Raw genomic sequence first — 288,358 nt, forward strand, 5'->3', positions numbered from 1 at the left:
TTTTCCTTGAAATAGAGGGAATAACATATACTCTTCTGAGTATTAAATGAGATAATAAATGTACAGCAGTAAAATAGTGGACATTACCATTTGCAACTCTGCTTTTTTTTGTAATCAAAGTAGATGAGGAAGTATTTCTTAGGTGACTCAGAGATTTTGCTAAAGTAGGTAAAAGCACTATGTTATTTAACTTCATGCCCAGATCAACCTTATTCCTACAATATTTCTGAGGCAGAAGAAAGGAGGATGGGATGGATTAGAACAGCAAACTTGAAACCAAGAACAGATACATGACTTTAAAAAATTTTCCTTCTAATTTAATTCTGGCCTACCTGGATCACTTTAAATCTGAAGACTCTGTGAGTGGTTAACATAGGTAAGTGAAATAAGAAAGGGCTTGACTTGTGTTTATGGCTATGTATTATAATAGGTACTGTTCAACATATTTGTGTATGTATACATATGCACACGTGACACGTGTAATACATAATACCTTACACAAAAACACACATATAAGGCAAATCCACACATGGGAAAATCAAGGCCAAACAAAGGAAAACAAAGAGTAATGTAATGAGTTATAGCTTAAAATTTTTAACATGCATTTTTACTGGAAACAGAATTTTTAAGAAGTTTAGTATTCAGTTCATATTATAGCTGAGGCTAGTAGTCAGTATAGTGAAATAAAATAAGGCTTTAAAAAAAGGCAACCCCAAACTCTCCAATCTAACTAGCAAGCTTACATAGACGACAAAGTAGTACTGAAATTCCTTTACTTAAAATTATTTTATGTTCCAAAAGGATGTACATTTAATTCTGTTTATTTATATGTTTACAATGACAGCATACAAACGGTAGTTACAGTTTTATCACTGTTTTAATTTTAAAACTTTGTTGATCTTTCTTTGTACTATATCTAGCTTTCTTTTCTGCTTTTGCACTTATTAGGGAGATGGAGCTACTACTATTTATAAAATATCTCAAAAGTAATAAAGATATCATGGATGAATAACCAACATATACAGGACAATTAGTGACTGCTACTGGTGCAGTAGAATGTAGATTTTTTTCTTAATTGTCAACATCAAGTGAGGAAAATGAAAGATTGTACTTTCCAAAGATGCTAATCAATAAATCAATCTTTTCCCACATTCTTTTCTTACAATGTGACTGACGCCTCTCCCACTGAGAGGTAGATGCTATTTTCCCTTCTCTTCACATAAGCCCATGACTGTTCCAATAAGCAGAATATGGTAAAGATATGGTCACCTGAGGTTAGGTCATAAAAAGTGTGAAACTCCTACCTAGTTTTCTTCTTCTTGAGACACTTGCTTTTAGATCCTGGTCACCATGCTATGAAGAAGCTCAAATTAGCCCAGGAGGAGACCATACAAAGTGCCCCTTTTAGAGAAGAATTAATCCCCCAGCCAACATCCAGAATTAACTGCTAAAAAAGGTGAATGAACAAGGATGCAGACAATTTTACTCCTCAGAGTAAATCCTCAAGTTGGACCTCAAACATCATGGAAGTGACACAAACCATTCCCACTATGCCCGTGTGAAAATCTGATCAAGAATCTGTGAGTATGACAAATGGATATTTTAACCAATTAGTTTTGGGTCATTTGTTATGCAGCATTAGATTAACTGGAATAAGGTACTTCCATACATGCAAGTTTGAGACTCTGGCATTGAATATATTTACAGAGGGCTATTTGTATAGGTTTGTACTTGTATGAAAATCTGAATATATAGCTCTAATGATGGACATGGGGAAGACAAGGGGAGGTTAACTTCTGAACCAATTTTCCCAGTGATATGGTTCTTGCTTTCTCTTGCCTTAGGGACATTCTGTTCTATTCCCTCAGCCTGAGCATTCATCCTTCTCTGTGACCCAATACTCACTCTGATCTTCAGTGGCAAACTCCTGCTTTCCTCAAAGGTCTTAGGTCTTACATAAAATGTCACATGGAAGACTAATCTAACTGTTAACGAATGGGTTTAGGAGCCCACTCTATTAGAATATGGTTAGTTTACGTCATTAAAGTGAAAGTGAAGTCGCTCAGTCGTGTCTGACTCTTTGTGACCCCATGGACTGTAGCCCACCAGGCTCCTCCGTCCATGGGATTCTCCAGGCCAGAATACTGGAGTGGGTTGCCATTTCCTTCTCCAAGTTTATCTCATTATATTCCAGTTATCTATCTCTCCATTCTACCAGTCTGTAAGCTCCTTGAGGGTATAAAGTTTCTGATTTACTACTGCATACCCAGCATAGCTCAGTTGGTACAGAATCCGCCTGCAACGCAGGAGACCCTGGTTCAATTCCTGGGTTGGGAAGATATGCTGGAGAAGGGATAGGCTACTCACTCCAGTATTCTAGCCTGGAGAATGCCATGGACTACATAGTCTATGAGGTCGCAAAGATAAAGAGTCAGAAACGACTGAGCGACTTTAATTTTCACCCAGCATCAAGTAGTGATTGATAATCTATAAAAAATCAGTTTAATGAATGAGAATATGAGTGAATGAACACTCCTTTCTACCTCTACCCTGCACATAGATTGCAAGGGAAGACATTGGAAAATTAGAAAAAGCAGATATTCAGAAATTATAGTTGGTTAGACAGGAATGAACAAAGACACAAGGAAAAGTTAGCAGCTTTCAAATGAGTCTTTCTTAATTCAGAGTATCCCAAATATACTTTCGGGTGGTCTGATGAATTTCAGAGATAAAAGTCTCCATTCTGGTTTCAGAAAACTCTGCAAATCAGACTCAGTTCTCCCTGTTTGTTTTACCCATCTCTTTTGACACATACTCTCATTTCAAGTCATCCTGGCCTGTAGACCTTCATGATAACAACCAGAAATTCAAAATCTCCTACTTGACTGAGGTCTCCCATTAAAGATGCCCCATACTGGTGGGATGGGGAGGAGGCAGGGGGGAAGGTCCAAAAGGGAGGGGATATATGTATACCTATGGCTGATTTATGTTGAGGTTGACAAAAAACAACAAAATTCTGTAAAGCAATTATTCTTCAATTAAAAAGTAAATAAATTTAAAAAAATGCTCCATACTTAGGATCATAAACCTGGCAGATTTCCAGACAGTACTGATTTCATATACTTTATTCTTTTCATTCATTAAAACAATCTACATGAAATAATATCATTATAAAAACTACCATATAAACACCTTCATGAACTGACAAAAGCTTAAGATGGATTCCAATTTTCTCGAGAAAAAACAAGGACATCTGACTAAAGATTCCAAAATTACGTGCCAATTCTTGGAAGTTTTTGCTTCCATTCCTTACTGTTGATTTAAACTAGGTATTGATATAATTATAACAATTAATTCAGGAGTACAAATCACTTTATCCCTCCCTAGAGTTATTAATGGAAATGAGGGACTTCTTTCATTAAACAAATTACCCAGTAACGAATCACTTTTGAGTTAGGGACATCTTTCAGCATTTACTGTCTACTGGAGGTAGTCTTATATACAATAAGTCTCTTCAAGGAGTACAAGTCCATGCTTTTTGTAAGCTTTTGTATTTGTCCTTCTTCCTCGTTGTCACCTACTAGATAACTACCTCTTCAAAAACCCCTCTTTTTTTTCATCCTTTGGCACCTGGTTCATAGACTTTTCCTTTTACCCAAAAGTTGCAGTCACCCAGAGTAACCAATATGTGCTGCATTTAATGACTCTGTACATATCTTTCATTTCTTGATTTTTCTTAGTGACTCAATCTGCCATTTCTTTCCATGGACATGCCCCAGATATCATTAATGCTCTACCTTCAAATAATATATTTAATCGTTCTGTATTACTCTCTAATCATGATCCACCCCCAACATTCCAGCATTCTCTTCTAATTACAATCTAACACATATAGATTCTCAAGGCAAGTCATCCCTGAAGTAGGAAGTGTAGGGTACAGGATCAAAGTATTAGAACTTCTTAACCTTTTAGTTATTTACACTCTATATTTTTATCATGTATGGTTTTACAGAATATATAAAGTATATATAATACTGGTATAATTTAATGTACTTTTAATAAGCTTTATATAAAGTATATGAGCATAGAAGTTAAAACAATAAATTTATAATACATGTATACACTGGTGGTATGTGTTAAAAAAAATTGGAGAGGACTCCACTGACTACTTTCTATATTTTGTCCTTTCTCTTACTGGCCTCCCTACTCTGCCTTTATTGCATTGTACATCACTTAAACCACTCACCTGTCAATATATTCAATTCCCTGCCACACTGTCCTCCCATCATATCTGGGTTCCTGAGTGCTTCAAGAGAAAAATTACAAAATATAAAACTCTACAGATAGTGGCCACCATAAATCCTTGGTTAGCATCCTGAATTTGGGCCTCAGTGATGCCTGGTAATCCTATTAGCTTTTCCCCTTTAGCTCTCTCTTCCTCCATAGTGATTGTTTCAAACGTTCATCACTTCTCTAAGAACTCTGTCTTTACCATCTCATCCCTCACACCCAACTAATCATATAAAGTGCTGTTTAACACACACACACACACACAAATCTTTTTTCTTAGATTATACTAAAAGCTAATATTCACAGATTTCCAACATTTCTTTTTCCCTCCTCTTAGAATGGAAAGGTATGTCTCTGTGTTCTGGTTTCGAAGTCTCATTTCTGTTGCTAATACGTTCATTCTCTCTACTACCCTTAGCAGTTAAACATGCACAAGTCACTCCCATTATAGCAAGAGCCCTCCTTCAACCTCAAGCTCTGCTCTCTCCAGCTAGTACCCTTTCTTTCCCCCCCTCCTTTTTACAATCAAACTCCATATAAGAGTGGAGACATCAACTGTCTTCTTTTCTCCACCCCTCACTTACTACTCATTACAGCAACTAGGCTTCCACAACTATTAATTTAGGTCATTAATTCATATTTATATTAGTGAATTCAAAGACATTTTAATCATTATTTTTCATTATTTCTCATCAGCTTTTGACCCGGCTATTTCTTCACCTTGGAGACACCAAATAGTTTTCCTCCTATCTCACTGATTATTATTCTCCTTTGTGCTCTCTTCATCATCAATGATTCTGAAACTGTGGCTGAATCACCCGGGGAGCTTTTGAAACATAGATATCTTAGGATACACGAAGACTAACTTGAATCACAATCCCTGGAGAGTGGAGCTTGGGTATCATATTTTTAGAAAGCTCATTAGGTGATTCAGATACAGTCTGAAAATTAAGAACCTCTGCTTTAAATGTTGTCCACAGGGCTCTGCCACAGGCCCTCTTTCCTTCTTACAGTATACATGTACAAACTCATCTAATCTTGTGGTTTAACTTATGATCTACATGCTGATAAATTCCAAATGTGTATCTTCAACTCAGATCTCTCTTCTGATCTCTAGACCAATGTATTAAAATCGTTCATTTAGACAAAAACACTCTGATGGCTTGTATGTTTGTATATCTCAAACTCCAAATGTCTCTGATTGAACCACTCACTTCCCATCCCCCATATAACCTGCTCTTAATACTGTCCATCCAACAAACTATTTAATTCCAACAACTATGCCTCTTAAATTATCTCCCCAATCTATTACTTTCTAATCTCATTCTTCCTACAAGTCACCATAGGAGAGTGGAGCCTGGGTATCCTATTTTTAGAAGCTCATTAGGTGATTCAGATACAGTGTGAAAATTAAGAACCTCTGCTTTAAATGTTGTCCACATTAACTGGACCAATGCCAGAGATTCCTAACTGGCCTCCCACCTGTGATCTTGCTCTCTCCTGCAATCCATACTCTTCAATGTAACCGGAATGATTCTTCTAAAATGCAAACTTTACTGCATTACCCTACTCCCATTACTCAAACTTTATCATGCTTTAAACTTTTCAGTGGCTTCTCTTTGCCTTCAGAATAATTTTTAAATACCTCACCAAAACTTACAAAGTCCTTCATGAGTGTGCCTCTGCCGGCCCTTTGCCCACCTTCAAAGTTCAAATACTGAACCTCCTGCTCTTCAAAGAGCCATCATTCTCACTCCACTAGGCACAGGCATAAGATTATTTCTACCTGAAATAATTTTTCCATCTCTTTACCGGTCTAGGTGACTACTTATTTTTCAGGTCTTAATTTAAATTCTGCAGCTTCCAAGGAGCCCTTTCCTAAATTGCCCAATCTGTGGTAAAGACCAATGGCACAGCTGATACTCAACAAACAGTCAAATGTAACTCCTCTGCATTTTCTAGCATGCCTTCAGGAAGGTTAGGGGAATTAGCCTGATTTCTGGCCAGTAAGATGTAAAGGAAAAAGATGTAAACAATGTACAGACTGTTCTTAAAAGTGTTCAGTTCTCTACTTCCTACTACCTCTGCCATGACACCTGAAGAAGTCATAATGTTTCTGCAAGATAGAGAAGCAATGCTTGATATAAACTGGACACCTGTTGTGTGAAAAAACAAATTCCTTGTTTATTAAATTACTGAGCTTTCTGGGTTAATTTGCTACCAAGTTTAACCTGGCCAACACTTGCTAACAATAATACAGGGCTCCAGCTATATACTCTCCCACCAAGACTCTTACTACATAGCACAGCTTGTTATTGCTTATCTGTCTGCCCTGATAAGACTCTGAGCATCTTAAGGAAAAGTTTAGTGCTTCTCCTGTTCCCTGCCTTATCTCTAGCATTAAAAAAATATTTTGGTACATGAATGAACATATTAATATAACTTACTTTGTCTAGGAGAATACAATAGAACCGGCAGTTTGAATTTATAATACTGTATACCAGATATTTTATCTGACAGTATTTTTTCCTATATCTTTTACTTTTAGTTAAAAGCAGCTGTATATATTTCGGATCCTGTTTTATTTTTTTCACTTAACAGGAGAATGTACCTTTGTAATTACAAATTCATCACAAACATCACTCATAGTAAGTACATAATAATTCTTTATAATGAATATTCAGTATATGAATATTCAATATATTCAGTATAAATACTGTCAGGTACCCAAACATTTCCTGTTCTTGGACATTTAGGTGGTTTCCTGCAAACAATTTTAGATACAAGACAGTGTCTATGCTTGTTCAGCTTACTTTTCAAATCTTTTCTCCTACAATTTAAAGGCTTACTAGATGCCTTGAATTGAATGAAACACTGATAATATGTATTGATTAAGTTTTTAGTGGGGAAAAATCATATCAGTTCCAAAACAAAGGGTACTACCAGATATTGTACAAACAAAATGTCTGAACAAAATATAAACTACGATAAAGAGGAACATAATAAAAATGAAGACAGCATTGACTCCTCCTCTACTCCACCATAATTCTTCGATGATAACTGAAATTTTAATTCAAGAGTAAGAATCAAGGAAAGCACAATGCTTGGCATTAGTTCAAGTTCTGGCCACTTCATTTAGTAGCTGTACAGCCTTATACATGATCTCTCTGTATTTCTATTATTTTTAAGAGGTGTGTGTCTCTTTCTACAGCAGGGTTTCTCAATGTATGTAACACTACTGATATTCTGGACTGGATAACTCTTTGTTCTTGGGGGCTGTCCTGCACAGTGTAAGATGTTTAGCAGCATATCTGACCTCTACCCACTGAAGCCGGTAGTAATACCTTGCTACTGTCAGGTGAAGAAAATAAAAAATATCTTCAAACATTATGAAATGTGCTATGAGGGACTGAGAACTACTGCTTTAAGATAAGGAAGAACAGTACTTTTTAATTCTATGTGTGTGTCTGTGTTCAACTGTGTTGAACAGTTGTGTCTGACTCTTTACGGCCCCATGGACTGTAGCCTGCCAGGCTCCCTTGCTCATGGAGTTTTCCAGGCAAGAATAGTGGAGTGGGATGTCATTTCCTACTCCAGGGAATCTTTCCAACCCCAGGGACTGAACCCGTGTCTTTTGCAACTTCTGAAATGACAGGCAGATACTTTACCACTGAGCAACCTGGGAAGCCTTTATTAGTTCTATATTTTTGTTATTTCAGCAATTTATTTCACAATTTTTCCAGAACTCCTAACAAATTATCAGGTTAAATGTACAAATTATCAGGTTAAATGTTTATAGTCTGTCTACATCATTTTCCTTTTCCTTTTCTGTTCTCTTATAATTTGCTTTTAAATTGTCAAAAGCATATTAAAGAAAGAAAATGGAAAAGTGTAAATGTTAAACTATACAATTTGTCCTGGGGTAATTAAAAATTGATAATATTGCTCTTTTAACTCTTAACAGTACTTCCAATTACTTTTATATATTCTCTTTTAAGAAGAAAAGGGTTACTTCAATTTTCCTTCTCCCACACATGACCATTAATGGTGGCTTTATAGCTCAGGGATCCCAATTAATATTTAACATTGCAAGCACTGAAAAAGCCTAAAACTGCTTCTTCTCTCTGAAAACTTTTTTCCCAAGTGTGTTGAAGGTACCAAGAATACTCCAAAAATAATCTAACTCATATTAATAGAATTAATTTAAAATGATTATTATGCAGAGACATTTATTGCTCAAATTAAGCAATTAGTATTTAGGCAATGGCACCCCACTCCAGGACTCTTGCCTTGAAAATCCCATGGGTGGAGGAGCCTAGTAGGCTGCAGTCCATGGGGTCGCGAAGAGTCAGACACGACTGAGCGACTTCACTTTCACTTTTCACTTTTCATGCATTGGAGAAGGAAATGGCAACCCACTCCAGTGTTCTTGCCTGGAGAATCCCAGGGACGGGGGAGCCTGGTGGGCTGCCGTCTATGGGGTCGTACAGAGTCAGACACGTCTGAAGTGACTTAGCAGCATACACTCTCTAAATACTTTATAAATGTTAAATCTACTTATTAAATATCCCCATTTTTTATACAAAAGGCATAAATTTTAAGCAAATAAAAATGAAGTCTTCAAATAAAGGTATTTCCTTAAAATACACTCTATATTACTAAAGGACTCGGACATTAAATAAGTCAGGTAAACTTACTATTTAATTCAGGATTATATATGTATTAAAGGGATGAAATAATGCAACCAATCATATGAGATATGACAGATGGTCAGCCATAAACCAAATAACAAGTAATTACATTTAATTTTGTATTTCCCTCAATATCTAATATAAAAATAACATGAAGAGGTAGTTTTAATTTCTAAAGCAACAGAATAAGGGAAAATTTGCTCACTCTCAAATGCTTCTTTAAATAATGTTATCTTGATATTCACTGTGTTCTTTCAATAATTTGAAAATGAACATTTCTTCACAAACAACATTTTCCCACCTGTTAAAAAGAGTTGCTGAATCTGGATTTCTTAACTGTGATCCAACATTTTCAACTGATTAGGCATATGCTAAGAGTAATGTTAACCTTTCAAGTATATTTAGTGAATAAAGAGCATAACTCACCATAATTTTATTTTTCATTTATTACTTATACCCTGCTGGCTTCTAGTAATGTTTTAAGATGATTCACTTGGTCTTTTACATTGGAATTATGAGGCACCTCTGAATGGTAGAAAAATCATTGGCTTTGGAAACAGACACACTTAGGTTTGAATCCTGTCTCAGGCATAGTACCCATGGAACTTGGATCAAGTCACTTATTTTACTCTCTGAAGGGCAGATTCTATACCTATTAGTCTGCTACCTGTATGTACCTGGCTTGTGGCTGCCATCCTGTAAGTTACATTTCTTCCTCTTAAAAAATGGTTAGACTTTTAGAAAATGAGGTATATTATTTTTCATAGTATTCTCTTCTAGCTCAAAAAAAGATAAGGCTTTTTGGTACTGTGCCTAATTGAAAAAAATCAGTATCTCAAAATACCAACGCAGATGCCATTCTGGATTCATTCTTTTTTTGAACTACTTTATAGGTACTCATACCACTAAACTTAGTTGACTACTACTTAATGGGTATATATGAAAATGAGAGTAGAAAACTGAGAGTAATATTTCAAGACAGATAAAATGTAAGTGGGATTGTGAAAATATTTTAACATCCTAGGGTAAACCTTCAGTTTATAGCAGAGGACTTCAAATATAGTGTGCTATACTGAATTTTCCTTCTGAAGATTTATATGAGATACTGTAGTAATCCTTAGAAAGCCAATGCAATTCTTTGATTAAGTTTTGTCTGAAACTTATTAACATATTTACTTACTCTTTGGAGAAGTTAGCCTTTAATTTAAAAAAATAAAAAATAGACTGCAAGGTCCTACATCCAGAATTTCTGATTCAACAGGTCTTGAGTAAGGTCTTTGGAGTTTGCTTTTCTAACACATTCCCAGGCTGCTGATGTTATGTAGGCTATTTTAGCAGGATATGAGAACAGGCCAGGCAGTATATTAAAAAGCAGACACATCCCTTTGCCAACAAAGGTCCATATAGTCAAAGCTATGGTTTTCCAGTAGTCACGTACAGATGTGAGAGTTGGATCAAAAAGAATGCTGAGCATCAAAGAATTGATACTTCTGAACTTTGGTGCTGGAGAAGACTCTTGAGAGTCCCTTGGACATCAGGGAGATAAAACCAGTCAATACCAAAGGAAATCAACCCTCAATTTTCACTGGAAGGACTGATGCTCAAGCTGAAGCTCTTATACTTGGGCCACCAGATGTGAAAAGCTGACTCTTTGGAAAAGACCCTGATGCTGGGAAAGACTTAAGACAGGAGGAGAAGGGAGTACCAGGGGATAAGAAGATTGGATGGTATCACTGACTCAGTGGATGAGTTTGAGCAAACTCTGGGAGATGGTGAAAGACAGGGAAGCCTGGTGTGTTGCATTCTATGGGGTCGCAAATAGTCAGACATGACTGAGTAACTGAACAACAAATGAGAACCTCTGCTCCAAATATCTCTAAATTGATATTATTCCTGCTGCTGCTGACGCTGCTGCTAAGTCAATTCAGTCGTGTCTGACTCTGTGCGACCCCATAGACGGCAGCCCACCAGGCTACCCCGTCCCTGAGATTCTCCAGGCAAGAACACTGGAGTGGCTTGCCATTTCCTTCTCCAATGCATGAAAGTGAAAAGGGAAAGTGAAGTCGCTCAGTCGTGTCCGACCCTCAGCGACCCCATGGACTGCAGCCTTCCAGGCTCCTCCGTCCATGGGATTTTCCAGGCAGGAGTCCTGGAGTGGGGTGCCATTGCCTTCTCCAGATATTATTCCTCGTCTTCTGTAATCTGAATAATCTGTTATAATTTCTAGACACAATTCATTCATTTACTTGTCTAGCTATTACTTGGCCAGGCTATCTAAGGTTCTGGTGATTAAGTGATGAACAAGATAGACAAGGTTTCTGCTCTCATGGAACTTACATTCTAGCAGTCAGGGGCACAATAAATATATAAATAAATGAAAAATATTGGTAGTAGTAGGTGCCATAAACAAAATTAAAACAATGTAATGTGATCTGAATGATTTCTTTAGATTTGGTGGTAGATGGAGAAAACTTTTCTGAAGCATTAACATTTAAGCTAAAATCTGACTAACAAGAGCCACCTATGGAAAGACTGAGGGAAGAACATTCTAGGTACAGGGAACAGTCGTATAAATATCCTAAAGGAGAAACAAGTTTTAAGTTCGGTGTGTCAAGAAATAGATTAATTTGCATTGCAAAGGAGATTGTATAGACAGTCAGGGGCCAAGTCAGTCATGTAGTATCATTTGCGGTGGGGTAAATAGTTTGGAGAGTCTTCTGTAAGTGAAGAGCTCCAATACACCATACTGAAAAATTCTGCTATTAGAGTACAAATAATGAATACTGTAATTATCTGATGAGATTGTATCTGTAAGAAAAGGTCTCACCATATAAATAACAGAATATACTACTAATTGGTCAAAGGATGGCAGGCATGGTCTAAAAAACTTAGGACTAAAAACAAAAGTCAGTGGCTTAGAAAGAAGGCTCTGCTACCTACTAGCCATGTGATCAAGGACATGGTAAAGTCTTCAGTCCTCTAGATCTCAGTTTTCTTATCTATAAAAGGGAATAGAGTAAGTATATCTAAGAAGTGTTATGAAGATTAGACACAATGATGAATATATCATACCCAGTAAGTACCCATTATTCTTTGGGTACTTAATGTTATTCCAGATCAGTCTCTTCTGTTCTTACAGATAAATCCATTACCTCAAAGTAACGAAAGAATTGAAACACGCTGGGTTTTCAAGAAAACTCTTTCTTTTGTATCTGAATTTCCATAGCTTCAACTTTCCAACAATCCCATATCATTAGAAAGTCTATTTCTGAATGTTTAAATGTTACACAATAATAAACCCAAGAGTAGTAGGTATTTAAAAATCAACATACAAGAACTATATACCAAATAAATGTAGCTCCATTCAAAGTATAGGATTACATAGACTTCGCTCCAGGTCCTGTGGTAAGACTCTGTGCTCCCCTGATAGGGGGCATGGGTTCCATCCTTAGATCTCTGGTCTGGGAACTAAGGTCTCGCATGCTGCATAGTATGGCCAAGAAAAACCCCCCAAAACAAAAAACAAAGTGTAGGGTTACTGGGCTACAGTTGTTCCCAATATCTCTGAACCTCCTCTTCTAGAACTATTGTAAGAATCTATTTAGAAGCCTCACAGAGGTCTACTGATTTTAAACTTTCACTAGTTCTTGACCAAGAAACAAAATGTAAAAACTCTGCTTATCAGACATTACTCAGACAGACAGCTGTTTGTAAATTCAAACTCAGCCCTCAACAAATGACCGATAACATTCATCATGTCACACTGTTTATAGACAACCTAAGGAGTTCAAACCTAAGTATTTATTTGAATCTAAGTATTTAATTGATTAAAGGGACATAGTAACTCAAGCATCACCATCTGGTAAAACAGCACTTCTATAGTAAACAGATTCTGAATAACAAAACTGATATACAAATTACTGACTCTCTCTATCACTCTCTTCAGGATGATGAGGCCTGACGTAAGTAACAGTTACTAAACATGTAACCCCAAGGTCACATAACTAAACCTACTAACAGTCATAATATCTCTCACTCAAAACCAAAAGGGCCAGCAGAATTTCAGCACTGATACATATTTCTTTAATTTTAGAATGATAATAGACATCCTCAGAGGTGACAGGCGCAGCACCTGAGAACCAAGTATTTCCGCAGTGAAATATAGCAGTGTTCACAAATGGGAAACATAAAGCCAGGAACAGCCTCACATAAATTCAGTTCTGGATTTGCCACCAACTGAGTTAAGTTCAAGTCAGATTTTGCTACCTTAACTAAATATAGTTTCCCTTAATTTTCTATTAAAAAAAGTGTAGGTTCCCTGCCTCCCTCCTCTGAATGTTATATAGTTCAGAGTTATAGATTAGGGACTACGGACATATATCAGTATCTGGAAATGTTCTCTCAACATGATCCATGGTCACTTATAAAAAAGAAAATCTAGAAGGCTTCCTGACTAGCTAAAGAGTGGGACAATAACGAAAAAGCTTTTAAAAGTCCTAGATATCAGTAACTGTGCTAGTGACAAAGAATTCCTGCAAAGGTTTCAAAAGGCTGAGGTAATACGAAGAATAGTTTCTCTTGCAATTGATGTTAGAAAATGTCATTATTCAAAATATGAGATTTAGGTTAGCTTTTCTGCCACAAGCAACAATAATTACTATAATAATTATTACAGTGATGCGGGAAACTTTGTTTTATACTGGCTGCCAAGAAAACCAGTCATTCCTTGTTTCCTCAGGTTTAAGCAGAAATGCCCTGAACCTGGAGAGCGCTGCTTAACCCTGTCCTTGTCTCAGTGGTCAGGACCTGCTGCACTGGTAACTCAGACCAAAGAGATTTCTGTGGCACAGAAGACCCATCCTTGGGTCACCCTGCCTACTGTTCCCTTCTCCCTCCTTCCTACTGCCTCCTTTTCTGTCAGCTCCTAAAGAGTAGCTGGAATCTATGCACTTCTGCTTTCGGGTGCTTCTCTGACTTAAAATTAGACCCCACTTTCTATTATTAGAGAATTTCTATTCTCTCTAGAGTAGCTGATTTTCTGCTTGAAGCTCTCTGTTTGCCGAGACCCTCATTCTGTCACCTCTGATCAGCCTAAATCAGCTGTGGTCCCACACTTCTCGTGGCCCGCCTCCTCCTGCGTCATTGGTGGTCAGAGAAGTGCTTCTTTCCTGTTATCAAATATGTCTTCCTTCTATGTTTTCTCTTCGTCACAGACCTCCCCTCAACTTCCACAATCAAATAAAATGGAAGCCACGAGCCAAATATTTTGAAAAAAGACAAAAATGTTGTATTAGGAAAAAATGTACAGAATAAATTTAAAGGCAATCAAAAATGTTTAATAAACTCTTTAAAAACAGTATCAATTTTAAACCAAAAAACAAGGAAAAATGATGGCAACAAGAAAATGTTATTAGTTGGAGATGGAAGATAAGGGAGTGAATTGTTTGAGAATGAGAGAAAAAAGGCCTTGGGAGAAAAAAATCTGCCACCACTAAATGTCAAAAATATTCTATTAATAGTAACAAAGATACCCTGTATTTACATAATGACTTTCTTCCAAATAATTCATGATGATGCATTTTTATGAAATGAAGACAATTTTTTAAAGAAGATAAGTCAATGTAGGGTAAGCCTGAATCACTCTTGAAAAGTATATATTTGTGCAGTGTTTCCAAAATAATAAAACAAAATCATAAGTGTATTAAAGACATTGTTTGTTTTTAAATCTGAGATGAAGATTTTATCAGGCTTAAGTTTCCACTGAAAGGTCAATGTAACAATGATGAAAAATTTATACTTACTGAAATAATGACTTGGAAATCAACAAATATTTACTGAAATATTTAAATATTTTTAAAAGCTATATTTTAAGAGGTAGAAAATAAGGGAAAATAATATCTAAGATCTGTCAAAATTGCTTTATTTATTCAATGGCTATTATAGTATCTTTTGTTTTATACATCCTTGTGTTTGGAATATTTTAAATTCTAGTTGAGTTAATTTTATATTCCCCAAATAAAGATGAAGCTTCTAGTTAGGCATGTCACAGGGAGTTGGTGGCATCTTTTATGAGAAGAGAAGCACGGAAAAGGTTAAGTGATTTGCCCAATATTAATGGCAAAACAAGGTAGAGATCTTGTTTCTGACTTCAAGTACAATGCTTTATGTATTATACAAATCTGTAATCCACAAAGTGAAACTAAGTATTAAATTGTAAACAGAAAAAAAAATTGTATATAGTATTTCTAAGCCAGGCTGTCAATTTTGGGGGGCAATCTTTATCTAGCAGGAAAGTTTCCTGATAGCAAAAATGTGAAGGATTAAAAAATATTTGTTATAAATGATGTAAACAATGGATGAAAAGAGAAATATTTCGATAAGGACATGGTGGAATACAAGGCTTTGATTGGGATGCTCCATATCTAATTTTTGGGTGAAATACGATAGATGAATATTATAAAGTAAAAAATACACATAATATACTTGGGGAAAGAATGTATGATATCTTTTCATCTTCCCACTTAAAAAAATATTTCACAATGAAAGTATGCTTACTGACTCTCAACCAAGCAGAGGGTATGATTTAAAGCCATAAATAAAATTAATATGCAATCCTTTAAAAAAAATATTTTCCACTTGAGAGTATTTCTCAATGTTTCAAAAGTCATAATCATATTCTCTTTCATAACCAACGAAAAGTAGCTTTGTGAATATGCTTATATCTTGATTTTTGAAACTAAGACTCACTAACATATTACAGAGCAGATATACTTGATGGTTATTAAGAACAAAAGGGCAACACAAATTTTACACATTTGACTTCTGATTAATTTCACTATAATCAGAAGTCAAAACTGTAATGTGCTGCTGATGGAAATCAGCAAACATGGGCATTAACAGATTCACATTCTGGGACTGAATATATTTGGGTTTGAACCTCCACTCTCACATAGTATTTGAGTAACTATGGACAAGTGACTTCTTTGTACCCATTTCTTCATAAATTTGTTGTGAGGATCATAGGAAATCATGACTAAATGAGCAAGAAAGCATAATGCTTAGTAAATACTGGTTATAATTACTCATAAGAATTTTATAGAGGATAACATATTCATTCTATTGGAAACATGCCAAATGTTTTGAAATTGTGCCAAGGCTACTGGCAAAAAGGTAACATTATTTTGTTCCTTTTTGAGTTGCAAATGCACAAAATAGTTCTATAATAAAAACCTCCTTCCCCTGAAATCTCATGCAGATTAAGAAATGCACCTATAACAATTATATGAGGTTAATGTTTTATTCTTCAACTGGACAAAAACTTCATAAGGTTTCAGCTCATTTTGGTTCTTTTACCACGTATCCTAATACTGGTGCTCTGGTGTATAGCAGTGACTCCGTAAATAACTGTTGAATGAGTGAGTAAATGAATGAGCTAATATCAATCAGAGAAGACACAGAAGGGCCAAAAGACGAATAATGGGAAATATGACCATCTGAGATTCAGAAAAATCCAAAATGAGATGTTAGTGATCCTGGGCAAATGGCAAAGACCTGAGAAGTTTAGAGAATCTGTGAGCAAAAGGAATGAAGACTTGAAATCTTGACAGGGAGATGGATATACACTTTAGAAAAGGTTAAGATAACACAGAAAACACTGAATGAGTGACAAGAATCTGAAAATTCAGGTTTTATAATGAGAGATCCTCACATATAAACATTGCAGTGTTTCTGGAGAGAGCAGTTTCAGTCTAAGACTAGAGTCCTAGTCTACTCTAGGACCAAAGAGAGGAAATTATACTTTTACAAAGTCTGAAGGATTCAGGAAAAGTGCCTTTGGTTTTGCCTAAGAGGGATGAAATGTTTCCTGAAAGAGGAAAGAAGCATGGAAGGACACAGCACCAAAAAGAATGAGGCTACAGAACAAATGAAAGCAGAAAGACTCAGAACAGTCTAAAAGTTATTTATATAGTATCACACTGAAGCAAATAAAAGGAAATATCAAGCATACTGGCCATGTGGAAGGTTAAGTGATTTACCTACTAAGTTAATGTAATCACTTTCAAGATGAGTAGTTACTGATATTTCATATGGCTTGTATGCTAGAAGACCTGAAATTACCCTACAAAGTTCTGAGTGACAGTTCAGTAGGCAATGTGTAGAAGCAGCAGAAGCATTAAAGCTATGATTCTGGAGCAGACCCAGAGTCAGGGGCATCAGGTCATCTAAGCACATGGGCATCCATCTGGAGAAGCCTTCTGAGTGAGTGCTGCCTTGGGTTGTGCTGCAGTACAGGATCCTTTCACAGACAGAAGATTAGGATTTATGGGATGTGCCCATCACCTCTCTGCCCTGTTGACTGCAAGTAGTTCCTTGGTTATTTGCAGGGGAGTAGTTCAGGACCCATGGAGGATCTGCAGATGCTCAAGTTCCAGAGTAGGTTGTTACACGGAGGGCCAGCTCTACTCTTATTCCTCCTCAGAGCCAGATGTTTTGCTATGAGTAACAGGGATATATCAGTGACTGCTTATCAAGGTTGATTTTGCTTGGCTCCATTTTCCATACATTCTCTATAGTTCAAACTATCTTTAATCTTGGTGAGAAATTTCATATTGCTCTGATTTTAGTTTAAACCATGGAGACAGTAAGGGAGCAGAGAACATAAGGGAGCAGACAACATAGGTAATTTCCACTGGAACACAATTAATTAGGAGTTAACTGCATATTTCATAAGTTACATCCTAGAAATGATTATAAATTTTACATGTGTAACAATTTAGGAAGACAAGAACTCCATCTTCACAGGGTTTTTATTCCAATGTTTGGGAGAACTGCAGAGGTTTGAAGTGAAAGTAGCTCAGCTGTGTTCGATTCTTTGTGATCTCATGGATTATAGTCCATGGAATTCTCCTGGCCACAATACTGGAGTGGGTAACCATTCCCTTCTCTGAGGGATTTTTCCAACCCAGGGATCAAAACCAGGTCTCCCACACTGCAGGCAGATTCTTTACCAGCTGAGTCCAAGAACTCTTTACCAGGGAAGCCCAAGAACATTGCAGTGACTAGCCTATCCCTCAGCAGATCTTCCCATCCCACGAATCAAACCAGGGTATCCTACATTGCAGGTAGATTCTTTACCAGCTAGGCTACCAGGGAATCCCATGGTAGCAGAGGTTTAGAGGAGACAGTCAATAAGTTAACATTTATTTAACCACTTTTACTTTGCCTCGCATTCTGACACTATGAGCCATGAGCTGCTTCTTATAGTGATACACACTATGAAGAAAATATGGTCCTTAGGATACAGGAATTATCCTCACATTTAATATAACTGCCTTGGCGGCAAATGCTTCTCTATGTTTAATCTTACCTTCCTTTATTACATTTTGCAAAAATATATTTATTCTTCTCATCATAAAAGCAACAGCTACATTACAGAAATATTGGAATCTACAAGAAAAACAAATTTAGGGTCCTAATCTTAGCACCAAAATACAACCATTTAGCATTTTGATACATTTCCTTCTAGCATTTTTTTCCTTTCCTTTTAAAAATTAATTTATTTATTTTAATTGGAGGCTAATTACTTTACAATATTGTAATGGTTTTGCCATACATTGACATGAATCAGCCATGGGTGTACATGTGTTCCCCATCCTGAACCCCCCTCCCACCTCCCTCCCCATCCCATCCCTCATGGTCATCCCAGTGCACAAGCCCTGAACACTGTCTCATGCATCGAACCTGGACTGGCAATCTGTTTCACATATGATAATATACATGTTTCAATGTTATTCTCTCGAATCATCCCACCCTCGCCTTCCCCCACAGAGTCCAAAAGATTGTTCTTTCATCTGTGTCTCTTTTGCTGTCTTGCATATACAGTCATCATTACCATCTTTTTAAATCTCATATATATATGCATTAGTATACTGTATTGGTATTTTTCTTTCTGACTTACTTCACTCTGTATAATAGGCTCCAGTTTCTTCCACCTCATTAGAGCTGATTTGAATGCATTCTTTTTAAGGGCTGAGTAATATTCCACTGTGTATATGTACCACAGCTTTCTAATCCATGTGTCATTGTAAACAGTGCTGCTATGAACATTGGGATACACGTGTGTCTTTCAATCCTGGTTTCCTCAGTGTGTATGTCCAGCAGTGGGATTGCTGGGTATTTCCTTCTAACATTTTAAATGCTTAAATAGCTCTATATTATCCTAATTATGATGATAATACTTTTATATATTTTCATTTTAAGCATTTCATTTACTTCATAATTTTTATTTTATTTTAAAAGTTAGCAGATCCACAAACTAACGAAAGAGCCACATATGTATTTGTCTTTCTCGCTGACCATATAAAAACTTTCAGAATGAATGCAAAATTTCTATTTTAAGCCTAACGAGTCTTTAAATTGGGGCTCAGTGATAAAGATTTTAAACCTAAACACTGCTAGGTGAAAATATGATGCTTGATATATTTTTAAGTATTATTCAGTTCAGTTCAGTTCACTGCAGTTGCTCAGTCATGTCCGACTCTTGGCGACCCCATGAATCCCAGCACGCCAGGCCTCCCTGTTCATCACCATCTCCTGGAGTTCACTCAGACTCACGTCCATCGAGTCCGTGATGCCATCCAGCCATCTCATCCTCTGTCGTCCCCTTCTCCCCCGGCCCCCAAACCCTCCCAGCATCAGAGTTTTTTCTAATCAGTCAACTCTTCTCATGAGGTGGCCAAAGAACTGGAGTTTCAGCTTTAGCATCAGTCCTTCCAAAGAAATCCCAGGGTTGATCTCCTTCAGAATGGACTGGTTGGATCTCCTTGCAGTCCAAGGGACTCTGAAGAGTCTTCTACAACACCACAGTTCAAAACCATCAATTCTTCGGCGCTCAGCTTTCTTCAGAGTCCAACTCTCACATCCATACATGACCACAGGAAAAACCATAGCCTTGACTAGACGGACCTTAGTCGGCAAAGTAATGTCTCTGCTTTTCAATATGCTATCTAGGTTGGTCATAACTTTCCTTCCAAGGAGTAAGCGTCTTTTAATGGCTGCAGTCACCATCTGCAGTGATTCTGGAGCCCCCAAAAATAAAGTCTGACACTGTTCCCACTGTTTCCCCATCTATTTTCCATGAAGTGATGGGACCAGATGCCATGATCTTCCTTTTCTGAATGTTGAGCTTTAGGCCAACTTTTTCACTCTCCTCTTTCACTTTCATCAGGAGTCTTTTTAGTTCCTCTTCACTTTCTGCCATAAGGGTGGTGTCATCTGCATATCTGAGGTTATTGGCATTTCTCCCGCCAATCTTGATTCCAGCTGTGTTTCTTCCAGTCCAGCGTTTCTCATGATGTACTCTGCAAATAAGTTAAATAAGCAGGGTGACAATATACAGCCTAGATGTACTCCTTTTCCTATTTGGAACCAGTCTGTTGTTCCATGTCCAGTTCTAACTGTTGCTTCCTGAACTGCATACAGATTTCTCAAGAGGCAGGTCAGGTGGTCTGGTATTCCCATCTCTTTCAGAATTTTCCACAGTGTATTGTGATCCACACAGCCAAAGGCTTTGGAATAGTCAATAAAGGAGAAATAGATGTTTTTCTGGAACTCTCTTGCTTTTTCCATGACCCAGCGGATGTTGGCAATTTTATCTCTGGTTCCTCTGCCTTTTCTGAAACCAGCTTGAACATCAGGGAGTTCATGGTTCACATATTGCTGAAGCCTGGCTTGGAGAATTTTGAGCATTATTTTACTAGCATGTAAGATGAGTGCAATTGTGCGGTAGTTTGAGCATTCTTTGGCATTGCCTTTCTTTGGAATTCAAATGAAACTGACCTTTTCCAGTCCTGTGGCCACTGCTGAGTTTTCCAAATGTGCTGGCATATTGAGTGCAGCACTTTCACAGCATCATCTTTCAGGATCTGAAATAGCTTCACTGGAATTCCATCACCTCCACTAGCTTTGATCCTAGTGATGCTTCCTAAAGCCCACTTGGCTTCACATTCCAAGATGTCTGGCTCTAGATTAGTGATCACATCATCATGATTATCTGGGTGATGAAGATCTTTTCTGTACAGTTCTTCTGTGTATTCTTGCCACCTCTTCTTAACATCTGCTTCTGTTAGGTCCATACCATTTCTGTCCTTTATCGAGCCCATCTTTGCATGAAATGTTCCCTTGGTATCTCTAATTTCCTTGAAGAGATCTCTAGTCTTTCCCATTCTGTTCTTTTCCTCTATTTCTTTGCACTGATCACTGAAGGCTTTCTTATCTCTTCTTGCTATTCTTCGGAACTCTGCATTTAGATGCCTATATCTTTCCTTTTCTCCTTTGCTTTTCGCCTCTATTCTCTTCACAGCTATTTGTAAGGCCTCCCCAGACAGCCATTTTGCTTTTTTGCATTTCTCTTCCATGGGGATGGTTTTGATCCCTGTCTCCTGCACAATGTCACAAACTTCATTCCACAGTTCATCAGGCACTCTATCTATCAGATCTAGGCCCTTAAATCTATTTCTCACTTCCACTGTATAATCATAAGGGATTTGATTTAGGTCATACCTGAATGGTCTAGCAGTTTTCCCTCCTTTCTTCAATTTAAGTCTGAATTTGGTAATAAGGAGTTCATGATGTGAGCCACAGTCAGCTCCTGGCCTTGTTTTTGTTGACTGTATAGAGCTTCTCCATCTTCGGCTGCATAGAATATAATCAAAATGATTTTGGTGTTGACCATCTGGTGATGTCCATGTGTAGAGTCTTCTCTTGTGTTGTTGGAAGTTAAGTATTATTAAATATAGTAAATGTTGTATTTACATTACCACACACTTTTATTTTAGATTTACTGTTGGATAAAATTAATGGGAAAATCATTTTTTTCAATAACAAACATTTATTTAGCAGCTAGTAAAATACTATATTCTAAACATGTTGCTCAAAAGTTCAGAAAAACAATCACATTTTTAAAAGATTATTTATACAAAGTAAACTACTGAGTTCCTCATGACTCAACATTCCTGGGTCATTTTTTGAGGTTACTTGGAACTTGTTACCTGCAGAAGATATGTCTAAAACTAAATACGGAATACACTGAATTTTCATATACACTGATTTCATTTAAGGGTACGATTTTAATACATCTCTTGCATCACAAGATATAAATGACTCAATCAGACTACTACTGACTCATATTTAGTATATGGTCACCAGTCTCCTCTGAGGGAAAGATTAATCACTTGCCCCTAATTCCGTACTTTCAGACTTCAACTTCGCTTTGATTCTAAACTTCCTTTCCCCAATAAGACTGCTTTTTGTTTTGTTTTGATTTTGTCTTAGTAATCCCCAAAGATTCACTAGAGATAAAGCAGTATTTATTAACATGAAAACATGGTTTATTAGATTAAAATTAAATTAGCTTCTGGAATCTGGACACTAATGAAAATAGGCAAAGGCAAGTTTTAATGAGGAGGAGAGTAGTCACAAATATAACCGAGACACGGATGCCATAGATGGACAAGGACTGCCTCTCTGACTGGAGAATTTCAGGAACACAGAAATGGTTTATATTCTGTATTCATTCACCAACCAAAAATATTCTGTAAAGCTTTGCTTTCTCTCATTTGTATTATCAAAACTAAGTACGCTTCTCTAACTACAATATCCTTGGGGTGGTTATTCCTACCAACACTACTGTCACCCTCTAAAACATCTGAAAGTCATTGACATATGGCTGGAATAAGCCAGGATAAGACTGATATAAGTTAGGCCAAACCCAGTACAGGAAGACCCCTTCATGCCCACCTTCAAATTATGAACTTCCAGAAATGTGAACGTGTATTTGCACATCCAGTCACATAAATTAGTCCTTGTGCTTGGCATACATTATCCTTTGTGTACATCCTCCACAAGTAGTTGTGCTTTTGTGTACAAGCTGGCCTAGATCTGAAAGAAGACGACTTCACGGAACTCCTTGCTGTGCAACACAAGGAGCTTACTAACAAAGACCTGACCCAATGGACTGTAGCCTGCCAGGCTCCTCTGTCCATGGGATTCTCCAGGCAAGAATGCTGGAGAAGGCAGCCATTCCCTTCTCCAGGGGATCTTCAGCGTCAAACTCAGCGCTCAAACCCCTGTCTCTTACATCTTCTGCACTGGCAGGTGTGTTCCTTACCACTAGCACCACCTGAGAAGCCCCCAAGAATTACATATAGCAGTAGTCAATAGCAATGGGAAGTGGATCACACAAAATTTATAGTAAAAACTGACACATCTGGTGTATTTAGAGCAATCTGTTGTTCCGTAAACAAATAGATGACTAGCAAAATATTATGCCAACAAGCATCCACTAAGTACAAGCACCCACTAAGTACACAGGCCATTTAGAATAAAAGCTCAGAATCTGATCAGAATTATTGGAATCTTAAAACTGAGTCTTGTCTGTCATCCAGTCACAGACATAAAACTAGAAAGATTCTTAGGAATTATTTGGAAAAATATGCTTCCTAGTGTTAAGAAAACAAACAAGTATATGTAAAATAGTTGAAAGGAACATTAAAGGGCTCAAGCTCTGAAGCTCTAGATATGAATGAAAATTTTCTGCAAACTTATAAAAATTTGGCTCTTATAAGCTCAAAAGAAGAGAAGCTAACTTAAAATGCCTTAAGTAGATTCTGAAACTGGTGTGAAATCTGTCAGAGTTCTAAATTCTTAAATGCAAAAAAAAAAAAAAAAAAGAAATTTAGGATACAATTGATCTCTGATGGTCAATGCAAGACTGTGTGACGTATGAGCTCAAGGTATCTTTTCTCTCCTCGTGCTATAGAAGTGTATATTAAGGCTTTTCCTCCAAAATTATTGTAGAATAAACCATCTTTTATACAATTTTCTTTCAACCTGAATCAGAATTCCCTCCTCTTTATTTTGAACTTGAAGTACAGGGAGTGATTTTTATTTGTCCTTCAGTATCAAGTGCCTCATTCATAGTAGGGAAATTACACATAATTTTTGAAGCCCATATACTTTGAATTGCATCATCTTGTTTAGTTTAAGAAATATCTACACTTATAATCCTTGAGAAGCCCAAGCCATAGAATGGAAAATACAAAATCTATTTCATCTACTGCCTTTGATTTTCAAAGTCCATAAAATTTAGGTCTTGCTTCTCCAAGGAAGCAGATATCTTCATGGTTGCTTTACATTCTGTTTCCAAACAAATCATTACTTAATATCTATATATACACACTTGGGGCTTCCATGGTGGTTCAGTAAGTAAAGAATCTGTTTGCAATGCAAAAGACTGGGGTTTGATCCCTGGGTTGGGAAGATTTACTGAAAAAGGAAATGGCGACCAACTCTAGTATTCTTGCCTGGAAAATCCCATTGACAGAGGAGCCTGGCAGGCTACAGTCCATGGGGTCATAAGAGTGGGATATGACTTAGTGACTAAACCACCATCACCACCTACCCACTGAGGGATCTGACCATCTGAGGTTACCTAAGTATGTATCAAATCTAATGTAGATCCCATGTCTCCAGTGCTCATGGTAAGACCACTCAAGATGCCAATGAAGTCACCATTCCAACAACACAGAAAAATACTTATTTTTCCATAGAAATGCAGTATCAGTTCAAACAAAAGGCACACAGTTACAAGATAAATGTGTGCTTTTTATCTGACATGTCTAGAGAGCAATTAGTTTGAGGAGCTTCAAATTTAAATACAGATGTTACAGAAGTCAGCAAACATTTCTACTATAAAGGGTCATATAGTAAATATTTTTAGTTGTGTAGACTACTTACAATTTCTGTTGAATATTCTTCTATTGTTCATTTATTTTTTCAACACTTTAAAAATGTAAGACATTTTAGCTTAAGAGCTAAAACAGGCTGCAGGCCAGATTTGGAGGCTGGGTGACACTTTGTTGATCCCTAATATAGAATAACCTGCTTCTGATCCTACTAGACTGAGAACCTAGAAAGAAGGAATAGAAAGTGCTCAATCCACTTTAATATTTCTACTGTCCAGTACAGTGACTTGCACAAAGCAGCCATTCAATACACATTTGATTAAAGAAAGAATGAAAAAGTAAATGAATGAATGGATGTCAGAATGATTACTTACAATGTTACTTATTTGTACTGCTGATGATAGCTAGTTCTCTACTATGAGGCATATACATGACTAACTTCACAGCCTCCTTGAGACTGGATGTGTTCCTTCTGGTCTGGATCATTTAATTGCAGATGTGAGACCTTTCACTGCTCTTCCTCCCCCTCCCCCTTTCTTTCCAGTTTGATGATAAGTGATGACTAAAATGATAGCTGATCCATAAAGTCCTTAGATTACTGAGAACAGAAAGATACCTCTGATCATGACGGTCATGTAAGGATATCAAGAAACAAATTTTCACTGTTACCGTTGTTTTAAATTTTCTCACTACTTCATAATATAGTCTATCCTGATTGATACAGTACCAATCATACTCATCATCAGGCTACACATATCCTATTTAAAACTCACACTTGGCTGTAGTACAAAGCAGAGAGACGAAAGTGTTTCTCTGCTGAAAAAATCAAGTCATTTCTAAGGGTGATGGAAGGCAAATCACCAGTCATTTCAACTTTATGACCTGTTTTCTTAACCAGGATAGGATAATCAGGATACTTAACTTTCTAAGACTACACTTGCAGGGCAAATTAAGAAGGCAACTATACAGATGCTATTTACAATTGAATAAATTGGCTAATTACTAACATTTTCTAATACTACTAACATTGCAAAGTAGTTATTTTGATCATTAATATATTGATGTGTAAACTGAATAAAAAACTGGATATGTACTGTCTCATATATTGCTTACAATATAGAAGGCTATTTGTGAAAATCCCTGTAAGAGAAATTATACCTATACAAGTATGGCTAATCAATTATTAATCCTGAGACAGAACAGCTACAGATTCAGAAACACTTAAGAGATACATCAACAAACTGCAATGTATGGATCATATCTCCTGATTCAAGCAAACTCTAAACAACCAAAAAACAGACAAACAACCCTCAAAAAGGCAAACTCACAATTGGAAAGGAAAAATCTAAAAGCTGGCATGTATGATAATAACTAAGGACTATTTCTAACTTTTTAAAGTGTGATAGTAATATTTTTTAATAAATTTTGAGTTTCTGCTTTTAGATATACATACTTATATATATAGTTTTTAATAAATAAAAATATATAAACAATATATTTTTATATATAATATACAAATAAAATATATAAAAATAAAAAATATAAAAATATATAAAATATATTAATATATATTTAATACACAATAAGTTTTTAAATAAATATTGAGTTTCTGGTTTTAGATATACATATAGAAACATCTATATGTAAAAAACTCTAATATTATACACACCTTTCAGGACAATTATTTCCATTTCTCTTTCCCTGGTCTAGAGCTTATATAAAGAAAGCTAATGGGACAGAGGTCAGACAAGGGAAAAAGGTTAACGTGTACAGGGTTCTAGACTTTTATTTCGATTTTAAATGGAGTAAATCAGTTTTCAGTTGTGCCTGTGACTACCAAAAAAGCCCAAGAAACAAATCTGACTAAATTCAGGTTATCCCAGTATGCCCTGCACTTCCTGACTCATCTACAGCAACGGTCCCCAACCTTTTTGTCACCAGGGACCAGTTTTGTGGAAGACAATTTTTCCACAGACCAGGGTGGAAGGGGGATGGTTTCAGGATGATTCAAGTGCATTACATTTACTGTGCACTTTATTTCTATTATTAATACATCAACTCCACCTCAGATCATCAGCATTGAATCCCAGAGGTTAGAGACCCCTGACCTATACTCCTCCCTAGTTTGCCTCATTTTAGTCTTGGCTTCCTTCCTGTGCCACCTTTTCAATAATCCCTTCCGACAATGGTTTTCTACTGCACCTCTGTTACTGCTGCTGTGATTACTAATTAACAAATGACAATCCCCTATGCCTCACTGTTTTCATAAAATGCTCTGTCTAGAGACCTATTTGCCTTAATAGAAACCCAGAGGACACCTTTCTCTGGTAGCCCTTTCTGAAGGAAGAACCCTTTACTCTCCCAACACCCTTTTATTAACAGAGGCTGGGGTAGGGTGGAAAGTTAGCATTACTTCAGCCACTCATTTCCAAATCATTACCACCTCTTCATGTAAAAAAATTTATTTCTTTTAGGTTTACTTTCCATTCATACCACCTAATTTTTTGTTTCTACTGAGGTAATGTTTTTAAATGTAAGAGCAAGGACCGGAAATAGGTAAGAAAATCATTTATACAGTTTAAAACTGATTCATGAAAAACAATTACAACACTGAATTTTAATATTCACTTCAAATTCACCAATGTTAGCAATGTTCCCTTAAGTCCAAGAGGTTTTACTTGTACATCAAGAGAAAAGGTTTAATGGGCAGTCTGACTTACCTATATTATCCCCTTCCCCCCAAAAAAAGCACAGTAAATCTAAAATTAAGGCAACGGTCTCTTCTAAACTGACTTCATCACCACAGTAGAATCTTTATCTATTGTCTTGTCACACAGTAACAAAAAATCTTCACACTTTTAAGGAGAGCAGGCAATTTAGATTAAATCAGCTACTATGTAAGAAAATATTGCTTTGTGACAATTTTGTTCAGTTCTATAGGAGGGGTCTAAGGCCTCGGGTGTTAAGGCCTTGAGTGTGCAGAGAACCCAAGGGTTTGCAGAGAAACCTAGATGGAGTATTCACTCCATCTTATCACTTTATCTCCAGTGCCATTTTTGTTAAAAGAGCAAACTTTAGGGCTACATATATGCACTCTAGAACACTAACAATGTTAAACCGAAATTTAATTAAAGTAAAACAGAAATTTATATTTCTCAATCAAATCACTGTGGTTTAAGAAAACTAACAGAAAACAAACATAAACCTTAAACCTTGGTAAAGGAAAAACTACCCCTAGTTAGACCCAAGTGATCTAGTTTTCAGGAGATATGAAAATTTAGAATGATAAAACTTCAGTGTTAAATAAATCTGATACATTTAAAATACAACAGCCTGTCATAGAAAGTAATGATCTACTGTCAGGGACAATCAAGAGCCATTTTATTCAGTTTTTTTTACAACAACTAATTCAGGTGGCCCCTGAAACTCTAAAGTTATATATTATGTCATATGTTAAATCTAAAAGCATTCAACTTAACATTCAATCAAACCTTTAGTTGGTATACAGGCCAAATCCCCAGGGGGAAAAAAAAAAATGATAAGCCAAAATTAATCACAATAAAAGGAACCAGTATTTTTCTTTATGCTGTATAACACAGATACTTTGAAAAACATTTGTTTTAGACATAGAGGAACCACACTGAAAATTTCTAAAATAGAAAGTTTACCTATAAACATAAAAGTATGCATTTTGGCCCATACATTTTCTAAATGCTTATTCCTTGGTAAAACAGGAATCTGTATTGCATCTAAAAATATATTATCCTGAGGGATGACACTTTGTGAGAGGTTATGACTTAGTAAACTTATTTTAACTAAATGATGACTCATTTTGACTACGCAGATTTCAGGTAACTACAATATACATACACATAGTCCCATTGTTGGGTATCTGACTTTCAGTAGATCTCAAGACACTGCATCTATTATAGTAATATATGCTAGTATTATATTGGATAGTATAAGCAGGGCAGAACCTGTTTGAATTAGCATACTGAATTCTCTAGATGCGTATAATAACTAAAGCAAAGTGAACAGATACATACATTTAGCCATAATTTCCTCCAGAAGATAACACTGATCATGTAAGACATTTTGTAAACATGCACTATCCAGAGAGCTTAAATTTTTTTCTTCATATAATCTTTTCAATTTACTATTTGATCTCACTACGATCAGTATGCAAAAGCAAACTTAATGATTACAAATCTCACAGTGTTAACTACTTATTCCATTTTCAACTAGAAAGAATTATCCAACATAACATCTTCTATGAAAAATTTGTAGGACATCAACAACCATCTTTGTTCTTTAAAAGTGTTTAAAACCAATGCATTTTTAAAGACAGTGGGCAGCCTAAGAGAACTTAAAGGACAGAAATGGGTAATTCTGAATTAACATAGAGAAAATATCTAAGATCATCTTTAATGAACAGGATACTCAACAGGTAAATATATTGGGCATATATATTAGTTGTAACACCATAAGCACTGACAGATCTCAGCCTGAGTCTCAATGTCTATTATTTAACCACCACGTGACTGTGGACAAGCCACTTCTCTCTACATGCGAATTTTATCATCTCAAAGACAAATACCTACTGTATAGCACATGGAACTCTTATGTGCCAGCCTGGATGGGAGTGGGATTTGGGAAGAATGGATACATGTATACCTATGGCTGAGACCCTTCACTGTTCACCTGAAACTATCACAACATTGGCTAAACCCCAATACAAAATGACTTTGGTGTTAAAAAAAATAGTACCTATTTCACTGGATTATTAGGTGGATTAAGGGAGAATATAAAGTGACTTAGCACTATGTCTGCCTCATAACTATGGTCATCTACAACCTCTTCACGTATTTATATATATGCACATATACATAAAACTGTATCATATATATGCACATAGAGAAAAATATACATAAATATCTTTGTATATTTATATATGAAGATGGAGTGTGACAGAAAGAGGGAGAGAATATCAAAATCTACTGGGCTACTATTAGTGATTTTTAACTTTAAATGAAAATAATTCTCAGTATTTTAAGCTATGTGTACTGTTTTGTTAAATTATTACTTGGAGTTAGTATCAAATTGTGGTAATACTAATGATAACATTTTATTTATTTTTTTTAATTTTTATTTTTACTTTATTTTACAATACTGTATTGGTTTTGCCATACATTGACATGAATCCACCATGGGTGTACATGCGATCCCAAACATGAACCCCCCCTCCCACCTCCCTCCCCACAACATCCCTCTGGGTCATCCCCGTGCACCAGCCCCAAGCATCCTGTATCCTGCATCAGACATAGACTGGTGATTCGATTCTTACATGATAGTATACATGTTTCAATGCCATTCTCCCAAATCATCCCACCCTCGCCCTCTACCTCTGAGTCCAGAAGTCCACTATACACATCTGTGTCTTTTTTGCTGTCTTGCATACAGGGTCATCATTGCCATCTTTCTAAATTCCATATATATGTGTTAGTATACTGTATTGGTGTTTTTCTTTCTGGCTTACTTCACTCTGTATAATCGGCTCCAGTTTCATCCATCTCAACAGAACTGATTCAAATGTATTCTTTTTAACGGCTGAGTAATACTCCATTGTGTATATGTACCACAGCTTTCTTATCCATTCATCTGCTGATGGACATCTAGGTTGTTTCCATGTCCTGGCTATTATAAACAGGGCTGCGATGAACATTGGGGTACATGTGTCTCTTTCAATTCTGGTTTCCTTGGTGTGTATGCCCAGCAGTGGGATTGCTGGGTCATATGGCAGTTCTATTTGCAATTTTTTAAGGACTCTCCACACTGTTCTCCATAGTGGCTGTACTAGTTTGCATTCCCACCAACAGTGTAGGAGGGTTCCCTTTTCTCCACACCCTCTCCAGCATTTATTGCTTGCAGATTTTTGGATCGCAGACATTCTGACTGGTGTGAAGTGGTACCTCATTGTGGTTTTGATTTGCATTTCTCTGATAATGAGTGATGTTGAGCATCTTCTCATGTGTTTGTTAGCCATCCGTATGTCTTCTTTGCAGAAATGTCTATCTAGTTCTTTGGCCCATTTTTTGATTGGGTCGTTTATTTTTCTGGAATTGAGCTGCATAAGTTGCTTGTATATTTTTGAGATTAGTTGTTTGTCAGTTGTTTCATTTGCTATTATTTTCTCCCACTCAGAAGGCTGTCTTTTCACCTTGCTTATATTTTCCTTTGTTGTGCAGAAGCTTTTAATTTTAATTAGATCCCATTTGTTTATTTTTGCTTTTACTTCCAGAATTCTGGGAGGTGGATCATAGAGGATCCTGCTGTGATTTATGTCGGAGAGTGTTTTGCCTACGTTCTCCTCTAGGAGTTTTATAGTTTCTGGTCTTACATTTAGATCTTTAATCCATTTTGAGTTTATTTTTGTGTGTGATGTTAGAAAGTGATCTAGTTTCATTCTTTTACAAGTGGTTGACCAGTTTTCCCAGCACCACTTGTTAAAGAGATTGTCTTTACTCCATTGTATATTCTTGCCTCCTTTGTCAAAGATAAGGTGTCCATATGTGTGTGGATTTATCTCTGGGCTTACTATTTTGTTCCATTGATCTATATGTCTGTCTTTGTGCCAGTACCATACTATCTTGATGACTGTGGCTTTGTAGTAGAGCCTGAAGTCAGGCAAGTTGATTCCTCCAGTTCCATTCTTCTTTCTCAAGATTGCTTTGGCTATTTGAGGTTTTTTGTATTTCCATACAAATCTTGAAATTATTTGTTCTAGTTCTGTGAGAAATATCGCTGGTAGCTTGATAGGGATTGCACTGAATTTGTAAATTGCTTTGGGTAGTATACTCATTTTCACTATATTGAGTCTTCTGATCCATGAACATGGTATATTTCTCCATCTATTAGTGTCCTCTTTGATTTCTTTCATCAGTGTTTTATAGTTTTCTATATATAGGTTTTCAGTTTCTTTAGGTAAATATATTCCTAAGTATTTTATTCTTTTCGTTGCAATGGTGAATGGAATTGTTTCCTTAATTTCTTTTTCTACTTTCTCATTATTAGTGTATAGGAATGCAAGGGATTTCTGAGTGTTGATTTTATATCCTGCAACTTTACTATATTCATTGATGAGCTCTAGTAATTTTCTGGTGGAGTCTTTAGGGTTTTCTATGTAGAGGATCATGTCATCTGCAAACAGTGAGACTTTTACTTCTTCTTTTCCAATTTGGATTCCTTTAATTTCTTTTTCTGCTCTGATTGCTGTGGCCAAAACTTCCAGAACTGTGTTGAATAGTAGCGGTGAAAGTGGACACCCTTGTCTTGTTCCTGACTTTAGGGGAAATGCTTTCAATTTTTCACCATTGAGGATGTTTGCTGTGGGTTTGTCATATATAGCTTTTATTATGTTGAGGTATGTTCCTTCTATTCCTGCTTTCTGGAGAGTTTTTATCATAAATGGATGTTGAATTTTGTCAAAGGCCTTCTCTGCATCTATTGAGATAATCATATGGCTTTTATTTTTCAATTTGTTAATGTGGTGAATTACATTGATTGATTTGCGGATATTGAAGAATCCTTGCATCCCTGGATAAAGCCCACTTGGTCATGGTGTATGATCTTTTTAATGTGTTGTTGGATTCTGATTGCTAGAATTTTACTGAGGATTTTTGCATCTATGTTCATCAGTGATACTGGCCTGTAGTTTTCCTTTTTTGTAGTATCTTTGTCAGCTTAAAGACAGTTATATAAACAAAATGGTTTTAAGAACTTGTTTAATGTTATTTATGTATTTCTAATCTTCACAGTAGCGAAGTTGCCAGAAAAGTGAAAGTGAAGTAACTCAGTCATTTTTGACTCTGCGACCCCATGGACTGTAGCCTACCAGGCTCCTCCATCCACGGAATTTTCCAGGCAAGAGTACTGGAGTGGGTTGCCATTTCCTTTTCCAGGAGATCTCCCCGACCCAGGAATCGAATCCTGGTCTTCTGCAATGCAGGCAGATGCTTTACCATCTGAGCCACCAGGGAAGCCCGTTGTTGCCAGACTTTTCCATAATTCTAACAATCTAGAATGTGCTAGAAAGTATCAGCTTTAACAATACAAAAATAAAAAAACCTCCAAATTATATTTTGGACAAAATGGTGAAATGTGAACTAGAGATATGCTCTCAAACTTTTATACCTGGTACCCTATCCATTTCTTCATTAAAGAACCTTGATCCTACCATGATAAAAACAGAATTTCACCTGAGGATTTTTGCTGGTTTGTTTTTCCATGGGTTCTTAATGATTTTAGTTTAACAGTTACGCTGATACTTTTGAATAAAGCAGCTGAGATTACTCTGTCCTACTAGTAGCAAACATACTAAAATATTAAATTACTTAAGTGGATATTACATGTATCATCACATAAAAGCACCAGAGATTTAATCTCACCCCTAAAGTAGAATGCTATGTTGATATAGAGAGAAGTCTTTAGGGAAGTGTCACCTGTTCTGTCCTTTGATCTTATTCAGTATTTGCATTAATTAATGAAGACATTGAAAAAATAAGGATAAAATGGCTTAGCAATAATTTGTATAAACAGGAACCACTTACTGTTGAGTTTCCCACAACCTTCTTATTATCCAGCATTGTGACATAGATGGTAAACACATTAAGACAGTATAAGGTGACATTTATATAAACGTTAATCTAGAAGAACACACTGGCTGGATAAACATTTAGTGTGAGCTCTTAAGGCAGACTCCTGTAAATAAGGAAAAAAACATAAAAGCCAACAACAGTGGACTAACCAAATAAATTATGGTTCTTCCATTTAGTATAGTTCTATCTTGAATTTTAAAATTATGCTGACAAATACATATAGAAATATACTTATGATGTATCAAATGAAAAAAGATCATTTAACAGTATGCACATTTTGATCCTATTAAAAAAATTAAAATGGAAATAGATACATTTCTGTTTCTCACTTCCCTCTTCCACCTTTACACTGTATATTTATGCAAAATAAAAAGTAAGTAATGAAAAACATGTATGCTAACAGTGGATATCTCTGAACAATGAAATTATACATTTAGAAACTTTCCTTTCATTTATCCATGTATTACATTTTTTCAAAAGAGATCATATGTTGTTTCTGAAACATTAAAAAAAAATTAAATGACTGCATCCTGCATTAGCTAAAATGTTGGGTCTTAAAGATTTAGATTTTTGGGGTATAGATTTTGGGTCTAGAATTGGGTCTTAAGATTCTCAATTCCTGAAAAACTTTGATATTTTCCTTTACCTGCTGGTAATAATACATCACTTAACATTATAACCAGAGAATGAAAACCTTTCTTATAAATGACTACAAATTTTAAAGGAAAGGTCAAATTTTAAATGAAATAATTAAATAACTGTTAGCAAAACTAGATGAAAAATTAGATACAGAATCTATCAATATGGTACAAACGGCAATGACATTGAAAGCAAAAATTGGTACACACTAACTGCTGATTAGTTACAGTTATCACTCATAATCTCCTCACTTAAGATGACTCCCAATCATAAAAGCAACAAAAAAGGAACCTATCAATGCATTATCAGTGGGAACACTTGATGAATGAACAATTGCAATGGACAACCAAATCAGACTTTCTTCAACAGAAGTTACTTGTTGGAAGAATGCTACAACCTAATGTAGAAAAAACTCTTGGAATCAGATACGATCTCAAAGGGTCAGCGTAACAATGAAATAACTAATATAAGACCTGCTTCTTCAAACACATTCCCCAAAACATTCTCTCCTTAGGATGATCCCAGAAACAAAGTTTATGTTGCCAGGTCCCCCAATCCCACTAAAAATATCTTTTTAAGTCCAACTGAATATGCAGATTCACAGGACAACCACAAGGGACCCCAGACAATGTCTACCCAGAATGTTACAAGACAAGTTGATGTTTGCCAGCAGGGCAGTGTCAGCTATTCCTCTTCTGCAGGAGATCTTGTAGCAGTCCACATAATGGTTCATACAGCTAGCGGGGAGCTCTTTATTTTAATATATAAATTTATTTAATTGGAGGCTAATTACTTTACAATATTGTATTGGTTTTGCCATATATCAACATGAATCTGCCACAGGTATACAAGATGTCCACCAGCAGACGAATGGATAAGAAAGCTGTGGTACATATATGCAATGGAATATTACTCAGACATTAAAAAGAATATATTTGAATCAGTTCTAATGAGGTAGATGAAACCGGAGCCTATTATACAGAGTGAAGTTAGCAAGAAAAACACCAATACAGTATACTAATGCATATACATGGAATTTAAAAAGATGGTAACAATAACCCTGTATGCAAGACAGCAAAAGAGACACAGATTATAGTACAGCGGGGAGCTGGCCTCCTACATCAAGGCTTCATTACAAGATGAGACCCATATCAGACAGATGAGGAAGCTGCACTGATTTTAGAGACCTCATACCATACCAGGTGTCTGTCAGTATCTTTGTATCAATTCCACAGGCCTTGCTTCCAGGACTGATTTATGAAAGTCACCACATTCAGGAAAACCCAAATATATGGCTTCTTGCCAGGTATTAATAGTGCTATCAGTACAGATGAAGTTTATCAATTTTTACCATAAGCAATGTTGCCTAGTGACACAGCTGATATATTACCCTTATCAGGTTACCAAGGAAACAGAGCTCGCAGTTAACAGAAGGTCAAACTCTCACGCTGAAGGGGAAAGGTTTCGTTAAACCTTTGCCCACACAGGGCAAGACACTTTCTTATAGCACGGGTGTGAAATGAGAATAAGAACGACAACTCAGTTACCATGAGATTTTAAAACTCAGCTTTGGAAGACTGAGGGGCTGGGTGAGGGATGAAGTTGGGTGTAGTGTAAGACAGGGGACAGGAATTGAATGAAATTATTTTGTAACTCTGAACAGCATCCCACTTCCATGAGTTTTAATTCCAGTTAACAGTCAAATAAAAACAAAAACAGAATCTAAATTCAATGGTTTTGTTTTTTAAGTAAATCTATATTCAGTTAAACCAATACTTATTGAGCACCTTGACGTATCATGATCTGTGCAGCACGTTGGGAATGCCATCTCTGCTCTCTAGGTGTTCCCAAAAAACTTTAACAGAGTACAAAACTGGTGGTGCCAAAAATTCTCTGAAGAACAAAAGAAGCCAGAAAGGATGTTCAAGTCAAATCTGAAATGGTAAGTAAGAATGAAACAAGCAGACAAATGAACTGCATACTTTACTTAAGGTACAGCTTAAGCAAAGATGAGGAAAACACAGCAAATATGGTAGATTTAAAAACAGTTTAGTACTGCTGAGGAAACACTAAGGTGAATAGTAGATTGTGAGACATGAGGCATCATGATGAGATGAACATAAAATATTTACCTATTAACACAGTATTTAAAAAATCAACAAATATGTATAAATCTAGCCAGTGAAAATAATGCTGTCTGTAACTGCCTCTTAGCACTTGCTACCTCCAAAACTTTAACAAATCATCTAGTTAATTTTGGAACATACAAATAACAGATACATTTTATTAACCACACATCAATTAAATGCTAAATTTATATTTTCAGCTCTGCTTTGTATATATTCCAGCCAATGAACATTAACAGAAAATCTTCCTATCTTTAAGAAAAACCACACAGAGTTTACAGTGTTTTTTACTAAAAAAACTATAATCCATGGAATATTCAAATTTAGCATTTTGTAACTTTCCTATCCCTCACTTTCCATGTCAGCTCTCATTTATCTAACAGGTGGTAATTTACACATTCAACTTTGAGAAACTTCACATTTTAACTCATACTGTGATATCCCCTATATTAATTTCCTTCCCTAAGAATGGTCATCCTACACTGTTTTTAAATAATGATCTGAAATGCTTACGATACTGCTGCTGATTTGTTAGAAAACATTCTGGTTTCAACTATGGGATGGAGGATGGTCACAGGCTAGAAAAATAATAGAAACACCACAAAAACTCCTAAGTTTGCTCTTTTAAGCTGATAGCTGGAACTTTAAATGATAGGTTTACACAGCCTACCAGGGTCCAGCTTCCTCCAATCTTAAAGCTATTCTCACTCCATGTTTCTCCCCTTTCTGTCTTAGCAACGCCGGGAAATACCAGGCTATATGAAAAGAGGAAGACTTGATATGGGGTCCCATGTGGCTAGAAAGAGGTCTGCTAGGCCCTTCTTGGTACATGCTCCAGAATAAAGCAAATATGGCTTACCCTTTTCTTGTTCCTGCCCTGAGCAGGTAGGGCTTATACATGAGAAAACTGGGGATGAAGTTGGGAGCTACCTAGTTCCAAATCTTCTTTTGGAAAATGTGATGTCTACATTTATTTTCTCAGATGCAGGCTATGCATTTGAGAATTCCATCTCTGTCAGACTCCAGCGTACTGAAGAATCTCACCTGCTCATTGGGTAATAGGACTTGAAGAAGGCAAAACAAGCAAGAACCATGATTTTAGGTATTGAGAAGTGACCACAACACATAATTTCAGCTCTTACGAATGTATTCAGAAATACCTGCTCATATTAAGGACAGAAGGGAAGAAGAAAAAGAAGGGAAGCTGGCCAACATAAAGCCTCCAATTATTTGTCAGGTAGTTATGTCAGAGCTTTTGGGCTTCCCTTGTGGCTCGGTAAAGAATCTGCCTGCAATGTGGGAGACCTGGGTTCGAACCCTGGGTTGGGAAGATCCCCTGGAGAAGGGAAAGGCTACCCACTCCAGTATTCTGGCCTGGAGAATTCCATGGACAGTCCATGGAGTTGCAGAGTCCAACACGACTGAGCGACTTTCATTTCACTTTAACTTTAGTGCTCGTTTCTCACTAGGTAAGAGGATGAGGGTGAGTTCAGCTGTGAGGCTTCACTGTCCCTAAGAAAAATGGCTGGGAATGGATAAGGTTGGGGCTGGGGGCATTAGTGAGCCTCAGAGAAAGGTAAGGAGCAGCAAAAATTAGTGTGTCCAAGGAGTTATGAGAAAGAATGCAGATTTGATCTAGGGTAGCACCAACTTCTAAATGATCTTAGCTGGCAGAAGCAGCAATGTGGAAGAGGTCTTTGTGCAGTGGTAACACCTGAAGATAAGCAGTAGGAGCAGTAAGTTTTTGTGATATCTACTTTATATAAAGCAGAAGCATAAATATCATCTGCCTGGTATTAGAAACTGCAGTCCCATGAGATTCCAGGAAAAGGAAGTTTATCAGTACTGAACAAGTATATCAAGTCTCTAGTCTGATCAAAGAGGGTGACAATGGTGGGAGAAGGGTATACCTTATTGGCATTAAAGCACTTACAGACTCAACCTAGGAATTTAGACAATGGGCTAAAAACAAGAAAGATCAATGTCCATGTAAGAATGAGATAACTAACTAGGTTGGGCAGGGTCTGCAGTCAAAGATGTCAGATACAAGTAAATAAAAAAGTAGCAATATTATAACTGGTATAGTCATAGGTTTTATAAGATGTATAAATTGTACAGTGGTGGCAAAAGCTGCCTTTAGAGAGGCCTCATCAAAATCACCAACTTTTTTTTTCTTTTATTAAGTCAGCCCTAGTTCACACAGAGACAGACTCATGCAAAACAAGCCTTAGCAAAGCAATCAGCAAACTAAGCCCACAGTCTATTTTTGTAAAAAAAAAAAAAACAAAAAAGTTCTAATGGAACAGAATCATACCTATTCATTTATATACTGTCTGAGGCTAGTTTTGCACTACAAAAGCAAAGTTGAGTCTGGCTTATAAAACATACAGGGCCTTACCTCATGGCCCTTTACAGGAAAAAATTCTTTGACCCCGATAAGAAAGAATCCTAAGGATACCCAGGTTCTGTTCCTGCCATATTTTACTTCTATTTCTCAGGTAAATTAAATCCTGGATGTTTTTCAATGGCAAGATATAAACTAAAACTGAGACAAAAAATGTATACAGGTCCTAAACTTTCAGGAAAGATAACAAGTTCAGAACATCTGAAGAATAAAATTCTGAAGAAACCAAAGAAATATTGGTACTCACCATCCACAATCCCTAAAACAAATTCTAAAAGTAACATCGAACTCAAATTTCCTTAAAAATATTTTTTCTATTTTTCTCCCTGTTATTGATCAAAACAATTCTCAAAAAGTTTATTAGAATACTAAAAGAGAGACAGGCTAAGTGTATTGCTTCTCAAATTGTGTCTCATATCCCAAGGAATTTGTAAAGTCTTCTCAGAAATTCTTGCGTTCTTCAAAACAATTCATAATTTTCTAGAAAAGAATCTGCTATATATATTTCCTTTTAGAGTAGTATAAACAATAGAAAAATTTCAGAAATCCTGATCCAAATATATCAGTGGTGGAAAGAAAAATTACCCACCCCCAAAAAATAATAGTAATATAGTTAAAACTCAGGAGTGATTTTATAATTCGAGTACTAATAATTATTAAAAATGTCTAAGCACAAATTCAAACTAGATATTTGTTTGTTTATAACAGTATTCATATATCTGCAAAATATCATTTACATGACATTAAAACAAGACTTCAGCAAAAGTTTATATTATGAGCTTATTTAACACAGAAAAAGTGTTAAATATTTCAGTTACTGAACACAAAATATAAAATTATATACATTTTGAAAGCATGTTAAGGGACTCAAATTCCAATGATTAGGGCAGCTGAAAATGCAGTTTAAAAATATGCAAATTTGGAATAAAGACTGTAAACATTTAGAGCAGGAACTGTGTTTATTTTTCTTCTTACTTTTTAGAAATTAAGATTCTAGGAAGCAAAGTCAAATTTTTGCATCTTGCAAATTTCCTTTCACTAAAAAAAGTGAAAATGATGTTATTCATTAGTGTATATACATATTATTACATCTATTCATCTGAAGCTTAAGACTGACAATAGAAAAAGAATTTGTAAAAAATTTTATGATAATTCTGACTTCAATCTAATAAGCAAACTGGGAAAATATTTTCAGCCAACATGACAAAATTTTAATATCCATTCTACAGAATACATTTTTACATATTCATACTCAATAAATAAAAAAATTAAATGTAAGTGGATATTCTATTAAAATAAAAGGAAGTATCAATGGTAAAAAAAAATACATGAGAAATATTTAACATCCCAAGGACACAAAGAAATAAAAAGTAAAGATTTTAAAGAAGAGAAAATCCAAAGCTTTCAATGGTACAGTAAGACAGTTTGATATAGTGCCTAAGTAGATGTCTAAATTAGCTTCACATAAGTAAACTGACAATACGAAAGACAGCTTTAAAAATCTTCACAGCAATTTCCCTGGCATTCCAGTGGTTAAGACTCCATGCTTCCATTGCAGGGAGTGTTCCTAGTAGGGAACTAAGATACCACATGCCACGTGTCTCAGCCAAACCATTAAAAAAAAAAGTTTATAAACTTTAGTTCAGGAATTTCATTTTCAAAAATTCTAGTCTTTGGAAATTGAGATGATGGTAAACTCTCATGTAAAAGAATATTCATTGCTGTGGAATAATAATAAAATATTAGAAATGATCTAAGATTTAATATTAAGAGAATGACAAAGTTACAGTATATACACACAAAGAAATAATACATTTAAAAGCTTTGAATAAAATGGTAATGTATTAGCAATACCATAAATTCCCCCTTTTCTTTGATTAAGAAAAACTAGGTATACAATGCACATGCAAGCAGAAGGGAAGGTACAGAGAAAAAAACATAAAGGGAGGAGAGTGTAGAGAAAAAAATAATAAAAACTTGCCAAAGTCTTAACAGTGATTCCTTCTAATTTTACGTATTTCCTAGATTTACCAAAGTGACAATTAAGTAGACTTAAAAACAGGAAGGGGAAACATAAAAAGAAAAAGAAATTCACCACTATACCACTGATCATTTCATTACTATTACCAGCTACTTATAGTTACAATAATATTGTAATTACTGATCAGTCTGACTTGTATCTCTGATACACAAGGAAGGTTACTTATGACAAAGCAAAGAATATTTTGCAAAAGAGTTACATTCTAAATGAAAATTGTATAGGACTGCAAATATTTAAATGTTTAAAGTGAAAAATTAGCCGAAAAATTATTTATATTATTTTTAAACACTTTGACAAAATTAAAACTCAAAAACTATTTCGAATGCTTCATCACTTAGACACTGGGAAACTTTTTCGCGATGGAGAAGAAAATGTATAACACACAAAGAACATAAGAAGAGACAAAAGATATCACCATCAGAAATAAGTCCTATTCAACCATTTCATAATTATGGTGGAAACATATACGAAGCCTCTTTAGTTAGAAAATGAACAGATAATAAAATGGCAAGGTGACAGGATAAACAGTAGAACCATATCATCATCTATAAAGGTTAGGTAAAATGGCACATAATGCTTTGACTGAAGTAAGGTCATGTACAGAGAAATGACAAAAGTATTTCTAAAGAACAAATAATCAGTCATTTTAAGAAAAAGAAACTTGGAAGTAGTATTTTTTTTAATGTCCTTTGTAAAGTATTCAGTTTGATACTCTAAATTCTGGGCATTATTGAGAAGGATTCTAACAAAATGAATATCTTTTACTTTAAAATTTTCAATAAATTCTAGAATGGCAGTCCATACTTCAGTTAGGGGCTAAAATAATCAGTTTACAAGTGTATGCAACATAAAAGCAGATTAGCACAATTAACCTCAACAGAAAGAATATATGAGGAGATTTATTAAGTCCCACTGATTGGTTCTGTTCAAGGCATACACATAATTAAAGATTTGTTAAGTGGGCCTCCCTAGTTGAACATTGTTAAGGCATGCATTGGAAGGACCATGCATTGGAGGTTTCCAAATATGTGAAAGCACGTCACCCGTTATGAAGAACTAAGATCTCTCTTTGCCTTATTCTAGAGAAATCTTTTAAAGAATTGGAGAATTTCCTTTGGTTATTTCTTAGTTGAAAATCAATTTTAAGGGTATTTAAATCCAGACTATTAACATTTTAATTATACTAGTATACTGGCACAGCTAACTTAATATTAAATTTCCACTAGTTCTAATGTATTGAAGTTAACACTTTAGAACTATATCCAAACTTAAGAGTATGATGATAGTTCTAATATAGAACATAGGGACTACAGTTGATAACACTGTATTATATAAATGAAATGTGCTAAGAGAATAGAAATTAAATGTTCTAATGAAAGAAAGAAAGGGAGGGAGTGAAGAAGGGATAAGAAATGGATGAAAAGAAAGGTAAATGTGAGGTGATGAATGTGTTAATTAACACAATAGAGGGAATCCTTTCACCCTGTATATGTATACACATTATACCCTTTAAATATCTTATATTTTTCACAGTTATGCCTCAGTAAAACTGGAAGAAATAGTTTGGTGATGCCAGTAGGGCAGAAAAGCTAATTTCTGGCGTTCCATTACTAAATGTTACTGCTGCAGCTTACTATATATATGGAAAGCAAACAGTAAATCATATTTTTTTTCAATTGTCAGAACGAGGTTTCACACATGTGCAAATATTTTCATATTTAAAAAGCCACTGACAACTCTTCAGTTAAATATGTATTCACAAATGATGGTATGATGGCTTTTTTTTTTTTTAATACCATCATGAAGGATTGATAAGAAGTTTTTCTAGGGTTCTTCATCCAGAGTCTTCCTGCTGTTATTATATCTATTAATATAACATTAACAACATTACAAAGGTTTGCACACAGGAGACTAGCTATAAAGAAAAAACTTACATACCAATTTTTGATTTATTTACTCACTCATTCACCCATGCATGCAACTATTCATCCCATAAACTTCATGAACACTTTCACTGTGTTCCAATGACTTAATTTTTTAAATAGCCAGGAGATGTTTTGACCAACCCTACATAAAGCCATTATGTTCTTCTGGAATACCATGTTTAATACACACAAACATATATTCTCCCAGGAAGTTTTTAAACTAGTAAATCAAGCAAGTTTTTTGCCAGACATTTAAACTAGTAAATCAAGCAACTTTTTTGCCAGACATTCTTTGAACAAGTCTTTTAAAATCAGACAGAAATAATGAAATCTACTTGAGGAAAAGTTTCAAGCACTGTATCTGTTCTACATAGAAGGGAGAGATAAATAAAAAACTGTGGGGAGACAGATCAACCCTCATGACCAACGTTTTGCTCATTTCTTTAAACGAAGTGATGAAATGAAAAATAAGCAACAGTGGGGAATATTTACTAGTAAACAAATTAGAGCCTCTGAAAACTTTTTAAGGCATTTGCAATGCAAATAAAATTAAGGCAATCTGAAAAATCAAAAGAACTATTTATATACTGGGCCATGTTAAGCCACTCATGATCTAAACTTGCTTTACACATACTACAAAAGATCTACAGAACAAAAGTTATACAAATAAAACTGTTGGCAACACTGGAGTGAGATGGGTTTCAACTCTGGCTTGTCTACTTATCAGCTAAGGGACATGAAACAGTTAAATTTAGCATCTCAGTCTTAGTTTCGTTATCTGGAAAGTACTGCTGCTGCTGCTGCTAAGTCACTTCAGTCGTGTCCAACTCTGTGCGACTCCATAGACGGCAGCCCACCAGGCTCCCCCGTCCCTGGGATTCTCCAGGAAAGAACACTGGAGTGGGTTGTCATTTCCTTCTCCAATGCATGAAAGTGAAAAGTGAAAGGGAAGTCACTCAGTTGTGCCCAGCTCTTAGTGACCCCATGGACTGCAGCCTACCAGGCTCCTCCGTCCATGGGATTTTCCAGGCAAGAGTACTGGAATGGGTTGCCATTGCCTTCTCCGCTGGAAAGTACAGACACTATCTAATTTGTGGGTTATCTGTGAGTATCTAAGATACAGTGTCAGAAAAAAAAAAAAAAGCTCATGACACTGTTAATCTCAAAGTAATGTCTTTAAATGCAGAAATCAGTAACAAGAAAGATAATCTTATAGGCATGGGGCAAAACAAAAAATTTTTTTTAATTAAAAAAAACTCAGAAGTCACTGAAGAAATCACAACAGAAATCTGAAAATATTTATAAGAAAACAGTATCAAACACCATTACATTAAAACATCATATATCAAATACCAGTATATATTGAAACTTGTGGGATACAGTTGAAGACATATTTAATGGACATTTAATGGCCTTAAACACTTTCATTAGGGTTTCCCTGGTGTCTCAGTTGGTAAAGAATCTGCCTGCAATACAGGGGGCTGGGGTTTGACCCTGGGTCGGGAATATTCCCTGGATAAGGGAATGGCAACTCACTCCAGTTTTCTCACCTGGATAATTTCATGGACAGAGAAGTCGGGTGAGCTACAGTTCATGGATTGCCAAGAGTCAGATATGACTGAGAGACTAACAAAAACACTTACATTAGGATAAATAAATGGCTGAAAATTAATAAGAACACATCTAAATTAAAGTATTAAAAGTCAACATAATACATAATGTATAAAGCAAAACAGAAAAGTAGAAGAAAATAATATAGTTAGAATAGTAGTATAGTTTTTAAATAGTATAGTTTTTAAAATAATATTAAAAAAAATTAAGTAGGAAATAAGCATCCAATAGTAAGTAAGTATCAATAGCTCTTCAAACAGATGAATAGAATTGATAATGCCATTACAGGGCTAATCACGAGCATCATGAAAACCACAAATTAAAAATTAGCTAAGGGAAATGGACTATAGCAAATAATGCATATGATTAAACAGATAAGAGAATATTAGGAAGAACTTTATATCAATAATGTGAAAACATAAATGATATGGATGAACTCTCCCAAATCCAATGAATTATCTAAAGAACAAACTAGGATTTTAAATATACTTTAATCAGTTGTATCAAAAGTTAAACATCTCAGGAGAAAACAAGAGCTCTGTGAGTTGAAGGTGAATTTCACTATGCATTCATGAAATAGAACTGTAATCTTATACAAATACTTCAAGAGAATAGAAAAAAAAAGATAAACCCATCAACTAATTTTACAGAATGACAATTACATAACAGCCTTGCTGTATGAATGGATGCGGGCTTCCTTGGCAGCTCAACTGGTAAAGAATCTGCGTGAAATGCACGAGACCCCAGTCTGATTCCTGGGTTGGAAAGATCCCATGGAGAGGGATAGGCTATTCACTCCAGTATTCTTGGGCTTCCCTGGTGGCTCAGTGGGTAAAGAATCTGCCTGCAATGCGGGAGACCTGGGTTTGACCCCCGGATTGTCTACTCACCACCTAAGGCACATGAAACAGTTAAATTTAGCATCTCAGTCTTAGTTTCATTATCTGGAAAGTACTGCTGCTTTCCAGTAGATGCCCTGGAGAAGGGAATGGCAACCCACTCCAGTATTCTTGCCTGGAGAATCCCCATGGACAGAGGAACCTGGTGGGCTGCAGTCCATGGGGTCACAAAGAGTCAGACGTGACTGAGTGATTAAGCACAGCAGAGCACATGCATAGATGCAAAATACCCAAAGTAAATATTTAAAAATCTAATCCAGTGTTGAATAAAAAAGATATTATAATATGACTAAAGTGACTTTATAACTGGAATAAATAATTTGGAAAACCACTTCAATGTAATTTAACATTTGTATTAACAGATTAAAAGAGAAAAAAATCATATAATCATCTCAATAAATGCATTTAATATAACTCAATATTTATGCATGATAAAAATTTTAACACTAGGAAAAGAAAAGGACTTAAAAGATCTAATAAAAGACGTCCATAAGAAAAAATGTTATACTTAAAGGTGATATGAAAAGCATTTTTTTTTAAATCAGCAACATTACAAGTGTGTCCATTACCATCAGCACTGTAGATTCTAGATCCCATATAAAGCCAAAGATAAGAAATAATAGGTATAGAGAGGTAGAATGAGGGGTGGGTGGGAGAGATGTTCAAGAGGGTGGGGATATGTTTATATATATATATATATATGATTCACTTCACTGTATAGAAGAAACTAATACAACACTGTAAACCAATTATATTCCACTTTAAAATAATAATGAGTATAAGTTTGGAGAGAAACAAAAGCTTTCTTATTTGCTGAGAATGATTGTTTTAAAAATATCCCAAGAATGCACAAATAAATTATTAGAATGAAAAAGAATGTTTAACAGACTTTCTGGATAAATAACAAACATATAAAAGTGACAAACAGATCATAAAATTTCCATGGAAGAATGACGTGACAATATTTAAACTATCTGCTATCTAGACTTATTTTAAAGGTGTAGCAATTAAGGAAAGGCAAAATGACTAATGGAACACAATGGTGAGTCCAGAAGGTGATCTATATAAATATTAAAACACAATTTAAGGTCAGTTGGATATTGAAACAGAGAAGGCAATGGCACCCACTCCAGTACTCTTGCCTGGAAAATCCCATGGATGGAGGAGCCTGGTAGGCTGCAGTCCATGGGGCCGCTAAGAGTCGGACACAACTGAGCGATTTCACTTTCACTTTTCACTTTCATGCATTGGAGAAGGAAATGGCAACCCACTCCAGTGTTTTTGCCTGGAGAATCTCAGGGATGGGGGAGCCTGGTGGGCTGCCGTCTATGGGGTCGCACAGAGTTGGACACAACTGAAGTGACTTAGCAGCAGGATATTGAAAATCAATGGTAAAGGAGATTCTGTTCAATAGACAATCCTGGAACCCTTAACCATAGAGGAAAAAAATAAAATTAGATCCTTATCTCAAATGCTACACAAATCAAATTCAAACACGACTGAGCAACTTCACTTTCACTTTTCACTTTCATGCACTGGAGAAGGAAATGGCAACCCACTCCAGTGTTTTTGCCTGGAGAATCTCAGGGATGGGGGAGCCTGGTGGGCTGCCGTCTATGGGATCGCACAGAGTTGGACACAACTGAAGTGACTTAGCAGCAGGATATTGAAAATCAATGGTAAAGGAGATTCTGTTCAACAGACAATCCTGGAACCCCTAACCATAGAGGAAAAAAATAAAATTAGGTCCTTATCTCAAATTCTACACAAATCAAATTCAAGTACAATTGGGCACAGATATCTAAATGTGAGAGACAAAACTTTAAAACAAAAAAGAACTTACAGAAGAATTAAACATGACACAAAAAGAACTATCAACTTCTGCTCAACAAAGCATCATAAAAATATATTGCACATAGAAGATATTTGCAATACACATAATCAACACGATTAGCATCCACACATATAAATAATTCCTAAGATGACAAAACTGAATTACAAATGTACTATATACATATGAATATATATTTAAAATCATTAGTAATTTGAGAAATGCAAATTAAAACTATGAGATGCCATTTCACACCTAACCAGAAAGTAACCTTTAATAAAAAAAAAAAAAAACAAAACACACACACACAAAAAAAGGGGAGGCGAGCAATGCCAAAGAGCAGAGAATCAGCAGAACAATGGAAACTCTCATTCCCTGGAGGTGGAATTACACATTAATACAATGATTTTAGAAAACAGATTGAATTTATGTTGCAAAAGTTGAATATATGCACAGACTGTGATCTTGCAATTCTTAAGTAAACCTACTTTACAGTAGTACTTCTCAAATTACCTACTGTGAAAAATCATTTGTGTTTTAAAAAATTTCTAGTCTATCACAGATCAATACTACCTAAAATACAATAAAAACTTATGAGGTAACTAGTTATGTGCTTTTATGGTGCAGCTATGAGTTTCTAAACATTCTGAATTCTGGACTTACTTTGTCTTAGACCAGTGACAGACTGCAGATCAGGACTGGTTAATGGAACATTTTAAAGAGCATTATGTTAGAAGAGTGTTACCCAAGAGAATTTTCAGTGATAATAGAAATGTATATCGGAGCTGAAAAGACTGAAATAAAGCACATAAAGTGTGTTCTGATCACAACAGAATATAAGAAGAAGCTGACAGCAGGAGAAAATTTGGAAAATTCACAAATATGTGGAAATTAAACAACATACATTAAAAAATCAATAGGTCAAAAGAGAAGTCACAAGAAAAATTAGAAAATACTTTAAGTGAATATGAAAATAAAACATATGAAAACTTATATGAAGTGAAAGCAGTGTTAGAAGGAAGATTTGTAACTGTAAATGCCCACATTAAAAAAGAAAAAAGACTTCAAAAAGAGTAAACTATATCCAAAGCAAGAAAGTAATAAAGATTAAAGCAGAAGTAGAGCATAAAGAATAGAAAGTAAAAGAAATACATTGATAAAACCCAAAGTTGGTTCTCTGAAAAGATAAACAAACATGGGGTTGCAAAGAGTCAGACACGACTGAGTGAGTGACTGAACTGAACTGAACTGAGAGCATAAAGAATAGAAAATAAAAGAATTACATTGATAAAACCCAAAGTTGGTTCTCTGAAAAGATAAACAAAATTGATGAAATTTTACCTAAATCGACCTACTATAAAAGAAAGAAGACTAAAATTACAAAAATCAGGATGAAAACAAGGACATTACTATTGACTTTATACAAATAAAAGGAATCATAAGAGAATACTAGAAACAGTTCTATGCTGAACAAATTACACAATCAAGATGAAATGCACAAATTCCTGTGCTTAGTCACTTAGTGGTGTCCTGACTCTGCAACTCCAGGGACTGCAGCCCACCAGGCTCCTCTGTCCATGGGGATTCTCCAGGCAAGAATACTGGAGTGGACTGACACATCCTCCTCCAGGGGATCTTCCCAACAGAGGGATTAAATCCAAGTCTCCCACACTGAAGACAGATTCTTTACTCTGAGCTACCAGGGAAGCTCCTAGAAACACATAAATAACCAAAACTGTCTAAGAAGAAATAAGTACCTAAAACAAATAAGATTAAATCAATATTCAAAAAAAATTCTAATATAAAAGTCCAGGACTAGATGGCTTCACTGATGAATTCTACCAAATATTACAGAAAATTAACACAAATCCTATTCAAGCTCTTTGAAAATATAAAACAGAAAAGAATATTCCTTAACTCATTCTATGAGACCATTATACACTGATATCAAGACCAAAGAGAAATCACAAGAAAACTACAGACCAATATCTCTTATAAATATAAATGTACAATTATCAAAAAATACGATAAGTCAAATTCAGCATCATCTAAATGGATTACACAAGATGCCCAAGTGGGATATATTCCAGGAATGCTTGGTTGGTTCAGCATTTGACAATTAATCAATGTGCAACACTAACATATCAATAGAATAAAGGAAAAATATGATCATTGCAATAAATAAGAAGAAAAAAAGAATATATGGCAAAATCCAACACCATTTTATCACCAAAAAAAAAAAAATCAACAAAGTAGAAATAAAAAAGAAATTTCCTCAAACTGAACAAGCATCTAACAAACACAGTAAGATCATAGTTCAATGATTAGACAGTGAAAACTCCCCTCCTAAGATAAAGAACAAGAAAAGAATCTTTATTCATGCTTCTATTTAACATGATATTGGAAGTTCTAACTGGGATACTAGCTAAGAAAAATAAATAAAAATGGTTCACACTATAAAGGAAAGAGTAAAAGTATCTCTATTAGCAGATGACAAGATCTCATCTACATAAACCCTGAAGATCCCATGAATATTATTATACATAATAAACAAAGCAAAGTTGCAGAATATAAGATCCATCAAAAAAAGGAACTGTATATTTAAAGCTTTTTGTTCACAGAAAGTGAACAAACCAAAGAAGCAATTAAGAAAATAATTCCACTTGACGATAATTTCACTTAACTTCCTAAGGCAGGTGGGTCTTAGGAAGCATCACTACAAATAAAGCTAGTGGAGGTGATGGAATGCCAGTTGAGCTATTTCAAATCCTGAAAGATGATGCTGTGAAAGTGTTGCACTCAATATGCCAGCAAATTTGGAAAACTCAGCAGTAGCCATAGAACTGGAAAAGGTCAGTTTTCATTCCAATCCCAAAGAAAGGCAATGCCAAAGCATGTTCAAACTACCACACAATTGCACACACTCATCCTGTAAAACAGAGAAGGCAATGGCACCCCACTCCAGTACTCTTGCCTGGAAAATCTCATGGACGGAGGAGCTTGGTGGGCTGCAGTCCATGGGGTAACTAAGAGTCAGACACAAATGAGCGACTTCACTTTCACTTTTCACTTTCATGCACTGGAGAAGGAAATGTCAAACCACTTCAGTGTTGTTGCCTGGAGAATCCCAGGGATGGGAGAGCCTGGTGGGCTGCTGTCTCTAGGGTCGCACAGAGTTGGACACAACTGAAGCAACTTAGCAGTAGCAGCAGGATCTTGTGAAAGAGATGGGAATACCAGACTACCTGCCTCCTGAGAAATCTGTATGCAGGCCAACAAACAACAGCTAAAACTGGACATGGAACAACAGACCTGTTCTAAATCAGGAAAGGAGTGTGTCAAGGCTGTATATTGTCACCCTGCTTATTTTACTTATATGCAGAGTATATCATGAGAAATGCTGGACTGGATGAAGCACAAGCTAGAATCAAGATTGCTGGGAGAAATATCAATAACCTCAGATATGCAGATGACCCCACACTCGTGGAAGAAAGTGAAGAACTAAAGAGCCTCTTCATGAAGAGGAAAGAGGAGAGTGAAAAAGTTGCCTTAAAACTCAACATTCAAAAAACTTAAAGAACATGGCATCCAGTCCCACCACTTCATGGCCAATAGATGGGGAAACAGTGGAAACAGTGACAGACTTTATTTGGGGGGGCTCCAAAATCACTGCAGATGGTGGCTGCAGCCATGAAATTAAGATACTTGCTCCTTGGAAGAAAAGCTATGACCAACCTAGACAGCATATTAAAAAGCAGAGTCATTACTTTGCAAACAAAGCTCCATCTAATCAAAGCTATGGTTTTTCCAGCAGTCATTTATGGATGTGAGAGTTGGACTCTTTAAGAAAGCTGAGTGCTGAGGAATTGATGCTTTTGAACTGTGGTGTTGGAGAAGACTTTTGAGAGTTCCTTGGACAGCAAGGAGATCCAACCAGTCCATCCTAAAGGAAATGAGTCCTGAATATTCACTGGAAGGACTGATGCTGAAGCTGAAACTCCAATACTTTGGCCACCTGACGCAAAGAATTGACTCACTGGAAAAAACCCTGATGCTGGGAAAGACTGAAGGTGGGAGAAGGGGACGATAGAGAATCAGATGATTGGATGGAATCATCGACATGATGGACATGAGTTTGAGTAAACTTCAGGAGTTGGTGATGGACAGGGAAGCCTGGAGTGCTGCAGTCCATGGGGTTGCAAAGAGTCGGACATGAACGAGCAACTGAACTGAACTGATTCTGACAGTGGTTCCAGGACTCTTCAATGGGAGAAAAATATTCTCTTCAACAAATGGTGCTGGGGAAATTAAATATACAAAAGATTGAATTTGGATCCCTACAACATATAGAAAAGTTAACTCAAAACAGGTCAAGGAATTTTATTCAAGAGATGAAGAAGCAAACAGAGGTATAAATCGTTGTGACTTTGGATTAAGTACTGGTCTCTTAAATAAGACACTAAAATCTCAAGTAATGAAAGAAAAAATAGACTGAATATACAATTAAAAATTTTTGTGTATGAAAAGATATTATAAAAAAAACACACAACACATAGAATGGGAGAAAATATTTGCACATAAATACATGTATTTGATAATGGTCTAGTGTAACCCTCTACCCCAAAATACATTAATAAAACTCCTGCAACTGAACAGTAAAAAGGCAACGAAGACAAAAGACTCATTTTAAAAACAGAAGGACTTCACTGGTGGCTCAATGGTAAAGAATTTGCCGGAGAATTCAAGAGACGTGGATGCGTTCAAAGAATGGAAGAGCCATGGATTCAATCCCTGGTCTGGGTAGACCCTACATGCTGCAATGCACTACTAAGCCCACACTGTGGAGCCCAGGAACCACAACTTCTGAACCCAGAAGCCAAACTACTGAAGCCCACGTGCCCCAGAGCCCATGCTCCACAACAAGAGAAGACTGCAAGGAGAAGCTCACGCTATGCAACTAAAATTTAGCCCCTGCTGTCTGCAACTAGAGAAAAGCCTGTGTAGTAATAAAGAGTACAGCCAAAAGTAAATAAATAAATAAACATATTATATAAAAATAGCAAACTTTTGAGTATTTTTCCAAAGAAACTATGGAAATAGCCATTAAGCACATGAAAAGATGTTGAACACTGTTATCCATCAGGAAAATCAAATCTAAACCAAATGAGATACAACTTCACACCCACTAGGATTGCATAAATAAAAAAGATACATAATAAATGTTTGAAACTGTAACCCTCACACACTACAAGGAATGCAAAATGGTACAACACTTTGAAAAACAGTCTCGCAGTTCCTCAAATGCCAGTTACCATCTGACCCAGCAATTCCACTTCTAGGATTAAACAAATATATGTGCAGCATTATCCACAACAAACAAAAAGTGAAAGCAACTCAGATATCTATTAACTGATAAATGGATAAACAAAATGCAGAATATTGATAAATAAAAAATTATTCAACCACAAAAAGGAGTGATGTATACTACTGTATGGATGAAATATGCTAACTCAAAGAAGCCAGATAACAAAAGCGATATACTGAATAGTACCATTTTTATGAAATGTCCAGTATAAGCATATCTACAGAGACAGAAATTAGATTAGTGGTTGCCAGGGGATGGGGGATAGGAAAATCCTAAGTGACTGCTAATAGATTTCTTTTTAGAATGATGGAAATATTCTAGAAATAGCAGTGATGGTCTCAGGACATTGTTAATAAACTACCAAACTGTAAACACTTTAAAATTGTGAAATTCATCTTACGTGAAAGATACATACCTTCTCCGCACACCCTCCCCGAAAACTACCCCAACTAAGAAATGTAAGGGAAATGATCAAAAATTTCAGTTCTTTTCCTCTTTGCATTCTTGTTCATGACCCTGCATTAGGATCTCCACTGTCTTTGAAATACAGTTTTAGTGTAAAACCATAGTACAACAATTATTTTATGATAGTATCTACCAAACATTTTGAGAAACTTTTCAGTTCAGTTGCTCAATCGTATCTGACTCTGCAATCCCATGGACTACAGCACCCCAGGCCTCCCTGTTCATCGCCAACTCCCGGAGCTTACACAAACTCATGTCCATTCAGTCGGTGATGCCATCCAACCATCTCACCCTCTGTCATCCCTTTCTCCTCCCACTTTCAGTTTTTCTCAGCATCAGGGTCTTTTCAAATGAGTCAGTTCTTTGCATAAGGTGGCCAAAGTATTGGAGTTTCAGGTTCAGCATCAGCCCTTCCAATGAATATTCAGGACTGATTTTCTTTAGGATGGACTGGTTGGATCTCCTTGCTGTCCTACGTACTCCCAAGAGTCTTCTCCAACGTCATAGTTCAAAAGCATCAATTCTTCGGCACTCAGCTTTCTTTATAGTCCAACTCTCACATCCATACACGACTACTGGGAAAACCATCGCTTTGACTAGATGGACTCTTGTTTGCAAAGTAATGACTCTGCTTTTTAATATGGTGTCTAGATTGATCATAGCTTTTCTTGCAAGGAGCAAGTGTCTTAATTTCATGGTTGTAGTTACCATCTGCAGTGATTTTGGAGCCCCCCCAAATAAAGTCTGTCACTTGTTTCCACTGTTTCCTCATCACCTGGCCATGAAGTGATGAGACCGGATGCCATGATCTTTAAGTTTTTTGAATGTTGAGTTTTAAGGCAACTTTTTCACTCTCCTCTTTCCATTTCATCAAGAGGCTCTTTGGTTCTTCTTCACTTTCTTCCACAAGTATGGTGTCATCTGCATATCTGAGGTTATTGATATTTCTCCCAGCAATCTTGATTCTAGCTTGTGCTTCATCCAGTCCAGCATTTCTCACGATGTGCTCTGCATATAAGTTAAATAATCAGGGTGACAATACACAGTCTTGACACATTCCTTTCCTGATTTAGAACCGGTCTGTTGTTCCATGTCCAGTTCAAACTGTTGTTTGTTGAGCTGCATACAGATTTCTCAGGAGGCAGGTCAGGTGGTCTGGTATTCCTGTCTCCTGAAGAATTTTCCAGTTTGTTGTGATCCACAGAGTCAAAGGCTTTGGAGTAGTCCATAAGCAAAAGTAGATATATTTCTGGAACTCTCTTGCTTTTTTGATGATCCAACCAATGTAGGCAATTTGATCTCTGGTTCCTCTGTCTTTTCTACATCCAGTTTGAACATCTGGAAGTTCATGGTTCGTATACTGTAAAGTCTGGCTTGGTGGATTTTGAGCATTACTTTGCTAGTATGTGAGAGGAGTGTAATTGTGTGGTAGTTTGAACATTCTTTGGCATTGCCTTTCTTGGGATTGGAATGAAAACTGACCTTTTCCAGTCCTGTGGCCACTGCTGAGTTTTCCAGATTTGCTGGCATATTGAGTGTAGCACTTTCACAGCATCATCATTTAGGGTTTGAAATATCTCAACTGGAATTCCATCACCTCCACTAGCTTTGTTCGTAGTGATGCTTTCTAAGGCTCACTTGACTTTGCATTCCAGAATGTCTGGCTCTAGGTGAGTGATCACACCATCATGGTTATCTGGGTCATGAAGATCTTTTTTGTATAGTTCTTCTGTGTATTCTTGCCACCTCTTCTTAATATCTTCTGCTTTTGTTAGGTCCATACCGTTTCTGTCCTTTGTTGTGCCCATCTCTGCATGAAAAGTTCCCTTGGTATCTCTAATTTTCTTGAAGAGATTTCTAGTCTTTTCCATTCTATTATTTTCCTGTATTTCTTTGCACTGATCCCTGAGAAAGACTTTCTTCTCTCTCCTTGCTATTCTTTGGAACTCTGCATTCAAATGGTTATATCTTTCCTTTTCTCCTTTGCCTTTGGCGACTCTTCTTTCCTCAGTTATTTGTAAGGTCTCCTCAGACAACCATTTTGCCTTTTTGCGTTTCTTTTTCTTGGGGGGAAGCTTTTGATCACTGCCTCTATATCACAAACATCCATCCATAGTTCATTAGGCATTCTATCAGATCTGATCTCTTGAATATGTTTGTCACTTCCACTGTATAATCGTAAGGGATTTGATTTTGGTCATACCTGAATAGTCTAGTGGTTTTCCCTACTTTCTTCAATTTAAGTCTGAATTTGGCAATGAGGAGTTCATGAACTGAGCCACAGTCAGCTCCCGGTCTTGTTTTTGCTGACTGTATAGAGATTCTCCATCTTTGGCTGCAATAAGTATAATCAATCTGATTTCGGTATTGACCATTTAGAGATGTCCATGTGTAAAATGTTCTCTTTCGTTGTTGGAAGACTGTTTGCTATGACCAGTGCATTCTCCTGGCAAAACTGTTAGTCTTTGACCTACTTCATTTTGTACTCCAAGGCCAAATTTGCCTGTTACTCCAGATATCTTGTGACTTCCTACTTTTGCATGCCAGTCCCCTATCATGAAAAGGACATCTTTTTTGGGTGCCAGTTGTAGAAAGTCTTGTAGGCCTTCATAGAACCACTCAACTTCAGCTTTTTCAGCATTACTGGTTGGGGCACAGGTTTGGATTACTGTAATATTGAATGTTTTGCCTTGGAAATGAAGAGAGATCATTCTGTCCTTTTTGAAATTGCATCCAAGTACTGCATTTCAGAATCTTTTGTTGACTGTGAGGTCTAGTACATTTTGTCTAAGGGATTCCTGCCCACAGTAGTAGATATAATGGTCATCTTAGTTAAATTCACCCATTCCAGTCCATTTTAGTTCGCTAATTCCTAGAATGTCAGTGTTCACTCTTACTATCTCCTGTTTGACCACTTCCAAATTACCTTGATTCTTGGACCTAACATTCCAGGTTCCTATGCAATATCGTTCTTTATAGCATCAGACTTTAGTTCCATCACGTCACATCCACAACTGGGTGTTGTTTTGCTTTGGCTCAGAATCTTCATTCTATCTGGAGTTGTTCCTCCACCGTTCTCCAGTAGCATATTGGGCACCTGCCAACCTGTGGAGTTCATCTTTTGGTGTCCTATCTTTTTGCCTTTTCGTACTGTTCGTGGGGTTCTCGAGGCAAGAATACTGAAGTGATTTGCCATTCCCTTCTCCAGTGGACGTTTTGTCAGAACTCTCCGCCATGACCTGTCTTAGACAGGTCCCTTAGACAAAATGTAATAGACCTCACAGTCAACAAAAGATTCCGAAATGCAGTACTTGGATGCAATTTCAAAAAGGACAGAATGATCTCTGTTCATTTCCAAGGCTAAACATTCAATATTACAGTAATCCTAACCTGTGCCCCAACCAGTAATGCTGAAAAAGCTGAAATTCAGTGGTTCTATGGCAAGTGGCCCTACATGGCATGTCTCATAGTTCCACTGAGTTAGACAAGGCTGTGGTCCATGTGATCAGTAGGTTAGTTTTCTGTCACTGTGATTTTCATTCTGTCTGCCTTCTGATAGAGAAGGATAAGAGGCTTATGGATACTTCCTGATGGAAGAGACTGACTGAGGCAAACTAGGTCTTGTTCTGATGGTTGGGGCCATGCTCAGTAATACTTTAATTCAAATTTCTGTTTAAGGGCAGGGCTGTGTTCCCTCCCTGTTGTTTGACCTGAGGCCAAACTATGGTGGAGGTAATGAAGATAATGGTGATCTCCTTCAAAATTTTCTATGCAGGCACAGATGCACTCAATGCCCAGAACCCTTTAGCAAGCCACGGGAGACCCAAGCCTCCACTGGAGACTCCTGCATGCCAGAGAAGCCTGGCATGCTGCAGTCCATGGGGTCACAGAGTCAGACACGACTGAGTGACTGAACTGAACTTAACCTGCAAGACTGTTTCTCCAGTTCTGTGTAAGTTCTGGCAGCTCTGTGGTGGGGTTAATGGCGACCTCCTCTAAGAGGGCTCATGGCATACCCAGGTCTGCTGCACCCAGAGCCCTTCCCCCTGTGGTAGGCCACTGCTGACCCATACCTCCACAGGAGACATGCAAACACTCAAAGGCAGGTTTGGCTCAGTCTCCGTGGGGTCTCCTCTTGCACAGGTTTTGTCTGAGCCGAACATCTCTGGCGGGTATGGGATAAACACGATTTCGCCACTCCTACCATGTTGCTGGGGTTTCTTCTTTGCCATTGGATGTGGGGTGTCTTTTTTTGGTAGGATCCAACACTCTCCTGTTCACGGCTCACAGGAAAAGATAAGTGCACGTCCTCCTACTCCACCATCTTGTTGTGGTAGAAACTTTTAATATTATCCAAATTCCTCCTTTTGTTCAAAGAGAGGTTAAGAATGGCTGAATCTGAATATTCACTGGATGAATTGATGCTGAAGCACCAATACTTTGGCCACCTGATGCGTAGCGCTGACTCACTGGCAGAGACCCTGGTGCTGGGAAAGATTGAAGAGAAGGGGTCAACAGAAGATGAGATGGCTGGATGGCACCATCGACTCAATGGACATGAATCTGAGCAAACTCCAGGAGACAGTAAAGGGCACAGAGGACTGGAATGCTGTAGCACACGGGGTCACAAAAAGTTGAACACGACTGGGTATCTGAACAACAATGGGATAGCCCACAAAACTGACATGATTTTTAGCTTTTAGAGAACTAAGGTGCTGTCCAATTTTTGAGACTATTGGGCTGGGCTATTGAGAACTAGTGAATACACCTCTGTGCATCAAACCGATCTAGTCAATTTATCACACGTTTCCAGAAACTTTCAGCAACCACAGGAACTTTCTTCTTTCTTACCATCTCTCTGCAACATGGACAATTTTGCTGTTGGTGTCATCTCTCAGATACTGACATCACTAATGAACTCCCACTCCTTTGTTCCTTCTGTCCCCCCAACTCTGTGACCCATGTTCAGCGCGGATCGGTCAGAGGACTGGCAGTGTTTTCATGCCTGATGAGCAGACCATCCTTGCATCCTAACTGGAACAGTGCAATTTTTCAGATGTTTCTCTCATATTCAGCCTAAAGGATTTATCATTTCTCTTCTGTAGAGAAGTAAAACTGTAACTTTAAGTCCTCTGGGGGACTTTTCAACCACAGAGAGTTTTATCTGAGAAGATTTAATTCCTTGCATGTTTTCTACTCCTATTCTTTGCTCTTTTAGAGTTTTTCCTACCCTTTGTCTTTCTCAGAACAGTCTTCTCTTCCTTTTGAATAAGCTCTTCCTTTCGCTGAAAAGCCTCACTCCTCTCTATTCTCCAACTCCAAACCAGTCAACTGTTTTTCATGCAAGTAGCAGTTTTCCTTGATAAAAACACTTCCCTAATGATGGAGGGAGTGAAGACAAGGTAACTCTTCTCACACTGTTAATGGGAATGTAAATTGGTACAGCCACTATGGAAAATAGTACAGAGGTTCCTTAAACAACTAAAAACAGAGCTATCATATGGCCCTGCAATCCCACTCCTGGGCATATATCCAGAGAAAAACACAATCAGAAAGGATACATGCACCCCAATGTTCATTACAGCACTGTTCAAATAGCCAAGATATGGAAGCAACCTAAATGTCCATCGATAGAGGAATATACAAAGATGTGGTATGTATATTCAAGGGAATATTGCTCAGTCATTAAAAAGTGAAATAATGTAATCTGCAGCAACATGGATGGACTTACAGATTGTCATACTGAGTAAAGTAAGTCAGACAGAGAAAGAGAAATATCATATACCATCCTTTATATGTGGAATCTAAAAAGAAATGATATAAATGAACTTACAAAAAAGAAACAGACTCACAGAGGACTTAGAGGATGAACTTATGGCTGCCAGGGGGGAAGGAGAGGGGGACAGGATAGTTAGGAAGTTGGGGATGGACAGGTACACACTGCTATATTTAAAATGGATAGCCAACAAGGATCTACTATACAGCACATGGAACTCAGCTCAACGTTATATGGTAGCCTGGATGGGAAGAGCGTTTGGGGGAGAATAGACACGTATATGTACACCTGAGTCTCTTTGTTGTTCACCTGAAACAATCACAATGTTGTTAAGTGGCTAAACCTCAATATAATGTAAAAAGTTTAAAAAAATATATAGCACTGGTAGCTCACGTAAAGAATCTGCCTGCCAATGCAGGAGACACAAGTTTAATCCCTAGGTCAGGAGGATCCCCTGGAGAAGAAAACTGTAACTCCAGTATTCTTGCCTGGAAATCCCATGGACAGAGGGGCCTGGTAGGCTACAGTCCATGGGGTTGCAAAAGAGTTGGAAAAGACTTAGTGGCTAAAACAACATAGTGTATGTACTAACTAAATTATAAATTCGTCAAGGCCAGAAGTTGTGCCTTACTCATCTTTCTAATGCCAGTACCTAATAAATACCAAGCACTCAACAGATCACTTCTTCAGTAAGTTTTTAAAAAAGGCCTAGCAGCAGCCACAACTCAGTTAACTTTTCTGGAGTCCTCCTAAGACCTTCTATGGACCAAGCACTGTGCCATCAACTTTGCATGCACTCCCTCTGAATCTTCCTAAAAATCCTGCAGGATAGGTAGAGTTAATAACTCCTTTTTATAAATGGGTAAAATTATACTTAGAAAAACTAAGTATTTGAGGATTTGAACTCAAATTCTGATCTCTAAAATTCATGCTATCTACTGTATACTCCAAGCGGGGAAATGTAACAAGTTGATATGAGGATTGTTTCAAGAAAGCATATTTAAACATTTAAATTGGGCCTTATCTATGGTATCTTAGTAGATGCTGCTTTGTAAGGCTTTCTAAGATAATCAAACACACAAAACCTTACAAACAATGGTTTCTCTACTTTTGCTGCTTCTGTACCTCATGTCTTACTATGTGCTGTTCTCAGTCTACCAAGCCCTTACCATATTACCCATCTACAGAATTCCAATTTATACTTTACAACTTTGCTAGGGCATCACTTATGGACTTGAGGTTTTTCTGCCAAAGGAATTATTCTCATAGGGTGTTTCTGTTCTTCATAATTACTTTATTAATGTAAATTTGTAGATGACATTATATTTACTTATTTACATGTCTATTTTCCCTATTCGCTCTGAACTTTTTCAAAAGCAGAGCCCTTTTCTTACTCATCTTCACACCCTTTTTTGGGTAGCAAAAAGCCAAGCACACATCAAAGTGTTTAGTAAAAGTATTGGCTAGTTGAATTTCTGCCTCTCAGCTAGGCCTTCTGCAGGTTTTGAGGTTATTACCTGCCTCTAACCCCATCCAAGCAGGAAGGAAAAAAATATCCAGACTGGCCATTGCCCAAGTTCCTTCCCTTTAAAAATTTCCCTTTTCTTCATCCAAAATGTATTCTACTCTTTTTGGTTTCAGAACCCTCATTCCAATCCAGGTCTGTCTGACTCTCTGCAAAGCCTATGTTCTTAATGATTACAATACACCCAGGACATGTACCTGTTATGACTTGGTCTGGATTTGAATGTACAAATAAAAACAAAGCAAGCACTTCATAATATCAGGGGTAGATAGACACTAAAAGTAGAGATGATTACTTTATATGACGATAAAAGATAAATGTGCATGCCATTAACTAAGAGGGAGTAAATTTATTCTGCTTGAGAAGGGTTAGGATGATATGACAGGAAGTGACATCAAATTAGGACTTGAAGTAAAACTATGTCCTTTTGGGTTATTGGGAAGGGGAGCAGGCAAGGCAAGAGGCATTATACAGAAGACAGAACCTGTGTAAAGGTAAGGATACCTGAAGAAGTACAATGTAAGTTTCAAAAGGAATCAGATGAGTGAGCTGCAAGAAAAGATATAGGAGGAGACGTAATGGGAGAGAAGACTGGAGATCTAAGCTGAAGGAAAACAGTGACGATAGAAGGGCTTTTGTGTCAGACTGAAAATCAGGTTGTATATAAGACAAAATTAAAGGGCATCCCTTAAGGTTTTTAATCAAGGTAGTAACATAAGTAGATTTATCTTTGGAACTAATTTTAGTAAAAGACGGAATATGGACTAGTGCATAGAAAGCTAGAGGTAGTTTAATTAACTAAGGAGACTGCTGCTGCTGCTGCTGCTAAGTCGCTTCAGTCGTGTCCGACTCTGTGCGACCCCATAGACGGCAGCCCACCAGGCTCCCTCGTCCCTGGGACTCTGCAGGCAACAACACTGGAGTGGGTTGCCATTTCCTTCTCCAGTGCATGAAAGGGAAAAGTGAAAGTGAAGTCGCTCAGCCGTGTCCAACTCAGCGACCCCATGGACTGCAGCCTACCAGGCTCCTCCATCCATGTGATTTTCCAGGCAAGAGTACTGGAGTGGGGTGCCATTGCCTTCTCCGAACTAAAGAGACTACTTACTATCATTACTGACCCAAGGAATGAGATAAAGAAGAAGCAATAGGCTTAAAACAAAAACAAAACTAAAGAGACTTATGGATTAGGATGGAAACATTCTATAATATCTGGTTTATCTAATGACTATAATGTAGAAAAGGGGAAAAAAAAAGCATGCTTTTTCTGAACCCTGATATCATCCACTTAATAGGTCTGATAATCCTTACTATCTATCTATATACTTAATAAAACAAATAGTTAAAGCAAGAATACTATATACTAATCACTTATTTGCAACTAAACTGCTCATCTGAGGTTTAGTAGCTAAATACTGTACATATCTTCTTTCATACTATAGTATAACTGTAGTATGAAAGTAGTCATATCACAGTCATACTACAGCCATTTTACTGTCATACTATAGTATGAGCCCGCTTATTTAACTCACATGCAGACTACATCATGTGAAATGCTAGGCTGGATGAATCACAAGCTGGAATCAAGATTGCTGGGAGAAATATCAACCACCTCGGATGACACAACACTAATGACGGCAAGTAAAGAGGAACTAGAGTCTCTTGATGAGGGTGAAACAGGAGAGTGGTAAAGTGAGATTAAAACTCAACATTCAAAAATTAACCTCATGGCATCCAGTTGCACTACTTCAAGACAAACAGATGGGGGAAAAGTGGAAGCAGTGACAGATTTTATTTTGGGGGGCTCCGAAATCACTGTGGACAGTAACTGCAGCCATGACATTCAGAGACGCTTGCTCCTTGGAAGGAAAGCTATGACAAACTAGACAATTAATTTAAAAAAAGAGACATCACTTTGCTGACAAAGGTCGAATAGTCAAAGCTATGGTTTTTCCAGTAGCCACATATGATTAGACTTGGACCATAAAGAAGGCTGAGCATTGAAGAATTGATGCTTTTGATCTGTGGTGTTTGAGAAGTCTCTTGAGAGTCCCCTGGGCTGCAAGGAGATCCAACCAGTCAATCCTAAAGGAAATCAACCCTGAATATTCACTGGAAGGACTGATGCTGAAGCTCAAGCTCCAATACTTTGGCCACCTGATGCAAAGAGCCGAAAAAACCCTGCTGCTGGGAAAGACTGAAGGCAGAAGGAGGAGGCAACAGCAGAGGACAAGATGGTTAGATAGCATCACCGACTCAATGGACATGAATTTGAGCAAACTCCATGAGACAGTGGAGGACACAGTAGCCTGGCATTCTGCAGTCCATGGGGTTGCAGAGTTGGACATGACTTAGCAACTAAACAACAACAACAGGTCTTCTTTATCTGTTTGCAATGAAAGCTAGACAGCAAACTAGGAAGGGAGCAATCTGCTTTAGGTGGCAGAGCTTTTCTATCCATATCACTCCCAGAGTAAAATACTGGCTAAAGATACGTTTAATTGGGTTGAGTCAGGATGACTGTTCTCAGTTATCTAGCTCTCGTCTCAGAGTTCTAGTCTCAAGTCGAGTTGAGGGTCCAGAAGCCATCCTCACAGGAAGCCATCACTAGGGTGTCTTCCAAAACAAGTTACAGAGTTCAGTTACTGCAGTTTCATCAGCACTCAAGCACCCTGTGCCCCTGATGTTTAAAGATCTCTCAAAAGCAAGGCATGAGAATTTGAAGAGAGTGGATCTTAGCCCTTACTAAGAACAATAATTATTAATACCTGCTGCACTTTAGCATCATCTGAGGAACTTTTAAAAATAACAATACAAGAGTCCCCCACTTTCAGAGACTCTTATTTAAATGTAAGAGGTTGGCCCTGAATGATTTTAATGTGCACCCAGCAGAACTATCTTAGAACTAGAAGAAAGAGTATATAAAAGCATTGCTTTAACATGCCAAATTGTTAAGGATGGGGTAATGAGTAAACTAATGAATTATATACAGTAAAGATTAAACTATATGTCTTATGAAAACTGACAGTATTGTTTGGACAAATAAAATAGAAAAAACTCTTTTAAAAAACCTATTACTGTTTTTACTATCACTTACAGTAATTATCTATCATACTTTCCTAATTATCATTAATTTCAACAATGATTATGAATACCATTAAATATCCATCAAATGGGTTTCCCTGGTGGCTTAGCTGGTAAGGAATCTGTCTGTAATGTGGGAAACCTGGGTTCAGTCCCTGGGTTGGGAAGATCCTCTGGAGAAGGGAAAGTCTACCCACTCCAGTATTCTGGCCTGGAGAATTCCATGACTGTATAGTCCCTGGGTTTGCAAACAGTCGGACATGACTGAGTGACTTTCACTAAACTATACATCAAATTAACTGTTAGTTTTATTTAATCAGAAGACAGAACTGTAGAAACAGAGAATCACAGGGCTAGAAACTTACCCCTAGATGTACTACATGCTCAAGACTTAAATGGACATGAACTTAAATATAATTTAGAAAAATTAAAGAATGTATTAGCTAGCAGGTTGCTCTGATTAAATATCAAATCAGACAACAGCCCCTTATAGACTACTGAATTACCTGTTATTAAATGAGAAACAATAGCTGGGGCCCAAACTATCAAATATTTTGAAATATAACTGACAGGCCAGTACTCTTGTGTTTAACTGGTACTCACATAATAATATCTTTTTTTACATACGAAACTCTTTACTCTGTATACTACTTCTGCATAGAATCTACAAATTAATTTCAAAGTTAATAAAATAACAATATACAGTAGTAACTTACTTGATGAAATGAACATATTCGGAAGTTAGATGCAAATGGAGCACTTTTTCACTAGTTTATGATTAAACTTTCTGAAATGTTTTATCCTCATTTCTCATTACTATTGAAGGAGCAGTGGCTTCTGATCTTTCAGCACTGCGTTTCTTGTGTTTCTTTTCAGCCAAGGGTAGGAAATAATTCTTAAAACCCTTAAGTACATCAGAAGAGCTTTCTATTTAAAGGAATTATTTAGTGAAACTTTTTCACCATTTACTTTCCAGCCTTCCTATGTTCAATTTTTCATGTAACAAATTTTTAAACATCTGGCACAACAATATAGTGAAAATAGTATGTGTCCCGGAGAGACAAAACCACAAATATGTACCAGAGAAACAGTGAAGTTTTACAGGAGATATTACACCATAACTATAAATGATGTATAAAGTAAGATACTTTTAGAAAAATAAATTTTCTTATAAATTTAAATATGTCTACATCGTCATATCTGAGAAAGAGATATAGTACTATTAGTTTTGAGATGACAGTTACAAGGTTGTAAAGCAGAACATGCATTTTCAACTTCCAGTTATTATTTTTGTCTGTAGTCTGTTGCACCATATTTCTCCTTTGCCATATGCATTGTAGGTGGGATGTTTCTTGTTGTTACTACATCTAGCTTTGCAGACTCAACTTTGAGTTTATTTATTTCTCAAACTGTGATCCTACAATTGTGCTTTGCTGTCCCTAAGTCAAAGTAATATCCCTTAAAAAAAAAAAATTCAAATCTTTGTTAACCTAAAGGAATTAAATAGTAACACTGGAAATGAAATACAAAAATAACAAGGAAACAAAGATGAAATATGTAACTTTTTCCCAATCCTTATATCATTTAGTCAAAACCTTATAAGTGATTGGAATACCCTTTAATAATTTATTACAAACAATTTTTTTTATCAGCCATAAACAGAAATAGTCTACAGTAACAGGTATTCAAACCAGTGTTAGATCAAAACCATCCCGGAAAAACATGTGCCTTTTATCTTGTATCATCCCTTGCTTTTTTTTCCCCCAGAAACAAGTAAATTCAAGATAATTAAAGGAAACAATTTTATTCACTGAGAAAAAGAAAATACCCCTGAAAAGTTCTAATACACAGGACTTCAGGAACCACAGAACCAACATTTAAGTATCTTCCAGGGGCACAGGACCCGCTTTTGAAAATTTTGTACATACATAGATTTAGCAGAACTGAAAGATCATTCAGTCAATGTTAAGGAAAACAAAAAGAAATTTTAAAAAATTTAAATAACATAAAAACAAGCATACAGAAATGAGTTTAAAAAGTACAACTCATCATATTATATTAACTATATTCAAATCTAAAGTGGCTGGTCAAAATTTCAAGGCATCTTATCTTCTTTTTTAGCTTCTTGCTTTAATCCAAGTGCCAAATATAAGGGGGAGGAAGAGGACCTTGGTCCTAAATATACTACTTGCTATATGATCTGGGATAAATCGTTTACCTTTTCTGGGTTTCTATTTCTTAATAAAATTGAGAGGTTGAAAATTACATGCATTTATTATTATCACCTACAAGGTCTGTCTTTTACAACTCAACTTAATATCTCCATTCTTTAAGTACCCAAGAGAACTGTTCTTTCTAGAGCTGATCACTCATAAGCTCCATGGTCCCCACCTGTCTTACCTATTGCTGAATAGCTAGCTGGCTTATGGCAAGCAGTTAATATATGTAGAACATACAACTGAATGAATATTTATGCTTTTTTTATACCATGACAAAAAACCTGAGATTGGTTCCTGAGTCCTAGACCTCTCTTTACCTAATTGAATATGTAATATGAATATATAGGCAATAACGTACATCCTTCATCTCTTAAGAGAAAAATTCCTGCTTATGAAAATATTACTATATTCCTGAGTCAGGATTTGACATCCCTTGCCAGCAGATATAGCCTTAATAATATTCTGAATATATCAATAACATTCTTATTTAAAGAGAATAATCCTCTTCACAAGCTATAACTTTTAAAAAGATTATTTTAAACACAACTATATTTTTAGTAGAAACTTAAAAGTAGTTTAATCACATCAGGATTTACAAAATAATTTGAGTTTTCAAACTAGTTTATTAGATGATTAGGTTCCCTGAGTCTATGCCCTTAATAATTGGCAGAATGAATATATGAAAACACCAAAAAGGGAGAGAAAAAACATGTTGCAGAACTTGTTTAATTTTAGACATTATTTCACGTGGAAAATAGTAAAGACATTGTATCTTTGAATCAATATCTTGCTATTTTAAACATATATAGAGTTATCTTTGTTTAGTTTACTGAAATAAAAGTGGTATTTATGTGAAAATCCCCACAAAGGCTTGCAAATTGTTAGACTAAAACTCTAATTTTAAGTTTTGTTACTTTTAAAGAGAAAATTAATAATAAATTATTTTATAAAATACTTCCTAAGCAACTATTGGAGAAGGCAATGGCATCGCACTCCAGTACTCTTGCCTGGAAAATCCCATGGACGGAGGAGCCTGGTAGGCTGCAGTCCATGGGGTCGCTAAGAGTTGGACATGACTGAGCGACTTCCCTTTCACTTTTCACTTTCATGCACTGGAGAAGGAAATGGCAACCCACTCCAGTGTTCTTGCCTGGAGAATCCCAGGGACGGGGGAGCCTGGTGGGCTGCCATCTATGGGGTTGCACAGAGTCGAACACAACTGAAGGGACTTAGCAGCAGCAAGCACCTATTAGGCATTCTTCTATTATTTCTCTAACCAACCATTTATAATTCTCTCTTAAAGAGATGGTTTTGAATTTTCTAGTCATCACCATTTATTATTTTCTAGATTGCAACCAAACTGTTTATCATTTGCTTAAAATGATGAGTTATAGACACTATACAATTTTTTAAATGAGAAAAAACAAACATCTATTCTATTCTATTTTATTTTAAATGCTATATCTATTCTATTTTAAATGCTTCTCTAATATGTCTTTCTAAAAAACAGAAAGTTCTTACAATCCTGCTGCTTTTCAAAAGTTCATTGTACAATAATTTATTCTTTGAAACTTAGAATCACTTTTCACAGAAACAAAATATTAAGAATGATGGTTAAATTTCTTGGGTGGCTCAGAAAAGCATGTTGAAGTGATAGCACTATCTATTTAAAGGTACTATGAGAAATAGGAGAGGTTTCTATCTAGCCTATCAAAGTTGGGGGGGAGGAGGTAGGAGGAAGTCAGTTGATAACTTAAAAAGAGATACTCAGCCCTTAAATGTTCTAAGGGATAGTAGGCCACCTCTTAGCTTTAATTAGTTTAATCCCACTTAAGACAAAATTTTTCATACTATCTTTCCAGTGAATCAACCTTAAGTAACTTAAGTTCTAGTTACTCAGTTGTGTCTGACTCTTTTTGACTCCAGGGACTGTAGCCTTCCAGGCTCCTCTGTCCATGGAATTCTCCAGGCAAGAATACTAGAGTGGATAGCCATTCCCTTCTCCAAGGGATCTTCCTGACACAGTGACTGAACCAGGGTTAGGGTCTCCTGCACTATAGGCAGCTTCTTGATCATCTGAGTCACCTTAGGTAAGAGGACATTAAAGGAGACAAAGCCAATGAAAGTTTTGAAGAACAGAATAATACATCTTTAAAGTTTCGTTTGCCAACTAGTAAGTTTGTTGTTTCAGTATGTAATACACAGTAGAGATGTGTGGCTCAACAAACTGGCACATGGATTATTCTGATTCTAATGTCAGTCTTCCTACTGACTTTAAAAACTGTCATGCTTTAGAAGGTCCTGAACTTTGTCTTTTTCTTTATGGGATATGACAGGGATTTCCACACCACCCCACCTCCCCCCCTCAGTAATAGATTAAGAAGTAAAAATAATGTAAAGAATTTAGCAAATATAAAATGCTACATAAAAAAGTCTGATATATTTCTCGAGTAACTGTAGATTAAACTGAATTTGTCTTATCCTGCCAAACGAGAAATTATCAAATTAGACCCTTATCATATTAGTCAAAATTTTAGATACAGATAATACATATAATCACTATTAATACCTAACACTAATATGGCACTCAATATATGAGACATTTTTAAAGATGAAATATATTAATATATACATATATTCAAATCCCTACTCTACCACTTGACTATGTAGCATTTTGTGCCTCCATTTCCTCATCAGTAAAATATGTATAATTGTGCCCACTTAGGGTGGTCTACAGAAGTGGCTCTTAATTTTTTTGCAACATTGTTGTTTTACTGTGCAATTGTAACATTGTCTATTTACAACTGCAATTAAGATCAACAAATAAAAAAGGAAATTTATTCAATATTATTTCACTTAATAAGAATTACCAAAAGCACAGTTGTGAGCTATCAGTAGAGTATCTACATGAACAAAATGTGCTCATTTATTACCTCTATTAACTGAGGTATAATAACATTTACAAATGCCCATTTTATTAACAAAGTACAGAAAAGCAAAAAGATGAAGCAAAACAATCATTCATCTACAAAATTACAGAAAAGTCTTAAAACAGTTTTAGGAGCCAATTTAGAAATTTAATGCATATATAATTTCAGAAAGATTCTAACACATGATTGCTATTAATAGAAGAAGCAGAGAAGGAAAAGGAAAGGAAACCACGTTTTAGTGAATGTTCACAACATGTTAGGATTTTACATGCACTTTGTACTCTATCATTTAATAGTCACAACTCTGTGAGAAACTCCATCACTACACTAATTTTACAGACAAACTAAAGTTTGGAACTCTTAACAGTTTACGGTTGACTACTACAGAAGTCAGTATATGGAACCTGTGTTCAAACCCAGGCATGTTTCTGAAGTTCTAAAGGTTGTTTCCTATTTATAAAGAGAGTATAAAGGTTAACGCTGATCACCTGTGAATACTGTGGTTAGAAGAATATAGAAATGACTATTAAGTTCAACATTTATATGAAGGACAAATTACATAATTGTTCATTCCCAAAGTTGTAGGATTTTTATTAATAAAAACAGAAAATGGTTATTTGTCTCACTTTTACACTCTTATCAGAAGTTCCAGGATAGGTACATACAAGCTGTGAAGAAATATGAGGAAACGTCCTTAAGCATGTTCCTTGGAATGTTTTTAGAATGGTGAGTTCCACAAAATAAGCACTCAATAAATGTTAGTGATTACCACTGCAGTAAAAAACAAAACAAAACCTTCTGTAATCACATTATTAAAATTTTGATGAAGAAATCTTACTTGGGGGAGGGGGGAGTCAAATCTATTATCACAGAACTAGGGATCTTTGGAATAGACTTTGACAGAAAAATACGTAGAAAGTTGTATTAATAAAACAGAGGAAGCACATAAATCACAGAATAATTCCCAAGTCATTCTCTGGTTTTGTTGATGACCCCTTAAGAGTTATCAGATAAATTTAGTAAACTGCCTTTTCAAATACTAGTAAGCTTTCCAAATACTTATGGCCTATGAATCATCAGTAATTTGCTAGACACTGTAGTAAAATAAATCAATACTAGTGATACTGTCTCATTTAGAATGTTTTATAAATAAGTTTAAAAAAAGCAAATACATAAGTAAATAAACAGTAAACTCAGTTATATAGTTCTTAATTTTACATGTTTATCTGTTCTAAAAATCATACCTGAGAATGCCAGAAAGGTAACTTTAAGATTACCCGACTGGGGCTTCCCTCGTGGTTCAGTGGTTGAGAATCCACCTGCCAATGCAGGGGACACAGGTTCAATCCCTGGTTTGGGAAGATTCCATCGGCCATGGGGTAACTAAACCTGTATGCTGCAACTATCAGGCCCATGTGCCCTAGAGCCTATGCTCCACAAGAGAAGCCACCACAATGAGAAGTCCATGCACTGCAATGGGTGGCCCCTAGATAAAGCCCCATAGCAACAAAGATCCAGCACAGCCAAGAATAAATTAACTTAATTAAATTTCAAAAAAAAGCTCACCGGACAAAAGATACATTGGCAGAATTCATCAGCCAAGAGCAATGTGATGGCACCCTGTCCATTCAGCAAATGCTGGCATGTATTTTACCTTTTCCTTACAATGTAACACGTTTTGTGATATTTTGGTCTTAAGAAAATTCAAGTAATTTATCGATCTTTTTATAATGTTCTTAATACTTGGGGCATTTCCTGAAGCTCTAGTTATTAATTAGATTGTTTATTAATATAGACAGAAACTGGTGTTCAAACAAGCTTAAAATTTAAACTTCAACAAGAAATGAAAATATCTTACTGACAATGTTCTAAGTTAAAAGGAAAATAAGAATTAAAAAGTAAATTTCTTCAATTTTGTCTTTAAAAGTAGGACTTCAAGAGACATACCCATTTTCAAGGGCCTGAAATAGTTAATTTAGAAATTTGTAACTACTTCTGACTGCTGAATTACGGTTTAAAAAAAATACATATATATAGTAGGCATAGTATTGTTACCATTTTGCAATACTACTTTTTTTGGCCACACTCTGGGTGTGTGGGATCTTAGTTTACTAAGACCAGGGATCTAACCTGTGCCCTCTAGAGTGGAAGTGTAGCCCTCTAATCTCTAGACTGCCAGGGAATTTCCAAAATTCTGCTTTAAAAAAAAACTGTGCTCTATAATGTTAGCAAAAATATGTCAAGATTTGGAACATTCAATTTGTGAATGTGATGTCTTCTACTTTCTCTTTCTTGGTATGCTCCTGACATCACACTGTTCTATATCCAGGTGCCAATTGTGGGTCTTCTCAAGTTGTCCAGTTGAATATCACATCATACGTTATGCTTTCTTACACTGGCCTGGTATACTTGCAAACTTATTCTTTTTCTTAATTATTCAAACTTAGTCACTCATACCGAGAAGATTCTCTTAAGCACGTAGAGACAACAATTTTAACCCCTCTTTTGCTTTTCTTTTCTAAGTTCCATTTAGGTATGTTTAGGGTACAATGTTATATTTACTACATTTAATTATTAACTCTAATAAACGGATTTTAGGAGACTTAACCACTACAACAATGACTCTATGGGACAAAGTATGAGTTTTAAAATGAAATAAAAATAAACTGTAACAATAACAACCCTTTTACAAGTAGAGCTGACACGAACAAGAGGGGTTTCAACCAAATGGATCCACTTATACAGGGATTTTCTTTAATAATAAATACTACAGTACTGCAAGATCTGCAATTGGTTGACTCCTCCAATACAGAAGAACCACGAATAAAATGACCAACTATAAATTATACTCAGGTTTCTGACTGCTTGGAGGGTTGGCATCCCTACCTCAGAACTGTTCAAGGGTCATCTGTGGTAATAAGTTTTTTTGTTGAGTATATTAGTTTAAGTTTATATAGTAACTCTACAGATAAGAAATCTTGGGGACTTCCCTGGTGGTCCAGTGGCTAAGACTCTGCACTCCCAGTGCAGGGGGCCCAAGTTCAATCCTTGATCAGGGAACTAGATCCCACATGCCACAATGAAGACTGAAGATCTTGCATGCTGCAACTAAGACCTGGAGTGGACAAATAAATAAATAATTTAAAAAAAAAAAGAAAAGAAAATCTTCACCTACAACATCCTGTAATTTGGCTCCTACATAACTCCTCAGTATTACTTCTCACCATGTACTCTCTAGTTCTTAGCTTCTGTCATTCTGACCTTTATTTAAGGTTATGTATTATGCTCTCCACCATCAGGAATTTTTGAACAAACTGTTCCTTCCACAAAACATTTTTCTCCCCCTTGATCAAGGTGACTCAAATTCATCAACATTTCAGCTAACTAAACACTTTCTTAAGCAAAATAAAAGCTTCCCTTGGTCTTACGTATTGATTAAATTATGCTTCTAAAAACCCTCATATTAAATACCATGTACCTCTACACAGCAAATGAAATAGTTTCAATTTTGCATTAATTTATACAATTATCTGATCAATATCCTTCATTTCTAGGACTTAAGTTCAAAAGAGCAAGACCCATGTCTCTTTTCCCTTACTATTCCAGTAAGCACATAATAGGTGTGAACCCACATTTGTTGAGGAAAGACATTAGCCAACTGCTGATTTAAAAAAAAGATAAACATCAAGTCAATGACCTCTACATAGTTTTGGAGGAAAAATTATTATGATTTTTTGGATGGAACAAAACACAGAGTCATATTTGATAGAACTTGTTAAAATTGCTATTCTTCAGGAAAAAAAAAAAAGTTCAGTAAATGGTAGGGAGTAGGTGGGATGGTAAGTTACATGATGAGGCCAGCTGGAAGTAAATTTAAATAAATCTTTTAAAGTAACTGGAGAAAACAAACTGTATCTTTTTGCTATTTTTTAGGATTTATATACAAGATTTATAATTTTAATTGTATATTACTGATCCTAGGAACCAACCTAAGTATGAATTTTAATTATGAAGGGAAAAAGAACCTCAGTATCCTTGGATAAAATTTTCCTATTTTAACTATAGTGTTAAATTTCCAACTCATACACTTGCTTCAGATTCTGACATAATTACCAGTCATAGTTGCAAAGAACTATTTTCACTGTCTGATTTTTTTATGCAAGTTATTTTTTTCCCTATTTCTTTTCTGACTTGCATTCTGGGAAACAAGTTTTTAAAACATAAATGCAAAGTATATTATTTCTAATCACTATCCTAATTTACCAGGTTATTCTGAAATTCAATCCTAGCTTTCAAACTAGTAAAAATGAGCTCCCCTATCTCCTTATTCCATTGGAAACTTTGTCTTTACTTGAAATACTCTCTTCTGAGGATCTCTCCTCTACCTAAATTCTGATTAACTCAATGTCCTCCCAAGAAGTCCACTGTGACTTACTATACAGAATTCTAATTTCTTCTTTACTCTGAGTATTTACATACTCAGTTTGGTGTCATTTTACAAAGGCTCCTTAAGTGTTTTTCAAGTATGTTTCAGTCACTAAAAAACAACAAAAAAAAGACTTAATCTGAAAAACTTTTGTTTTATTTTTGTCTTCTATTCAAACCAGTTGGCAAATACAGAAAACATCATAAAAATGTTAAGTGACTATGCCATCTGTATTTTGAATGAACATACAATAATTTGGATTACTGATTAAAATAACAAAAGTCCATCTTAGGTCCATACATTTTATCTTATCTGAGACCGAAAAACATACTGTCTACCACTTTTAAGATTGACAGACTTCACTGGTTCTCCAGTTTATATTTTCCCAGGAAAGTGAGAAATGCATTTTCCAATAAGAAGCAAAATAAAAAACCAGTATAGATTACATCCACTGTTTCTGCCTCAACTGACTAGGCTTTTCACCCTGTTAGGTAAGATTAGATCAGTCTAACAGACCTAATTCTTTATCAAGCTATGATGATTGTTAGCTAATACTCAATTCTCTTCAAGGTAGTCATGGACAGTTGATTAGGAGTACGACTGCAATTTTCATGGGTCATTCTTTTTCTCTATCCTTTAATATATAAAATTATAAAATTAGCAAAAAAACTATAAGAAAATTAAATTCCATTATAAAATCAGTACATGCATATGAGTTGATTCTTAAAAACAAATCTAAGAGTTGGACATGACTTAGCGACTAAAGAGAGAGAATACTAAAGTATTCAAAACAGTTAAGAATTCTTCAACCTTCCAGCATCCCACATACTACTTTCTATAAACTAAGGAGTCAATTTGGTACATATTTTTAAAATCATTTCTTAATGTATTTACATAACTATAAGGCATATATTTTATACAACTTTTCTTTTTATAAAAATATATGCATATAAACAAAATTGTGCTACATGTGTACAAATATACTTTTATATGTTGTATACATGTTAATCTTTCTTTTTTTAACATAAATGGAATCATACTATGCACATTATTCTGTGACTTGGTTTCAATTTAGCTTTAGCTATCTTTCCAGGTTTTTAGCCCACAAAAATTTTGCATGACTATTGTTAGTGCTTATCTTTAGACATCATAGGTAGTGTTTCCTAACCTCCTACCCTATAATATTCCAAAATGAATGGATTATTAGTTTCAGTGCCAAGGAAAATGAGTAATGCAGCTTTCTCCATCGTAATGTTGCTTATTTTAAGAGTGTTATAGCAAGTTTTCATTCAGTTTAATATCATTTTTCATCATTCCAAAAATGTTTAAATCTATAAATTTATATTTTAATAAAAATATATGTATATAAAGAATATATACATTTAGTAAATCAAGGTTTAAAATTTATAAAAATTAAAATTTACCTTTATAAAAAGCAAAAGAAAGAAAGAAAGTGAAAGAAAGTGAAGTCGCTCAATCGTGTCTGACTCTTTGCGACCCTATGGACTGTAGCCCACCAGGCTCCTCCGTCCATGGGATTCTCCAGGCAAGAATACTGGAGTGGGTTGCCATTTCCTTCTCCAGGGACTCTTCCCAACCCAGGGATCGAACCAGGGTCTCCCGCATTGCAAGCAGAAGCTTTAACCTCTGAACTACCAGGGAAGCCCATATAATATAGCAAATCTGACTGCTAATTAGAAAAACTAGACACATACACAATTCATTTTCTGATTCAAGTGTACAAAAAACAGAGAAGCTGCTGAAAACTGTTTTCAGAGAATTCTTACCAGCTTAAAGAAAACTTTAAAAACAGTTTATCATCATACTGAAAACACAGAAACCACAAACGGTAAGAGCAGCAGACCAGAAAAACAATATGAGATTGAAATCTGTATTATGTGCATCTAGTCTCCTCTCATATATGTAAGAAAACTGTAGTAATGTGACTGATAGTTTTGTTTTTTAACAGACCAAATAATACTATATTCTTCAAACTAGAAACAGGAGTCAAATCAAGTGGATAGCAAAATGAACACCTACTAAAAATTTACTAATCTTAAAAAAAGCTAACCTGGATCACTTAGATAAGATGTTCAAAAATATAAGCTGTTAGGTTTTATTATCAAAAAAGATTGTTAAAAGGAAATGCTATAGTATGTGTAGAAGAAAATACAGTTCATTTTTATACTTCTATAAAATAATTAAAAGTTAGTACTTGCTAAATAAAAAAGGAATTCGTAAGGATTGGCGTGATTTAGGAAAGCCTATGGCCACACAAAATCATTGCCATAATTACTGGTGGTATTTGTAGCTGGTAAGAGCTTTCTGATATACAGTGAACTGAACACTGTAGCTTTAATTGAAGTTTGAATGTTATAAACAGTTAGATGTCTGGCTCTGGCCTGCATTCTAATACCATCAGCAGAACAGAGATGGGAAGCATAAACAAACCTTTTAACTAGATTACAGTCTCCAAAATGGCCAAGAAATCCTTCAGCACAAACTCCGGTGTGACGAATGTAGAAGAAGGAAAATGATTTTGGAATAATGCTAAAACACAACTTCTAAATTTCTGTCATTACTGGAATATGTATTCGATTTCTCCTAACTATTTTGATGTTACTTAATATTCAGTAATGACAACTTTATTATTAATTGAAGTTTGAATGTTCACTGAGTTCACTGAATATTCACTACAGTGTTCAGTTCATTGTATATCAGAAAGCTCTTACCAGCTACAAATATCACTGGTATGATAAATACCCAAATAAATAAAACTCTTTTCTATTTTACATAACATATACTTTTTAGATCAGTATACTTTTTAGATCAGTAAAGAAGCTATGTAAAAATCAACACATTTTGTTGAATGTGGAATACTTCCCTCCTCCAACACCAGTGAACCTAGATTATTATTTTTAGATACTAGAGATATTAAGAATGTATGGATTATATTAATTAGTGGTCAACAGAATGGTAGATACTTCTGGAATCAAGGCGTAGAAAACAACAGCTTCGCATACAAGGAAAAATCACAGAATTTAATCGCAAGTTCTCTTAAGAAAAGGTTACAAAGGTCAAGCCAAGAAAGGACTCAAATCAGAATTTTAACCAACTCTGAACTGTATGCTTTCCACCATGTATGGTATCATTAGTGATTTTCTTTTCTGTCCAGCTACATTAGAAGATAAACCTTAATATACATTAAGCCTAGTTCACCCTTTGTCTGAAGCGTTATACCGAGTCATTCCAACCTCTAAAATCTTACATGATATAAATACCTCAAAGTGAAATGCTAAAGAGTTAGAATCTCTACTTTCAACTGAATTACCTGTAGGTTATCTAAAGGAGATTATTTAGGACCATAGATTTTTTTCACTCCCACCAATTATTTAGATTAGTTTAAAAGCAATAAATCGCATTTATTATAAAGCTTCTTTTCTAAAGAATAACAGATGACATAGAATAGTTCTATAGCATTTAAAAATATTTCCAAACTCTACTGGTCATATGCATTGGTATAATATTTATAGGATAACAGAGTAAGCATACAGAATGAATTGCATTACTTAGGATGGATATGAAAGTTACTTGATTAATAAAATAGAATTTTTTTAAATTATTTTTTTCTCCTAAAAGTAAAGGATATAAAAATCAACTTTGCTAACTGGATCTTAATTCAGTAGCTGCTTTAAAGAACAACTACCTAATAATTTCGGCATCTAGAGAATCCAAGTCGTACATTCTTATACCAAAAAAATTTGACTTTAAGCAATACTGAAGAGTATGTTAAACTTCATCCTATATTCATCATGTAGTAATTATGAAAAATATTGTAAGATCGAGGGTACAGAAAGTACGCATATATACATACCAAAACATTAGGCAATATAAACTCTGTTTTGTTTATAGGTTTTCCATTATCAACAGTTATACAAAAATTTTTATAGTAAATATTCAGTGGATCACAAATTGTTGAAACCTTCAAACTTCATGAAACAAAATGCTAAATTTAATTCTATGCAAGACAAAGTAAGTTTAATATCTAGAAGGTCTAAGTGTCATTTTTGCTGTATGATGAGAAGACTGACGATGTATATTTTATTTCCAAGTTGTATACTGGTCTGTTTTTCTGTCCTTATAAATTTTGAGAAAATTTCCAGTACCCTATCAATAAGCTATTGGGGCCACAATTTTACTAATGTTTATCAGAGTACTTACTGACTGATAAAAATTCTTTACTATCTTTAATTAGAAAGTGTCATGAATTTACCATGATGGAATATTGTGCTGCCAATAGGTTTTTTTTGTTTTGTTTTATTCTAATAGGTTTCCTCATTTATAACATGGAGACAATGTTACAATGTTTTTAGGACTACTTTAAGGACTGACTGAGATTGATAATATTTATCACAGAGCTAGTCAGTTAAAATGAATGGTAAGTAATATAATTATTACTAACACAGAAAATTAAGAATGAATGTGAAAGAGATCAGAATTGACTGACCCTCAGAAATCTATTTACCTTCACAAAATACTGTACCCAGTAGGGGATCCCCTCCTTTTTTTAACCAGTGAAAAAGTATTATTCTAAAAGGTATATAACAGCGAAGCAAATTCAGGAAATCTCTAACATGCTTTTAAATTTATGTATTAAAAACTATGACAGAACTAAAATAGTACTTTTTGTTTCTAAGAAATCATTCAACTAAGAACTCATTTTACTAAGGCACTGGAAACGATGTCACATATAAAGATTAAAAACTGCAACTGATTTAAAACTAGAATGGGGAAGTTTCTTATGAGGATACTGGAGAAATACATGAAGTACACGTTAAAAATTCCAAAACTCCTAAGCGGTATGTGTATGTTAGTTGTTCAGTCATATCTGACTCTTTGTGACCCCATAGACTGTATGTAGCTGCTCTGTCCACGGAATTCTCCAAGCAAGAATACTAGAGAGGGTTGCCATTCCCTTCTCCTGGGGATCTTCCAGAGCCAGGGATGGAACCCTGGTCTCCTATATTGCAGGCAGATTCTTATCATCTGAGTTACCAGGGAAGCCAATTAATTATTCCATTTTAATTAAATCATACTGTCAGCTTAAACTATGGTAGAAAATAACTAAATCTGTACAATGTCTTCCAATGAACCATGAAAGATGACTTCTTATATGAGATGTAAAGAGAAAGTTACTTTAGAAGGAAAAAAAGTTTAAGATTAGAGAGTTGGGTTTTTAGGAGGGGTGATAATTTAGTAAAAAATACATACTTAAATGAACAGTGTTGGTCACCTTCAAAGAGAAGTATATAGCAATAAAATATCATAAGTGATAGCCATATACACTATTTTCATGGTCTAAAATTACTGAATTATATACAGAAATCTACAGAATACAGTATTAAGTGCAAATTTTTTTCTTTATATTAGTTTGTTCTAATAAAATACAGCAAATATCCTTTTTAAACATCCATTTTTCTACCTGGCACTATCCATTTAGTTCATAAAATTAATTTAGGTAGAAATATTAAATAATTTATGACCAATACACCTGTGTAACACAATTAAGATACCTTCCACAAACTGTAGGGACCCATCCTTGTTTCTCAGATGCCTAGCATGGTGCCTGACATATATTAGATACTCGATAAACGTTTAATGAATGAGTACAATCTGTTTAGCACATACATTTCAAAATACAGACAAGTTTGCAAAGGTTCATAAGTTGCACATAGGCTTTCTGGCTGACTTCCTGGGGTCCCACTGATGACTAGGAATAATCTTCATATCCACAGAAAACTGGAAAGTTGGTAATTGTCTGGGTAAGGACCAAAAAAAACAAAGGGAAACACGTCACCTATGTTACAGTTGCTTTATAGAGCTGGTAAATGCAGGCTAATCATTCCAATAACCTATTCTGCCAGTTACTCAATGAAATGAAATTTAAGTATATCCCAAATATTTGCTAGTACACTCTTAATTGGAATTTTTTAATCCCTTATTTAAAATAAATCATTTTTGTCAAATCGCATCCTGTACAAAATATGTTTTTACTTCTTATGAGTACTATTTGTTAACAGGATTTAATTTGGCCACTAGAAAAAGTGAGAACCATAGTAAAGATAAAGAAAAAAAATCATGGTAGTGAATACACTGTAGCAGGAAGGAAAGGAAAAAGGAAGAAAATGAAGAAATTCTACATCTGAGAGTCAAGAAATTCAAATATGTCTAACTATAATATCAAATATGACAAACAACCATTAGGGCCTACTGTGTACTGAAAACTGTGCTGTGGGGGATATAAATGCTAACAAGAAAAAAATATTTAGTCTTACTTAAGTAGTTCATAGAGCAAGTTTCATAAAAAAGCATTTATAATACAATATGCATTTTTCATATATATATATATATATATCTTAATACAGGAGTAAGAAGTATATTCACTGGTTAACTAGAAGTGCAGGGGGGGAAATAACCATTAGGGAAAGCTGAAATAATTCTCAAAACAGTCACAATCCACAATGAGAGGAATCAGTACCCCCTAAAAAAAAAATCAACAACAAATTACTGAATTGTAAATGGACAAAATTACAGTTTTATAGCTATTTATTTTAATATTATTAGAATATGACCCCATATAAACACCTTAAGTGTCATGTGCACAATAGTTTTATTCCCGATAAAAGAAAATGAGATAGTGTAGCTTAGCGAATGTCAAGAGACCAGAGTTCTCTGGTCCATGTGCTGTTTACTTTCAGGCCTTGGAACTCTGCATAAGCTTCTGCAACTCTTTGAACTCCCGCAATATGGAAAATGAAGCGTTGGATAAAATGACCTCCAAGATACCACCTCCATGAAACTTACAACTCTAAAATATATCTTAATACATAAAAAACAAGCCATAAAAAAATAAACAGCTTTTTTAAAGGTAAGTCATTTTTCAACTTAGAGGCAGTCTAGAATCTTTAAACTATATAGGGTTACCCTGAGGGTGGTGGAATAAGAAATCTTTTTAAATAAAAACAGAAAGTAAGTAAAGTATTATAATCAAGCTATAAATTTTCTCTCAGCTGCCTACTGGGAAACTAGCACCCCAATAACCTACTCAATTCACTTTACTTAAAAGTTATTTCTTCATTATATTCTACTTCGGTCTTTTATGTTAAGGTTGCTGAGGTATTAAGGTGAGGACAAGAAATCCTAGGTGGATCTGAAATACTATTATTGGGAGACAAACTTGAACTTGGCACAGATTTCTGCCAAAGTGCACCAATTACACTTCAGAGAAAGGTAAGAAATTGTTCAAATTCACAACAGAAAGGAGAGAAATAGGACCATGTTGTTTATTGCTACACAGCTTTTCCTTCCCCTGTGTAAATGTCTACTTTTGCACACAGTTGGTAATTAAAATTTTACAGAACAAGCTTCTACATATGCAACGCTTTCCTGTCTCTAAAGTGTAAATATATTGTGTTTTCGCTTTACCATCAAGAAAATTAAAAAATTAAAAGTATTATCATGTGTTTCTAATATTTGTGTCAAATATCCTTCTAGATTTATTTTTCTTCAATCCTTTCTAGTTGATCAAATTGCTGTTTTCACATTGCCAGTCTGATCACAAAATTGCTACTTCACAGGAGAATATTTTTTGCTGACATAAATTATGGGATCAGAGATACCAATGCAGTTATAAGAAAAGGGTGTGTATGTGTGTGCCTGTGAGAGAGAGAGAGAGAGAGAGAGATTGTGTGTGTGTGAATGTGTGCATCCATCTTTAAGGAAAGGATAAAGAAATGTACATATGAAACAAAATACCACTTTCTAATGTAAGCTCTAGTAAAAGGCCTACATCAGAAACATACTTTCTAGCATTTCTGAAATCAAATACAGTACTGAATTTGAAAACCATTCACTGAGAACATACCATGTAAAAATGAAAAATAGTTATTTTTATCAACACTGTTCCTTTATAAACCTAAATCTGATTTATCTTTCAATTTATATCTCACTACAATGCATGTATTAACTATACCATCATGATTTCCTTGACTTATGAAAACATTTTAGGAATTTGTATCCTTTCACATATAGTGAGCAATCTGGTTCAGTACCCCCCAGAGATGAAAAACTCATCTCAATTTACAACAGTAAATAAATAATTCAGTTAAAACTGCAAGTGGTACAAATCCAGCAAACTATTGATGGAGAGGTTTTGCCTTCCATAAAGTCAGAACAACATAAAAGTTTTCAATGGGGATTACTTGTTCAGACAAGTTACAAAGATTAGAAAAATACTCAGATTAACTATAAAATAGATAATATTCTCATCTTATGTAAAATAAATATCATGAACATATACAGGGAGAAACAATACCAGTGATATTTAACTTAAAGCATTTTAACCTTTTAACTTTAATATGCTGATATATGAAACAAACATTAAACAAAAAAAGCAGTAATACAAGTCAAAACCTAACCAAAGGCCTCTATCAACCCAAATTTTGAAATTTTCTATGCAAGTCAGACGAAACAAAAAAAAAGGAAAATTAAACCCAGGAAGCAAAAACCAATCAAGTCTGCTCCAACACTGAAGTCAATATCCAAATCACATACAGAACCAAAAAGGGGAAAACACTCAGGTCTACAAATGGATAAGCAGTTCCGATACAATCCAGATCCCGACATTTTCCCACTCAGAAACAAATGCAGTGGAGCTTTTCCTAGGGAAAAAGGAAAAAAGCTCTCCAAATGATTTTTTTAAAGTGACATCTAGAAAGTGTGCCTCTTTCTGTCTCTTTCCCTGGCGCCTCATTGGAGGAAGGAGGGGGTTGTTTTTGTATTCTCCCCCACTGGAGCAAGACACAATCAGATGTTAGCTGGAGGAGAGAAACCACTTTTGACAACAGCAAATAAAAATAAAAAGTGCCCTTCCTCCTCTGACAGGATGGGCACCCACCTCACACACCCCTCCCCACTCCAACCCCTCCTTCACCACCCCCCCCAGCACCACCCCCTCCTCACCCCGGAGCTCCACTGCGTATGTGGTTTGGTGCTACTGTTGCCCCGGAGTTAAAGTCAGAGCCAGAGGAAGGCAATGAAGCCCCCACAGACACACTTACCTTTTCTGCCCCCCACTTTTGAGTGCCTTCCCTGGAGCTGTGGAGGATGACACAAAGGGTAATAAAGGGGGGGGGGGGGAGTGGAGGAGGAGGAGGAGGCGAAGGAGGAGGAGAGCTGGGGAAGTGGCTGCTCCTGGGTGTAGTGAGATGTCTCCAGCCAGGGCCAAGCAGCAGCAGCAGTAGCAGCAGCAGCAGCAACAGCAGAGAAGGGTCTGTGTTGCTAAGAGGCTTTTGGTCTCTTTCTCTCCTCTCACGGCCAAAGAGGAGGAGGATGGAGGGGGCTCGGGAGAGAGGCTAGTGGAGGGGTGAGGGGGTAGGAGTCGTGGATGGGGGTTTTCGAAGAAGAAGAAACTCCTTCTCCTTCTCTCTCAGGCTCAATCCCCCTCTCAGGTCTCAGGGCTGGAGGGTGGGGGAAGGAACTCAGCCGCCTTCCCCCCACCCCCCTCAATTCAAGGTTGAAGTGGGATAAAATTAGTGTCCTGTCCCTTTAAAAATAGAAATAAAAGGTGCCCCCCCTCTGCCACTGCCTCTCTCTTCATCATCAGCTGCTGCTGCTGCTGGGGTCTCTCTGCTTGGGGGGGGAGGGGGGTTCGGGTAGAAGAGACGGGAGGCACTCACTGCGCATGTCCCTCTCTGACGGGAGGCTGGTTGGTTGAAGGCAGGAGGAGGGGGAGGGGAGGAAATGAGATGGTTTCCCAGAAGGCTCCGAGGCGATCGCGACCCGGAAGACATTGTAGCAGGGGGTAGAGAGGCGGGGGCGGAGAGTAGGAGGAAGTCGCTACTCTTTAACACCCCCAGTCCCCTCCTCCCTCCTAAGGGAAAGTGGAGGAACGGAAGTGGGCGTGGACGGAGGCTAAAGGAGGTCACGTGTTTGGGCGGGAGAGGGGCGGGGTGGGGAGGCGGTGCCTGCGCGGGGCATGCCGGGAGTCGGTGAATTCGTTGGCAGCTGCAGGTGAAGCAGAGCCGAGAACGCTGCGAGAGGAACCTGTGAAGCGATTCCCACCGTCTCCGGAATCCGGCTCTACCCTGGTAAGAGACAGCTTTTCCATGAGAGGTAACCTGGAGTGGACTAGCCTCAAAACGTAAGCCTTGGGCGCCTGTGGCGAAAGGCGAATCGAAAAGGAGAGGACGGAACGCTTTAGAGACTGGGAATGCGGGAAGGGGGGCAGGCTTGTCTAGGCCAGACAGGCCAGAATCTAGGCGGGCTCCTTCCGTCTCGTGGCTTCCCTCTGAGCCAGCCGGCGGCGAATCCTGGACGAGCGTAGGGAGCGTAGATGAGCTCATGAACCTAAATCTGTGGCATGTGGTGACTACACTCGGTGATGGTGAGAAATGTGATGGTCCAGGTGTAAGAGAGAAATGGGATCTCAGAACCCTCAGCAGATGACTCTGTTAACTGCTTCTTCATCTCACAGTGGGGCACCTGTCCAGGGAGAGAAACAAGCTGTGTGAATTTTGGCAACTTCTGTCATTGGATGTATTGTTTATATTGGGTGTTACTACCATCAGTCCTTATTTCGTTAACCGCACAGAAATTCTGGAGTGGCTTTGAGGAGGGAGCAAGCAGGCAGTTGGTTCTTCAGTAGAATTTTCCTCCGTGTCTCGCGTGATTTCCGCAACAAAATGCCTGTAGCATTTCTCAGAAGGGGGGTATGGAATTGTGTAATTCTTGATATTGTGTCTTAGTAATCGTTGATAGAGAAGTGGACATCATCAAACTTTTCCCTTTAGTGTAGATGCGAGATTTTTAAAAGGATGTTTTTAGTTTCTTTGGTTACTAGCCTCAGATTTAGAGCCGTTGGTTTCTCAAATGCTACTGTTTTTGCTGGAAGTAATAGTTCCCTCATGTTAATTCAGAGTGTTTAAAAAAGACGAGTTTTCATTAATAATTGTTTTAAGTAAAATAGCATTGTTTCTTTCTCACATTCTGTCCATAAAATCATAAATAAAACCATTTCAGTCTTTCAGTTATGATTTTTTGTAAACTTTTTTTTAAACCCAAGACTCTGAAATTCCTCATGTTTATTGTGTTTGTATTACTTAATTCTGTAGTGATTTCTTTTAGGGTATGCTATCAGGTAAAGTTACTGCTTAGTCGTCTTGTATGTTTTGACACTGACTTTTGTTTATGCACCACTGACTAGTGCTTTTACCACTTTCCATGTGTGCAATAATCCTGTCAAATGGAATAAAAACTGGACTCTGGTGCCTTAAAGTTTTGTTTCTATTGAAACCAAATATATGACACTTTAGAACAAAAAAATTATAGCAGAGCCATAAAAGTGCCATAGATAACAAACTTTAAATCGTTTTTTTGCGTCAAAACACTAAATGTGCAAAAGAGTGTACAAATCATAGTTATAAAATGTAATGATTAGTTCTAATGATTAGTAAACAGAATGTGGAAAAATGCACAAGCCACAGATATACAGTATAATGAATAATTGTGAACACAGTATTCTGTATCAAAATGAAGAATTAGAACATTGCAGTCCCCTTCACTTTTATTTCAAGTATTTTTTAACCACCTTTGTCAGCATTCCTAAACAATATAGATTGGTTTTACCTTTTTTAAAAAAAAAGATATCCTGTATGTAACTGAATTACATGTTATGTATCATTTTCAGTCAGTCCTGTTAAGTCTAGTTCATGTATTTTCATTGCTGGTAGTAATGTTTATAAGTAAGTATAGTGTAGTAAGTCATTTTGTGAACGTACACAATTTAACTAGTCTAGTATTATGGACATTTGGATTGTGGCCAGTTTTTAGCGCTTAGAAATAGTACAACTCTGTAATCTTAAGCATGCATTTTATATACGTAGCATGCATTTCTGCAGAATGTAGACTATGCCAAACTTTTTAAAGTGAATATATCAATTTATACTCCCCCCAACAATGTATGATAGATCCTTTTTTCTACAGTTTTGAAAACAGTTGGTAGTTTTTGTTTTTGCCAATCTGATGAAGCTAGCTTTATGTTATTATTTTAATTTGCAGTTCCTGATTGTTAATGGGGTTGAGCAGTTTTTCAAAAATTTATGACTCCTTTCTTGTTTTTAATGCTTCATTTCACTTTCTTCTCCCCTATGGAAGCTTCTGCAACCTTTTTGTTTGAAGCTTATAGATTCTTATCTTTGTTTTATACAGTGTTCTGAAACATCACAGTAATGTGAGATAATTCATGAGTCCATAGAAATTTATATACATTTCATGAGTTCTTTCAGCCTAGCAACCTGTATCCCTCAGCTCTAAAGTTCGTGATTCATTTTCTGTAATTTCCCTACCTCAGTGTTTCTTGTACCTGCAATTAGACATTATACTGCTGGACCTATTTCCTTTCTCCCATTTTTCATATTTTTCCAGTTTTTTGCTTTACACTTTCTGGAAAATGTACTTGATTTTTCAAACCTTGGGACTTTCATTTCTCCTATTGTTTTTTTTTATTTTCAGTAGCATTTTTTGATCTTTGTATTTTTTTCCCCCCATGGCATTTCTAGTATTTTTTCTCTTTATGGATTTAAAGTTTTGTTTTGAGGTTTATTCTCCCTGCGCACTCTGTGTTTTCTAAGTTATTCTTTGTGTTGATGTATTTTAGTCTCACTTTAGGGGCTTTCCTTGGCTCTGTTGTGATCCTTGATTGTGTTCAAATTTTTGTAAGGAACGTTGAAAACTTATTTCATGCCTTTCTTAACTTAGCTAAGGTTTGCTAGCTGTTGATGGTTCTCACTGTGGAAAAATTTGGCTGGGAAACCCAAATATCAATTTCCTTAAAGTTCCTTTAGGTATTTGGAAGTTTTTTTTCTCTTGGGCTAGTAAGAGTCCAACAAGAAGGATTGTCTAATTTTCTGCCTTAGAGTCAGTGGTTCTTAGCTGTTTCAATATGATCTCCCCAAGACATTTGTCAGTGTCTCGGAGACACATTTGGTTATCAGAAATGGGTTGCTACAGAAAACCACTGGATAGATGCTGCAGGTGCTGTTGAACATCCTACAGTGCATAGGGAAGCCACTCACAACGGAGAAATTACCCAGTTCTAAAGGTCAGTATTGCCTCTTGCGCCTGGTATAAGGTATCAAGGTATAAGCTTGATTTCCAGTGCTCTGAGAACCAGGTAAAAACAGAGCTCAGGAATCTCAACATTCTTTATTTTTTTTTTTTTTAATTCTTTGATACTCTCACCCTCTACTGTGCTTGCTGTCTCTTAGTGTAGGATCTTTCTGTATTATCCTCTCTGGAACCACTTGTCTTCTGATGGAGTGGAGTAAGGGATTCTGCTTAATTTTGATCATTTTAGCACTGCAGGCCTTTTGGAGATGGTTTTGTCAATGAATTTTAACCCAAACTAAAATACTGGCTATGTTATGTGTTTATCTTATTTGAACAGGATTGGCTGATGAGTCTAGATAGCCTTGTACATTGTACTAATGCTTTATGGGAAAATAAGATACGAGTTGAACATTATAAACTAGGAGGTGGATGAAACTTGGTATAGATAGTTGGCTTCCCTGGTGAAGAATGTAAAGATGGTAAAGAATCTGCCTACAGTACAGGAGACCCAGGTTCAATCCCTAGATCGGGAAGATCCCCTGAAGAAGCCCTGGTGAAGAATATAAAGATGGTAAAGAATCTGCCTACAGTACAGGAGACCCAGGTTCAATCCCTAGATCGGGAAGATCCCCTGAAGAAGTGAATGGCTACCCACTCCAATGTTCTTGCCTGGAGAATTCCATGGGCAGAGGAACCTGAAGGGCTACAGTCCATGGGATCGCAAAGAGTCAGACATGAGTAAGCAACTAACACTTTCACTCTCACGTTCCTCATTCTTTTACTACTTCAATTTGTTTCCCCCTTTTCACTCCTGGTGTGGCTTAGATAGTTATCTTCACACAAGCATGTGTTGAGATTGCTAATTTTTTCTAATATTTTCCCCTTAATCTCACATAGTTCTCTCTTTCTCTTCACCTCCAATAAAGTCTTTGTTTTTTGTATTTTATACTGCTTCTTTGATTAATAATGGAATTGAGATTACTATGACGTTTTGTGTAATGAAGTATGAAGATTGAAGTCAGATTTGACAAGATTAAAATTTTAAGTGTGTTAGTTTTCTTTGGACACACTCATGCACGTTTTCAGTTTTCCTTAATCTTTCCACAGTGTATAAAAATAAACACTTTTTATATGGATGACCCAGAAATGTCAACTTATACTGCTCTTTTAAAATAATCACTTCTCCTAATAGTTCCATATATATCTACATCAACTTACTTTATAATGAATAAATACCTAAAATATTTTCTCTAAAACCTGTTGGTTTGTGTTATGTCCAGCTGTGTTATAGCAGCACTTTGATGCAATATCTGATGGCATAATGTATTTAAAAAGTTATGTTGAAATAATTATCTGTGACATACTTTTTAAAAGTTAAAATTTTGTTGTTATAGTTACTACTGATTACTTTGTATTCTCAAATCATAAGATACATTAAGTATGCAACATGATTATTTTTTAAGTTCCCCAAAATTAATATAAATTCAGTGTAAAAGTAAAAACTGAAATTCACCTATAATCTCTACACTCATAATTAATTCTGTTAAGATGTTGATATATGTTATTTCAGTATTTTTTTGCCTGTTTCTGTACATTTATTAACAAAACTGGATTATAGAGTTTTGTTGTATACTTTTAAAAGAAATAATATTTTGCTAGCATCTTTCCATTGTATTACATACTTGTATAAAATATTATGATACTTATTTGCTTTATATTACAGAAATCTGCCAGCCTCTGGGAGCTGTGTTCCTGTATAATGCCTTGATCAGTGTTACTTCTCTTTAAAATAAAATATTAAAAAATTTCGCTTTCCCTATATAAATGCTCTTCCAGCATCTGATTTTTAAAAACAACAACAAACAGATGAATTAATCTTAAAGTAAAGTAGCTTTAGAGTAGCTAGCATTTCCCTTGAATTAGCGTTCATTGTTTTGCAGATATTCCTGTAGGGTAACAATCTGCTAAAGCAGATTTTGCCTGTACATTTTTTTTTCTTCATTTATAGATTATCTGTCTTACTGACTTAGACTGCCTTTGTTCTTACATTTCATTTTCACAAATCTTTTATAAGATTTTATTCCTACCTGATATTTTCACAGATTTTGACTTTGAGTGTGCCTTTTTTTCTTTTAAATTTTTTAACGAATATGGGGGTTTTGATTTGTTTTCCAGAAAAATTGGGTATAGAGTACAGTGAATTGCTATATAGCCACACTCACCCAGCTCATCTTACTATAACCTAGTTTCCTTTATTATTAATATCTTACCTTAGTGTGGTACGTTTGTTGCAATTGATGAACCAGTATTGATATATAATTATTAATCAAAGTTTATAGCTTACATTAAGGTTCCCTCCTTGAATTTAACATTATGGGTTCTGACAAATGTGTAATGACATATATCTGCCCTGACAGTATCATACAGAATAGTTTAACTTATCTAAAAGTCCCTTGTGTTCTGTTCTCCCATTCATGCCTTGAACTCTTGGCAACTAATGATTTTTTCATGATCTCCCTAGTTTTGCTTTTTCAAAATTGTCATATAGTTGGAATCATACAGTGTCTACCTTTTTCAGATTGGCTTTTTCCCTTGGCAATATGCCTCCCAAGTCTTTTCCATTTCTTTTCATGACTTGATAGCTCAGTTCATTTTAGCAGTGAATATTTCATCTGATGGATGTATCACAGTTTGTTTATCCATATACCCACTGAAGGACATCTTGGTCTTCCAGATTTTGGCATTTATGACAGAAGTTGTCATAAACATTCAGATGCAAGTCTTCGTGTGGACAAAAGTTTTTAATTCACCTGGGTAAAATAACAACGTTCCTGATTGTTGGATTATGTGATAAGTACATTTAGTTTTGTAAGAAACTTCCAAACTGCCTACCAAAGTGAGTGTACGTACCATTTTGCACTCCAGTCAGCAGTAAATCAGAATTCTAATTACTTCATGTCATCCTAGCATTGGAGAAGGCAATGGCACCCCCACTCCAGTACTCTTGCCTGGAAAATCCCATGGATGGAGGAGCCTGGTAGGCTGCAGACCATGGGGTCGCTAAGAGTCAGACACAACTGAGCGACTTCACTTTCATGCATTGGAGAAGGAAAATGGCAACCCACTCCAGTGTTCTTGCCTGGAGAATCCCAGGGACGACGGAGCCTGGTGGGCTGCCGTCTATGGGGTCACACAGAGTTGGACATGACTGAAGTGACTTAGCAGCAGCAGCATCCTAGCATTTGATCCAAACAATCCATTGTTTAGGATTTAGTCACTTAATTTGTTTATTGGCTGTGCTTTCTCTAATTGTGGCATGCAGGTACTACTTTTCATGGTGGTGTATGGACTTCTCATTGCAGTGGCTTCTGTTGTTGTGGATCACAGGCTCTAGGCGTGTGGACTTGAGGGTACTTGAGCTTTAGTAGTTGCAGTACACAGGCTCAGTAGTTGTGGGCCACAAGCCTAGTTGCTCCAAGACGTGGAATTTTCCCAGACCGGGAATCAGTGTCCTCAACATTAGCAGGCAGATTTTTATCCACTTCACCAATGGGAAGTTCTGGATTTAATCATTCTTACAGGTATAGATTGTTGTTTTGATCCCCAGTGATAAATGATATTTCTAGAAATATACACAGGAGTCACATCTCTGGATCATATAGTAACTTTATTTTTACTTTTTTAAGGACTCTACATACTGTTCTCCATGCTGGCTGTGGAACTTACGTTCCCACAAACAATGTAAGGGGATTCCCTTTTCTACACACCATTTCCAACATTTATTGCTTGTAGACTGTTGTTGATAGCCATTCTGACCTATGTGAGGTGATAACTCGTTTTCTGTCACTCAGGTATGTCTAACTCTGCAACCCCATGGACTGCAGCATGCCAGGATTCCAAGTCCTTCACCATCTCCCGAACTCGTGTCCATTGAGTTGGTGATGCCATTCTTCATCATCTTATCTCTGTTGTCTTCTTCTCCTCCTCCCTTCAATCTTTCCCAGCATCAGGGTCTTTTCCAGTGAGTCAGCTCTTTGCATCAGGTGGCCAGATATTGGAGCTTCAGGATCAGTTCTTCCAGTGAATAATAAGCGTCGATTTTCTTCAGGATTGATGGGTTTGACCTCTTTGCTGTTCAAGGGAGTCCTCTCCAGCACCACAGTTCGAGGGCATCAGTTCTTCCGTGTTCCATCTTTTTTATTGTCCAGCTCTCACATCTGTACATGACTGCTGGAAAAACTATAGCTTTGACGGTATGGACCTTTGTCTGGAAAGTCATGTCTCTGCTTTTTAATATGCTGTCTAGGTTTGTCATTGCCTTTCTTCCAAGGAGCAAGTGTCTTTTCATTTCATGGCTGCACTCACCATCCTCAGTGATTTTGGAGCCCAAGAAAATAAAATCCTTCACTGTTTCCATTGTTTCTCCGTTTATTTGCCATGAAGTGATGGGACCTAATGCCATGATCTCATTTTTTGAATGTTGAGTTTTAAGCCAGCTTTCTCACTCTCCTCTTTCACCTTCATCAAGAGGCTCTTTAATTCCCCTTCACTTTCTGTCATAAAGATGGTATCATCTGCATATCTGAGGTTACTGATATTTCTCCCCACAGTCTTGATTCCAGCTTGTGCTACATCCAGCCTGGCATTTCACATGATGTACTCTGCATAGAAGTTAAATAAGCAGAGTGACAATGTAAAGCCGGGACATACTTCTTTCTCAGTTTGGAACCAGTCTGTTATTCCATATCTGGTTCTAACTGTTGGCTGTTTGACCTACATGTAGGTTTCTCAGGAGGTAGATCAGGTGGTCTGTTTTTCCCATCTCTTGAAGAATTTTCCACAGCTTGTTGTGATCTACACATTCAAAGGCTTTAGCATAGTCAATGAAGCAGAAGTAGATGTTTTTCTGAAATTCTATAGCTTTTCTATGATCCAATGAATGTTGGCATTTTGATCTCTGGTTCCTCTACCTTTTCAAAATCCAGCTTGTACATCTGGAAGTTCTCATTCATGTAGTATTAAAACCTAGCTTGAAGGAGTATTAGCATTAGTTTGCTAGCATGTGAAATGAGTGCATTTGTGCAGTAATTTGAACATTCTTTTAACATTGCCCTTCTTTGGGATCGGAATGAAAACTGACATTTTCCAGTCCTGTGGCCACTGCTGAGTTTTCCAAATTTGCTGGTATAATGAGTGCTTTAACAGTCTCATCTTTCAGGATTTGAAATAGCTCAACCATCGCTTCCTAAGACCACTTGAACTTCACACTCCAGGATGTCTGGCTCTAGGTGAGTGATCACACCATTGTGGTTATCTGGGTCATTAAGATCTTTCTTGTATAGTTCTTCTGTGTATTCTTACCACCTCTTCTTATAACTTCTGCTTCTGTTAGGTCCATACTGTTTCTGTCCTTTATTGTGCAGAAGTCTCTGCATAAAGTAATAGCTCATAAACTGTAGTTTTGAATTTTATTTCTCTAACGGTTGACTGGGTTGAGCATTTTTTCGTGTGCCTGTTGGAGATCTATGTACCTATTTTGGAGAAACGTCTCTTTAGGTCTTTTGCCTATTTTTTGACTGGGTTTTTGTTTATTTGTTTGTTTTGTGCTATATATTTTGGAAGTTAATCCATTGTCAGTTCCATCATTTGCAAATATATTTTCCTAGTCCGCTTGTCCTTTAATTTTGTTTATGACTTCCTTTGATGTACAAAAGCTTTTAAGTTTAATTAGGTATCATTTGCTTTTTTTTTTTTTCCTCTTATTTCCATGGCTCTGAAAGTGAAACTGAAGTCCCTTAGTTGTGTCTGTGTCTCTTCTAGACCCCATGGACTGTAGCCTACCAGGCTCCTCCGCCCATGGGATTTTCCAGGCAAGAATACTGGAGTGGGTTGCCGTTTCCTTCTCCAGGGGATTGTCCCAACCCAGGGAGCGAACCTGGGTCTCCCACATTATAGGCAGACGCTTTACCATCTGAGCCACCAGGGAAGTCCATTACTCTAGGAGATCCAAAAAATATTGTTGCTAATTTTATGTCAAAGAGTGTTCTGCCTGTGTTTTCCTCTTTAACCCATTTTGAACTTATTTTGTATATGATTTTAGAGAATGTTCTAATTTAATTCTTCTGCATGTAGCTGTCTAGCTTTCCCACTTCCAATTGCTGAAGAGACTTTCTCCAGTATATATTCTTGCCTCCTTTGTCATAGATTAATTCATCAGGCTAATGCCCAGAGGTGTGGGCATTTATTTCTGGACTTTCTATCCTGCTCCATTTACCTGTGTGTCTCTGTTTGTGCTAGTACAGTACTGTTTTCACTACTGTATTTTTGTAACATAGTCTGTAGTCAAGGAGCATGATTCCTCTAAGTATTCTTTCTTAAGATTGTTTTTGCTCTTTAGGGTCTTTTATGTTTCCATGCGATGCTTAAAATTGTTTATTCTAGTTCTGTGAAAAATACCATTGGTAATTTAATAGGGATTGAATTGAATCTGTAAAATGCCTTGGGTAGTATGGTCATTTTAACAGTATTGATTCTTCCAATTCAAGAATATGTTATATCTTTCCATCTTTATGGGTCATCTTCAGTTTATTTCTTCAGTCTTATAGTTTTTGTAGTACAAGTCTTTTGCCTCTTTAGTTAGGTTTATTCCCAGGTATTTTATTGTTTTTGATGTGATGGGAAATGGAATTGTTTCCATTTTAGTGGCGTAAAATTGGTTGTAGTAGCGGTCTCTTATGATCTTTTATATTTTTGCTGTGTCAGTTGTAACTTGTCTGTTTTCGTTCCTGACTTTATTAATTTGGGTCTGCTTTTTCTTGATGAGTCTGGCTAAAAGTTTATTTTATCTTCTCAAAGAACTAGCTTTTAGTTTTCATTTTTATTTATTTTTTAAAATTAGAGGATAAAAAATTACTTTACATCATTGTGATGGTGTTTGTCATATGTCAACATGAATCACCATTAGGTCTATATATGTCCTCACCCTCTTGAAACCCCCTCCTACCTCCTTTTCCATCCCACCCCTCTATCTTGTCACAGAGCATTGGTTTTGTGATCCCAGCATCATACACTGAACTTTCATTAGCTATCTGTTTTACATATGTATATGTTTCAATGTTATTCTCTCAAATCATCCCACTCACTCATTCCCCCACTGTGTCCAAAATGTCTGTGTGTCCTTTGATGCCCTGCAAGTAGGATTATCAATGCTATCTTTGTAGATTCCATATATATGCATTATTTAATACATGACATTGTCTTTCTGACTTACTTCACTTTGTATAATAGGGTCTGTGTTCATTCACCTCATTAGAACTGACTCAAATGCATTTCTTTTCTTAGCTGAGTAATATTCCATTTTGTATATGTACCACAACTTCCTTATCTATTCTGTTGATGGACATCTAAGTTACTTCCATGTCCTGGCTATTGTAAATAGTGCTGCAATGAACATTAGGGTACATGTAGTTAAATGTTCCCAAATATGTCAGTTACCAGTGTCTTATGTCCCCAGGGTGAGCTGCAGCCTCTTGCTGTCTCTGGAGGAGACTCTGAGATCATTAAGTAGGTCTGACCTTGGCTTTGTCAAGTTACTGTTTTTGTGCTGGATCCCAGTGCGCATGGTTTTTTGTATTCACCTTTCAAGAATTTCTCCCAGCCCTGTGGGGCTTGTGCAGTTAAACCTGCTTGCCTTCAAAGCCAAATGCTCTCCAGGCTCATCTTCCTGGTGCTGGACCCCTGGGCTTGGGAGCCGACATGGAACTCAACTCTCATGCCTATGGTAGAACCTGTGCAATATAATTATTCTCCATTTTGTGGGTCACCTACCTGGGGGAAATGTGATTTGATTTTATCACAAGTCTGCCTTTCTACCCATCTTGTGGCTCCTTCTTTATGTCTTTAGTTGTAGAAGGTCTTTTTTGGCAGGTTCCAGTCTTTTTCATATATGATTGTTCCTGCAGTTAGTGTGATTTTGGTGTTCTCATGAGAGGAGGTAAGCTCAGGATCTTTGTACTCTGCCATCTTGGCCACTCTCTCCTCCAAGTTCTTTGACGTTCAAGATGGCATTTGGAAATGGCACTGCTTTTAAGACCTGTGGTGAACACAATGCCATCAGGGCTTTCACTGCAGAGCTTGGATAGCAGACTGGTCTTGCCATAGCCTATGAAGCCTGTGTAGACTGGGTATGCAGACACTAGTCCCTTGCAGCAGAATGCTCTAAAACAGAATATTATCTACGTATGGAAATGCCTCAGTTATCTGGAGATCAGACATTTGGCTGTCTAAGGCATCTGGAATGGCTTTGAACTCAGACACACAAAAAGCGTTGTCATATACAGGTTTTGACTTTTCTTTTGTGACCTTTAAACTCTGTATTGTTATTTTTTTAAGCTATCTTTTTATTATTCATTTCTAGTTTATTTCCATCATGGTATTAGAATATACTTTAACATAATTTCTATTCTTATAAGTTTTAGTTGTGTTTATGGCCCAGATTTGGAGAAGGGAATGGCAACCCACTCCAATATTCTTGCCTGGAGAATCCCATGGACAAGAGCAGCCTGGCAGGCTACAGTCCATGGGGTTGCACAGAGTCGGACACGACTGAGTGACCAGCACACATGGCCCAGAATACAGTATGTCTAGGTGAATGTGATGTGTGAACTTCAGAAGAATATGTATTGTCTTATTGGGGACTTAATTACTTTATCAGTAGTAATGTGTCTTTATTCCTGGTGCTGCTGCTTGCTTAATCTAAATTTAATATAGTTACTTAAACTCTTTTTGGATTATTGTATGTCTTCTTCCATTTCTGTACTTTGTGTCATTATTAAAGGTGATTTCTTATAGAGAACATAAGGTTGTTGCTTGTTTTTTTTTTACCTACTATTTTAATTGGTCTATTTATTTAGATTGCTGACATATAAAGTCATTACTGATACAGTAAATGCCTTCTTTGGTTTTAACCAGGCATTTTGCATTCAGGTTCTTTTCCTCTTTCAAGCTATAAATTATACTTTTTAAAAACTTCTTTCAGTGGTTGCTGTAGTATTTGCAGTATAGATTTATAAGCAATCCAGGTCCACTTTCAAATAAAACTATACCTATTCTGTTTAACAGACAGTATGTGTCATTTAACAGAATGTTTCCAATTCATCACTTCTGTCCTTTATAACATTCTTTATCTAATCATTACTACATTTTTAGCATATTAATTGTATCCTTTTTTCCTGTGCCACTGTTTTCATTTCTGTTATTTCTTTTTGATTCATTCTTTGGTTACATTGCCTGTCGGTAGTTACCAGTTGTCTGTTTTTCTGTTAGATCCCTTAGCATATTAGTCATAGTTGTTTTAAATTCCTAGTCTGTTAATTCCAAATTCTGTGCCATGTCTGAATATCATTCTATCTCTTCAGTCTCTTCAATCTCTATGTGTTTTTTTCTCCTTTTACTATGCCTTGTAATTTTCTGTTAAAAGCCATACTTGATGTACTAGGTTTAAGAAACTGAGGTAAATAGGTCATTAGTGTGATAATTTTTGTTCCTTTATCTCAAAGGTAGGCTGTGTTTATTGTTTACCTATAGATGCCAGAAGCTAAAATTTCTTGTGTCCTTTTATTTCTGCTCTTTTCTTTGAATTTCTTTAGCAGTTTCTTAAATAAGGTCTGAGAGTTGTTCTTTCAATTGTAATCCCCTGTTAATGTACCCACTCCCTATTGATGTACTCTGTGACAGGAGGGGAAACATTTCATATTTCTGTAATTTGGTCTCACGTTTTTTGTGTGTTTGTGATAGTTTGTGTGCCTAGGATGTGACCTTCACTAGTGCCTCTCAGCTCCCTTCCTCCACCCTGCAACATAACACACATTAAGCTCTTTAGATGAGCCAAGAAGACTAAAAGGGGATGCTGCTGCTGCTGCGTCGCTTCAGTTACCTCCGACTCTGTGCGACCCCATAGACAGCAACCCACCAGGCTCCCCCATCCCTGGGATTCTCCAGGCAAGAACACTGGAGTGGGTTGCCATTTCCTTCTCCAATGCATGAAAATGAAAAAAGAAAGTGAAGTCGCTCAGTTGTGTCCGACTAGTAGCAACCCCATGGTCTGCAGCCTACCAGGCTCTTCCATCCATGGGATTTTCCAGGCAAGAGGACTGGAGTGGGGTGCAATTGCCTTCTCTAGAATTCTATATTTTTTCCCCTCAGGTCATTAAGGCGCTGGTAAATAGTTTCGTATTGGGGCAAGCCCTGTTAAAGAGGACAGAATGCTCTTGGATGTATTTCAGTATTGGTACTCTTCTCTTACACCTTTTGAAGCAAAAGGAGATTTTTTCCTGGTCTTCTCTGAGAACCTAGCAAGGGTCTTGGAGATAAAATTCAGTTAAGTTTGGAGACCTCCCTAAGAATGGGTCCTCTGGGAGTTTTTAACTTAAACTACATTGAGTCTCCAGCAGTTTGTCAATTACATTTTAGGTTTTCATACCTTGGGTCTGGCTTCAGTGTAATTTATGTTTCCTAGCTTCTGCTCCAGTAAGCCGTCAGTCTCTGTATCTGCACGTATGTCTCTAATTTTGAAGGAAACAGTTTGTCTTATGGCCTTATTCTCTTATGGATAGACAGCGAGTTGTTGTTTTTTACTTTGTTCAGCTTTTTTCTTGTAAGGACAAGAGTGTCAACCTCCAAGCTTCTTCCATCTAGACAGAGAGGCTTGATCCTTTTTAAACAAAAAATTGCATGTTGTTGTTGCTGTTTCTGCAAGCAAATTCATCAGGACTATAGTTGAAGAGCAGTTGTGTCTCATTGTGTTTCTGTTGTGGAAAAAAAAACACAAAACTGATTTTCTACTGTTGGATATTTTATTGTTCATAGCCAGAGCTGCATTAAACATCATTTTAGTTAAGTATTTGTGATGTTCAAGCCTGTTTTAGAAAAGACAGAGGAACCAGAGATCAAATTGCCAACATCCGCTGGATCATGGAAAAAGCAAGAGAGTTCCAGAAAAACATCTATTTCTGCTTTATTGACTATGCCAAAGCCTTTGACTGCATGGATCACAAGAAACTGGAAAATTCTGAAAGAGATGGGAATACCAGACCATCTGACCTGCCTCTTGAGAAACCTATATGCAGGTCAGGAAGCAACAGTTAGAACTGGACATGGAACAATAGACTAGTTCCAAATAGGAAAAGGAGTACGTCAAGGCTGTATATTGTCACCCTGCTTATTTAACTTATAGGCAGAGTACATCATGAGAAACACTGGGCTGGAAGAAGCACAGCTGGAATCAAGATTGCTGGGAGAAATATCAATAACCTCTGATATGCAGATGACACCACCCTTATGGCAGAAAGTGAAGAGGAACTAAAAAGCCTCTTGATGAAAGTGAAAGAGGAGAGTGAAAAAGCTGGCTTAAAGCTCAACATTTAGAAAACGAAGATCATGGCATCCAGTCCCATCACTTCATGGGAAATAGATGGGGAAACAGTGGAAACAGTGTCAGACTTTATTTCTTTGAGCTCCAAAATCACTGCAGATGGTGATTGCAGCCATGAAATTAAAAGACGCTTACTCCTTGGAAGAAAAGTGATGACCAACCTAGATAGCATATTCAAAAGCAGAGACATTACTTTGCTAACAAAGGTCCGTCTAGTCAAGGTAATGGTTTTTCCAGTAGTCATGTATGGATGTGAAAGTTGGACGGTGAAGAAACCTGAGCACCAAAGAATTGATGCTTTTGAACTGTGATGTTGGAGAAGACTCATGAGAGTCCCTTGGACTGCAAGGAGACCCAACCAATCCATTCTAAAGGAGATCAGTCCTGGGTATTCTTTGGAAGGACTGATGCTGAGGCTGAAACTCCAATACTTTGGCCACCTCATGCGAAGAGTTGACTCATTGGAAAAGACCCTGATGCTGGGAGGGATTGGGGGCAGGAGGAGAAGGGGACAACAGAGGAGGAGATGGCTGGGTGGCATCACCAACTCGATGGACATGAGTTTGAGTGAACTCCAGGAGTTGGTGATGGACAGGGAGGCCTGGCATGCTGCAGTTCATGGGGTCGCAAAGAGTCGGACACAACTGAGCGACTGAACTGAACTATGCATATCTGTAATTATTTCTTTTGAGTAGATTCTTAAAGTGGAATTGCTGAACAAAAACAGTGAAATTGTGACTTCTAGTAATGTGTGTTTGTAACATTATTGTGTGTTGGTTCCATTAACCACAATGTCACCAACCCTAAGTATTTGTCTCAACTGAAATGAAACACTTTTGTGTCCCCAAAATGATATCTCATTTAATCTTTTTTATTTAGTTTTAAGAAAGAGCTGCATTTTAAAGATATTTTATTTCTCTAAGTTATTTTTTACTAATATTAGAATAATACTTAATAATTTTAATAAGTGGAATGTTAAACAATGAAACTTTACAGTTTACTACCGTAATATTGTTATAATATATTCCATTCGTTAATCACTGAAACAAGGGCTACTTACAGATGCTTAATTATACAATAAACTCTGATTAACAAATTTGTACATTTCTATCAATAAACATACATAATTTAACAAAGTAAATAATCGTTTTGTTTCAGTGGTTAAATTGATAGTGTGGTTACTTAAATTGAGCGTTTTCCCTTTAAAGAAATCTTACAGTCTAACTTATTGGAAAGAGTGGTAATATTTAAACTCATATATAGGAACCACTTAAACTTGGGTTAGTGAGTTTTTGTTGTTTCTTGTTTTCTCTAGAAAGCTATTAAATATTGGTAGTGATAGTAGTGAATATATTGGGCTTCCATGGTGGCACAGTGTGAAAAAATCTGCCTGCCAATGCAGGAAATACAAGTTTGAACCCTAGGTTGGAACATCCCCTGGAGAAGGAAATGACAACCCACTCCAGCAGTTTTGCCTGGGAAATCCTGTGAACAGAGAGTCCTGATGGGCTACAGTCCATGGGATCACAAAAGAGTTGGACACAACTTTGCAAATAACAACAGTGAACATATTGTTCATGATTTTATTTGGAAAACTGTTTATACTGGATTTTTGGTATCTATCCTGTCAGATTAAAGAACCAGGTTTCTAGCATTTTCAAAGATGCTCTTGTTTACATATTTGCTAATAAATATTTGAGTCAGAGTCTTTGTTTCTCTCTATGGTTTTTGTGTGAGCTTTGTCTTTGGAAGTTTTTTATGCTTTGTCTGGTTTTGCCTCTCCCTTTTTGGGCTTGATTAATTTGCCCACGTGGCTCATAAAATTCAGAGAAACGTTTTACTTACTAAATAACCAGTTTTTTATGAAAGGATGTAGCTGAGGAACAATCATTTGGAAAAGATACATATAGCAGGGTATGAGGAAGTGGAAGTGGAACTCTGACACCATCTCAGAGTGGCCGCTACACTTCCCAAGTGTTCACATGTTCACCAACCCAGAAGTTCTTTAAAACCAGTATGTTTTGGGATTTTCATGGAGGAGGCTTCATTACATAGGCATGATGAACCATTAACTCCATTTCTCACAATGAATCATTAACTCCTTTCTCCCTACTCAAGAGGGAGGCATGGCCAAAAATTCCAAGCTTCTAATCATGAATTGGTCTTCCTGCTGACTAGCCCTCATGCAGGACACATGCAGGAGCCCATTGAGTCATCTCATTAGAACAAAAGATAATCTTATTACCCAGGAAATCACTGGAGTTTTAGAATCCCTGTGTTAATAACTGGTTTCAGTAACCAAATATTAAAGCAAAAAAATCCTCCTGGTGCTCTCATCACTTAGAAAATTGCAAGGGTTTCTGAAGCTCTGTGCCAGAGACCAGGGATAAAGACTAAATTTTATCTCACAAATATTGTAAGCTTTTCTCTGTTTTACCTTGGTCATATCCTCTAGATTTGGGGGCATTTTTGTCGTTTTGTTTTTCTTTCTTTTTTTTGAAGAGGAAGTTTACAGTATTCATGACTGATTCTTGGTATCAGCAACTGGATTATCATTACTTTTATGTTTTTAATAAATTCTGAAGGAGAGGGGTATTACTTATTTGTTGCTATGTAGCAAACTACTCTAAAATAGTTACAGTCAGTAATTGCTTAAAAAAATATTTATTTTCCCACATAGTTTCTGTGGATCAGGAATTCAGGAACAACTTAGATAGATGCTTGTGGCTCTTGGTGTCTCATGGGTTATAGTTAAGATGTTAGCTGTAGTTGCAGTAATCTGAAGGCTTGACAGGAGGTGGAAAATGTGTATCCGAACTGGTTAACTCATGTTATTGGCAAGTTACTACTGACTCCTCAGTTCCTTACCATGAAGACGTCTTTGTCATGTTGCCTTACTGTCTTCCTTACAAGGCAGCTAGCTTCACCCAGAGCAGGTGATCCAGGGAAAGTCAAAACTTCTATCCTCAGAAGTCACTCTCCATAAATATTCAGTTCAGTTCAGTCGCTCAGTCGTGTCCGACTCTTTGCAACCCCATGAATTGCAGCTCGCCAGACCTCCCTGTCCATCAGCAACTCCCGGAGTTCACTCAAACTCACGTCCATCAAGTCCGTGATGCCATCCAGCCATCTCACCCTGGGTCGTCCCTTTCTCCTCCTGCCCCCAATCTCTCCCAGCATCAGAGTCTTTTCCAATGAGTCAACTCTTCGCATGAGGTGGCCAAAGTACTGGAGCTTCAGCTTTAGCATCATTCCTTCCAAAGAACACCCAGGGCTGATCTCCTTCAGTATGGACTGGTTGGATCTCCTTGCAGTCCAAGGGACTCTCATGAGTCTTCTCCAACACCACAGTTCAAATGCATCAATTCTTCGGCGCTCAGCCTTCTTCATAGTCCAACTCTCACATCCATACATGACCACAGGAAAAACCATAGCCTTGACTAGACCGACCTTAGTCGGCAAAGTAATGTGTCTGCTCTTGAATATACTACCTAGGTTGGTCATAACTTTTCTTCCAAGGAGTAAGCGTCTTTTAATTTCATGGCTGCAGTCACCATCTGCAGTGATTTTGGAGCCCCAAAAAATAAAGTCTGACACTGTTTCTACTGTTTCCCCATCTATTTGCCATGAAGTGATGGGACTGGATGCCATGATCTTCATTTTCTAAATGTTGAGCTTTAAGCCAACCTTTTTACTCTCCTCTTTCACTTTAATCAGGAGGCTTTTTAGTTCCTCTTCACTTGCTGCCATAAGGGTGGTGTCATCTGCATATCTGAGGTTATTGATATTTCTCCCGGCAATCTTGATTCCAGCTTGTGCTTCTTCCAGCCCAGCGTTTCTCATGATATACTCTGCCTATAAGTTAAATAAGCAGGGTGACAATATACAGCCTTGACGTACTCCTTTTCCTATTTGGAACTAGTCTATTGTTCCATGTCCAGTTGTAACTGTTGCTTCCTGACCTGCATACAGATGTCTCAAGGGGCAGGTCAGGTGGTCTGGTATTCCCATCTCTTTCAGAATTTTCCACAGTTTATTGTGATCCACACAGTCAAAGGCTTTGGCATAGTCAATAAAGCAGAAATAGATGTTTTTCTGGAACTCTCTTGCTTTTTCCATGATCCAGCGGATGTTGGCAATTTGATCTCTGGTTCCTCTGCCTTTTCTAAAACCAGCTTCATAAATATTAGGTTAGTGCAAAAGTAATTGTGGTTTTACATTGTTGAAATTTGCCATTTAACTTCAGATACGCAGATGGCACCACCCTAATGGCAGAAAGTGAAGAGGAATTAGAGCCTCTAAGATGAAGGTGAAAGAGGAGAGTGAAAAAGCCGGCTTAAAACTCAGCATTCAAAAAATTAAGATCATGGCATCCAGTCCCATAACCTCGTGACAAATAGATGGGGAAACAAGGGAAACAGTGACAGACTTTATTTCTTGGGCTCCAAAATCACTGCAAATGGTGACTGCAGCCATGAAATTAAAAGATGCTTGCTTCTTGGAAGGAAAGCTATGACCAAACTAGGCAGCATATTATAAAGCAGAGACATCACTTTGCCAACAAAGGTCTGTATGGTCAAAGCTGTGGTTTTTCCAGTAGTCATGTATGAATGTGAGAGTTGGACCATAAAGAAGGCAGAGCACTGGAGAATTGATGCTTTGAACTGTGATGTTGGAGAAGATACTTGGAGAGTCCCTTTGACTGCAAGAAGATCAAACCAGTCAATCCTAAAGGAAGTCAACTCTGAATATTCATTAGAAGGACTGATGCTAAAGCTGAAGCTCTAGTACTTTGGCCATCTGATGTAAAGAGCCATCTCATCAGAAAAGACCCTGATCCTGAGAAAGATTGAGGACAGGTGGAGAAGGGGGCGACATGATGAGATGGTTGGATGGCATCATTGACTCAATGAACATGAGTTTGAGCAAACTCAGGAAGATAGTGAAGAACAGGGAAGCCTGGCGTGCTGCAGTCCTTGGGATTGCAAAGAGTCAGACATGACTGAGGAACTGAACAACAACAAATTGAGATACATTCTTAAATGTTGTTATGTTATACATCATTTTAATGTGCATGTGTTGCTTTATGTTGCTTGCTAATGACTTAGTGTGCTGCACTGTGGTTAGTCGCTCAGTCATGTTCAACTCTTTATGACCCCATGGACTGTAGCCAGCCAGACTCCTGTGTCCATGGGGATTCTCCAGGCAAGAATACTGGAGTTGGCTGCCATGTCCTCTTCCAGGAATCTTCCCAACCTAGGGATCAATCCCAGGTCTCCTGCCTTGCAGGTGGATTCTTTACTAATTGAACCCCAGGGAAAACCCAAGAATACTGAAGTTTGGTATCCTATTCCTTCTCCAGGGGATCTTCCCAACTGAGGACTCGAACCGGGATCTCCTGCATTGCAGGCAGATTCTTTACCAGCTGAGCTTCCAGAGAAGCCTGATGACTTATTACTTGCTGTTTAGTGTAATTGTAAGTGTTGCCTTCAATTGATATTAATGGAGCTTGTGAGTATTCGAAGTTGGGTATTGGTATACTTCTTTACCACCATTCACTTTCCTTGTCTTTGTGATCTGTGTCCTGCTGCTCCTTTATATTTTGGCAGTATTTCTTGTGGGATTTTAGTTCCCCATGCAGGGATCAAACCTGACCCCCAACAGTAACAGCACAGAGTGCTAACCACTGGACTGCCAGGGAGTTCCCTGTCCTCCTACTTTAGATCTTACAGTTATTCTGGAGTTCTGCTAAGCAAACATTTTTTTTTTAAGTTTTCTTTTACTAATACTGGGTTGTAATGTCCTCTATCCTAGTGGATTTTTAATTCATGTGCTTTATATCCTATAGAAATTCTTTAACACTTTGGTCAACTCAGCTGTTTTGCTTTCCAGATGGCATAGATAATGTCCTTTTTATTATTGTTTCTTCTGTGGCATTTCCAAGGAAGTCAAGGTAAAGTGGTATACTCAGTCAGCTTGCTTAAAGGGGAAGCCTGTGGTTCTGAGCCTGCACTTTCATTAAGTTTGACTCATTGTTATACAGTCTTGTCTCCCTCCTGGGGAGAAAAGACTTTCCCCTGTGTACTGTCTTGTGTTTGACTGTTTTTTAAGTTAACAGGTAGATTGTACCATAAATCCAGTGTTGGAGATTCCATGTTTGTTTACCTGCTGCCTTTTTAAGGAATAATCTGGCTATCAGGAGCTAGCTCTGTCTTATTTAGGAATTAGGAAATGGATTGGTCAGGATGTATTTAAGTGTTTTTCAACTAGAGTACTGAGTTCTCCCTGTAGCTGGTTAATGCGACTGGTCCTTTAGTTTATGGTGGTTGGGCATTTTTTGTTTGAATGAGGATGAATTTTATTGTTTTCCTTACATCTGTAGTTAAGGAATAGTGTTTTCTCAGCAGAGAGAACGGTGTATACGTGAGAAAAGTTGTATAAATAATAATATCAGTATAGGAGACAGTATATTTGAACCTGGGCTTCCTTAGGCTCAGTGGTAAAGAACCTGCCTGCCAATAGAGGACACACAGGTTTGATCCCTGGGTCAGGAAGATTCCCTGGAGAAGAAAGTGGCACTCCAGTATTCTTGCCTGGGAAATCCCTTGGATTAAAGGATCCTGGTGGGCTACAGTCCACGGGGTTTCAAAAGAGTCAAGCTGCTAAATTGCTGCTGCTAAGTCACTTCAGTCGTGTCCAGCTCTGTGCAACCCCATAGACGGCAGCCTATCAGGCTCCGCCGTCCCTGGGATTTTCCAGGCAAGAACAGTGGAGTGGGTTGCCATTTCCTTCTCCAGTGCATGAAAGTGAAAAGTGAAAGTGAAGTCACTCAGTAGTGTCTGACTCTTCGTGACCGCATGGACTGCAGCCTACCAGGCTCCTCCGTCCATGGGATTTTCCAGGCAAGAGTACTGGAGTGGGTTGCAATTGCCTTCTCCAAAAGAGTCAAGAGGACTTAACAAATAAACAACAACAACAATATTTGAACCTATTTGCTCATAATTGGTCACTAATTTGTTGTCTCACAGACAGATCTTTAACCTTGGGGTTAGGAAAATTTGCAGTAAAGGACAGATGTATTGCACCCTAGTTCTTAACCTAAATTTGCTTGCAACTGAATCTAGGAGTAAACTTGTGTCTCGGTTTTTCCTTTGAGAAAATGACAGCGTTGTATTTAGTGGTCTTTTTGTTTTTTAAGTGAGGCTATAACTTTTATGAAGATACTTTGAATATTCTCTTGCCTTAAAGTCATTATGATGAATGGTTATTTTGCAATGCAAAGAATAACTTAAGTTTTTTTGCACATTCCGCTAGTTTAGAATATGAAAAGGATAATGCATTTCTCTGTATTGTATAATGTTGTATAACAAAAAGTTCTGTCTTTTTAAAACAAAAAAACCAAACCAAACAAAATTTTTTAACATTCTCTCCCATAAAAAATTTAAAAAACAACTATTTTAAGATCTTATTACAGTAGAAATGTTTAAACTCAAATTTTCAGCTGTTACGACAAAGTTACTTAAACATGCTCTTGGGATGGGGTGGGGGCCCTTTATATTCATTGTTGTTGTTCAGTTGCTAAGTCATGTCCAACTCTTTGCGACCCCATGGACTGGACTGCAGCACACCAGGCTCCTCTGTCTTCCAGTATGTCCCAGAATTTGCTTAAATTCATGTGCATTGAGTCAACGATGCTATCTAACAATCTCATCCTTTGCTGCTCCCTTCTTTTGGCTTCAGTCTTTCCCAGCATCACCATTTCCAGTGAGTCAGCTCTTCACATCATGTGGCCAAATTATTGGAGCTTCAATATGAAAACATAATTTTTTTGGCCCTAGTACTCAAATTGTAGGAATTTAGTCTCCTTTTAATTCCTGCATAAGTGAAAGTCTCATTAAAATTATACTGCTCTTTAAGTTTTTAGAGAAAATTCCAAGAAGTTGTGTTCACATGGGTAATTTCTATAAATTCTCGAATGTTTTCTAAGGCAATGTTATTTTCAGTTTTTCCTTCTAAAATAATTAACATTATTAATTAACATTTGCTAATTAATTCAGTGGGTTGTAGCATATTTACATAAATTCAACTGTGTGAGCATGTCAAAGGAAAAAATATATTAATAGTAGGGAGGAGTCTATTCATCATTTTTCTCAAGTGATCATATGCCCTGGAGTGATTGATCTTTAAAAAAAACGCAATGCTTCTTTATAAGTGGTTCAGAGCTTTTCAGATAAAATTAGCCTATGTGTGTTCTCTATTTACTCTTTGGCTTTAGTGCCCAGGTCTTTCTTAAATCTTGAGTCTCATGTCTGATACTTTCCTCTTTCCAAAAAAAAAAAAAAATTAGCTTTAATTCACAAGTTTAATTCCTCCTCCTATTTAGCACATTGATAGTCACATTCTGTGTGCTCAGAGAATATAAACTACTGTTGGTGGTTGTGATTGTTGTTCCGACTTTTGCAACCCCGTGGTCTATAACCCCACCAGGCTCCTCTGTCCATGGGATTTTCCAGACAGGAATACTGGCGTGGGTTGCCATTTCCTCCTCCAGGGGATCTTCCTAACTTAGGGATAGCACTCCAGTCTCAGGCAGAGTCCCTGAAGGATACAGTTATAATGTAAATCAGTGCCAGTAAAGTGATACAGTACATTCCAAAAGCTGAAAGAGTTTCTAGATTGTTTGCAGACATATTTTATTTTTCGATAATGTGTTTTAAAGAAATCCTCCCAATATTACTTCTTTTTTATGCAGTTTTACACTAGTGCAAAGTTTATACTTCTCATCATTCACAAGGGATGTTCCATGGTTAATAATCACAAAACACTGTAGTAACTTATAAATGCCTGTTTTTCCCCTGAAGATTTTATGTTATTAAACCTATGATTTTCCCAGTTGTTTACTTATTTTGTGACTGTTGATCTACTGTGTTCCCTGAAACAACTCAGTGGGCATATTTGATGTCAGGATTGTAATAGATACTTTACAAACAAATACATTTACTAAAATATGTATGTATAGTATCTGTGCACATATATCTATGCATAGATACACGTGTATTTGTGTTAGGGCATATCTCCCTTTTTATATGTGGTTCCAGGCACACTGCTATGCAGTATTGAAAACTCAAAAGTTGAGAGATAGAATGGCTTTTCTGGAGAATTGCAAACATTTCCATATGGTTGTTTTTGAGTATTAAACATTATAAAATATTTTTCTTTTAATATTAGTGAAGAAAGCAGCATGTCATCATATGATTAAATATTATTAAAACTTGGATTCATCTTATTCTCTGGGAACAAATGAGGAGGGAAAAAAGATAAAATTGTCAGCAACTACCAGTTTGTTTACTATGGACAAGAATATCTAGAAATCACAAAAGGCTGTTATTTTATGTGGAGTTATGCTTCAGCTCTGGGGAAATCTAGGAAACATCTTAGCAAAAACTGTTTCCCAACTTGACTTACTAAATCTGCATAATTTCATAGATAACATTTTCAGTCTGATCCTTTTAGGAATACTAAAAATGTGTTTGCTTATCTGTTAACATGGAATTTATACCTATTTTATTGCTTATTTCCTCCACCTTCAACATTTCCCTGAACTCTATTTTAATCTTTACCTTGGTATAAATGCTCCAAGTGGAAAGAGATGTGAAAATTAATTCTAGCTGATTGAAACATAGCTTAAATTTATTCTTATTAATACCTAAGTCTCATCTCAAAGAACATTAATAAAACATGGAAACCACCCACAGATTTCTTCTAAAATGCCCTTGTTTTATATTATTTTACTGTTTATCTTATCAAAAACATTTCTCTAACTGAAGAGAGGCAAAGTTTTAATCTTTTGTTCATTCTTACTCTACTTTGATAGATGTCAGCCAGAGTTGGACATTAGATAAACGGTTGTAGAATTTGTATTTTTTAACTTGTATCTAAATTAGAGGAAGTTGATAATAGTATTATTTTCAGTGTTTTCTTCAGCCCTTATCAGAAGTAGAATAGTATTACTTTTTTTTTTTTTAATGCGCCAAGAGTTCTTGTCATAAATATGCTTCTCTGTTGAAACTTTGGAGTTTTGCCCCCTACCGAAAGGTTACTCAAGAAAATAATGATCATTTGTATGCTTTTAATTTTCAGTCCCATCTTCCAGTTTTACAAAATGTTTTGTGGAAATTTTGTTAATAAATTCTATTTTTTCTAATGTAAATTAGTTGTTTTTGCAAACTCATTGGAAAGTGATGTTTTTAACAAATGGTTATAAAACTGACTCATACTCTTTGTACAACTATCTGTAAGGAAGTCCTCTTTATAAGTGCTTTTAAGTGCATACGTATGAGAATTTTTATACATAATACAAATTTTTATATGTAATAACATACTTTTTATACACAATATTACTTTATACTTAATTTTTATATACACTACAGTTTTTAAACATAATACAGCATTTTTGACCACAAAATCAGAGGTGAAAACATTGTTTTCAATGTTGTGAAAACAAGTGCTCTCTCCATAGTACAAGTTTCTTTCAAAAAGCGATTTCTTTTCTCTATAAAGTATTTTTGTTTGGGGTTGTTTTATTTTTGCTAGGCAGCATGCTTTTAACACGCAGCCAGTTTTCCTTCCAGGAAAGATCTGCATTTTATTGGAAAACACCTGAATCATTTTTCTTTCAATTAAAACATCATAACAGCACCTTAGTTCACCAACTCAACTGAATTTATTAATTCCATCCAACTGGGCCCAAATAACTGCTGCTGCTGCTAAGTCGCTTCAGTCGTGTCCAACTCTGTGCGACCCCATAGACAGCAGCCCACCAGGATCCCCCATCTGTGGGATTCTCCAGGCAAGAACACTGGAGTTGGTTGCCATTTCCTTCTCCAATGCAGGAAAGTGAAAAGTGAAGGTGAAGTCGCCCAGTCGTGTCCGACTCTTAGCGACCCCATGGACTGCAGCCTACCAGGCTCCTCCATCCATGGGATTTTCCAGGCAAGAGTACTGGGAGTGGGGTGTCATTGCCTTCTCCCCCAAATACCTACATTATTTTAAAATAAGCTGAAAGTGAATAAACATGTGATGATACTCTTGTAACTGCTGTTACTGATCTCCCTCTCTTTCCTTAGGACTCCTGGGTTACTGGTAGTGATATGACATGCTATACTCACTTTATGGACAAAGTGAAGATATTAATATCATTTTATATATTAAATATGTTCTAAATTTTATTTTTTATAAATATCTGTATGTAAAAGTTATAAGATTTTCCTTCCTTTTTAAGATTTAATCAATCTCTAAATTTGGAAGATCCCCTGGAGGAGGGAGTGGCTGCCCACCCCTGTATTCTTGCCTGGAGAATTCCAGGGACTAGGAGCCTGGCAGGCTGCAGTCCTGAAGTAGCAAAGGTTTGTCTAAGTTTGTCATTGCTTTTCTTCCAAGGAGCAGACGTCTTTTAATTTCTTGGTGGCAGTGTTCTTAGAGCCCAGGAAAATAAAATCTCTTTTCCCTCTTGGAGATAGCTGAGCAACTAACACTTTCACTCATTCCATTGTATGTATATACCATATTTTGATTATCCATTTATCTATCATTGGACACGTGGGCAGCTTCCATGTTTCATCAGTTGTGAATAATGCTGCTGTAAATAAGAATATGTTCTTTTCCTATATACCCAGTTCTTTATATATATACCCAGTAATGGAATGACTACGCCATATGGTAACTAGAGGAACTGTCATACTATTTTCCACTGCCTGCAGTACCATTTTACATTTTCAACTAGCAGTAGTAAGGGCTCCCATATCTCCACATTGTCTTAAACACTTGTTTTCTGTTTTATTGTTTTTGTTTTTAATACAGCAGTCAACCTAATGGGTATGGTATCTCACTGTAGTCTTGATTTGAATTTTCCTAATAATTAGAGGTACTGAGCATCTTTAATGAGCTTATTTGTTTATCTGTACTGGAGAAATGTTCATTCAAATCCTTTGCCCATTTTTGAATTAGGTTATTTTTTTGTTGCTGAGTTTTAAGAGTCTTATATGTATTAACTTTCATATATATATTTTTAAATGTCTTATCAAATATTTGCAAAGTAATTTGCAAATATTTTCTCCCACTCTGTGGCTTGCCTTTACACTGTTAATAATTTCTTTTAATAAACAAAGTTTAAATTTTTCATGAAGCCAAATATATCTTTCTTTCCTTTTGCCTGTGCTGTTAGCATCATATCCAGACAGATAGTGTAAAATTAAATGCCATAAAGTTTTTGTCGTCGTTCAATCGCTCAGTCGTGTCCAGCTCTTTGCATCCCAATGAACTTTAGCATACTAGGTTTCCCTGTCCTTCGCCATCTCCCAGAGCTTGCTTCAACCCATGTCCATTGAGATAGTAATAACATCCAACCATCTCGTCCCCTTCTCCTCCTGCCTTCAATCTTTCCCAGAATCAGAGTCTTTTCTAATGAGTTGACTCTTGGCACCAAAGTACTGGAGCTTCAGCTTCAGCATCAGTCCTTGTAATGAACATGCAGGGTTGATTTCCTCTAGGATGGACTGGTTGAATCTCCTTGCAGTCCAAGGGACTCTCAGGAGTGTCTGCAACACCACAGTTCAAAAGCATCAATTCTTTGGCATCCAGCCTTCTTTATGGTCCAACTTTCACAGCTATACATGTCTATTGGAAAAACCATAGATTTGACTATACGGATCTTTGTTGGCAAATTAATGTCTTTGCTTTTTAATAAGCTGTCTAGGTTTGTCATTGCTTTTCTTCCAAGGAGCAGACGTCTTTTAATTTCTTGGCGGCAGTGTTCTTAGAGCCCAGGAAAATAAAATCTATTTTCCCTCTTCTATTTCCCGTGAAGAGATGGGATCAGATGCCATGATCTTAGTTTTTTGAATGTTGAGTTTTAGTCCACTTTTTCGCTCACTTCTTCAACCCTCATGAAGACGCTCTTTAGTTCCTCTTCCCTTTCTGCCATTTAGAATGATGGGGGCTTCCCTCATAGCTCAGTCGGTAAAGAATCTGCCTGCAATGTAGGAGACCTGGGTGCGATTCCTGGGTCTGGAAGATCCCCTGGAGAAGGAAATGGCAATCCACTCCAGTATTCTTGCCTGGAAAATCCCATGGACAGAGGAGCCTGGCAGGCTATAATCCATGCAGTCGCAAGAGTCGGACACAACTTAGCAACTAAACCACCACCATCATCTGCCTATCTGAGGTAGTTGATATTTCTCCACGTGGTTTTAAATCCAGCTTGTGATTCATCCAGCCTGGCATTTCCTATTATGTACTCTGTATGTAAGTTAAATAAACAGGGTAACAGTGTACAGCCTGTCAAACTCCTGTCGCAGTTTTCAACCAGGTGTTTCACCTAAGCTTTAAACTGCCATTTCTTGACTCACATACAGGTTTCTCAGGAGACAGGTAAGGCGGTCTGATATTCCTGTTTCTAAGAATTTTCCAGTTTGTTGTGATCCACACAGTCAAAGGCTTTAGTGTATTAAATGAAGCAGAAGTAGATGTTTTTCTGAAATTCCCTTGCTTTTTCCATGATCCAACGAATGTTTGCATATTGATCTCTGGTTCCTCTGCCTTTTTTACACCCAGCTTGTACATCTGGAAGTTCTTGGTTCTCCTGCTGTTCAAGCTTTAACTTGAAGGATCTTGAGCATTATCTTGCTAGTATGCAAAATGAGTGCAATTGTACAGTAGTTCATACATTCTTTGGCACTGTGCTTCTTTAGGATTAAAATGAACTGTGGCCACTCCTGTTTTCCAGTCCTGTGAGTTTTCCAAATTTACTGATATATTGAGTGCAGCACTTTTCACAGCATTGTCTTTCAGGATTTTAAATAGCTCAACTGGAATGCCATATCCTCCACTAGCTTTGTTCATAATAATGCTTCCTAAGGCCCACTTGACTTTACACTCCAGGATGTCTGACTGTAAATGAGTGACTACACTATGCCTCTTGAGAAACCCATATGCAGGTCAGGAAGCAACAGTTAGAACTGGACATGGAACAACACACTGGTTCCAAATAGGAAAAGGAGTACATCAAGGCTGTATATTGTCACCCTGCTTATTTATCTTATATGCAGAGTACATCATGAGAAACGCTGGGCTGGAAGAAGCACAAGCTGGAATCAAGACTGCCGGGAGAAATATCAATAACCTCAGATATGCAGATGACACCACCCTTATGGCAGAAAGTGAAGAGGAACTAAAAAGCCTCTTGAGGAAAGTGAGAGACGAGAGTGAAAAAGTTGGCTTAAAGCTCAACATTCAGAAAATGAAGATCATGGCATCTGGTCCCATCACTTCATGGTATATAGATGGGGAAACAGTGGAAACAGTGTCAGACTTTATTTTTTGGGGCTCCAAAATCACTGCAGATGGTGACTGCAGCCATGAAATTAAAAGACGCTTACTCCTTGAAAATAAAGTTATGACCAACCTAGACAGTATATTAAAAAGCAGAGACATTACTTTGTCAACAAAGGTCCGTCTAGTCAAGGCTATGGTTTTTCCAGTGGTCATGTATGGATGCGAGAGTTGGACTGTGAAGAAAGCTGAGTGCTGAAGAATTGATGCTTTTGAACTGTGGTGTTGGAGAAGACTCTTGAGAGTCCCTTGGACTGCAAGGAGATCCAACCAGTCCATCCTAAAGGAGATCAGTCCTGGGTGTTCTTTGGAAGGACTGATGCTGAAGCTGAGACTCCAATACTTTGGGTACCAGATGTGAAGAACTGACTCATTGGAAAAGACCCTGATGCTGGGAAGGATTGGGGGCAGGAGGAGAAGGGGAGGACAGAGGATGAGATGGCTGGATGGTATCACCAACTCGATGGACATGAGTTTGAGTGAACTCTGGGAGTTGGTGATGGACAGGGAGGCCTGGCACACTGCGATTCATGGGGTCACAAAGAGTTGGACATGACTGAGTGACAGAACTGAAGACCTTTTTTGTATAGTTCTTCTGTTTATTCTTAACAACTCTTCTTAATCTCTTCCTCTTCTGTTAGGTCCTTACTGTTTCTGTCCTTTATTGTGACCTTACTTGCATGAAATATTTCCTTGGTACTGTTAGGTAAAAGACGACCAGGACACCCAAAGAGTGTCTAACAGGCTTTTAATGCTGAAGCACTCCCAGGCGGGATTCCCGGACCCGAACGAGGCAGGTTGAGGAAGTCGGCTCCCGGACCGTGTTACAGGTGGTTTTTATACGTTTGTTGCGAGGGATGGTCAGGCTAGATGGACGGGGGTTCAGATAGGTCGCCAGGCCGAGGCGTCGCAGACTGACAGGTCCTTCTACGTGGCTGGGGTGGGGCGGCTTTAGCTGGCGAAGTGTGCTGTCATTGGTCCCCGGGATCTGTGAGGCTCCTTCAGTTAGGGACTTCCTCCGCCAGCGGGAGGGAGAGGAGGGGCGGCCCATCAAGGCCCCCAGGGTCCGGCCTTACATTTTGACCCTTTCAATAGGATAAGGGGCGCTGTTATCGTTTCTGGCTGCTTCCTGCTGAACTGGGCCGTCGCTGGGGCTGAGGGGTCGTGGTCGGATCCCGGTGACCTTTAGGGGGCCTCAGGGTCTCTGAACGGGAGCTTAGAGTATGCGGCTACCATCAACATCTGTCCAGCAGCCATCTCGGTCAGCTCCCTGACCCTCCGAAGGATGATCTGAAAAACACAAGGTCTTATCGACAGGATGAGGAACAAGGCTGCGAGGGGTCCGAGAAGTGGGAGAAGCCATTTTGCCCAAGACGACTTTCACGATCCCGAGAAATCGACACCGTCTGACTCGGCCTGTCCAAGTCTGATGCTCTCTCTCAGCTCTCGGACCTTGTTCTGGACTATCCCTGAGGCATTAACGAAAAAACAGTCTTCCCTTAGGAATTGACAGGTTTCCCCCTTTTCAGCCGTTTGCAGGTCTGTCGCCTTTTACGTAACAGGTACCTCCAGGTTTCTTGAGGTGGTTTTCCTCTATTTCTTTGCATGGTTCACTTAAGAAGGCTTTCTTAGCAAACTGCAATAGGTAGGCATTCCCTTCTCCAGGGCATTTTTTGACCCAGGAATCGAACCCAGGTCTCCTGCATTGCAAGCAGATTCTTTACCTACTGAGCTGCTAGAGAATTCCACTTTCATGTAAAAACCCATCTGTTTCATCCCCAAAATTGTCATTCCCAAACTCCCTAACATCATTTAAAGGAAAGATACTGAGTGACTAGTTTCCCACTTTAGCCCACTGACTTTTTCTCTTTTTCTCTTTTTCTCTGGACGGAGAAGGCAGTGGCAACTCACTCCAGTACTTTTGCCTGGCAAATCCCATGGACGGAGGAGCCTGGTGGGCTGCAGTCCATGGGGTCACTAAGAGTCAGGCATGACTGAACGACTTAACTTTCACTTTTCACTTTTATGCACTGGAGAAGGAAATGGCAACCCACTCCAGTGTTCTTGCCAGGAGAATCCCAGGGACGAGCGAGCCTGGTGGACTGCCATCTATGGGGTTGCACGGAGTCGGACATGACTGAAGCGAGTTAGCAGTAGCAGCATAATGCCTGGAAGAATCAAAAGTTGTCTATACCCTGACTAACTCCAAACTTACCTTTTGTTTGAGATATTATTTCCTCTGGAATACTTTCTCTAACACCCCTATGCACTCTTATTCAGGGCAAAACTTGAGGGTTCCGTGTCCCTGAAGTGCTATCTTCCCCTTTCAGGGAACCTGATTAGTACACAGTGATATAACTAACTTGGTTTACTTAGGTTTGCTCCACTGGACCTTGGGCTCCTTGAAAGAAAGACTCAGAAATCATATTATGTTTATATCCAAATTAAGTACTGCAATATTGGCATATAATTGGTTTTTAAGAAAACATGTGATCAATGAATGAATATTAGTCAGTGGAGAATGTCCACAGGAAAACTAGCTGTTAAAAAAAGTAGACCAGTACTTGATTTATCAAATACTTAGCTAAATTTTAAAATACTGAGTAAGCACATGTGTGCATGCATGTGTGCTCATTCACTCAATCATTTCTGACTCTCTGTGACCCTGTGGACTGTATCCCACCAGGGATCTCTCTGTCCATGGGATTTTCCCAGCAAGAATTCTGGAGCTGGTTACCATTTCCTTCTCTAGAGAGTCTTTCCAACTCAGGGATCCAACCCACATCTTCTTTGTTTCCTGCATTGCATCTGGATTTTTTACCGCTGAGCAACCAGAAAAGCCTAATTACATGCCATGACCCTCAAAAAAGCCTGCCAAGTGTAAAAGAATAGTAAATTACAGAAATATTGCATATATAATTATAATATCATATATGTATAGGAATATATGTTATATATAAATACATATAATATATTTTATGTGTAAATATAAATATAGATATATTAATAAATACAAATGATTTATACTTCAAGTAAAACACATGTAGTAAAATATTACCGTGGTAGTGTCCAGCAGTGGAAATTCAAACTGGTTAAAATATAGGTAATTTATTACAAAATTTATTTATTTTAACACAGAGATCCCAAGATTAACAAAAGAGAAAAGTTTTTTTTTATTTACAAATAATTTTAATCACATGGCATATACAGCTCTAAGTCTAGTGATGTAAGAGAAGGTAAAATCAATTATCTTTATAAAAAGATTATCAATTACTTCTTTTTATAATTTTGGGTTGATAGTTTATTATTAACACATTAAAAAAAGATTAGTAATACATTCTCCATTCCAGAATTAGACCAGCATATTTGATATTTTATTCATACTGCCGTCAATTAAGACTTGGAGTATTAAAACGAGTATCTGAAATGAATTTTACATTTACTTGTCAAAATCTACACTTTTTCTTACTTATCAATATTTACAAGTACTCCAGACATCTTCCATTTCTCTTTAATTTTGCTGTGATTTGGAATACTGTCCCTACTCATTTCAAAGTTGCAGTTACTGAATTCTAGTTTCAGTTCAGTTGCTCAGTCATGTCCAACTCTTTGCAACCCCATGGACCACAGCACGCCAGACCTCCCTGTCCATCACCAACTCCTGTAGCTTACCCAAAGTCATGTCCGTCGAGTCAGTGATGCCATCCAACCATCTCATCTTCTATTGTCCCCTTCTCTTGCCCTCAATCTTTCCCAGCATCAGGGTCTTTTCCAGTGAGTCAGCTCTTCAGATCAGGTGGCCAAAGTATTGGAGTCTCAGCATCAGTACTTCCAGTGAACCCCAAGGACTGATCTCCTTTAGGATGGACTGGTTGGATCTCCTTGCAGTCCAAGGGACTCTCAAGAGTCTTCTCCAACACCACAGTTCAAAAGTATCAATTCTTTGGTGCTCAGCTTTCTTCACAGTCCAACTCTCACATCCATACATAACTACTGGAAAAACCATTACCTTGACTAGACGGACCTTTGTTGGCAAAGTAACGTCTCTGCTTTTCAATATGCTATCTAGGTTGGTCCTAACTTTCCTTCCAAGGAGTAGGCGTCTTTTAATTTCATGGCTGCAATCACCATCTGCAGTGATTTTGGAACCCAAATAAATAAAGTCAGACACTTTTCCACTGTTTACCTATCTCTTTCCCATGAAGTGATGGGACCAGATGCCATGATCTTCATTTTCTGAATGTTGAGCTTTAAGCCAACTTTGTCACTCTTCTCTTTAGCTTTCATCAAGAGGCTCTTAATTTCTTCTTCACTTTCTTCTGTGAGAGTGGTGTCATCTGTATATCTGGAGTTATTGATATTTCTCCCAGCAGTCTTGATTCCAGCTTGTGCTTGATCCAGCCCAGCATTTCTCATGATGTACTCTGCATATAAGTTAAATAAGCAGGGTGACAATATACAGCCTTGATGTACTCCTTTCCCAATTTGGAACCAGTCTGTTGTTCTGTGACCAGTTCTAATTGTTGCTTCCTGACCTGCATACAGATTTTTCAAGAGGTAGGTCAAGTGGTCTGGTATTCCCTTTGTCAGAATTTTCCACAGTTTATTGTGATCCACACAGTCAAAGGTTTTGGCATATCTAAAAAATTAAGCAACACAGATTTTAAGTCTAACATTATAGAAATAGTGAACATTTGAAATAAGGGAGTTAATGGTTTTTATTTCTGAAGTTATATCAGAAAAGCAAAGGCAGAAGTGAAGATTAAGATACCAGAATTTTTCTAAATCATTCATGATAAGATAAAAGAAATATCTGAGGCCACTATTGAAATCAGAACTTTAAGCAAGATGTCTAAGAAAGGCCACTTATGTATCATATTTAAGATAAATGAAAATTCAGACAAAGTCAAGGAGAATGAGAACTTGAAAACTCAGATTGATGTAATATCAGCTGTCCTTACAGCTCTGTGTTCACCAGAGCCTAGAGTTGAATTCTTGGTTCTGTAGTGTGACCTTTGCAAATTAACCTTCCTATGTACCAGTTTTCTTCTCTGTAAAATTTGAAATAAAAGTATTACTTGATTCATAGGATTATTGTGGGGATTACAGTAAAGTGCTTTATCTGATATGCCATGCTGTCAAAGGCCACCTTGATACAGAGTACCTTTTATAAATTATCATAATACATTGGAGAGGAGAACCAAGACAACAGTTAGACTTGGATGGGGAGAGGGGGGAATAAAGCTTGAAATCAGGATTCTTGTTTAGAACAATTGCTTTGAGAATACTTTGACAGTGCAATGAAGTATCGAATACAGCTTCAAGTAAGGTGCCGCAGAACTATGATGCCAACCTTGTATAGACTATTTCTCAACACAAAAAATACAAATTTAAATACTAGTAATGAAATGGAATTATGGATAGATCAGTCTATACAGAGTTACATGGACCTTGAAGTCTCCAAATCACTAGTGCCCAAAGCCATTCAACACCTGGAAGTGATTAAGATTGCTGCAGCTCAGCTCAGATTTTTCATTTGATAATAGGTCTGGGGACAAATTTGAGAATTTCGTTTCTGATAAAGTCCCAGGTGATGTTCCTATTACCAGTTGTGGAACCACACTTTGTGAGCTACTGAGAAAATTGTCTTGATTATTGTTCTGTCTACATCAAAGCTGATAAAACGGCTAAGAGGCCATAGAGGATGGAGAAGATGGAGAAATCTGGCATAGACAGCATCTCTCACCAAGCTAAGTGTAAGGTAAAAAGTATTTGAGGATCATGAGGGGAAAACAGGAGAGTGGAATAAAACAGGCCTCAGGAGGCCAGTGGACTTTCATCATAGTAAGTAAACAAGCTCTGAAGCCCTAGAGGGCTTCTTAGTAGATAGAAAAAGAGATTACAAATCATAAAGCATAAGGTAAAAAAAAAAAGAGACAAGTTGTTTCTCTTTCTTCCTGTTACTGAAAAGTAACAAAAGGTTTTTGTCTGACCAGCTGATACTTTAGAGACCTTTTTGAGGGTATTCCAAAATAGTACACTATTCTGTGATCTATTTGGGAGATTCTTGTGGTTTCCTAAATATTCATGTAAACTTGTAAAATTAAAGAATGAAAAAAAATCCATGAATATTTTATGCTTATATGTCATCCACTGATTAAAAGAAAAACCTAAACTTTTATTTCTCGCAAAGAATTTTTTAACTGTTTTCTGATATGTATATTTCAGTAGCATTCACCAGTATTTCCTGAGATAAACTTACATGCCTAGACCAAAAAAATTATAAGTGAAAATTAGTATCTAAAGAACAAAATACTTAAGAAAGTTATAAACCGAGTACCAGTCTAAGACTGGATAGTATCAAACAACAGGAAAGATTCCTAACTCAAAAAGGCCAAAAAAGATGTGCTTGATTCAGGAGATGAGGAAAGACATTTACTGTGATGCAGCCGGCTAAATAATGGAGCTAATGGAAGATTATACTCCCTGTCCTAATTACACGATGAATGGGGAACTGGTTCAGCACTCAGACTATACTACTGTTGGACAGGCTGTGTCAGCTACCATGATGCAAAGTATGTAGTAGCCAAGAAGGCATGAGGAAAGTGGATGGATGTCAACTGGAAAAAAAAAATTCCCTGGGCAACCTACTTGAATCTTTAGGGGTAGAAACTCCTCTCTCGGCTTTTTGAAGCAGTAAGTGTTATACAAAGTTGGGTGAAAAAAATGGATTAATGTCAAGGAGCATGTCTGTAGAGTTATTGGTAAAGGTCAGTGGGATCTTTTTTTTATAAAACCTAAGCAACCTGATTCTCCAAGCCAGGCTTCAGCAATACGTGAACCATTAACTTCCAGATGTTCAAGCTGGTTTTAGAAAAGGCAGAGGAACCAGAGATCAAATTGCCAGCATCCGCTGGATCATCGAAAAAGCAAGAGAGTTCCAGAAAAATATCTATTTCTCCTTTGTTGACTATGTCAAACCCTTTGACTGTGTGGATCACAATAAACTGTGGAAAATTCTGAAAGAGATGGGAATACCAGACCACCTGACCTGTCTCTTGAGAAACCTGTATGCAAGTCAGGACAGGAAGCAACAGTTAGAACTGGACATGGAACAACAGACTGGTTCCTAATAGGAAAGGGAGTACATCAAGCCTGCTTATTGTCACCCTGCAAACCCTGGGCTGGAAGAAGCACAAGCTGGAATCAAGACTGCCGGGAGAAATATCAGTAACCTCAGATATGCAGATGACACCACCCTTATGGCAGAAAGTGAAGAGGAACTAAAAAGCCTCTTGATGAAAGTGAAAGATGAGAGTGAAAAAGTTGACTTAAAGCTCCACATTCAGAAAACGAAGATCATGGCATATGGTCCCATCACTTCATGGGAAATAGATGGGGAAACAGTGGAAACGGTGTCAGACTTTACATTTTTGGGCTCCAAAATCACTGCAGATGGTGACTGCAGCCATGAAATTAAATGACGCTTACTCCTTGAAAATAAAGTCATGACCAACCTAGATAGCATATTAAAAAGCAGAGACATTACTTTGTCAACAAAGGTCTGTCTAGTCAAGGCTATGGTTTTTCCAATGGTCATGTATGGATGCGAGAGTTGGACTGTGAAGAAAGCTGAGTGCCGAAGAATTGATGTCTTTGAATTGTGGTGTTGGAGAAGACTCTTGAGAGTCCCTTGGACTGCAGGGAGATCCAACCAGTTCATTCTAAAGGAGATCAGTCTTGAGTGTTCATTGGAAGGACTGATGCTAAAGCTGAGACTCCAATACTTTGGCCACCTCATGTGAAGAGTTGACTCATTGGAAAAGACCCTGATGCTGGGAAGGATTGGGGGCAGGAGGAGAAGGGGACGACCGAGGATGAGATGGCTGGATGGCATCACCGACTCGATGGACGTGAGTTTGCATAAACTCCGGGAGTTGGTGATGGACAGGGAGGCCTGGCGTGCTGTGATTCATGGGGTCGCAAAGAGTCAGACACAACTAAGTGATGGAACTGAACTGAAGTGAACATACTGTTTAGCATAATTATTGCACCAATTTAGATTCCCACCCACAATGTAGGAGTGTTCCCTTTTCTCCATACCCTCTCCGGCATTTACTTGTAGAGTTTGTTGATGATGGACATTCTGACTGGTATAAGGTGGTACCTCATTGTAGTTTTGATTTGTATTTGTCTAATAATTAGTGATGTTGAGCATCTTATGTGTCTATTGGCCATGTGTATGTCTTCTTTGGAGAAATGTCTATTTAGGTCTTCTGCCCACTTTTTGATAGGGTTTTGGTTGTTGTTCTTTTTTTTTTTTTTTTTTTGACTATTATATTTGGAAATTAAGCCATTATCATTTGCAGTATTTTTGCCACTCCATAGGTTGTCTTTTTGTTTTGTTGCTGCAAAAGCTTATAAATTTGATTAGGTCCCATTTGCTTTTTTTGACTTTGATTTCTGTTGCCTTGGGAGAATGAGCTAAGAAAACACTGCTATGATTTACATGATAGAATGTTTTGCTTATGTTTTCTTCTAGGAGTTTTATGGTCTTAGGTCTTACTATAAAAATCTTTAAGCAATTTTGAGTTTATTTTTGTGTATGGTGAGGATGTGTTCTAATTTCATTGATTTACATGCAGCTGTCCAGCTTTCTCAGCACCACTGACTGGAGAGACTGTCATTTCTCTAGTATATATTCTCGCCACCTTTGTCAAAGAGATGTATGAGTTTGTTTCTGGGTGCTCTATTCTGTTCCGTTTTGGTGACAATACCGCACTGTTTTGATTACTGTCACTTTGTAGTATTGTCTGAAGTCTGAAAGGGTTATGCTTCCAGCTCTATTCTTTAACTCTCAAGATGTCTTTGGCAATTCTGGATCTTTTATGGTTCCCTATAAATTTTAGGATTATTTGCTTTAGTTTTGTGAAAAGTGTCATATGTAATTTGATAGAGATCTCATTATCTGTACATTGTTTTGGGAAGTCATTTTAACAGTATTGATCCTTCCAATCCAAAAGCATGGGGTATCTTTTCATTTCTTTGGATCATCTTGAAGATTTTAGACACAGCGTTAAAAGACATAACTCTGTGACATCAACAACTGAAAAGGGTGGGGTGGAGCAGTAAAGGTGCAAAGATGTTGCTATATTATTTAAGTAACATAAACTAGATTGTTACACCTTTAGCACTTTAAAAGCAATCTCTGTGATAACTGCAAAGAAAATACTTGTCAATATACAGGAAATGAAATAAGAAAGGAATTTAAATGTTTCCCTATCCCTCAAGGCTTCCCACATAGCTCAGTCCATAAAGCATCTGCCTGCAATGCAGGAGACCTGAGTTCAATTCTTGGGTCAGGAAGTTCCCCTGGAGAAGGAAATGGCAACCCCCTTCAGTATTCTTGCCTGGAGAATTGCATGGACAGAGGAACATGGTGGACTATATAGTTCATGGGATTGCAAGAGTCAGACACAGCTTAGCACTAACTCTCTCTAACCCCCAAAATCAACTAAGCACAAAAGTAGATAGTAATATAGAGAATGAGAGACAAAAAAACTGTAAGACATATGGAAAACAAATAGCAAGATGAAAGAATTCCTTACCAGTAATTAGTTTAAATATAAATAATGGGGAAATAGTGAAAACAGTGGCAGGTTTTATTTTATTGTGCTCTAAAATCACTGTGGACAGTGACTGTAGCCATGAAATTAAAAGACGCTTGCTCTTTGAAAGGAAAGCCTTGACAAACCTAGACAAAAGTCCATATAGTCAAAGGTATGGTTTTTCCAGTAGTCATGTACACATGTGATATTTGGACCTGACAGAAAGGCTGAGTGCTGAAGAATTGATGCTTTCAAATTGTGAAGACTCTTGAAAGAGTCCCTTGGACAGCCAGAGATCAAACCAGTCAATCCTAAAGAAAACCAACCCTTAATATTCAGTGGAAGGACTAATGCTGAAACTCCAATACTTTGGCCACCTAATGTGTAGAGCTAACTGATTGGAAAAGACCTTGATTCTGGGAAAGACTGAGGGCAGGAGGAGAAGAGGGCAACAGAGGATGAGATGATTGGATGCCATCACCAACTCAATTGACATGCGTTTGAGCAAGCTCCAAGAAATAGTGAAGGAGTGGGAAGCCTGCAGTTCAAGGAGTCGCAAAGAGTTGAACAGGACTGAGTGACTTTCACTTACATGAAAATGGGGGTAAGCATTGGAGATGAGAGGAAAGCTGGCATAGATTTCCAGTCAAGAAATAATGGTGATGTAAAGCAGGATAGAGGCAGCTAGTTACAGGAGTGGATTGGTTTTAGTTTTTTTAGGCAATTTAAATTGAACCAGTTATTACTTGAAATTCTGAAACTGAAAATTAGGTTTATTCTCCTGAGCAAAATGTAAGTTTAGAGGAGGATCTACCATAAGCCAATAATGTAGGATGTATAAACTCTAAAGAAATAATATTAAGTAAGCTATTCCTTGGGATTATCCTTTTCACTGCTCCTCTTTATAGTTAAAATAGTAGTTTCTACCAAATTTTATGCACCTAAATAATTGTAGTCACCTATTTTTCATTTGATGACAACATGAGTAATGACTTCATCATGCATAGACCTTCAGCTTCTTTTATACTTTTTCTCTAGTCCTATTTAGAATAGTAACATCATAGTATCAGACAGTAAGAAATAAAACTCCCATGTTCTGTTTAGTCGCTCAGTCATGTCCGACTGTTTGCGACCCCATGGACTGCAGCACACCAGGACTCCCTGTCCATCACCAACTCCCAGAGTCCACCCAAACCCATGTCCATTGAGTTGGTGATGCCATCCAACCATCTTATCCTCTGTTGTCCCGTTCTCCTCCTGCTCTCAATCTTTCCCAGCATCAGAGTCTTCTCAAATGAGTCAGCTCTTTGCATCAGGTGGCCAAAGTATTGGGAGTTTCAGCTTCAACATCAGTCCTTCCAATGAACACCCAGGACTGATCTCCTTTAGGATGGACTGATTGGATCTCCTTGCAGTCCAAGGGACTCTCAAGAGTCTTCTCCAACACCACAGTTCAAAGGCATCAATTCTTCGGCCCTCAGCTTTCTTTATACTCCAACTCTCACATCCATACATGACCACTGGAAAAACCATAGCCTTGAGTAGACGGACCTTTGTTGACAAAGTAATGTCTCTGCTTTTTAATATGCTGTCTAGGTTGGTCATAATTTTCCTTCCAAGGAGTAAGCGTCTTTTAATTTCATGGCTGCAGTTACCATCTGCAGTGATTTTGGAGCCCCCAAAAATAAAGTCTGACACTGTTTCCACTGTTTCCCCATCTGTATCGCATGAAGTGATGGGACCAGATGCCATGATCTTAGTTTTCTGAATATGGAGCTTTAAGCCAACTTTCACTCTTGTCTTTCACTTTCATCAAGAGGCTCTTTAGTTCCTCTTCACTTTCTGCCATAAGGGTGGTGTCATCTGCATATCTGAGATTATTGATATTTTTCCTGGCAATCTTTGATTCCAGCTTGTCCTTCCTCCAGCCCAGCATTTCTCATGATGTACTCTGCATAGAAGATAAATAGCAGAGTGACAATATACAGCCTTGATGTACTCCTTTTCCTATTTGGAACCAGTCTGTTGTTCCATGTCCAGTTCTAACTGTTGCTTCCTGACCTGCATACAGGTTTCTCAAGAGGCAGGTCAGGTGGTCTGGTATTCCCATCTCTTTCAGAATTTTCCACAGTTTATTGTGATTTACACAGTCAAAGGCTTTGACATAGTCAATAAAGCAGAAATAGATGTTTTTGTCTGGAACTCCTTTGCTTTTTCGATGATCCAGTTGATGTTGACAATTTGATCTCTAGTCCCTCTGCCTTTTCTAAAACCAGCTTGACGTCTGGAAGTTCACAGTTCACGTATTGCTGAAGCCTGGCTTGGAGAACTTTAAGCATTACTCCAAGATTAGTAATGTATGAGTTTAGTGCAATTGTGCGGTAGTTTGAGCATTCTTTGGCATTGCCTTTATGATCCACTGGTAAAATTGGAGGAGGAATTTAGTCAAATGTAATTTAATCTATTGGCAGATAATAATAATATTACCTACTGGCAGATAATATTATTCTTTTGTTGTTAAGCAGTTGAAAGAAACTGTATAATTAGACTTTTATTTCTGCTAAATTTTTATTTTGAAGTTATTATAGACTCACAGAAGTTGCAAATATAGTTCATAGTGTTCCATAAACCCTTCACCCAGATTCTCTGTAGTGTGACGTCTTATGATATTGCAGGTCCAAACCATGACATTGACGTTGGTATAACACTGTTAACTGAACTACAGACCTTATTCAGTTCTCAACAGGTTTTACTTTTACTCATTTTTGTGTGTCTGTTTAATTCTCTGTGGCTTGATCCCATGTGTAGATTTTTGTGCTATTGCAATAAAGATACAAAACTTTCATCATTACAAAGAAAATTCTTTATGTAACTCCTTTTGTATTATCATACTCATTCCTCAGTTCTGTTTCTTTGCCATCATGTATTTGTTCTTCATCTTTATAATAATTTTGTCATTTCAAGAATTTTTTAATGTAATCATGCAATATGTAATATTTTTGTGATCAGCCTTTATTTTTTCTCTCAAAGCATAATGCCCTTGAGAGCCATCCACATTATTGCACATATCAGTGGTTAATTTTTTTTTTTTGGCCTCAGTTATAGTCCCTCAGTGTGTGGATGTTCCATTTCTTTAACCCCATTAACTCATTGTAGGACATTTGTATTGTCTTCAGGTTTTTGGCTGTTCCAAATAAAGTTTTTATTGAGACTCATATTACAGATTTTCATTTGAGCATAAATTTTCATTTCTGTGATATAAATACCCAAAAGTGTAATCACTGTGTCACACAGTAAGTGTATGTTTGTTTATAAGAAATGGCCAAAAGAAACTTTGGAGAATGGCTGTAACATTTCACATTCTCACCAGTCATTGTATATGAGATCTTCCTTCTCTTCATGCTTACCAGCGTTTGGTGTTTTCTCGTTCTGTTTTTGCTTTTCAGATAAATGTGTACCTTGTGGTTGCAATTTGCCTTTTTCTAATGGCTAATGTGTTTCAGGTGTTTATTTGCTATCCATATAGCCTCTTTGTCTGAAATGTCTGTTTATGCCTTTGACCCATTTTTCTAGTTGGATCATTTATGGTTGAGCTTCAATCTTTTGATTAATACTTAATTTGCAGTCAAAATTTATGTATAGGCACTGAAGTGCAGGGTGTATGTATGTTTCTTTCACGAATGATCACGAAATGATCATGTATCACCATGTGCATGATTTTAGTGACTTACCTGAATTATATTCAATGCAAGGAGGCAGTTTAGACACCTACCCTGTGACCTCAGACATTTTACTTAGCTCTACTGAGCATGTTTTCTCAGTCCATGAAATGGAGAGAAATATATTTTAATTCCATTAGTACTGTGAAATAGCTAACATAGCTTGGAAAAGATAAGGTATATTGTCAAATCTCTCCCCCATTTTTTTAGAATTTACTTTTTATTGTCTCAGGGACAGTTGTTCCATTGTTTCCTGTGATTTCAGACTTTTTCACAGTCAAGAGTATCTTAAATCAGAATGAAGATGTAATTTCATATTCCTGAAAGGGTTTTTCCCCACACACAACTCTGATTCAAGAGAAAAAAAATTTAGTAGGATAAAATTAAAATAATCAGTGTAAAGATTGTCAGGCAAGGTGCCTTGAATAGAGAAAAGGTTGCTAAAAGGTGCCCTAAGGCAGCTGAGAAAACCACTTTTCTCCTAAGAGGGAAGCTTAAGGAACCAAAACATCAGGAGAGTACTCTGTTCTGGCCTGGAACCAGAATCCTTTTGGGACTTAGGCCTTGTCTATACTGTAAGGGAAAGTACAGATTTGCTGTCAAAGCATTGCTCTGCTGCTGTCCTGTAGAAACTAACGCCAAAGGTTGTTGTCTAAATGTCAGTATATGAAATTATTAAGTATGAATGTAAAATATATCACACGCAGATCTTCCTTCAAGTTATTGAAATTTCTGATTTTTAAAATCAGGTGGCTAAATAGCAGTTATATATAATCAAGTATATATACTTATAACTATGTATATAATATTTATGTATTTTATGTGTGTGTGTGTGTATAGATAGATAATAGTTATGTATAATGAAGTATAACTAGATTGGGTTTAAATCCTGACTCTGACCTATGTACTGTTATGGTTTTGATCAAGTTACTTAACCTTTCTGTGTCATCTAATCTGAAAGAGGTATTAGGATTATTCTGAGAATTAAATAAGATCATAAATTCAAAACACTTCTAACAATTCCTGGCTAAGTTATTATTACCTGATTAGTGAAGTACTTCTCTAGGAAATTGCTGGTGAGAAAATTAGATCTTTTAGCTGAAGGTGCTTATCTATGAATATATTGCCCTCAAGGAGAATTTTACAGAACTTTTTCTTTGTTATTACACACACACACACACACACACACACACACACCATTCCAGTTAATGCTTGGAATTTTTAAGTATTCTCAATTTGGTGGCATTGACCACAAAATTTTGTTTAGTATGAAATGTTTATGAATAAAGAGAAGTACAGGCAGTTCTGTATGTTTGCAGAAGAAACATTTTACCTAGTCTGTAATGACTGTGTATGATTGATGAGTGGGTCAAGAAAGCGAAGTTTTTCTGGAATAGATGATCCTGTGGGATGAATGTGGGGAGCAACATTCTATACAAAGGAAGTGCATCCGTTGTTTTTCGTTTGTTTGATTTTGTTTTTAAAGGCAGAGAAAGGAAGCTGAATACTAGATTGAAAAGAAAGGTAGGACTAATTATAAGAACCATCTAAAATGTGAAATGGGAGTGTCCAATAAACCTGTAGTTAGGCAAAGAGGAGCCGTTGAGATTTTTCTTTTTCTGGTTTTATTGAGAAATAACTTACGTATGTCACTGTGTTTGAGTCTATAATAGTAAATTCTTAATTTCTGTAAGCCAATCATCCTTATATTCATGCTAAAATTTTTTATTATTTTTTTAAAGGATTTCAGTTTGTGGAAATGAGCAGTCGTAAATCAAAGAGTAGCAACTTAATACAAGCAGACTACGTTTCACAGGTTAGTGTATATTTTCATTAATCTGAATGCCTGTTACCATGAAAGGGGATAACTTGAATTCTTAACTTGAATTCTCCCCTTATCATGTATGAAGGAGCACACTTTCCATTGTCAAGGGGAAAGTGTCCTTGCTGCTTCCTAATTTCAACCTCTATAAATGTTTGGATAGATGGAATCCTAATTTTATTCTTGTCTTCCTAAATGTTCTCAAGTTTCAATTTAGTTTAATATTATCTTCAGAGTTTTTCACTTCTTTAGGTAAGTTTATTGAAGTATTTTATTCCTTTTGTTGCCGTTGTAAATGAAATTATTTTCTTACTTTTATGTTTTATTTGTTCCTTGTGTATCTAAATGAAATTGATTTTTCTATATTAATCTTATATTCTGTAACCTTGCTAAACTCATTTATAATATATTTTTTTAGTTTATTCCTTTGGCTTTTTTGTATATAACATCATGACCACTTCAAAGAGATATAGTTTTACTTCTTCCTTTCCAATCTGTAGCCTTTCATTTCTTTTTGTTGTCTAATTGTCACGACCACAACCTTCAGTATAATACTGAGTAAGCTAGCAAGAGCAGACCATTTTTTATATTGGGAAAGTGTGTTCAGTCTTTTACCAGTGATTATGATGTATGACGTTAGCTCAAACTACCGCACAATTGCACTCATCTCACACACTAGTAAAGCAGTGCTTAAAATTCTGCAAGCCAGGCTTCAGCAATACATGAACCGTGAAATTCCAGATGTTCAAGATGGTTTTAGAAAAGGCAGAGGAACCAGAGATCAAATTGCCAACATCCGCTGGATCATAGAAAAAGCAAAGGAGTTCCAGACAAAACATCTATTTCTGCTTTATTGACTATGCCAAAGCCTTTGACTGTGTGGATCACAACAAACTGTGGAAACTTCTGAAAGAGATGGGAATACCAGACCACCTGACCTGCCTCTTGAGAAACCTGTATGCAGGTCAGGAAGCAACAGTTAGAACTGGACACGGAACAACAGACTGGTTCCAAATAGGAAAAGGAGTATGTCAAGGCTGCATATTGTCACCCTGCTTATTTAACTTATATACAGAGTACATCATGAGAAACGCTGGGCTGGAGGAAGCAGAAGCTGGAATCAAGATTGCCGGGAGAAATATCAGTAACCTCAGATATGCAGATGACACCACCCTTATGGCAGAAAGTGAAGAGGAACTAAAGAGCCTCTTGATGAAAGTGAAAGAGGAGAGTGACAAAGTTGGCTTAAAGCTCCACATTCAGAAAACGAAGATCATGGCATCTGGTCCCATCACTTCATGGTAAATAGATGGGGAAACAGTGGAAAAAGTGGCTGACTTTATTTTTCTGGGCTTCAAAATCACTGCAGATGGTGACTGAAGCCATGAAATTAAAAGACGCTTACTCCTTGGAAGGAAAAGTTATGACCAACCTAGACAGCATATTAAAAAGCAGAGACATTACTTTGTCAACAAAGGTCCATCTAGTCAAGGCTATGGTTTTTCCAGTGGTCATGTATGGATGTGAGAGTTGGACTATAAAGAAAGCTGAGTGCTGAAGAATTGATGCTTTTGAACTGTGTTGGAGAAGACTCTTGAGAGTCCCTTGGACTGCAAGGAGATCCAACCAGTCCATCATAAAGGAGATCAGTCATGGGTGTTCATTGGTGGGACGGGTTTTGAAGCTGAAACTTCAATACTTTGGCCACCTGATGCAAAGAGCTGACACAATGGAAAAGACCCTGATGCTGGGAAAGATTGAGGGCAGGAGGAGAAGGGAATGACAGAGGATGAGATGATTGGATGGCATCACTGACTCACTGGGCATGAGTTTGGGTGGACTCTGGGAGTTGGTGATGAACAGGCAGGCCTGACATGCTGCGATTCATGGAGTACAAAGCGTTGGACACGACTGAGCGACTGAACTGAACTGATGATGTTAGCTGTGGTTTTTTGTGGATGTTAATAGATTGAGAGAGTCTCCTTATATTTCTAGTATATTTAGTGTTTTTATCATGAACATTTAATATTTTTTAACTGTGTATATACTTGAGGAGTCTAGCTGGAAATGGGTATGATATTTCTACACTGGCTTAACCAGAATTACATTTTTTTACAGCAAAAATTAAATGTTACTGACATTCCTTTGTAAGACCTTACTTACCTTCTGTTTAAAGGTAAATGTTTAATTATGCTTTTAAAAATACTGGACTGGAATGGATGAATTTATCTCAGATGACTATTATATCTAATACTGTGGGCAAGAATCTCTTAGGAGAAATGGAATAGCCATTATAGTCAACAAAAGACTCCAAAATGCAGTACTTGTTTCCAAGGCAAGCCATTCAGTATCACAGTAATCCAAGTCTATGCCCTGACCAGTAATGCTGAAGAAGCTGAAGTTGAACGCGTCTATGAAGACCTACAAGCCCTTCTAGTACTAACACCCAGAAAAGATGTCCTTTTCATTATAGGGGACTGGCATCCAAAAGTAGGGAGTCAAGAAATACCTAGAGTAAGGGGCATATTTGGCCTTGGAGTACAGAATGGAGCAGGGCAAAAGCTTATAGAGTTTTGCCAACAGGACGCACCAGTCATAGCAAACACCATCTTCCAAAAACACAAGAGAAGGCTCTACACATGGACGTCACCAGGTGGTCAACATGAAAATCAGATTGATTATATTCTTTGCAGCCAAAGATGGAGACGCTCTATACAGTCAGCAAAAGCAAGACCAGGAGCTGACTGTGGCTCAGATCATGAACTCCTTACCGCCAAATTCAGACTTATATTGAAGAAAGTAGGGAAAACCATTAGACCATGTAGGTATAACCTAAATCAATACCCTTATGATTATACAGTGAAAATAACAAATAAATTCAAGGGATTAGATCTGGTAGAGTGTCTTAAGAACTATGGTTGTAAGTTCATGACTTGTACAGGAGGCAGAGATCAAGACCATCCCCAAGAAAAAGAAATACAGAAAGGCAAAATGGTTGTCTGAGGAGGCCTTACAAATAGCTATGAAAGGGAGAGAGGCTAAAGGCAAAGAAGAAAAGGAAAGATATATCCATTTGAATGCAGAGTACCAAAGAATAGCAAGGAAAAATTTAGAAAGCCTTCCTTAGTGATCAATGCAAAGAAATAGAGGAAAACAATAGAATGGGGAAGACTAGAGATTTCTTCAAAAAAGTAGAGACACCAAGGGAACTTTTTATGCCAAGTTGAGCACAGTAAAGGACAGTAATGGCATGGACTTAACAGAAGCAGAAGATATTAAGAAGAGGTGGCAAGAACACACAAAAGAATTATACAAAAAAGATTTACACAACCCAGATAATCATGATGGTGTGATCAGTCACCTAGAGCCAGACATCCTGGAATCCAAAGTCAAGTGGGCCTTAGAAAGCATCACTACGAACAAAGCTAGTGGAGGTGATGGAATTCCAGTTAAGCTATTTCAAATCCTAAAAGATGATGCTGAGAAAGTGTTACACTCAATATGCCAGCAAATTTGTAAAACTCATCAGTGGCCACAGGACTAGAAAAGATCAGTTTTCATTCCAGTCCCCAAGAATGGCAATGCCAAAGAATGCTCAAACTACCACTCAATTGCACTCATCTCACATGCTACCAAAGTAACACTCAACATTCTTCAAGCCAGGCTTCAACAGTATGTGAACTGTGAACCTCCAAATGTTCAAGCTGGATTTAGAATAGGGAGAGGAACCAGAGATCAAATTGCCAACATCCATTGAATCATCAAAGAAGCAAGAGAGTCCCAGAAAAACATCTACTTCTGCTTTGTTGACAATGCCAGAGCCTTTAACTGTGTGGATCACAACAAACTGTGGAAAATTTTGAAAGAGATAGGAATAACAGACCATCTGACCTGCCTCTTGAAAAATCTGCTTGTCAAGAAGCAACACTTAGAACTGGACATGGAACAACAGACTGGGAAAGGAGTTGTTCTAAAACAGGAAAGGACTATGTCACGGCTCTATATTGTCACCCTGCTTATTTAACTTACATGCAGAGTACATCATGAGAAATGCTAAACTGGATGAAACACAAGCCAGAATTAAGATTGCCAGGAGAAATACCAATAACCTCAGAGATGCAGATGACACCACACTTATGGCAGAAAGCAAAGAACTAAAGAGCCACTTGATGAAAAGGAAAGAGGAGAGTGAAAAAGTTGGCTTAAAACCCAACATTCAAAAAACGAAGATCATGGCATCCGGTCCCATCACTTCATGGGAAAACAATGGAAACAATGTCAGACTTTATTTTGTGGGACTCCAAAATCACTGCAGATGGTGACTGCAGCCATGAAATTAAAAGACGCTTACTCCTTGGAGGAAAAGTTATGATAACCTAGGCAGCATATTAAAAAGCAGAGACTACTTTGCCAACAAGGTCCCTCTTGTCAAAGCTATGGTTTTTCCCTAGTCATGAATGGATGTGAGAGTTGGACTATAAGGAAAGCTGAGCACTGAAGAATTGATGCTTTTCAACTGTGGTGTTGGAGAAGGTTCTTGAGTTTCCCTTGAACTGAAATGAGATCCAACCAGTCCATCCTAAAGGAAATCAGTCCTGAATATTCATTGGAAGTACTGTTGCTGAAGCTGAAACTCCAATACTTTGTCCACCTGATGCGAAGAACTGACTGACTCATTGGAAAAGACCCTAATCCTGAGAAAGATTGAAGTTAGAAGGAGAAGGGGATGACAGAGGATGGGATGGTTGGATTACATCACTGACTCCATGGACCTGAGTTTATGAAAACTCCTGGAGTTGGGGATGGACAAGGAGACCTGTCATGCTTCAGTACATGGGGTTTCAAATAGTCGGACACAACTGAGTGACTGAAGTGAACATATCTTTGTAAATAGCGGAGATCTTCCCTGTGCACCTAAATTAATTTCTATACATGTACATACCTGTTTAACTTTCACATCAACTCACTTTAGAATTTTCGAACCTCTGAGTATTCACTACAGCTTTGCTTCACTTTTTGTTTATCTTGTATTTTATTCATAATTGTCTGTAAACTTTAATGAAGTTTTAAACAAGAAAAGCACTGAGGTTTGTGTTTTTTTTACAGTGATCTTGTCTAGGGGGAGGAATACACACTATGTTTAGTTGAATGTATGTTTGCTTCCTTAGGTTTTTTATAGATATCAGCTATTTCCTATATAATAACTATATTGTATTACAGATTACTACTTTCTTTAATCTTCAAAACAGGCCTGCCAGAATAGTGTATTGTCTCTCGGACACCAATCTTTCTATTCCTTCCACTTCCTCCTAAATGCTAAGTATGGATTATTTTATTCCTAGTGAATAATTTGCTTCTCTCTGCCTCTGGTATATATAAAGTGAACTCAGATTTTTTTCATTGATACATGAAAGATCACTCCCATACTGCACACTTGAGTCTGCAAGAAGCAAATAATGTTGGCAACTTCTTGTTTCTGCTGATGGAGCTAAATCTGAAATAACCTCCTAAGGTTTTTGTCACTGGACACTGTTTGTTAGCAGCAAATGTAGAAAAGGAACAATTTTGATGGTCCATCTTTTTAAAGAATGTGATGGATTGATACTTATTTTTTACAGCTGTGTCTAAGTCCATCGTTTTAAGACAAAATAAAAATTTAGCTCTTTAGAAGAATTTTAATTAATTCCAGTGATTTCTTATTTTATATCATAGATCAGTATGATTTCTTCTATATATTTGAACATCTCCTTATATGCTAGGTTACTAATTTTTTGCAGATTACTGACTGTGTCATTTCTTACTAATATATATATGCTTTTTTTTAGGCATAGATCATATTCTTTTAGTAGTTTTGTGCTCTGCATCTAATAGGTCCTCAATAACTGTGTGGACTTTAAAATTTCTTCTGTTTCCTCAGAATCCTGACTTCTATGAGAGGTACAGAAAGATAGGACTTGAGCTAAACCAGTTTAGATATGTTGGTCTCTAGGTAGCTCCAACAGTAAAGAATCTGCCTGCAATGTTGGAGACCTGTGTTCAATCCCTGGGTTGGAAAGATCTCCTGGAAAAGGAGCTGGCAGTCCACTCCAGTATTTTTGTCTGGGAAATCCTATGGACAGAGAAGCCTGGTGGGTTACAGTCCATGGGATCACACAGTCAGGTAAGACTGAGTGACTAAACTCAAAGACTGAGGTATGGTTCATGAGCATTATTAGATTAGATTACATTATTAAATTCTCTCATTGTTTATTCCTTGGCTGACATATTACACAAAATGAAGTATTCATTTATTCACATACATTAAAACAGCCCTCAAATTGCTGATGTAGCTAAAGTAACATCATAAAGCTCTCTTGTTGAAAGCTTCATGACTAAATTCTCATCCTTTCTCTGGGACTTGCTGCTGCTACTAAGTTGTTTCAGTCATGTCCAACTCTTTGCAACCCTATGGACCATAGCCTGCCAGGTGCCTCTGTCCATGGGCCTTTCCAGGGAAGAATACTGGAGTGGGTTGCCATACCCTCCTCCAGAGGATCTTTCTGAACCAGGGATTGAACCCACGTCTCTTATGTCTCCTGCATTGGCAGGCAGATTCTTTATCACTAGTGCCACCTGGAAAACAAGAACTGTTAATTTTATCACTGGGAAAATGCCAGACCTCATGATGACAAGTTGTTTAGGGAGAGCTGAATTGATTCATTAATACCTAACTTGAACTGCTATAAATATATTTACTTGTTTATTTTTGATTGCATATATAATGTTTTCATTTGTATTCACTTTATTTTTATCAGGTACAAAGAATTTTACGTGAAAGATTTTGTCATCAGAGTCCACATGGTAACCTATTTGGAGTACAAGTACAATATAAGTAAGTTTAGATTCCCACTTGTCTGTTATGAAACTACTTATAGATACCCTTTAGGTTTTGTAGAAATTGTCATACACAGATTTTGTCTTAAACAAGGATAGCGAACATTTTTATAGAGGTAAAGTTTTGCTTTGTGTATAAAAAAATGACTTGTTGTAAGGGAAGAGCAGATATACATATTTCCATAATGAAAAAAACTCTAACTTTCAAACTGTTTCATTTCTGTCATTTGGTATTATGGAGAGATTTCTGAGCTTGCCCCTAATGCTCAGCAGCCAGCTGTGAAGTGAAAGTTCCTAAGATTTGCCACAGTTGTTCCTATCCCATACCACCATAAAGACCACAATATTTCAGTCTTACTTGGTTTCTTCTTGAGGTTTCTAGAGAATCAGTATTTCTGTTCTCTGTAGGACTAATTTAAAAAGTATTACCTAGCAAATTATTTCAGCTTTGCTTTTTAAATTTCGGCCTCTTTATATCATTTCAGACACTTAATAGAGCTGCTAAAAAGAACTGCTATCCATGGAGAAAGTAACTCTGTTCTCATTATTGGACCCCGAGGTTCAGGAAAGACCATGGTAAAAGCTGTTGATTTCTGGCATTCCTTTGCTTTGTAGGCATGTACAACATTGAAAATGGTTTTGATTATTTTCATCCTTGTGTTACTAGCATTTTTTTTTAAATTTTAAGTCTTAGAATACATGCAAAGCCTTTATAAAGTTAGACTTGTTTATTTGAGTTGAGAGAACTTTTTTTACCTTATTTTTCCTCACAGAATAAATTTTCAAATGTTATTTGTTCCATTGTGGTCTTTGGTCCTTCAAGAATTTGTGACTGCCAATAGACAAAGCAAACTGGCATTTATTGAACATGTTCCTTGTACCTTTTATTTATCTTCTGTTATTTATTGTTTACATTAACCCTGCAAGGTAGGCATGATATTGTCTCTATTTGTAGATTAGGTAGCTATCATATCAAGCATTTTTTTTCTTTTAGTTTATTGTGTAACCCTAACTCAGGCAGGTTTTTTTAATATATACATTCATATCTTGTAGAGTTCTCTTCTACTTTCCATCTTTATTATATTATAACTTTAGTTAACCTCAAAAAGATAACTTTTGCTTTTTTACCCTTGTTTTCTCTTTTCATTTTCTTTATTCAGTGTAAGACCAGTTATGGCTATTATATTACAAATATTACTATGTAATTGTATAATCTGCTTTTGCTATATTCCATGCAGTAAATTTAGATTTTTCACTAATATGCATTTTTACTATGTATAGAAGTAAAATTGTGTATTATGTATTATTTTATATTAAGTAAAACTATGTAAAATAGAATTAGAATTATGTTTTAATTTTTTAAGCAATACAGTTTGACTGTGTATTATGTAAAGATTGGGAAATTAGGACTTTAGGATTTTACTGTCATCACTTGTTTCCAGTATTGTTTGTAGTACATAAATTGGAGATTTAGATCTAAATAATCTATTTTCTTTAAAAATTTTTTCATTTATTATAATCACATTTATGACCGTATTTATTTCTGACTCTGTTGAATTTAGTGCAGTCCTTTGGCTTAGTCCTTGTATACAACCACTATTTCTTTATCCTTAGTTTTTTTATTACGATTTTTCTTTGTGTTTGACTTCAGTGCTATTTATGGTAGTTTATATAGGAAAAGTATGTGACTAATATACTTTTGAGCTATGAGGCTATTATTAAAACAACAGCTCTATTAACAGTAGAAAAACTGAGGAAAGATATGCACAGAAAGGTCATAGGAAATTAAATACAAATCAGTTTTAAACTTAGAAACATGTTTAATTTCACTCATAATCTGGTAAATTAAATAAAAATATAGTAATTTTTTCTATCAGGTTAACAAGAAGATCTATAAAATTGATAACATACTGATGTTCTTGCTGGTGGTGTAAATTAGAATTAGACAAAATCTAACCAATATTACAAATGTGCCTACTTTTGACTCAGCAACATTTCTAGGAATTTATCTTTGTGAAATGATATGTGTATTGTTACTCATTACAGCAATGTTTATTAGCAGTGCAAGATGAGAAACAGTATAAATAACCCTCAGAATACTGATTAATAAATCTTGATACATCCATCCATGTAATGGACTGTGATACTGCAGTAAAAAAGAATATAGAAATATTTGTATATAGTCCAAAAAAGGGAAGAAATCATATTGTTAATTTCTCTATAAACAAAAGTTCCCTGAAATGTATATATTTAAATTTTTATTGAAGTATCATTGATTCACAATGTTGTGTCAGGTTCAGATATACAGCAGAGTGAATTGGGTATACATATACTTATGTCCACCCTTTTTAAATTCTTATCCCATATAGGCCACTTCAAAATATTGTGTAGAGTTCTCTGTACTATACGGTAGGTCCTTATTAGTTGCCTAAGTCAACCCTAGTCTCCCAATTTATCCATCCCACCTTTCCCCCTGGTAGCCACAGGTTTGTTTTCTGCATCTATGACACTACTTCTGGTTTGTAAATAAGTTCATTTGTACCATTTTAAAAAATTTTCCACATATAAGTAATATCATATGATATTTGTCTGTGTCTAACTTACTTCATTCAATATGACAAGCTCTAGGTCCACTCATGTACCTGCAGATGACATTACTTTGTTCTTTTTTATGGCTGAGTAATACTCCATTCAGTTTTTGTTCCAATCTTGAAGAAAGGAAATGCTAAAGAATGTTCAAACTACCTCACAATTGCACTCATCTCTCACGTTAGCAAAGTAACACTCAAAATTCTCCAAGCCAGGCTTCAATAGTACGTGAACTGTGAACTTCCAGATGTTCAAGCTGGATTTAGAACAGACAGAGGAACCAGAGATCAAATTGCCAGCATCCATTGGATCATCAAAAAAGCAAGAGAGTTCCAGAAAAACATCTACTTCTGCTTTGTTGACTATGCCAAAGCCTTTGACTGTGGATCACAACAAACTGTGGAAAATTCTTAAAGAGTTGGTAATAACAGACCATCTGACCTGCCTCCTGAGAAATCTGCTTGTCAAGAAGCAACAGTTAGAACTGGACATGGAACAACAGACTGGTTCCAGATTGGGAAAGGAGTATATCAAGACTGTATATTGCTTATTTAACTTATATGCAGAGTACAACATGAGAAATGCTGGACTGGATGAACATAAGCCAGAATCAGGATTGCCGGGAGAAACAACCTCAGAGATGCAGATGACACCACCCTTATGGCAGAAAGCAAAGAAGAACTAAAGAGCCACTTGAAGAAAAGGAAAGAGGAGAGTGAAAAAGTTGGCTTAAAACTCAACATTCAAAAAACTAAGATCATGATATCTGGTCCTATCACTTCATAGCAAATGGATGAGAAAACAATGGAAACATGACAGACTTTATTTTTCTGGGCTCCAAAATCACTACAGATGGTGACTGCAGCCATGAAATTAAAAGACCCTTGTTCCTTTTAAGAAAAGCTGTGACCAACCTAGACAGCATATTAAAAAGCAGAGACGTTACTTTGCCAACAGAGGTCTGTCTAGTCAAAGCTATGTTTTTTCCAGTAGTCATGTATGGATGTGAGAGTGGGACTGTAAAGAAAGCTGAGCACTGAAGAATTGATGCTTTTGAACCGTGGTATTGGAGAAGACTCTTGAGAGTCCCTTGAACTGTAAGGAGATCCAACCAGTCCATCCTAAAGGAAATCAGTCCTGAATATTCATTGGAAGGATTGATGCTGAAGCTGAAGCTCCTGTTGGAGCTTGGAGTATTCTTTGCAGCCAAAGTATCCTTTGGCCACCTGATGTGAAGAGCTGACTCATTGGGAAAGACCCTGATGCTGGAAAAGATTGAAGCCAGGAGGAGAAGGGGATGACAGAGAATGAGATGGTTAGATGACATCACCGACTCAATGGACATGAGTTTGTGTAACTCTGGGAACTGATGATGGACAGGCAAGCCTGGCGTGCTGCAGTCCATTGGATCACAAAGAGTTAGATGTGACTGAGCGAGTGAACTTACTGAATATTCCGTTGTGTGTAAATATATATTTATGTATATATATTATTATATATAAATATATATTATATAATATATAAATATTATATCTATAAATATATATAAATGCATATATATATGTGCACCACATCTTCTTTACCCTCTCCTCTGCTGATGGACATTTAGGTTGCTTCCATGCCCTGGCTATTGTAAATAGTGCTGCAGTTGAGCTGAATATCGAGGTGTATGAATCTTTTCAAATGATGGTTTTCTTCGGGTAAATGCCTAGGAGTGGGTTTTCTGGGGCATGATATTCTATTTTTAGTTTTTTAAGGAACCGCTGGGCTTCCCTGGTGGCTCAGAGGTTAAAGCGTCTGCCTGCAATGCGGGAGACCTGGGTTCGATCCCTGGGTCGGAAAGACTCCCTAGAGAAGGAGGTGGCAACCCACTCCCGTATTCTTACCTGGAGAATCCCATGGATGGAGGAGCCTGGTGGGCTACAGTCCATGCGTTCACAAAGAATCGGACACGACTGACCAACTTCACTTTCACTTTCACTTTATACTATTCTCCATAGTGACTGTACCAGTTTACATTCCCATCAACATACCTTCTCCAGCACATATTGTTTGTTGGTTTTATTGATGATAGCCATTCTGACCAGTGTGAAGTGATACTCCATTGTAATTTTGATTTGCATTTCTCTAATAGTGATGTTGAACATCTTTTCAAGTGCTTTTTGGCCATTTTTATGTCTTATGTCTTCTTTATGGTGTGCTGCAGTCCATGGGGTCATAGAGAGACACGACTTAGCCACTGAACAATGTCAACAAATGTCTTTCTGAAATATTAAACAATAACGTAGTGGGTTATTTGTTGAGTGGCATATGGGAACAGAGGTTAAGGCTCTTTTCACTATATATCTTGTTATGGTTTTTGAGGGGCGAACTATATGACCATGCAGTCTATTTTTAAAACTACAGAGTGGGAAGTTGGTTGAAGGCAAGGGAAAAAAATACAGCTCCTAGTTAACAGAACAAATCACTAAACTCCTTCAGAACACATAAATATAAAAGAGATAGGAAGTTGAGTAATATGGGGAAATGTAAAAAGACTATTTTAAATCAAAAAATTATTTTGCACATTACTTATAAATGACTGGGATTAAACTCTTCTGTGACTTATTTTTTCCTCCCTTGAAATCACATAGTTTATTCAGTTTGTGTTTTATGGGAAAATTCCAAGGGCAGGCTTTTCTTTTCCCTTTATAAACTGCTTTTTCAAACTGGATAGTTTAGATTACGCAGTCATACCAACCCTCAATCTGTGTCTTGACTCAAATTTGTTGTTTACTTTTGCTGTGCCCCCACATTGTGTAACACTAAGGGGGCACTATTCTCTGTCTTCACTCACAAGAAATGGTAATATTACCTCAGCATGTTCCTCCACTGACGTCCCAGTGGAGGAAAGGAAGCCTGATGGATCAGGGACAGTCTTAAAGTTCCTACCCAGAGGTGCTACAGAGCACATCTCACACTTATTGACCAGAGTGAGTCACATGGTCACACCTAGTTTCAAGAGAGCAGGGCAGTGCATTTTTACTAGGTACCTAGAAAGGGAGGTTAACCAGAAGTTATGGTGAACCTCACTGATGACCACCACAGCTAACTTGAGTTTATATGTGATTTTTCCTTGTTTAGATGCTTGTAGAATTGCTGTTTCTTAGCAGTGTGAAAGTTTCACAGGTTATATCAACATGTAGGTCATAAAAACCGTAACTCTGCAAACCCTCTTGATGTGAATTTAGGTCTTTCTTTAGTAAAAGGATGATTTTCCTTTTTTTCCATTTTTAATTATTGTTTTTGGAAAACACATTATATACTATGTTTGAAGAACATTTTTACATGGTACTTTAGTTCTTCAAAGAGCTGTATAGTGATATTCTGGTATCAGTATGGGAGAAAATGAGACCTAAAAAATCAGTACATTAGACCTGTTATTCCATCATACACTGTGCATCTTGAAGTAAAATGACCTACAACAGAGAAGTTAAATTTCAGTGATTCATGCATCAAAGTGTCAAGCCAGAAGTATAATTTGATCAGCTAATGACTTAATTTATTCTGAACTTTGATTTTGGAAGTTTGTCTCTTAAGGCATACAGAAAGTTTACAAAAAAGGAAATAGAGCTAGTGAACGCTTACAAAATGTATAAGTAAATACAAATTAAACCTGTATACTCCATTTCATTAGTAAATTGACTAAAATAGATATATTTGTTAAAGAAAAAGTAAGCAGATAGTAAAGAGTTGCCATGTAATCTCTCTCTCACAGATACATGCTCGTACACACTCACCCTGGCAGTTTTCCGTCATTAACATCTTGCCTTACTGTGGTACATTTGTTAAAATTAATGAAGCTATATGAAACATTGCTAATGAAAGTCCATTGTTTACATTAAGGCTTCTACAAGTCTATGGGTACAACACCATGTTCTGGTGCTTTGAAATAATTTATCTAATGTGACTTAAGTATGGAAAAACCCATACATGGTATTCCATATGGTATAATTTAGTTTATTCCTACTACGCTCCAATATTGAGAGCTCAGAAAGCTGAGAAGCATTGTTTAACTCCTCACTTTTATGATTTGTTGTTTGTGGGCGTGTCCTGAGATATAAAATAGGTTATTCTTAGATATGAGTATTATTTTATCATATAATTAGTATAATATATATCATGCTGCTGCTGCTGCTGGTAAGTTACTTCAGTCATGTCTGACTCTGTGTGACCCCATAGACGGCAGCCCACCAAGGCTCCCCCCTCCCTGGGATTCTCCAGGCAAGAACACTGGAGTGGGTTACCATTTCCTTCTCCAGTGCATGAAAGTGAAAAGTGAAAGTGAAGTCACTCAGTCGTGTCCAACTCTTAGCAACACCATGGACTGCAACCCACCAGGCTCCTCCATCCATGGGATTGTCCGGGCAAGAGTACTGGAGTGGAGTGCCATTGCCTTCATAGCTTAGTATAATCATGCGTTAGTAATATTATTAGTATAATTACAGAAATTTGAACTTAAAAAATAAGATTGCAGTATATTGAAAATACTACCCTTAGCCAAACTGTCTAAAATGCAAAAATTAAAAATCTTCAATTAAGTGGTAAAGATAACAAATTCTGTGGTTTGTTGTATTTCAAATATTTTATTTTAAAAATAGATATGGTTCCAAATGAGAGATTTAAGTCTGGAAAATACTCTTCTACATAGAAATTAGACTTGCTAGATGGTTAAAGTTTCTTCTAGTTTGTTTCTTCTGGTTGCATATTGTTGAATATTGTGTCCCTGAAAGTATTTGTGAATAGTAACAAAAGCCTCTGGATGCTGGCAGTTCAAAGCAAACTATACGAGTATATCTGTAACATTAATTTTTAGCTACAAAGAATGTGGAAATGGGATATCCAAATTGATTATGCTAGTTAATGTAATGTAACCAACTAAGGTTTTTTTCGTATATAATATAGTATAAAATATTGAAAAGATGACATTGTCTCCTTGGGGAAAAAAAATCTGACTTATGATTGTTACAAAAGCTAATTACACAGTAAATTTTAGCAATATAAAGAGTGAAACTAAAATTATTATTTGAAGACATGCTTGCTACTATATTGAAATCATCATTTCAGACCATACACACACACCTAACGAAAAAGTTGTGAGCTAATTCATGCAACTCATAGTAACTTGATGTTAAAGTAAATTTAGTGGAAAAAAGGCTATAAACCTGTTGTAACTCCCTTTGCATATGTAAAATGAAGGCATTATTATTGACCCTGTTTCATTCTGCAAATAATTTGAAATGGTTTTGAACAATTTATCAAACCTAAAGTGATTTTAAACATAAAATCAGAGCCAGGGAAATATAAATACTATGTAAGTAAAATAGCAAGAAGTAGGTGCAAGAACATAGCAGATTGCTAAGAAAATGCCATACAGGCTATATTTTGAGAAGCAAGTTAGTATCAGTTGGGGACTAACTCTGGTGATAGGATCTGACTTTATCGAAAGACAGAGAAGTACCACCTAATCTTTTGACAGTTTTCTCTAAGAATGTAACTTTTCTCTGCTGGGCTCTTACTCATAGTATGACAGTTGACATTTGAAGTTGTCTTTCTTTTTTATTTTTAAAGGACTTAGTTTACCTGTGATCTGAGGTGGAGTACCATCTGCTTTAAATATGTTTGATATCCTGTTGTGAAACCTGATGATTTGAAATGAGGGATTTTGCTTTTTTGTTGTTGTTGTACACAGATATTGCAGTGACAAATAGAGATAAAATATTGCAAATACAAGTAGTATTTTGTTTTTCAAAATAGTTTACCAGTTGTCTCAGTGACTTTGTGGCATAATCCTTTTTGTCCTCATTAAGTCTGATGCCACTTTTGTTGTATACATAGCCTAATTTCCTGAGCTATATATTTTGTGATAGTACCCTTCTGCTTCTATTTTCATATTAGCAAGAATAATCCATCACTCTTCCTTTTTTAAAATCTTTTTTCTTAATTCTATTTATTTCCACATTTCAGAAAATATATGTAGTATTAATATGAAGAGATAAATGTGATAGTGCAGTATGAGTGATAAGATGTCACAAATCAAAAATATAAAGAATGTTAAGTATGTGGCATAGAAAACTAATTATAAAAATGTGAAGCTTTATAATTGAACAGTTTAAGATGGTTTAACACTTTCTGGCTATTTTTAGTAGTAATTACTATTATATTTTGGGCTTCCCAGATGATGCTAGTGGTAAAGAACCCACCTGCCAGTGCAGGAGACTTGAGACATGAGTTCAGTCCCTGAGTCAGGAAGATCCCCTGGAGAACGGAATGGCAACCCATCTCAGTATTCTTGCCTGGAAAATTCCATGGGCAGAGGAGCCTGGCAGGCTACCGTCCTTGGAGTTGCAAAGAGTCAGACACAACTGAAGCAACTTAGCATGCACACACTTTATATTTGAAGTATATTGCTAGTAGTAATAATTTTTATTGTTGTGAGATCTAAGGTACTTTAATAAGGGCTCTCTCTGGTTACCTAACAACTAACAAAGGTAACATCTCATATTTAGCCTAACCGCTTTGAATTTCTTTTTTGATTTTCATTTCAAGGTAACATGCAAAGTAGTTCACAGTATTTCACAGAAATTAATGTATTGAGGGTAGATATTTTACAGTCATTTAGTATTTTTCTGGTACTTATTTTCAATAGCTTTTAACTGAGTTCAATAATAATTTTGTAAAGTCAGTACTGTAGACATGTAATGAACTGACTGAGACGTAAAGTTCTTAAATACCTGTAGTTTTTTGTGACTTCTACTGCAAAGAAGTATTTCCTTTGAAAACTTAAGGGTTATGTCTAAATATTTATCAGAAGTTTGGGTAGCTGATTGAGAGAATGTGACATCAGTCCTGGTTCTGACATCTTACTAAATCAAACATTAGAAGTTCTAGTTGAACTTTCTGTCTGTAGAGAATCTGCAAACTTAATTGTTAATTTTCAATGACAGCTGTTAATATTCTGTTCCTATTACTCATAGTTTAAAAAAGAATATGGGCTTATCATCTTTTACTTGTTATTAAATATTTCATAAACTTTTAATATTATTTAGTTAATAAACCATGCTTTGAAAGAACTAATGGAAGTAGAAGGAGTGAGTGAAAACATATTACAAGTTCACTTAAATGGTAAGTGTGTTCTCATTTTGCCATTGGAATGATGTAAGCATATGAGCTTTTTACATTATGAGATTAAATTTACTCATATATTTAAAATCTGCATTAATAACTATTTTAAAAATGAAATCTTTGTTTAACAGACTTTTACTTTAGCACACTATACACAATATTTTTAGAAATTTTAAAAAATTATTAATAAAAGCACATAAGGTCTCATTTTTTTGTATTGATTTTCTTTTTTTTAATTTATTTTAATTGGAGGCTAATTACTTTACAGTATTGTAGTGGTTTTGCTATACATTGACATGAATCAGCCATGAGTGTACATGTGTTCTTATCCTTTTTTTAAACGACATTAATTCCAAGGAAGATGGTTCTTTGAGTCTGTTTAATGTTTTCACTATTAAATTTTAAAAAGGAAATAATGTAAGCTAAAAAGTTTTGACTTTTTCTTTCTAGTTAAATATTTAAAAGCATTAAAAAACTTACTTGACTAGAAAATAATCTGCATTGTATCAAATACTTATTTGATTTTTATGACCTACTTTTAAATGGGTTTTATTTCAGGACTGCTGCAGATCAATGATAAAATTGCCCTAAAGGAAATCACAAGACAGTTAAATCTGGAAAATGTGGTTGGAGATAAAGTTTTTGTAAGTATCATTTTCACTATTTTATTAAATAGGATTCAAAGTAAAGTCTGTATAGCATGGACCTGTTTATATTTTGGAAGAGTAGGAATGGGTCAGAGATTCTAAAATGAAATATACAAAATTCTTATCATAAGAATGTACAATGTATAGGATGTATTTATTCATCAAATCTTATAAGTTTTGACTTTTTAAAGTAGATTTTATTGGTTATAGTAGGGCTTCCTCGGTGGCTCAGACAGTAAAGAATCTGCCTGTAGTGCAGGAGACCAGGTTCAATCTCTTGGTCAGAAAAATTCTCTGGAGAAGGGAATGGCAACCCACTACAGTATTCTTGCCTGAAAAATCACATGGACAGAGGAGATTAGCAGGCTGCAGTCCATGAGGTCGTAAAGAGTCAGACATGCCTGAGTGGCTTCACTTGTACTTTTCACATTAGTTATAAAATAGTTTAAGAAACAAGATTTGTTTAAATATTATCTGAGTTGTTTCTTTGTAAGAAAAATATTCTGATTCTCTACCCTTGGAGATAGATTAATCTGCTTTTAAAAATATTAACATTCTATTAGTCTGTTTCTAGTCTTAAGAGACTTGGATAGCATGAGGGTAGTAGAAAATGTACTGAATTTGAAGCTACAAATGGTAGATTTGTAACTATTGACTATAACTATTTACTACCTATATATCATGTCTAATAAGTATGAATTACAGATCCCTCACCAGTTATATTGGCATTGTCTTATTATACTTCACACATTTATTCTAAAGATGAAAAGAAGTGTTAAACATAATTATTTTTGTTCTTTAAATTGGATGCTAAGATACTGTGCAAATGTCAGTTGTATTTTACTATTAAAATACTCTCAGAAAGTTACCCACATCGTTATTGTACCTTGGGATCTCAGGGCAGTAAACATAAATAATTTAACTGATTAGAAATGTTTTGAAACTTGTATTAAACATTTTACCTATCAACTTGATTTATTAGGCTCAAGGAAAACATGATTAATTTAACTTGAAGCTGAGGTAATTTTCATCATGAAGTGACTCCTCAGCTTAATGCAGTTGAAGTGGGTTGTGTACATTTCAAATTCATTTTCTGGTCACTGGTGATGATGCAGTGGTGTTCCTCTAAACTATGTTTTGTAGACTGTAATAACACTGCCATTGTTGTGTGAGCCACCTAACATCTAGTAATTTTATTCTTTAAAAATTAACTATAAGTAAAGTTGAACTATGTGTAAAATACATAGCTAGTGGGAAACTACTGTGTAACACATGGAGCTCAGCTCAGTGCTCTGTGATGATGGGCAAAAATGAAAGGGAGGCTCAAGAAGGAGGGGATATATTAGTATTTATACTTATAGGTGAATCATGTCATTATACAGCAGAAACTAAGACAACATTGTAAAGCAGTTGTCCTCCAGTTAATGAAAAATTATCTATAAAAAGTTGAGCCAGTGCTGTGTTACGTTCCATTACCTACAGGTTTTTGAAGTGCAAGTTCAAATGTTCCTTCTGAAATCTGTTGTTTTCTCCTTGTCCAGAATGTAGTATAAAAGATAGTGGCCTCCTTGGCAAAGAGAACTGTTACATAGAATCTGTTTGGGTTTTGGTTTCCACTTGATGTAGATTCGTGTTTCTAACTTTTCTAAATATTGCTATTTGTATTGGATTGTAAGAAATAATTCATGGCACAGCTACTTACCATCCTAGTCATTACTATTGATATCATAATCCTCACATATACAGATTATTAGTTTAACTCCTACATTATATCAGTTAGGCACCTGGAGGCTAAGACATAATTAGTGTGTCTAAATTCATAAAATAACAAAGGCTGGACATTAAGAATCTAAGTCATTTAACCCCAGAGCCTTTCGGTTTTGTGTATTTAGAGCAAATTTGTATATACTTTTATACACACACACATATGTATATGTATGTGTATATTTATATAAATATATGCTTACATAAGTAAATTCTTATAATATGTACATACGAATTTACCTAAGTATATACTTACTGTAAAGTGTAATAGTCTTTTAAAGAAATAAGCCTTCCCTGGTAATCCAGTGGTAAGAATCTGCCTACCAATGCATGGAACACAGGTTCAACCCTGGGTCCAGGAGGATTCCACATACCATGGGGCAGCTGAGCCTCTGTGTCACAACTGCGGAGCCCACGTTCTAGATAGAGCTCATGCTCTGCCACCAGAGAAGCCACAGAAATAAGAGTAGCCCCCACTCTTTGCAACTAGAGAAAGCCTGCATGCAGCAACAAAGACCCAGCACAGCTAAAAATAAATAAATTTAAATATATATATATATGTATATATAAAAATACCAAAAGATAAGCAGTCTTTGAGTAACTTTGACCACTGATTTTCCAACAGTTTGTCTGAGCTTTTGTTTACATTATGGTAAATACCTCTTGCCCTACCTTCTTTGGAAATAATATTTCTTGACAGCATGTAATCATCACAAAATGTGTAGAAGTTATTTAAAACATGTTATGTTATTTTATGTCAGCTCTCTCAACTGGGAAACAAACAAGTGTGTATCTTTTGTCCTTTACACTGCCTCAAGTTTAAAGTTGACTGTTTGTTTAAATTAAGAAATTTGAATGAAGTAAAAATTAAGGACTTCAGTGAAAAAATATTTTAACAAGGCCTTTATCCACAAGCTGGAACATGTGGAACTTCTGGATAATGCATCTGCTACTCTATTAGTTTCTATCCAGAATATTTAAATTGTACCCAAAAATGTATTGACTTGTTCTAAGTAAAGACAGCCAAATTTGATATGATATATACAAATTCTATAATCTGCTCTTCAATAGAGAAACACTGTTGTATTGTCTAATGTTTGAGGCAGGTTTCTTCTTCCTTTTCCTTGGGGATCTCATTCAAATTCATGGTCATTTTTTTAGTAGTATGGGTTTGAGACTCGGAACAGACTGACACATTTGAAGATAAAAGTACAGTGAATTTCTTTTTTTCTCTGATTGTGTTTAGAGTATAGCAACTCTTAAAAACTACCTTCAATTAAATTTTTACAGATTTTATCCAGAAAATATAAAATTTTGAACATGGCATAATCCCATTTTCAGTGTTATGCCATCTCTACTGTTATATTAAAGTTTTAGATTGTAAGCATACAAGAGATGGAGCTCAGAATCTGGCCAATGACTTTCATTTACTAGAAAAATACATAAAACTATTTATACAGTGTCTGGAGTCATATAGCCCTCTTTTATTCTTTATTTCAATAAACTTCTAGTCATGGTGTCTCTTTTTGTTATTCAGGGTAGCTTTGCTGAAAACCTTTCATTTCTTCTGGAAGCTTTAAAAAAAGGTAAATATTAGCTTATTTAACAGTATCAATAGTTATCTTTATTTTTCCCCTGATCATATGCTTTATAAAAAATAAATATAAAAAAGAAATAATGACCACTGAAATTCCTATTAATAGTGATTATTCCAATTAACATTTTATTTCATATCTTTATTCACCTATAGTATATCATTAGTATAATTTTTATAAGAATGAAATGTTTTTTATTTTATTGTGAGATGTATATCTTTTCACTTACTCATAGTATGTTGTAAGCATCATTCCATGTCTGTAAATATTGAGTGCATGATCATTTTTATGGTTCTCATATATCTCATTTTTAAATTATAAGCTATTTTAAAATTGTAACATAATAAATTATAACATTAATCACCGGCTATCAACTTTTATTTCTGATTTTGTATAATTAGGAAGAAATGCTTAAATGATCATCCAGATTTCTTGGGGTAAATTTCAATGAGTAGAATACTGGGTTAAAGATTTCACATTTAAAAGCATAAATACTGATTGCCAAATTACCCTAGAAGATCCATTTTCTAAACATATTTTAAAGTACTTTTTTCAGAACCTCAATTGTTTTTTTTGTTTGCTTTTTTAATAGAAAAAAATTTTCAGTTTAATTTTAATAATTTGGGCACTCATGATGTTCATATCAAATTTTGATTGGCCACAGATATTTCCTGATTTGTGCTTTTCCTGTTCTTTGCTTTATTTTGGTGGCTTACCTTAACTTAACTGTGAGAATTCTTGCACTTGTTTTTTTCTTAATTTTGGTTTGGACTTTTCTCATGAATAGAAGTTTTAAATTATTTACATAATCAAAAGTTTCCTTTTCTTTATACTTTAAAGACATACACTTATATTTTCATCCAGTACGTACACTTATAATTCATAATTTAGCTGGAATTTGTTTTGGAAAGGTGTAAAGTGGAGATGGCTTGAATATACCAATTCTCCATTGTTATGTAATACTGTATTTTATCAGAAATGAAATTTCTGTCTTATGTAGGTCTGTGTCTAGACTTCTGAGTGGTCCCTGTGGTTTTAATGTCTTTTAAGTTAATGTATATGTTTTATTATCTTTTAGATAGTATTACCCAAACTATAATATCTGATAATAATTAAAAGAATTATTAATTAACCTGTTTATTACCAGGTTTTTTTCACTTGTTTATGCAGATATAAAGCCTTTGACCTTAAGGAAATAGTGCTTGTTCTCCTAAAGCACTTTCCATTGTTGTAGTGAGAAAAATGAATCCAGAGTCATGTGAAAGTTTTCCCTGTTTTTGAAAAGTTGAAATTGTCATTAGTAGGAGTTAAAGTAGCTTTGGTACTATTGTTTATAAAAATTATTTCCAGGGGAAGACTTACTTTGCATTTCTAACTAAAAGTGAGTCTGTTTTGAAGTAATAGTTTCATGTACTTTTATATTTAAACCCGAAGTATTTTGGTCTATGTAGGTTAGAAAATCTTTGTCTATTTTCTGATGATAGAAGAATTATTTACATAATTTAAGAAACAATAGTTTTCAGTCATTTAAATGATTTTCTTAACTTTTCCTCAATAAAGCTACTGGAAGTCTGGTTTAGACTGAAGTACTTGAGGGCAATAGGAGCTATTTTGTCTTTTGAATAATTTTTTTGTTGAATAATTGAACATGCATTGGTAAGTGCACTACCCAAAGTAGGTTAACAATGTACTTTTGTTGGATTGAGTTTTAGAAAATGAAATGTACTAAATAGTTTGGAAGCTTAAGAAAGGTTGATATAACTGCTTATTAGTATAAAACTCTTATTTTTTCTTAGGTGACCGGACTAGTAGTTGCCCAGTGATCTTCATGTTAGATGAATTTGATCTTTTTGCTCATCATAAAAACCAAACACTCCTCTATAACCTTCTTGACATTTCTCAGTCTGCACAGACTCCAGTAGTAATTATTGGTCTTACATGCAGATTGGTAAGTCTTTCTATTTAAAAACAATTGATTATAATATTTAGAAAATTAAAGCTTAATAACTGACTTAGTGACTATGTAGCTCACTAATATATTTCATTAGTGTTTCACACATTTATGCCACTTTTTAACTCAAAGGAAACAAGGAAACGTTTATCACACATGCTTGTAGGCTAATACCTCCCTCCATTTCACTCAGATTACTGAATAAAAAATGTGAAGTGCGATTTTGCTAATAAATATTATATAATTCTACATTAGTAAATAAAGAGAAAGTTAACCTCACCACCATTTTATAAAAATTGCTAATGGTTTCTCATACTTTTTATATTTAAGATTCTTTCCATATTTTAAAAGTGCTTGGAATCAGCTCAAAATGATACTAACCCAACTTTGTAGGTACACATCTCTGGAAATGGAAGGGATTATTTCTGTCATGTTATCATAGTAGTCACTAGCTTCTTTGCTCCTTGGGAGATTTTTAGAATGATTTTAATTGAAGTCTTAATGTTATCACATTACTTTGTGTAGACTCCATACATGTTAAACCTTCAGACAGTTTATGTAGGTCTGTTTTTGTTTACTCTCTCTCTTTTTAAAAACTTTTCCTGGAAGTGGGTATACCATTCTTGAAAGTACTGCAATACCAGATCGATGGGTGGAGTAGATGGAGCAAGCTCCCTTTCTATCTCCTAGTTCCAGAAACACATTTAATTCATTGTCCTCAGAATATGTATCAGATACTAAGCTGACAAGAACATATACTACTAGGCAAAAGGCCAAAAAGCATTGTGTTTACCTTCTTTTTACTCTCCTTATATGAACTTTCTTATTGAATTCAGGTAAAACTGGTATTTAAGAGTCATCTTAATACTAATATGAGTCATCGTAGTACTAACACTGTGGCTGCCATGCATTCATAATTTTTAATCCTTTTTTTCCTTCATTTTTAGCAAACTTATGCCAGGCCCTTCCACTTATTTTCCTTTTCTACAGCTACTTCTCTTTTTTAGAACTGGGAAGCACTTTACTAAGTCATCTTTCAACAGTCCTGCTAGTACCATTTCTCTAAAGTTCAGTTCAGTTCAGTTGCTCAGTCCTGTCCAACTCTGTCGACCCCACGAACTGCAGCACACCAGGCCTCCCTGTCCATCACCAACTGCCAGAGTTTACCCAAACCATTGTCCATTGAGTCGGTGCTGCCATCCAACCATTCCGTCCTCTGTCATCCCCTTCTCTTCCTGCCCTCAATCTTTCCCAGCATCAGGGTCTTTTCAAATGAGTCAGCTCTTTGCATCAGGTGGCCAAAGTATTGGAGTTTCAGCTTCAACAGCAGTCCTTCCAATGAACACTCAGAACGGATCTCCTTTAGGATGGACTGGTTGATCTCCTTGCTGTACAAGGAACCCTCAAGAGTCTTCTCCAACACCACAGTTCAAAAGCATCAATTGTTTGGTGCTCAGCTTTCTTTATAGTCCACCTCTCACATCCATACATGATTACTGGAAAAACCATACCCTTGACTAGACGGAAATTGTTGGCAAAGTAATGTCTCTGCTTTTTAATATGCTGTCTAGGTTGGTCATAGCTTTCCTTCCAAGAAGTAAGAGTCTTTTAATTTCATGGCTGCAGTCACCATCTGCAGTAATTTTGGAGCCCCCAAAAATAAAGTCAGCACTGTTTCCACTGTTTCCCCATCTATTTGCCAAAAGTAATGGGACGGGTTGCCATGATCTTAGTTTTCTGAATGTTGAGCTTTAAACCAACTTTTTCTCTCTCCTCTTTTACTTTCATCAAGAGACTCTTTAGTTCTTCTTCACTTTTTGCCATAAGGGTGGTGTCATCTGCATATCTGAGGTTATTGATATGTCTCCCAGCAATCTTGATTCCAGCTTGTGCTTCCTCCAGCCCAGGATTTCTCATGATGTATTCTGCATAGAAGTTAAATAAGCAAGGTGACAATATGCAGCCTTGATGTACTACTCCTTTTCCTATTTGAAACCAGTGTGTTGTTCCATATCCAGTTCTAACTGTTGACCTGCATACAGGTTTCTCAAGAGGCAGGTCAGGTGGTCTGGTATTCCCATCTCTTCCAGAATTTTCCACAGTGTATTGTGATCCACACAGTCAAAGGTTTGGCGTAGTCAATAAGCAGAAATAGATGTTTTTCTGGAATTGCCTTGCTTTTTGGTTGATCCAACAGATGTTGGCAATTTGATCTCTGGTTCCTCTGCCTTTTCTAAAACCAACTTGAACATCTGGAAGTTCACGGTTCACATATTGCTGAAGCCTGGCTTGGAGAATTTTGAGCATTAGTTTACTAGTGCGTGACATGAGTGCAATTGTGCGGTAGTTTGAGCATTCTTTGGCATTGCCTTTCTTTGGGCTTGGAATGAAAACTGACCTTTTCCAGTCTTGTGGCCCCTGCTGAGTTTTCCAGATTTGCTGTCATATTGAGTGCAGCACTTTCACAGCATCATCTTTCAGGATTTGAAATAGCTTCACTGGAATTCCATCACCTCCACTAGCTTTGATCCTAGTGATGCTTCCTAAAGCCCACTTGACTTCACATTCCAGAATGTCTGGCTCTAGTTGAGTGATCCCACCATCATGATTATCTGGGTCATGAGGATCTTTTTTGTACAGTTCTTCTGTGTATTCTTGCCACCTCTTCTTAATATCTTCTGCTTCTGTTAGGTCCATACCATTTCTGTCCTTTATTGAGCCCATATTTGCATGTAATGTTCCCTTGGTATCTCTAATTTTCTTGAAGAGATCTCCAGTCTTTCCCATTTTATTGTTTTCCTCTATTTCTTTGCATTGATCACTGAGGAGGGCTTTCTTATATCTCCTTACTTTCCTTTGGAACTCTGCATTCAAATGGGTGTATCTTTCCTTTTCTCCGTTGCTTTTCACTTCTCTTCTTTTCACAGCTATTTGTAAGGCCTCCTCAGACAGCCATTTTGCCTTTTTGCATTTGTTTTTCTTGGGGATGGTCTTGATCCCTGTCTCCTGTACAATGTCATGAACCTCTGTCCACAGTTCATTAGGCACTCTGTCTATCAGATCTAGTCCCTTAATTCTATTTCTCACTTCCACTGCATAATCATAAGGGATTTGATTTAGGTCGTACCTGAATGATCTAGTGGTTTTTCCCCACTTTCTTCAATTTAAGTCTGAATTTGGCAATCAGGAGTTCATGATCTAAGCCACAGTCAGCTCCCAGTCTTGTTTTTGTTGACTGTATAGAGCTTCTCCATCTTTGCATGCAAAGAATATAATCAGTCTGTTTTTGGTGTTGACCATCTGGTGATGTCCATGTGTAGAGTCTTCTCACGTGTTTTTGGAAGAGGGTGTTTGCGATGGCCAGTGCGTTCTTTTGGCAAAACTCTATTAGCCTTTGCCCTGCTTCATTCTGTACTCCAAGGCCAAATTTGCCTGTTACTCCAGGTGTTTCTCGCTTCCTGCTTTTGCATTCCAGTCCCTTATGATGAAAAGGACATCTTTTTTTGGGTGTTAGTTCTAGAAGGTCTTGTAGGTCTTCATAGAACCATTCAAATTCAGCTTTTTCAGCGTTACTAGTTGGGGCATAGACTTGGTTTACCGTGATATTGAATGGTTTGCCTTAGAAACAAACAGAGATCATTCTGTCATTTTTGAGATTACATCCAAGTACTGCATTTCGGACTCTTGTTGACCGTAATGGCTACTCCATGTCTTCTAAGGGATTCCTGCCCATAGTAGTAGATATAATGGTCATCTGAGTTAAATTCACCCATTCCAGTCCATCTTAGTTTGCTGCTTCCTAGAATGTTGATGTTCACTGTTGCCATCACCTGTGACCACTTCCAATTTGCCTTGATGCATGGACCTAACATTTCAGGTTCCTAGGCAATATTGCTCTGTACAGCATTGAACCTTGCTTCTAACCAGTCCCATCCACAACTGGGTGTTGTTTTTGCTTTGGCTCTATCCCTTCATTCTTTCTGGAGTTATTTCTCCACTGATCTCCAGTAGCATATTGGGGACCTACCAACTTGGGGAGCTCATCTTTCAGTGTCCTATCTTTTGCCTTTTCATACTGTTCATCTGATCACATCGACCACAGCCTTGTCTAACTCAGTGAAACTAAGCCATGCGTGTGGGGCCACTCAAGACAGACGGGTCATGGTGGAGAGCTCTGACAGAATGTGATTCACTGGAGAAGGAAATGGCAAACCACTTCAGTATTCTTGCCTTGAGAACCACATGAACAGTCTCTAAAGAGTAGCTTTCTATGTCCTCCTTCCCCAGTACTTTAGAGCTTTTGATGTATGCTTTCATAATAAGCTCTCTCAGACTAAACCTGGTGGGTTCTCCACATATCTTTATTCTTCTTTCTGAAAAATAGCAATATAACACAGTCATTAAGGAAGCCTGTTCCTTCTTGCTAAAAGCTCTTCCTTTAGATGGAAGTGGCAATGGCAGATGCTGTCGTCCCAACGAGGGCCCAAATAAAGGGTTTGTGGCTCCTTAGTGAAGGCTCTTTTTTATTCTGTATGTTTAATTTTCTAGCTGTGTAACTCTCCAACTGTGTGATTGAAGTCCATCTAGGTGTCCATTTTTAGAGGGAAAGAGCAGAAGGATTGATGGAGTAGTGATTTTGCTAGCAAATAACCTCTTCCCTGTGGCAGCAATTTTATTTTCACTACTCCCTCTATCCCCACATTACCAACTTCTGTCATTACTGTCTACCATAAAAATATCGGTTAGTGTTCACCTCTAAAATTCTTTTGTTGTTGTCGTTTAGTTGTTAAGTTGTGCCTGACACCTTGCAACCCCATGGACTGCAGCATCCCAGGCTTCCCTGTCGTCCGCCATCTCCCAGAGTTTGCTCAAATTCATGTCTGTTGAGTCGATGATGCTATCTGGCCATCTCATGCTCTGCTGTCCCGTTCTCCTTTTGCTTCAATCTTTTCCAGCATCAGGGTCTTTTTCCATTTAGTCAGCTCTTTGCATCAGGTGGCCAGAGTTTTGGCCAGTCCTTCCAATGAATATTCAGGGTTGATTTCTTTTAGGATTGATTGGTTTGATCTCTGTGCAGTCCAAAGGACCCTCAAGAGTCTTCTCCAGCACCACAGTTCAAAGGCATCAATTTTTTAGCACTCAGCCTTCTTTATGATCCAATTCTCACATCTGTACATGACTACTGGAAAAACCATAGCTTTGACTATACAGACTTCTATCTTTTCCCATTCCTAAGTTAAGGCTCTTAATTCTGTTTGCCCAGTGTTGCTTCCACTACCTTTCAACCACCTACTCAGATGGGTGATCTAGAACTCCTCCTTAGAAAATTAATGTGTAGTACTTCTGAAATAACTTGTAGTTTTCTTATGCTGACTATTTTTCTCTACCTATAAAAATATCTCAGGTTTTCAGTCACCCTCCCACTTCAAGCCCCAAGCTATTCATCTTTCCTGTCTTCCTTCCCACATTAGCCATGATGCCTTTAATTCTTCCCTATGTATCATTGGTTTCTTAACCTAGAGTCATCTGGGTAGATTTGAAATTCCATATTTCTGGGCCTCACCACAGCTTTTTGTTTTTCTTTTTTATAGAAAATTGACACTAAACTTGCTCCCTCTCTTACGGGAAAATAGCACATAGCTTCTCAAATGTTACTATAAAAGAGCCAGAAGACAGAATAATTTATTTTACCAGTGTAATGCTATATTCTTGCCAGTTTCCTTTTCTATACTTTGTTTCTTACATCTAGTGTAGCTTAATCTGTATAGTTTAGTGAACTGAATTTTTCTTCATCACATATGCTGCTTCTTGAGTTTTTGTTACATAAAGCAATGAAAACAATGTTGTATGTTTTCATCAATGTTAATTATTAAGTCTAACTACATTTTGTTATCTTAATTTTTTTAGATGAACTTCATAGACTCTTTGAAATTCCTTATTGAGACTCTTCATGTTACTCCAGAATATAGCTATATTCACTACAGTTATAATTTTTAGCAGTTATTATAGGTCTTGCAGTGTTAAAGATTAGCAGAGAAAAGCATAATTAGAAAAAGGCTAATCAGGACATCATTGACATTGCCAGACTGACAAGTGCTTAGAAGAGGATTAAAAGTAGCTTGTGTTAAAAATATTTTTAGGGGTTTGGTTTATTTACAAGTCACATTGTCTTACCTGTACTACCTTGTAGTCCTAACTATATCAAGGGAATAATTAAAGTCTTTAGAACCTTGCATAAATTTTTTTAATGCTTAATTGTGTATTATAGGGTAAGCATTGCTAATTATAAGTGATAACTCAAGTCATTATACCTGTATCATTGGTATGGTTATTTTAAACATGCATCTCATGGAGATTTTTGTTTGTTTTTAAGGATATTTTGGAACTCTTAGAAAAAAGAGTGAAGTCACGATTTTCCCACCGGCAGATACACTTAATGAATTCATTTAGTTTTCCACAGTACCTTAAAATATTTAAAGAACAATTATCTCTACCTTCCATATTTCCAGAGAAGACTTTTGCCGAGAAATGGAATGAGAATGTACAGGTAATTTAGAACAAAAACAATAATATTAAAGTTATTTTTGTGTCTTGCTATACCATTTGAAAGCAGTTGAAACTTGAAAATTTTTATAATCTGTAAATTAGCATAAAGTTTCTAATGTTTCTGTGGCATAAAACTGTATTAATATATACTGTTGTGTGTTTTTTATTTTAAAAAACAGTTGAAATGTCATACCTCCTGTTTTTTTCCTCAAAAGAACTTTTATGAGATTTGTTTTATATCTTGTTTATATTTTAGATTATTTTGTTAATGAATTTCATCATTAAATATTTTCTTTATTTTACAAGTTTAGCAATATACTAACTTAGTAAGGTTCATACGTACCTGTAGAATGTGGATTTTCCTTCTTATGAACAGTTAAGCTTTTTTCTTTGTCGGTCTGTTAAGATGCATTTTAGACTGGCACCTTTGGTTATATTATCTCTATTGACAAGTGCCATCTTTGAGTTCTTGCATTTACTAAACGTTGTGGACTCTGTAAATTTACTTAAGTTGATGAGCAGGGTATTGTTGTATCAACTAAGCATACTAGCATCCATTTATCTTATACTGAAAAGTTTTAGTTGTTAGGGAGAAGGGAGAGAGTGTATGTATGTGAATATGTGATTAATAATGTGTTTGGAAAACAGTGTTCCTGATAAATCTCACACATTAAAAATATGGGCCTTGTAGAAAATATTGGAGTCCTTGGTTTTGTAAGAATTGGGAATAACTGGTCTATAATATTAAATACTAATGTGTGAGGATGATTAGGTCTGCTTAGAGTTACACAGTCTCTTGAAGGGGGAAATGGCAACCCACTCCAGTATTCTTGCTTGGGAAATCCCGTGGTCAGAGGACCCTGATGGGCTGCAGTCCATGGGGTCACAAAGAGTTGGACACAACTGAACAACTAAACAACAAACATAGCACAGTCTATATTCATAGGCTCTAAAAAGACTTTTTATGGTATAGCAATAATGGTAGTTGATATTCTTTTTACTATAAAATCTTTAATATCAATACCAAATTAAAAGTGAGACTCTGCATTTATTTTGCTCTTTAATTTTTTCCCCATCTTTGTTGAGGTATGATTGACAAATTAGAAATTGTTTATATTAGTGTACAACTTGATGTTTTGGTATACATTGTGAAATACCACAATCAAGCTATTTAACATATCCATCACCTCATATAGATTTTTTCTCATTTTTTTTAAATTTTTTGGTTAAACACATAAGTTTTATCTTCTAAGCAAATTTCAAGTACATAGTACTATATTGTTAACTATAATCATGTTACTGCACATTACATGTGCAGAACTTACTCAGCTTGTATAAATGAAACTTGATTCTTATTTTGATTTTAAAATACTCTGCTCATGTAAGCACTATTAATTTTGACACTTTTTAAAATTAAAAGCTCATATAATAAAATTTAATCAGTGCTTAAGAAACATGGTAAAAAGTAAAATTTTCCCTTATGTTCACGCCCATCTTCCCTCCTTTCACTGCAAAGTGATTATTTGGTTTATAGCATTTCAGACCTTATGTTCATGCTGCAGTTTTTACATGAAGGATTCAAACCTTAAATGTTATTCTCTGGTTTATCTTTTTTACTTTGTTCTACCTTTATTCTGATTGTTAATTATTTTTCCTAATATAACTGTACAGAATTTTATGTCAAAATAATTGACTGTTTTCCTTAAAACCCAGATATTGTATCATGACATAACTAGTGAGTTTTCCCTTCTACTCTCGTCCCCAAATTAATTTTGCCTGAAACTCAGATATTTACTGCATCATGTAATTTTTTCTTGATACTGCATCTGACTGAAGGATTCCATGCTTTATGAACACTATAGTTGGTGCTAAGTCTTATATTGTCTTTTTCTTTACTGGGGTCTGAAGTGCATCAGAGCTCTGGATTTTTGGCCTGTGAATACACTTTTGAGTGTGTCACAAACTTTCACCTTTCCTAAATCTTGAACTGATTGTCATGTTAACAATAGTTATTTTTCTGATTGCTTTAGTAATCAGACGCAATCTTTCCTAGTATTTAAATGTCTGTGATTTCCCAGGGCTTACTGTATTCTTCTCTCGGCTCACTTTCTTTTCCTAAAATGATTCCCTAAGCCTAGATTGTACTGTCCTGTCCTGGATTTTTCTGTCTTTCCCTGCTGTGTTGTATTCTGAGCATCTTAATAAAGGAAGTAGATGGTGACAGTTTCTGTGAAGTACAACTTTTGATGACTCAGAAAATGGTAAGCATCTGATAATAGAGTTGCTTGCCCTTATATTTTTTTGTCCTTTGCTGAGCACTGAGTTAAGGGGCAGGATGATAGGAATGAATCTGAAAACACTCCCATCATCTTTTTGATTATTTTGTGGTTCTTTCTTTTCTTAAGGTAGAACTAGTACCACTGGAGTTTCTGTCTCTTAGCACTGATACTTTCTTGCCCCATCCTAATCATCATTTGCCACCTCCCTTTGGAATATGCCCAGAAACAAACAACAACAAAAAAAGCCCAGAAAACAAAGTACAGTATATTTTCTAGAGTTAAAACTGTATGTCTCTACTTCCCACTGGAAGAAGATCCAGATTTAGGACTAAGTTCCAGTATAATGGGATGAATTCTCCAAGCCAGGCTTCAACAGTACGTGAACTGTGAACTTCCAGATGTTCAAGCTAAATTTAGAAAAGGCAGAGGAACCAGAGATCAAATTGCCAACATGCGCTGGATCATTGAAAAAGCAAGAGAGTTCCAGGAAAACATCTACTACTTATTGACTGCCAAAGCCTTTGGCTGTGTCAATCACAATAAACTGTGGAAAATTCTGAAAGAGATGGGAATACCAGACCACCTGACCTGCTTCCTGAGAAATCTATATGCAGGTTAGGAAGCAGCAGTTAGAACTGGACATGGAACAGTGGACTGATTACAAATCAGGAAAGGAGTACATCAAGGCTATATATTGTCACCCTGTTATTTAACATATATGCAGAGTACATCATGAGAAATGCTGGGCTGGATGAAGCGCAAGCTGGAATCAGGATTGCAGGGAGAAATATCAGTAACCTCAGATATGCAGATGACACCACCCTTACGGTAGAAAGTGAAGAACTAAAAAGTCTCTTGATGAAAGTGAAAGAGGAGAGTAAAAACGTTGGCTTAAAGCTCAACATTCAGAAAACGAAGATCATGGCATCTGGTCCCATCAATTCATGGCAGATGGATTGGGACAAAATAGAAGCAATGAGAGACTTAATTTTCTTGGATTCCAAAGTCACTACAGATGATGACTGCAGCCATAAAGTTAAAAGACATTTGCTCCTTGGAAGAAAAGTTATGATCAACCTAGACAGCATATTAAAAAGCAGAGACTTTACTTTGCCAACAAAGTTCCATCTAGTCAAAGCTATGGTCTTTCCAGTAGTCGTGTATGGATGTGAGAGTTGGACTATAAGGAAAGCTGAGAGCCAAAGAATTGATGCTTTTGAAATGTGGTGTTGGAGAAGACTCTTGAGAGTCCCTTGGACTGCAAGGAGATCCAACCAGTCCATCCTAAAGAAAATCAGTCCTGAATATTTGTTGGAAGGACTGCTGTTGAAACTGAAACTCCAATACTTTGGCCACTTGATGCAAACAACTGACTCATTGGAAAAGACCCTGATGCTGAGAAAGATTAAAGTCGGGAGGAGAAGGGGATGACAGAGCATGGGATGGTTGGATGGCATCATCGACTCAATGGACATGAGTTTGTGTAACTCCCAGAGTTGGTGATGGACAGGGAGGCCTGGCGTGCTATGGTTCATGGGGTCACAAAGAGTTGGACACGATGAGCGACTGAACTGAACTGAATGGGATGAAGTCTTATGCTCTTAGTACATACACTATCCTAGTTATAGTCCCCAGTCTGTTGCTGCTGTTTTTAGTCTTCATCTTATTCAGGGAAGCTGTCTAGTCCCTTTTTGAAAATAGCATTTAGAATATGCTAATAAATGATCTTCACTTGAAGAAAAAAATTAAAATGTCAGCACCATGGCCAGAGGCCTTGCCTGAAAATGGGGGTATGCATTGAAGGAGCTATCCTTTCTCTCAGTGCTGACTATCCAGCAAGTTTTTTCAAATTCCAGGTTTAAACAGAAAGCAAAGGTAATGCTAACAAGTCACTTATGGAATCACATCCAAGAAATATCTTTATGATAGGCTTGAACCTAGACATCCTACCAGCTTGAGTGTTTGTTTTAGCGCTATGCAAATGTGTTAGCAAGCAGGATAAACACCATCTCAGCAAGGCAGTGTAAGAAAAATCTCTGTATAAAAGCATCTTAAGAGGACCATATCTATTTCTCTTCAAAGGAAGTTCCCACAAAGTGCTATAGCTAAGTTCAAGAAAGATCCCCTGCTGTCTTAACCTTTCAGTTAACAGGAGGTGAGAATGTTTAACAGGAACAGACTAGGAGATTTGGTACCTATACTGGTGCCAGTGAGTTGTCCCTGGAGCAGCATGAATCCTATTGTTCCTCTATAACATTGCTGTTCCCCTATAACATTCTCTTGAGAAACTGCCTGTGAAGCAAACTGCAGTGAGCATGTTAAGAAGTTGTTTCTGCAACTGTTACTCCTGTGCTTATTGGCGAAAAGGGACTCTACAGCGTCCATGAATAAGATAAAGACTAAAAACAGTAGCAAGGGTTGGAAACTATAATAACTAGGATAATGTATTTACTGAGAGCATAAAACCTCACCTCATTAGACTTGAACTTATTTCTGAATCTGGATCTTCTTCCAGTGGGAAGTAGAAACATACAGTTTTAACTCTAGAAAATGCAGTATACTTAGTTTTCTGGACTTTTTTTGTTATTGTTGTTAAACAATTTTTATTCCTTCCAGATGACTTTTGAAAAATTATATCAATCTTACCCAAGCCTTTTTTGTCACTGCCAACTCTGAATTTACTGTCCTTACATCTAATCTTTTGTTCATTGCCAAATGAACCTCACAGTTCATTGATCCTTATTCACTGCAGTCACTGTTTTTACTCTTTTCTTTTTCTCTTAAAGGGCTTGTTGCTGTATAAACAGAGTCAAATACCCCATGGAAGTACACCAGATGACTGTAAAATAATAAAGTAATACATATTAAAAAATTTTTTTGAAACTAACTGTAGTCCTTCTAAAATTGGTGACTCTTACCAAGTAACTTATAAAGTTGATATATTAAGTATATATTAGGTACTGCTTTTTCAAATGGCCCTCAGTTTATTCACTCAGTCGTGTCTGACTCTTTGCAACCCCATGAACCGCAGCACGCCGGGCCTCCCTGTCCATCACCAACTCCCGGAGTCCACCCAGACCCATGTCCATCGAGTCAATAATCCCATCCATCCATCTCATCCTCTGTCCTCCCCTTCTCCTCTTGCCCCTAATCCCTCCCTGCATCAGGGACTTTTCAAATGAGTCAGCTCTTCGCATCAGGTGGCCAAAGTATTGGAGTTTCAGCTTCAACATCAGTCCTTCCAATGAACAATCAGGACTGATCTCCTTTAGGATGGACTGGTTGGCCCAATTGACCCCTAAATATCTGAAGCCATCAACCTCTCAAAATATATCTTAATTTTGTTATACAAAGTATATAGTTTTATTACCACTTCGCTCTTGAAGTCTGTCCCTCTTGTTTTCTTCCCCTGGTTTTATTGCTCTCTCTTGGATTCTGTTCACTTGTTCAACATATTTGTCAATCCCTTACTTTGCTCCTTTTTTTCCCTTTGCTTCTTACCTGTCAGTAATGCAAGTTTCACTTCTGATTACATCTCCCTCTTCACATCTCCTGGGACATTCTATTCCCTATAGTTACATCTTTTCATTTTTTTGTATCGCCTCTCCAGCCCTTCATCTCTGTTGCTTACCAGTAGATTCTCCATCAGACGTGTCTTCTATAAATGTTTTTCTTTCTTGTCTTCACACCAGTGTGCTAATTCAGACTCATTTTGTTTCTTATATGGAGAATTGCAGTTATCTCCAATTAAGCTTTGCTGCCTTTGTCTTTCCATACAATCAGTCTGCCAGTAACTGAACCTCAGGATTTTGTGACTACGCATCTTTTGTCCATATGCCAGTCTCCCTGCAGTGTTCATGTTGTTCCCTAAAATTGTAATGCTCTATCTTCTCTGTAGCCGATTACCTCATACATTTTAAGCATTCTTTGTAATAATTTACGTTGCTTTTGAATTCTTGCTTCTCTGGTGGCTCAGTTCAGTTGCTCATCATGTCTGACTCTTTAAATCCCTATGAACCACAGCATGCCAGTCCTCCCCATCCATCACCAACTCCTGGAGTTCACCCAAACCCATGTCCATTGAGTCAGTGATGCCATCCAGCCATCTCATCCTCTGTCATCCCCTTCTCCTCCTGCCCTCAATCTTTCCCAGCATCAGAGTATTTTCCGATGACTCAGCTCTTCACATCAGGTGGCCAGAGTATTGGGAGTTGCAGCTTCAACATCAGTCCTTCCAGTGAACACCTAGGACTGATCTCCTTTAGGTTGGACTGGTTGGATCTCCTTGCAGTCCAAGGGACTCTCAAGAGTCTTCTCCAACACCACAGTTCGAAAGCATCAATTCTTGAGCTCTCAGCCTTCTTTATAGTCCAGCTCTCACATCCATTCATGACTACTGGAAAAACCAAAGCCTTGACTAGATGGATCTTTGTTGACAAAGTAATGTCTCTGCTTTTTAATATGCTGTCTAGGTTGGTCATAGCTTTCCTTCCAAGGAGTAAGTGTCTTTTAGTTTCATGGCTGCAATCACTGTCTACGGTGATTTTGGAGCCCCCAAAAATAAAGTCAGGCACTGTTTCCACTATTTACCCATCTTTTGCAATGAAGTGAAAGGACTGGTTGCCATAATCTTACTTTTTGAATATTGAGCTTTTACCCTCCATATAAGTTAAATCAGCAGGGTGACAATATACAGCCTTGATGTACTCCTCCTATTGGAAACCAGTCTGTTGTTCCATGTCCAGTTCTAACTGTTGTTTCCTGACTTGCATACAGGTTTCTCAAGAGACAGGTCAGGTGATCTGGTATTCCCATCTCTTTCAGAATTTTCCACAGTTTATTGTGATCCATGCAGTCAAAGGTTTACTCCAGTCACTTGGAGTAACAGGCAGATTTGGCCTTGAAGTACAGAATGAAGCAGGGAAAAGGCTAACAGACTCTTACCAAGAGAACGCACTGGCCATCGCAAACACCCTCTTCCAAAAATACAAGACAGGACTCTACACATGGACATCACAAGATGGCCAACACCGAAATCAAATTGATTATATTCTTTGCATGCAAAGATGGAGAAGCTCTATACAGTCAGCAAAAACAAGACTGGGAGCTGACTATGGTTCAGATCATGAACTCCTGATTACCAAATTCAGACTTAAATTGAAGAAAGTGGGGAAAACCACTAGACCATTCAGGTATGACCTAAATCAAATCCCTTATGACTATACAGTGGAAGTGAGAAATAGATTTAAGGGACTAGATCTGATAGACAGAGTGCCTAATGAACTGTGGTCAGAGGTTCATGACATTGTATAGGAGACAGGGATCAAGACCATCCCCAAGAAAAACAAATGCAAAAAGGCAAAATGGCTGTCTGAGAAAACCTTACAAATAGCTGTGAAAAGAAGAGAAGCGAAAAGCAAAGGAGAAAAAGATACAAGCATCTGAATGCAGAGATCCAAAGAATAGCAGGAGAGATAAGAAAGCCTTCCTCAGTGATCATTGCAAAGAGATAGAAGAAAACAATAGAAGGGAAAAGACTAGAGATCTCTTCAAGAAAATTAGAGATACCAAGGGAACATTACATGCAAATATGGGCTCAATAAAGGACAGAAATGGTATGGACCTAACAGAAGCAGAAGATATTAAGAAGAGGTGGCAAGAATACACAGAAGAACTGTACAAAAAAAGATCTTCATGACCCAGATAATCACAATGGTGGGATCACTCACCTAGAGCCAGACATTCTGGGATGCAAAGTCAAGTAGGCCTTAGGAAGCATCACTAGGATCAAAGCTAGTGGAGATGATGGAATTCCAATTGAGCTATTTCACTTCATAAAGGATGATGCTGTGAAAGTGCTGCACTCAGTGTGTCAGCAAATTTGGAAAACTCAACAGTGGCCACAGGACTGGAAGAGGTCAGTTTTCATTTCAATCCCAAAGAAAGGCAGTGCCAAAAAATGGTTAAACTACCCCACAATTGCTCTCATCTCACATGCTAGTAAAGTAATGCTCCAAATTCTCCAAGCCAGGCCTCAACAGTATGTGACCCATGAACATCCAGATGTTCAAGCTGGTTTTAGGAAAGGCAGAGGAACCAGAGATCAAATTGCCAACATCTGCTGGATCATTGAAAAGGCAAGAGAGTTCCAGAAAAACATATTTGTTTTATTGACTATGCCAAAGCCTTTGACTGTGTGGATCCAATAAAGTATGGAAATTCTGTGGCTTAGCGGTGAAGAATCTGCCTGCCAGTGCAGGAGACACTGGTTCAATCCCTGAATTGGGAAGATCTCCTGGAGAAGGAAACGGCAACCAACTCCAGTAGTTTTGCCTGGTAAATCCCATGGACAGAGGAACGTGGCAAGCTCTAGTCCATGGGGTTGGAAAAGAGTCGGATACAACTGAGTGACTAAACAACAACAAATAACCCTTATTCTGTGTTGCATTTACTACTACATTTTGATCGTCCCACTAGTGTGTGATTGAATAAATTTTATGGTAACAAGGGTTATATTTATCTTTGTGTCTTCAGAATTAACATAAAGGGAAGAGGATAAGGAGAAAATCAATAGAGTAGAAATTTGGTTTTGATTTTTTTGTTTTCCCCCTAAAGACCAGCAGCTATTTAATAATGAATGAATACTAGATAGAGTTAATGAGGTATACTAACCAGTGAGGCATAATATTATATTTAGGTTTTAAACTGCATTCTTCCTTAATTCTGTTTTGATTTTTTCATGTAGAGTCTCTCAGAAGATAGAAGTGTGAAAGAAGTGCTGCAGAAGCATTTTAATGTCAGCAAAAACCTTCGTTCATTACACATGCTACTGGTTTGTGTTAATTTTATTTTTATTCACTCATTTTCTTTCACCAGGTAATTATGTTCTGATGGGAACTGGTTAAACCTCTAGATAAATTTTGTGAGAATTAACATATCTACTACATTAGCTCTTTCAATCCCTGAATATGGTACATCTCTTTTTTTATTTAGTTCTTTGATTTCTTTTTATCATCATTTTATAAATCTCACCTCGCAGATCCTGTGCATGTTTTCAGTGTATACTTAAGGGTTTAATTTCCTTTGGAACAATTGTAAATAATACTTTGTTTTTAATTTTTGTTTTAGCATTCTCATTGATAGTATATAGAAATGTGATTTGTTGTTGTTGTTGATGTTATTTTCTGCAATATTGCTGAACTCATTTAGTTAAGTTTTTGTTTTTTTAATAGACTTCTTGAGATTTTCTATATAGATAATTATGTCATCTGCAAATAGTTTTTCTTATTTGTATATGTTTTATTTCTTTTTCTTGTCTTTTTTGCAGTGGCTAGAACTTCTTGTGCTATATTAAATTAGAATGGTGAGGGTGGATAATTGCCAAGCTTAGGGCAAAAGCTTTCACTCTTTTACTCTCAAATATGATATAAGCTGAAGCTTTTTAATACATGTTTATTGTCAAGTTATGGCAATTCCCATGTATCCATAGATTGCTGAGAGTTTGTTGTGATTGTGTTGGATTTTGCCAGATGTTTATTTTTTTATCCATGAACAAGATATATGACTTTTCTTGTTTAGCCTGTTATGTTGAACAGCCTTGCTTGATTTTTTTATTTCTGCCATTTCAAAATCTTTTTTACTGTAATGAGTAAATGGAAATCGAGTACACACACTTAAGTGGATGAAATGTGCAAATCACTTAACATGACCTAATTTTTTTCATAGATATTTATTATTGTTATTTCTCACCTTCTAATATCTTGGATCCAAAGGTTGAACTAGCCTTACATGCCTGGACAAATCCTACCTGGTCATGGTCTTTCACCAAGTAATTCTATCTTAAGTTTAAACAGTATCAAGATAGGGGTACTTAATTGTTCTTAAAAGTAAACTTCCTTCACTAGAGTATTTGATACTAGACTAATATTTCTAGAAAGTTATTCATTATTATGAAAGGTATAGTAAATACCTTTCAAAGAGAAAATAATTTTGGTTTCATCAGTGTCTTTTTGGTCACTTCCATTTTATGATAATAATGGGTATCACTTATTAAATAGCACATAAGTCAGGTGACCTAGTTACTTTGTGTGTTAGTCATTCAGTTGTGTCTGACTGTTTGAGCGACCCCATGGACTGTAGCCCGCCAGGTTCCTCTGTCCATGAAATTGTCCTGGCAAGAATACTGGAGTGGGTTGCCGTTTCCTGCTCTAGTTATGACCAGCAGTATATCTCACCATTATATTAATCCTTTTTTGTTGTTGTTGCTGTTTTGGGTTTTTTTTTTTTTAATGTTTATGTGTTATCCTTACCTTTGAGAAAACTAATGTTCTTTGAGGTTAAATAACTTACCCCATATCACACAGCTAGTAGATAACAAACCCAGGACTCAAATCCAAGTCTCTCTGGCTTCAGGCTTATCCTGCTTTACTCTTACATGGTTCTGCCATATTTTTGTTTTTTCTTTTTACAGATTCTCCTTCTGCATTTCTGGTTTTGCTTAGGAAACTTAAGAGAATTTTCCTCCCTATGTACTTACCCTCTGATTAGCACATCCTCCTCCCACTTTTGAAAGCCATACTGCCATTTTCAGCAATAGCTGTCTTTATCACAGAGGTATTACAGAGACTAAGAATTTTTAGAGTAGAGACTTCAGTAATTTATGTACCTGTGTTTACTAACTTATGGTATTTGGAGGATACACACACACATATATCCATAAATACATACCTCTCATTGGAGAAGGGATAGGCTACCCACTACAGTATTCTTTGGCTTCCCTGGTAGCTCAGTCAGTAAAGAATCCATTTGTAATGCAGGAGACCTGGGTTCAATCCCTGGGTTGGGAAGATCCCCAGGAGGAGGGCGTGGCAACCTTGCCTGGAGAATTCCCATGGATACAGGAGGCTGACAGGGTACAGTCCATGGGGTCACAAAGTTGTACACGACTGAATGAAGAAGCACAGCATAGCATACCTTTCATTCTGGAAAGATGTCCGACTCAAAATTGTCAACATGAGAAAGCATTGTTTTGCTAGTTTCCTATTATATTTTTAATTCAAGGTGATGGCTCAATTTTTGTTTTGATTTTTCTTGTTTAAGAAAAGTTTTGAAATTGGTAGAAATTATAAAGAAAAGAAAGACAGATTAAATATAGTTTGCTAATTTTTCAATAAAAAATCAGGAGTTATACACATGGGAAAAAAATACCCTCAAATGCATAGCCTAAAGTTAATTTTAGATTGATAAACCTAAATATATGTATGAAAACAAAGCTTTTTTTTTAATTAGAAGAAAAATATATTTGTATACTTGAAGTAGGAAAAGATTTCTTAGAGATGTTACACAAATGACAAGCCATAGGAGAAAAGATGGTTAATGTTAATTACATTGAATTTTTTGTTAAATGTCTGAACACTGGAAGATACCATAGAAGAAGTGATTAGGAGATGGAAAATGCAATGCATGTAATCATCAACACTGTCCATAATATATAAAGAGCTTCTACAGTAATCAATAAAGGAACAAACTGTGAATATGAGTGAATATGAGCGAATGAACTAAGAATAATCTACCAGTGTAGAATCCCACATGATTTATAATTTACAAAGATATTTAACTTCTCCAGTATTAGGGAAATGGTGTACAATTTAAATTTTACAATTAAACCTTTTTTTCTGCCAGTTTGGTGGGGGTGGAAAGTTTATGTCTGATGGTACAGTGTCTGTGTTGCATAAGTTCAAGATGATATTTATATAAAACTTGAAAATTACTCTGTATTGTCTAGGAATACAAAGATATGTAGTAGAAGGATGAAGACATGCATGATTTTTTTTAACCTGGAGAAGAGTAGAGAGTCCAATCAGGGCAAGAGACAGGGGCTTCAACTCTGTAAGTTTATATTTCATAAGCTGAGGAAGTGGTCATGGATATTCATTATATTACTCTCTTGCCTATTTATATGTCAAAAATATTTTATAATAAAAGGAAAAGATAAGAGAATGGGAAGGAGCTACTGGGTTCCTGGATCCCTCCCAGTAGGGGAATGAAGGTCAAGGATTACCAAACTCTTGTTCAATTAAGGACCCTGGGCCCTGGTTAAAAAAGGGAGAGAGTTCAAGGCAATAGAAAGGCAAAACCACTACAATATTGTCAAGTAATCAGCCTCCAATTAAGATAAATAAGTTTATATTAAAGAAAAACAAAAATAAACAAATGGAACCTACTCAAACTTACAAGCTCTTGTACAGCAAAAGAAATCCATAAACAAAATAAAAAGACAACCTGCAAAGTGGGACAAAATTTTGCAAATGGTGTGACAGACCAGAGCTTAATTTCCAAAATACACAAACAGCTCATACAACTTAGTAACAACAAAAAAGCCAACCGAATCGAAAAACGGGCAGAAGAGCTAAATAAATACTTCTCCAAAGACGATATACAGATGGAAACAGGCACATGAAAAGACGCTCAAACTCACTAATTGTTAGAGAAATGCAAACAAAAGTACAGTGAGGTACCACCATACACCAGTGAGAATGGCCATCATCAAAAACTCTGTACATAACAGATGCTGGGCAAGATGTGAAGAAAATGAACACTCCTACACTGTTGGTGGAAATGTAAATTGCTCCACCTACTATGGAAAATATTGCGGAAGTTCTTTAGGAAACTAAAAATAGAGTTGCCATATGATCCAGTAATCTCATTCCTGGGTATATGTTTGCACAAAACTATAATTCATAAAAGTGTACACAAACACACTTTCATAACAGCGCTATTCACAGCCATCACATGGAAACAACCTAAATGACCATCAACAGATAAAGGAGTAAAGAAGAAGTGGTATGTACATAACTACAGAATACTGTTTAGCCATAATAAAAAGCATGAAATAATGCCATTTGCAGCAACATGGATGGACCTGGAGATTATCATGCTAAGTTAGAAAGAAAGACAAATATATGCTATCACTTCCATGTGGAATTTAAATTATAACACAAATGACCCTATCTACGAGACAGAAATGGACTCAGAAACATAGAAAATAGATTTGTGGCTGCCAAGGGCGAGAGTGGGGTAGGTTGGGAGTTTGGAATTTGCAGATGTAAAGTATTATATGTAGAATGGATAGAGAGCAAGATTGTACTATAAGCAGGGGGAACTATTTTCAATATCCTGTGAGAAACCATAATGGAAAAGAATATGAAAAATAATATATATGTATGTATAACTAAATTAGTTTGCTGTATAGTAGATATTAACCCAATATTGTATATCAACTATACTTATATAATAATTTTTTTTAAAGGGAGGGAGTTTCTAATGTAAATGTCCCAACTGTTATATTACATATATAAACTTATACTAAGGAATTACTCATTGTTAATGTGGAATTCAGATTTAATCAGATACCATGCATTTTTATCTGCTGTTTTTATCTATATGAACTAAATGCAGAGTCAGTTATATTTCAGTGAAAAATAAACTTTAAAAAAAATTTAGATGTTATCAAAGTTACAAATAAACTTTCAAACGCAGAAGTTTTGATAGTTGTTGAGCAGACAGCTTGCTACATGAAAGCAACTTGCTCCCTGCTTTCTAGGAGAGTTGTTTCTGGGTATAATTTTATTTTTGTTTTTTCCTTTTTAATACAATTGAACATCAAAGTGGCTGAGTTCTGTCACATAAGACTAACCTGGATTGGTTGATTGGTTGGTGAGAAAGTTTATAGAAGTCATAATTCTGCCTTTTTGTTCTGGAGCTTTAAATAGTATTCTTACTTATTTTTGGTCTCTTCTCCTCACTCCTTTTAAAATTTTTTTTTTCTTTTGAGGAGTTGTAATCAAGCAAGATATGCAAATAGGAAGAGGTCGAGAGAGCAGCAAGAAGTTTTTAATGCTTTATTTACATTTATACAGTTAAGTGGCTTATGAATTGAAATATTGTATTTAAGTAGAGCTAAATTTGAGAGTAACTTTCCCAAGTATTAATATTTATTCTTTCATAACTCTTAAGTTTTCTTCAATGAAATACCCCCAAATGCCCATGTAAATATGCATTTCTTTTTCTGACCTGCATTTCCCTAGATGCTTGCTTTAAATCGTGTAACACCGTCACACCCATTTATAACTGCAGCGGATCTGATGGAGGCAAACCAGCTGTGTAGCATGGACTCAAAAGGAAATATTGTGCACGGTGAGAAACCTGCTTGATTAGTAGTTTTTAAAATAAGGTTGAGTTTATATAATGGTATACTTTTTGAAATTACAGTTAACATTGGTATAGTGTTTTTCTGTGCAGAATATTTTTATATCTATACATCCTTTAATTCACTTCTCCCATTTAAAGTGAAAGAAACTTGATGCACCACCTGCCTTGCTGCATTGGAAATACAATTCTCAGTGTACCAAGTGTTACTGAAGAGCATTGGCTTTTAGCCATTTGGTGTTGACTATCCCTTTTGAGAATCTAGTGAACTTTCTCCTCTCCAGGAAAAATAAATTAGATGTAATTTCCAGGGGTTAGAGATTATGAATAATTGAGGGCCTTATTGAAAGTTACATAATAATTGCAGCTCTTCTTCATGTTTGCTGTAGGCCATATGATAAGCGCTTGATAGTATTGTCTCTAATCCTTGTAAAAATCTCTGGAAGTTTGGAAAGATCCTTATTTTTAAAAAATTAAAACTAAGCTCAGGGAGGTTGAATAACTTGCTTTAGATTATTCAGATAATAGTGACTGATACACATTTGAAGCAAGGAGTGCTGTGTTGGCCTCTCCCCACCCCTCAAAGCCATAACCTTTCACATTATCCTCCTATTTGGAGGATTTGTTTCAATCATTATGCAAAACTATACCTCATAGTTTTTTCCCCTTTTGCTATAGGTCTGTCAGTCTTGGAAATCTGTCTTATCATAGCAATGAAACATTTAAATGATATCTATGAAGAGGAGCCCTTTAATTTTCAAATGGTTTATAATGGTGAGATGACTCATTTGATAGTTTCTTTCTGACTATACTCCACTGCTTATTTGAAGGTACTAACAATGTCATTGCTTTCTGTCCAGAATTTCAGAAGTTTGTTCAAAGAAAGGCCCATTCTGTTTATAATTTTGAGAAACCTGTTGTCATGAAGGTAAGATTTTTTTCTGCAGATAGGCTTTTTGTCTACTTTGATTGTATATATCATAGCTTCACTTTTATTAATTTTGAAACACTAGATATTATCATAGGAATTTTATTCAAAACAGACACCCCCCCAAAAAAAATTCTAAAAATGAAATGTTTGAATAATTCTGAAGAATACCATTCTGTTTTACAGTTTGTGGGGACATACTGCCCTCTACTGTCTCTTCCTAGCAATTGCATCCTGAAAAGGAACTACTCATTAAATTCTACCTAAGACCCAGCTTATAGCTCAGTTGGTAAAGAATCCACCTGCAATGCAGGAGATCCTGGTTCGATACCTGGGTTGGGAAGATCCGCTGGAGAAGGAGTAAGCTACCCACTCCAGTATTCTTGGGCTTCCCTCGTTGGTAAAGAATCCGCCTGCAATGCGGGAGACCTGGGTTCAGTCTGGGTTCAGAACATCCCCTGGAGAAGGAAACGGCTACCCACCCACTCCAGTATTCTGGCTTGGAGAATTCCATGGACTGGCTAGTCCATCAAGTTGCAAAGAGTCGGACACAACTGAGCGACTTTCACAAGACACAGATACAGCCCTATCTTTTTATACCCTTAAGGTTGGCTTTATAAAATCTCAGTAGTAAAAGGCAATAGAATGAGACATTAAGAAAATAAAAAACAGTCTCATTGGTTAGTGAGGGTATATAGAGACAGTTTTGTTAGAGCTTGGGTAAGGCATGAGTTTCAAAACTTGAGGAAATTTTTTCTAGCATACCATTGTCGACCAGAAATACGAGCTACATAATGTAATTTTAGGTATTCTAGTAGCAACAACTACAACAAAAAAAAAGGTGAAAGGTGAGATTAACTTGGACAGTAAGTTTTATTTAATGTACCAAAATATTTAGATCTGTAGTCAATATAGAAAGGTATTAATAAAGTTTTTTATTTTCTTTTGTGTTCAGTTCAGTCGCTCAGTCGTGTCTGACTCTTTGCGACCCCATGAATCGCAGCAGGCCAGGCCTCCCTGTCCATCACCAACTAGTCTTTGAAATTCTGTGTGTTTACACTTAAAGCACATTTTGATTCACTGATTAGTCATTGGAAATAATTGCTCTTTAGATTCTTTAAATTATTTGTTTAGACCCTTATTTAGCTGAAGAAGTAAATTTACATTCTGAAATTGTTTCAAACATACTTAAAATGTTCTGTTTTTAAATTAAACCTTATAAAAATAGAGTTCCACATTTCAGATCCTCAAGAGCCCATTGAGGTTACTTATTGAATAGCACAGCTCTAGAGGGGTTGCTAGGAGTCGGACACGACTGAGCGACTTCGCTTTCACTTTTCGCTTTCACGCATTGGAGAAGGAAATGGCAACCCACTCCAGTGTTCTTGCCTGGAGAATCCCAGGGACGGGGGAGCCTGGTGGGCTGCCGTCTGTGGGGTCGCGCAGAGTCGGACGTGACTGGAGCGACTTAGCAGCAGCAGCAGCAGCAGAGGACTTTATGGGAAGAAACACCTTTTATGATTTTTTTACGCAGTGCACCCATAAGTTTTTTAGTATCCTTTATAAGGATACTAGAGGATATTAGAAGTCAGAGTTTATTTTTTAGGGCAACCGAAAAAACATGAGATCAGGGCATTGCCATTTTCTTCAAAACAATAGGAAAAATACTTAACATACTGGAAGTTGGTTTTTTCCCTCCCTTCCTAATGATAGTCATAGTTTATGGGAATGTATTAGTGGAAAGGGTTAGCTGAGCACTGAAATTTTTACTAGGAGCTTGAGGCTGGTCATTTTTACATTTTGATTAAGAAAGTATTTTGCTACCTAGAAATATTTGAAGTCTCAATTTTATTCAGCCAATACACAGATCCTCTAGTATTTTCTCATTTTCAGAAATTGTCTGAACTATTTTTCTTTTCATAAGAAGAGTTTTTCTAGTTTATAAAGAATGTATTCCAGTAGTATTTTTCACAGTGAGGCTTAAGAATAGAAAGGTCAGTAATCTGTTTCAGTGTATCAGTATTTAATAGTTGATTGGTCCTAATTTAATGTTTTCTTTTTTTTTTCTTCATATCCTAATAAAGTAACTAAAACAATGATCATGGTTAGAAAAGACATGGTACATGAAGGGCTAAGAGGAAGTGAATAGTAAGGAGCCCTATTAAGGTGGGGAAGATGGAAGAAAGGGACTTTTTGACAGGTCGTAGTGGTCTCTGTCAGACTTCTTAAGGAAGGAGGGGCGTGTCCTCTCCTCCATACCTCCACCATTCTGCTGAATGATTTACATATAGGATCAGCTAAACAAGTGTGCTGCTAGAGGTCTTCCCTGCTGCCCTCTGTTTTTATAGCTATATTAAACTTTTATACAGGAAAGTCTAACAAAACAAACAAAATGTAAAGGCAAATTTGAGTAACCTGGGCCATTAGTTTAAAAGTACTGGTCTTATCAGACTCTGGGTTTTTATAGAGAACCAGAAACTCTGTTAACTTAAGTACTAGGAAAAGATATGACAGAATGAGGTGAGGAACAAAATCAGATTGTGCAGTTGAGTTGCTTGCCCTGTTTACATTCAGTGATGTAGGGACAGGCAACTCTATACTGACACTGCCTCATGTGATATGTGAAGTTTTATGAGGTTGATGAGAATTGTTTTTGAACTTTACTAACATCTATTACATTTTGTTTCCTAGTACTGTTCTAAAACTGACTAAAATCCTAACTGCCCTCTGGCTTAATGTTGTTTACTTCCCTTATTCAACCTAAACCATTTGTTTCATCTTTCAGGCATTTGAACACTTACAGCAATTAGAATTAATAAGGCCCATGGAAAGAACATCAGTAAATGCACAGAGGGAGTATCAGCTGATGAAACTACTTTTGGATAATACACAAATTATGAATGCTTTGCAGAAATACCCCAACTGTCCTACAGATGTTAGGCAGTGGGCGACATCCTCCCTAAGCTGGTTATGAGTATAACCATGGTTTCAGTTATGGAGTTTCAGGCAGACTTCTCTAAAGAACTAAAAGCTGTTGTCCTTTAACAAGATATGTTATTACATTTTCTTATATTTATAAAGATGTATTTTTGTATTTATGGGAGACTGTTAAATATGTATCATGGCTGTGCCTTGCCTTTGAATCATATGAGCAGTTACATGATTTTAAGTTTTAATTCCAGTGATATGTTGTAAGTAACTGTTCAAAAAAATAAATATGACTATCTTAGGGATTGAAACATATGCTTAATTTAACACTTGTGAAGTATTTATGTGGTACATTTGAAGAGTTCACTTCAACCCAGCAGCCAGATATTTTTACAAACTGTAAACAAAGCAGTAAAGAAACAGTGGTTAAGAGTTGAAATGGAATGAGTAATCTTTTGGTCCATTGGGAGATGCTGCAGTTTTTCTGTATTCATGAAAATCTAAGATTCTCTCCCAGACCAAGGTCTTTAGTTCAGGAGCCTGATCAGTTTGGCTAGAAGATGGTTCACATGTAAGAAAAAACCGGAAAGTTTGAACATTTTCTTCCAGGCTTCTTAAAATATGGTACTCACACCATCTATGGAAGAATCTTTTGTAGGATGTTTTTAAATGCGATTCTTGGGCATGTTCTAGGAACTAGCATTTGTCTAACAAGCACTTTAGCAAATTCCTGTAAAGCCACTCCCACGAATAATAGAAAATGTATGACAGTGTTATCTAAATGTTTGTATCAAAAAGTAGACACCCCCCCCAAAGGAATGTACCTTATAAATTCAGGACTCCATATTGGTATGTGTTTAAAGTGAAATTTAATAAGCATTCATGAAGTGTGACTTCATTTATTCAGGAATATTTGTCTATTTTTTTCATAGAGGGTTACAAAAGACAAAGTCCCTATCCTTGTACAGTTTGCAATCCTTTTAAAACTGTCAAAGACCCTGATAATTAGCTACTGTTGTTTACGGGTGAGAAAACCAACGCAGTAGTGGCCCTGTCCAGAGGATTGACAGACCCTGGAATTCCAACTCATTTCGTTGACATCAAAGCTCAGTAATGTGTTTCTTAGTGTGTCTTTTTAAAAGTATACTCTAAGAAACTATTTTCTCGGTTTTAAGAGTTACTGCGTTTAGAATGGAGTATGAGATTTCTATGCATAAAAATAGCTCTTCAGTACCTGCAACCTATTCTTTGCACATAGGCATTCTTAGTTTCCAGATCACTGTCATTTACTTTTCAGCAGTGTTTCATGAAAGCCAAGGCTTGCATCCTGGTTCTGTGCAATAGTTTACAGATTTTTAGGGGATATTTTGCCAAAATACTTACCATGGTCACATCACTATTAAGAAGCAAGGGTTTTTTGCACTTGAGCTAAAATTGTCCCTTAAAATTTTTTCTGAGCTGTTTTTAGGGGAGTACCCTCTGCTTTAAAAGCACTGACCACAAAAGCACCTAAAGAACTGGCTTGAAGACTGCAAATTTTTATCTGCCTAGGATGCCACTCAAAGGTTTGAAAGCCCTCATCCACTTAACCTGGCTATGTAAAAACTACAGAAAAATCCATCACCATCAGTGAAAGCTATAAAACAAAAATAAAAGGTAGGTTAGCAAAAGTCACACAAATGAAGCATAAGCCTACATTTCAAAAGCAGTTTTTCAGAGGAAGAATGTTGTGTTCCCCTTTACTTTTTCCTTAATACAGAGAAGCTAAAATATACTTAAATGTTTTAAAACTAACTTCATCTTTTAAACTGTTTAAACCATCGTCAATAAAATAAAAACCAAATCTGAAAAGCCCTAGTAAAAACCTTTCAAGAAGAACATAAGCAAATGTGGCTTAAAGATATTTTCATCTACTAGAAAAGGAATGCAGCTTATTAACCACACAATCAAAAGACTGAAAACCAGGTGAGCAGGCATGTTAGCAGCATCAGTGAGGTTATCACTCCTGTGATCCCTCCACGTGTCCAACCGAAAGCATTAAGAAAAAAGTTCCCAGTTTTGTGGACATGCAGATGTGAATGACTCGGAAGTATGTGCTGTTTCCCCAAAACTTACATCATAATTCTGTATATATTGATTACATACTATTAACTTTCTGAAGAATCAGTTTTGCAGAGCAACACTAGAAACAGTTTCAGTCTTTCTGTAGAGATTCCTTGCAGATTCTACCATGTTTGCATTTTCATTTGCTTTTTTTAGAAGAAAATGCAGTTTCTTTCAAACCAGTGTAACCTAAGTGTTGCCGCTTCCTTCACCTTTACCCTAAAAAATTAAGAACCCATTGATGTGAACTTCGACATTAAATGTGGGTAGGTGGGGCTCTTCCACCCCCATTTGCTTGGAAAGTCAGGTGATAAACCAGAATTCTAGTGTTTACAATTTGCAACATTAAAAATGCAAATGAAAGCTTGCTTCCTTGGTGATCCCTCTTACTGATTACCTTAAGTGGAAAATACCAGAATTCTTCCTTCTATTGGTAAACTGTTGTTGGGAAGTGTAATTTGTATCTTTGATGTCTATTATTACCTAAGTCACTTTTTAAGAAAAAGTCTGTATGAAAAGACAAGGTGACTAATGCCGTTTAGTCTCTCTTAAAATTGGTAGGACCAACATCTGTACTTTCAAAGGAACACAACCTGCTTACACAACAAAGGAGAGAAATGCCATAATTGTCAAACCTCCCTTTCACCTGTCCCCATTTTTGGACATTCCAAGGTGTAAGGCTCACTATCAATTGTAAAGCTGCTGTTCCCATCTTTAAGAATATATAACTAAAGAAAAACTTCATATGCAAATCATACCATGTTTATTTTTTTATTTAACTTGGGAATGGAATGGGGATAGCATACATTTTATTTGTACAATATTTAACAATCACTTACCCAAGGTGGGGTTTTATGGGACTTTTTTTTTTTCTTTTCTGACTTTTTGTTAAATACTTGCAGAAAAAATAGCAAGTACAATTTGACAGTAGTACAACAACCTGTGCCCAAAACACTGACAAGAAATACAGAGTAAAGCTAAAATAATTGTTTACCAATATTTTGAGAGGTAACAAATAGGATATGGGTTGAGACTGCATAAAAAATGTACTGCTGGTTGAATATCTGAGGTAAATGATGTTCAATCAAGATGCTACTTGTATCATTTTGCCCATAAATCAGTAAATAATTTTATGCACATTATACCAAATGTTCCTAAAAAGTAATATTTTAAAAAGGTAAAAAAGAGAAACTGGAAAATATCTGTGGCAAAGCATCTTTTTTAAACAGTTAATCAGTTTTTTTCACTAAACTATCCAGGATTTTTTCCCCTCCTACCTGCATTTTACTTAAATGTAGCTGTTATACTACCTAGGAGTAAGGACGGGGGAAGAAGAGTTTCTTTATATTTTCATGATTTATGATTCATCTTTAAGTTCTAAACTTTTTTCTGATTGTATTTTCAAAACATCACCATGAAGGACAGTGCAAGTTCATGGGACCAACAACTGTGAGGCACAGTCTCTGTTCTGGAATTCACAAGGTACCTGTAATAAACATTCAAACAAGAATCACACGTCACATGCTGAAAACTGCCTAGCGTCTAAAATACATACAAGAGCGGTGCAGGGCATAGACTTCGAATACAGCCAAACAGTCCATCAGTTTGGACTAGTCCATCAGTCCTATGGCAGTTGATCATAAAGCATTCCTTACACGGAGATCTGGGCAAGGTCAAGAGTTTAAGTTAGAGCAGCAGTTCTGATGTGTGTCATAAAGGCAAAATACAAGACGAATCATAAGGAGCACCATACACATGAGGAAAAAATTATTGGGGTCTGTTTACCCCCAAACAAATCATTTTTCTTTCTTTGATCTTTCTTTTTTTCAGTATCCCTAAGCTCAAACTTTTTATTAATTTGCCCACTCTAGACTGACTGTAAACCAAACATGAAAATGCCCTGCAAAAGAAAGTTTTAACAAGACTAGGTACAGGACAGGTAGTCACTGGAACATTCTTGTTTTACTGCTTATAAAAATTATCTTTCTACCAATGTAGTTCTCAAAAGGATACAGGTTTTATTGTAAAATTGGTTAGCTAGAGTTAAGTACAATACCCAGGATTTCTAAAAATTTTTCTAACATGAAGAGAAAACTTTATTTTGTGAATAACTGGTCTTATAAATGTAACTCTTTAAGTGTTCACATTAGCCACATTAGCCAAACATTCATCATAATACTCCTTGTTTTCCTTTGACTTTTTTAACTTTTAAAAACAGGATTAAGTGTTCAGAACAGGTAGAAATCAGTCTTCAAGAGATGAACAATTTTCTTGTATGAACATTCTCATTATTTTCCCTTCTTGATTAGTTTCCAGGTAGAAGCAAAACCAAGAAATTGAGAAGCCAAGTACTTTTTTGAAATAAAGGTAAACTCAACACTGAAATGGGAATTCTTAGAAATACAACAAAGCCTTGGGTACATTATGTGACCAAGAACACAATTCTCTGTATGGTGTGTGGCACACAGACGACAATGCTGTTACTCTTCTTTCCCTCCCTGCTTAGAGTCTGTTGACCTATGTATTATTTATAAATAATATAATTTATTCCCAGAGATTAAGTGCATGTTTTATGTAAAATGTAGTGTACTGTGTGGTTAAATAGCCATTTGAAGATAACACATTCACAGTGAGCTCCTGATAGTGACACATAAAAAATTCTTTTATAAAATTAACATGGATTTTAAAATGACCTGACAAAAGTACATAGCATAATACTGACTATTTGTTGGTCAGTAATCTAATTAATGTTTTGCTTTGGCCTGTCAATTTGAGAAGGAATCCAATTATATTCTAACATAATATTGTTTTGAAAAGCACTTTGGCACCGACTTATCAGTTCCATTTTCTCATCAAGGATAAGGCATGAACTACCCTAAATTATTATCAGTTAGTTGTAAAAGCAATTTGTGGAAGGAGGCTAAGCTATGTTACCTATATCAACATTGGTTACCTCTAAATGTCATTGCATATTTTAAGTTATAAGTTTTACTTGTTATCCCTGATTTGTTTTAAAGCAGTAACATCTGAAATCTGTGCTTGAAAGTTTAAATCTCTATCCTAGGATAATTCTTGACATATCACAGATATCAAATATTACTCTGACAAGATGGCACCAAGCAGAAATATAGTAATAAAGTTACAAGTCTCAAAGCAGAGAGTGAGGAATTCTGGGTAATGACACTTCCTGAGGTGATTCTAAAACAGTGATCAAGAATGTCCCACACACTGTTTGGTGAAAAGAAATACACTACAATTTTACATATATAAATAGGAAAAAAAAATCTATTTTTAAAGAATAAAAATGAAGAGCTTTCCAGTGTTACAGCTCACTTAAAATTTTTTAAATCATGCTTTAAATTTTCAAATAGTCCCCAAGCACAGCACACCTAAAAAAATATGTAGCTAAGTATGCAATATTTTGGGAACTGGATATAAGATGAAGATTTTTTTAAACATGGGAGAAAAAGGGGAAATACACCATTTTTTCATTTCAAAAAACAACACTTTTTTTTTCCTTAAATCACAAGCTAGCACAAGAAAAGCTAAAACACTGCTTTACAAATGGCCACTTACTGTTGGCACTAAGCATAGCTTACCTTTTTTTCTTAAATAACACAGTGAATTTGTAATACCTTGTTACAAAACATGGGTCAATTTATTATTGAAATTTTGTTAGTGTTTTCAATTTTATAATTTAGCAACCGTGGAACTGAGGTATACCTTGTTGAGGGAGGTTAAAGTAATGCTTGGAAGCCTCTTTACTGTACCCCACTTAGATGACTTTGTTTATGTACACAGAACAGCAGCACACTAAACATTCACAAGCTGTGTCATATTGGCATTACAATAGTCATTTATAGAAACACAACAGCAAATGCAATAAAAACAAGTTACCCTTTTAAAATCTGAAATGAAAAGTTTTTGATTTAAAAAAAAAAATAGCAGTAGTTCATTTAAGGAATTAGTGTCTTCTGACAGACATTAAGAAATCTGATGTCAGTTTTCAAACACGTGATTAGCCAGGTCCAAAAAGATCCTTGATTTGGATAGGGCCACATTCTTCATGTACATTTTTTCAAAAGTTTCTTTACAGAGTTTACAACTTTTCTCTTAGTCGCGTGTCCTTCATGTATGTCTCTGCTACAGGCAATGCCATAAGTCTCCCAGAGCCACCTTTTGAAATGAGGGTCTTCTTTCTGAGATGTCTAGGACACATCCTACTCATTTCACACAGAAAATAAACTGTAAGCAGTTTCATTAGCAGCTCCAGTTGAGAGTCCTGTTTCTCAGTGTGTACACATGGTGCAACCATCATAGACTAGATTCTTTGGGAGGAAAGTCAACATTTGTCACCATCGTGACCACTGTTACAATGTCCTCTGTGGTAATGATATTTGTTAGTCTTTGCATCTGAGTAATTCTTTCACCTACACATCCAGCTGATAACCTGGCTTCGGCATCGTGATCCCAACATTCTTCTATCGTTTCACAGAGCATTGCCATTCCCTATAAAGGAAAAACGCATTTAAATATCATAACAATTTTTTTTTTCTATTGGGAACTAGAGTAAAACTCTCATAAAGAAATTGCTGTTCTGTGGGTTAAAGAAAGTCTCAAAATTAGCCAAGTTTGATATTTGTCAACATTCACTTTCGAATATCTCACATGGAGAGAAGCACTGAGAGAAAACAGTATTTTTTTTTTTAAGCACTGGAGATGATCACAGCAGGTGATTTGTTTAATTCCAATTATCTCTGATAATTATTCACAAAGCAGGTAATTTAAATTTAAGCTAACCTTTGAACTGAATTCAAAACTAAGGCTTTGAGAAGTTTACCAATTTTTATTATTTTCTTAGTTAATATCAGCATTTCTACCTTGCAGATAAGTAGGAAAAGGGTTAGGAAGCCACACTTAAGGATTCTCTACTTGGCTTATCCATGTTTCTAGTTGTATCTAGAACAAAATAACCAGGGCAATATTGTTCCAGCCTTCACATTCCTAGTCTCTTATGAACTTGAAAATCATCCAATCAAAATGCAGTAACTGTCATGGAGAGAATAATACTGGGTACTTCACTTTTTAAAACGACATCATATGTGAAGGTGGTGATCAGCAAGGTTACCCAACTCTCCCCACAGGCTCACAGTCAGGCACTTGCTTCCCTTGGAAACCTTCCAAATAGGGGACACACTGTGACGCAGGAGCACAAAGCCAAATGTCCCCCACGGCTGACTTCACCATCTCCCTCACGAGTGTACAGATGTGGTCTTACTGCATTGTTTCTAGGACTCTAGTATAGAGTACCTTGTACCAAGATTTCTGCCTCAGGAAATCCAGAAAGAAAATGTGCAGAAATATAAATCATTCCTCTGACGAGCATTTTTTTTTCTTGGAAATTAAAGTGAAAAGCTAACGATAACTTACAGCATGTTTCTGCCAATAATCTCTTAAAACAGGCCTCTTTTTTTTATGCACAACAACTTCCTGCATGTCTTCAAGAGAGGGATGCTGGCCAATTTCTTCCTCAAATGGCAGCATGTATTCATCTACAGGTCCTGAAATGTAAAAAAGGGGAAAAGTCATTTTAATTCAAATCATCTTGCCTTCCTAACTGAAACAAGTTTTCTAAAGCATACTTTTACTGCCTTTTCCTAACTGTCATATGCTATAAGGACAGGACTGGAAAAGGTCAGTTTTCATTCCAATCCCAAAGAAAGGCAATGCCAAAGAATGCTCAACTACTGCACAATTGCACTCATCTCACGCTAGTAAAGTAATGCTCAAAATTCTCCAAGCCAGGCTTGGAACTGTGAACTTCCAGATGTTCAAGTTGGTTTTAGAAAAGGCAGAGGAACCAGAGATCAAATTGCCAACATCCGCTGGATCATCGAAAAAGCAAGAGAGTTCCAGAAAAACATCTATTTCTGCTTTATTGACTATGACAAAGCCTTTGACTGTGTGGATCACAATAAACTGGAAAATTCTGGAAGAGATGCAAATACCAGACCACCTGACCTGCCTCTTGAGAAACCTATATGCAGGTCAGGAAGCAACAGTTAGAAATGGACATGGAACAAACAGACTGGTTTCAAATAGGAAAAGGAGTACATCAAGGCTGTATATTGTCACCCTGCTTATTTAACTTCTATGCAGAGTACATCATGAGAAACGCTGGGCTGGAAGAAGCACAAGCTGGAATCAAGGTTGCCAGGGGAAATATCAATAACCTCTGATATGCCGATGACACCACCCTTATGGCAGAAAGTAAAGAGGAACTAGAAAGCCTCTTGATGAAAGTGAAAGAGGAGAGTGAAAAAGTTGTCTTAAAGCTCCACATTCAGAAAACTAAGATCATGGCATCTGGTCCCATCACTTCATGGGAAATAGATGGGGAAATAGTACTGACTTTATTTTTGGGGGCTCCAAAATCACTGCAGATGGTGACTGCAGCCATGAAATGAAAAGACGCTTACTCCTTGAAAGAAAAGTTATGACCAACCTAGACAGCATATTCAAAAGCAGAGACATTACCTTGCCAACAAAGGTCCCTCTAGTCAAGGCTATGGTTTTTCCAGTGGTCACATGGATGTGAGAGTTGGACTGTGAAGAAAGCTGAGCACCGAAGAATTGATGCTTTTAAACTGTGGTGTTGGAGAAGACTCTTGAGAGTCCCTTGGACTGCAAGGAGATCAGTCCTGGATGTTCACTGGAAGGACTGATGCTGAGGCTGAAACTCCAATACTTGGGCCACCTAATGCGAAGAGTTGACTCACTGGAAAAGACCCTGATGCTGGGAGGGATTGGGGGCAGGAGGAGAAGGGGCGACAGAGGATGAGATGGCTGGATGCATTACCAACTCGATGCACATGAGTTTGGGTAAACTCTGGGAGTTGGTGATAGACAGGCCTGGCGTGCTGCGATTCATGGGGTCACAAAGAGTCAGACATGACTTAGAGATTGAACTGATAATGACAGGAGAGAAACAAACGCTCAACTGTAGTTACAACCACAAATTTTAATTTAGAAGAAATCAAAATGTAATTTGGCATGTAACACTGCTAACTATTGTAAGGAGCTCTGTTATTGTATGGAGCTACTGCATAAGGAATACCTACCTCTGTATATAGGACACAGGGAACTGTGGATATGTGCATATTAAGGATATAACATCTCTGTAAGGTACCCACTCTCCTGCAATTCAGATCAGACTATAAACAGTATTGCTTTCCTTTCAGTTCAGTCCGTTATAGCCATCTTTATTCTGACATGCCCTAGCCCCCTACACAATCATATAAGGAGGTATGTATTCCAGAGGCACACCTCTACCTTCACAAAAGCTGCCAAATATTTAGTTTAAAAATCACAAGTGGACTGTATAAACAGGGTTCCCAACAAGTCAGAATGGTGCCTTCACAGAAAAGCAAGATTTATTCTACAATGTAATTTTTTTTTTAACTTAGGCCTACTCAAATACAGAAATTCAGCTAGGAGTTAGTAGTAACTAATAATCAAGAAACACTTAACGCTGACCATAAACTATATTCCATTTTGTCTTCAGAGTACAGGTGGCATTACCCTATTTTACAGATGATAAGTTCAAAAAAAAGTTCCATAATTTGCACAAGGGCATACAGCTATGACGTAAGCTGAATCCACCTCAGGATGACTCTAGAGTCTGAACTGTCTGCCCTTGATGGGAAACTGGTCACTAATGAGCAACTTCAGTGACCAGATACATCTGTATATAGATAACAAACCCTGTGCAAGTTCTCAAAACATACCAAATACTGCATACAATTATTAAGTTAACTGGATCATGAAGGAGGCTATCTAATTCAACCCTATCTAACTGTACAAATACTTGATGGCTGAATAGTCGGGCTCTGCTTGTGCACTTAAGAGCACTGACATTCTAAGGTGTCTTATTACCCTCACTACTCTGAATGTGGTTCACAGGTCAGCAGCATTGACAGGCAGCTTATAAGAAATGTAATTATTAGGCCCCACCCCAGACCTACTGAGTCAAAATCTGAATTTTAAGATTCCCAGGAGTTTGGTTTGCACGTTGAAATTTGAGACTCACTAAACTAAACCATCAATGACTAACCATCAAAAAAATTAAAATCACTACTTTAGCGATGTTCACACTGTCCCCTGTAATTTCTGACTTGGATCAGAACTGCCTCTCTGCAGCTGAGTATTCCATAGCACATGCAAGGTATTTAAGAAATCTAAGCATCTATCCTCTTACTCCATAAAAACTTCCCTCATACAAAACAAAGCAACTCTTCACTCCTCCAAACTCCGATAATATTTCTTTACACTTCTCAGGTATTAACATTTATCCATGGCTCAGCAGGTAAAGAATCCACCTGCCATGAAGGAGACATAGGAGACATGAGTTCGATCCTTGGGTTGGAAAGATATCCTGGAGAAGGAAATGGTAATCCCACTCCAGTATTCTTGCCTGGAAAATCCCTTATACAGATGAGCCTGATGGGCTTCAGTCCATGCAGTTGCAAGAGTTGGACATGACTGAGCACATAAACTCAGAAAACATTTACCTACATAGACAATTCATACTTAACCTTACTCTAAAATTAACTGTCCAAGATGTATTTTTATCAACTGAACTGTACATTGTTTATCCCTCATAATACTATATCCAATTGATTTGCTTCAGAGAGTTCTTATTAGTCAAACTTTAGGCAATGTATTTTTCTGTAACATCTGCCATCTCACCTGCTTCTTTCTGCCTCCATAAATAACACATAATAAATGTGTTCATCTTCCACTTTGACCCAAAACACACTGAACAGGTTCTGGATCCACTCCTACACCAATTTTGGAAGAATGAATGGCTATCCATTCCTGACCACTGTCCACTAAATTCCCTTTAAAAGCACCTTTTTCCCAAGTCAAATTTCATATACCAGAGGTAGTCTGTCATACACTGAAAAACTATTACAGTACTCAGACAATACTCTTAGAACATAGGTTAAAATAGTTACACCTTTAAAAAATTAAAATTAGAAAAGAACAAAACATCACACTAACACTGGTTTGGGGGTTAGCAGTCAGAAAGTTTATCTTATATTCTGATATCCCAAAAAGTATAACAATTGGAGAAAAGAGACACACCTTCTAAGGAGCACTAAAGACAGTAACCACAACACTATAATTCCTTCACACCAGGAATATAACATGCAGGTTTACAATCAATCAATGTGAATACCTGTTTTTGAAAAGGATTTCAAAAATAAGGACTAGGAATCCCTTGGAACCAAGGTGATGTGCTAGAGAATGTAACATGTTTATAATGTCTACAGAAGATCAGACTTTCAAAGCTTTGAAGAGGCAGAATCTAACCTGCAGTATAATGTGCTCAGCCATGGAGAATAGAATGCTAATTCTATCTGTTGCTGAGGTATATGTTTCCATCATGCAAGTGCTGAATAGCTTCCCAGGACAATGTCTGGGAGGCCAAATCTACACACAGCTCTCACCCAAGAGCTGACTTTAACCCTTAGGTGTCTCAGGACCCATATGACCTGACCAAGGTAGCAGCCCTCTGCCTGAATCTGGATCAGCGTTTCAAATCTAGGCTCTATCACTCATCAACTTGCAGCTAAAATAGACAAGCTACTTAATTTCTACTTAAAATTTGAGTGTCAAATTCCTCACATACAAAACTAAGCTAATAATTACCTCCAAAGTTGTTTTAGGAAATAAGCTAAAGGTATGTGAAGTGCCCAGCAAAGCATCTGGCAACCATAATGAATCAATACATTTCAGTACCTTTCCTTTCCTGCCCTCCTGTCCCCTGCCTCCTGAATTTTCTGTATGCTCCCACTTCTGGGAGTCTACTTAAAAACAGCTGTGCTTTATAACATTACCTTTGAGAGTAATCAACCCTTTTCATAAATGTGTAGCAGGTACACACACATACACATACATAATAATCTTTTTAAAAAATATTTGTTCCCTTACCATCTGCAGCAGTACAGCGAGAAGCCAGTTCCCACAGGACTAATCCCATGGCGTACATATCTATCCTCAAAAATGCATCCCTTTGGAAGTTGATAGCACCCTCTAACACCTCTGGAGCCATATACCTTCGGGTTCCCACCTGAAAAAGATGTGAAAAGCAAATAGCAATTACTAACTTTGTGAACTGACATTTTATCATTCGTAAAGAGAATCAAGACCAACTGTGGTCTACTATCAGGTAAGATAACTAAATTTTGACCACCAGAATTTTATTCCATTTCAAGTAATACAACAGTAATGGAAACTGGAGGCAACCATGAGTAGGGTGTGCTTAAACACATAAAAGTACTATGCAGCTCTTAGAAAAACATGAGGTAGATCTAAAAGGACTAACATGTAAAGAGTTCTAAAAATACTAGAGGACGAAAACAGCAAAGAACAAAGCAGTGTATATAATAAGATCCCTTCAGGATACACTTAATAGATATATCAACACATACGATGCCGGTTTAGGCTTAGACTTTTTCCCCCTTCTAGAAGTAATCACAAACTGAAGAATGGTTATTTGTGGACAGAGGACAGAAGAGAAAAAATCTGTATACTTTTCGACTGTACACTGTTTGAAGTGTATCCTTAAAAAAAATACTCTTTTTGAGTATAACAATATAAAACATAAAGCAAATTAGCCACATAAAGGATAGATAAAAACTTCTCAAGTTCTATTTGCACAAAATCTATTTATTTGTTTCTTCATGAAATCTGTCTTATATTCTTTATTGATATCTATCCCTAATAGTTTGCTATTTCTTGTTAATGTAACTATGATTACCAGGCTAGTACAGCTGACTCTGGTTGGTGCTTGACAAAATTCATGTATTTAAAAAATTTCTGTGTGATACCTGGGTAGATCACAATCCACTTGAGTTTTAGTAGGTCTAGGGGGTAGCCCAGATATTAGTATTTCCAAAAGCTACATTATTAAGTTACTGTGAGCTACACTAGAAATTGGGCAATTACCTGTAAATACACATTTAACAAAGGTTATTAAGAAAAAAAAAAATATTGCTCACTAAGACCCTAAAGTTCAAGTTTCTAATTCACTTATTAATAATAAGACTTTAAAGAGTAACTTTCTCTATTTTGCCACTTTAAATAACTTAATTGTGCTATAAGCCAGCTTTTCCCAAAAGTCTTTTTTCCTATAGATAAATGTATGTCATCCAAAGTACTTCTATTTTTATGAAATGATGACATCACCTTTTTTTTAGTGTAAAATGTCCTCTCTTTTATCAACTGATGATGACAAAAGATAAAAATCATTTTTTTTCCAGTGTTCTTTGCAAAATATAAAATATTCAATAACATGCATTTGAAATATTCTGGTCTGTGAAATCTAAAGTCAAGGAATCAGTGATGTATTATTTATTATTATGCATACATGTAATTATGTATTATTGTTATGTATTATTATTTTCACCCACATCATATAACCCAATCATGAGGGCATTAAAAGATATGAATGAATCCCCTAAGTTTTGGGATGGTAAGTTAAGTTTATAAGGTACCAGAGGATTGAATTCTTTGGAAAACTTAAGTCTTAAAGTAATCAGCTCAGAAGTTTGTTCCTAGACTTCCTGCACAATCTCCCATCTCAGCAATACTCCACAAAAATGCCTTCCTTCCAAAATACATATGCTGGCAACTTTCTAGAATTATGACTGTTGACTAAATTCTTAAATCATTAGTCACTACTGCCAAAATTTGTTGTGCTGTGTTCTTGGAGGCCAAGAGCATACACTGGGAAAAGAGAAATCTGAGAATCAGGTGATCAAATAATTTGCATAATTTGAAAGATGAAGCAATGATTATAAAAAATCATTTGGCTTTGTAAGGAAATAACACCTTTTGGGCGAACTGTTTTGAAAACACCTTTCCTTGCCTCAGTTTCTGAGAATAAAACATATGGATATTCTTTTTCTCTCTGGCCTTCCTTACAGGGTTCTATTGCTGAGATCTCTGTATAAACTTCGATTAACTGTAGCTCACCAGGCTCCTCTGTCCATGGGTTTCCCAAGCAAGAATACTGGAGTGGGTTGCTATTTCCTTCTCCAACGATCTTTCCAAACCAGGGATCAAACCCAGGTCTCCTGTGATGCAGACAGATTCTTTACCATTTGAGCCACTAGGGAAACCCCAAGTTAAAGCTAGTGAGTTAATAATATTAAGAACTCCCTAAAAGAATGAGGCCTATTAAAATGTGTTAGATTCTCCTTTGATTAGTTTTAAAAATAGAGTCCTATAACATCTGAATTGTTTTAGATGAACTCCTTGATCTAAACTACCATATGAAAATATCTTCCTTAGCAACTTTAAAACTTACTCAAGACAGTTATTCTTGTATTAGATGCCAATTTAATAACCACCACAATAATTTTAGACCAACTGATTCCAGACCAGCCATCTAAGAAAATATGGGACAAGTTTATTTTTCCTTAAGAGTTTATAGTTATCATCCTTACCTGTCCATGGGTATCACCTGCAGACTTGCCAGCCTCAAACTTTAACGCCAACCCAAAGTCAGCAATGCAGGCTGTCAGATTGTTTTTCAACAGCACATTTTTACTTTTGATGTCCCTTGCAAACAGAAAGATAGATAAAGTATTCAAATTCAGTTTAAACAATTTATCTTTTAAATTTTTTAACTCTGACTAGGAAAAGAGACTATGTATGCTATTAAAAAAAGTTAATTCAAAGTATGAAATACAGAAAAAGGGAGAGGGAAAAAAGCTTAAGTAAAGTCTCCATATAGCTTGAAGCACAAGGGTACAATGACCAAGTCCTATCCACCACGGGACAATTGGAAGGAATTCTCCCCATAAAGCCATTTTATAAAGAGCTGCCATTCCAAAGATACTGTCCAGCTTTCATGTTATCTATGTCACTCCAATCTACCAATCAAAAAAATGTTTTTTAAGAATATAAGCATATTTCAGTTTAAAGTTAGAAACTCTCACTGAAACTTCAGTTTAAAAACCAAAATGAAAAATTTTTCAAATAGCAGGATTGGAGTCTTTTTGCCTATTGGCAGAGGCCTACATTTTAAAATAGTCCCTTATTTTAATGGTTCTTATTATAGTCATCAAGCTGGCTATACAAAAAGAATCCCTAGGCATGTTTACCAGATAAAAAATTTTCACCATAAACATACATGCTCCAGCTGGATCCTGGTGTTCCGAAGAGAGTAACCATTTTAAGGCAATCAGATCTCCTCCTCTACACTCCAGCCTCAACTAGTTCATGCCAGAGATAACTATACCCCAGGCAAACACATCTATGTCGTAAGCAATGGTTTAATTTATGTGTGCGGAAACAGAGACCCACAAATGATACAATATCCAGTTTTAGACTCAACCAATTTTTAGGTACCCTACTTAAAGTAACCTTTGGGAACTCACAAGGATTATTTCCCATAGGACTATGTGAGGCAAGCAAAAATTCAGGAAGAGGCAGTTAGACTGCATACAGGAAGATGAAGGGGAGCTACTTCAGAGGTGGAAGTCATTTAAGGTTTTCAAAATTGGAACTGAAATAAAACTAATGCTTCCCTGCAACCTAAAACACCAGCAGCACTCAATTAAGTATTAGTTCCAAGAATCAGTTAAAACAACCATCTTTAAATTGAACATAAGATGATAAACTGATCCTAGGTTCAAGGAAGTTAAATTATAGTGGAAAACTGAATCCCATGTTTAAAGGGAACTAATGTTTTCCCTTTAAGAATCTGACCGTTGTTGGGTCCAAGTACTATTTCTTCATGAAAAAGGAAATTTAGGCAACCCAATTATTCAAATCATGCCTCCCACCACCTCCGCTTCAGTAATGATCACGTGGTCATTCAAAACACAACCAAAAATATATTCGAAAATCTCTCCTTAATTATATCTTCTTATACCTATTTATAATCACCTTTGAAGTAAATCATGTTTTGAGGCAAAATAAATTTCTCCTTTGAGATAAATACACTTTCATTCTTAACTATGTTTTAGGAAATAAGACAAATTGAAACATAAGTCAATCATTAACCTTTGATAATGATGTTAATATATATCATCCAAAATACTTCCTGGCCAATCTCAAAGCTAATTTGAAAAACAAAAATCAAATGCCTCCAACAGCATGATTAAATAACTAGGGGAAAAATTTTGCCCAATGGTTTGAAAGTTTAAATAATAAACAACTACTGAATTATTGGGGAAAATAATATAAATTCAGCTCTACCTGTGAGATATGGCGGGTTTGTGGCCATCTTTTAGGCCAGGTATATCCTCATGTAAATATGCCAATCCTCTAGCCATGGTTTCTGCAATATGACACAATTCATTCCAAGAGACCACATTAGCCTTAAGAAAGTCTGATAGTGAACCCTAAAGAAAGGGGGAAAAAAAACAACTTATGTTCTTGATAAAAGCCATGTGTATATGGAGACTTTCCTTTTTACTTTTAAGAGGTTATGGAAGGCAACATATCCTTCCTTTCAGTGAATAATATCCAAAGTCTATTTCTTTCCAAATGGTTTTAAGTTTCATGTTAATAAACATTTGAAAGGAATACCACTAATCTTTCAAGGTTTGCTATAAGCATAGTCAGTTAATTTCTCATTTAGAAGACAAAACTTAAAAGAAATAAAAAATTATTGGAAATCTAAAATTCTAGAAAATATTTTAGAAGTTAAAATATACTGACTATAGAGATGTTATATCATAAGACTAGGAGAACAAAAAATTAAAACATATCAACTAACCTAAAGGATCTTCCTCTGGAGATCACTGACAACCTTTTGGTCAAGAATCAGAGAAATAAAAGAGCCACTTTTTTCTGACAATGATGAAACTGACTGGCAAAAATAACCCAATTTCCTACTTCATTAATGTGTACTTTCATACTAACTATGAAAGTAGAAAAATCGAGGAAAAATAGCAAATGTGTTTTGGTGGTAACTACCCTAAAAATTAGTGACAAATCAAACATCAGATAAATTTCCTCACCTTTTGTCACTAAGCGACACTGATTAAAGAATTTTAAGAAATAAAATTCAAGTTGAAAAATGGCTTGTGTAATAAAGGTGGATGGTAAATGGCGAATGACAACTATTAAGCATTAGCTATAACCCTGATGCTGGGAGGGATTGGGGGCAGGAGGAGAAGGGAACGACAGAGGATGAGGTGGATGGGTGGCATCACCGACTCGATGCACATGAGTTTAGGTGAACTCCAGGAGTTGGTGATGGATGGGAGGGCTGGTGTGCTGCGATTCATGGGGTTGCAAAGAGTCAGACACGACTGAGTACTGAGTGACTGAACTGAACTGAACGATTCTAAAATAATTATTTGTAAGAAAAGTAACTGCAGCACAAGAAATCAGGGACAAAAGACTGTTATTATATAAGTAGGGGGTTAGGCGAAAAAGTTGTCATCTTTGTTTTTCTATTAATATCAATTACTTTTAAAACAGGTTTTTATTTATAAAGATTAACCAGTAACACCCTGTTCCCAGAAAAGTAAACGAAGGTTTTGTAGCCAACATTAGGAAAGTAAGCCAACCCTGACCTTACTGAGTTAAAAGGGGGAGTATTGATAGTTCTACCTTTTCATGAAATGCTGTGATTAGCCAAAGATCCACATCAACACTGGTGCCTCGTTTCTCTGCACCGATGAACTGCAGTATGTTCTCATGCTTCATTCCAGGCAAACTATAGACTTCATATTCATTCTGCCATGATTGTTTATCCTAGAGTTAAAAAGAAAGAAAAATAAGGATACAAAGAACAAAGGCAAATAAACCATATCTAAGATATTACCCCAGGAAGTTCTAAGACAATTTTTTTTTTAAAGGCTAACTACCTCATGTGAAGAGTTGACTCATTGGAAAAGACTTTGATGCTGGGAGGGATTGGGGGCAGGAGAAGAAGGGGACGACCGAGGATGAGACGGCTGGATGGCATCACTGACTCGATGGACATGAGTCTGAGTGAACTCCAGGAGTTGGTGATGGACAGGGAGGCCTGGCGTGCTGCAATTCATGGGGTCGCAAAAAGTCAGACGCGACTGAACTGAACCGAACTGAAGTATTAAAAGATTCTTTGGTTTTCTTTTGTCTTATTTTTTAATAAAAGAAAACTCTGACAACAGGTAACAGCTCCATACTAAATGCCTGCCCTGCCCCATTCCCTCAAACATACTTTTTTGTGTCTCTAATTTGTAAATGTAGGAGTTATCAGAAATGCTGCACTTCTGAATCTTAAAAATGGCAACATGTTCCATAGACAAGTTAGTAACTACAATGTAATTTCATCATGGTGTGAAGTTACCTATGTTACTATTAAGAATAATCTCTCTGAGACATAAATTCAGGAGAATGACTTCATCTAAATAGAAAATAAAATTTTTTCGAAGACTAACAGTATGTCAAACATTCTTAACAAAATGTTTAGAATACCCTGCAGAGTCGATAAGAAAGCAATGGGGTATAAATATGCAATACAATAATTTGAAACACCACAGACTCACTTGTGCCTGCAAGTGATCCATGCCTCTTATGTGTTGTGTCTACTTCAAAGGATGAGTTTCTTTTCACAATGGGAGAATAACGAAAGAGGGAGGCATAATGGTTATGAACCCTCTGGATCCAAACTATCTAAGAATCTCTGGCACATTACATAATCATTCAGTTTCCTCATTAGTAAACCAGGGACTGTGGTGTCTGCCTCACAGGTTTGCTGCACTATACGTGTAATGTGTGTGGTAGTATATGTATGGGTAATACATGGATACGTATCAGTGTATACGTATATGTGTATGTATAGTACCTCTATCTGACACAATAGAACCATTCAATAAAATGTTAGCTGTGGTCATTGTTGTTGTTACACTTATGTTAATCCAAATGCGTCCTCACATGAAATAAGAACACTCACTGGCCCGATAGACTTTTCCTGTGAAAACTAAACTATACTTAACAGTATCTGCCTTGCTACCAAAAAAAAAGTAATAAACTTCTTCACAGACTGTAAGAAACAGGCTTTCAAGGAGGTAAGACGGCAAAAGTCTAGGTATATTCGACAAAGAAACTGAATTATTTTGGTACACGGAAGGTCTACAATACAGGTGCAGGGGAGCGGGGAGACCTGCATCGGAACACCCAGCCAGGATCCCAGTGCCACGCGTGGCGTTAGCCACAGGTGTGAAGAAACAGACAGGAGCAAAGGGGTCACCACAGACCTTCACCACGAATGGAGCAAAGCTAAAGGGTAACTCAGAGGTGTGTGAGGCCAGGGTTTCATGAGGTTGGCCTCTAAAACAAAAACAAGTCAACAGTAAACCAATTATTTGGAGTCAGCTGACTGCCTCTGAAAATTCACCGAACAAAATGAAACAATTACATCAATACTCAAAAGTAGAACAAAATCCAATCAGCCTAGTAATATTGATATATCTCCAAACAGCAATTCTAAAACAAAGCACACTACTCTTTCATTATTCTGCTTTATTTGCTTTTTCTGGTAATGTCAACGGGACATTAAAAATTAACCACTCAAACGATGAATTTTTCATTTTTAATTAGAATCATCTCTGCATTTGTGTACAACTTTTATTGGCAAAAATATGTGCATATACTGAAATTCCACCACTCCAAGCAAACATGACTGTTGTATGATTAATTTCTCAGATGAGAAGACAGACATAAAAGGGCTAACCATTTTCCCCAGTAGCACAAAACCACCCTGAAACATATGGCTTGTGTTTTCAGACTGTTTCTGATTTACAATGACCTAACCAGTTGCATCTTTTAACAAATATATGCATAACAGAAAACTGCAATAAACATACCTGTATTGGAAATATTTTCACAGCCACATATTCATTGAGTAACTGGGCTTTCCACACACAACCAAATCTTCCCCTTGCTTTCACTTCTAGTAACTGTAATGGCTTCAAACCTAGTAATGGAGAAGGTGGGGGTGGTCCTGGGTCCTACAAACAATAATAGTATTATTTTAAAAAGCAGCACATGATACATATCACTTCTAAATATCAGAAAAAAGTGAGTATACTAAGGAATCAATTGACAAAAATGGTAAACACATACAAATGACATTAACTTCAATCTTGCCAAAACAGAGTTCTCAAGCATTACTAATTATCTACAGTAATCACAAACCAAGGAGCTTGAATTCAGTTTTCATAATAACATTCAACACTATTACTCTCTGTATGTGTGTGTGATTGCTACATATACATAGCAATCAGGAGAAAATATCTTTTTGATCCAGTTTCATTAATTCTAAGATTTTCTGTGACCTTCCAGGATACTACTAATAGTATCTCAATTTCATCCAGTTGATACCTCCTTATAGAGTAAGGATTTGAAAAGTAACAGGACAGCGAATTATGGCTATGCATCAAAAACCCACCCCTCAAAATCTATTACTTTCCCCAATGAGTGTTTAGCTTCAACTCTTTTTCACTAATATCAGAAATACCCACGGCTATTTTCAAATACATGACAAGTAAGTATTTCAAATACAAAGCACATATAAAAATATGTAAGTTTGTATTGCTATAACCAAACTGCTCTGTTCATTCTAATTTTTCCACCCAGTAACACTTCATCCTTTTGCTTATAATTATTTCCCAGAATTGACTGAGATAGTATTCTGGGACTTAATGGCAAAGAAAATACAAATTATAATTCAGAAAATAAGTGGTCACATTAGATGATACGCTATGGTAAATGAAAGAGAAGTATAGTGCTGTAGTTAATTTTTTAAATGGAGCAAATATATAAATAGGAGTACAGCATCACCAGGGAATCCTGTACAAAGTGAAGTGCAAACCCTTCACAGAAAGCATTGTATTGGTTTAATATCTGCAAATAAAGCATGAGGAAGGAAGCCTTTTGGAAAGCTTCCAGAGATGTTTGAAGGCCTGGGCAATGAATACTATAAGAAGTAACTAAAATTTCTGTAGCAAGAGATTTTATGGCACTGGGTGGAGCCTAAGACACTCAGAAATTATGTCACCCCCTTCATCAATGCATGTTTTTCTGCCTTTACTCTCCCTTTAAAAACAAAACAAAACAAAACTCCTCTTCTAATGCCTCAAGACAGTTAGTGCTCCCTTTAGGCATTAATCAGCCCGAGTGCCACTCAAGATTTTTTAAAAGTTGACATCTACGTTAGAAAGATTCTCAGCAACAGAAACATTGCAAAGTATTAAAGAGAAAAAATAATGTCATTTCTTCTTCTGCAGTAGACAATCTTTCTAAAAATCCTTTGTGAATTCCTCTTTTAAAACAGTATGATAAACCAGAAGACTTCCTGTGACCCATTCTAACATCAGATAATTTTTTAATGTCTACAGAAGTTGCGTTTCCTTCACACATTCAAAATATGAAAGGTTAGTAGAGCTAAAGATTGTCTTAGTTAACAAAGTGATAAGTCAAGGAAGTCAAATGTAACCCTTAGAGAAGTATGGCCCCTCAGTGGGAGGGGAAACAAGACTGACGTTTACCAGTATCAAACCCTCCTTCCTTCCCTCATCCCCTGACTGATCAAGTAAGTCTGTAATAAGAGATCCCACTGATAGGGACATAGGACTTCTGTGGACGTGGAGACAGAGGGCAAAAAGCTGAAAACCACTCTTCTAAAGGCAAAGGAAACCACTCAGTCCTCAAAATTCAAGAATTATTGGATAACTGCATAAAAGAATAATTAGGCTAACTAGAGAGAAAAAGTTCAATTTGAAAAACTTTATAACTACAAGGTTAAAGTCAATGATTCCCTCATCTTTTAGAGAAAAGTTAGAAAAATTGAGTTTTCAAAGCAGGGATGCCAAAATTAAAGCATGCAGATGAGGGCTGAAAGCTGAAGAGGGAAAATAACCAAGTAAAAAGTAAAATGGTACTACACGTACACACTAAGATTTGTAATAACTTTTATAAACTGACTGATAATGTCTCTTTAGATAACGTACACATTATCCATTCTCTATTCTAAAGAGTACCAACCATGTGGATACGATCCAGTCTATAAAACAGGATTTAGATGACTTAATCCACATCTCAAATTAAGAATATATTAACTGTTCAAAATAAGATTTTAATGTAATATTAAACTTAATTTTAGGAAACAAAAATTTCCAATGCTTATTTTTACAATTAAAAAAAAATCGCTAGATGTTTTCCAAATGTATAGATAAACTTTTAGAAGTTCTTGTTAGTTTTCAAGACTCTACTTACAAAGTTTTGAAGCTACCATTATTTCAGTAAGAAATCTTAGATCACTCTCTTAATGATTATTACCATTATGGTCAACATTATATATTAACAGTCTGAAATATGCTTTGTCAAAATTACCTTAAGAAGCTTAAACTGACAACAACACAGGCCAATTTTTAAAGGGTGAGAAAAAGGTCTAAAAAGTCAGCACCTACAAAATGTCAGAACTTTTAGAAATATGTGTTTTTCAACAATATTCTATAATTCTTGGAAAGGTCAGGTTAAAAATGAGAACTCTGTAAGATTATAACTATAAAATCTATAATACCAATCAATATATCTTTTTGCTTTTCTAGTAAAAGATTATTAGAATATTCTTCTAATTCATACTTTTCAGCTCTTCATTACATTTACAGGAAGCTTTAACAGCTTCTCTTACATCTAGCTTGTATTTATCCTATAACCTAAGAATATTAAAAATGATTTTCAGTTTATTAGCATCATTTTACTAATTTATAAAAAACTCAACATTTGATTCTAGGAATAAAGATTTATACCTTTAAAATACATGAACACCTCAGGAGACAAATTCAAACTTAAACTTCAAAATGACAACATTCTAATGTTATCCATAAAACATGGCCTTGCCCTGCTACAGAGAAAAACCACTTCTGGAGGGACAGCTATAAGGACTACAGAATTCCTGAAAACTCCCTAAGTTCCAGTTCTCTTGCCAGTACCCATGCTATTTTGCCCACTGAAAAAGACACACATTAGAACATGGCTCTGATCACATCTCTTCTTTACCCCATTTGTATGTGAAAATTATGGCAGCAGAGGACATCGTGCTGAGAAGCCGCACAGAAATAACAGCGGCCACCACCCCAGCACCACTGCCCTGCATCATCCCTATAACCAAGAATGGACACAAGACTGGAAGCAAGGAGCAGTAAAGCAGTCTGCGACCCTTTTGCTCATTCTGAGTTCTCCACATGAAAGGCCAATTCTAATCTGAATAAAAGCCTTAAAACTTCCAGAGAGCAAAAGATCAAGTTATAATTCCTCTAGCCAGTCCATTTACTAAAGATGCCAAAGATGAAATAAACTACCTGAAAATACAGATTTCACATTAAAAGATAATGGATTCAATGAGAAAGTCAGCACCTGTTAAAAATGAGCACATGCTGACATTAATGACATACTATAAAAGTTAACCAATCCAAGGTTTTAAGGCTAAAAATTTAGCCACTAGGTGTTAACTTATAATCAACTAAAACAATCGTTTCCACATTTCACTTTAGATAAGTATAAACATTGTTAACAATCCTTTAAAACCCAAAACTAATGCTATGATAAAATAAATATTTTTAATATTGTAAGTGGAAAAAACTATAACATAAATTTATAAACTATAAAGGATGCACAATAAAGCAACCAACAAAATCTAAGAACAAAATGTTTAGTATGCATCCACAAAGTTCCACAGCTATAAAACAAACATCAATGCATCTTACCTCTATCATTATATGAAAGGCGTGCTTGTGAAGAAAAAACACAGGCAAAAGAAATTACGATTTATATCCAGAATGAAATGAAAAATGACACATCAGTTACAAAAGTGAAGGAAGAATAATGATTTCGTTTTTTAAAAGTTGGCAATGATCCAATGTATCATTTTTTAAAATGAGAACTAAGAACACTTTCCTTATGAACAGAGGAAAGTAGTATTTTTTTTTTTAATGTTGGACATTATCAGATAAGAGGTATTATATAGATGACTCTAGTATGATCCCAAGTTACTTGATCCAACAGACTTCAAGCCAGCAAATAAACTAAACCGAAAGTCTTAAATAATTTTTGCGGTTTTCTAAGAAGTTGTAGGGTCTAAACTGTAAAAGGGGGCGGGGGGGTGGGGGGAGCAATTTAATTAAGCAGCTATGGGTTGGAATTAGATTGTGGACACCAGAGGGCAGTATTGCCTTTAACAAAAACTGTTTAAGAGCAGCACAAGAAATTTTTATATAGCTAGACGAGTTTCTCAGACAGTTGTCTTCAGAATGTAGAATCTCCAACTTTCTGAACTACTGCATTCTCCCTTCATGGAAGATAGAAAAATCCTTACAGTGAGACAGAAAAACATTTCTGGTGCCTCTGTGGGTGTGTACAATATAAATAATACAACTAGGGTAAGAAAGTAAGATAGAAGAAGAGTGATCACAGTGACAGACCAGGCCACCGTTAACTATTTACCCAGCCACAACCAGGCTAAAGAAGTCAAGCAGTAGCGGCCCTGGGAAGAAATCCATGCATTCTTTTCAGATGCAGGACACTCAGATACTGAACAGGATTCTCATCTTCCTAGTCATCCCAAAATAAGTAAGGCCCCAATTTAAAATCAAGAGAAATACTGTCACGAGTGTAAAAAAGGCTTCAAATCCCTCCAATCACTGATTATATTTCCCCAGTTTCCAACATTTCTACAGAGAACAACAGGACTGACAAAAAAGAGTTGACAACTTGTTTATGTGTACCAGTTGCTTAACTAGTTTTTCTTGCTTCTTGATTTTCTCCTGTGATAATGATTCAGAATTATTTAATAATTCACCTAAAAGGCTTAGCTAATCCCACTATCAAAACATCTTCTCAGTACTCCAGAGTAAAATTTATCCCTTGAAAGGAATACATGCCAAATAAGTAACTAGGCTGTAGCTTCCCAAAGCTTAAACATCTCTCAGCTTTTGTTTCTATACCAGTACTTTCAGAAACAAAGATGTCACTGTGCAAGCAGGTGCCATCCATGCATCTTATCAAAAAGTATACCTTTGCTCAATACACCTCTCAACAAGAACAGGCCTCAATAGGAATCCAAAAAAAAAAAATTCACTAAAATACACAAACAGACGAAAAGCAACTGAACAAAATAGTCTGGATTCACAACTTGGAAAATGAAACCTGAATACCATGCACTGCAACTGGAGATAAGAGTGAAAACAAAATCAGCACATTAACGTCAAGTAATTAGGTTGCCAGATGAGAAAGAGACTTGCTGCTTATTCCTTAAGGGAAAAAGAAATTTAACTATTAACAAATATCAGAAAGGAATGAATAATATTTCTGTATTCATTCAACAAATCTTTGCCCAGCACCTAGTTTGTGCCAGGCACTGGCTACCCAGGCTCTCCTGACACTTACTATACACTGTGGGGAAGAAAAACTAATCAAAGAATCTTACTGATTAATATATGATCATAACATAAGAGCAACAAAAAGGAATTTGGTTACCGTGAGCATCTATAAGGAGAAACCTAACAAACACTGGGCAAAGTGAATAAGAGAAGATTTTCTGAGGAGAGCATCTCTGAGAAATATAACGTAAGTACTAGAGGAAGGCAGATTAGGTAGAAAAAACACAGTACTGGGACACATTCTAGATTTCTGACTCACGTAGCCAAATGGTTACTGTCCATTTAGTGAGAACTAGGTTTGAGAGAGAAGATCATTCCCTTGTCTATGAAGTGCTTGGAGACATTTCAGGGAGATATTCAGTAGGCAGTTATATATGCAGAGCCAGAATACAAAGAACTCTTTATGGAAATATGGATTTTACATACTATAAATAAAAATATAGGAAACGTACGATAAGTCTTCTCTTACTATTTAAACCATTCCAAGATTTATATTTATACATACTTTTTAAATAACTCACTCAACAACTTCTTCGGACCATCAAGAAGAATTGAGTACTCTTTAAGAAAAGTATTTAAAAATCGACAAATTTGGGACTTGTCTCCTCTAATCATCTAGTAATCTTACATTCTAAGAAATTTTACAATTGCAAATTTTAAAAAGGACTACTGCCAAGCTGACAGAAATAGAATATGTAAAGAAATAATACAGTATGTGTATCAGGACAAATGTTTCTGAGCTAGGGAAAGCAAGACATTATGCATTAACAGATTTGATAATACTGACACTGTCAAATGCACAGCCATGATTCTATCCAATCAGATCTTCAAAATTTCTCTGTGATATATCAACTCCTCCTTTCCACAGTTTCTCCTCATCTAACTCTATCCGCAAGTAAAGACAGACCAAGGTGGCTGAATGAGGATTTTGAATAAGCTCCCTAAGAAGTGATTAGTTCATCAGTGAAGCCATCACTGGGATTATAAGTCTGAAAGAGATATTGCAACCATGCCCATTCTTCTGGTTGCTGCTTAGAAGCACCAGGTTTACTACTGTGTACAGAATAAATTATATTTTTATTTAGCATTTGTATTCTGTAAGTAAAGGAGAAAAAAGGAAAAGGGTCATGCTATACAATAATAATTGTGATATGGTAAAATTGATATGTTGATCTGCAAAGCAATATATATAGTCACTATAAAAACTATTTTAAATTTAATTTATATACTCTAATCCCTCCCTTTATCTGACTTTAGTTTTTTATGGACATGACCTAATAATTTATTGAAATAAGCCATTCAATTAAAATTAACTCAATAGATAATACTCAAGATGTAAATGCCCAGGCTCTGCCACTCAGCAGACTGACTAGACCAAGTCACCTCACTTCTGTATGCCTTTTCTTATCTCTCAAATAAATGCAATAAAACAGAACTTGCATCATGAGTATTGAAAGATTACATGAGCTCATATGTACAAAGTGCTCTGTACAAATGCTTGACAGAGTACTCAAAATGAAATTTTTCCATTATTCGAAATTAACTTCAAAGTACTGACATACATGTATGTGTGTGTGTCTCAATCGTTTCAAGTTAATTTCAAGTAAAATGATCAAAACACGTCAGTTTTGATGTTGAAATCAACAACTTCAAAAAATTCCTCCTTTGGAGTACAGTTTTGAGGTGGCTGGCAATTAACAGCTAACACTTACTGAGCACTTAAAATGAGCCCACCATCCCACGTGTGGCTCTTCTCCCTATCACCACGGAACTGGAATCCTTTCCTCCATCTTTGCCCAAATTTACTGAGGCTACTCCCTTTTTACTTTCTTCACCCTTCCTTTCCAAGCGGCAAAGTCAAACAACCAATCAACCAACCTATTTTTATTGCACCTACATGTTAACTGTGGGCTCCAAAAAGGCCAGCAAGGACTGGCCCTGAGCCACTTAATACTACACATCAAGCACAGTGCCTGGCATACCCCGCACAGTGGGCACTCAAGCAATAGGTGAACAGTTCAGTGAAAATAAAACCAACCAATGTGAACACCTCCCAGCCTACCTGATGCAAACAGCTTTCACTAACAAATGGACTTCTTCATTTTTATTATCTCAAATTAATAGAAAAAAGTTTAACAGCAATGAAGTAGCTAGGAATGATGGATCAGACTGAGGGTGAGACTCAGGAAATAAATACAGAGAAAAGCAAACTCACTTCTTTCTATCTACCATCTCCTTGGCAGACAAGGAAAAGTAGGTATTAGGCACTCTGGTCTATATGCAACAGCCCCATGTGCAAACTGGCAAATGGGATGGGGCCCTCCACAGGCCAAAGGAAAACTGATCTCAAGATTTTTTAATTTAGTAAGTTATTTTTAGAAATAAGGTGTTTTGATTAATTTTAATGTGCAGCTTTAACTTGTTTTAAGCTCCTCCATCCCCCCATCCCCCGACACTTTCACTTCTCCCCTGCCCTTCTTTTTTGCTTTCAAACAATCCAAGTGGATCTGTCCATACATTTGTAAGAGAAATAACTTATACACACCTAGAGCAACACTTTGTCAAGCTGCAGCATGTCTATGGATCATTTATGTCAGTTCTCCCCCACAATTAGTTTAAAAGTATACATAAAAGTTGTAATTTAGGTTATAATACAAAAATAATGAACACAGAAAGCATTTCTAGTAGCCCTGTACTAATTTTTAGGCATGAAAGGGGGAGGGGGGGCGCACGCACGCACGGATATGCTGGAGAGTATACAGTAGCATTATATCACCATATTTTAAATATCCTAAAATAATACAATTAAAAACTACTTGTGAAACGTAAGTTCTAGCCCTTAGTAGAAACCTAACACAAACTCTAAGCCAATAAAACATCAACTTTTGGTATCTCGTGAGCATGCATTATACTGCACTAAACTTCACTTAAAAACGTCAGAGCGAGATAGATGGAAAATACTGAGCTGAAAAGCTATCCTCAGTATACTGTTAGATAAAAGGAAAGTAACTACAGAATAACATTTTCTAGTTTATAAAAAGGAAAAGTATATATTCAAACAAGTGAGATTAGAGAAAGATGTCAAAAGATACACACCAACCTAAAACTGGTTATTTCAGTAAACTAATAAAGGAAAGGGGGAACAAATGATTCTTTCTTTTTTTGGACATACTTCTTTCTGTATAATCTGTATTGCTATAACAAGCAACCATTTGTAATTAATTTTTAAATAGAACAGAAGGTGAAAGAAAAATCAAGAGAAATTTGTGTTCACAAACCTCAACCATTTAGCAATCTACCTACTTCAAGATGCACTTCTACAGATGTAATATTTTGTAAGTATAACTGAACATAGCATATTAAATATTCAGTAAAATTCAGTAAACTTCTCCCTGCATTCTTCCAAAATAAGGGAGCAGCACACTTTCCTAAACAGACTTGGCTAGATACTATTATGCTGCCCCTTTAGTATCTTCTTAATTTTAAACAAATATAGACTTAACAGGAAAATCCTACAAACCATTGTCAGAGATGGCTTGGCTTCCTGGTGGATAATAATTTGACATAGTGTGAAACATCAACTTATCATTACTTTAATATTAAGGTCAACAGGATTATTTTGTATGCTCAACTCAAAATTCTAAACATCTAAAAGCCTTCAGTCCTTTTCAAAACCTAGACAAAACGTCATGACGCCAGGACTGAAGAGACTGAAGTCATTTAACAAGCACCAACGTTGCAATGCTCTAGTTCTATTACTATCGCCTTCAAAATTTAACAAGAAGTTAACGTCATACCTTCTTAAATGCAAGGAATTTCTAGCCCCTAAAATGCAGTTTCTTATCAAGTGGTTTTTTTTTTATTAGCACATAGATTTTATAAGCAGAAAACTTAAGCTTACATATGGTTATAGAAACAATGCAAACAGTTTTATTGAAATCGCATTAACTCTAACCACAATAAGAATTCTTAATAATAGAGTCAGTGCCTCAATTCCCTCACATACATGGCTCACTGGTACTAAAAAAACAAGTTTGCATTCAGCTTACTGACTGGAGATCCTAAGAGCATCTACCTGCATGTGGAACGACAGTTTCAGGACAGGTAAAAGAAATGTGACCCAGGTGATGCAAATCAAAAGGATGTGTTCACACCTGTGATCACAGAAAATTGAATAATGGCATTTTCTTATAAAAGCTTGAAATACTTCAACTTATCTTATCCCCAAGAAACATGGTCCCAAGATTTATCTTTAAAGTAAAGCCCTAAAGCACCTCAAACATTTACGAAACAATTCCTGAATATACTGCATTATCATCTTAGTATAACATTAAATGAAACAAAGTCAATTCAGCAATTCATTACTTACAGAATGGTTATTACATAGAAACACTATGTGAGATGCAGTAGTGATTACAATACATACCTCATCTTCAAGGAGCTTATAATCAAGTATGAGAATGGAAGATGCTCACAAATGACTAAAACCTTTCTTAACCAAGGTTATTCGTGTGAATCACAAAAGAGAGAACCTGACTTGAGAACTAGTTTCTCTATTCTTTCAAGGATGGCACATAACTAATAGCCTTCTAGATGTATACGATGGATGGCTTAGGGTGTTGATGAGAGAAAATAATCAGAAGAGAAAGTAGAAGACCACTGTCAGACTTCAAACTTTGTATTCTTGCTGCTGGATCACTGAGAGCCTTCAAATATTTGTAAGCACAGAAGTAACATAATCAGACATGTAAAATGTTATCGTATAGCAAATACTATAGACGGAGACAGGACTGAAAACAAGACCAGCTACAAGACTGCAGAAATAATCTCAGCCTCCAGTACAAAAACGTCCTGAAAACAAGAGGATCAGGAAGGATGAAAAGGTAAACGAACCAGACTTCATAAATAACAGGGCTAGGAACAGAAGGAGCTGTCTCTAAGGCTTTCACCCAGGACAGAGGGGAAAACAGTGATAACGTGAAATAATGTTAGAAATATAGTGGTTACAGGTTATAAAGAAAGAAGCATAGTTTTTGGTATTTTTTTTAAGCAATAGTTTTGTTTTTTTTTAAGCATGTTACTTTTTTTCTACACCTTTATGATAAATCTATTTTAGAATATTTTTTATTTTAAAATAAATTAAAACCATGATTGAAGACTAGATTTTAAAGCATGTACATCTCTACATCACGTCTTCAGAATAAAATACTAACAAAATCATAAGAAACTTTAAACAACTTGATGTCTTGGAAATAAAGAATTCCACCATTAAACCACCAGAAACCAGCTTATTAAGAGATTCATTTAGATGCATCACTTAGTCCTCTAGAATACCTCCATAATACTGATCTTTTCTCCCCAAAGAGAATAAAAGACTGAGATCAGACCAATGAATGAGCACAGTATACGTAACTTTAGCTTGCTCTGCTGAGAATCACTGTAAATTCTCTTCAAATGTACTTCTTATTGTAGGAATGATCCATCAATAAGCTATCACCAGTCTTTAGCCAACGCTTTAAGAAAAGCTTTCCCTAAGAAAAGGAATGATAAATTTTGTCTAAAAGTGTTTGAAGAAATTAGAGGGAGAATGTTGCAGAAATGCACAACAAGAATGTAAGATCTTTCCCTAACTGGTCCTGAAATTAAACTCTGAATATGGAGACATGAATTTGGGGTGGAATACCCAAGTCAGCTTAAGACTTCAACTGTGTAGTATAATTCCCCTACCTACTTCTCCTACCCCTCAAACAAGTCTTGAATAACTAGGGTATTGGCACCATCAACTCAAGAAATACAAGAATCTTTACCTGAGACCAAACCTATCTTCATAAACCCTATTCTAAAATGTGTGCTAAAAAAATTTCAATGGAAAACACACGAATATGCCTTTCTATTTATCTATTACTTGTTTATTTCCGCTTCTGTCCCCTGTGAAACAATATGATCATGTTATTGTTCCTTTTAGTAGTCAGACTTGGAGAAGGCAATGACCACCCATTCCAGTACTCTTGCCTGGAAAATCCCATGGACGGAGGAGCCTGGTAGGCTGCAGTTCATGGGGTCGCTAAGAGTCAGACATGACTGAGCGACTTCACTTTCACTTTTTCCTTTCATGCACTGGAGAAGGAAATGGCAACCAACTCCAGTGTTCTTGCCTGGAGAATCCCACGGATGGCAGAGCCTGGTGGGCTGCCATCTATGGGGTCGCACAGAGTCGGACACAACTGAAGTGACTTAGCAGCAGACTTAGCAGTAGCAGTAGTCAGACTACTCAATGTCCCGAAGTAGGAAAATAGCTTAAAGAATGATTTTGAGATGGCAGGGATGTTTACTGAATTATCTGAGGCAGCGAAAGCATCTGCTTTCTGAAGAAAGAGAAGCAAAACAGGATAAGCAGTAAGGACAAAGATTTAGTGTCAGAGAGTACTTGGTTCATATTCCAGCTCTGATACTTGTGAGCTTTGCTATGTCTCAATTTCTTTATCTACAGAATGGGCATTATAGCACTACATAAAAAACCCTGTGAGGTAAAATCACCAGTGCTTTCCATACCTGGCTAGTCACCAGAAGTGCCTGGGAAACTGTTACTAGAATCATAATATCCCAGGCCCCAATCTATACTTTCAGGGGTATGGTCCAGGGAATTGTTTTGTTTTTCTGAACAAATTCCAAAGATGATCCTTACATATTGGTTATAACTGGAAATCAAGGGGAAGTTTTACATATTTTTCATATTTTTATATAATGTATATATTAATACACATCTATATAACTTACCAGTAACCTAGTACACTATAAATATACAACTATCAATCATTTTTTGAAGGAGAAATAAAACTGAGCATTTTGTGACAAGAGGGCCACTAAGTAGTCTTGCAGAAGTAGTTTGCATAAACCTCACCAAAAATGAGACAGCATGACACTATATTGTTTGAGACAGTGAGGAAGACATAGATGAAGTCCCACACTGATGACAATGCTCCTTTTCCACAACACAGTTCATGACAGAAGGAATGCATAAAGTCAGGCATGTCTTGTATTTTCCACCATAAAGTCTGACCATCCCAGTCATTCCATCTCAAAACCTTTTTAAGTTTATTCCTGATTTTTCAGTAATTCATACAATTCATACAAACGTATGTATGTACAGAACAACACAAGCACTAAATAAATGTGTACAAAAAATACTAACGACTGCAAAATATACCTAAAACCCACAGAGGTGGATACTCATTGAACATTCCTAGTTGTCATTTATGAATAAAGATTCATCTTTCCTTTTTATAAGTCCAAACCCAGCATTTCCAAATAAAGTGGCCTCAAACATAAGACATCCAGACTTATAAAAATACCCAATGCAAAATTTAAGCTAGAATTTATGTAAATCATTGTTATATATAGGATTACATTATTATTTTTAAAGTTTTATGATGAAACTTAACAAATTTGTTTTTAAATGTAGTATCCAGTTTGTTTCTATTATATCACAAATCCAGGATAAATTCAGATACTATTACAGTATGAACCATTCTTTCTTTCAAATGTAGATCTTAAATAAAAAATAGTTACTACCAATAAGAAGGTGAAGTATATTCTATGGACATTTGAGGTAAACTACATATATTTATTAGACACTATATTTTTTAAATTTTAAAGTATTTTTAAAAGACGATTTTTAACCAACCCACAATTTATCTACCAATGTTAAAAAAATTAAAATATTTCAGCTATATAAAATATACTGTTTATCTAATTTACTAAATAAGGAATGTGACCTTCAGGCTTATTTCTCCATATATATATTTTACCAAGATTACAAGGATCAATGATCTAATGCTAACAGATTGGTTCAAGCACCAAGAAAGGAATATGTTATGTAAATAAAGCTTAAAGGGAAGAAGTTGTTTGGGTCATTAAATTATAGGACTTAACTATCTTCTTCTACCAAGTTTTAACCGTTAATCCTACTGGTATTAGAGAAACAAAGTTAAACCAAAAGATCCAGAAGGTGGAGGTAATGTGATCTTAAAAGTCAAAGAAACAAAAATTAGAGTTTAAAGACATCTCAAGTAAATAAACCAAAAGTTACCACTTTCCTCTTTGCCTGTAGAATATTAACTACTTATATTAAAAATCGTTATGAAGCACTGAATCAGCTGCCACTATCTTCATAACAGAGAATGAAGAAAAACTTCAGAATTTATTCTGACTACCCACACCACCTATATTTTCAGATATTCGGTGTTGAGGGAAAAAGAATCAAGGGCGCTAAAAAAGTTTTCAGACTTCAGTTACACACTTGATATGCTGCAAATAAAATACATATACTTGGAACTACAACACATGATGAGAAATGCTGCCCTTTTGCTCCTCCTCCCTAGAACAACATTTTTCAGGTGCATCCTCTTCATGACTGTGTGCTGCTGCTGCTGCTAAGTCGCATCAGTCGTGTCCGACTCTGCGACCTCATAGACGGCAGCCCACCAGGATTCCCCGTCCCTGGGATTCTCCAGGCAAGAACACTGGAGCGGGTTGCCATTTCCTTCTCCAATGCATGAAAGTGAAAAGTGAAAGTGAAGTCACTCAGTCATGTCCGACTCTTAGCGACCCCATGAACTGCAGCCTACCAGGCTCCTCCGTCCATGGGATTTTCCAGGCAAGAGTACTGGAGTGGGTTGCCAGTGCCTTCTCTGTCATGCCTGTGTGGAAACCTCTTTATTCCACATTCCTGGTTACTTACTGAATTCTCCTCCATGATTAAAAGAATGTTTTGGCAAGTCTTGAAAAAGGCACAAAAACTTAGAAATGGAGGAGAAAATAGAAGGGAAAGAAAAAGTTTTGATATCACTTCTCCATCATCAATTACTTCTCAAGAAACACAGCAGAGTGTATCCCACATTTATAAGTACTATAATCACAGTAGAACTCTCCAAAGAAGAACAGGAATGGGAATACTGTTCATTCTCCTCTATCTCAACGCCTAAGGTGTTAGTGTTAGTCGCTCAGTCGTGTCCGACTCTTTGCGACCCCATGGACTGTGGCCCACCAGGCTCCTCTGTCTATGAGATTTTCCAGGCAAGGATACTGGAGTGGGTTGCCATTTCCTTCTCCAGGGGATCTTCCCGACCCAGGGATCGAACCCAGGTCTCCTGCACGCCTAAGTTTAGGATACAGCAAATTAATATATTTGCAAAAGTAGTTATAGTTCCCATGACAATAAACATTCAAAAATTAATGCTAAAGGAAAATAATTTGTTAACTACCTACTGTGGTTTCTCCACAGGAATATTTCTTTAAAATATACAGTCAAAAACAGCACGAAGTATCAGACAATAACTTACTTGAGTTGGAACGAGCACAGGAGGGTAAGCCATCTTATGATGCCTGTACACCCAAAATGCACAAATGACAATCCCCGCAACTAACATAAGTGGCACCAAAGAATAGAGCAAGATGTTGTAATAGGGAGGCTTAGGTGTTACTGGATTCGAAGTAGCTGTGGAAAAGAGGAGGAGGAAAATCATTCAGATTTGGTCAATAAAATTCCACCATATTTATTATAGTGCCAAATTGTAGGAGAAAAATAGAGGAGGAGAAGGTGGGAGCAAATTATTCTAACACAAACATGCTTTGTTTTCAATCTACTAGCTGAACAGACTTATGTGTTTTCCCTGTGAACTTACGCTGTGTGACCTCCATCTCCGGAAAATAAGAAAACCTTTCGTTACACATATTGCCCTCACAGCAACAAAAATATACTTCAGGGCTATCTTTTTTTTCAATACAATCAGTCCTATAAATAAAAAGAGAAAAAATAATTAAAACCAACATTATTACCCTGAATCTACAATAGCTGTTTTACTAAAGTTCTTCTCAGAGATAAAATAATGAGTAAGTCATTTATAGTCATCTTTGAGATTTTTATTAATATTCAACAATCAACTCTTAAAAGTCAAAAATGTTCCTTGAAATCAATTATGAAATATCATCAAGAAAAAATCCAACAGCTGATTTTATAACAATCACATTGGCTCTATGAAACGACTTCTTTAATTTGGATTTTAATGATCAATCTAAGGCAACCATCTTTTTATTTTTTTCTTTAATTATTAGAAAAGCTTGAAGAGGAACACAAAGTCAATGAAGAAATTTGGTCTAAGAGTGCTTTATCCTCACAGGAAATAGAGCCTTTCCATTTTATGAATACAAAAACTGACTGAACACTATACATAAAAAACTGTGTGTGTACACACATAAATACACACACACACACACACACACACACATATGTATACAGATAAATGAGCTTCCTTGGTGGCTCAGACAGTAAAGAGTCTACTTGCAATGCAGGAGACCAGGGTTAGATCCTTGGGTCAGGAAGATCCCCTAGAGAAAGGAATGGCTACCCATGCCAATATTCTTGCCTAGAGAAATACATGGACAGAGGAGCCTGGCAGGCTACAGTCCATGGAGTCTCAGACAGTCAGAAATGACTGAGCAACTAACACTTTCACTTTCACTTCTCATGCATAGGCACGAAGTAATCCTTGCTCATATCTCATGGCAGAACACATTTCAACATCAGAGACTTACATCAGGCTTGGGAATTAAGCCATTTTTGCAGCAGAATTAAATTCCCTGAACACAATGAACAGGGCTAAAGATAAACAAGTAAAGAGCAATTTGTAACGACAAAAATAGAGGCCCAAGTAACTCAAAAACTGACTAGAGTTAGGTTGATTTAGAGAGTAGAAGGAAGGCAGCCTTCTATATAGGAACTGAGTTACTGAAAACACAGAGACTTAGCCTCTAGATCAAATCCTAATCAACCACTAAAAAATAGTTATACCTAATTTTTAAAAGCAGATATTTAAATTGCTAATAATATCAGGTATATTTAAAGACATATATTACAAATAAACTGTAAACTTTTACAATGGTTGTTGAAAATAAGGTTAAATTTAACTCTAAAGTGAAAAGCCCAAGAAATTTCAGGGAGAAGGCAATTTTACCAAAATCAAACTTTAAAATAAAATTTATACCAATATCTATCTAGTAGAAAGGAAAGGGCAAATGAAAGCCAAATTTTTAACAATTTATAAAGAGAAATATATAAATTCAAATTTTAATATTCAGAAATATGCCTCAAATTATAGGTTAATGTAATTAAATACTAGCCTAGCTAATGCAAGGAAAATTACTTTTCACCATTCAATGTCATTCTTCGTTTTCCCCATCTCTTCCTCCATACTTTGACATTTCTTGAATCTTCTTTTTCTTACTCTTATTTATCTGACTACTCTTAATATTTCCTTTTAATCAAATTCAGAACATAAAAACAAAAATTCACATATATTTAAATTAGCACTTAACTCTTAGAAACAAAGCTGGTGTAGTAATTATCACTGTAAGAGCAGGCATTTGCACTGACCAACTCACCATTATCTAGCAAAGTTTAATCTCAAGCAATACTGGTTTTAGGTGAGAAGCCAGTAGTTTTTTACAATAAAAAGAACAGAGATCCTTGAGCTCAACTAATTAATAAAAGATGTCTTGAATAAGCTTAAGTTGAATGGTTCTATGAAGACCTACAAGACCTTCTAGAACTAACACCAAAAAAAAAGATGTCCTTTTCATCACAGAGGCCTGGAATGCAAAAGCAGGAAGTCAAGAGATACTGGAGTAACAGGCAAGTTTGGCCTTGAAGTACAAAATGAAGCAGGGCAAAGGCTAACAGAGTTTTGCAAAGAGGACACACTGGTGTGTCACAGCAAACACCCTCTTCCAACAACACAACAGATGACTCTACACAGGGACATCACCAGATGGTCAATACTGAAATCAGACTGATTATATTCTTTGCAGTTGAGGATGGAGAAGCTCTATACAGGCACCTAAAACAAGTCTGGGAGCTGACTGTGGCTCAGTTCAGGAACTCCTTATTGCAAAATTAAGCCTTAAATTGAAGAAAATAGGGGAAACCCCTAGACCATTCAAGCTGACCTAATCAAACCCCTTATGATTATACAGTGGAAGTGACAAACAGATTCAAGAGATTCAATATGGTAGACAGAGTGCCTGAAGAACTATGGATGGAGGTTAGTAACACTGTACAGGAGGTGGTAATCAAAACCATCCCCAAGAAAAAGAAATGCAAAAAGGCAAATTGGTTGTCTGAGGAGGCCTTACAAATGGCTGACTAAAGAAGAGAAGCAAAAGGCAAAGCAGAAAAGAAAAGATACAACCATCTGACGGCAGAGTTCCAAAGAATAGCAAGGAGATAAGAAAGGCTTCCTCAGTGAACAATGCAAAGAAATAGAGGAAAACAATAGAATGGGAAAGAAGAGATCTCTTTAAGAAAATTAAGAGTACCAAGGGAATATTTCATGCAAAAATGGGCACAATAAAGGACAGCTATGGTATGGAGCTAACAGAAGCAGAAGGTATTAAGCGGTGGCAAAAACAGACAGAAGAACTATACAAAAAGGATCTTAATGACCCACATAACCACCATGGTGTGATCACTCGTCTAGAGCCACATATCCTTAGGAAGCATCACTATGAACAAAGCTAGTGGAGGTGATGGAATACAAGTTGAATGTTCCAAATCCTAAAGGATGATGCTGTGCAAGTGCTGCAATCAATATGCCAGCAAATCTGGAAAACTCAGTAGTGGCCAAAGGACTGGAAAAGGTCAGTTTGCATTCCAATCCCTAAGAAGGGCAATGCCAAAGATGTTCAAACTACCACAAAATTGCACTCATCTCACATGCTAGCAAAGTAATGCTTACATTTCTCCAAGCCAGGCTTCAACAGTACGTGAACCAAGAACTTCCAGATGTTCAAGGTGGATTTAGAAAAGGCAGAGGAACCAGAGATCAAATTGCCAACATGCGCTGGATCATTGAAAAAGCAAGAGAGTTCCAGAAAAACATCTCCTTCTGCTTTATTGACTACGCCAAAGCCTTTGACTGTGTGAATCACAACAAACTGTGGAAAATCCTTAAAAAGATGGGAATACCAGACCACCTGACCTGCCTCCTGAGAAATCTGTATGAAAGTCAGGAAGCAACAGTTAGAATTGGACATGGAACAACAGACTGGTTCCCAATTGGAAAACGAGTATGTCAAGGCTGTATACTGTCACCCTGCTTATTTAACTTACATTCAGAGTACATCATATAAAATGCCAGGCTGAATGAAGCACACGCTAGAATCAAGACTGCCAGGAGAAATATCAACAACCTCAGACATGGAAATGACACCACAATTATGGCAGAAAACAAAGAGGAACTAAAGAAAAAGAGTCTCCGGGTGAAGGTGAAAGAGGACAGTGAAAAGGCTAGCTTAAACTTAACATTCAGAAAACTAAGATCATGGCATTTGGTCCCACCACTTCATGGCAAACAGACAGGGAAACAATGGAAACAGTGACAGACTTTATTTTCTTGGGCTCCAAAATCACTGCAGATGATGACTACAGCCATGAAATTAAAAGACACTTGCTACCTAGAAGAAAAGCTATGACCCAACCTAGACAGCATATTAAAAAGCAGAGATATCACTTTGTTACAAAGGTCTGTCTAGTCAAAGCTATGGTTTTTCCAATAGTCATGTACGGATGTTGATAATTGGACCATAAAGACAGCTGAGCACCGAAGAACTGATGTTTCGAACTGTGGTGCTGGAGAAGACTGTTGAGAGTCCCTTGGACTTCAAGGAGATCAAAACAGTCAATCCTAAAGGAAATCAGTCCTGAATATTCACTGGAAGGAGTAACGCTGAAGCTGAAGCTCCAGTATTTTGGCCACCTGATGCAGAGAGCCGACTCACTGGAAAAGACGCTGATGCTGGGAAAAATTGAGGGCAGGAGGAGAAGGGGATGAAAGGGGATGAGATGGTTAGATGGCACCACTGACTCAATGGACATGAGTTTGAGCAAACTCCAGGAGATTGTGAAGGACAGGGATGCCTGGCGTGCTGCAGTACATGGGGCTTCAAGGAGTTGGACGTGACTGAGCAACTGAACAACAAACTTTGAATAGAGATTATCCCCAAACTTCATTTTTCCCCAACTTCTTTCTCCTTGGCTTTTTTTTAAATTGAGATATAATTGACATATAACATTAGTTTCAGGCGTACAACCTAATGATTGAAAATTAGAGAATATTGTGAAACGATCACCATAATAATCTAGTTAACATCCCATCACCACACAGTTACAATTTTTTTTTCCTTGTGAACAAATTTTTAAGATTTCTTCTTGTAGCAACTTTCAAATATACAATATGGTATTATTAACTATAGTCACCATTACACCACATTCTCCATTATATCCCTAAGACTTATTTGTTTTATAACTGGTAATTCATACCCTTGTGATTTCCTTCACCCATGTTGCCCACTTCTCACCCTCAGCCTCCAACAACCACAGACAGTTCTCTCTCTATATATATATGGGTTTGTGTTGTTGGTTGTTTGTTTTTTTTTTCCAAGATTAATATACAAGTGAGATCATATGGTATTTGTTTCTCTCTGTCTGACATTTCATTTAGGATAATGCCCTCAAGGTCCATCAGTATTATCATGAATGGCAAGGTATTCTTTTTCACAAATGAAAAAGATTCCACTGTATATACACAGCATATTTCCTTGATCCATTTATTCACTGACAGACACTTAGGTTGCTTCCACATCTTGGCTATTGTAAGTAATGTGGCAATGAACGTGGTGGTGCATTTATCTTTTCAAGTTTGTGTTTCTGTTTCCTTTGGACATATACTCAAAAGTGGAACTGCTATATCTTTGTTATTTTTAACTTTCTGAGGAACCTCCATACTGTATCCCCAGTGGCCCTACTTATCCTTTCATAATAGCAAATATCACTTTATGATCACCTCTGTTAATAAAGAAGCTAATAATCAGAAATACAGCTAAAATGTGTAATTATAGAGCAGTAATCCTTAGAAAATTCACAGATGCAGAAATATACCTTAGCTACTAACTATGTACCTAAATGACTATTTTCTCACCAAAAGTGGAACTAATTCAATTTCATGAGTTTATTCAACACATTTTACTATTAATCACATATGGCCAATCAACCACAGATTTACAGTAATCAATTAAAGTCCGTGCAAGTAGATTAGGACATAGCTAGATTCCAGGAGTGTATTAGTTATTTGGCTCCAAAAAATCTGGTTATCTAGGATTTTTCAGCTTCTGCAGTCATCAGCACCCACCCACAGTGAAAATCTTGTGTCCCGGGCAGTTTAAGTGATCGCTCAACATCTAGGGACACTTTACAGAAAGATCACAGGCAGTCAATAACATATCCCCTGTATCCTCTGTATTTAAGAATAAAACAATTTAAGCAAAATCTTTGAAAGAAAATGTAGCTTTCTATGAGGACTGTGTTAGTTCTGATGTAATTCTGAATGTCAAGTTAAAATGTCCCTTGGGATAAAGAACAAAGGCCTACTCTGCAAGGAAAAAAGGGGAAAAAGTAGTGAGATCAATTTCTTCCAGATACATAAAGAGGGAAACTAAAAGGAAATTTAATACTATGATTAAGCTTTATTCTCTTTCAGGATAGATTTTCAACAGATATACTCTCTTTTAAAGCAATTTTAAAAATCCCTTTTCATTAAAATTGCTGTTTAGAAAAAAAAAACATAATCCTACAACATAGGGAAATAAACGCTTCTTATCTGAAGTTTTCACTACTTGGTAGATAATTTGAAGTAACAGAAGATAAAACATAAATATGCTGTATCTGTTTTATTACTTTAAAATATGTATTTTGTCATCAACATGTTATAATGATTTTTATATGCTCATCTTTAAAAAGAAGCATTTAAGTGAAAATCCATGCATTGATTCTATCCCTTTTAAAAAAGAGGGAGAAGTGAAAATTATTCAACACCATCATAAACAAAATGCCTTCTTACCTGTCATAGCAGTTGATATCATCCAGCCAACAACCTTGCTTCACTATGTCAATGGAACCAGAAATATTCTTCCATGTAGCAAAACAATGCCGCCGTTTATCTTTGTCACCGTAACAGGATTCAACACCAGTGCGATTGGTTCTATCTCTTTCCCAATTAGCATTATAGAAAATACACTCCTGAGTTTCTGATCTACCAAGTATAGCACCTATAAGATAATAAAACAACAACTTAATATAACTGTATTTGTTCTTACACTGTCTCCCAGTATACCAAATTTCAGATCTTCCTAAAATGTCAATAATTTACTGTCTTACAGTTATAGCTTTGGGTTTAGGTTTCCAGGTCCATCTTTGTATTTTAGGTATAATAAACATGGTAGAAAGTGACCAAATAAATCACGTTTTCTCTGTAAAAGGCCAGCTTTACTTAAGAATGTCCTTGATGAAAAGCAGTAGCATTATTAATTTTCTTAAATTTTGACCCTTGAGTCAAGATTTCTTCTCAATGTTCTGTGTGACAAAGTGGTAACTAACCAAAAGCACGTCTGCTGCACACTGCAGTACAATGACGGCTTACAGAAAAAGCCCTTGCATGACTGAGCTGTGAACTAAACCAACCATGCATGGTTATCAGACTTGAGTGTCTGGCAAAAATGTTCTCAAAATGAACCAAATTAAACCTGTTACTTCAAGAAAAACAATTGACAGTATGCACTGCCAATAATAAAATATGAGTTTCCAAGCAAAAATAAGAACTTTGGAAATTGGAAAAATTGTATCATCTACCACCTTCCCAATATTTAAAGAATTTTCTGATGAGGTCATTGGTAATATTAACAAATATGACTTTTAAATACAGAATAATAAGATATGCCAACATTTAAAAGGTCTATATAATTCAGAGAACCAATATTTTCCAAGTGAATTCTGTGTGACATTTGAAAAACACTCATGGGTTTAAAGAAAAAAAAAAATCCATTCAATGTTCAACATAGCCAGGTAGACTCTAGCATTACAGAGGACAAAAAGTTCATTAGTAGTTTCAGATTCCACACTGTACTAACTTTTAAGAAACCATCTCTTGCTTTATATAGAAAAGCAAGAGAAGTAACTCTGAAAAAGATGTACAAAAGAGAACTCATACTACTCGATTTGGGGCAGTTTTTCTGGTCATGCCGCACGGCTGGCGGGATCTCAGTTGCCCACCCAGTGATTGAACCTGGGCCATGGCAGTGAAAGAGCCTAGTCCCTAACCACTGGACCACCAGGGAGTTCCCCATACTAATTGTTTTTAAGTCTTACACTAAAACTTCAACAATCAAGGGAATGCAGTCTTAGTAAAAAGACATGCACCTAGGGGACAGAACAGAGAATCCAGAAACAGACCCAGACACATACGGTCAACTGATACACAGCAAAGGTGCCAATGCAATGTACTTAGATAGAGAAAATAAAGTCTTCCAACAACTGATGCTGGAACAGCTAGACATCTATATGCAGAACAAAGAACCTCAACTCGTAACAATTCATAGCTCATGCCATATACAAAAATTAACTCTAAAAATACCATCAGTTCAGTTCAGTCACTCAGTTGTGTCCCACTCTTTGCAACCCCATGAATCGCAGCATGCCAGGCCTCCCTGTCCATCACCAACTCCCAGAGTTCACTCAAACTCATGTCCATCGAGTTGGTGATGCCATCCAGCCATCTCATCCTCTGTCGTCCCCTTTTCCTCCTGCCCACAATCCCTCCCAGCATCAGAGTCTTTTCCAATGAGTCAACTCTTTGCATGAGGTGGCCAAAGTACTGGAGTTTCAGCTTTAGCATCATTCCTTCCAAAGAACATCCAGGGCTGATCTTTAGAATGGACTGGTTGGATCTCCTTGCAGTCCAAGAGACTCTCAAGAGTCTTCTCCAACACCACAGTTCAAAAGCATCAATTCTTCGGCACTCAGCCTTCTTCACGATCCAACTCGCACATGCATACATGACCACTGGAAAAACTATAGCCTTGACTAGACGGACCTTTGTTGGCAAAGTAATGTTTCTGCTTTTTCAATATGCTATCTAGTTTGGTCATAACTTTTCTTCCAAGGAGTAAGCGTTTTTTAATTTCATGGCTGCAGTCACCATCTGCAGTGATTTTGGAGCCCCAAAATATAAAGTATGATACTGTTTCCATTGTTTCCCCATCTATTTCCCATGAAGTGATGGGACCAGATGCCATGATCTTCGTTTTCTGAATGCTGAGCTTTAAGCCAACTTTTTCACTCTCCTCTTTCACTCTCATCAAGAGGCTTTTTAGTTCCTCTTCACTTTACCTAACATAAACCCTTAAACTATTATTATACAACTTCTAAAAACAAGAAAAATCTTGTGACCCTAAGTTATTAACATGAAAGATTTGTTAAAATACAAAAAAATAGGATCCCCAAAAGAAAAAATTAGACTTCAAAAGCTGAACTTCATTAAAATTGAAGCTTCTCTTTGAAAGATAAGGAAAAAATTCAGACTGGGGGAAAATACCTGCAAATTATATACCTAAAAAAGAACAGATATTCAGAAAATATAAAGATCTATCACAACTCAATAGTAAGAAAACATATTACCGAATTTCTAAAAAATGGGCAAGAGATTCAGATAGACGCCTTATCAAAGAAATATAATTGGGAAATACTACATAGAAAGATACTCAATATCACTAACCAGGGAAATGCAAACTAAAACTAGATCTAATATTCATTTGAATGACTAACATAAAAATAAAAACATACAGTCTCAAGTTTTGGGAAATATGTAGAGCAACTGCAACTTCCACACATTGCTAGTGGGAATGCAAAATGGCCCATTAACTCAGGATAAAGTCTTCTTACAGTGAAACATGCATCTACCATACTACACAGCAATCTCAAGCCTAGGTATTTAAGAAACGAAAACATATATCCATGCAAAAATCTGTAATTTTTAGAGTGGCTTTATTCAGAATCACCAGAAACCACCTAATATCTAGCACTGAAAAATGTAAAAATAAACATCTATAAAATAAAAATAAATGAACGGATGATAGCTGCAACTAAATGGATAAACTGTAAACACATTATGCCTAAAACAAAAATGGACTGAAAGGCTACATACTGTATGATTCCATTTACACAGTATTTTTGAAAAGGCAGAAGTACAGGTATGAAAATCAGATCAGAAGTTAAGAGTGAGGGGAGAGGGCTAATTACAAAAGGGTATAAGGAAACTTTTAGAGGTGATGGAAATATTCCACATTTTTATTGTGGTGATGGTTATATAATTCATGAGTTAATCAGACTGCACAGACTTGTATATCTAAACAAAATATATTTTATTCTCTGCAATGTATATTTCAATCAACTTAAGAAAACAAAACCATCAAAGAAATTACCACTTTTTGAATTATGGTGTACTATCAAAGAAAAATATCCACAATTATCTTAAAAAGCTATTAAAATACTCCTCATTTTTCTAACTACATGTCTGTGTATGGCCAGATTTCCTCCATGTCAAAACACCACAAGTTTTTGCATCACAACAAACGGAGTGGAAAAACAGATACAAGAATTCAGTTGTCATCTACTAAAACAATTATAAAGAAATTTGTAAAAAATTTCTCTAATTTTTTAGAAAATATTTTTCATAAAAATCTATTCTTAAAAAAAAATCTATTCTTTTGTTAACATATAATGGATTTATTATTGACACTTTTAAATAAATATTCTTTAATTTTCTGCACTAATTTCCAATATGATATTTATAGATACAACCCACATAAAAATCTCCTTGGGCTAAGTCTAAAGAAGTTCTGAGACCGCAGTGTTTGTAAATTATTCCTTTTCAGAAACCAGTTGAAAAAAACATCAAATTAAGTTTCCTCCTTTACTAAATAACTCAAAAGCAAACATGCACTTCCTGTATTGCCACCAGGGAAGTCAGTATTATCTCACAACAAACTGGCAAAGTTTTTCTGGAAAGGGCCAGAGAGTGAACATCTTAGGCTTTGTTGGCCTTATGGTTTCTTTTACAACTACTCAGTTCTGCCACTGCAGCACAAAAGCATCCACTGGACAGCAAATGAATGAGCATTGCTACATTTCAATAAAACTTTACTAATGGACACTGAAGACTAAATTTCATGTAATTTTTACGTCACAAAATGTTCTTTTAAAAAAAATTTCCCCCCACCATTTAAAAATGTAAATATCACTCTTGAGTTCACAGGCTGGATTTGGCCTACAGGCTCTGTGGTTAGCTATCTCTTGAAACAACATGCTAATTTTTAGCTAACTGGACTTCTCTCGTTTGTTTTGTTTTGCTGGGGGTGGGAGGGTCTTCTATGAACTACCATTTGTATAACTCACATTAAAAACCACTATTAATTATTTTTAATCAGACTCCACTGAGGCACAGAACAACATTTAAAGTAAACAAAACTGACTGCCAAAAATGTACATTGCCTAGAACAAAAATGCCAGATACAACAGGTTTCATCTTTGGTGTCAATTCCAGTTAAGAGTGGCTGTCAGAAGCAATGTACTGAGAAAGATGTTGAGGTAAAGCGCCTTGGAATTAGTATAGAAGGAGGGGAGGAAACACCAGTTTTGTTTCTTTGCCACCTCTGGTCTAGAAAAAAGATAAACGAGTACTTTCTATTTCTTTTAATACTTTTCAATATTTAATGATAAGTTAAGATTTCAGAATGACTTTCTACATGTAGACTATCATTTGATATTATTCACAGATAGAAAATTGCTTATGGGGAAAACTGACAATTTTGCCAACCCCCTCCCATATCTTCAAGTTGATTCAGTAATCAGTCTTTATCCCATCATAACTGACCACAAAATACAATAACATAGTTAGAGAAATGAAACAAGTTACATGTATTGTTATGTTCTTATGCTCACCTAGTGACTTTAAAGGTGCACTTCTAAAAAGGATGGTAAAAGTTACCTATATTTTCTAGTTTTTAATAGCATTTCACAATTTAAGATTTTCTTAAACTGTAAATTTCTACCATAGGTTTATTTTAACAAAGTAATTACAAATAGTTAATACGATTTTCAAAAAAAATAAATGGACATAATGTGTGGGGTTTATTATAATGGTTTTTAACCTATGCTGTGCATCAGAATCCCCCATGTGTTTTCTCAAATTTACCTTTGAGTACCACTTTGTATGCCCCATGAATGAGTAGCTGAAAAGTATATGAGGTCAGCAGAGGGTATATAGATACCATGTGTATGTTTTCTTTGCTTCTTTTGGCAAAGACTCACTGGTGATCTAATGTTCCTTCCCAGTTAAGTATTGGCTTAGAAGACTGTGAACTAAACTTGGAATTTAGTTTACACACTTGTGACCTTGAACAAGTTACCAAACCTTGCCCTGCTTTGTTTCTACATTTCATTCAGTCTCCCTAATAATTCCAAAATTACCATGGATAATTCTGTAGTTTCATAACTCATATTCAGGCAAGTTGCAAATCAGTAAGTCTATCACAGAATCGAGTATTAGAATTATTTTTGATTCTATTTCCAACCTACTGCTTATACATAATGATTGATACTGACAATTTCACTTTTCCCTACCATCTAAAAAAAAGGAAAAAGGCAATACACAGGACCTAAAATTTGTTAAAACAGCCCTGTAGAAGTCATAGTCAAATCTAAGATACTCCTCCAATAAGGAAAATGTAAATTTTATCTAATGTGAATGCATCTGAGAACATCTGGGGTTCTGCTTTTTAAAAGCATGAAGCATTAAAATAATACACCAGCATTAATTTTACACAATCTCTTTCAGAACCAGATGAAGAGGGACTACTTCACAACTAATTTTATGAAGCACGTATTACCTTGATACAAAAATCAGTCAAAGACAGAACAAAAAAGGGCGAACAGGGTATACAGCCCAATATATCACTAGGACAGCATCACCAACTCAATGCACATGAGTTTGCGCAGACTCCAGGAGACAGTGAAGGACAGGGACCTGCTGCAGTCCATGGGGTCACAAAGAGCCGGACACGACTTAGAGACGGAACAACAAATTAGATGAAAAAGTTCTCAACAAAATTTTAGCAAACAAAAATCCAAAAAATATATTTTAAGTAATGTACCACAACCAAGTAGGATCTATTCCAGGCATGAAGGCTAATTTGATATTCAAAAGTCAATAAATGCACTCTGCCAAACAAGCAGACAAAAAGAGAAAAATCATATGGTCTATCGATAAGTCTAACAAGAATAGAGAGAAACTTTCACAAACTGAGAAAGAGCACCTGCCAAAAAACTTCCAGCTAAGATCACACTGTATGGTGAAAGACTGAATGCCTCCCCCTACAACATCAAAAAGAAGGCACTGATGTCGACTCCTCCCACTTTGATTTAACATAGTATTGAAAGCTTTAGCTATTGCAATAAGGCAAGGAAAAAAAAATTAAGCAGAACTGAAATTAAAAATTCAAAGTATCAGTTACTATTGCTCCTAATAAAATACTTACATATAATTTAATAAGGAACATATATGATTTGTATGATGAAAATTATAAAACTGATGAAAGAAATCAAAGAAGACCTAATCACTTGAAGAAACACACTGTGTTCATGGACTGGAAGAGTCCACATAACCAAGATTTCAATTCTTCTTAAACTGATATATTCATATTTATATATACACATCTAGATATATATAAAATATACAATTCATATTAATATCTCAGCAAATTTCCATAGACAATAAAAAAGCTTTTTCTAAAATCTTCTGAAAAATAATAATAAAGAGAGAAATCATTCTTCCTGATGTTAAGGCTTACCACATAGCTGCAGTAAATATGACAGGGTGGTACTGGTGGAAAGATAAACACAAAGATCAATGGAACAGAAGGAGAACCCAGAAACAGACCCAAACAAATATGCCCAACTAATTTTAACAAATGAACAAAAGAATTTCAGTGGAGGAGAGACAGCCTTTTCAGGAAATGGTACTGGAGCAATGGATATGGTTCAAGCAAATATTTCTTTACTGCCCTACCCTTTGCAATCTATCATCATCCTAATCACTTCTGAAAGCCCAGCTCTTGCAAAAAGTTTCCCAGGGTAAATCTCACACATGCGACAATTTTCAAGTTTTACCATCAGGACTCCTGCTTCCCTCCCACAAAATGCACACTACTTGCCATCCAACATAAAATATTTTATTTCATATTCACTGTTTCAGATAGTTGTTTATATATGCCTTTTCATACATTAAAATGTCATTCGGTCTAAGACTATCTTACTTGCCCTCCAAACATTTGTTGCTGTTCAGTCCCTAAGTTGTGTTCAACTCTTTGCAACCCCATGGTGGCACCACATGAGGTTCCTGTGTCCTCCACGCTCTCCTAGAATTTGCTCAAATGCATGTCCATCAAGTTGGTGACGTTATTTAACCATCTCATCCTCTGCTGCCCACACCCTGCTGTCCCTGTCTCCTTTTGCCTTCAATCTTTCCCAGCATCAGGGTTTTTTCCAATGAGTTGGCTCTTCGCATTAGGGGCCAAAGTATTAGAGCTTCAGCATTAGTCCCTCCAATGGATATTCAGGCTTAATTTCCTTTAGGATTGACTCATTTGATCTCCACGCAGCCCAAGGGATTCTCAAGAGCCTCTACAGCACCACAATTCAAAAGGATCAATTCTTCAGCTCTCAGCTTTCTTTGTGCTCCAACTCTCACAAATCTATACATGACTACCGGAGAAACCGTAACTCTGACTAGACTGACCACTGTCGACAAAGTAAGGTCTCTGCTTTTTAATACACTGTCTAGGTTTATCATAGCTTTCCTTCCAAGGAGCAAGCATCTTTTAATTTCACGGCTACAGTCCCCGTCCACAGTGATTTGGCAGCCCAAGAAAATAAAATCTGTCACTGCTTCCATTTTTTCCCTTCCTATTTGCCATGAAGTGATGGGACCTGATCCCATGGTCTTAAGTTTTTTAATGTTGAGTTTCAAACCAGCCTTTTCACTCTCCTTGTTCACTCTCATCAAGAGGCTCTTTAGTTCCTCTTCACTTTTTGCCATTAGAGTGGAATCATCTTTATATCTGAGGTTGTTGATGTTTCTCCTGGCAGTCTTGATTCCAGCTTGTGCTTCATCCAGCCCAGCATGTTGCATGATATACTCTGCATGAAAGTTAAATATGCAGGTTGACAATATACAGCCTTGGTGTACTCCATTCCTGATTTTGAACCAGTCCATTGTTCATGTCTGGTTCTACCTGGTGCTTCTTGACCCGCATACAAGTTTCTCAGGAGACAAATGAGGTAATTGGTACTCCCATCTCATTAAGAATTTTCCACAGTTTGTTGTGATCCACACAATCAAAGACTTCAGCACAGTCAATGAAGAAGAAGCAGAAGCAGATGTTTTTCTGGAATCCCCTTGTTTTCTCCATGATTCAACGAATGTTGGCAATCTGATCTTCAGTTCCTCTGCCTCTTCAAAACCCAGTTTATATATCTGGAAGTTCTCGGTGCATGTACTGCTGAAGCCAAGCTTAAAGGACTTTGACCATTACCTTGTTAACATATGAAATCAGAACAACTGTATGGTAGTCTGAACATTCTTTGGCACTGCCCTTCTTCGGGACTGGAATAAAAACTGACGTTTTCTGGTCCTGTGGCCACTGCTGGGTTCTCCAAATGTGCTGACATATTGAGTGCAGCACTTTAAGGGCATCATCTTTCAGGATTTTTAAGTAGTTGGGCTGGAATTTTGTCACTTCCATTAGCTTTGTTCATAGCAATGCTTCCTAAGGCCCACTTGACTTCACACTCCAGGATGTCCGGCTATTGGTGAGTGATCACACCATCGTGGTTATCTGAGTCATTAAAGACCTTTCTTGTATAGTTCTGTGAATTCTTGCCACCTCTTCTTAATCTCTTCTGCTTGTTAGATCCTTACCATTTCTGCCCTTTATTGCGCCCATTCTTGCATAAAATGTTCCCTTGATATCTCTAATTTTCTTGAAGATCTCTCTAGTCTTTCTCATTCTATTGTTGTCCTCTATTTCTTTGCATTTTTCATTTAAGAAGGCCTTCTTATCTTTCCTTGCTATTCTCTGGAACTCTGAATTCAGGTGGGTGTATCTTTCCCTTTCTCCCTCACCTTTCGCTTTTCTTCTTTCCTCCAAAGAGAAACAGTACTTAATGAAAGGTTAAAATGTAAAAATGTGATATAACAACTGAATTTTAAAAACCCACCAACTACTACTGCACCCCATCTCCTCTGAAACAAGTAGATGGAATTAAAGACCCTTTTACAATTTATTTTCATATCTGATTAAGATGGCAATGCTTCTTTTTCTATTTTTCGGCCACACCTTGTGGTATACAGCATACCTGACCAGGGATCAAACTCATGCTCTGTCATGGAAGTATGCTGTCTTAACCACTGGACTTCCTGTGAAGTCCCGAAATGATGTTTTTCACAGCCTTGCAACCAGCCTCATCCTATCAAAATTTTCCTATACAGGCACCAACAACAAATGTAAAGAAAAGAACTGTCTTGACAACTTAAAATTCTGAGGCTCACTTCTGGAAAAGTAGTTTAATAAGGTCTGAAACTATCAACAAGTCATTGAGAACAGAATATCAATAGGCATGCTACTGAATGTCTTCCTTAAACTTGTGCCTCCCAAAGGCAACTTAGTTCGCCAGGAAGGATTAACGATTTCAAAATTAATAAATACAACATAAAAGCAATTCTTGTTTCTGCTTCACATGCTACTGCTTCCTATCACTCTAGGGGTAGAACACATGTCCAAAGAGAATCACCTATGGAATTATGCTTTTAACCCAAAACATTATATAGTATAAATCAAGAAATAAAGCTGTCAAAAAACATTATGCAGAAGAACCATTTTAAGCAAATAACTGGGAAATTCTGGTATAGCATCATCCCTCATGGCACCAAGAAAAAATCTTAATAAATGTATAGAGCATTTTATTAGTTCAACATGTATTTTTTAACAGTTTCTTGCTATGTTAAATAGTCATCCAACAACCCAGAAACTTGCAAGTAACCTACCATAAATGAATACCACACAACCCTCAATATGATGGATGCCTTAATTTTTACCAATGAGAGGATATTTAATTCTTTTGACCAATTTGAAATATACAAACCTTTGCATATTTGTATGAAAAGTCCAATATATATTTTAACTCATTAATTTACTTTTATCAATGTTTTAAAATCATGAAGCACAAAAATTTTAAAAACAACTTTGTTCAAATTTCACATATATCTTTCAACAAGTGTCAACTCATTATCTTCTGCCTGAGTCATTTAAAAGTATCAAAACTTGAATTACCTTCATTTCCATTTAAGTTGAGAAGCAATACTTTCTGAAGTCATACAGAATATTGTCACTGGAAATACTTTTCCAACCTACAAACTTCCATTCACATAATACTAACATAGTGTTTTTTCCCATTGTTTTATAGTATATATTATGATGTCCATAAATTACTTACAACACTGCTCTTTAAGGTGAGATTTTTAAAGACTTTTTAAAAAAAACTTTGTGAATACTTTAAAACGAATTATGACAGTAAATCAACACCCCTCAAGAAAAATTTGTCTAAATTCTTTACTCCCCTTTTACGTCAGGAAATTTCCATAAACATTCAAAATTAGTACTTACTGACATCATCTCAAGCCTGTCTTCTACAAAACATTATACTTGTATTCAGAATATAAATACTGACAGCCTCAAAAAAAAAAAAAAAACCTTGCAAAGTCTCAAATATAAAATGACTTTTTTCTGACAATAATCTTTGTAGAAAACTTTCCTTTTATATTGAACATATTCAGATAAAATGATCATATGCTTGTACTGTAAATTTTAAAAATCAAGATAAGGGCTGTCAATAAATGCAACAGGAATTTGCAGATGATAACCTGGACCTTCACTAGACTAAGAGCTTCCAGAACAAGCTGTTATCACTGTTGTGTCACCAATACCTAGCACAGTGAGTGAAAGCTGCTCAGTCATGTCCGACTCTTTGTGACCCCATGGACTTCAAGTGCATGGAACTCTCCAGGCCAGAATACTGGAGTGGGTAGCCTTTCCCTTCTCCATGGAACTCAATAAACATGCACTAAATCAACCAATTCACAAGGAAATAAAAAAAGAATGTTTTATGGAGGAAATAGGACTAAAGCAGGACTATGAAGGCAAGTGACAGAACTGAAATAAACAGAGACAGAGAAGATCATGACCAAATAAGCAGGGCTGTGATTAATCAGTGTTTGACAAGATTTCTTTCACTAAACATGAACGTTCCATATTCTTCAGTATTGGGCATAATCAAGTCAGGTTTGCAGACATTAAAAGTTAAGAATGGAAGTGACATTTTTAAGATTCACCTGAATATCGGTAAACTGTTAGAATGGAAACAGTTTGGAAACTCAATAAAACCAAAAAGTCTGTAATACCCATGCTTACCCGATGACCACAGGTACCAGAACGACTGACCAACTGGACTATGGAGATCAAGCTTTTGCTTTCCATAGTCTCTCATTTGGTCTAAGTATAATAAGATATGAGTGATTTCAGTATTTGGCAGTATGTTTATCTTACACTATCTGACAAAATAAAGCCTCATTTCATTTATATTTACCCTGTGATTCTCTTTGTTGCTAACTCTCCTCCTGGTATTTAGTTATTATCTTCAGTTCAGTCGCTCACTCGTGTCTGATTCTTTTCGACCCCATGAATCGCAGCACGCCAGGCCTCCCTGTCCATCACCAACTCCCAGAGTTCACTCAAACTCACATCCATCAAGTCAGTGATGCCATCCAGCCATCTCATCCTCTGTTGTCCCCTTCTCCTCCTGCCCCTAATCCCTCCCAGCATCAGAGTCTTTTACAATGAGTCAACTCTTCGCATGTGGTGGCCAAAGTATTGGAGTTTCAGCCTCAGCATCAGTCCTTACAATGAACACCCAGGACTGATCTCCTTTAGGATGGACTGGTTGAATCTCCTTGCAGTCCAAGGGACTCTCAAGAGTCTTCTCCAACATCACAGTTCAAAAGCATCAATTCTTCAGCGCTCAGCTTTCTTCACAGTCCAACTCTCACATCCATACATGACCACTGGAAAAACCACAGCTTTGACTAGACGGACCTTTGTTGGCAAAGAAATGTCTCTGATTTTTAATATGCTATCTAGGTTGGTCATAACTTTTCTTCCAAGGAGGACTAATTTAATGGCTGCAATCACCATCTGCAGTGATTTTGGAGCCCCAGAAAATAAAGTCAGACACTGTTTCCACATCTATTTCCCATAAAGTGATGGGACGGGATGCCATGATCTTCGTTTTCTGAATGTTGAGCTTTAAACCAACTTTTTCAGTCTCCTCTTTCACTTTTATCAAGAAGCTTTTTAGTTCCTCTTCACTTTCTGCCATAAGGGTGGTGTCATCTGCATATCTGAGGTTATTGATATTTCTCCCGGCAATCTTGATTCCAGCTTGTGCTTCTTCCAGCCCACCGTTTCTCATGATGTACTCTGCATAGCAGTTAAATAAGCAGGGTGACAATATACAGCCTTGATGTACTTCTTTTCCTATTTGGAACCAGTCTGTTGTTCCATGTCCAGTTCTAACTGTTGCCTCCTGACCTGCATATAGCTTTCTCAAAAGACAGGTGAGGTGGTCCGGTATTCTCATCTCTTCCAGAATTTTCCAAGGTTATTGTGATCCACACAGTGAAGGCTTTGGCATAGTCAATAAAGCAGAAATAGATGTTTTTCTAGAACTGCCTTGCTTTTTTGTTGATCCAGCGAATGTTGGCAATTTGATCTCTGGTTCCTCTGCCTTTTCTAAAACCAGCTTGAACATCTGGAAGTTCACAGTTCACGTACTGGTGAAGCCTGGCTTGGAGAATTTTGAGTATTACTTTACCAGGGTGTGAGATGAGTGTAATTGTGTGGTAGTTTGAGCATTCTTTGGCACTGACTTTCTTTGGGATTGGAATGAAAACTGACCTTTTCTAGTCCTGTGGCCACTGCTGAGTTTTCCAAATTTGCTGGCATATTGAGTGCAGCACTTTCACAGCATCATCTTTCAAGATTTGAAACAGCTCAACTGGAATTCCATCACCTCCACTAGCTTTGTTCATAGTGACGCTTCCTAAGGCCCACTTGACTTCATATTCCAGGATGTCTGTCTGGCTCTAGGTGAGTGGTCACACCATCGTGATTATCTTGGTCGTAACATCTTTTTTGTATAGTTCTGTGTATTCTTGTTACCTCTTAATATCTTCTGTTTTTGTAGGTCCATACCATTTCTGTCCTTTATCGAGCCCATCTTTACATGAAATGTTCCCTTGGTATCTCTAATTTTCTTAAAGAGATCTCTAGTCTTTCCCATTCTGTTGTTTGCCTGTATTTCTTTGCATTGATCGCTGAGGAAGGTTTTCTTATCTCTCCTTGTTATTCTTTGGAACTCTGCATTCAGATGGGAATATCTTTCCTTTGCTCCTTTACTTTTCACTTCTCTTCTTTTCACAGCTATTTGTAAGGCCTCCTCAGACAGCCATTTTGCTTTTTTGCATTTCTTTTCCATGGGGATGGTCTTGATCCCTGTTCCTGTACAATGTCATGAACCTCCGTCCATAGTTCATCAGGCACTCTATCAAATCTAGTCTCTTAAATCTCTGACTTCCATGCATAATCATAAGGGATTTGATTTAGTATTATCTTACTGTCATGAAAAACATGCATTATCCAGGATAAGCAAGATAACTTCAAAGACAATAAACAACAGAAAAGTAATTTTGCCTATAGCCACTAAATGGGTGGGCTATCTATAAATGCCCAGATCTCAAGATTAAAACAGTTCTGTGCAGTTCTCTGGCGCTCATTCAAAATGTGAATTACATAAAAACAGGTACAAGTAGATATAAGTATTACACAGACTGCACAAAACAGATTTCTGATATTTTGATGTTCATTTTGGGGGGAACAGGGTGATCACGGTGCTTTAGCTAGAGGCCAACACTCCCATCAGAATAAAAGGACTATTTTTAAAACTGCACAGCATTTACCTGGTGGTGGTTAAAAATCTGCCTGCTAATGCAGGGGATTGTTGGATTGGTTGGATCCCTGACCTGGGCAGATTCCATATGCCACAGAGCAAATAAGCCCATGCGCCACAACCACTGAGCCTGTGCTCCAGGAACCAGGAGCCACAGCTACTGAGCCACATGCTGCAACTACTGAAGCCTGGGCGCCCCAGAACCTGGCCTCGGCAACAAGAGAAAGCACTGCAACGAGAAGCCTGCGTACCACAACAGTAGCCCCAGCTCACCACAACTAGAGAAAGCCAGGGCAGAGCAACAAAGACCCAGTGCAGCCAAAAATAAGTAAATAAAAATGTTACATAAAAGTCAACCTTAAAAAATATATAAAAATAAAAATGCACAGAAGCCAAAATTGGGTATAAATTTAGAACAGAGATAAAAGGTAAATTCTCAAAATCAAAACAGATATCCTTAGATTAAGGAAAAACAAACACAAACATATACAATGGGCTTCCCTGGTGGCTCAGTTGGTAAAGAATCCGCCTGCAATGCAGGAGACCTGCGTTCAGTCCGTGGGTTGGGAAGATGCCCTGGAGGAGGGGATAGCAACTCACGCCAGTATTCCTGCCTGGAGAATCCCCCATGGGCAGAGGAGCCTGGCGAGCTGCAGTCCACAGGGTCACAAAGAGTCGGACATGACTGAGAGACTAAGCACAGCACACACACACACATAATACAAAGCAGTTTCTATTAAAAACAACCTACAAACCTCAATTATTCTGAAAAGACATCAGGTATATTAAGGGGTTTTAGTGCTTTGTTTACTTGGGAAGATGCAGATTTTCCTTTTAGTAAATCATCAAACACTGATATAAAAATGGATCACTTCAGCGGCTATGAAAATAATGTGAAATATTGCCCTTGAGGAATCAATAGCATTAAGAGAAACTTAACCAAAAGAAAAAACACCATCACAAAAGTTTTCATCAAAGTAACACCTGGCAACTTAACGCCAGTAACTGAAGAAAATTAGCTATAGTTATTAGAAGTTTAAATAGCAACACACTTACATTAATGGAAAAGAATGCAAACTAAATACACACTATGATATTAAATAACAGAGATATCACTTAACAAGCCTTATCTCAAAAATCACCAACAGCGTTCATATTTACAGATAAGGTTCTAAGTACTAAAAAAGAAAAATGTAAAATTCTTATTTATTACTTCTCTGTTATGTAACTTCTTTCCCACTAAAACTCATATTAATAATTTGTTTTTATGCATCTATAAACACATCAAAGGTCTTCTGGTATCCTTTCTTTTCTACATTAATAAACATCATAGAAGACAAATCACCTTCCCTATTTGGCTGCCATACACTGTTTTTAAGTATTAGAAAAAAAAGTAAAATCCAAAATGTCCCAAAAGACTTCTGATAAACAAGTCAGAAATATGAGGAAGAAGAATAAACTTTCAAATAAAATTTCTACATGGCAACACATGTTAGGCCCTGTCAATCTAATTTTTTATTTTTTAAACTAAGCACCTTCCTACCACCAAACAATCACTTCCAAAGGATAACACAAACACTTTCTGGCAATCTTCCCAGAATTCTTTTTTTTTTTTTTGCCTTGCCTGTTATACTCTGTCCTTAGTACTATCAGTCTGACAAAACAGTGTAAGATTCAGCCCATCTAGCTTAAGTAATATAAACTGAAAACACAACCAACATGGAATAACATAAAAATATAAACATTGAACACTGTGAAACCAGACACAGAGTGTGCACACATATGTGTGAAAGGAGAATAAAAGTAGAAGTCAACATTTAACCAGTGGTTATCTAAGGACTCCAAAATCACTGCAGATGGTGACTGCAGCCATGAAATTAAAAGACGCTTGCTCCTTGGGAGAAAAGTTATGACCAACCTAGACAGCATATTAAAAAGCAGAGATATTACTTTGCCAACAAAGGTCTGTCTAGTCAAAGCTATGGTTTTTCCAGTGGTCATGTATGGATATGACAGTTGGACTATAAAGAAAGCTGAGTGCCGAAGAATTGATGCTTTTGAACTGTGGTGTTGGAGAAGACTCTTGAGAGTCCCTTGGACTGCAAGGAGATCCAACCAGTCCATCCTAAAGGAGATCAGTCCTGAATATTCATTGGAAGGACTGATGTTGAAACTGAAACTCCAATACTTTGGCCACCTGATGCAAAGAACTGACTCATTGGAAAAGACCCTGATGCTGGGAAAGATTAAAGGCGGGAGGAGAAGGGGATGACAGAGGATGAGATGGTTGGATGGCACCACTGACTGAATGGATATGAGTTTGAGTAAGCTCCAGGACTTGGTGATGGACAGGGAGGCCTGATGTGCTGCAAAGAGTTGAGATGACAAAGGGTCGGACACGACTGAGCGACTGAACTGAAATTGAGTGCGTGTAAGTTATGTTTACACTATACTGTAGACTATTAATTGTACAAGAAGACATGACACAGAGACATGCTGTGAGCAAATGCTGTTGGAAAAATGGTGCTGATAAACTTATTTAAAACCAGGGTTTCCACAAACTTTCAATCTGTTCGGTTCAGTTCGGTTGCTCAGTCAAGTCTGACTTTTTGCAACCCCATGGACTGCTGCACACCAGGCCTCCCTGTCCATCACTAACTCATGGAGCTTGTTCAAACTCATGTCCATCGAGTCAGTGATGCCATCAACCACCTCATCCTCTGTCGTCCCCATCTCCTCCCGCCATCAATCTTTCCCAGCATCAGGGTCTTTTCCAGTGAGTCAGTTCTTCACATCAGGTGGTCTAAGCATTAGAGTTTCAGCTTCAGCATCAGTCCTTCCAATGAATATTCAGGACTGATCTCCTTTAGGATGGACTGGTTGGATCTCCTTGCAGTCCAAGGGACTCTCAAGAGTCTTCTCCAACATCACAGTTCAAAAGCATCAATTCTTCGGCTCTCAGCTCTCTTTATAGTCCAACTCTCACATCCATACATGACAACTGGAAAAACCATAGCTTTGACTAAGACGGACCTTTCAATCTGTAAAATATGCTATATCCACGCAATACGATAAAGCGTGTATAACCAGTCAGTAGTTAAGAAATTTAGTTATCAAAGAGTAAAAAACAAGCATGATAAATGGAGTACTAACAGTTTTCATCAAGTATCAAACAAATGGCAGAACACAGATATTCTAGACTAGCCTTCTTGTGAAAGCTTTCATATAAACTCCTAGAAAGCATATCACTCACAATTAGTCTACAAATTTTATCACCTTCACTAATATAACTTTCATTTGAAATGTAATGCTTACATTGAAAACAAGGTATGTCTACTTCAACAATACTCAATACCTGGTAAGATTTCCTATCTATATGAATGATGTTTTACATTTTGGGGACTGCAGGATCCTAGTTCCCTGAACAGGGATCAAATCCCCACTCCCTGCAGTGGAAGCCCAGAGTTTTAGCCACTAGACCACCAGCAAAGTTCCCTATATGAATGATTAAACTATTTTCTAATAAGCCACCACACATAACCCATTAACAAAACTAGAAAAACACCTTTTTACTTAAACCTAATAGTAAAAGTAACTTTTTTATGTTGAGGAGTATAACAGACAATCCTGGAAATGTAGAACTTAAGAATAGTAAATAAAGTTAAAACTATGTATAATACTTTTAAATCCAATAATGGAAGGGGGTTAATCTGCTGATAAATCCTTGCTTATGTCCTAAAAAGTTTAATGAGTTAAAAATACTTGTTAGCCCACCTTGAATGCCATTCCACCATTTTTTTCCAACATCCTCCCACCCAGAAATGTTTATATCCATCATTTTCTTAAGGACAAAAGATCCAAAGAACCCTAACAACTATTGGGGCTGTTCCTAGTCTTTAATTTGTGAACCATTTAAACATGAGGTTAAAAAAAAAAAATTCTTACTAGTAAGTCACTGTAAGATACCAAAATAAGATTCAAAAAAGTTCAAATATAGGGCACTTTTCTTCAAGTTAAAAGCTACCTTCCCAGTGCTAGAAACTAACTAAGGCCACAGCTGGCCAATGTGTAGCTTTAGGGCTACCCTAGAAGTGGAAATTTGGGTTCAGACATGGATAGCAGAAAGCACAGAAATTCACAGACACAAAAGCTTTAATAGCAGCACTACTGCTGTTGCCCTTTTTCATACTCAGTGATGTATTTGAGTACTGAGGAGATGGAGAAAGGGCAGGAGCAACGAGAAAGAAAAGGATGGAGACGAAAAGCAGTTAAAAGGACATGGGGAACAACTGCCTCCATCTGAGTTGCTCCTGGTTAAGCAGCTGGCCAGCTGGTGACTCAGGGGTCAACAATTCTAATCCCAGGCCTCCACTAAATCTGAAAACCAATTCCTGGTGGAATTTACACACCCTCTTCCAGTTTAGCACTTATGCCCACCTGCCCTAATTTTCAATGAAGAACAATTTTGCTTTTTAAAAACAAACTAAGAACAGGGAATTCCTTTCAATAAAGTCTGAGCCCAACAGGAACTTAAATATTCAGTAGGTATTAAAAGTTTCCTAAGTCTGATGAAGAGAATGGAAGTGACAGGCTGATGAAAATTATGGACTATGTGCTACACAGTCTATGATCCATCTTTAATACTAGCATTTTTCAAATATAAAGTAGCACTTACAGCATATACCTAACACTTGAGAAAAGGTTTGGAAGTAAACACCTAGGAGAAAAGGAAGCAGCACTGGTGTAAGAAAAGAAAATGGGTTTTATCAAATCAATTTTAAATTTTTTGATTAGTATGATATTTAGGAATTTTAAATTTGTAATAAGCTATTTCATTCATTATACCATACAGTAAAGAGGGAAACTTAAGAAGCCAGGAAGGGAGACAAAAATTGAGATATATTACAAGAAAAACAGAAGTAAATGTGAGTGAGCAGACTGTTCAAGAAACAGGAAAAGACCGAAAACTGGGGATGGTTCATGGGAATAAAGGCATTTAATCCGTTCAAGAGGTGAATGCTGGTGTTGCAGACGTTGCTTGCAAGAGCCTAGTACTAGGCATACAATAAAGCTCAATAGCTTTTCTTAACAGAAGTACTAAACACTGCCTATCTTATTTTCTGCTTCTCTGTTTATTTTGCCACACAATCTAAAATTTCCATTAATTGATGGTAACATTTTTTAATCTCTGAAACTAACTTTAAAAGGAAGGCTAAGAAATACAGATTCATTCAAAATCCAGCCATGTCCTATGATTTCCTTACTTATAAAAACGTTTTCTGTGTTACTAAACAGCTTTAACCTGCAGGTGGTTAAGTTTGTCCCATTATGTGTGTTAACACTAAGTTCTATGGAAAAAACGTACACAAACACATGTGCAGTTCTGATGTGCAACATTTTTATGTTCACTTTCAAGCTGGAAGCATACTATTCCTAATTTATGTTGTGCAGCCAGCGCCTACAATTTATGCCTCTGGAGGCAACAGGAAACAAAGCCATGTTTCTCAAAGTATGAGCCATGTACAACCTAAATCTAGTGTCTTGTGCAACCAAGACATTGATTTCTGGCCCCAGTCCAAACCAACTAAATCAATTTAAATTCTCTAAAAGTGTGTTGTCTGGTCAACACACTGCATGTTTAAAAATCATTTAATAAGTATACCTATATTAAATTATGTGTAGGAATTAGACAGGGGATACCAAAATAAGCATGTTTTTAAAGCATGAAACACTATAACCAACACAAAATAGATACCTATTAACAGTGTGCCCTCTCTAGAAATGAAAAAAATGGGGGATTATATTTTATCCCCAGAAAATACCCTAGCGGTGGGACTGGGTTTCTTTGTTGAGAGCAGAGGGTTTAGCTGATGGAAAAGAGTATGAAAGAGTACAGATAATCTCTAAACAGGACAATCCAAACAACTGAATCACAAAGATTATTTTTAAAAAACTATTCCAATATTTGTAATTTGTAATAGTAGGAATTATTATTCCTACTATTAAATACTTTAATTTGTAAATTTAAAAATCTAGAACAGACATTAGTCTTCAAGTTATATATTGACTAGTTTGAATGGCTATAATCCTACTTGACCTCCAGGCAACTAATAAAAGCAAAAAATCAAACAGAAATCAGAGAAATAAAAATAAACTCATTATTTTTTTGAAAAGAATTTGATATCAAACACTTAGGAAGTACTGTGACTCACCTAATACAGAAATCATTGTAGATTTATAGCTAAGAGTCACTGCAAATAGACACACAAACACATACAAAGATATGTATTATAAATTACAATACACTTATACATATGTAATATGTATTATATGTAAGACTCCATTAATTAGCTGCTCAGTCACATCTGACCTTTTGCAACCCCATGGACTACAGCCCGCAATGGTCCTCTGTCCATGGAATTCTCCAGGCAAGAATACTGGAGTGAATAGCCATTCCCTTCTCTAGGGGCTCTTCCCCCACCCAGGGACTGAACCCGGGTCTCTTGCATTGCAGGCAGATTCTTTACCATCTGAGCCACCAGGGCAGCCCATAAGACACCACAGGAGTCTAAAATTTCATTATCTTTTCATTTATTTTTACAAACTGAAAGACATATTATTGTTCTTTACAACAATCCTACAGGGTAAACAGGAATAGATATCATTATTCCTATCCAACTCCTACTCTAGGCTTATAATATAATGAACAGATTCATACTTGAACCGAAAAAGATCTCCGAATCATTCTTTCTGGTGGTTCTCAAACTAGATATGGTGTAGATCAGCTATACTTGAGTGATAAGGAAAATTTCCTTGACTCTACTCTCAGAGACTGACTCAGTGGGTCTAAAGCGGAGATCAAGAATCTGCAATTTTATCCAGTACTCAAGGTGATTCTAATGCTGGGAGGTCCTCAAACCAGAGCTGGAGAAACGCTAATTCAATTTCGACTGAATTCCAGAAAGATAAAGTGATTGGGTCACTGTGGTCAGTCTCTCTTCACTTAATAGGAACTACATTTAAAGAAATTTCTCATCAACTATTAATCAAGAGTTTTCACCAACCTAAACTCGGAAAACTGCTTTAAAGGATAATCACTTAGAAGATGTGGTGTAAGCATGTATTCCAAGAAAACATTATATTAACTCTTTTTCTTCCCTCTGGATATTCTAAACTTAAGAGGAATAACAGGAAGATGTAACATGCTGGCCAAAGTCACTGAATACATAATCGTATTCAACTGATGTAATTTTATGAGGTAGATGCTATTCCTGCCCATTTTATGGATGAACAAACTGCAACTTGGGTGGTTTTAATTTGCCAAGAAATATAAAGTTAAATGGTCAGGACAGGACTGGACCAAAATTAAAAGTATGAGCTCTTAACTTCACTTATATACTGTGGCCACAGCCCTATCACTAGGTCCTCTTATTCACTCCCTAAGCAATAAATTTTGATATGGTATTCTGCATAATCTTTCATTTGCTCTTAAATTACTAAGAATTCGCCAGTGCCTATTTCATAAAAATCAATCATTTACCTCAGATCCTTCCTTTCTACTGTATGAGTATAAATCATCCTCCCCTGTCTCCCCGTTACCCAAACCATTTCTCTGCAATTAATTTTACCTGTTGACCTCAATGGTTTCTCTTTGGGTGCCATTATGAGTTAACTACTGTACTGCTCTCCTCTAAACTAAATGACATCAGTTCAGTTCAATTCAGTTCAGTTGCTCAGTCGTGTCCGACTCTTTGAGACCCCATGAATCGCAGCACACCAGGCCTCCCTGTCCATCACCAATTCCCGGAGTTCACTCAAACTCATGTGCATCGAGTCGGTGATGCCATCCAGCCATCTCATCCTCGGTCGTCCCCTTCTTCTCCTGCCCCCAATCCCTCCCAGCATCAGGGTCTTTTCCAATGAGTCAACTCTTCGCTTGAGGTGGCCAAAGTATAACATCAGTCCTTCAAATGAACACCCAGGACTGATCTCCTTTAGAATGGACTGGTTGGATCTCCTTGCAGTCCAAGGGACTCTCAAGAGTCTTCTCCAACACCACAGTGCAAAAGCATCAATTCTTCAGCACTCAGCTTTCTTCACAGTCCAACTCGCGCATCCATACATGACCACTGGAAAAACCATAGCCTTGACTAGACGGACCTTTGTTGGCAAAGTAGTGTCTCTGCTTTTCAATATGCTGTCTAGGTTGATCATAACTTTCCTGCCAAAGAGTAAGCGTCTTTTAATTTCATTGCTGCAATCACCATCTGGAGTGATTTTGGAGCCCAAAAAATAAAGTCACCTACTGTTTCCACTGTTTCCCCATCTATTTCCCATTAAGTGATGGGACCAGATGCCATGATCTTCGTTTTCTGAATGTTGAGCTTTAAGCCAACTTTTTCACTCTCCTCTTTCACTTTCATCAAGAGGCTTTTTAGTTCCTCTTCACTTTCTGCAGCCTACCCTAAAAAGCCCTTGGCTGGGAAAGATGCTTTCTTTAAAATGATAATCAATTATTTTGTTCTTCTTATTGAATACTAGCTATTGTCAAGTCCTGCACCTTCCAGCTGGTTTCCCACCATCTACCAAAGTTCTGTTTCACTCCAACTTCTCAATGTGACCCCCTCCCGAAATTAAAGACAGTTTCATACAGAATTACCTATGCTAGGTCTATCTCAGAGATTCACGTTTGCTCCTCTTATGCCTCTCCCAGTTTCTGGACATCACCATCATTTCACCAGATACTCTATACCTGAGCTGTCTAGCACAGCAGCCACAACCATGTGTAGTTACCCAGCGCTAGGAAAGATCTGAATTAAGATATGCCATGAGTATAAAACATACACTGGATTTCAAAGGCTTAGTACAAAATAATTTTATAATTTTCTTATTGATTATATGTTGAAATAATATTTTAATATAATGCATTAAATAAAACATTAAAATTAATCTCTTTTTATTTTAATGTGGCACTAGAAAATCTAAAATTATATGTTGTGGTTCACAGTTATGGCTTGCATTGTATTTCTTTTGCAGCATGCCAGACATTCTACCATCCTGAGCTTGACTGGCCCAATGCCCTCTTTATAACACGTGCCATATGCGATCTTCTTAGAACATACCCACTCTATCTGTTCAATCATTTCCTAAAAACTGTAACATCTAGTTTATTTTATTAAAAAAAATCCAAAACAATGTCTTATCACAAATAACATACATGTACATTTTAAGAAACACCATCTGGAAATGAAGCTACCGTGACTGTCTCCAAAGTAGGAACTACAAGTTAGGTATCGAGTAAATGAGCATCCAAAGGCACATAAGCCACACTGCCTATCCTAAAAACAGTCCCCTCCTATGCCTAAAAATTATTCTTGGGAATTTTTTTTCATTGCTTTCTCTCTTTTGTACTTAAAAAGGTGCTCCCAAGAAGTAAGGCAATGACTATCTCTGATAAAACAAAAGGAAAAACCTAGGAACCATAAAAAGACGACTATAACTTGCATCACTAAAACATCTATATGTAAAGTCAGATGAGTAACAGTTTGTGAGTTAGAAGATACATTATTAAGGAAGAAAATGTGCAAAAGAAAGGATGCATTTAACAAAAATCTGTCACAAATCCTGCTCAATCAGATAACGTGGAGACAGTACTACGTGACTGAGACCACTACCGTGACCACCAGCAACACTCTGTCAAAGGAAGAAGTCACAGCAATGCTTCTGTAATTGTATGAGCCAAGAATGCCATCAGTGACAACTTCTCTGAATTTGCAGAAATAGCAATATTAAACCAAAAAGCATTAGATGAAAACCTGTGGCAGTCTGTTAATGTCAGACTGCTAAAGAAATGAAAGAGAGGTTTCTTTTGAGGAATATCCTGAAAATATAATAGGACACAATGTAGACTACCAATGCTTTAAATCAACTGCTCAACATAGCATGGAACCCAACTTTCCATCAAGATATAGCAAGCTTTTGTACATCAAGTATGTTTTACTTTTAACTGGGCTTTACATAATATGTCCAATGTGGAGGCAGAACTGGTAGGCAGGACACATTTAAGAAGTTAACTATCAACCATTTAAATTTTACTGGATAGAATGCATACATAGCAAGCCATGGGCTCTGTGTCTGCCATGCTGACAGAGGAGGAAACTGACAGTGTGTGACCAGGTTCGCTGCTCTGTCTGCATCAGAGAGCAGGCGATCTTCACCAATAAGAGTCTCTAACACAGCAGCCATTCAGCAAATTATTTCTCTCCAACAAACAAAATCAAGTTACAAAGAATGTAAATGGGAAGTAACTAGAGAAGAGAACGAGTAGAAAATAAACAGGATGTCAACTTGAGGAAGAGCAAGAAGATGGCAATGTGAGCGAGCAGCTTTTTAAGATGATCCCAAAAAGCAGGAGGCAAGTTTGTCTTTAAAATGAAATCTTAACAGATGGTTAAGTAGGGGACTTAGTCCTCAGAATATTTATAAAACAAGTTTTTCAATACATATCTGCTCAGTTCCACTGACACCAAAAAGACAGTACAAGGCAGCTGTTCCACGCCTCTGCCTGCTAGGACTGACCTGAAGCAGATAGCACAGCTTTTTACCTTTTCTTTTTCTTTCACAAAATATTGATATGTCAGCTGTCAAAATTTATTTATAATTAAATACACCATATATAAATGCACAGGCACCCAGATTAGATATTCTGCAAAATTTCCTAAGAGGGATAAAATACAAAATTTTTTTGCATGTACTTTTTAATCTTTTTATTGAAAGACAATTGCTTTATAGAATTTCATTGTTTTCTGTCAAACCTCAACATGAATCAGCCATAGGTATACATATATCCCCTCCCTTTTGAACCTCTCTTTTCCATCTCCCGCCCCATCTCACCCCTCTCGATTGATACAGTGCCCCTGTTTGAGTTTCCTAAGCCATACAGCAAATTTCTGTTGGCTATCTGTTTTACATATGGTAATGTGAGTTTCCATGTTACTCTTTTCATGTATCTCACCCTCTCCTCTCCCCGTGTCCGTAAGTCTATCCGCTATGTCTGTTTTTCCATTCAGTTCAGTTGCTCAGTTGTGGCCAACTCTTTGCGACCCCATGAACCGCGCACATCAGGCCTCCCTGTCTATCACCAACTCCCGGAGTCTACCCAAACCCATGTCCATTGAGTTAGTGATGCCATCCAACCATCTCATCCTCTGTCAACACTGTTTCCACTGTTTCTCCATCTACTTGCCATGAAGAGATGGGACGGGATGCCATGATCTTCGTTTTCTGAATGTGGAGCTTTAAGCCAACTTTTTCACTCTTCTCTTTCACTTTCATCAAGAGGTTCTTTAGTTCTTCTTCACTTTCTGCCATAAGGGTGGTGTCATCTGCATATCTGAGGTTATTGATATTTCTCCCGGCAATCTTGATTCTAGCTTGTGCTTCTTCCAGCCCACCGTTTCTCATGATGTAATCTGCATAGAAGTTAAATAAGCAGGGTGACAATATACAGCCTTGATGTACTCCTTTTCCTATTTGGAACCAGTCTGTTGTCCCATGTCCAGTTCTAACTGTTGCTTCCTGACCTGAATACAGGTTTCTCAAGAGGCAGGTTAGGTGGTCTGGTATTCCCATCTCTTTCAGAATTTTCTATACTTTATTGTGATCCACACAGTCAAAGGCTTTGGCATAGTCAATAAAGGAGAAATAGATGTTTTTCTGGAACTCTCTTTCTTTTTCCATGATCCAGCGGGTGTTGGCAATTTTATCTCTGGTTCCTCTGCCTTTTCTAAAACCAGCTTGAAGATCTGGAAGTTCACGGTTCACGTACTGCTGAAGCCTCGCTTGGAGAATTTTGAGCATTACTTTACTAGCGTGTGAGATGAATGCAACTGTGTGGTAGTTTGAGCATTCTTTGGCATTGCCTTTCTTTGGGATTGGAATGAAAACTGAACTTTTCCAGTCCTGTGGCCACTGTTGAGTTTTCCAAATTTGCTGACATACTGAGTGCAGCACTTTCACAGGAACCCTGTAAATAAATTATTCAGTACCATTTTTCTAGATTCCATATACATGTGTTAGAATACAATATTTATCTTTCTCTTTCTGACTCACTTCACTCTGTAGAATAGGTTCTATGTTCGTCCACCTCATCAGAACTGACTAAAATGCATTCCTTTTTTATGGCCGGCTAATATTCCATTGTGTACATGTACCACAACTTCTTTACCCATTCATATGTCGATGGACATGTAGGTTGCTTCCATGGTCTAGCTACTGTAAATAGTGCTGCAATGAACAATAGGATACATGTGTCTTTTTCAATTTTGGTTTCCTCAGGGTAGGTATATGCCTAGGAGTTGGACTGCTGGGTTATATGGTGGCTTTATTCCTAGCTTTTTAAGGAATCTCCATACTGTCTTCCACAGCAGCTGTATCAATTTACAATACCACCAACAGTGAACGAGTGTTCCCTTTTCTCCACATCCTCTCCAGCCTTTATTGTTTTCAGACTTTTTGATGATGGCCATTCTGATGGGTATGAGGTGATATCTCATTGTAGTTTTAATTTGCATTTCTCTAATAATGAGCAATGGTTTTTCCAGTGGTCATGTATGGATGTGAGAGTAGGACTGTGAAGAAGCTGAGCACCGAAGAATTGATGCTTTTGAACTGTGGTGCTGAAGAAGACTCTTGAGAGTCCCCTGGACTGCAAGGAGATTCAACCAGTCCATCCTAAAGGAGATCAGTCCTGGGTGTTCTTTGGAAGGAATGATGCTGAAGCTGAAACTTCAATACTTTGGCCACCTCATGCGAAGAGTTGACTCATTGGAAAAGACTCTGATGTTGGGAGGGATTAGGGGCAGGAGGAGAAGGGGACAACCGAGGATGAGATGGCTGGATGGCATCACCGACTCGATGCACATGAGTTTGAGTGAACTCCGGGAGTTGGTGATGGACAGGGAGGCCTGGCGTGCTGCGATTCATGGGGTCGCAAAGAGTCGGACATGACTGAGCAACTGAACTGAACTGAATAATGAGCAATGTTGAGCATCTTTTCCTGTGTGTGTTAGCCATCTGTATGTCTTCATCTGTTTAAGTCCTTTTTCCACTTTTTGATTGGGTTGTTTGTTTTTCTGGCATTGAGTTGTATGAGCTGCTTGTGTATTTTGGAAATTAATCCTTTGTCAGTTGTTTCATTTGCTATTATTTTCTCCCATTCTGAGGGTTGTCTTTTCACCTTGCTTACAGTTTCCTTTGCTGTGCAAAAGCTTTTAAGTTTAATCAGGTCCCAGTTCTTTCAAAATTCTTAGGTATTAAAATGCAAAGAGAGTGATTAGCAGAAGGTAAGAGTAGGAAAAAGCTAATTTAGCAATTAATTTAGTAATGAGGTACTAGCTTGTTGGCATTTACTCAACAATGACCAAAAAGAAGGAGAAAATGTCTTCTTAAAAAATTCTTAGTATCATAAAAATCCACAAGTGTAAGAACTAGAATGTACAACATTGCAGGAGAAACACCTCTCCATGTATGACCTCTAGACACAGGAGGGGAGTTCCAAACCGAGAGATGGATGGATACCCATATCTAAGGGCTCAGAGTATGCAAAGTGTAGGGAAATATACCAAAAGAAAAAAGAGGATTCCCTGGTGGCTCAGAGGGTAAAAGCGTCTACCCACCACGTGGGAGAGCCGGGTTTGATCCCCGGGTCGGGAAGATCCCCTGGAGAAGGAAATGGTAACCCACTCCAGTACTCTTGCCTAGAAAATTCCACGGATGGAAGAGCCTGATGGGCTACAGTCCATGGGGTCGCAAAGAGTCTGACACGACTGAGCGATTTTACTTTACTTACTTTCTGTCCTCGGGGAATCTGCAATTCACTCTGGATATTAGATATATAAAAATTTTAGAAATTATTTAAAATAACTTTTTGCCTGTTGCAAACAAAGTACATGAGGAATGTGAAGACAAAGTGATTTAAAAAAATAGGATTAATTTGAAAAGGCTTCACAGAAGAAGCAGTTATGAAAAAGATTATAGATATATTTGGAAAGTAAAGATACCTATTGAAGGAAGAGGGTACTGAGGGAAAATAAAGGCACAAATGCAAAAAGCAGCCTATACTGAGAAACAATGAAAAAGGAAGCTCATTAAAAGGGAAGAAGGAAATAGTGGAGTTTCCACAATACAGTGAGTGGATTAACAGAAGTAAGAAAAGAGAAAACCCAGGCAAAACAGGTTTTACAACTAAAAGATGTATGATAATTACCTATTATCCTATGGTATCTATTACCTACCTATTACCAATTACCTATGGTATCAGAGTGCCCGCATGGTGATTTTACAGGCCAGTAGGCCTGAAAGAGTAAAGGGTGAAACTGTGTCCTAAGCAGCTCACGGGGTACTAGACAGTGAAGAACTGTACAAAGTGTAACAACTGCTCTCAAGCTGCAAATGCACGAACAAGAAAAATCAAAATTTAACAGAAGTGCTTGTTAAATTCAGTACTCTGGCAAGATACACTTTTACTCAAGAGACTAACTCAAAAAATGCAGATACGCAGTTATCTGAGATTAAAAGTACATTTTTGATTAAGCAAGTGACAGAGATCACCAGATAGAATATTAAAGGGAGGAAGAAACAGGCCCACACTGAATGTGATGCTATGCTAACAAGAGTGAGAGTGACAGTCACTCAGTCAGGTCCAACTCTTTGCGACCCCATGGACTACAGGCTGCCAGCCTCCTTTCTCCATGAATTCTCCAGGCAAGAATACTGGAGTGGTTGCCATTTCCTTCTACAATGCTACATGTGAGCACCACAATGACTAACAGGCATGTTTGAATATTGATGGTTTCATTATATTTCAGACATTTTTCACTCCACTAAAAATTGTTCTTTGCTTTGAGAAGAATACACACTGACACCCTCCACACACACCCTCCTCTCAAACCCACACATTCCCCCGGCTTCTCTCACATCCCTACACATACTCTCTTGCATACCATCATATCCCCACACACATATCCTCAACACACATCTTACTCTCACATACCCCACAATACCTTCCCACCCCTACACACTCCTTCCTCTTACACACCGCTGCATACCTTCACAACTTCTACATACCCTCACATCCTCTCTCCTCACACATCCCCACAAGCTTCACACAACCACACAGGTCTCACAGTGCCCACATCCACCCTCTCCTATACCCCCAGGCACATCCATACCTCACTCAACACAAATACGCTGCCTCACTGTCCCTCCCTATTTTAGCTCCTATCCCTGCCTTCACCCTTCCTTCCTCAACTCTTAACCACTTTCCCATCTATCTAAATTTCAATTTATCTAAGGCTCACTAAGTCCAGCTTCCTTTATGAAGTTCTTCAGGACACATTTACCTTTTGATGATTCATTTGGTCTTGAATTTCATACTCAACTGGTATTCAGCTGTTTTCTCATGCAACTTAGCATTTAAATATAAACTCTATCATACCATTTACTGTTGACTTAGACATAGAATTTTCTCAACTACAGCATAAGCATAGGTCACAGGTTTCATTTTCTCTACAGGAACACAATAAAGGGCAACCCCTGTGAATAACTGTTGAACCCTATATGCTATTCCCTTCTTTGACCTAATCTTGTCTGATAGTTCCACAAAAACATTCACTCCTGGATTTCTTTCCACAATTCCACAGTATCACACTGTAACACAACTGAAAGTATCTCACAACCATAAATTGGTCACTGCTTTAAGGGAATATACAAAAGGCAAGAGTCAACAGTTAGGCTCCCTTATGAATGATGTACAACCAATTTTAATATTTTTACAATCTGGAAAAACACAGGTAAAGCAATACCTGCAGACTTACAGATTTCAACAAACAATTCTAGGAAGCAAGTTACCATGCAAAAAAGGAAGCAACTTTAGAAAGTTCTCTTAAGGGTAGAAATTTGTAATATTAGAATATTAAAGGAATTAGTATTTTCCTTTAATATTAATATTAAAAATATAGAAATTTAATGTTTCCCCTTTAATATTAATTTCTAATATTAAAGGAAAAATAATGTAAACTGCCCTTATTAACTGATAATCAATGTGAGGGGGGAAAAAAAACAGAAGTAATCATGGATACTTTTTTAAAATATTAAAATAACAGAAAACAGTAATATATCCCTAAAGGGCAACATATTATAATCCTTAGAAAAGGAATTTTTTTAAAAGCAGAAATTTCTAAAACTTTGCACAAAATAGACAAGTTATTCTACATGGATACTTCAAGAAGAAACAGAGCTTTTACTCAGAATTCAAGAGTTGGTGTTACTTCTCAATTTAAAAATCCACAAGGGTTGTTACGGGGGGGAAAGGAAAATAAAAATCTTAAAGAATAGCAGCTAAGGCCTTATCTCATCTGTACCCAAGTTAGTTTTCGAATTATATTTCTGTTACATTTTCTACCTTTTCTTTTCTGTCTAAAAGAAGTATTCAGCCTATCTATAGGTATTATATTTACCATCTCAATGCTCTTACATTATGCTGGTCACTCTGTAGCAACTCTTCTTCCTCATCAAAGGCCAGTTGTTGGAATCCTACCATTCTTCCCAGGTCCAATTAAAAACAACCACCCCCACATACAATTCTTCTTATATCTAATCAAAGAACATGACTTGAGCACCAACTCTACCAGAACTGAGGCGGGCAGCAAGAACTTAGAGACAAAATAGACAAATTGCTTACAAATCTAATGTAAACAGAGAAAACTGGAGCAAGTGTCGATAACGTAGGAGAAAACTGGAGCAGGTGTCAATAATTTAGGAAGTATGATAATAAGTGGACAAGTAAGACACTATGGGAACACAGAAAGGAGTACATCAGAGTTTGCTAGGAAAGAGCAGCCCCACAGGAACTGCAGGAAGTAGAAAATGAGTAGAGTCTGGAGGCAAAAAAACAAGTATGTGGGGAGAGGAGAGAAAGAGTTTGGCAGGTGAAAGAAAGAGTTTGGCAGAAGGGGAGAGAAGAGAGGAGTTTTCTTAGTGTTGCAGGATCAAAGCAGAAGGTGGTGGTAAGAGGAAATAAAGCTGGAAATGAAGAGTTCCAGAGGGTACTACTGTTTTTAAGTCACTCAGCTGTGTCCAATTCTTTTGACATCCCATGAACTGTAGCCCGCCAGGCTCCTCTGTCCATGGGATTTCACTGGAGTGGGTTGCCAGGGCATCTTTCTGACCCAGGGACAGAACCAATGTCTCCTTCGTTGGCAGGCAGGTTCTTTACCACTAAGCCACCAGGCAAGCCCAAGGAGTGTTATAAATCATGTTAAAAAGCTTGATGTTGAAAATCCTGTGTAGGTGATGAAGTCAGTTCAGGGGACTTAAGCTGTCGAGTGTCAGGGTCAGATCTGCACATTCACGATAGATCTCAGTATCTATCATCTCCATGGTTTCTAACACAGAGTACAGAAGACAGATTTTTCTTTTTTCCCTGGTGCCTCTTTGTTTGCTTTGTTTGGGGGAGAGAAAGGTCCATTTAAGAGTCCAGACAAGGAATAGTAAGGGTAGAACTAACACACCGGTGATTGGAACAGGCAAGCAAGAACAGATTCAGCAATAACCAGAAGGTAAAAATTTTGTGGGTTTGGCAGAACTCTAAGAAGCAAAGCGCTGAAGATGGTACCCAAGTATCTGGCTCCAAAAGGTTTAAATTGTAATCTTCCTCTTTCTATAAGCTCTCTCCTGAACCAGCTCCTCAAACACATAAATATCTCAACTTTAGCTTTCTTTCCATCTCTTTACACCCCTGCTCAGCCAACATCTCCTAAAAAGTAATCGACCGCCGCCAAACCTATTTCCTTATCCACAATGCATTCCCCAGCTTCTTCTACAACACTGTTTTTGTCTCCACCATTCCACTGAAATGCTTCTTGCTAAAGTTACAAATAATCTCCAAATTTAAAAATCTAGTGGTTAACTTTTCAGGTTCTATCTTATTTGAGCTCTCTGGCACTGTCAAATGTCTCCTCCACCAAGGTTTCTTACAATGACGCTATGCTTGTTTTCCTTCTACCTTTCTGGCCACATTCAGGTCTCCTCTACGAGCTCTTCCTTGTCCTTTCCCCCATCCTGAAAAAGTTAGTATTTTCCAGTGTTTTGATCTTTGGTTTTCTTTTTTCTTTCTCCTGCCAAATTGATTCATGCCTGTAAATCTATTGGCTAAAAACTCAAATCCTTCCCCAGCTTAGATCTATATCATCAGCTACTCTATGAGCATGAGCCACAAGTACTTTGACCTCTCTCTGATGAAAATTTAACGCATCTCTTTATGCTAAATTTTAAATAGCACTAATCTGACAAAGCATTCTCTGGCTCAAAATGGCCCTTCCACAGCCTTCAGCATAAAGTTAATGTGGTGTGTGGTAAGTCCCTTTAGTCATGTACGACTCTTTACGACCCCATCGGCTGTACTCCACCAGGCTTCTCTGTCCATGGGACTCTCCAGGCAAGAAAACTTGAGTGGGTTGCCATTTCCTCCTCCAGGGGATCTTCCTGACCCAGGGATCGAACCCATGAGTATTGTGTCTCCTGCTCTGGCAGGCGGGTTCTTTACCACTAGCACCACCTGGGAATACTCCTTCGGAAATTAAGTTCTGATCCCTGCCTATCTCTACATTCTCACTCATCACTGCTCCACCATACCCCATAATATGCCTTATGATCTAGGTCTCATGAACTAATTCCAGTTCCTCAAACGTAGTAATTACTCACGTCCCATTTAAGCTGTCTCCTCTCCCTTTGGCCACTTTTGGCTCCTTTGGTCCATTTCTACTTAAAAGTACAGGAACTGGCAGCATGGCATCACCAGGAGCTTATTAGAAAGGTAGACCCTCAGGCCCCACTCCAGATACAACGAATCAGCATCTGCATTTTAAGATTATCTCCAAGTGATTCACATGCCTATTAAAGCCTGAGATGCTCCACGCTGATTTACTGTGTGTGTGTGTGCGTGTGCACTCAATCATGTCCGACTCTTTGCAACCCCATGGAATACAGCCCACCAGGCTCCTCTGTCCACTGGATTCTCCAGGCAAGAATACTGGAGCAGGTTTCCATCTCCTTCTCCAGGGAATGTTCCTGAGTCAGGAATCAAATTTGCGTCTCTTGTAGCTCCTGCACTGGCAGGTGAGTTCTTGACCAGCTAAGCCGTCGGGGAAGCCCGAAAGTACTATGACCACTATTAAACTATACAACAGGAATCACAGAAAAGGGCAAATCTAGAAAGCATCACTTTCAGAGGCTTAGTTGAGATGATTATCTTACACACACTGCTTTTGATTGAGTAGTGAACTCTACAAATGACTCTCTTGTTCTTACAGCCACCTCTCTCCCCTAGATTTAACACTTCATACCACTTTGCTGGCACAGACACTGGCTTCACTGACTGGACAATTCCCACTCTCTGTGCTGAGGCTGTACATCCTCAGACCCTGAGGTTTCCATATGGCTGTCTCATCACCAAAAAGCACATGCACCGGACTTCACAACGTAACAAGTCCTCCCACTTTATTCACCTGGTGAAATCCTCAACATCTTTTGATTATCTCAAGCAACGTTGAGGGAAAATATTACCTGACTCCCTCCAAACTGAATTAGGCTATCTTTTTCTACAGTCCCAGGCACGCTAATATAATGTGCTACATAACTGCTAGTTTACTAATTATTCTCTTCCAACTAAGTTGTGAGTTCTCTAGAACAAAGACTGTATCTTATTCATCTTTATATTCCCAGTTCTGACATATACTTAATATTGACTGGATGACTAATAATTAAGTCTGGAGCTCCGGAGGGAGATCAAAGTTAGAGATTTAACTATGGACACCTACATTTAGTTACAAGCGAAAGAACAGAGACGGGATTACTTCAACAAGGAGAGTATATAGATGAAGAATTCCTTGGGGATTGAACTCTGAGAAACACAAACTAAAGGGACGGGAAGAATGAAAACTGACGTGTGAGGAGCTATAGTCAGAAACACTGAGAAAGTAAAACGGACAAAAGAATTTCAAGAAGGAACAGGTAGACAATAGGATCAAAGTTACAGGAAAGTCAAGCAGTAACCTAATATGATAACAAGAATCCTTTAGATTAGGCAAGCAGAAAATCATTAATCTTTGAGGGAATTATTTCACTTACTCTAGGATAATAAATCAAGAGAAAATAAAACGCAGATATGAAGCCAGTGGAGAACAGAAACTTTTGAAGACAGAGGAAAAAGAGAGACTCTTTCATTTTAATGTATTCAATAAATATTTATTGAGCACTGGACACTAGGAATGCAGTGATTAACATGAGAGCCATAATCCTTACCCTCCTGGTGCTTTTATTTTAAGCAGCAATAAATTCAGAAAGAAAGCCAAGGCCTCAAAAAAGACTAGACCAAGTAGAATCTGAAAAGATTCCTCACCTAGTGAAGTCCTAAAAGAAAACCAAAGCCATACCCCCTCCCCCGCTTCAAAAAAGAGGAGAGAAACATCTGTTAGTGCCTAACACCGTTAATAATTATTAACACCATTAATCATTTTAATAACACATGAAATGTTTTCTTCTATTACATTTTCAGTTTCAGAATGTGTATTATGTTTAGAGTGTAAGGTTTATCACCTCCAAAGTGACTTGTTTCTTAGACAATGACTTCACATTCCTTTTGTAACCTCCATAATAATTGGCATACTAACCTAGACAGTACATTAAAAAGCAGAGACATTACTTTGCCAACAAAGGTCCGTCTAGTGAAAGTTAAGGTTTTTCCAGGAGTCATGTATGGATGTGAGAGTTGGACTATAAAGAAAACTGAGCTGAAGAATTGATGCTTTTGAACTGTGGTGTTGGAGAAGACTCTTGAGAGTCTCTTGGACTGCAAGGAGATCCAACCAGTCCATCCTAAAGGAGATCAGTCCTGAATATTCATTGGAAGGACTGATGCTGAAGCTGAAACTCTAATACTTTGGCCACCTGATGCAAAGAACCAACTCACTGGAAAAGACCCTGATGCTGGGAAAGACTGAAGGCAGGAGGAGGAGATGACAGGATGAGACGGTTGGATGGCCTCACCGACGTGAGTTTGAGTACGCTCCAGGAGCTGGTGATGGACAGGGAAGCCTAGGGAGTGGCAGTCCATGGGGTCGCAGAATCAGAAACACCTGAGCAGCCAAACTAACTAAGGAGCACACAGTAGGTACACCTTAAATGACAGATAATTTCAATCATAGCTACATGCATTCAGGATACAACAATATTTAAGTTTTCCTATAAATCCAATCACTTAAATTCAAATCAAATCACTATGGCTTTATTAATTCTACCACTCATTTGCCATCATTTATTCATTATTCCTAGTTTAAGAAACACAGAAATAAGGGATTTCCTTTCTTTTCTATTGTCTTCATCATCTTTCAGTTTCCTGCAAGCTAATCTATAACTTAAAAGTTACAGTAAGAAAAAACTGAAGTCCTTGGATTTGGAAAAACAGAGTATATCTTTTTTTTTTTTTTTTTTTTTTTACCGATTTGTCTTAATATGAATGCAGGCAAAGGAATCCCAAATCCAAATGCCAGAAACACTCATACTTATCTATCTATCACATTCTTCCTTACCCACCAAGCATAGGTAACAGGCCACAAGTAAGTCATCAACAACCACTATCATTAAATTCTTTTTCAAATGTGAGTCAAAAAGAACCTCGGATTTCTTGTTCAACATGAGCAAATTTCAATTAATTCAACCTCTCTGAATCAAGGTATAATTTTTAAAAGATGCATTTACTTTGATCTTTTGATTCACTAATTACCCAAGTGATGATCAGAGCAAATGAATTCTGACCTAGTTCTGATTCTGGTTCACTATACAACCAAAAGGAACAATTCTGTTTCTCGGTCTCTAAACAGCTGTGCACAAACAATTAGTTTCATTTAAGAGATGGAAAGTTTTGCTCTATCAGCTATAGTACCCATAATATATTATCAAAAACTCAATTTGATAACAGCATTTTTTATTGCATATCAGGTTTTGAGGAGTACCACAAATAGCTGCTGTTAGGGTGGAACAGAGGGAAGGAATTCTGGCAGAATAGATTCAAAGGAAGTCACACTGCACTGGAATTGGTCATTCCTGTTTTAATAAACATTTTAGAATATCTGATTCAACAGAATAACAGAATTAATCCCTGCAGACCTTTGCAGAATTGTCTCTGCTACTTAGTTAGGCAAGTCACTGAGTCTCAGTTTCTTCATCTAAAAAATGGGGATATTTATCTCGTAGGGTGAGAAACACATATTATCACTAAAACTTAAAACTACTTAGCCCAGAGCATGCAAAAAGCAATGGCTACCAATAATGGTGTTTTAACAAACAATAATCTTTGTTTTATATAATGACTGAGCTATAACATAACCTGCCAGTTACAATTTTGACCAAAGAAATGCAATAATGTAAAACTGTGCAGGCTTCCATGGTGGCTCAGCAGTAAAGAATCCCCCTGCCAGTGCAGGAGACACTAGTTCGATCCCTGATCTGGGAAGATTCCACACGCTGCAGAGCAAGTAAGCTCACGTGTCACAAGTACTGAGCCTCTACTCTACAGCCCAGGAACCGTAACCACTGAGCCTACAAGTTGCAACTACTGAGTCTATGTGCTGCAACTACTGAAGCCCTCAACACCCCAGAGACCATGCTCCACAACAAGAGAAGCCAGCACACAGCCACTACAGAGTAGCTTCTGCTCACCACAGCTAGAGAAACAAGTCTGCAGCAATGGAGATTCAGCACAGCCAAAAATAAGATCAATATAAGTACTAGAAAAACGTAAAACTGTGATGCACATGTAACGGAACGTACCTAATAATGACCCATTAGGAAAACAATTTTAGCCATTCTTCATCAAGACCAAAAGTAAGTAATAAAAGCACTTCTGCAGCAATCAAAGGCAGGATTTACCTGCAAATTTCCTTCAGCAATAATTAAGATAGGTGAATTGATGGTTGCCATCAAGCTATCCAAGCAAGAGTAAAACCACCTCTGCCATGGAATTAGAGCTCACTTTAGCGCTTCCTACTGCCGTACTGCTACTTCTGGCTCCTCCCTTTCCCAGAGTCAAGCATGAATTTCTCAAAATATGGTATAAGGATGACCTGCAAAGTAACTACCTCTAGTATGAATAGCTGCAAACATTTCCTCCTCTAAGGGTGGGAGACAGCAGAGGATAATGAGGCAAAAGTTGGTCTTTACTTTTTCAAAAGAACACAGAACTTAAAAATCAGGGTTGACCAGCTCCACTGGTTAGTGACTTCAGACTAATTCTACTATCTTAGAATCTGAGCTAAAACAAAAAGAAACATGAAACCTATCTCAAACAGGTTCACAAAGTACCAAGTAAGAACATATATGAAATCACTCAGAAAACTTTATAAAGCATTAAGAAGAAGAAGAAAGAGCTTCCCTGGTGGTTCAGTCAGTAAGAATCCACCTCCAATGCAGGAGACCTGGGTTCGATCCCTGGATTGGGAAGATCCCCTGGAGGAGGGCATGGCAACCCACTCCAGGATTCTTGCCTGGAGAATCCTCATGGACAGAGGAGCCTGGTAGGCTATAGTCCATGGGGTCACAGAAGAGTCAAGACACGACTGAGTGACTAAGCACAGCACAGCACAAGAAGAAGCTTGTCGCCCACAAGTGATGATATTCAAATATTGAGAAAATACAACTAGATACACTTTTAGAAGTTACAGTTATCCCCCTAACACACCCACTTTCTTTGTCTTTACCTCATTTTGGGATAAAAGGTTTTGAGGTGCTCTTATTTGGGAATATACTACTGAATGATGCACTACTTCACTCTATAGTTTTCTGAAAGGATCTCCCCAGATTTACATATAAAACAATTTTACCACCAAATTACATAACTGGAAATGTCAGTACGGTTGCCCCATGATAATCAAGAGGGACTGGTTCCAGGACACCTTTCCCACCCTGCCCAAGGATACCAAAATCCAGGATGCTCAAATGCTCAAATCTTCTATTCAAAATGGTGCAGTATTTACATATAACCTGTACATCCTTCTGTATATGTTAAATCATCTCTAGACTACTTATAATACCTAATGCAATGTAAATGTTATGAAAATAGATATAAATATAATGTAAATGCTATGAAAATAATTGCAAGTGTGCAGCAAATTCAAGTTTTGGTTTCTGAAACTTTCTGGAATTTTTTCCTCAAATAGTTTTGATCCCCAATTGGTCAAATTCATGGAGGCAAAACCCATGGATAGGAAGAGCCAACTGTATTCTTCCCTGAGCTGATATTTTAGAGTTAAACCAGAGCCCAATAAATATATAAATAAATTTAACTGTTATAAAGAAAAAAACTATTGTATCCTAAACGAAAGACTGTAGCAATCTGCCAAATGTCAGTTTCTCACTAAACATACTAGGATGCCCTCAGATTTTAGATTATAATTTTACTATATTGCACTTATTCATAGTCAATAAACAGTTTAAAGCTATATACTGTGCTGGACAAAAACAACTAGCAGCATTAGCAACTATTCTTCTTAAGACTTTCTTTAGAGCAGTTTTAGGTTCACAATAAAATTGAAAGGAAGGTGCAGAAATATCCCATATACTCTCTAATCCCACACATGCATAGCCTCCCTCATTATCAACGTCAATCACCAGAGTGCTGCACTTGTTACTAAAGACCAACCTACACAGACACATCACAATTAGCCAAAGTCCATGGTTTAGGGTTCACTCTTAATGATGTACATTCATTCCATGGGTTCCATCAAATACATGTGACATACATCCATCAGTATAAAATGATACAGAGCATTTCCATTGCCCTAAAAGTCCTCCATTCTCTGCCTATTCATCCCTTTCCTCCCACCCAACTCCTGGCAACCACTCATCACTTTATTGTCTCCATACTTTTTCTTCTTTCAGATACCATATAGTGGTAACCATACAATTAGGTAGCCTTTTCAGACTAGCACTTAGTAATATGCATTTAAGGTTGCTCCATGTCTTTTCATGACTTGAGAGCTCATTTCTTTTAATGCTGAAAAATACATCGTTATCTGGAGGTATCATAGTTTATCAATTAACCTACTGAAGGACATTTTGGTTCTTCCAAATTTTGGCAATTAGGAATAAAGCTGCTAGAAACATCTACATACAGGCTTCTGTGTGAACATGTTTTCAATTTCCTTGGTAAATACCAAGATGTGTGACTGCTGGATCATATGGTAAGAAGATTTTTAGTTTTTTAAGAAACCACCAAACTGTCTTTCAAAGTAGTTATACCATTTTGCATTCCTACCAGAAATGAATGAGTTCCTGTTGTTCCATATCACTGCAAGCAGTTGGTGGCATCAGTGTTTCAGATTTTGGCCATTCTAATAAGTGTGTAGTGGTACCTAGTTGTTTTTAAATTCCATTTCCTTGATGATATCATATGCTTATTTGACCATATGCTATTTACCATCTGTGTATCATCTCTGGTGAGGTATCTGTCAAAGTCTTTGGCCCATTTTTTAACTGGGTTGTTTGCTTTCTTCTTGTTGAGTCTTAAGAGTTCCTTGTTTATTACAGATAACAAATACTGTGAATATTATCAAACATTGTGAATATTTTCTCCCAGTCTGTTTTATTTTTCAACTAATATTTTTGAGCTATTCCGAATGCTTACTATACACCAGACATCATTCAATGCACTTTACTATATTAACTCACCTACCCCTTGTAACAACTCTATAAAGTAAATACCATTATTATTTGCATTTTCCAGATGAGAAAACCATAGCACAGATAGGCTACATAACTTGCCCCTAGATCACAGAGACAGAAAATAATGGAGCCAAGATACCTGATCTGCCACTCTGGCTCCAAAGCTCTTGACCTACATTGAACACTAACTCAGCACTACAATGAATGAGTCTAAAACAATTCCAAGTCAGCTGGAAGACAGACACATTAGCTGGCAATTATAATACAGAACATGGTAAGCAGTACCATCAAGGTAAGAGATAAGGCTAAAAATATCAAGTCCAAATCTTCAGGTATTACCAGTTGAAACTTTTTCTATATAAATTAGTAAGTCCCATTGCAAAATCAAGAATCTCACTTCAGCCTGAGAACGCTTTACAAGTGTTTGTCATCCTTCCATTCAATTAACCAGTTATTTGTCTGCTATGATTTTGTTACATTTCTAATTAAGAACAACAGCCTTCCTATCAAATCTACCTCTTCCCAGGTTTAGGTAGGTTTAGTCATTAAGTCGTGTTGAACTCTTATGACCCCATGGACTGTAGCCCACAAGATTCCTCTGTCCATGGGATTTCCCAGGCAAGAATACTGGAGTGGGCTGCCATTTCCTTCTCCACGGGATCTTCCCAACCGAGGGATCAAACTGGGGTCTCCTGTATTGCAGGCAGACTCTTTACCAACTGAACCACCAGGGAAGCCCCAACCTCTTCCCAAGACAATTCCAAATCAAGTTAGACATCAAAATCAGCATAAATTTGTTGTCACCAGACTTCCTAATTCAACACGTATGAGAAAGAGATATCTTAAACATGCCTTCTGAAATTTAAGTACTTAAAATGGGTAACGAAGTCTAGTTAACCAAGTACTGTTTAAGAGAGGTTTTCCTTTAATGACTAAAAAAGAACTATTCTCAATTAGCATATCAAAGCTACAAGTCTTCAAAGTCAAGATTTCTGCTTGTAGCACAAGTAATAGCAGGTCCTTTTCTATATGTACCCACTTACACACCGCCACTTGGGAACAGCCAATTCACCTGGATGACCAGGTGGCCTAGCTACTTGGGTTTCCCTCCTCATTCTCCTTTCAGCTAAAGACAAGATTATGTTACTCTTTCCCCACTAGAAACCCTTGCTGTTTCTAGTATGAGTTAGCGGCCCATATTGGTGGTGAGATATGAAGGAGCAAGGAGAACAAAGAAGAAAAATTAAAGGTAAAATGACAGAGCCCCCCTTTTCTAACACATCATGTCACTCTTCATACAGTTACTATTTTCTTCCAGTGGCCCTGTCCTAATATTTAAATCAATGTCTCAAGAAACCTGGTGAGTTGCCAACAATTGTGATGTTTTTCCAACTCAATGGAAGTCATGCACAGCTTTTTTCCTTCTTTCCCCACAAGGAAAAACAACGTGGTATACTGGATGAAGCAGATATTCTTAAGCAAGGTAAGAATACGTATTCGAATCTCAACTGTGATGCTTATTAGCTGCATGACCCTGTTTTCTCATCTGTAAAACAGGTAACCACCTCATAAGGTAACTTTACCAGAAACACACTGTCCTAAGTGGTCAAGAGGCTTACTTTATATTTTCATTTGGCTCTCACATACAATAAAGGATAAAAAAGGTCTCGGGATCTGCATCTCAAACCCTTAGAACACAGGCTTTCAAACATTCTGATCATCAATCACAGTAAGAAATACATACATTCTCACTGTGGCCCAGCTCATATAGACACACGTAACTAAGGTTTCACAGAGCAATACTACTCTTACTGTGTGCGATTCATCTTGATATTTTCTGTTTTCTTTCATCCTTCTTTCCCTGCCACCTTTCTCCCACCTAACCATACACACAAAGCTTTTTGGTCTTGTGACCACACCACCCTTCTAAAGTCCCAGGGAGTAGGGTACTCAAAATGAAGAGAACAGGGAAGAAGGAAATCCTGATAGTGCTGGGGAAAGTCTGTGTTCCTTCTGGTCCAGGAAGGAATATTAAATCCATATTCCCTCAGAGACAGTGTTATTCCCGGGGATAAAGTTGTACTGCTGGAATTCAGAACACTGAAGGTAAAACAGGCTTGTAGATTGGTCTGGGAATGTAACCAACACAGATGACAATGATCCTATAAGAAAATGCTTCCTGGGTTCCAAACAAAGTTTTTGGAACATATTTATTTCTAAGCTAGGGGAGGGTGCTACTTATACAATATGCTACCCCAGGGGCTAGTAAACTGTTGCCAGTGGGTCAAATCCACTTTGCAACTTGATTTTGTACAGCTGCTGAACAATGGTTTTTACATTTTCAAATGGTTGAAAACAAGAATACACGATTTTGTGACATATGAAAATCATATGAAATTCAAATTTCAGTATCTATAAATAAAGTTTTATTGGATCACAGTCACACTGATCCATTTACGTACTGTCTATGACTGCTTCTGTGTTACAACTAACAGAGCTGAGTAGCTGCGAGAGAGACTGACTAAAATATTTACTATCTGGTCCGTTACAAAAAAGTCTGTGGCCCCTATTCTAAGCACTTGAAAGCACTCAATATTCATTCACAAATATTTGTTAAACACCTGCTGCTGCTGCTAAGTCGCTTCAGTCGTGTCCGACTCTGTGCGACCCCATAGACGGCAGCCCACCAGGCTCCCCCGTCCTGGGATTCTCCAGGCAAGAACACTGGAGTGGGTTGCCATTTCCTTCTCCAATGCATGAAAGTGAAAAGTCAAAGTGAAGTCGCTCAGTCGTGTCCTCCTCTTAGCGACCCCATGGACTGCAGGCCACCAGGCTTCTCCGTCCATGAGATTTTCCAGGCAAGAGTACTAGAGCAGGGTGCCATTGCCTTCTCTGGTTAAACACCTATTAGGTGTCAAATACTGAGGAAACTACCGTGAATAAGTTGGGTATGGTCCACCTCCTCGTAAGGACTAATGGAAGGCAAGTGGGTAAAAAAACGCTTGGAGGAATAAGAAGCAGTTGATTTGTTGTAAGAACTATCAGTCACTGTAAGGAATGGATCTTCCTCTAAGATTTTATATTCGGTTGTTCACAGAGTCAAATCCTTTATTCACAGAAGAATTAGAGTAAAAATAAATGTCTGTTGATGAAGAACCACAAATTCTGAATTTAAAGTGTTACTGTAGTTCATTTGAACCTTTCCTATTGCTCTCCTTGAAAAAAAAAATCACTGTATTAATTACAAATACTTGCAAAAGGAAATGGCAACCCACTCCAGGATTCTTGCCTGGAGACTCCCATGGACAGAGGAGCCTGGCGTGGTATAGTCCATGGGGTTGCAAGAGACGGACACGACTTAGCGACTAACCCATTTGGAATAATATTTTGAAGTTTTAAAGCTTCCATATATGTGTGTGTATACATATACACATATATATGATATGAGTGTGTTTATGTCTATAGCCTTTGATCCTCACTGTAATCTTGTGAGGCAGTACTATAAACTCCATTTTACAGATGAATCAACTAAGGTTATGGAATTTTCCCAAGTTCACATGGTATATCACATCATGATAAAGAAAGGCCCAACATCCACGTCTTCTCCCTACAGAATGCTTATTCTTTCTAATATACCTGTCCCCACACTGCATAATTAACTACTTTCATCGAATTTGAGATGAAGGACCTACTGCTGTTTGTTTTTGAGAAACCCATTCTTTTCAAGCAACAGCTACCCTTGTACCAAAGAGACAGCTTCTATAACTAGTCCTTACTAAGTAACCACACGTTCCAATAGCAGAAATTCTACAATTTTGTAACAGACTAGGTTCATCTACTCTTAGGCTCTCTAGCTTAGTGAGCTGGTATCTTTCCATATCATGGAAATACAACTAGGTATTAATCATAAAACTACTGCTTAATAAGTGTTGCTAAATATATGCTGCTAGACTAAGAATTACAAATTTTGATGGAGGGCGATTTTTTAAATGAAAGATCAGATCTGTGGATGAAAGATCAAAACTACCTTTCACTGATTCAAAAAGAAAAAATATAACAACATTCTTCTCTGACCCTCATCTTTCCATTTTATTTCATTCTTCAGTTTGAATAGCTTATTCTTCAGAAAAACCATTCTGATAAGGTAGTTAATGGAGGAAATAGTACGTGATAGTCTGTCTGGTCCTCTCGGGAGTTAAACTCTCCTAATTTAACTGCTTCTATTATTTCTAGCCCCCTCAGGCAAGAGGCAATCTCTATTTACATTTTAACAAACAATATAAATAACAATTTATTCCCTAATTCAACACCCAAGCCAAGTATTATGTATCTCTAAAGAACTAAGGAAGAGAATATCTTAAAAGGCTACCTGGAAAGATTTGTTATATAACATTTATATGGAATAAAAGGATGATTATTTAGAAAGGCATTTTATTCTTCTGAATGCCTACTAACCAAATTGCTTTACTATTACCATGCCCATCTTGAATAATTAATATCTTATAACTACCCTTACTCATTTTTATCATTTTCTTTAAGTTTTGACTTATCATTTCTCCCCAAACCATTTAAAAGTGTCCTTACAGAAGTTAATTTCAACTCCAAGCCTACACAGAAATAATTAGCAAATTCCACGTACTAATTTTGCTATGTGAAACTATACTGCCAAGTAGCACAAAGCCTAATTACTTTATTTAAGATAATAATAAATAAAGTCGCCTATAAATTTACAGGGTGAATTAACAGAAGAAGGTGGCTAACCAAAGACAGACAGTTAGCTTTACCTACATCCAAAATGAAAAGAAATGAAACCAAATGAAAAGAGGCAGCTACCATTATATTTCTAAATGCAGTGATGTTTAACGTCTCTTTTGGCTTTATCTCTGTGTAATAATGCAGTTTTTCCTAGTCAAAGATGATGCTGCTGAACTTCTGCCAATACAGTTGATTGCGCCAAGCATCACCTCCCCCTCCCACCAACAGTACAGGCTTGAAATCTTTCAGATAAAAATATTCAAGCTAACTACTTAACAGAAGCAATAGCCCTGAGTAAAAATAATAGCCCATAGTATTAACTATTTATCCTTTCAGCTTTTATTGCAAGATCTTGATAAGCTGTAAAGATATCAAATTCCTAAGAATTAAGATATAAAATATGCTGGTTTCTGCTCCTGAATCATCAGTCACGTCAACAATACAGTATATTACATGATAAAACAATCAAAAGGTAATATTCTTTAAAAAAAAATAGACATTTGAAAAAAGAAGTAAAGCCAAAGTTCCAGAGAGAAATAAAAATGGTAAATAAATAAGTAACTAGCAGATGCATAGAATCTAAAGACAAGAATTTGCCACAAAAAATTCAGTAATCTCTGGCTTGGATTTTGTCTCTTTTTGAGTTTTTTGGGAGACGTTGTATTCAGTTCTCATATGCACAATAAGCTATCCATTTTTCTTAAGTAAAAAGTAGGGGGAAAATGGGGTAACGAGTAAAATAAGAGAGTAAGACTGGCAAATGTAGGCAACGACTAGAATACAAAGCTAGAAGGGCTCTTACAGTCTTTCTAGCTTAGGCTGGCGTTAACAGTCTCCTAACTAACTGGTCTCACCTTCTCACTCTTACACACCTTCAATATACTTTCCAGACAGCTGCCAGTGACCTTAACACACAACACAGTTCAAGCTCCTCCTTAAAACTCTGCTTTCCACTGCGCTTTGGATTTTAGTCTCTTTCCCGGCTTAGATCAAAAGCCCTGCATGATCTTGTCCCTATCAATCTCTCTAGTCCCATCCTTGCATCCATTTCTCCAGGCAGTCAGTCAGATATTTACTGAGCTTCTACTCTGCTAGAAACCATGCCATGCTCTAGGGATACTGTGATGAATATGTGAGAGAAACTCTCTCTCACAGAATTTACAGTCTAGTAGTACAAAGGACAGATGATAAATAGGTAGATAAATAAACTTGAGTAATTAGAGATTGTGATATGGGACATGAGGCAAAATAAAGTTACCTTCTCAGAATCCTGTTAGAGCACATATGACAATTCTTAACTATTTTATTTACTTGACTACTTACTTTATGACTGTAAGCTCTGTAAGCGCACTATCACGTGTGTCTTGCTCATTGCTCCATTTCAACCACTTAGCACTGTGCCTAGCGTGTTGTTCAACACTTATTTGTTAAACGAATGAATACTTATTTCATCCTCTTTAATTTAGTGATGAGTAAAGTCTTCATGGTTGCCAAGGTCAAAAAAGAGTCGGCAGGAAAGCAAGAATTTAAATGAAAGACTCAAGTTTTAGTCCAAAATATTATACCACATTTAAAATACTGACCTCAAAACTCTACTAACCATGTTTTGAAAGCTGGTAGCTGGTACCTCAAAACTGACTTGAGAAGCTTCCAAGACTTTATATGAAAAGTTTTAAAACACTTAATGTCTATGTGAAATTGCCTATGAGAAATATTTTAAATTCCAACAAATAAAGATGAACGTTCCCACCAATATTAGCGCATGCTAGAACAACGAGAACTTAGCTCTTTATAAAAGAACTATGATAGCTAAATGTTCTAAATATTTCCTGGCACCAATTTGGCAGCGTTACTGATATCTTCTGTGGCCGAATCATTTGGTCAAATATTATTTCATATTAATTTATAAGTAATTTACCAGCAAATTTTAAAAATCTCCCAAAAACTAAAACTGTATTTTAAATGTTTTACATACTACATTTTTAAAAATAAGACTTTAAGAAAGGTTAAAAACTGACATGTACATAAAGTCTACCATGACCCAGCCTCTGTATTATACGGCATATTATTCCCTTTACTACATCTTCGTTTACAAATTTAAAAATATTGTTTGACAGAAAACAACAAAATTCTGTAAGGCAATTATCCTTCAATTAAAAAACAGATAAATGAAAAAAAATTAATCTCAGAGTTTTAGAAACTTGCCAAGATCTGACAATTTGCCCATGCCTCTTCCTCTTGAAATAATGCCTTGGAACAAGCTTGAATTACCATGTATCATAAAGATGTGAAGACCAACAGGTTTTTCCCAGGACAGGGCTCATTTCTATAAAATATAAGGTTAGTAATCATTAAGTAAAGTAAAGTCATTCAGTTGTGTCCAACTCTTTGTGACCCCGTGGACTGCAGCCCACCAGGCTCCTCAGTCCATGGGATTCTCCAGGCAAGAATACTGGAGTGGGTTGCCGTTTCCTTCTCCAGGGGATCTTCCTGACCCAGGGATCGAACCCGGGTCTCCCGCATTGGAGGCAGACGCTTTAACCTCTGAGCCACCAGGGAAGCCCAGCGGTTTGTCTAGTCCAAAAAAAAAGGTATTGAAAAGGTTCAGGAAGCAGGCCTGAATCACATATACCAAACTCAGAAAAGTTTCTAAAACTACACAGTACAATTTACTGTGCAGAAAATGCCTCACATAGATTTCAAAGAATATAATCTGAATGACCAGTATGAGGATCACTGCAATTACTGGAATCTGACCATTATTTAAATACAAACAACATATTGAGCTACCAGAGCTTAGAATTAACCTCACAATGGAGACATACCCACTATACACTGTACTGTATGTAAGAGAAATAATATATGCTCTCATATTTTTATGTATTCTTATTTTCCCAAATCTATATTTATTTTCATTCATGCTTATACTCTAAATCCATCTCTCACTACATAATTTCTTTTGTTATGAAAGTGCTTCCTATTTCCTTCTGGCTTGTTATTTCTTTACCAATCTAATTTAGTAGTGCTGCCATTCTACCTAATCTCTAAGCTGTTTTTCTGTTCTATATTCCACACACTATAAGTATTTGGGATAGTCATCAGGATGTCTATCATCCACTCCTACCTCTTCTTGGTTTTAATAACTTTTCATCTGGATTTAACTCCCTCAACTGAGACTGTTCTACTTCAAGCAGTTCTAAACATTTTTCCATCACAGAAATTAGATTTAGTCAAATTTAGTCAAAAATTCCTATCTCAACTTGTGTACCATCCATAGTCAGGTTTACTCACAAATGCTTTCTGTATTCCAGATACCATTTTGTCCCTGTTCCCACACAATAAGACGAACAGGCTTCTCAACCTCCTGCCAAGATATTTTTTTCCTATTATTAGGACCTATCTCGTCCAGCAAGTCTTTCCTAAATGAAAAATTTGAACTATTCAAAATTACAATATAATTTTGTTTTAGCACCTTTGTATGTGCATAAGGCATCCAGGTAGTTCAGAAGAGAAATGAGCTCAGCCATAGCAGGTCCACACTCTGCCCTGGGACCAGTTCTCCCTATATTCTGTATGGAGGCACAAGTTCTCCATTGCAGATTAAATAATGAGCATATTTTTCAATGAACGTATTTTTCATTGCACGTATTTACTTATGTAGTTTCCTTCTCTACTCCGAGTTCTGGGTGTAGAGAATAAAACCAGTATTTGGGGAGAGCTTAGAACACATTAGTGGGTTACTGAATTAATTAATGGGGTCATAATCAAAAATTTGTTAATGAAATAGAATATAAAAACAAAAGTGTCCTGCATGCAGTAAGTTCATGAAACTTCTATTTCTGATGCACATACCTATTTACATATATGGGAACTGGGTCATGATGCAATGTGTATTTCTTACTGTTGGTTATGGTCAAAAAAGCTGAAAGCCACTGAATTCAAAATACTCTAAGATGTCTTTTAAATCTATACAATTCAAATTATATTAAACGATTTAGTCTAAGGATCAGAGACACAGCATTTAAAAAGGGGGCAGAACTTAAGGATACTCAAAAAACAACCAGCTAAATCACTTTTTCTTAATAAAATGTCACTATTAAACTTTACCCTTAGAACTAGACTCATAAAGCTTTTACAGTAGGAAAAAATTTTAGAGATCATATAATCGAAGTTTATTGCTTTAATACATAAAAGGAAAACTCAGGCCCAGAAATTAAAACTTTTTACTTCATTCATTCAGGTAAACAGTTGCTAAGCACATAGTAGATACCAGGTTCTAGGTGTGAGTCTGTGAACAAAGAGAAGATGTCTTCGAAGAGCTCAAAGTCTATACGACATATATGGAAGTAAACATTAAGAGTAATTACTGGAATCAAGGTCATTTATAAAGAACAGAAATTAACTAATTCACTCTAGGTTAGGTGGCAGAGAAATATTTTTTTGGAAGAGGTGGTACTTATCAGTCTCACAAACAAGGAGTTAAACAGGTAAAGGAGGAAGAAACAACATGTACAAAGGTACCATACTAATACACAATAAAGAATGACACATTCAGGAAACTGTACGTTGAGTATGAATAGCTGGAGCATAGGGCACATGCTGAAGAGGAGCCACAGCAGAATACCTAGCATTTATGTGACATTTAATCCTGAAACCGCTATATGAGGTAGGCACTATTAATATTCCCATTTTGTAGATGACAAAACTGAAGCACAAAAGGTGACGTGATCTGCCTAAAGTTAAGTTGTGAAATGAGAATGTAAAGCAAGAAAGTCAAACTCTAGAGCCTATACCCTTATTCTCTCTGTGCTTAGTCGCTCAGTCATGTCTGACTCTCTGTGACCCTTCAGATTGTAGCCTGTCACGCTCCTCTATCCATGGGATTCCCCAGGCAAGAATACTGGAGTGGGCTGCCATTTCCTTCTCCAGGGGATCTTCCCGACCCGGGGGTTGAACTAGTGTCTCTGACGTCTCCTGCATTGCAGGGAGAGTCTTTACCTGCTTTTAGAGAAAAGAGGCAGGATTTAAATGATAAAGGACTTTGTGTGCCAGTCTAAAGACTTCAGATTTTATGCTAAACGTGACAGGTGAAAGGTTTTAAGCAGGAATGACATATTCAGACATTTTTAAATGAGGCTAATCTGGCAGCTATGTGGTTGGACTGGGAGAGGAATTAGTGGCAGGGAAATTAGTTATAGTCAGAAAGGTACCATAATAAATTCAGGTGAAAGAAATGACAGTGGCAGTGCTGGCACCAGAACTCGTCTACTGACCACCACAAACACTTTCTTGTCCAGTATCCAGAAGAACCTCCCCTTTTTCCCCCTTAAGTCATCATGCTAATACTTTAAGAAATCCAACCTCAGAAACAACAACACATTCCTTTCAGGTCCCTTCATTAAACAAACCATGATCACTAGAAGTGTTGCATTTGTGAAAGTGACTAACACAAATCCAGTTGGAGAACGACAGAAAGTCTATTGCTATCTGCAGTTTTCTTACCTTCTTGACTTCTTCTCCTTCCTGTATACATTATTCCTGGAACTTTCATGTTCAATAGTCGATTTGAAATCAATGTTCCGTCTAGACATGACTATTATAACCTAACAATTAAATCTACCACAGAAGTGGTAATGTGTAATATGGAAGTGGAAGTGTCATGTGGTCCCAGCTATGGTAAAAAATATCCTCTCTGGTCTGGTCAAATTTTGGCTTAAACAAAGATGATAAATGAATAGTAATAAGAGACAGACTTTTTGAAAACAGCAAGAGTTAAAGAAAAACAGAATATTAAAAAGGTATGTGAGTAAGAGCAATGTAAAGTTCAAGCCATTTGATTTCAAGAGAGTAACACCAGCACCAAGTGTGTGCGGTATTCCAGAAACCAACAAATGAAAAGAACAGTAGAAAAGACTATCTGGTCAATTCTCAAGCATTCTAAATCTGATCTGTTTTCATTTAAACCAAGCTGAGCCCTCTTGAGCCACCCTTGATACTAAGTAACTGAGTAAGTTCCACAAGTAAGCAGCCTACAGTACAGGAACAACAGAGAAGATAAGCAAGAGCGGAAAGGAGAAAGGGAATCACAGTGAAAGGGAAAGGAAGAAATGATAAGTTACAGAATATGGAATAAACTGAGGAACACTAGTAACCTCAGTATCAAACGCTGCCAACCTTACCTGACTGACTGAGTGGCACCGTGACAATGGCAACATTAGGGAGCATGAAAAGACAAATTTGAGTCACAGATTTATAAGACACCAAAGATGAGAAATGAGAGTAATGACAAAAGTAAAAAAGCGATGAAAGAATTTTAGCATCTAAAGAGACAATTTAAAGATTACTAAAATCTCATTTGGTTTAGTTATGCTTTACTTCTCATGAGATAATGAGTCCAATGGACACAAAAGATGAAAATGTCAGCTAGTCCCAGAGATATGTCTAGGGAGGTGTGTTACAAAGAAAATTATGAGATTTATTTGCACGCTTTTTTTGTGAGAGCAACTTCAGAATTTTTCCTCTCTATGGTGTATAGAGCTATTTTCTTTAAGTACTTCACTGTAATTCTTATCCTGCCTGGCTAACTTCCTTAAAACCAGAGTTCAAAACAAAATAAGCACTTATTAATTACGGCCAAATTTAACCTCAAAAAGGACAAGGGTCTGCAATAGATCATAGAATATTACTTAGTAGTATAGCCTAAGCGAGTCTAATGGTAACCAAAATCCAGATAACAGGTTCTCAAGAAAATTATGTAATTAAGAAATCACTTTAAAAGTTTTTTAAAATTAAAAATTTGCTAGATAAAGGAAATATTCTTTCCAAAAAAAAAAAAAACTCAAGGTGTAAATTCAGTTTTTCCATTCAGGGAAGATGTAATAGTGAAAATATTTCTTCCATATGAAACTTACAAAACTTTCAGGCATCGTATTAATCCATCTCTTTTCTTCTCCCTCTGTCACCCTCCCTTCCTCCTCCTTCGCCTTCTCTCTATCTCTCACACCCCTGCTGTCACCACATCATTCAGTGATTTCAATAAGGACAGGAGGAAATAGTCTTAAAGATGATTACTAAGACCAAAGAAACTACTGGATCAAAAGCAAAAATAATTAAACTTGATACCTTGCCCAATCACTCTTCATATCCATGAAAATACAGTCTTCAAAAGTACTCCATCGTAACAGATGATTGGAAAAAGTTTATTTGTAACAGTGAGCAAAAGTATTTTTATTGAAGTACAATAGGATAAAATAACGTATATACCTATAGTCTATTCTCCTAGTAACTCTAATTTTTAAAGATGATGAAAACTCTCAATACAAGGTCACCTGGAGATCAAAAATGCCATTACTTGTAAAATTTAGATGACTAACTGTGGGAGGGAGAGCAGAGACCTTTTACTAATATACTAATGCTTTTTAAAATTAAGAATTTAGAACAGGGCTTCTTACCCTGAACACTATTGACATTCACAGCCAGATAATTCTTTGTTGTGGAAGGCTGTCCTGTGCATCACAGGATGATCAGCAGCATCCCCGTCCTCTACCCACTAGATGCCAGTAGCACACCCTCTCCTCCTCCCCCACAGCTGTGACAGCCAAATATGTCTCCAAAGGGCCCCTGGGGAAGAGCTGCCGGGCTGGGGAGCAAAAGTCACCCAAGCTTGAGAACTACTGGCTTATAAGCAGAAAAAAAATGAATTGAAGGGAAGGTACTGTTGTTTTTCTTCTGGTATTAATGTTCCAAGATAATATATTTGAATCTGATCACAGACTATATTTAAAAGATTCTGCCTTATACAAAACAGAAGCATTTAATATCTATCACTTGTTAGTCAAAGTTCAGAAGAGTTCCAGAAGATTCACTGTACTCCAATGACCCCTCCAATCACACATACATGCACATATCCACACATACCCACACAGTATTGCCATGCTGAACAGAAAATGCACAAAACTACTTTATCTCCATTTCTTATATCATTAAATATATAGACCAGACTGTTTCAGTTCCCATAGAATCCAAAGGAATTCTCAGCTTATTCAATGCAACTCAAATACCACAATAGCTGCATCACTCTAGAGAGGATAAACCTAAACACTAGAGCAAGTATTAAATTCTTCCTCAGATTTCAACACATTTGGAGAATGATACAAATTAACCACAATGCTTTAAAAACAAAAAAAACTAAGAAGTATATTTGTGTTTTGAAACAGAATCTGAGTAAGGATAACGGCAATGAAAACATTCAAAATCAAAAGGAATCTGAAGGCATTTCAGGATGAGGGCAAAACTTAAAAAATATTTCCCCCAGAATGAAAGGAGTGAGTTATACACTTGGCCATAAGAGGAACACTCTACATAATAAGTCTCTAGTATCTACACCATGGGACGGAAAATGAAAAATCCAAGTCCACAAAATATTAAAGAGAACAGTAAACATCCATCCTAAACACCTGAAGTAAAACTGCTCTTTACTACTATCCTTCATTTGATTTTTAAAATATCAAATATCCATAAACAAACTAAAAGACAACTTTGGAAATGTTTTCTCATAAAAATAGTCATCCTCATGCTTCCAGCAGGCCGGATTAAATATTACACAGAAAAATCAATTAGAAAAAAAAAAACATAATAATCCTCTTTGAGAGTGCATCTGATGCGTAACAAAACACCTTTAAAAAATAGACATTTTAAGTATTAAAAATCTTCATGTGTAAATATGGATTAAAGTCTTTAAGATTTATTTCAATTATCTTCAACAGAATTATATTTTAAACTAGGATTTTTTTAAAAACCTATTCAACAATACTTAATTAATTTAACGTAAGTGCAATATCTATGTACTCTCTAGTAACAAAATTACTTTATTGGAAAATTTTAGCCCTATTAACCTCCTGACTCAGTGAAAATAATCCTACAAGAAACTAATGTTCAATTCTTTTTACTCCCAAGCCAAGCAAAGGAAGCTGTAACATCTATAGAGACAGCCTGCTTTTCCAGAAGTAATACCTTGAGACTGCTCAAGAATAGCCTCCTTCAACAATTAGTGTGACTCCTGTGGGTTTGGGAGGGAATAATGTCCACAATTCCTTGGTCAGTGGCCATGATGCCCCTCCTCCTCAAGGGCAGGAGATCAGAAAAAGGGATATGAATACGAGGAGTTCACCAACCAGAACATATAGGGGCAGAGGAGGAAGAGTACTACAGGAAAAATAAAAACTACATGGTTAGGTTATATCACAAAAAGCAAGAGGTTTAATGTTATCCAGTATCCATTCATTTCAGAGACACCATTGTTTATCTTCCTCCCCAAACCCTGCACAAAAAGAACCGTCAGCCTGCCTTAAGCATGTTCCTTCTTCCATTTAAACAGACATGATTCTTTTGGTTAATCTCTGGCAATGATCGCCATTTCACAAACACATTCAGCCCACCCGGAACTGATCAATACCACTACGGACAGAAGACTAGACTTTATCCATTTATTAACCACAAGGAAATGTGCCATTCAGCAAATTCTATACATTACAAAAGATTCTATTAAAAGGGGGGGCAGGGAGGACTGACGGACACCGACACCGACACACACACACACACACACACACACACCACAGAGGTACACAAAGAAAAGACTACCACCCTCTAATTTCCCTGTGGCAAACGAGATAAAAGACATGGCCGTGAAACCTGTCAATTTGTTGTCCCCCTATAATTCTATCTCACAACATAGTAACTGAATATTGAATTTTATGATAAATATATCCACTGCCACTTTAAAACTGTTTCATCTACAAACTAACTCTCCTCTTATGTACATCTGCACACCTTTGAGCTAGATGCTGTATTCATTTACGGAATTTCAAATACAAAAGCCTAGATAGTTTTCCAACCACTGGTTGCAACCACAGAACGTTCTCACAAAATCAAAATTTCAAATATAAATGAGCCAAATTCTTCTTCCAACCCTGGGCCAAAATCCATTTTATGACTACAGTGTATCTGACAGTATGTACAATTTCAAATGGGTTGTTCTAAATCGAAAACAATGCTCCAACACAACGCGTTTAAAATAAGTATTCCGTAGGTAAGCAAAATCTATGCCAGAAAAGAGCACATAAATGGTGGTTGAAAGCCAGCACATTAGCAACACACAGTGGCATGCCTCTTCTGCACTGGGTTATTGTTAATACTCCAACAACAACAACTACAACTATTTTTAACACTGCTGGACACTGAAGTTGCAGAAAACGTGAGGGGACACCCAGATGAAATTGCTGATATAATGCATTGTTTCTCACGGTCAAAATTAAGTAGCAACTGACTTGATCTGCTGTGATAGTCACTGAAGCACTGATTAAAAGACGTTAAAAATCAAACAAACACACAAACAACAACAAAACACCCTTAATTTTGGAATATGCCACACTAAAAGGACGTTTTGGAATACGCCTTTCGGGTCTCAAACCTTTGCATAAATTGTCACTTGTGGTATTTGCGGCTTAATTGCAAGCCAACCAGCGCTGTCATTCAGCGTTACGGCCACAAACCATGACTTTCTCACTTCCACAACAACAGAGCAGTCACTCTTATCAGTCGCCAACCAAACTCGAAAAGAGAAAAATTCATGGAGGTTTCCAGATCATAATCAGCCCGGGGGGGTGGGGGGTGCGGAGGGCGGCAGCCGAGGGGCTCGGGGTGGGGAAACCTCCCCAGGCTCCGCTGGAGCTCGCCGACCCGACAACAACCGCGGCCTCCGGCAGCGGCGGCAGCCCCGCCGCGCCGCGCTCCATGCACCTACCTGAAGAACAAGAGATAAGAAAGACGGCAAACGCCAACTTTGCAGCAGCTCCCATTTTCCCGAGACGCCGGGGAAGCCGTAGGAAGTTCTCGCTAAATATCCAGTTCCCTGGGTCTTCCTCGGAGACAAACCTCCTGGTGTAAAATCAACCGTCATAAAACATATTCGGAAGCCCCGACCAAAAAAACGTTCACGGGGTCAAAAAAAGAGAAAAATTAAAAATAAAAAGAGCGAGCACAACAATAAAAAAAAAATGCACCACGGGGGGAAAAATCGCCACACACAAGCACAACACACAAAACCAAACAACGAAAAGCCAACAACAACAAAAGCGGGTTTAAATCACTGTCAAAATCACTGTCAGCTCCGCTCGCCTCTCGGGTCTCTCCGAACAAAACGCCAGGCTGAGGCGACGAGGAGGCGGCGGCGTCCGCTGCCGCCCGGACAGTCCGGGAACCGAGCTGGGTCCGACGTCCGGACCGACCTTCAACCCGGACACCCAAAGTCCGCGGACCACTGGCGGCCGAGCTCGCGGCGGTGGCGGCCGAGACGGCGGCGGTGGCGCGGGGAAGCAGCGGCGGGCGGCTGCGGTGGTGCAGGCGGCGGCCAAGTTCTGGTCCAGGGTCTGGCTCCGGCTCCGGGCTCCAGGCTCGGCCGCGTTTTCGGTCCCCTGGCCTCCGCCGGCCCCGCCCCCTAAACTTCCGGTTCCGGCCCGAAGCTGGAAACCAGGCACGGCGAAGGAACGCTCGGCAGCGGCGGCGGCGGCGAGGCGGCAGCGGCGGCGGCGGCGGCGGCGGCGGCGGCGGCGGCGGCCGGGCGCAGCGCGCGTGCCGAGCCGTGAGCGCGAGGAGATTGTCGGGGAAGCGAGGCGGGAGCGGGGGAGGGGTAAGAGAGCGAGGGCGGGGCCGGCAGGAGGGCGAGGAGGCGGGGCGGACGGAGGCTCTTCACCGCGAGGCCTCGTAGTCCGGCCTGCTTGGCCTGCTGGGCGGTGGGGCTCGAGTGGGTGGCAAGTGAATGTTGTCGGGGTCTCGAGTGCATGGTTTCCTAGTCGTGCTCCACTGACCTTTCAGCGGAGCGCACGCCCGAATGGTCAGGGGAGCCCGAGAGGAACAGGACCCGGGGCGGGGCGGGCGTCTGCGGCGCCTTGTCTTTCCTCTGGGGGGACGCCTCGTCCGCTCTTAGATCCCGGGCGCCGGGAAGCCGGGGTGGGTCTTGGTCCTCAGCACTTGCCGACCTGCGGGAGCTGGTATTTGTACCCCCAGTGGTAGCAGTGCGTCCTGCCCCTGTGGCTTTTGCTTTATGCATTTTGTATTTCGGTTAAAAGGGAAAGAAAAGGGGTTGGGAGGCTGGTGGAACTCGAGGAGGATGGGCTATCCACCCGACCAGGATTTCCACGGTAATTATCGTGATGTGCAATGTGAATCCATTCCCTCCTTCCCTTTTGTACACAAAGCATTGTTGAGAACTGTTCTGCGTATGATAGGTTCTCAAATATTTATTACTCTCTGAAGAGAAAACCTGCAGATTTTGATTGACATATTTGATCAGACTAGTGTTTACTTTTTCGAATTTTAGTTCGTTTACGGCTTATTTTTACCCCTGAATCCAAGTTGATTTCTTAAAAGATGCTATGCTAGGCACGGAATGGGATCCAAAATGTAAAAGTAGATCTCTGCCTCAGGGAGTTCACAGTATTTGCTACAGTCGAAGCTGGCTACAGAATACAAACCGAAGAGAGTATTAAAGGGACCAGCTTTGTTATTTACCACACTTCAGCGAGCTCCGTGTAGGTGCTGGTCTTATGTCTGCTTCCCCGGTTTATGCCAGCATTCAGTGTCAAGCCTGATGTGATAGGTGCTTAATGTGAATAATTGTATAATTGACTAGAGAATAACTGCCTTTCTCTTAAATACAATATTCCCACATGTAATCTACAAGTTTTGGGGTTTTACTAATAAATAAATAAAACATCTCTTTTATATGGCTAATTCATGTTGTACTTGTGATTTACTAATTCCCGCATTTCCCCACATAGCCAAGCCTTCTCCCTTGTATTTATAGTGTCTTATTTTTCTCTTCCTCTAAATTACTGTGTTTCTGTTAAGTTCATCCTGTAATTACCTGGCCATTTCTACAACTTGTCAAGGTTATTAGTAATCATTGTGGCTCTTTAAACCCTCTCCAAGATTTCCAGTTCTCAAGTCGTGATGCTCAGAATTTGAATGATATTGTGCAACAGTTAAGAAAAGTCACTAGTTGGTCTTCAAAGTTTCCAAATGGTCTCATGTTATGTAGTTCTTTGGACTTTATGAACTACTCAGAGGAATAAATAGAAACCTTCCATTCTCTGATTAAGACTTGCCACTAACATTTCTAGAATGGAAGAGTGTATTTTATTTGGTTCATTCAGGAATTTGATGTTAGTTTTGCCTGAGTCAGGCCCCACTGTTGTCTTATCTCTGCATCACGTCAGTATTTCTTAAATTGTGAAACCCAAGCAAGTGGAATAACAGGAATGACTAGCAATAGGACTAAAACTTGAAAAAATATTGCTTATCTTACCACCCAAATTTCCAGTATAAGAATGCAAGGGAAGATGAAACATATTTTTCCATAATATGAAAAATGAGCCACAAGTCAAAGTCTTCACTAGACTATTCTTTAATAGAGTCAAAATAGCTCCTTGGTAGAAATTGTTAACATCCAGTAACAGTAATTACCCATTTTATTCCTGAATGTGTGTTCATTCCCACCCTCTGTATTAAAAATATATATATATATAAAATACAATAGATAACCAACAAGAATCTACTGTGTAGTACAGGGAATTATACTCAGTATCTTGTAATAACCTATGCGTGAGTTCTGAATCACTTTGCTATACACCTGAAACACAAGATTGTAAATCACCTATATTTCAGTAAAATTTTTTAAAACCTAGAAATATTCTATTTTATGTTGTTTCTAAAGACATGGCTATATTAATTAGATCAACAAACTAATACCAGGTATCTATATTGACTATTTCCCAGTTCACATGAACCAGAAATTCATTTTTGGCTAGTTTCTTTCACTTTTAGAAACATTCAGTTTGTAAGTACAAAAAATTTTAAAAAAAAATTTTTAACAGAGAAGACTTGAGAGTATATGACTAATTCCCACTTGAATTCCAAAGCTTAAAAAGAAGATAGAGGTAGCTGCAGCTAACACTACTGCCTCTCTTTCCTTCCTATTTTCTATAATCACCTTTTCTTATCTACAAATCCAACACTCCTAACAATGCAAGCTGAACAAACTGGATTTAGGAAGGAAGGAAAGGAAAAGGAAACATGAAAGGAATTCTGGTTTGCCTGAGCTTTAGACAATTATGCGTTAAACAGCTTTAGCTAACATCACTCAAACCTGATACCGAGGCTTGCAGTCACTGCAGTGCTAAGAACTTCAAGTTCACAGTCCTGACAGAAGTTCAACTGAACTTCCAGTTCTTCCCAACTGGAAGACACTCAAGAAGCCAATTTACCCTAGAGATTGAAGTGTGTGTTGACTGGATGAGGAAACAGGTAAAAGAATCACAGACTGCTTCCTGAACAAAGTTGATTGCTTCATATGCTTGAAACTCACAAGGTTCAAAAACATATAGATTAGATCTCCAACTGCAAGGTAAGGCTGCAATTGAACTGGGCTGAAATTGACCTTGCTTTTGAGACTGGGTAGTATGCCATACTACGAGGAGAAGGCAATGGCACCCCACTCCAGTACTCTTGCCTGCAAAATCCTATGGACAGAGGAGGCTAGTAGGCTGCAGTCCATGGAGTCGCTAAGAGTCGGACACAACTAAGTGACTTCACTTACACTTTTCACTTCCATGTATTGCAGAAGGAAATGGCAACCCACTCCAGTGTTCTTGCCTGGAGAATCCCAGGGACGGAGGAGCCTGGTGGGCTGCCGTCTGTGGGGTTGCACAGAGTCGGACATGACTGAAGTGACTTAGCAGTATGCCATACATTGTGAGGAAATTCACCTTAAGGTGTTCACCTGCCTTTGGATATACCAACAGCCACAAGTAGGAAGACATGCCAAATCTCTCTTCATTTTCAGGAAGATGACGATCCCTTTGGAGAATGAAGGATATTGAATTCCCCTTATGTGAAGGATTTTAAAGTACTTCTGCTGCTTTCATCTACTGTAAAAATCTACTCGTATGTTCAAATAACATGGACATTCCTGAAGTGGCACAAGTAATGAATTTGTTACATACCTAAGCTGTAAGGCATAGTACAAGGCGAACAAATTTAGTAACTTGGTAAGTCAAAGGAAGGCAGATAATAGTCATCTTTTCTTCCGTGAATATTCTAGCTTTTGCTACTGTAACTTTCCTTTTCTACATATCCATAGCATTCCATTGCGCCAATCAGGTAAAAAAAGACATGTACTGAGAAGAATAAAGGATGTGGAAATGGCTAAGGGCCAAAACATTAAGACAGAATATTTTAGGTCAGGAAAGTGAGTTAGAGGAGTTAAGAGAAACTAGCTATGATGGAAATAAGGTATCCAGTACTTTGATAAAAAAGCTATACCAACCCAGCTAGTAATAAAATCTCAACAACCAATTGGTTTCTCGGTAACGTTCTAGGGTGGCGGTTGAGTCGCTAGGTCATGTCTGACTTTTGTGACCCCGTGGACTGTAGCCTGCCAGGCTCCTCTGTCCATAGGATTCTCCAGGCAAGAATACTTGAGTGGATTGCCATTTCCCTCTCCAGGGGAATCTTCCCGACCCAGGAAATGCACCCACGTCTCCTGCCTTTCAGGCAGATTCTTTACCAACTGAGCTATGAGGAAAGATAATCCCAAGGGTAACATTTGACTTTTTCTCCCACTGGCACCTTGGTCAAAATCCAGTAAATGTGTGGGAAATAGAACAGGTTTAAAATTTAGGGGTGATTTTTTCCACACTCTCCAATTTATATTCATGACAGAGGACTTAGTTTTATCTCCTATTTCTAACAGTTTTCTATTTTATTTCTAAGTTTTATGACTATTTTATAAATGCTACAACTCTTTTATTGCTTACTTTTTAAACTTTTATTTCTAGTAGTTCTCAACTATTATTCATATTACAAAGAATAGTTGAGGCTTTGAGATAAACTATGTAAAGCAATGGCAAGGACTTAAGTCATTCAAGTTTAAGTAAAACAAAACTACTCAAAGTAAAGTTCTCAAACAAGTGTTAATGTCAAACTATCGCTGATCCTCAATGAGACTAACATAGACATTGACAACAACTGTTTACATTTTGTAGAAACTGAAAATCCCATGGACGGAGGAGCCTGGTAGGCTGCAGTCCATGGGATCACGAAGAGTCGGATACGACTGAGCAACTGCACTTTCGTGCACTGGAGAAGGAAATGGCAACCCACTCCAGTGTTCTTGCCTGGAGAATCCCAGGGACGGGGGAGCCTGGTGGGCTGCCATCTATGGGGTCGCACAGAGTCGGACACGACTGAAGCGGCTTAGCAGCAGCAGCAGCAGCAGAAGGTAATAATAAAGGGCTCATATTTTTATTTTAATTTCATGTTTTTAGTAATTCAACATTATTACATTTTATTTAAAAAATCTCCATAGATTGTAAATTTGGCAAATACAAGTTGAAAGGCACTGAAATAGAGAATAGGCTATTAACCCAAGACTTTCTCAAATACACGGCCCTTCCTCCATTTTAACAAATACTTACAATTTAAATAAGGCTTTGATGCTTAATTCTAAAATAGTCCTAAAATATTCTATAATGCACGACTACATAAGAACCAATCATTTTCACTATATTGTCCATCTTTATTCATTTATTTGACGTAATTATTACATATAAGACTTGTGCGAGATGTTGATTGTATAATGATAAATGAAATGGTTATAATATCTGCCCTCATTGAGCTTACAGTAACATAAAGAAAACAGAAAAATAGCAAGTAAGCCAGTAATTGTTAAATGGGAAGGATTCTTTATAAAAATTGACAGGATATTGAGATACAGGACAAGAATGGTAGTATTAGATATGAAGAGAGTTCTTATATAAAAGGATGATTCAGGAAGGACTTACTAAGGAAGTGGCATTTAAACTGAAACCTACAAGATGAAAAAGAGATAGCCATGAGAGGAGCTAGTTAAGAAGGAACAGTATGTACAAAACCTACAATATGTTCAAGAAATTGAAAAGGCTCTTGTGGCAGTGAAAAGAGTGTATGAAAAAGGAGAGAGAGGGAAACAGGCCCCAGACTGCAAGATCTTATAGGTCAAAATAAGGTTCTTGGAGTTTATTCAAAGCGAAGCATTGAGCCATTAGAAGATTTTTTTTAACTATTTATTTTTTAATTGAAGGATAATTGCTCTACAGAATTTTGCTGGTTTTTGCCAAATATCAAAGTGAATCAGCCATAGGTATACATATGTCCCCTCCCTCTTGAATCTCCCTTCTATCTCCCTCCCATTCTACCCCTCTAGGTTGTTATAGAGCTTGAGTTCCCAGAGTCATATAGCAAATTCCCATTGGTATCTATTTTACATATGGTAATGTAAATTTCCATGTTACTGTCTCCATATATCTCACTCTCTCCTTCTCACCTCCAGGGTCCTTAAGTCTGTGCTCCATGTCTCTCCCATTGGAGGATTTTAATTAAGGTAGTTATATGGTCTCGTTTATGTTTAAAAGATTACTCTTGCTCTTAAATGGAGAAGAGGTTGCAAGAGATTATCAAAGAAAGCAGCTAGTTAGAATGATGCTGTATTAAGCCGATTATGGTACCATGAACTATTATGGAAAGGGGCAGACAGATTCAAGATGCATTTTAGATCAACAGGATTTGCTAATGAACTGGATGACTCCTACTTTTTATCTCCAGCAAATGAGCACCAATAGTTTCATTTGTTGCCTTGGGCAAGATTTAAGGGGAGAGATACATTATAGGAAAGGGAATAGAGACATTAATAGTGGAAGATTTCCATTTTAAAAGTGTTAAAATTGAAATGCTGTGAGACATACAAATGGAGATGCAGTATAAGAAACTGGATGTGGGTAACTGAAGTTTGGAGGGACATGCAATCTCAAAGATATACATTTGGGAATTGTCAGCACTCAAATGGTATTTAAGGCCATGGCAATGAATGAGGAGCTCTAAATAATGAGTGGACAGAAAAAAGAAATTTAGCAAGTAGAAGATTAAAAGCCAGGAAAGGGGATGAAAAAGTAATGAAAAAGCCATAGAGATGAGATAAAAACCAAGACAGAGATGTCTTACATGAAAGTGTTTTGTAAAAGGGAAATAGTATTAAAATCTAGAAAGAAATAAGTAAATTGAAGAGTGAAAAGATAAGGGCCATTGGATGTGGCATCATGGAGAGAATAGCTCCCCTTGACAGTGGTTTCAGCAGAAGCCATAATGAGGCAGGAGGGAGAAGAAAGGGCAAGCAGAAATAGGTGAGCTTGTAGAACTGGATGCTGAAGGGTGATGATATTCTCCACTGAGAGCTCTAACTTGCCTGAAATATTGATATAAAGCACGGTTTTCAACTCAAAGTGGAAGAGGCATGATGAAAAGTTACAAAATCATCCTAATTGAGGTCAGAGAGAGAAGTATTAGGGTAAAATTGCCAAACTTGAGCACCCATTTGAGGTTGGAGATCATGTTTATTATGACCCTAGTCTGCCCAACTGTGTAGTTATTTCCCAGAACACATCATTATTGGTGGGCACAGAAAAGGCAGATGATTGAGTTCTTCAATGGCTGGATTTAAGTAAGCAATTTTAAGGAAGAGAGAAACAAGGAAGTTACGTGAGTTGTTATGGTAGTCACTGGAACAATGAATAATGGAATTTGAGTCATATAGTCTAGAACAGGCTGTTGTGGATAGAAAGAAGCGATAGGTTGACACCACTCAGAGCCATTATTGTTTCCTGGCAGATATTTAAGCAAGTGAGCTAGAAGGATAGCTCAATAACCTCAGATATGCAGATGACATCACCCTCATGGAGGAAAGCGAAGAAAAACTAAAGAGTCTCCTGATGAAAGTGAAAGAGGAGAGTGAAAAAGTTGGCTTAAAACTCAACATTCAGAAAACTAAGATCGTGGCATCTGGTCCCATCATTTCATGGCAAATAGATGGGGACACAATGGAAAGAGTGAGAGACTATTTGGGGGGGCTCCAAAATCACTGCAGATAGTAACTACAGCCATGAAATTAAAAGACACTTGCTCCTTGGAAGAAAAGCTATGACCAACCTAGACAGCATATTAAAAAGCAGAGACATTTCTTTGCCAACAAAGGTTGGTCTAATCAAAGCTATAGTTTTTCCAGTAGTCATGTATGGATGTAAGAGTTGGACTATAAAGAAAGCTGAGTGCCGAAGAATTGATGCTTTTGAACTGTGGTGTTGGAGAAGACTCTTGAGAGTCCCTTGGACTGCAAGGAGATTCAACCAGTCCATCCTAAAGGAAATCAGTCCTGAATATTCATTGGAAGGACTGATGCTGAAGCTGAAACTCCAATACTTTGGGTACCAGATGTGAAGAACTGACTCTTTGGAAAAGACCCTGATGCTGGGAAAGATTGAAGGCAGGAGGAGAAGGGAATGACAGAGGATGAGATGGTTGGATGGCATCACTGACTCAATGGACATGAGTTTGAATAAGCTCTGGGAGCTGGTGATGGACAGGAAAGCCTGGTATGCTGCAGTCCATGGGGTTGCAAAGAGTCAGACACGATTGAGCAGCTGAACTGAACTGAACTGATAGTCTAAGGATATGTTGAAAGCACCTAGAATGGTGACAAAGATTATGCTGGTAAGTAAAAGATGATGCTGTTAAAGTGCTGTACTCAATATGCCAGGAAATTTGGGAAGCTCAGCAGTAGCCACAGGACTGGAAAAGGTCAGTTTTAATTCTTATCTCATAGAAATCTATATGCAGGTCAAGAAGCAACAGTTAGAACCAGACATGGAGCAACAGACTGGTTCCAAATTAGGAAAAGAGTACGTCAAAGCTGTATATTGTCACCCTGCTTATTTACTTTATATGCAGGGTACATCATGAGAAATGCCAGGCTGGTTGAAGCACAAGCTGGAACAAAGATTGCCAGGAGAAATATCAATAACCTCAGATACTCTGATGACACCACCCTTATGGCAGAAAGTGAAGAAGAACTAAAGAGCCTCTTGATGAAAATGAAAGAGGAGAGTGAAAAAGCTGGCCTAAAACTCAGCATTCGAAAAAAAGGAAGATCATGGTATCCAGTCCCATCATTTCATGGCAAATAGATGGGGAAACAATGGAAACAGTGACAGACTGTATTTTCTTGGGCTCCAAAATCACTGCAGATAGTGGCTGCAGCCATGAAATTAAAAGAGGCTTGCTCCTTGGAAGAAAAGCTATGACCAACCTAGACAGCATATTAAAAAGCAGAGACATTAATGACAAAGGTCCGCCTAGTGAAAGCTATAGTTTTTCCAGTAGTCATGTATGGATGTGAGAGTTGGACTATAAAGAAAGCTGAAAGTGAAAGTAAAGTCGCTCAGTCATGTTCGACTCTTCTCGACCCCATAAACTGTAGCCTACCAGGTTCCTCTGCCTATGGGATTTTCCAGGCAAGAGTACTGGAGTCGGTTGCCATTTTCTTCTCCAGAGGATCTTCCCAACCCAGGGACCGAACCCGGGTCTCCCACATTGTAGGTAGATGCTTTACCGTCTGAGCCACCAGGGAAGCCCTTAAATACAAGAATATAGTCTCTCAGAAAACCTCCTATAGAGACACAGAACTTCAGATCCAAGTACTAACAGCTTTAAAGATTTCAAAGGGAGGAAAGGAAGCCAGGTTGAAAGAAGAAGGGGGAGGAGGTGGGAGAGGGGGGAAAAAGGGATGGCCTTATAGACGTCTCCTGCCACCTGCAGATACCCAGGCGTTGTGGGACTTTACCCTGGGCCTCCAGAGAAGGGAGGACTGGAACTCGGCCCTACCAGAAATCAGACCAGACCAGAACCAGAATTCGAGTTCTCTGCCAAGAGGAGGTGATCAGTCTCCTATCCTCAGCTCAGGCTGAGGGCCCTTCAACCAGATTCCTGCATCCAGGACCAAAGAACTAGAAAAACAGGGAAGGATAGGAAGGGTTAAGGAGAGGAAAGAGAGAGGGGAGGCGAGAGAGGTCAATAAAGTCTCTTGTTCCTTATCGGTCAGGGCACTCTGGCCAGTTGTCCGCATCAAGAGGAGACCAGGGACAAAATGGTCCCAGTTGGGTCTGGTTGCTTGGCAGGCAAGCTGGCCCCTGAGTACCCCGAGTGGTCAGGATGTCAGTCTCAGTGGAGAAGAGTCCCACCAGAGTCACCATTTGTTGCAGGAAGGGGAACCCCTTCCAAGGCCCGAAATTGGGCTCTTGTCTAACACTCGGAAATGAATTGTCCATGGAGACACATGTGCTGTCAAAGCAAGAGATTTTATTGGGAAAGGGCACCCGGGTGGAGAGCAGTAGGGTAACACGGAACAATTGACACTTTTGAACTGCAGTGTTGGAGAAGACTCTTGATAGTCCCTTGGACTGCAAGGAGATTCAACCAGTCCATCCTAAAGGAAATCAGTCCTGAATATTCATTGGAAAGACTGATGCTGAAGCTGAAACTCCAATACTTTGGGTACCAGATGTGAAGAACTGACTCTTTGGAAAAGACGCTGATGCTGGGAAAGATTGAAGGGAGGAGGAGAAGGGGATGACAGAGGATATGATGTTTGGATGACATCACCGACTCTATGGACATGAGTTTGAGCAAGCTCTGGGAGTTGGTGATGGACAGGGGACCCTGGCGTAGTGCAGTCCATGGGGTTGGAAAGAGTCAGACACAACTGAGTGACTCAACTGAACTGAAAAACATTAAGACTTTGAGAATACCAAGATGTTACTTGGACCTGTTCAATGACAGCATTCCTCAACATTATCTTAACAAAATAAATTATTTTTAAAGAATATCATATACATTCTTACTTAATTTTCATTACAACTTTGTGAAGTAAGTAAGAAGCCTTGGTAATATTATTACCATCTCATAGATAAGAAAAAAACCTAAGTCTCAGAGAAATTACAAATATATTAGAAGTAGGTAAATGGAGGCATATAGTAAAGAGAGAGAATTTATTGTTTTGTATTTTAAATTAAATTCATTTATCAAATAAATTAAGGATAATTTATCAAATATTTTAAAGCATTTTTTAAGTTTTCCTTTCAATGGCACTTTTCCAAAGTATAAGTATATTTTAACTTTCTCTGTATACAAAACATTCAGTCTTCATAGTTTCTCAAAAGCATTCACTGCAAAGTAAGATGAAGTTCCAGGCAAATGTGTGATTTGAACATTTCCCTTCTATAATATGATGAGAGCATTTAAAACAGTCTGTGCTGAGATAAAATTATCATAAAAATTAAGAATAATTATTATTAAAACTCCATTTCTAAAAAATTATGAATAGGAAAAGGAAAATAATAGATGTGAGTTTATTGTTATTATTGTGTATAAATGTGAATTTTTGCAATTGGCAATAGGGAATAGTACATGTGTATAATATATTTAAAAGAAACAGTGGAGAAAAGAAAGATCATTTTTTTCTCTATTTTTAAAATATTTTTGTTTTCTCAGGCTAAACTATATGGGATTTTCCTACCTGTTTAAGCATGCAAATTAAGCAAAACACTTAACTGCACTTTATTGTGCTTCATTTTAACTTAGATCAGAAAAATTTTAATCAAAGCACTACTGAGGCTTCAGGGGAAACAATTGTAGGAATGTTGTAGTAATCTTAACTGGTCAAAATATGTTACATGCATTTTTTCACATTCAAAATCAGTTATTACTAGCTACTCTTGCAAATAAGTGATAATTTTATCTCATTTTTCAGGTGAACAAATACAAAGGTTAAATAGCTTGCCCAGGGGCACAAATTGAATCAGTAGCAGAAGCAGGATTATAACTCCAAATGACTGACTCAAAGCTTAGTCCAATGAGCCATAATGTTTCTCAAGTAGCAAGCATTTTAATTGTCCCTCCAAGCAGGAAACAGAGCTCTAAATGGAGCATGTCCCATCCAGAAGGCCTATGGTACATAGTAGAGAGACCTACTTCTCTCATTTAAAAGATAAATAAATAAGACTTTGAGAATACCGGTATTCTCACCTTTTTGTAAGGAGTATATATGTTATACATCCAAAAAGTAATGAAAGATATATGTTATAAAAAGGCACTACATTTTGTACTTTAAAACCAAAAAGATGTTTTGTTTTTGTTTTTCAATACTGACATTAGTCCTGGGATACACTGAACAGAGAATTTGCAGTATTAGATAAATACCTACATAACTCAGGAATCCATTTTCCCTTTGTGTTTTAGGCTAACCATAGAAAAACAGCAATTGTACAAATTTTATCTAATATTTGAATAGATGCTTTCCTGACTTATTTTCTTATTTCAAGTCCACCAGGTAAATAATTTTTCTGACTCAATTTTAACTTTGCAGTTTTAAAACCACAACTGAGAAGACTATGCTGAAAGTAGAGATTAAGGAAAATTGCAGATTGAAAGTAAATGGTTCAACTTCCACTTCTGGCTATGATAGAAGAGCTTATACTACTTTAACTCTCCTATTGAGAACAACTATTTAAAAATATGTAAAGCAATTGTATGAAGTCACTAGACAGGAACTAAGGAGGCCAGTACTGCAGGAACCTAATAAAAGCTATGGTTTTCAGTCTAGTCAAGGCTATGGTTTTCCCAGTGGTCATGTGTGGATGTGAGAATTGAACTATAAAGAAAGCTGAGTGCCGAAGAATTGATGCTTTTGAACTGTGGTGTTGGAGAAGACTCTCGAGAGTCCCTTGGACTACAAGGAGATCCAACCAGTTCATCCTAAAGGAAATCAGTCCTGAATATTCATTGGAAGGACTGATGCTGAAGCTGAAGCTCCAATACTTTGGCCACCAGACGTGAAGAACTGACTCACTGGAAAAGACCCTGATGCTGGGGAAGATTGAAGGCGGGAGGAGATGGGGACGACAGAGGATGAGGTGGTTGGATGGCATTACTGACTCAATGGACATGAGTTTGAATAAGCTCCGGGAGTTGGTGATGGACAGGGAACTAAACTGAACTGGGGGAACCAAGATCCCAGAGTGGAGAAAACTATAATGAATGAGCTTCACATTTACCTCAAAATTTCACTTATGTATTTGTAGATTTGTGGCATCAGTAATAGAGGCTAAGAAAGTGTCAGCCTGGACTTAACGGCAGTCTCACTGGGGTAGGGAGACAGATGTTAAAGTTTGAGTCTAACAATGTGATTAGGACTTGAAAGACTAAGATCCAGAAGTTAAGAAAACCACAGAGGAGGAAGCCCAGACTTCTGTGCAATTTCCTCTTACAGAATGTGCTGCCTCCTAAACCGTGCAGGGTAAAATGTGGAGAAACTAAGTGTAAAGTAAAGCTTAGAGATAAAAGAGTGAGCTGAGATTTTTGGCAGTCTTGGAGAGCTTAAGTGAAAAAGATGAAAATTTAGACACCATCAAGATGCAAGAACCAAAGTAAATACTTCAGGATTTCATAAGTAAAGCAAGAAGTCTACCTCTTAAAAATTAAAGGCTATGCTTTAAGAGTTAGAACAAACTGGAAGTTGATGAGGCTAAAAAGTCTAAAATCCAGCCTCAGTTGGAAGGATGTAATAAGTCCATACATTACATGACTATGACATATTAAATCCTTTCTGGAAAAAGGTACCTTCATGTAGAGTCTTTGCAGTTTTTCACACACAATGTTCAGCATTCAATTTAAAGCTTAGCAAGTGTGTAAAAAACAGGACCAAATGGAAATGCTAGAACAAGAAGTTATAAGAACTAAAATTAAAAGATGAGTTTACAATGGATTAGGCACATCAGAGAAAAGAAGAGTGAACCTAACAGAGAAAGGTGTCCAAAATATTTAAATTTACTGATAGAGACTGAAAGAAGTGGAAAATACAGGAGAGTAAGAGCTATGTGGAACAGAGTTTAAAAGTCTGATACACTGATAGGAGAGCATGAATTGAACAAAAGCAACATTTCAAATACTGTTGGCAACTACTTTTATAAAACTCATGGAAGACAGGAAGTCTTAAGTTCAAGAAGCCCCATAACACCACAGGAGAAATACAAAGAAACTATACCCAGAGCATCATAATCAAACATCTGAAAAACAATGATAAAAATAAATGTCGAAAGTAGTCAGAGGAAAAAAATATATACATTACTTTCAAAGGAGCAAAAATAAGATTTAAGTCCAGCTTCTCTGACAGAAACAATGGAATCCAGAAGACATCTTTAAAGTTGTCTTAATGAATGGCATCTTTAAAGTTCTGAAAGAACATAATGCTAACTCAAAATTCTATACTCATAAAATAGACTCAGAAGGGAATGTGAAATAAATATATTTTCAGATAAACAAAAGAAGGAAGAATTTGTTGCTACTAGATCTATTGTAGAAGAAAGTCTAAAAAATTTTTTTTCAGGTTTATGCATGGAACTGCAGGAAAAGATTAAGAACACAGGGAAGGGTACATTAGTAAATCTATACAAATAATAGTAGTAATATATTATGTAATTTAAAATATTTAAAATATATGCAGAATGAAAATAAATGACAACACTAAAAGCATTATTCAAGAAGTGTAAAACTATTTCAAGGTAGATTGTAACAAGCCAAGGATGAATGTTGAAATTTCTTATTTATGATAACCAATAAAATAACAAATATATCACTAATGATCAAATGAAAAGTGAAAGTGAAAGTGTTAGTCACTCAGTTGTGTACAACTCTTTGTGGCCCCGTGGATTGTAGCCTGCCAGGCTCCTCGTCCATGGAATTCTCCTGGCAGGAATACTGGAGTGAGTAGCCATTCTTTTCTCCAGGGAATCTTCCCAAACTGGGGATCAACCCTGGGCCTCCTGCATTGCAGGCAGATTCTTTTTTTTTTTTTATTTTATTTTATTTTATTTTATTATTATTTTTTTTTAATTAAATTTTAAAATCTTTAATTCTTACATGTGTTCCCAAACATGAAACCCCCTCCCACCTCAGGCAGATTCTTTATCATCTGAGTTACAGGGAAGCCCAACAATCTAATAAATGTGGCAAATGGAATAATAAACATTTGATTAATCTAAAAGAAGATGGTACAATATGAAACATACAGTAAGAAGGTAGATTTAAATCTAAATACAGCAAAAATTATACTTAGTTGGATTAACACTCCCATTAAATGAAAAAGATGGTCAAAGTGGACAGAAAACAGCCAACTGTATGTTGCTTATAAGAGGTACACCTTAAATATAAGGACTCTTAAATGTATAAAGTAATCGCTATGAAAAATATAACATGAAATAATAACCAAAAGAAAACAATGTAAAACTATACTCATATCAGGTAAAGCAAATTCTAGGGCAAAAAGTAATACTAGAGAAGAAAATGAGTGCTTCATAATCACAAAGGGATCAAGATTATACATTTGTTTTTTTAAAAAACAAATTTTAGTATACCTCACCTAATAATAAAGTCTTAAATATGTGAACAATGATGTTATAGAGATAAAAAGAAAAATTTCAGTAGTTTGTGTCTTTTCGTACTTTGTCCGTTTCATGTTGGTTACCTAATTTGTTGGCATACAGTGTTCATAGTGTTCCATTATAATTCCTATATCTGTAAGATCAGTATAAATGGCCCATTTTTCATTTCTAATTTTAGCAATTTGAGTCTTCTTTCTCAGTTCTTTAATTTTCTTGATCAGTCCAAAGGATTGACAATTTGTTGATATTTTCAAATACTCAAGTTTTAGTTTGGCTGCTTTTCTCTATTTTTACATTCCTTATTTTATTTATTTCCTCTCTAATCTTTGTTTTCCCTTTTTGCTTGTTCTGGATTTAGTTTGCTCTACTTTTTCTAGTTTGTTATGGTGGAAGATTTGATAATTTATTTGAGATATTTCTTCTCTTTTATCTAGGAATTTATAACTATAAATTTTTCCCTGAGCACTTCTTTCTCTGCATAAGTTTTAGTAAGTTGTGTTTTCATTTTCATTCATCTCAAAATATATTCTACTTTTCCTTGTGACTTTTAAAATCTATTTATTATTTAGGAGTATGTTATTTAATTTTCACATATTTGTGAGCTTCTCAAATTTCCTTTATTGATTTTTAATATTATTACACTATGTCCAAAGAACATATATTCTATGATTTCAATCATTTTAACTTTATTGTGGCTTGTTTTATGGCCTAACATATGGTCTACCCTAGAGAATTATTCCATATGCACTTGAGAAGAATGTGAATTTTGCTGTTGCCGGATAGAGCATTCCATGGATGTATTTTAGGTCTAGTTGTCTTATACCACCATTGCACTTTTCAATTTTCTTGTTGTTCTTCTCTCTTTCTGTTCTATCCATTATTGAAGGTAGGGTATTGATGTGTCAAACTATTGTTTTTGAATTGTCAATTTCTTTCTTAAATTCCATAGGCTTTGCTTTATGTATTTTGGAGCTCTGCAGCAAGGTGTATATATATTTAAAATTGTTACATCATTATGAGGGATTGATCCATTTATTATTATAAAATGTCCTTCTTTGTTTCTAGTAACCATTTTTGTCTTAAAATCTGTTTTGTCTCATATCAGTATACCACTCTAGGTCTCTTTTGGTTACCAGATCTCTTTGATTACTGTAACCAAAGAGATTGTTTTCCTGTTCTTTTATTTTCAACCTCTTTGTTCTTTGAATCAAACATATGTCTTTTATAGACAACATAAAGTTGAATTGTTTTTTTAAAATCCATTTTTCCAATAGTTGTCTTGCTTCAAATGCTTAATTCACTCACATTTAATGTAATTACCGGTAAGGTAGGATTTACATTTACCATTTTGTTATTTGTGTTCTGTGTCATGTCTTTTTTCCCTTTCTGCAGTCTTTGGGTTAGATGTTTTCTAGTGTATTACTTTAATTCCCTTGTTGTTTTTTTCTATTATTTCAGTGTTTTAATGGTTCCCATGGGCATTATTATTAACATACTAACTTAAAACCATCTACTTCAGATTAATACTAACTTAATTTCAATA

At 36.9% G+C, this 288,358-nt stretch overlaps 2 protein-coding genes and 1 pseudogene across 3 annotated transcripts; 1 reads left to right on the forward strand and 2 right to left on the reverse strand.

Moving 5' to 3' along the window:
- The first annotated feature begins 82,721 nt into the window (after positions 1-82,721).
- Positions 82,722-175,072, forward strand: ORC4 (origin recognition complex subunit 4). Of its 2 annotated transcripts, none has more exons than XM_068968070.1 (14): positions 82,722-82,789; positions 126,697-126,770; positions 133,571-133,647; positions 134,135-134,225; positions 143,327-143,402; positions 143,961-144,046; positions 147,351-147,399; positions 149,205-149,356; positions 155,733-155,906; positions 164,930-165,016; positions 170,271-170,379; positions 171,070-171,165; positions 171,252-171,319; positions 174,105-175,072. In XM_068968070.1, the coding sequence occupies exons 2-14, from the start codon at positions 126,714-126,716 to the stop codon at positions 174,291-174,293; spliced, it is 1,311 nt and encodes a 436-aa protein (XP_068824171.1). In that variant the 5' UTR covers positions 82,722-82,789; positions 126,697-126,713; the 3' UTR covers positions 174,294-175,072. The 2 variants fall into 2 exon arrangements, with proteins under 2 accessions (XP_068824171.1, XP_068824172.1); XM_068968071.1 differs by lacking the exon at positions 82,722-82,789 and adding an exon at positions 102,624-102,715.
- On the reverse strand, positions 149,967-150,144 carry LOC138077339 (U2 spliceosomal RNA; annotated as a pseudogene).
- Positions 175,073-180,195: 5,123 nt separating the features above from the next.
- Positions 180,196-215,810, reverse strand: ACVR2A (activin A receptor type 2A). Its single transcript, XM_068967419.1, has 10 exons — positions 215,757-215,810; positions 209,490-209,599; positions 209,148-209,302; positions 194,233-194,376; positions 191,990-192,133; positions 190,625-190,770; positions 188,866-188,980; positions 186,347-186,485; positions 181,781-181,911; positions 180,196-180,859 (listed from the first exon to the last, which is right to left on the reverse strand). Exons 2-10 carry the CDS (start codon positions 209,536-209,538, stop codon positions 180,665-180,667), a joined length of 1,218 nt encoding a protein of 405 aa, XP_068823520.1. The 5' UTR covers positions 209,539-209,599; positions 215,757-215,810; the 3' UTR covers positions 180,196-180,664.
- Between the last annotated feature and the right edge of the window lie 72,548 nt (positions 215,811-288,358).

The sequence above is a fragment of the Capricornis sumatraensis genome, chromosome 3, assembly GCF_032405125.1.
Source record: "Capricornis sumatraensis isolate serow.1 chromosome 3, serow.2, whole genome shotgun sequence".
In the NCBI taxonomy this organism is placed as follows: domain Eukaryota; kingdom Metazoa; phylum Chordata; class Mammalia; order Artiodactyla; family Bovidae; genus Capricornis; species Capricornis sumatraensis.

Excerpts from the sequence above, each read along its gene's own strand:
- ORC4 (XM_068968070.1), top strand. The coding sequence starts at position 126,714 with ATGAGCAGTCGTAAATCAAAGAGTAGCAACTTAATACAAGCAGACTAC. Across the intron at positions 155,907-164,929 it reads AATGGAATGAGAATGTACAG|AGTCTCTCAGAAGATAGAAG; the intron begins GTAATTTAGAAC and ends TTTTTCATGTAG. Across the intron at positions 171,166-171,251 it reads TTTTCAAATGGTTTATAATG|AATTTCAGAAGTTTGTTCAA; the intron begins GTGAGATGACTC and ends CTTTCTGTCCAG.
- ACVR2A (XM_068967419.1), bottom strand. The coding sequence starts at position 209,538 with ATGTGTAACGAAAGGTTTTCTTATTTTCCGGAGATGGAGGTCACACAG. Across the intron at positions 209,303-209,489 it reads GGAGATGGAGGTCACACAGC|CTACTTCGAATCCAGTAACA; the intron begins GTAAGTTCACAG and ends TCTTTTCCACAG. Across the intron at positions 192,134-194,232 it reads TGAAAATATTTCCAATACAG|GATAAACAATCATGGCAGAA; the intron begins GTATGTTTATTG and ends TTTTAACTCTAG.